This window comes from Phacochoerus africanus, chromosome 1, assembly GCF_016906955.1.
Source record: "Phacochoerus africanus isolate WHEZ1 chromosome 1, ROS_Pafr_v1, whole genome shotgun sequence".
In the NCBI taxonomy this organism is placed as follows: domain Eukaryota; kingdom Metazoa; phylum Chordata; class Mammalia; order Artiodactyla; family Suidae; genus Phacochoerus; species Phacochoerus africanus.
The window spans coordinates 260,573,048-260,861,405 of NC_062544.1; the positions used below are offsets into that span (position 1 = coordinate 260,573,048).

Genomic DNA, 288,358 nt, shown 5'->3' on the forward strand with positions numbered 1-288,358 from the left:
TATTCCTGAGTTAGTAAATTTTTAAATTTATATTTAATTTATATATTAATTTATATTTGTACATAATATATATCTTTTAACTTTGAAGCATTCAAGTACTTTATAGGGTGCTATGTTTTAAGGGAGACTCCATGTCCAGAACTTATCTGAAATTTGTAACCAAACCTATGAAGCTTTAAGAACCCAAAGTATTGTGAGAAGTTAATTGCATCAGCTAAGACTTTGGGTGTTGCTCTCATGTATAAGAATTTTGAACTTCGGTTGGTCTGCATATACGGTTTCCATCTTTAAGTTAAACTTACTGGATCCCCAGTGCTTACTGTCATGGTTAGCGTTGGCCGTGATGTTTGTCCAAATTGTTTGAGGATTGACACAAATTAACAAATTACTGCATGAAAGTTAGATCCTATATTAGTGAAATATAAATTACCCATTGAAAGAACTTCACTTCACTTGAAAGAAATTAACTTCACTTTCTCATCAAATATCTCTTTTAGTCAAATTCTAATGATATGGTCTTATCACTAAGACACCCACATTCTCTGTGCCACAGACACATCTCCTCATATGTCCCATCACTATAGGAATAAAGTTTTTCTCAATTTTCCAAATGGGACAAACAGAACTTTTTTAGCTTGATCACTGAGTTTTGTCATTTGCAAGAAAAATCCTTCATTTCCTTCCCTTCCTCTATTTCCTTCCCAGTAATGTACCTCTTTCCTAATATTTCCTGTGTCCCGCCTAGGGAATTAGGTGATGCTTTCCTCTTTTGTTTTTGTTTTTTACTGCTGATAACTTAATTCATTCCTCATGAGGTTTTCTTTTTTTCTATGGAAAAGTCCTCCTCTTTCTCTCTCTCTCCCCAATTTACCCACTTTGCCTCAGTAAAAATTATCTTCCCATCTTTCCTTTTGTGAGACAAAATTAACTCTGATCATATGTAATGTGTACAAGAATGGAAAGAGCTACAATTTATCACAAATAAAGAACCCAGGATTTTATCGTGAGATCAAGGGAAAAAAAAAAGACTGGCTCCTTTTATTTCAAAAGCTTTGAAAATAAGGTTCCTCCAGAATTTAGAAAAAAGGCTTTAACCATTTTCTGCTCTCTTAAAAGTAGTCTTCAAATACTAAAATTTCAAAAGAAACAAAAGAAAGAAAAAATATTTTCCCATTCATGCTTTATAGCATAATAATCATAGAACAGTTATAAAAGTATTTTCGTCTATATTTTTAACAAAAATATAATATCTTGACAAAACCGTATGTTAAACAGACTTTTATAAACCAGCCTGGAAACTAGAATGTTTGCCATAAAGCAGCATTTTCTTTCTTCCACATAATCAGCTTAGAAGTTTGCTTTTGAAATACAGTCACTGATGTGCTAATTACTTATATCAATATACAGTTGTAAAAGGAATATATTTATTACTGCATTTGTAGGGCTTAGTAACATCGATTGCTCTAAGTGACAAATTAAATTCCATTCAGACCTCATTTACTTATTGTAAATATTTTTAGCTGATGAACTCTCACTAGTGCTACTTTTTTTTCTTCTAGATTAAATTAAATCCAAGGCACAACAAAATATTTTTGAAAATATAATTTTTTTTTTGTCTTTTGTTGTTGTTGTTGTTGTTGTTGTTGTTGCTATTTCTTGAGCCGCTCCCGCGGGATATGGAGGTTCCAAGGCTAGGGGTTGAATCGGAGCTGTAGCCACCGGCCTACGCCAGAGCCACAGCAACGCAGGATCCGAGACGCGTCTGCAACCTACACCACAGCTCAAGGCAACGCTGGATCGTTAACCCACTGAGCAAGGGCAGGGATCGAACCCGCAACCTCATGGTTCCTAGTCGGATTCGTTAACCACTGCGCCACGACGGGAACTCCTGAAAATATAATTTTTATTTATGTGTGAATAAACAGATTTTTTCCCCCTTAGAATAGCCATTGACGCCTTCCTCTGCCATCTAGTCCATTCTCTTATCTCAGAAGTACTGAAATATTCACAGAGGAGTGGTTCTGTATCATTCATGTTTCAGATTCTGCTTAGAGGTACCAGCTAAAGAAGTAACACTTGAGTCCAATTCTGTTTTTAGGAAATTAAGCTGAGTCATATTTCACTTTTTGTTTCCCATTCAAAAATGATAATTCAGGAGTTTCTGCTGTGGCACAGAGGGTTAATAATTCAGCTTGTCTCTGTGGGAGTGCTGGATCAATCCCCAGCTGTGAGTCAAAGGATCCAGCATTGCCACCACTGTGGCATAGGTCGCAGCTCAGACACAGATTCTATCCCTGGCCCAGGAACTTCCATATGCCTCAGGCATGGCTGAAAAGAAAAAAAAAAAGAAACAAACAAATATGATAATTCAGTCATCTGAAGAATCTTCTGACACGTTCATTGTTAGGCTATATTGGCTACAGGAAGCATTTTTCCTTCTGGATCCATCTGTAGTTAGATTTAACCACGTATCAGGCTGTCCTGAATACATGGAATGCAATCCTTTCAGAAACCAAGTAGTCATTCAGTGCTTATCTGTTCTTTACTCCAATTAAGAAGAAGGAAAAATATTTAACCGACACATTAACAATGCCAGATTATGCATTAAGGTAAAAAATATGCACTAAATATTTCAATATACAGAAATAACGCATTGTAATAAAAAGTTTCTGAGAAATGCAATTAACATTCAGAGATCCACAATCCATGTTGTACAACTACTGTCCATCCATATACAGGAAAAAACATTTGATCACCAAAATATTGAATCCTGAGCACAAATCTTTCCCTTGTAATTAATTAACGTTAATTTTTAATGTTAATTAATTAAATGAGATCTTCCTGGGTCTTTTTTTGCACTGATGTCTCTATACCATAGCAATTAGTTTAGAAATTTAGGGGTAAAGTGTTTCATTAATACCAATAGTGAATGAAGACTTTCAACATATTTTTTCTACCTTGATAGGAAGAGGAGAAAGTAAAATTCAAGATTCTTACATGTATTGATATTTTAGGGGAAGGAGGGGTGTTCACTACCTGAGACTGTCATAACGAAGTACCAAAAATTGGGCTGTTAATTTTTATTTTTTGTCTTTTTTGTCCTTTTAGGGCCGCACACGTGGCATATGGAGGCTCCAAGGCCAGGGGTCTAATTGGAACTGTTGCTGCCACCCTACACCAGAGCCACAGCAATGCCAGATCCAAGCCAAGTCTGCGACCTACACCACAGCTCAGGGCAACGCAGGATCCTTAACCCACTGAGCAAGGGCAGGGATCGAACCCGCAACCTCATGGTTCCTAGTCAGATTCATTTCCGCTGTACCACAATGGGAACTCCGGGAATATTTTTTTAAACTTTACTGGAGTATAGTTGACTTCCAATGTTGTATTAGTTTCAGGCGTATGACAAAGTTAATCCGTTATACATATACATATATCCATTCTTTTTTTCCTTGGAGGTTATTACAGAATATTGAGTAGATTTCCCTGTGCTATGCAGGTGTCATTGTTAATTATCTATTTTATATAAAGTAATATGTATATGTTATTCCCATCCTCCTAATTTATCCCTCCCCACTACAGTTTTCCCCATGGTAACCCTAAGTTTTATTTCAAAATCTGTCCACTTGTTTCTATTTCATAAATAAGGTTTTTAAAATTATAAGAACTATAGAAGGATAATATCCCTTACTGTTTATCCACTGACCAACCTTCATTGAAAACTCTTTTTTTTTTTGGCTGTGCCCATAGCATGCACAAGTTCCCAGGCCAGGGATTAAACCCCATGTGCCACAGCAGTGACAGCTCCAGATCTTTCACCACCAGGCCACCAGGGAACTCCAATCTTGTTTGTTTTTATGCATAGTAAAACTCAGAAAACTGGGGAGAAATAACTCATTTTTTTGAATAATATTTTCATTTTTCACTCAAGGTTCAAGTGTGGAAAATTTAAACCAGACGCATTATTTGTTCAGTACTGTTAATTAAAACATTTTGTGTCAGTGAGTTACACTTTCTATGAGTTACAGTTTCAGAGACCAAAAATAACAATAGATAAAGAGAATATATATTTTCAGGAATGCAGAGTTTATTATTTAAAAAGGAAGAGCAGAAATTTTGACATATTTTTTGAAAATGAATAGATCATACGATTTGAAACTGTATGGTTATGGTGGTGAATATGAATGCAATTTCTTACACATAAAATAGTTGTTTCATGAAGAATTATACTTTAGTGGCAAATATGCTTTGCAAATTATTATTTTTAAACACTAAAGGTGCTCGCAATTTTCTTTAATAGTCTTATAAATTCAGACCCTCTAGTTCAATGGCAATGGAAAATTTCTTCTATTGCTTAAATTCTAATATAAGAAATCAACAAAGTATTGATGTGTTATATTCTGGTGATTAATTACTTTAATGTATTTGACCATGAAAGTAAAGCAGACTCCAATCCAAGCCTAGCATGAAAAGGTTAACCATGTCATACAGGAGATTGTTATTCAGTGAAGCACTAGGTTCTCCATTGTAAGAAAATCAGGTGCAGGAGTCTACAATATTTTGGAGAACTATTTGGACAATGGGATGAAATAAGAACTAGAAAGTCAACCTGTTTTCTAAATATTATTTGGTGTTAACTGTATCTAGAGAATATAGTCCCTGGGGTTTCCATCGTGGCTCAGCGGTTAACAAACCCAACTAGCATCCATGAGGACGAGGGTTCGATCCTTGGCCTCACTCAGTGGGTTAAGGATCTGGCGTTGCCCTGAACTGTGGTGTAGGTCACAGACTCAGCTCCAATCCCACATTGCTGTGGCTGTGGCATAGGCCAGCGTCTACAGCTCGGATTGGACGCCTAGCCTGGGAACCTCTATATGCCGCGGGTGCGGCCCTAAAAAGGCAAAAAATAAAATAAAATAAAAATAAATAGATAATACATTCCAAATTGAAAAATACTCAAGATCCTAAGTAATTTTTAATTGCCTTTCCATTCTCTGATTATAAAATTGATCTTGTCAATGTATAAAGTTATCCCTTCTTTTGCTAAAATGAATTCCATGATGAGGCATTATTATCATTGTATTTTATTAATAGTAGAGTATATGTTTTCAAAAACTTATGATAGAATCACACCAATCCCTTTTCAGGGTCTTGGCCTATTTGTAGCTAGAGGCAAGTATTGGAAAGATGGCTGACTGAAACCACCATACTGTCTGGACTCAAAGTACTTTTTGTTAACTGAATATGTATATGGAAAAAACCTTACTTTAACCACAGCAACAGCATTTTTTCATAAAATGGCCTATGGAGAATGGCTGGTGCCTAAAGAAGATCTTCCTATGTAAAATGCCTGCTCAGGAGATCCCTTCGTGGCGCAGTGGTTAATGAATCCGACTAGGAACCATGAGGTTGCGTGTTCGATCCCTGCCCTTCCTCAGTGGGTTAACGATCTGGCGTTGCTGTGAGCTGTAGTGTAGGTTGCAGACGCGGCTCGGATCCCTCGTTGTTGTGGCTCCGGCATAGGCCAGGGGCTACAGCTCCGATTAGACCCCTAGCCGGGGAACCTCCATATGCCACGGGAGCGGCCCAAGAAATAGCAAAAAGAAAAAACAAACAAACAAACAAAAACAAAACAAACAAACAAAAAAACGGGAGCGGCCCAAGAAATAGCTAAAAGACAAGAAAAAAAAAAAAAGCCTGCTCAACTAGAATTTATTTGCAGTATTTATCTGTAGTGTTGCATTTTGCTTCCAAGAACTTGGCTTTGATTTTATACCTCTGATCCAAGCTATTCCCAGCTCTTTCCTTATCCAGTTCAATAACTGAACTGATCTCCCTCCATCTTCTGTGCTCAATTACTTTTTATTTCCTATTACCACTAGGGTAATTTTTAAACATTACATTATTTCTGATCAAAACTCTCCTGTGATTTTAATTGCAATTAGAAATCAAACCTACATGATCTGGGCACAACTTCCCTCTTCAGCTTTGGGCCATCTGACTCTTCTTGTTCCTCTGAGATGCTACCATGGTTTCTGCTTAAGTCTTCTGCATCCTTGTCCCTCTCCTCTTCCTCTGGCTCTTTGCAGGACATTCTTCTTCCTAAGATTCAAGTCTCAGCTCAACCATTTCCTTTCCAGACCAGTCTTCCCCATAACTTTATCTTCATACACCCTTGCATTGTCTTCGTAATATTTATCACTATCTGTCATTATCTTGTTAGTTTCCCCTAATGGAAAATATAAACTCCATGAGTAAAAGGACATTTGCCCCTAAGAAGACGCCTGGAGTAAAAGCAGGACTGAATAAACATTTGTTTTATGAATGAGTCTTCAAAATCTGTATAATTTTTATTCATCTGACTAGGAACTATGGCTTTTGGTGAAGCCCTGATGTCTCATAAACTGTCTCTTGATTCTACATTAATAAAGAACATCCTTAAAATGAAGATAGAAATCATCAGGTTTTTTATGTTTATATTTTCTCCCCTTTTTAATTAAAAAATATATAGGTAAAATTCTGTCCTGTGAGTTTAGGAAAAACATCAAAATATCTGCTTTGTTTACAAATCCAACTACAACAGAAATGCTATTGCTCCAGTGTTATGAAGTATGTGGTTATTACTTTTCTTTAAGCATTTACATAACATAGATTCTGATCATTGTTGAATTTGCAAACAACTGAATGGAGAAGACTGTGTCTTGCTTCATTGCAGGAGAGTAATATTTAGCCAGCATAGAGCAGACAGTCCATACAGGTCTTTGGGAAATGACATGAGTCAGATTCCAACCATGCCCAAACTGCATAGTCTCCACTGTAATCACAAGCTTGAACACCACTGAAAACCATGCACAAGCCTCTCCTAGGTCATTTGAACAACACACAGTTAACAGGGAGTATGGGCTGGCCTCAGCTACCTAAGGAGAGGAGCCCAGCTGGATCCATACCCATATTCCCAACACCTTAGACAGACCTAGTAATGAATAAGAAATAAACAAATATACAGATAGATCTTATAGGTAAGACTTAATAAGCCTAAAATATTATCAGTTATTAATGAATTTAGAAGTTTTGTTCTAAAATTTCTTTTCCAAACCAGCCATTTTTCTGTTAGAAAATATACCCTTGGCTCTAATGTTAGCTAGGTTGGCCCAATAAAAGAGCAAATTTTGGAGTTCCTGTTGTGGCTCAATAGAAAGGAATCTGACTAGCATCTATGAGGACACAGGTTTGATCCCTGGCCTCGCTCAGTGGGTTTAGGATCGGTGTTGCAGTGAGCTGTGGTGTAGGTTGCAGACCTGCTCGGATCTAGCATTTCTGTGGTGTAGGCCAGCAGCTACAGCTCTGACTGGACCCCTAGCCAGGGAAACTTCATATGCCATGGGTGTAGCCCTAAAATTAAAGACCAAAAAAAAAGAGCAAAATTTGCATTTATTCCTTCATCAATATTAAATACTTCCTACTTTTCTAGATAATATGAGAACGATGGAAGGAGGGACACACATGGACTACCCTCATGAAACATGATCATCTAGGGAGAAAATGTGTGAGCAACAATCACCCAAGTATACAACTATGGTAAGTGCATTTAGAGAAGCTCATGAGATTGTGTGGCGAGGTCACGTGTCTTAGCCTGAGGAGTCAACAAAGGTTTGACAAGAAGGTGAATCTTGAGTTGAGGTTGGGAAAACGATTAAGCATTAAAGTGAGGAGTTTGGGGAGAGTTGTTTTTATCGGGAGAGAAGATCACAGTCATGGCCTGAGGTGGGGGTGGGGGATGGAAAATGAAATCATAGCAGTGTGGCTGGAGATGACACAATGAAGGAGAGAGTCTGGCATAAGATGGGACTGGAGAGCAGGACAGAAGGTAGGACCACGGCAGGAGGGGAGGTCTTGTAGACATTGTTAATAAACATTTTGTGTCCAGATAACAGATTAGTGGTGCTGTTGTTCCTGCAACATGTTAGACTTGGAACCAAAGGCAAGACTTCTACTGGAGACTGGGAACACCTCTCAGACAACAGCAGCGGTGAGAAAGGGAACTAGCTAAGGGCATCTGACCTCTTACTCCTACTGTTCCCTGGTACACAGATGGGCAAGCTCTTACAATAAGCTAGCAGAGCAGTTCCTGTTGTGGCTTAGTGGGTTTAGAACTGACACACAGTCTCTATGAGTATGTGGTTCAATCCCTGGCCCCACTCAGTGGGTTAAGGATCTGGCATTGCCACAAGCTATGGTGTAGGTCACAGATGCAGCTCAGATCCCGTGTGGTTGTGGCTGTGGTATGGGCTGATAGCTGCAGCTCCAATTTGACCCCTAGTCCTGACTTCCATATGCCACGGGTACAGCCATAAAAAAATAATTTAAAAGTAGGGAGTTCCTGTCTTGGCTCAGTGGAAACAAACCCAGCTAGTATCCATGAGGTTGTGGGTTCAATCCCTGGCCTTGCTTAGTGGGTTAAGGATCCATCATTGCCATGAGCTGTGGTGTATGTTACTTGGATCTGGCATTGCTGTGGCTGTGGCGTAGGCCAGCAGCTGCAGTTCTAATTTGACCCCTAGCCTGGGAACTTCCATATACCTGGATGCAGCCCTAAAAATAAAAATAATAATAATAATTTAAAAATAAATAAAAAATAAAAGAGCAGAAACCTATTTTGAAGCCTGTGCTTAATATACACCATAGACGGTTGGAACAGAGTTTGCTCTGTTTACCCTATTTTTGAAAATAATTGTTTGATAATGCTATAAGAAATTGCAAAGGAAATTCATAATCTTAAGGTCTTTTCATAAAGTGATTTTCAATTCCAAATGCTAATTTTATAGCTTTTTCTCTTTGCTACATAAACTGAGATTTTGTGAGTAGGTAATTTTGATATTTTTAATTTGTAGACGCCTAGAATTCAAGCACTCAATTTTACTGGGAACCTCAAGGTCACCTATGACTTTGCTACTTGAAATGTGGTCCAGGGACCAGAGTATCAGCATCATCTAGGAATGTAAGAAAAAGTCAGAATCTCAGAATCCCAGATTCTCAGCCCCCACCCAGACATACTGAATTAGAGTCTGAATTTTAACAAGATCTGCATGTAGTTTGTTTACACGTTAAAGTTTGAGGATTGCTTTAGAGCTTCATTTATGTCTAGCATAGAGAGTTGTATCTGAATAATTGAAAGGGTTAAGTTGTATGATGTTTTTGTTCAAGTTCATTAAATGATAATACTCTGCTGTTTTAATAAGCAGCTATGTAACACCGAGTTATGAGTCAAATTGAAGAGTTTGGCAAGTCAACATTTAAAAAAATTCATATTCCTCAAGCTTTTCTTCTCCCTTCCTTTCAATAGGCCCATGTGTTATACATCCCTCTCTGAAATGAATAGTGTGATATACAAAAACTTTTTTTAATGCCTTCCTGGTAAAGGAAAAATATTATTTCTAGACTCATACATTGAACTGTGTATTTGTGATAAAAATGAAAAATATGATAAGAGAGCTTGAGCATGAGAGGACTCTTTTCCATTCATCAGATAGCTGTTTTGTAAAGCAATGTTTGTTAATGTTCTTTTTAATTTGGCAAATCAAAGTCCCAGAGCTTGAAGCTGGAGCAGATTTTGAGTTAAAAGAATTAAGATATTTCACATCGAAATGAACTTGGATTTGTTATCTTGGTCCATGCACTTGTGCTCTGTTTGCTGCTGTAAAAATTATCACAAACTGAATGATTTCCCAGAACACAACTTTATTATCTTAGAGTTCCCTATCTTAGAAAATCAACACAGGTTTCAGGGGACTAAAGTCAGGCTGTCAGGAGGGTTGAGTCCCTGACTGGGGGCTCTAGTGAAGACAGCATTTCCTTACCCTTTCCAGCATCTAGGGGCCTCTAGCCTTCCTTGGTTTTGGTCCCTTTCAACTTCAAAGCCGGAAATGGCCAGTGGAGTCTTACTGACCTTGCTGTCTTCCTCTTCGCTTTTTTTTCCCCTCTTTCAGCCACACTCACAGCATAAGGAAGTTCCTGGGCCAGGGATTGAATCCGAGTCACAACTATGGCAACACTGGATACTTAACCCACTGCGTGGAGCTGAGGATCAAACCTGCACTGCCACAGGGACAATGCTGGATTCTAAACCTTCTGTGCCACACCAGGAGCAGCTCCCTCTTCACCTTTTTTTTTTTTTTTTTTAAAGGGCCACACCCACAGCACATGGAGGTTCCCAGGCTAGGGGGATCTGAGCCATGTCTGTGACCTATACCACAGCTCATGGCAATGCTGGATCCTTAACCCAGTGAGCAAAGCCAGAGATCATACCTGCATCCTCATGGATGCTTGTCAGGTTCATTTCTGCTGAGCCACAAGGGAACTCCAGCTCTATCTTCACTTTTAAAAACCCTTGTGGTTACATTGGATCCATCTGGACAACCCAAGCTACTCTCCCTGTTTTAAAGTCAGCTGATTGGCAACCTTAAGTCCCTTTTGCCACCTAACCACATAGCATATTCTCAGGTTCTGAGAATTAGCACATGGACACCTTGAAGGGACCCTTATTCTGCCTACCATAATCCTTGTAGGAGGAGTGAGTGGCACAGCATGGGGAGCAAATGTGGAGAAGGAATTCTGGAGAGAGATAAGGATTGAGCAGGCCCTGTGAAGGGTGGCAGGTTGTGTTCTCAAGAGGAAGATATCCAGTCCTAGTTTTGAATTGATTGTCAAAGAGACTTTAAACTATTTGTTTTGTTTTGTTTTGTTTTGTTTTTTGGTCTTTCTCTCTTTAGGGCATATGGAGGTTGCCAGGATAGGGGTCCAGTCGGGGCTGTAGCCACCAGCCTACGCCAGGGCCGCAGCGTCTGCGACCCACACAGCAGCTCACGGTAACGCCGGATCCTTAACCCACTGAGTGAGGCCAGGGATAGAACCTGCATCCTCATAGATGCCAGTCAGCTTTGTTTACCTCTGAACCAAGATGGGAATGCCTAAACTATTTTTTATGACAGTTTTAATACCTCACTTTGCATTGATTCCTTTGCTGCATGTTTCTGCATTTCTCCATTAGGCCTTAACATGTAAGGAAAAATCTATTACTTAGCATGACTTTCTGAAATGGAGACAGAGTGTGGATGAAGCCATGCTCACAGAGCCTAGAGTAAAGCCAACCTCAGAGAGAACAATAGCTGCAGGGAGAAGATGATTTGAAAGAATACTGAGTCAAGCCAGGGGCAGAAATTCACTGCAAGAGGGGACAGGAAGCTCACCTCCATAACCATCCCCTGCCACTCACAGGGTCCAGAGGAGGTATGCCCATGACAATTCATTTCAACTAAGCAGGATCATTGATTTAATGAATACAGGCAAAACTCCTTAAATGCACTAGGCTCTGAGATACGAAGGCAAATAAAATATGCCACTACCTTCAAAGCATTTGCATTCCAAAGGAGACTGACAAGTAAATGCTTATTGTAGGGTAAAGCATGCATAGAGCCATATATCAGGAGCATCTGAGAGCACTAGGAGACACTTCTGAAGCAGGTTGCACTTGCCAAGGAAGGCATTCCAGAAACGATGTTTGAGCTATGTACGGCAATATGGCTAGGAGACGTGTGTACACAGAGGGAGAAAGTTGGGCATTTCAGAAACAACAAATAGCAATGGGTAAAAATGTGCAGTCTTAATACAGATACTAAAGATACACTCCAATTTTATCTTTGTCACCATTCATTCTTTCTCACTTTGTCACCCATGAATTCTTCTCACAATAGTATAATGGTATAGGGTTTCTCTTCCTGTAAAAATGAATCCCATCTGATCCTATCCACTCCTGCCCTCTAAGAGTCTCTCATCTGTATAGATTATCTTTTTTCCCACTTGAGTCTTCATGCTTTCTATGGATCCTTCTTTTCTTTTCTTAAACAAGTTCTCTAATGCCTCTCCTGTTTAATAATTTTGTAATCTCCATCCCAGCCCCACATCTCCATTCTGCAACTTCCTCCTCTCTCTTTCCTCCCCCGTCAGACTTCACGAAAGGACTCTCTACACTGGATTTTTCTACATTCCAACATCTCATTTACCACCAACTCTTAGCTGTTTGTGTTTCAAATGCTCCCTGCAAATCTTCCTAAAACTGCTTTCATCAAAGATACCAACTTTGTTGTTGAAATCAAATGGTGTTTTTCAGTCATTAATTTTCTGAACTCAGGCATGTGTAACACTGGTGGCTAACTTCCTTCTAGGACACGCTCTTCCTTCTCTTCAGGGGTGACAAGATTCGAATCCCCCACTTCCCTGGCCAAGTTTGCATCTCCTTTTCAGCTTCCTTTTCTTCCCCTTATCTGATAAGAATTAATGGTCTAATGGACACTTATATACATTTTTAAATTTTAAAATGTGCTCAATGAAGTAGATTCCTTGTTGAAAAAAATATGTGTGTCTTACAATTCACTTTAGTAGAATGCAACTTGAAAAGTTTGCTTCAAATAGCCAAATATTGCTTCAGAGGCTTGATGCTGTAATTAGAAACACAAATGAAGTCTAAAGGATTACAAATAGTTTGTTACAAGGAAAATAGAGTATGAGAAATATGATGACTGGTGCTTGTCTCCAGACACATTTGCTCCCAGACATTTCTGTTGTAGGAAAGCAAATCTATCAACTTGACTTGAAAAATTCTGTTCAAGGGGGTCAGAATAGGACAGTGTAGTGGAGAGAAGTGGGTAGAAAGTCACTGTGGTGACAAAATTCACTTTGAAGTACTTAATGAGTGGCATAAGAATGATCAAATGTAATGACCTAACGATATTTAAATACAACTCCTATTTCATGATTTTTTTCAACAAAACCAGGACAATTTTTCAGAAGAAACAATTAAATTATCAACATCAAATAAACTGCCATCTCCATTTCCTCTCCAGTGATTGGGGTTGATTTTTTTTTAATTGAAAACATCCTTTTAAAAAGTCAAGAGTATTATTCTGGTGTTGAGAAATATTTTACAATTTACCAGGCTCTACCACAGCCCTCTGCCCACACAAAGAGTGGTTTTGAAATAAGAGTTTATTTTCTAAAGAAAAATAAAGTGTTTATACAGAGCTGGCCAAAGCAAGTATCTATGTGTTGAACAGAATAAATAGTTGGAGCTATTAGAACTCCAGAATGTCTTGCACAGAGAAATGAATGAAGACCCTGGGCTTGGGCAATGCAATGCAGCAATACTCAGATAATTAGAGAGTTATTCCACACATGCTTTAGAAAATTGATTTTGTAGACACATTCTTATAGACGGAGACAGATAATCAAATAGCATATTCATGTTTACATTTTGACTTCAATTCCACAGAAATGTAGCAATCACACTAAAGATAAATGGCATTTTGCCTAATCCAAGTATTCACAAAAATGCACTGGTACCTTACAACTGTTTTATATGTCGACATGTTTTTTCTTTTTTCATTTATAATGATTTTTATTTTTTCCATTTACAGTGTTCTGTCAGTTTTCTACTGTACAAGGTGACCCAGTTACACACACATGTATACATTCTTTTTTCTCACATTATCATGCTCCATCATAAGTGACTAGATGTAGTTCCCAGTGCTATACAGCAAGATCTCATCACTTATTGATTCCAAAGGCAAGAGTTTGCATCTATTAACCCCAAATTCCCAATCCATCCCACTCCCTCCCTCTCCCCCTTGGCAACCACAAGTCTGTTCTCCAAGTCCATGATTTTCTTTTCTTTGAAAAGGTTCATTTGTGCCATATATTAGATTCCAGATATAAGTGATATCACATGGTATTTGTCTTTCTCTTTCTGACTTACTTCACTTAGTATGAGAGTCTCTAGTTCCATCCATGTTGCTGCAAATGGCATTATTTTGTTCTTTTTTATGGCTGAATAGTATTCCATTGTGTATATATACCACATCTTCTTAGTCCAATCATCTGTTGATAGACATTTAGGTTGTTGCCATGTCTTGGCTATTGTGAATAGTACTGCAATGAACACGTGGGTATATGTATCTTTTTCAAGAAAAGTTTTGTCCAGATATATGCCCAAGAGCGAGATTGCTGGATCATATGGTAGTTCTATGTATAGTTTTCTAAGGTATCATCATACTGTTCTGCATAGTGGTTGTACCAATTTACAGTCCCACCAACAGTGCAGGGAGGTTCCCTTTTCTCCACACCCTCTCCAGCATTTGTTATTTGTGGAACAAGTCAACATGTTTTAAATGTTCTAGATAAATTCAGTATTTTCCAAAAAGATTAGCTCTTTTGAAGTTGAATGATTGTATCCTAACTTATTTTGTAAGTATGAATTCTTTTTATTTCTGGCTCAAACTAAGTCTTTTATTTTATGATTTATTGTGGAATCAAATTTCAGGGGAGGGCTTGGTTCTGAAGTCAATTTGTGATGTGAAAAAATGCATATACTCAACATTGTCCTTAAAAATCTTTTAAATTGCTTTCAACATATAGTTCATGACATTTCTAAGTCATATTAGAACATAATCTACCATATTTAGAGTCCACTACAATCAGTTTCCTCAACTTTAGCTTACATTTTTGTTCTTTTAGGAACAAATAACTTAGTTTGCTTAAGTTTAGGACTGCAATATAGTAAAATATATATATTTTATATATATAGTCAAACATTAGAATCGCAATTCACTGGGGGAGATGCTTATGCTATGAAAGATCATTGAAAACTATTCAAAAAAAGGGGATAAAATCACCCCAACTATTTTTTTTTTTTGGCCTATCCTGTATAGTATATATTAGTTTGCAAGGGTTGCCATAACAAAGTACCGTAGATTGGGCAGGTTAGACAACAGAAATTCATTTCTCACAATTCCAGAGACTAAAATTTCAAGATCAAGGTGTTGGTTGGTAGGGTTGTTTTTTTTTCTGAGGTCTTTCTCCTTGGCTTGTAGATGACCCTCTTTTCTCTGTGTCTTTACATAGCTCTCTCTGTGTGTGCATCTGTGTCCTAATTGCCTTTTCTTGTAAGGACACCTGTCATACCAGATTACAGCCCACCCAAATGACCTCATTTAACTGTAATTAAAGATGCTGTCTTTAACCTAAAGGCCCTGTCTCCAAATGCAGTCCCATTCTGAATTACAAGGAGTTAGGACTTTACCATGGAAATTTTGAGGGTACACAATGCACCTTCTAAACAGTAGAATTTAATATTTTACTATATTGTATCTGATGATACTAAATATATTTTCTGAAGCACTAAAAGATCAGGTAAGGTAGGTTTCAAACAGGTCATTTCCGTGATCTGTATAAAGAAGCCATCATCATTACCATCATACCCAGTCCCACCACCACAACCACAAATACCACTATCACCACTGCACCCATCATCACCATCATCTTTTCCATCAGCAGACATGGCCGCTTCTTCTACTATCATCATTACCTTCATACTCACCCCACTCTGTAAAAATTATTCTGGATAATTCAATCTTGAATTCTAAGAGAAGCCCAGACACAGGTTTGAACCAGCTATTGACAAAGTCAACAAATTTCCATGAGATAGACCAGACACATCAAATCCTCACAGAGGATTCTAAAATAATGCAGACACAGACATAACATTTTTTTTTTAATTGTGCCTCATAGATACGGTGTTTCTTACACATTGAAAGTTTGTGGCGATCCAGTGTTAAGCAATTCTATCGGCACTGTTTTTCTCGATTCCTATCTCTGGGTCACATTCTGGTAATTCTCACCATATTTCAAACCCTCTGCCAGCAAAAATGTTTACAATTTGCTGGAGGCTCAGATGATGGTTAACATGTGTTAGCGATAAAATATTTTCAAATTAAGGCACGTACATTTTTAAAGGTATAACGCTATTGCACAGCTAATAGACTACAGTATAGTATAAACATAACTTTTATTTGCCCTGGGAAACCGAAAAATTCATGTAATTTGCTTTATTGTAATAGTCGTTTTATTGTGGTGATCTGGAACTGAACCTACAATATTTCTGAAGTATGCCTGTAACATCTCTTGGTTAGAGAATACTTTTTAAAACATGACATTAACAACATAAATCATGAAGGAAAGTACTGATAGATTTGGTGACATAAAACCGAGCACTCTTAGCATGTCAGAAATACTGCCGAAAAATTTAAACACTAACAAAAACCTAGGGAATTGCTTGTAACATGTATGTGACAAAGGGTTAATAAAATGTTTTTATAAATCAGTAAGGGTAAGGACAACTAATGCTATCATTTATTGATATGAAAAAGCCTTGGACATAATTAGTTTGGGAGGAGATCTAAGGATTTTATTCAGTGAGTTTTAGATTTGAGCTTCCTGTACAACATACAAGAGATATTGTGAAAAGAATTTTATATCATATTTACACGACTGAAGGGGCTTTTGGAAGATCTTTTGTTTATTAATATTTTACTTTTAATATGCCATAAAAATCATGATTTTATATTTTTCAAAATATGTTTCCAGGTGCATCTCTTAAGCCTTTGAAGATTGCTCCTGTCTTCTTGATGCAACAAAAGATGCCAGATACATAATATTACTGTGCAGTTACTTAAAGTTATAAGTTATAGGTAATGCACACACAGGAAATGTATGTGATATAATTAAATGAAAAGCAAAATATATATATTTTATATATTATATGATCACAAGTTTTAAAAAAGTTGTATAGGCGTTCCAGTTGTGTTGCAGCAGAAACGAATCCAACTAGTAACCATCAGGTTGCTGTTAGATCCCTGACCTTGCTCAGTGGGTTAAGGATCCGGCATTGCCATGAGCCACAGTGTAGGCCACAAATGTGGCTCGGATCCTGTGTTGCTGTGGCTGTGGCGTAGGTGGGCAGCTGTAGTTCTGATCCGACCCCTACTCTGAGAACCTCCATATGACGTGGGTACAGCCCTAAAAAGCAAAGAAAAAAAAGATGCATAGATATAACTATTTGGAAATAAATATACCAGTATGCTAATAATAATAAAAAATGCTGGATATAGTTCTGTCCTCCTTCTCTTTTTCAAAGTTATTATAATATCGATGATTTATTTGTCATACATCTTTATCTAATAAAGGAAAGAATTTTATAAACATCAGAAACCTGGTTTTAAAACATTTCCATTAGCTTTTTTTTTTTTTTGTCTTTTTGCCTTTTCCAGGGCCGCCCCCCATGGTACATGGAGGTTCCCAGGCTAGGGGTCCAATCAGAGCTGCAGCTGCTGGCCCACGCCAGAGCCACAGCAATGCTGGGTCCGAGCCACATCTGCAACATACATCACAGCTCACGGCAATGCCGGATCCCCAACCCACTGAGCAAAGTCAGGGATGGAACACGAAACCTCATGGTTCCCAGTTGGATTCATTAACCACTGAGCCATGATGGGAACTCCTCCATTAGCTTTTTAATTCACTCAGTATCTTGTGGGTTTAAAAAGGGAAAGCAATTTGAACTCTCGGCTTGCTGGTAAACCCATTTCTGCTGTGGAAAATGTAAGAGAGGACAAGTGACCATTTCATGTCTTCATTACCCTCAAAAGTTACATTGCCCCAAAAGACACATCAAAATCAAAACCACAGTGATTATTTTGAAACTCAGACTATCACCAATATTTACCCCAAACAAACAAAGTATATAAACAAGAAATCTATTTTTCTGTATAGTAACTGGAATTGTACAGCTTCTCAAATAATCTAAGAAGGGTCTTACATTCCATAGTCAAGAATCTTTTTTAATTTGTAATTCTTTCCATTTAAAGAGACTATTTCCCTCCTCTTTAAATATAAATACTGTGTGATTTCACTTAAACATGGAATTAAAAAAAAAAAAAAGAAATGAACAGCATAATAAAACAGAAACAGAGTTATAGATACAGAGAACAAACAGCTGGTTTCCAACGGGGAGGAGATTAGAGAGAGGAAAAGAAATAGTTGAGGGAGATTAAAAGGTACAAACTATAAAGAAAAATAAATGAGTAACTAAAGAGAAGTTTTCCCTGTTTTCAAATACTTATCACGAAAGAATGTGCTATCTTAAGCAAAGTCCACGCATAGTTGAAGTAGCAACAAGAGTCATTAATAATTTGGCATTCCTCTTTACAATTGCTTCAGAATAGTTCTCAACTTCGCAAAGCCATTATCTAGTGTTGCCATGAAATAGAGACTATAGATTCTACATCACAAAGATTATTTCAGAAGCTGATGTTAAGTCAAACAAATATAAAACAAGGCATGACACTAAGTTTCTGGACCTAGTGTACTAATAATAAACATCCAGGAAATGTTTCCTACTATTTTATGGAAGATATCAAGAACTGCAGAGGCTGATTTTGGCCATGTAATATTCTAAGCACTGCATGGACCTGCAGTTTAAGTAGACATACACTGGGTTTATCTTTGCCTTATTTCCTATACCCCTCCTTTTCCACCCCTAGCAGTATACTACCTTTTACCAAGATATAGAAATGAGTTCAAATGTCCAGGGAAGACAATGTAATACACTGATGTAAAATGTGAGGGGGGAAAAAAAGGTCCCTTCTAACCTCAAAAGCAACGTATGTTTGTATCACAAGTCCTTCAGGAAAATCTTCAACTTTTTTCCATAGTGTCTTTTTCCTGATATAATATTGAATATGCTCCTCTCGGTCAGTTTAGGCTGCTGTAACAAATTATCATAGACTGCATGGCATCTAAACAACAGAAATTTATTTTTCATCGTTCTACAGACTGGGAATCCTAGATCAGGGTGTAAGCCTCGTTCTAGTAAGAACCCTCTTTCACATTTCAGATGGCTAACTTATACTGCACTCAGTGAAGAGGGGGCTAGAGAGTGCTCTGGAGTCCACTTTATAGAGTCACTAATCCCATTCATGAGGGTTTCACCCTCATGACCTAATCATCTTTCAAAAGCCACACTTCTTATTACTATCCTGTTGGGGGTTAGGATTTCAACCTGTGAATTTGAAGCAGACAGAAACATGCAGTCCATAGCAGTAGTTCCTATGAGTACTTCAGCTTCTGCAGCTCCTCCACTGCCAGTTCCACCTCTTCCTCCTTGACCTCCAGCTTCTTGAAGTCATCCGCTTAACATCTGAATCAATGCCCCATTGGCTAACTTGCTGTCATCACTGAAGATTTTCTTGACCCATCTGAGGCAACAATACCAGAAGTATGGAAGAATTCTGTTCAATGAGGCATCCCATCTCATTTGAAATTGATCCCATAAAAATTCAAAGGCAAGTCCTCCAGAAGTTTCTGTTGTAGATGCTGCAGCTGTAGCCACTGCTCAAGACTGTTTTAGGGGGTCAATCATAGTCTGCTTTCCCTCTAGGATTCCCCATTAAAAAATATTTGTACAGTTGCAGACAAACCACAGACTGGAAGAAGATATTTGCAAAGCATGTCTGATAAAGGATGTGTATTCAAAATATATAAAGAGCTCTTAAAACTCAACAATGGTAAATAAACGTATGAAAAAGATGTTTAACATCATATGTCGTTAGGGAATTGCAAAGTAAAACAACAATAAGATACCACTACACATCTATTAGAACAGAGACAATCTAAAACACTAACAAGACCAATGCTGGCTAGGATGTGGAGCAACAGGAACTCTCATTGTTTACTATGGGGATGCAAAATGGTACAGTTACTTTGAAAGACATTGGTACACCAGACTCCTTGGTATTTACCCAAAAGACTTAAAAACTTACATCTTTTTAAAAATTTGCACAAGAATGTTTATATCAGCTTTATTCATAATTGCCAAAAATGGAAAGTAACCAAGATGTCCTTCAGTAGATGAATGGATAAATAAACAGTGGCACATCCAGACGATGGGATGTTACTCAGTGATAAAAAGAAATGAGCTATCATGTACTCCGATGTTCATTGCAGTACTATTTGCAATAGCCAAGACATGGAAACAACCTAAATGTCCATTGACAGAGGAGTGGATAAAGAAGATGTGGTACCTATACACAATGGAATATTATTCAGCCATTAAAATGAACGAAATACCAGCATTTTTAGCAACATGGATGAACCTAGAAATTAGCATACTAAGTGAAATCAGCCAAACAATGAGACACTAACATCAAATGCTTTCACTGACATGTGGAATCTGAAAAAAGGACAGACTGAATTTCTTTGCCGAACAGATGCTGACTCACAGATATTGAAAAACTTATGGTCTCCAGAGGAGACAGTTTGGGGGGTGGGGGGATGTGCTTGGGTTATGGAATGGAAATCCTGTGAAATTGGATTGTTATGATCATTATATAACTACAGATGTGATAAATTCATTTGAGTAATAAAAAAAAAAGAAAAGAGCTATCAAGACACAAAAAGACATGGAGACTCTTGGAAGCATATATTAAGTGAAAGAAACCAGTTTAAAGAGGCTTCATGCTGTATAATTCCAACTATATGACATTCTCAAAAAGACAAATCTATAGAGACAATAACAAGATCAGTAGTTGCCAGAGGGAAGGAAAGAAGGGAAGAAGGAATAGGTGAAGTACAGAGGATTTTTAGGGCAGTAAAACTAATCCCTATGATAATGTAATGCTAAACATGTGACATTATGCATTTGCGAAACTCACAGAACTTATAATACAAAATGTGAACACTAATATAAGCTATAGATTTAGTTAATAATAATGAATAAATCAATATTAGTTGATAAATTACTAACAAATGTACTGCACCAGTGCAAGACGTTAACAATACGGGAATCTCTGGTGGGAAAGCAGAGGTATGTGGGAACTCTCTCAATGTCTGCTCAGTTTTTTTGTAAACTTAAAGCTGCTTTTAAAAAATAATGCTCATTAGTATTTTTAAAATATTTTGTAAATTAAAAAATACTTCACTGCCATGTCAGAGTCATTGAAACCAGCTCACTGACACAATCTCCTTACCACATTCTCATAAGAGCAACCTGTCACAAGGGCTGTTTGAATCTTCAAAAAGGTTTTTACTAACTCTGCTATTGTGTTGTCAGTCAGTATTGGACCAGTAGTCACAAGTGTCCTTGCTGGTGTTGGTGCAGATTTCCCTTGTTTAGTTGCAGTCCTAGGTGCACGTTCAGAAGATGCTATCCTTGATGCTGGAGTGATGGGTATGGGTGTGGATGCAGAGGTGGGAGCCAGTGCAGGAACAGAGGTTGGCACTTGAACCACAGCTGTTGCTGTGGATGAACCAACTGCAGCTGTGGTGGCCGGATTTGATCTATGGGTTGCATGTAGCTGGGGCTAGTATGTCACTGCTTTGGGATTTGTCACCGTAACCATCTAACCATCGGGAACTTTTCCTCATTATGGTTACATTCTTTGAGAGCAGTATCATAATTAAAGGTTTTGCCTGCAGAGATCAATTTTTGTCCCACTATCTAAAATGAATCACTCACCTTCAGTGCTTTTACTACAAAGCTACAGCCAACTCCAAAGGGTCTCGTGGCCTACACTAAGCTGAATTCTGGAACCCAGGCCCTGACCAAGCCTGAAGCCCATAGCCCACATCACATTCCCAGGGCCAGATTCCTGCCCCTCCCCCAACTGCCCATGCCACAGTCCATTGGCCAGGCCTCTAGAAACCTCTCCTTTCCTCAGACCCACTGCCAGACATAGCCCAAATTATCTTTTAAATGACTAAATAGAATCAGTGTTTCTTGGTTTAAAAAGAAAAAGGAAGAAAAAAGGTCCTATACTACCAGTATGTTAGGTCTCACCACCTTAAAGTAAGAGAAATTTACACCTAAATATGTATACATCACACTGGAGAGATGAAATCACATCATATTAAAAAAAAAACAGATTTAACTATTAACAATGATTTTAGGAGCTACCTGGTGGCCTAGCAGTTAAAAGATCTGATGTTGTCACCACAGTAGCATGAGTCCTATCTCTGGCCCAGGAACTTCTGCATGCCAAAGACACAGCCAAAAAAAAAAAAGATTTTAAAAACACCTTCCTGTTTTTGAGATTTCGTACCCAGCAAATTATAAGACCCAAATGTATACAATGAAAAGGCTTGTGGAGGAAGAGATTTAATCAAGAGTTCAGTTTTGGACAGTCTATGTGTGAGGAACTGGTAGATATCCATGTGGCATTGTGCCGAGACCAGCTCAGCAGGATGAGGCTGAAGAACGGGTGCTGTGAAACTTAAGGAAAAAAGTTAACATAAAACAAGACACAGAGACATTTATCTTAAGTAAAGGTGGGAACTGGGGGACTCAAGGTCTCAGGGACCAAGAGCCCTGCCTCAAGAAACCACATTGCTTTTATTGTGCTCTTGAAGATTGCGTCAAGTGAAAAAGGGGTTGTAGGTGAAGGATATAGGGTTTTTTTTATTATTTTATAAGTTCTCTAATTATTTTAAAAGTCACTTAGCTGGTAGATGGTTAAACTTTTACTCTAAACTTTAGGCATTTAAGAATCATTAGCATTTGAGTTAGCTATCCATGCATAGCATTTCAGAGAATCCTCACTGTGCTTCTGCAAATGGCATGTCTATTTGCAGCAACCCTGTGTACCTGGGTTTGCACCTTGGTTCTCTTTGTTAATGCATATTCTGCTAATGACCACTCATAAACCACTTGGCCATGAGGTTCCTCTTTCTCTTATTCTTTAGAGGACATATCATGCTTGTGCAAATGGCATGCCAATCTGCACAAGTCCGGCGTGCCTAGACCAATGTATTATGTCCTCATTCAGCTGACCCCACGAATAACCCATGCCTTTAGGTCTTTGTTCTTAAGCTTAAGTCATTTACCGACACCATGACTGTTTCTCAAGCAGGAAGACGGGACAAAGGAAGGAAGGACAAGATGGAGTTTTCAGCAAAGAGGCTAAGAAAATATTATAAAAACATGTCTCGCAACAGAATTGTTTGTTGAGTAGGCAGATAGTAATTTTAGAATTTTTATGGAGATAGCATGAGAGTTTTGAGGCTGAATACCATTATCTGAAAAGTGAATACACATGTATAAAAATTCCCTGAGACAGAGTGCCTTTAAGACTATGAATGTAAGGCAGAACCAAGTTCCTCAAAGGAGATTAGGGAAAAGTGGTCAGTAGAATAGAAGAAAATCAAAAGCACGTTGTGTCTTGACGTGGAGTAAACAAAAATGTTTCAACAAGGACAGGATAATCATTTGTAACAAAAGCTGTTTATGGAACAGAATTACTTATAGGTAAGGCATTATGAAGACTAAGAATTGACTAATGGATTTGGCTGCATGGAGGTAACTGGTGACCTTGAACAAACAGCTCTTGTGGAGAGAAGGAGATAGGAGGCCGAGTGGAATACATTCAAGGGAGTATGGGAAAACAAAAATTTGTAGACAATGGTTAGAGATGATTGATTTTATGAGGTGTGGCTATAAGGGGGAGCAGAGAAAAGGAAAGTGTTGCTGAAGGAGATGTGGAATCGAGATGAGTTTGTTGTTTTTGTTTCTTCTTTTTTTCATGGGAGAGAGGAAAATTGCAAGAGTGAAGTCTTTGAGCTAGTGAGAGGTGATGAGTACCAGTAAAAAGGAGAAGTTGACCTTAGGCCAAGGACAGTCCATCATGCTTAACTACAGGAAGGAATACAGGATATGTGATTACGGACTGGTATTTTTTCTATGAAATAAGAAACAAGGCCATCAGTTTAAAATGAGGAGGAGTGGGGAGGTGTCGGAGGTTTTTGTAGAGAGGTGAAACTTGTGAAATAGTTATGAGAGAGCAGGAGACTGAACTGACCTGGAAAAAAATCTCTCAAACTCCCCTTTTAGGCAAGTCAGATAACTATACAGGGAATTCAGCCTGATGAAATAGTTTGGGGCCTTTTGTAAATTTCATTTCATTGGAAGAAGTGAGAAATCCCAGTTGGTTTCCATTCTTCATAAACTGCATCTGAAGTACTGGGCTTCTAAATGTACCTTCTTCATTGTCCCACAGAATTTCTGGGATTCAGTTTCTCTTCAACTAAAAATATAACCCTTTTAAAATTTATCTGTGGGGAAGGGATACATTAGGACTTTGGGGTTAACTATGCCTACTACCGTATGTAAAATAGTAACCAACCAGGAACTACTGGATAGCCCAGGGTGTTCTGCTCAATACTGTGTAATAACCTATATGGCAAAAGAATCTGAAAAAGGGTGGATATATGTAAATACATAACTGAATCACTTTGCTGTACACCTGAAACTAAAACAACATTGTAAATTAACTATGCTCCAATAGAAAACAAAAATTAAATTTAACAAGTAAAATAAAAATGTATTTCTATTTAAAACTATTCTTACAGAGCAATTCAAGAAACCACCAAGGTGGTTGAGTTATACAGAGGCACCCTGCTTCCCGGGACTGGCTAATTAAAACCATAGCCTTAGAAAAAGTGTCCCATCTCTGACCCACAATTGGCCTGACATATGAGATAAGATATCAGATTATCATAGAGCCACTCAATGAGGAAATCCTTCATGATACTATACCAAAATAACAATCATTTAAACTTGGATAATCTGTCAGTGACTCTCTCATATTAACCAAAACCAAAAGACAAAAATAAAACTTTATTTGTAATGTCTGAAAGAAAAATATATCATTTTCCTTCTACCCTTCCATCCAGGTTCTTGACTGGATCTCTGTTACAAAAAAAACATATTAATTATTTTAAAAAGCATAAAAAGTTATTTAACCTAAGTTTTATATAACATAGGCACCTTCATAAGGAAGTGAAGACCCAAAGAAGCAGTTTTTATTGTTGTCATTTTCTTTTTACAGCCACACCTGCGGCATATGGAAATTCACAAGCTAAGCGTTGAATTGGAGCAGCAGCTGCCGGCCTATGCCACAGCCACAGCAACACCAGATCCAAGCCGCATCTGTGACCTACACTGCAGCTTGCAGCATCCCTGGATCCTTAACCCACTGAGTGAGGCCAGGGATCGAACCTGCATCCTCATGTTAGGTTAGGTTCTTAACCGGCCGAGCCACAGTGGGAACTGCATGAAGAAGCACTGTTTTTATGGTGAGTTTGATGAAGAATGACAAATCATGGGAAAATGTGACAGGATAAAAAGGGTCTGAGCTAAGTGAGGTGAACAGGAGGAAAGTTAACAGGATCTGTTCATTCACATTCAGAGATGAGGATGCTGCTTTCCTCCTGGTAGCGAGAGGGCACCTCTCACTTCGGGGTCTTATGACCTGCCTCAGAGAAGGGCAGAGAGTCCTTCCAGCACCTTCCATTTCTCAAATTCCTTCAACTTAAAATATTCAATACATCAAGGTGCCATATTTAAAGCCCATCCAAGTAACAATACTTTCCCTTTATTCCAGAAAAGTTTCAATAATCAAAATAATCCTGAGATTGTGACACTAAATCTAATACAAAAAGTATTTTAGGTTAAGAAGCCAGAATAAGAAGTTTCATAAATGTACAGTGAAATGCTGAGCTTGAACAAAGTTTCCAGATACCGTGAGTTATTTAAATAAATGTATTAATGCTCAAAATAAACAGAACAAAATAAATACAAATATTACTCTTGATTAATGGGAGTATAAATAATGTAATCTCTGAGGAAGATTGTATGAAATGGCAGTGATTGCTATTGTTATGTTTATTAATTGAAAGGAAACTGTTTCATAAGGAACTAAAAACAATGTTCGCTGTTTCAACAGTGAAAATTGACAAAAGCTAAAACATTAAGCTTCAACTCAGATTAAACCCTGACAGATTTTAATTTCTTTTAAGTTTTAAAATATACTTCAATAAGATTTTTAGTTCCAGTAGAATATTTTTATATCTCGCAATTAACTATTATTATATGTGCTTACAAGTTTAGAAATATACAATTAGAAATAACAGGCTTCTGGGTTCATCTTTGACAGGTAAAGGATTTGGAAGTTGTCACTGCTGTCTTTACAACAGTGTAACAGAAAAAACTGGACCAACTGAAAATCCGTGGTGATTCTTGAACCTGTCAGAGACCTGAAGTCACTGGGCAAATTGCCAGGCAGAAATCTGAAGAGACAAGTTCATCCAGAGAGACACAGTTGAGACTTGCTGACCTTGAACAGAAGCTTCTGGAGCCATAAACTCGTAGGAACACTGAAAGGGTAATTTTGATGAATGGCTGGAAGCAGAACGTGGAGTAAGATAAAACTGAGGAACTTCTAGGGCTGCTGTCTGGAAAGGACCCCACATTTTCATGGGCTCTGAGTCTGGTACCTCTACTAGGTTCTTACTGTGTGTGAAGATCCAAGAAAGAGCCCTGCGGCTCTGGTGGGGGAAGGAAGAATAATCATTGTGAAATAAACCAACAGTTTTGAATATAATGAAGGATTATTATGCTTAAAACTCCTGGGGAAAGGATTTTTCAGCTGGTGGAAGAGAAGTCCTTCCACTCCACCCCCTGTGGGCTTCCTGTCCCCCCTCCTTTTTTTTTTTTTTTTTGTCGTTTTGCCATTTCTAGGGCCACTCCTTCAGAATATGGAGATTCCCAGGCTAGGGGTCTAATCGGACCTGTAGCCACCAGCTTACACCAGAGCCCCAGCAAGGTGGGATCCCAGCCACGCCTGCAACCCATACCACAGCTCACGGCAACGCCAGATCCTTAACCCACTGAGCAAGGCCAAGGATCAAACCCACAACCTCATGGTTCGTAGTCGGATTCAATAACCACTGAGCCACGATGGTTCGTTTCCCCTAAAGAACGAAAACAAACAAACAAAACAACATTGTCAACAGGATCAGAGGTTCATGGAAATAGATTGGGATGGCTGCAGTGCAGCCAGAAAAGGGAGTACAGAGCAGTGGGTAGGAGAAGCTGTACCAACTAGAAACACCTGTAAAGGTCACAGTCCAAGGAAAAGGACACTGAGATTTAATTGAAGGATCGTAGAATGTGCTCCTTCACCCACATCAAACCACCACACCAACAGGGCTCCAGCAAAACAGTGGATTACACTTCTGAATCCTGTAAGAAGCAGACACTCTCTGAGGAGACATACTCAGGGAAGCCCAATGTCAAGGGCAAAAACAAACTTGAATCCTGTAGACCCTATTGCTAGAGCAAAAATTAACATAAATCCTCACATTGCAGTCCTGTTTATCTCAGTTCTAATTATTCATACATATTATATTCACCTTTCACTACAAAATTACAAGGGCTGGCAAAGGCAGGAACAAACATAGTCTGAAAGTGACAGAGAAAGATTTAGAACCAGACTTAGATATAACACAGATTTGGGGATGCACAGACAGGGGATTGAAAATAACTCTGATGAGCCTTTCTACACTACCCAGAGAGGGCAGAGTTTCTCTTGTAACTGAGAGAGAAATTTTCACAATGTCCAGAGACCTTGAAATCCTCAAATTCTTTGCATCAGGAACCCATTTCGGTGGTACCAACCTTGGCTTCCGCATGGAACAGTATGTCCCAAAATGCATCTATATCATAAATCTGAAGGAAACCTGAGAGAAGCTTCTGCTGGCAGCTGGTACCATTGTTGCCTTTGAAAACCCAGCTGATGTCAGTGTTAGATCCTCCAGGAATACTGGCCGGTGAGCTGATCTCAAGTTTGCTGCTGTCACTGGAGCCACTCCTACTGCTGGCTGCTTCACTCCTGGAACTTGGAACCAGATCCAGGCAGCCTTTCCGGAGCTGAGACATCTGGTGGTGACTGATCCCAGGGTTGACCACCAGCCTCTCACAGAGGCACCTCCTGCCTACCTTTGCTCTGTGATGCTCCTCTGTGCTATGTGGATGCTGTCATCCAGGCAACAACAAGGGAGCTCACTCAACCAGTCTGATGTAATGGATGCTGGCCCTGGAAATTCTGCGAGTGCATGGCACCATCTCCCAGGAACACCCATGGAAGGTCATGCCTGCTCCCTATCTACTTCTACAGAAATCCTAAAGTGATTGAAAAGGAAATACAGAGCACTGTTGGAAAGGCTCTGACCAAGGAGGAATTTCAGAGTGAATGCACTACTCCAGCTCCTGAGTTCACTGCTACTCAATCTGAGGTCGCAACCTGGTTTGAAGGAATGGAGGTGCCCTCTGTACCTTTTCAGTAGTTTTCTACTGAAGATTCGATGGCAGCTTCCACTCCTCAGGCCCCTGAATGCGTAGGAGCAAGACTTGAGTGGTCTTAAGCCATTTGTCCATAGGCTCTTAAACTGAAAATGGAAATAAGATGGATGGAAAATAAACAGTTTGTAAAGAATTTTTTTGAATGAAACAAAATGCTATGATTAATATAGTAAAGGTTCTAATGGAAAAAGAGGACAGAGGGGTGATGTAAGTAGAGAGATGGAAAATCTAGGAAAGAATCAAAAGGAAATATGAGAAGTTAAAAAAAAAATTGTAACATAAATGAAGAATGCTTTCCATGGGCTCAGCAGTATGTATGACACGGCCAAGGAAAGAATCGGTGAGCTTGAAGACAGGTAGATACAAATAGTTCAGAGAATCCAAGGGTTGAAAGAGACATTAAAAGTTATTTAGGGGATTTCCCATTGTGGTGCAGCAGAAACGAATCTGACTAGTGTCCATGAGGATGCGGGTTCAATCCCTGGCCTCACTCAGTGGGTCAGGGATCTGGTATTGTCATGAGCTGTGGTGTAGGTTGCAGACACAACTCAGATCCCGTGTTGCTATGGCTGTGGTGTAGGCTGGCAGCTGTAGCTCCGATTCAAACCCTAGCCTGGGAACCTCCATATGCAGGATGTGTGGCCCTAAAAAGCAAAAAAAAAAAAAAAAAGAGGTATTTAGTATATCTTTTTATTTCCTTCTGAAAAGTTGGGTTAAAATACATTCTCCTTTCTGATGGTATGCCAATGATATACATAATTATCTAACTCTTTCTGTCAAGACTATTGCAAAAAAAAACCATATCATTTTGACACAACTAACAGATTAAAAAACCTTAAGCATTAAAATACTATTTGCTTCTAACAAGCAATGCAGTACCCAAGTTACACATATTTGCGATTTAATTTGGAGAAGAGGAACATGATTTTCCCACTATTGCATATTATTCTGACCGATTCTTTTTTAACATATTTGCACTGTCATTCTTATACTAAATGTCCTACACTCTTTACACTGTACTTTTTATACTCTATGCCTACTGCTACTGTGATCCCTTCTGGAATTAAGGATCAGTTGTCAAACATTGGAACTAAAAGCTCTTATTTATGGCCTTGCCTCCTTGGACTCCAGTATTTAATGTCACTCTGTCAGTGTTCGATTTCAGTCCAGCTGTTCATGTTTGCACATTCAGGTAACTTGCTTCCAAATATTCATGACACTGAACTATTGAAGGTCAAGTTATACTAAACAGACTTTTAAATATATTGTAATTTCAGAAGAATAGTGCCTCATTTTCTTAAGATTATTAGCTTTTCCTGGTTTTGTTGAATGAAACTGGTCTTTAAGCTTTTAGTCACATCATAGACTCATATGCGAAATTCTGTGCTAGTGTAAAGATGGCTAAGAAGAGGTGGCTCCCGTCTTCAAGACATGAACAAGCTAGAACTGTGGTATTAGAGTCACCTTGGACGCTTTTAAAATTGTATCATTCAGGCTGGAGTTGAAGCCCAGGCATATATTTCTAAAGAGCTTCTCAGATAACTTTAATGCGCCACCAGGATTAGAATGACTGAACTATATAGTGAGAAATATATTGTGCAAATAAATTTGAAAATGATAGATAAGAATGTCACACACACACACACACACACACACACACACACACAGAGCACTCATGAGATTTCAGAGGGTGAGGAATTTATATCCAACAGAGAAATTAGCCACAAATCTTTCTGAGATTAAAAAGGCTGTAAACATTTGGAGAGAAATACCTGACTGAGTCGAGATGCATTCCTAGCAGGTGGACAATAATACTGAAGGAAGCCAAAGAAATACACTTGCAATGACCCTTTGAGCCATATGAGAGGAAACAGGCCCAGAAGAGATTACTGCAAGGAATTGTGGGAAGTAAGATGAGACAGGGAACAAAGGAAGCTCAAATTGAGAAGACCTTAAAAACTTGAATTTCAGGGTGATGTCATTATAAAGCCCTTCTTAGGAGTTCCCATCATGGCGCAGTGGTTAACGAATCCGACTAGGAACCATGAGGTTGCGGGTTCAATCCCTGCCCTTGCTCAGTGGGTTAAGGATCTGGCATTGCTGTGAGCTGTGGTATGGGTTGCAGACGTGGCTGGGATCCCGCCTTGCTGGGGCTCTGGTGTAGGCCGGTGGCTACAACTCCGATTAGACCCCTAGCCTGGGAACCTCCATATGTGGCATGAGCGGCCCAAGAAATGGCAAAAAGACTAAATAAATAAATAAATAAAGCCCTTCTTAAATAGTTGTTTTTGTTGTTGTTGTTGTTGTTGTTTTGTATTTCTTAACTATCTGTAAACTTAAATCCATGATCCTGTTCCCCAGCTTACATATTAAACATTATTAACACAGTTGAAATCCCTGGACTCCCTCCCCTAATCTTAACTGTCCCAACCTCTGCAGAACTGATCGTCATCCTAAATTTGGTGTTTATTATTCTCATACATTGCTTAATACTTAGATGCACATGGGGCTTATGTTCCTAAACAAAACCAATTTTTCAACTTGAAAACGCATTGTAAAATATTGAAGCAGAGTTCCTGTCGTGGCACAGTGGTTAACAAATCCAACTAGAAACCATGAGGTTGCGGGTTCAATCCCTGCCCTTGCTCAGGGGGTTAAGGATCTGGCGTTGCCGTGAGCTGTGGTGTAGGTCACAGATGTGGCTCGAATCCCGTGTTGCTGTGGCTCTGGCGTAGGCCAGCAGCTACAGCTCTGATTCGACCCCTAGCCTGGGAACCTCCATATGCCGCGGGAGCAGCCCTAGAAAAGGCAAAAGGACAAAAAAAAATATATATATATATATATATATATATATATAGGAATAAATACAGCATTTTGGAAAAAGCTGTTTTCAGAACATTGAGCCCAGCCATGACATAAAGGAAGTTTTTGTGTCAGCTGGAAGCATTTGGACTAGAGTATAAAATGATTCCTTTCAGAGAAAGGAATGGACATCAAGGAATGGGAAGGAGGTCTTAGTGCTTTAGATAAGGAATAAAGAATGGGGAAGCGGGATGAGTTGAAGATACTCAGCTTTGACCCTAAGAGATTGGAAACATGATGTGGTGTTGACAGAATGCATGAATAAATTCAATGAATCATGGAGGAGGAACTGGTTTCTGGTAAGGCAGATGTTGTTTTGTGGAATTTGGCCCTTTTGAGGTTTTCCTCATTGATGAAGCACTCTCTTCTTGGCCTTCTGCCACAACTCTTTTAACTTTGTTTCTATCTCTCCCTGCCTTTCTTCTCAGTCTCCCTCATGTCTCTTCTTACAGCACATATTTCCCGGGATAGACTCATTCACTTCCAAAGCCTTATTATATAAATGCTGCCGACTTCCAAATCTGTGCGGTCAACATGTTCATCTCCTCTGCTCCAGACCTGGATTTCTAATTGCCTGTGGTTTTCTAGCTCCACAGCCACTTCCAATGGGTCCGAAATTAGTCCTATTACCGTCTTATTCCCCTTTAGCTTTATTCATTCCCTTGATGACATATTCCCTCTCCCTTTACTCTGTCTTTGCAAATGGTTCCCAAGATCTATCTACTTATCCAAGCTAAATAAGTAGGAGCTTTCTCACATATTTCCCTAGATATCAGCTATGCCCACCATTTAATGCCGTGTCTCATCAAGTCAACCAGCTTAATTGTGCTCGTGTTGAACACCCTCTCCAGCTCTCTCCACTGCCCTAATCTCAGGTTCATTTTGTCTCCTCCCTGGTCAGTTATAATAGTCTGTAAGCTTATGTCCCCAGTCCTAGTTTTTTCCAGCTCCTACTGCTATCTCTCTTCTGCTCTTAATCACTTTCTTAAATATAAATCTTACCATTTCCTGCCCTTAGGTGGAGAAAAGAAGAACCCATTACCTTCTACTGAGGCTTCCCACGTTGCTCTTTTGAGCCCTAATTAGGATTCTATAGAGTTGACTCCCCCCCCCCCCCAAAAAAAAACCAACAACAATGAGACAAAGTTAGAAGCTGAAAATGCAGATGACTCTTTGGGGGAGACATAAAAGAGTTTTGGATTTGTCTCCTAAGGCAAAAGAAATAAAAGCAAAAATAAACAAATGGAACATAATTAAACTTAAAAGCTTTTGCATAGCAAAGGAAACTATTGACAAAACAAGAAGACAACTTACAGAATGGGAGAAAAAAAGTTTGCAAATGATAAGACCAATAAGGGGTTAATATCCAAAATATATAAACTGCTCATACAACTCAATATAAAAAAAAACAATAAAAAAATGGACAGAAGACCTGAATAGGCATACAAATGACTACCAGGCATTTGAAAAGATGCTCAACATCACTAATTATTACAGAAATGCAAATCAGGAGTTCCCATTATGGCTAACAAATCCGACTAGTATCCATAAGGACACAGGTTCGATCCCCTGCCTCGCTCAGTAGGTTAGGAATCCAGAGTTGGTGAGAGCTGTGGCTCAGATCTGGCATTGCGTTGTTGTGGCATAGGCTGGCAGCTACAGCTCCAATTCAGCCTCCAGCCTGGGAACTTCCATGTGCTGCAGGTATGGCCCTAAAAAGACAAAAAAAAAAATGCAGAGCAAAACAACAATGAGCTATTACCTCACACCTGTCAGAAAGGCTATCATCAAAAAGTCTGCAAGTAACAAAATGTTGAAAAGGATATGAAGAAAAGGGAACACTTGTACATGTTGCTGGGAATGTAAATTGGTGCAGCCATTATGAAAAACAGTACGAAGTTTTCTCAAAAAAACTGAAAATAAAACTGCCATATGATCCAGCAGTTCCACTCCTGGGTATACATCTGGAAAAAATGAAAACACTAATTCAAAAAGATATATGCATCCCAATGTTCATAGAAGTACTATTTATAATAGCCAGGATATGAAAACAACCCAAATACCCACCAAAAGACAAAGGGGTAAAGAGATGTGAAATATATATACATATACACACAATGGAATATTACTTATATTTGGAATCCAAAAAATAATACAAAACAAAACAAAAAATAATACAAATAAATGTCTATGCAAAACTGAAACAGACTCACAGATAGAAAAAAACAAACTAGTGGTTCCCCAAGTGAAGAGGGGCAAATTAGGGGTATGGGGGTAAAAGGTACAAACAACGATGTATAGAACAGATAAGCAGCAAGGATATATTATATAACACAGGAAATTATACCCATTATATTGAATAACTTTCAATGGAATACAATCTGTAAAAATGCTAACTATATTCTATACCTGAACCTAATGTAGTTTATATACTTCAATAAAAAATGAAATAAAAATGTAATGTTTTCACTATCATTATTTCATTCAAAACAAGGGTTGCGTTCAAAAGCACAGGCCCTTTTTCTCCCCCTCATATTCTATTGCTAAGGAATTCATTCACCAAATATTTATCGAGCGCCTGCCATGTGCCAGACATTCTTCTCAGTGCTATTATCTGTTAAGTCTTTTAACTTTCACAACAGCTCACGGATGTAGGTAATATTATTCCCATTTTACAAGTGAAGACATTGAGTCACATAGATGTAAACAGCCCAAAGTCACTCAGTTTGGGGGAGTCAAGAACCAGGACTTGAACCCAGGTAATTGACTCTAGACTTTTCTGCTCAAAGTGGGATACATGCACCAGCAGAAATGTATCACTGGTGATAGATATTAACAATGCAGACCCTTTGCCCCCATCCCAGACCTAGTCAATCAAAATTTGACCTTCTATAACATTCCCAGGTGATGTGTATGTTCATTCATGTTTAAAAAGCACTGCCGGGTCTTAACTCTTCAATTGCTCGCATGTATCAGTAATTTACTTCCTCTTTCTTCCTTAGACACATGGGTTAGCTCTTCTTTTTATGGGCCTGTCAAAAACAAGAGTAACAATCCTCCAAACCTTGCTCTTGTACATTTCAGGAAAGGGATGTTAGCAAGAGGAACCTCACCTGGAAACTCTGAAGGTGATTCCCAGCAGTGAGCTGAGCCTCCCTAACAGTCCTGCTTTTATGGCTCCTTCATCATGTCTCTTAAAATCTGGCATCTGATATTCTCAACATAGTTAAAACAGGAAATTATGAAGCTAGAACTTTTCTAGTCAGGGGAAGTATTAACCAGTTATGCTAATAGTTATTATTTTTAACCAGTTCTTTTTTTTTTTTTTTTGGTCTTTTTGCTATTTCTTGGGCCGCTCCCGTGGCATGTGGAGGTTCCCAGGCCAGGGGTCGAACCGGAGCCGTAGCCACTGGCCTATGCCATAGCCACAGCAACACTGGATCCGAGCCACGTCTGCAACCTACACCACAGCTCACGGCAACACCGGATCCTTAACCCACTGAGCAAGGGCAGGGATCGAACCCGCAACCTCATGGTTCCCAGTCAGACTCGCCAACCACTGCGCCACGACGGGAACTCCTTTAACCAGTTCTTTATGAAGGTAAATTTCATAGCTCCTGAAGAGGAAGTAGGGGACTGATTTTCAAAATGACCCCTGGTTGTCCAAACACTTTATGTTCATTCAGTACCTCTCGCTCGACAGGTAGGAGGAAGGGCTGAAAGCAGCTATGACTCAAAGACCAAGTAGCAGGGAAAGTTGGGAAACAGATGCCAATACAACCCTAATCAGCGTCACAATCACACATCACAATTTTTTTTTTGTCTTTTTAGGCCCAAACCCTCAGCATATGGAAGTTCCCCGGCTAGGGGGCAAATCAGAGCTGCAGCTGCCAATCTACACCACAGCCATAGCAATGCCAGATTGGAGCTGCTTCTTCGACCAACACCACAGCTCGTGGCAATGCCAGATCTTTAACCCGCTGAGCAAGGCCGGGTATCAAACCCATGTCCTCATGGATACTAGTCCGGTTCATTACCTCTGAGCCACAGTGACAACTCCACATATCACAATCTTAACAGTGATTTAAGATGACATGTATCTTCCATATGGGAGAAGAGGGTGGGTTTCAGGATAAACTGCAAATCATTCATGTTTGTAAGACTCACTCACAGAGGCTTCTCGGCCAGGCTCAGCCTTGGCTCCTAACTTCCCTGGAGGTCTCCAGCTCTTTGCTGGGTCTCTCACAGAGCACTCTAAACTTAGCCAAGCAGTAGTGATAAAAGGATGATTTACAGAGATACTGCAGAGAGAGGAACAATGTGTCATATCACAGAGCACATGACATAAACTTAAGCAAAATCCTCATTAGACCTGAGGATTCTTCATGTCTTTCTTTTCCAAATGCTCTCTTTCCAACCTAAGTTTTTCCTCTTTTATTTCCTCCTTTCTTCTATCACATAGTATTTAGCTAACTGCTATACTGTCACCAGCATGAACCCTAAGTTTAAATGCTTTAAGCAAAACATAGACTAGAGAGCTTAAAAAAGAGTAGTGCATTTCCTAGCTGGTTTCACAGTCTACAACACTCAACCTCATTTTCAGGAACCTGCCAAACAAAAGCAGGTCTCCTCCTAGCTGGGGGTAGGAATGTCTGTTAAGAAAATAATAATGGTTTCCTCATACTGCTATATTCTCCTTTGTTGTAGTGCTTCTTCAAGGTTTTTTTTTTTGGGGGGGGGGTGTTTGTTTCGTTTTGTTTTCTAGAGCTAAGAATAAAATCCTATATCCTATCGGCACACAGCTGAGTGAACATGTCATCCTCAACATTCAGAAGACAAGGTGCTTGCTCTTTGGAAGGATGTGTTTATGTGACAAGCATTTGAAACAGGTCTTTGAGTACGTCAGTGTCTCTGGGTACCTCACACTCCCTTAATCAGAGAGGGCTAGCTTATGTCTATTTTTATACTTTGGGTTTCCCCATGATATTTCTTCAGAAAAGTAGCTCCAATTCCAGAAGCAACTTTTAAAATATTTTAAAATAGACAGCATTAAGTCTCATAGGCTCATATTTTCTGCATGGCGCAGGACTCTACATCATCTGGCCTCTGCTAGCCTTAACTCCTGCTGTACTCTTCTCATCCCACAAGCCCCAGTGCTGCCAACCTGCACTCTCGAGGCTCCCAGAAGCTACATGATGCCTCAAGCTTCTGTGCCTTGGCTTGTGGGACTCTTTCTATTTCCCTCAGGAGCACTTACATCCAATTTGAGACACACTTGGTGTTGCTGCTACTATGAAGACATTACTGACTAGCGTGGTCAGTTGTGGTGGCTGTAACAAAGCACCACAGACTAGGGGGCATTAAGCCTCTGGTGGTTTTTTTGCTCACAACCCTGGAGGCTGGAAATCTATTATCAGAGTGACAGCAGGGTTGGGTTCTGATGAGACCCCTTCTCCAGGATACAGACTGATGACTTCTTTGTGACCTCCTATGGTGAAAGTGGGTGAGAGAGCTCTCTGGGGTCCCTTTTATGATACTAATCCATTCCTGAGCCTTCATGACCTCCTCACTTCCCAAAGGCCCCAACCTTTTAATATCATTACAGAAGGGATTAGGTTTTCAATATCTGGATTTTGTTGGGGGGAACACAAACATTCAGTCCATTGCACTGATTTTCCCCTTAGAAAGGATGACATTAGCTTTGTTACCCTGAACCTGCTCATATCATTGCACCTACATCACTTGTGTTTACAGGGGTTTTATCTTCTAGAGACAAGCTTTTTGACACCAAGGACTGTTTTCTTTATTTGCTCTGGAACCTCAGCCAATGCCTGACCAATGAAAATTTCCTTTGGATGGAAATTCATTTGGTCATTTCCAATTTTAAACGACAAAAGACTTTGATGAAAGAAAAATTGCATAGCTGTAAGTCTCCATCAAGGTATAACTCTGCTTGAGAAGAGTTAATATGCCATGGATTTTTTTCACGCCTGTATTTTATTTTTACGTGTCTTGGGAAGGCACAGAACATTAATAATTTAGTCAGAAGCAGTATCAATAGTGCATTATAGGATAAAGATGTGATTTTCAACTATTTTATAAAGTCTCAGAGGGCCAAGTTCCCGTTGTAGCTCAGTGGAAACGAACCTGACCGGTATCCATGAGGATGCAGGTTTGACCCCTGGCCTCGCTCAGTGGGTTAAGGATCAGCTGTTGCCGAAAGTTGTGGCATAGGTTGCAGGTGTGGCTCAGATCCGATGTTGCTGTGGCTGTGGCATAGGCTGCAACTGCAGCTCCGATTTGATCACTAGCCCTGGAACCTCCATATTCTGAAGGTGTAGCCTTAAAAAAAAAGAAAAGAAACTTATAAAAATAAATACTTCCAAGTGTTTGCAATATATATATATATATATTTTTCTGTGTGTGTGTGTATATATAGATATATATATATATCTATATATACCATGATACTTAGCTGTCTTCTAGAAGTGTATTAATGGGAGCTGTCTTCTTTCTAGAAGTGTATTAATGATCACTTCCAATGTAGTTTCAAACAGAAGGGCAACATTTCCTCTGTGTTATGAAAATCAATTTGAATATTTAAAAAATATGGTTAAGATGTCTGGAAAAATAGATAAGTAGTAAGACAGATGTATAAATTACTTTCCATTCTAAAAAATAACACAGGGAGTTTCTGTTGTGGTGCAGTGGAAACAAACCTGACTAGTGTCCATGAGGATGTGGGTTTGATCGTTGGCCTTGCTCAGTGGGTCGGGGATCTGGCATTGCCGTGAGCCATGGTATAGGTCGCAGAAGCAGCTCTGATCTGGCATTGCTATGGCTGTGGCAGCTGTAGCTCCAATTCAACTTCGTATGCTACGAGTGGAGCCCTAAAAAGCAAAAAGCAAAAAAATTAAAAATAGGACATACATTTGTGTCTGAATGTGTTTCGGTAAAATGGGATGCTGACAGCAGAAGAATATTATGAAAAAGTACCACTATATTTTAAAAGTGAGATGTCTGAGTTAGGGCAATAAATTAATACAGACGAGACTTATGCCCTGGAAATTAGTGTAGACTTGAATTAAAACTTTGAGATTGTTAGAGTTCTTTTTTAATTGTACTGAAATAAGAAACATCTATTTCTAGCCTTGTAATTTATTCATGTTCATTCTATGACTCACATTTATAATTAAATGTGGGCACTGGGTGGATATTCATCCAGACATAAAGAAAAGAAAAAAATCTGTTTATCACTTTAAGAATAGAATTAGTAAAAAAATAAATTAATTAATTAATGTGTGAAAAAATGAGCAACTATTTTATCCAAAATATGAAAGGCAACTACTTAATTTTGTAAATCCAATAAATCCCGTTTGTCACAAAACATAGAATATATTCTTTTCCAATGCCAACTTTATGTTCAGGAACGACCAAATACCAAAAAGCAAAACCAAAATTCTTAAAAATCTTTTTACCTCCAAAAAAAGACAGTAATTCTCAGCTATGTACGTATTACTTGCACTCCACAACCATATAGTCCAGAGTAAGAGTGTATATTAAATTATTATTTAGTTGAGTTGAGGAATAAGAATACGGAAGGTTCCCTACATTTTTAGGTATTAATATACAGTGTATATATATTATTTTTGTCTTTGAGGATATCTCTGAGTGCAATTTTGTCATTAGGTTTTCTTTTTTCTCAGTCATTCCTGAAAAGAATATCAATATTGAAGCTTAGAAACCAATTCCAATTTGTTTTAGTGCATGTCTAGTATCAGAGAGGTTTTCTATTTAATATTTAAACACGTAAATAAATATTTAAATAGCAAAGTACTTGTGCTGGGTAAATTCTAACTGAAGTAAGATGGAAACTATTTCACTATTCCCAGGTTACTAACCTCAAGTTGGTAATTCTCAGATATGAGGCTTTTTGGTGGATGCTTGTGTGTGTGTAATCATTTTCAATCTATTCAGTGAGATTTCAAGGTTGAATTTCTGAGCCAAGTTGGACGAGCAATAAAACTAGTTAATTAAAATGAAGGTTAAAGGACTCTTCTTAAACATTTGTTTAGCTATACGTTTTTGAACAAAATGAAAATTTCGAGAGGAAGAAATTCTTTTCAAATCCAAATTCTTAGCCATTAGTATATGTCTACTTTCATTTTTCTTTTGCTTCTCTTTGATAGTAAATTAATATCCTGCCCTTAAGCATACAGGTTAGAGTCTTTGGAGTATAAATATTTACAAACAAAACATTTTGTAATTCTGTTAACTGTCTCCATGACAAAAGTAGAAGCAATAGGATAGCTAGAAATTATTTGCAGAACAGAAACAGACTCACAGGCTTTGAAAAACTTTCAGTTACCAAAGGGGACAGGTCAGGGGAGAGACAGACTGGGGATTTGGGATTGGCACATGCACACTGAGGTATATGGAATGACTGGCTAACAGGGATCTGCTTTATAGAATAGAGAACTCTACCCAATATTCTGTGATAATCTATGTGGGAAAAAAACCTGAAAGAGAATTGATATGTGTACATGTATAACTGAATCACTTTGTTGTATAGCAGAAAATACCACAACATTGTAAGTAAATCAACTACATACACTTCAATAAAACTTTAAAAAATGAAAAAAAAATTTATGAGGGATAGTTGTTTCCTATATTCTTTAGCGCAAAGGTTCCCATGTACTAGCCAGTCCCATAAGAACTCTGTATTTTATTTTATATTGTGTTATTTTATTTTTTTATTTTTGCCATGCCCATGGCATGCAAAAGTTCCTGGGCCAAGGATCGAAACTGCACCAGAGCAGCGATCTAAGCCACTGCAGCGACAATGCCGGATCCTTAATCCGCTGTGCCAGAAGGGAACACAAATAATTCTGTATTTTAAGTGACAGAAAAGAATTGCAAACTTAAATTGGCAGGTGAATTTGGATTGATAGAAAAAATAAACAGATGTGGATTCAATGGGATTTTTTTGATCTGTGTGGTCCTAACATAGAACTGCCCTCTATAGAATATTAGAAGAGCCTAATGTAATTTGTAGATTTTTTTTTTTGGTCAGTCTTCAGTCTATTGAAATGCCATGAGATATGTGACTTTAAGTACATAAAAAGATCTCTTATATATATTATTAAATGAAAAAAAGCAAAGAATAGAGTGTATGTGATGCTTTTTCTCTGCTTTTGTATATGTACAAAGTATAGAGAAGCAAGTGTAAGAACAATTACCCACACAGAAGAAAACAAGAGAATTGGATAAAATACATATTTTTATCTGTGTATCCTTTTGAACTTTAAAATTTATGTATATAAATGTATTATCAATTTGAAAATCTACACAGATTCTAAGTATCCAGCCCTTTCTGGATTAGCATCTCTGAGCTCTGGCTGCCGCATCTGAATACAACTTTTATTTGGCAATGACTGCCTTATTAAAAGATGCTTCCATGAGAATATAACTTTTATCTTCCCAACTAGAAAAGGACATGAGCTGGAAGTTGGGAGAATACTATGCTTCCTGTTGATGAGAGTAGTGCAGAAATATAACCCCCATTCTTAATTATCTTACCTTTTCTCCTTTTGTCATTTGATGGCTTTCTTTTATATTATGCTTGTGTTCTCTTCTTTTTGGTTTTTGTAAACCTATTGTATGTTCTTGATTTGTGGTTACCCTGGTTTTCAAGTATGTTAGTCCATTATAATGAGGAAGGGTTCGAGAAATAAATTTCAACCCGACAGGATTATGAGGTTATTAACATTTTTGCTTTTGCAAGGCCAAATGTCAGTAAGTGCCAACATAATTCTCACTAACTTTTAGTTTCTGAAGGTCATAATAATGACCTAATGGAACCCTAGATATTTATAAGGACAATCTGTGAAGTCCAAAGCTAAGATGGTAGGTTCAGTGGTAACCAGATACAGAAGTCACATTACATTAGAGGTTCCCAGTTTTCGGGGTGATAGGTTTGGGGCAGTCTCATGGTTCTTTGCCTTTTTCTTCTTTTGGTATATCCCCAGCAGGCTGTGCTTGTTCAGGTTATAAAGAGCATCTACAGAGATCTTTTTCCCACCATCTTCTTTTGGACACAAGGCTGCATGCCAGGCCCCTTTCAGCCTCCAAGCAACCTCAGAAAACTGATCGGTCTTTGGTGGGGGGTGGGGGAGAGTTCTTCATAGCTTCCCACGATCCATTATCTTCATGCTCCCTTAATATTATCTTCTTGTTTCATTGATTAACTTTCTTTGGAGAGTAGGAAGCTGGTCCTCATGCAGGATAATCCAAGATGCCCAGAAAGAAGCTTCAAAGGCCCACCCTCCCCACAAGAGCCTGTACTCCTGCCCTAGAGGAAGTAAATGGTGGTATCTGAAGAAGATGGGGCAGTGGCCTCCCTCATCGTCTTGTATGGGAGCAAATAAAAGCAATCACCTGGGCCTTTCCTACATGGTTCTGAATGAATGGCTTTAGAAATCCCAGCAAATTTAAAGCCTTCATTAAGGAGACCAGGACTCTCCTATCTCCTTCTCAGTATTAGCCAGAATTTCTGGCCACATCATTGTTGAGAACAAGAACTGCATGAGGGAATTTGGAAGGTCATTCCATGCATTATCTCATGCATGTGGAAGCTCACTAATATTAGTTAAATTGAGGAGTTCCCATCGTGGCTCATCCGGTTAAGAACCTGACTAGTATCCATGAGGATATGGGCTCAATCCCTGGCCTTGCTCAGTGGGGTCAAGGATTGAGCATTGCCATGAGCTGTGGTGTAGGTTGCAGACAAGGCTCAGATCTGGCATTGCTGTGACTGTGGCGTAAGCTGGCAACTGTGACTCTGATTCGACCCCTAGCTTGGGAATTTCCATATGCCAAAGGTGTGGCTATAAGAAGAAAAAAAATCATTTACATTGAGGTTGGGTTCAATCTTTTCTCTAAATGATGAGAACGATCTGTTTCTAGAAAGGAACATATATAGGGATATGGAGAAATGTGAGGGCTTAGGAAGGAGAATGCATATATTAGCTTTAAAAGGGATGAAGTGTTAAATCACTGCTAATCTGAATACTTGTGAATACAAGTTGGTTAGAAGGTATGTCCTAGAATTCCCTTCATGGCTCAGTGGTTAATAAACCCAAATTGGATCCATAGGGATGTGGATTCAATCCCTGGCCTCATTCACTGGGTTAAGGATCTGGCATTGCAATGAGCTGTGGTGTAAGTCACAGACATGGCTTGGATCCTGTGCTGCTGTGGCTGTGGCATAGGCTGGCAACTATGCCTCCGGTTCAACCCCTAGCCTGGGAACTTCCATATGCTGCAGGTATGGCTCTAAAAAGGAAAAAAAAAAAAAAGTATGCTGTCCTTGTCTTTCTCTTCTTTAAACTATAAATCCACTAAACATGGAATTTTTTTATATTCTCCTGGAAGTGCCTGCACTAGAATGTAGAGCACAAAGCTTTGTTGGGTGGACATGAAATCCCTCTGATCTTTTCTTGGGCAATGGGATTAAGATTTGACTCCTGGGGGTAAAAGAAAGCCTCCACCCCAGTGCAAGGGCTAGGCTGATAGTTTGAGCAGTTTCTCTCTCTGGCTTGTCGCTTGCTCACAACTTTTCTCCTCCTTCAGACACTTATGAATGAAGATATTGCCAAGCTCTAGTAGGTAGAAATCTGAGATGACCCTCAATGACCCACATGCTTGTATAATCCCTTCACCTGGAGTTTGCTTCTAACCAATGGAATATGGCTAGTGTTTTGGGATATCACTCCTGAGATTATGTTATATGGAAAGGTGGAAGGGATTCTGCAGATACAATTAACTTAATCAATCACTTTAAGTTAATCAACATGGTGATTATCTGGGTGGTCTAACCTAATCACACGAGCCCCCGTTAATGAGGATTACAGCCTCGTTCCTGCTGGCCTTGAAGAAGAAAACTGCTATGACTTTTCGACAGCAGCAAAGAAATGTATTGTGCCCAAGCCACATAATCTTGGAAGTGAACGCCAAGTCTTTGTGACTCCTTGATTGCAGCTGTGTGAGAGCCTGAGCAGACGGCCCAGATAAACTGGGCCTGAATTTCTCACTTATGAAAACTATGAGATAATAAAAGTTAGTTATTTTAAGCCACTGAGTTGGTGGTAATTTACTATGCAGCATAGAAAACTAATATGGGGCAAGCCTGTGGAATATTAACTCTGGTAGCTTGTACAGTTATATAAAGTATTTACGTGTCTATATTCTCATTCACTTTTTTTTTGTCTTTTTGCCATTTCTTGGGCCACTCCTGCGGCATATGGAGGTTCCCAGGTTAGGGGTCTAATCAGAGCTGTAGCCACCGGGCTATGCCAGAGCCACAGCAACACAGGATCCGAGCCACATCTGCAACCTACACCACAGCTCACGGCAACGCCGGATCCTTAACCCACTGAGCAAGGCCAGGGATCAAACCTGCAACCTCATGGTTCCTAGTCAGATTCATTAACCACTGAGCCATGACAGGAACTCCTCTCATTCACTTCTTGAGAGCTGGACTCCTCTTTGGTTCTCTTTGTGTCTTCTTTCACTTAGCACATAAATATTCCTTGAAAGCTCTTTCAATGAATAAATTAATGGATGAATTCTTTTTTTTGTTATACTCTGGTTCTTTTTAAGTTCAGTCTTTCTGCTAAGAAACTGCTTTTCCCATCTCCTAGTTTCATTCCTTCCTCCAACCTGTTGCCAACTGGAGAACAAGTTATATCCATCAACCAGCCTTTTCTGTTTATAATTAGCAAGACTTAGCATTGCAAAAGCCTAGAGAAAGTTTAGCCCTTTGGGTTTGAGAGTCCATGTGATCTACTCAAATTAATGTGTCTTTCTTATTTAATCATAAAGACATTTTTCCTTTGAGATGTCATCACCTGTCACTTAACAATTGTTAGGACAGTCTTAAAATGCATTCCTCATAGAAACTGTCCAATTAAAAGTACTACAAGATATCATTATATTATACATTCTGTTAGGAAAACTGGGTCAGTCAGGGTTCATTGTTCTAAGTGACAGAAATCAATTCTGCCTTTAAGGAAAAAGCTTGTTGGAAACCTACCTGGCAGCTAATAGGATAAAAACAGAGAGTTTGGGCTGGAAAATGGGTAGAAACCATGGGATGATGGAAAGTCAGAACTCGAGTTAAAGAGATGATCTTTGGGATGCTGCAATATTCTTGGCTTGACACTGGACACCACTCATAAAGTCTTCATCATCATCATTCTCCTACTCACTCCTCAGTTCCCACCACCAGAAGTAAGTCTCAATTGTCTCTTTTTTATTTTTTTCCTCATTAGCTAAAGATTCAGAGGAGCTGGGGAAGTATCCGATTGACAGAGTTCATTCCTCGGATCTGAGAGATCAAGTATCTGATGTTTTGGTTTCTGTGGCAGTAGATGGAGCCCCATTTCTTACCAAGACACAGTGGTCAATTGTCCAAGCGTGGGGTTCAGATAGTGGGCTGTCTCCATAACCCCAACACATCAAATAAAAAGTGTTGGTGTTTTCTAGAAATAGGATTAATTTGATGGAATTTTTGAAGGATATGTAATAGATAGGAGCTTCAAGAAAGATTTGAGATAATCTGGAACATTTGGAACATTTGAGTAAGATTATTTAATGACCAAGTGTACAGCCACTTTTGACCAACATTTGGCCAAATTTGGAACATTAGAGTAAGATCATTTAATGACCAAGTGTACAGCCACTTTTGGCAATAGTTACATAAGAAGGAGATAACCCTAAATGGTTTTGGAACTTTCTCTTCCCAGAAGTTGTCATTCATATGCACAGCTGTGGGTAAATCCATATAAGTGGAATGAGGATTCTGCAATGTTTTAAAAAAAGTAATTGCCCTTCTGAAGGGTATTTTGTGTTTTTTTGTTTTGTTTTGTTTTGTTTTGCCCAGTATCTCCTACTCACTGGCCTGTTGTAGAGATTCTGGTTACAGGACTTCCTGCCCATTTCCTCCAGGTAATTGGTTCAAAACAAACACAATAGGTTCACGATCATTTACCTCAAGTTTCTGTGACCCAAAGGTAAAGGAAAAGTCAAGTTTCAGTGCCTTTATTCTTAGGCTGTGACCTGAGGCCCATGCTGTCAGTTACTTCTACGTAATCCTTTCTCCATCAAGGCTTATAACAAATGTCTCCTTCTCTGCTTTATTTTCTCAGATTGCATCCATTTCTCCTTCCTTTGACTCCCAATAATTTGTAAATAAATTTGCTTAGTAACATCTCACATTTTGTGGTTTATATTCTTGATTCTCCCACCAGAATGTGAACTGTGTCAGAGCAAAGATCATCTTCTTTAGGCCAAGTTAGGGGCTTCCTATTGCTGGTCTCCTCATTACCTGGTACGCTATGACATTGCTGCTTTAGCTAACTACCCAGCAGGTTGTAGGCTTTGGGGGGCTAGAGAGCCTTTGTTTTCCTTCTGTCTTTGTCCATGGTACTGAAATTCAAGAGTCAATAAGATGGGATCATTGGTTTGTCATAAGTGAATCAGTCATAAACAAGATATGCACTAAATTTCCATTTATTTAGCAAAATTATCACACATTTGGAATTTGAATGAAATTCATGTGTGTGTTTTTCTGGATTTTGGAAGTTAATCCTAACATTCCATGTGAAAAAGAATTAGCAATACATCACTTTTTGAAGATGGAAAAAAAATAAGTTTGAGGATTGAGTATAAGCCTAAGAAGGAATATCATCTTCATCTGTTATTGCTTTCTGACAAAGATCTGCATAAGTGGGTGCTAAATGAATACTGAAATGTGCCTTTTTGAATTCGCTTTGAATAATGTTGGCAGATGAGATGATGTTGCAGAATGTATTACCTTCTTAAATCAGCAGATGCCAGAGCTAAGTCACTGAACTAAGAAGATCTGATTTCTTTATATTTTTTTATTTAGTAAATATTTGCTGAGGTATTATGCTAGGTACAAGTTTTATCATGACCATACACTTGCTGTACTATTGAGATGTCATTTGACCACTCTGAGACTAGGTTTCCATATTTGTAGAATTAATATAGAGTATATTTTGCCTGTATCATAGCATAGTTATGAGGGTCAAATGGGATACCATGTATTCAAGCAATTTATGTAAGGTAAAGCTTTTTTTTTTTTTGGTCTTTTCTAGGGCCACACCCGTGGCATGTGGAGGTTCCCAAGCTAGGGGTCTAATCAGAGCTGCAGCCGCCGGCCTATGCCAGAGAAACAGCAATGCTGCAACACTGGATCCTTAACCCACTGAGTGAGGCCAGGGATCAAACCCGCAACCTCATGATTCCTAGTCCAATTCATTAACCACTGAGACTACAGGAATTCCATGGTAAAGCTTTAAATATAAAGCTATTATAGTTATTATTTTATGCTATCACATACATAATATAGCTTTTATCATATTAGCTAGTAAAGTAACATTATATTTATAAATAGCATGATAGTTACCTCTTAAGACCAATTCCTAACTACCATAATTTCATACTGCCAAAATATTATAATAATTTGTAACAGTATCATACATTTGGATTCTCCTTTACCATTTTCAGAGTAATTTCAAGTAAATCATCTTTTTTTTTTTTTTTTCTTTTTAGGGCCACAGCTGTGGCATATGGAAGTTCCCAGGCTAGGGGTTGAATTAAAGCTATAGCTATGGCCTATGTGGCCATGGCCACAGCCACAGCAACAAGGGATCTGAGCTGTATCTGAAACCTACACCATAGCTCATGGCAATGCCAGATCCTTAACCCATTGAGCAAGGCCAGAGTTTGACCCTGCATCCCCATGGATACTAGTCTGCTGTGCCACATGGGGGACACCCTCAAGTAAGTCATCTTTATCTTTGCAGCAACAGAGAAGGTAGAATCATCTCCTCTGTTTTATTTTTTTATCCATACATTTCTAGGGATCTACTTTTATATATGATAATTTCTAAACCTAGAGCCAAACTAGCTTTTAAGTGGTACTTGAATAAGCCAGAACTTTTGATTCAATTTATTTCTACCTCAATTTCTTAAAGGATCGCCATAGTGATACATGATACTTGATAGAATAAAGAGCCATCAGATCAGTTTTATTTCCAGCTTTCTGCAAAATGCCTGATGACCATAGAAATCTACAGCAGTGCCTTTCAACATTTTTGGTCCTAAGATTTCTTTACACACTCAAAAATTCTTAAGGACTCTAATGAGATTTATGTCTATAGGTTGTGTCTATCACTCTTAATGTATTAGAAATTAAAACCAAGAAATTTCAAAAATATTTACTGTTTCATTCAAAAACAAGAAATCCATTACATTTTAATGTAAATATTTCTTTTATGAAAAATGGCCATCTTTTCTAAAGCAATAACTATGAGTGAGGAGAATGACATTGTTCTACATTTTTGCAAATCTCTAATGTCTTGTTTAACAGAAAACCAAAGAAATTTCCTAATTGCTTCTACAGTCTGTTACCATATATTGTTTGGTTGAAGTATGTGAGGAAAATCTGGTCTCACACGGACATATAGTTGGAAAAGGGAGCATCTTGCAGAAAGGATTTTGAGGACCTCTAAGTATTCACTAATCACACTTGAAAAATGACTGGTATAGAGTGTGGAGGTTTAAAGGCAGAAGCTTTCGAGTTAGACAGACCTCCTACCTGGGTTTAAATGCGTTGATTGTGTGTCCTTGGATAATTTACTTAAACAATAAGCCACAGTTTCTTCCTCTATGAAAAGATTATAATAATTCCAACTTTATGAGGTTGTTGGAAAGATTCCATTGTTCAATGTATAAAGTGCTTAGCACAGGTCCTGGCATACAGTAAGTGTACAAAAAATAGTAGCTGACTTTTAATGTGTTGGAGAGGGTTTCCTATACCACTTCCCAAACAAACAAAAAAAACCCAAACAAACAAGCAAAAACCAAAAATAATACCACAACAAAAAAGAAGGCCTAGAATAGCCAACCCAACTCACTTGACAGTAAGGCCAGTCTTAGAGGAAATGTTATGAAACTGAAACCAATGGGATCTAATTTTAAAATACGATATCTTATTTTCACTTATTTATTCTCAGTCAATATTCCCACACAATTATGGGTGTTTATAATATGATAACCTAAACAAAAGCTATGGTAGATTTGAACTGAACCATTTAACCTTCACATAATAAAATTCCGTGTTTTGTTCTTGATGAAAAACAGACCAACCTAATAGGCTGAGAGAGTAGTAAATTATTGTGTATCTCCTTTTATAAGACAATATTAGATAACTATACTAAAAATATTTTCTGAAAGCCTAGAATGTAGGAAAGGGGATTCTTACAAGTTGTTTTCATATCGAGCACCCATTCAATATAAACTTCACTGTGCAGAATTCAAAAATGAGTAGCATTTCTGTCTAATGTTTAAGGATTTTTTTTCTCTTATTTTTTGTTTCTACTTGCTAATAGCTTTGTCTGTCCAAAAATAAATTTCCGATTTGTTGTATCTCTAGCATGTATTTTTAAAAATTAAAGACATTTATATATGAACAATGTGTCTTTTCTACTATCCAAGAGAGAACACAAACAACCATCCAGGGTCTGAAATTAGTGGGAAAGTAGCTGCTTGAGAATAACTAAACAGGTTCTTTTGTACATGATCTGATACATGAAATGATTACAGAAAGGTCAGGTTTTGTAAACTCATCTCATTTAACTCTGTTTTCTTGTCCTGTTTTCTGAGGAGAGGATAGACTCGGAATATTCAAAGCCAGCTGAGTAATTCTTCTTGGTGCTCATCTAATGGTTTTAACATTTCAATTTATAGATAACACAAGGAAGTCCTAATAATAATCATAGCAAGAATGTGCTCATAAATATTATGTACTTACTTTGCGCCTTTCGGTGTTTTAAGTATTTTACATATGTGTAATCATTTCACCATCAAAATAACCCTATGTTATTATTCTCATTTTATAGAAGATAGAGACCCAGAGAACATGTGTCAGTGAAGATCATGTCAGAAAAACACAATCCTCTTAAATATTTAAATCAAGAGATAATTCATTGGTTATCCAGGTAATGGAGGAGCACAAAAATAGGGGCAGTGAATTAAATCAGAGTTTAGAAACAGCAAGAAATCATTAGGACTCTAAATTTGGAGAGAAGACGGAAGAAGGCAAGATTTCCAGAGCTTAGGGACCTGCCTCCTGAGGAGGACCTTGAATCAGGGTAGTCCAATCTGTTGAAAACCAGAATTGCCAAAGAGATCTAGTTTAAGGAGATGCCACCCAGAGGGAGAGGGAGAAGGAGAAAGCAGAGTAGTCTGGCTTCTCCTTTTCTCTCATACTCCTATACCCCACCTATGCCTATCCTTGGCCAAATACAATAACATGCAGAGCATGGGACATGGCAGAGATAGTCCTTTCTGTGACTCAGAGCAAAGCAATAGAAATGCAAGGAATGTTCCTGAGAACAAATTGGCAAGAGAGCTGCAGAAGGCTTGAGTAACTTGGCCAAGAGCACAGAGCTGTCAGTCCTTGTGTTGTTCTTTGGGACTTGGATACATGTAGTGATCATATGTCCTGAATAAGGGAGAGAGAGGTTTTGGGAAGTGACGTTAGTTACTTTCTGATATGGGTTTTTTTTTTTTTTTCCTGCCCATACAGGTCATAGGATAATTTCAGGGAAATTTATGCCTACCACTATAGAGGGGAAGAGAGAGAAGAAATGAGAAAGGGTCTAGGACTCTAAGCCATTTTCAGCGTCAGAGTATATGCCTTTGGGCATGTTCAAGGTAAGAGGAACAAGTGATTCATTCAAGAAATGTCCACTTTTGTGCTGGCTCTCAGTTGCTAAAGTGTAGGTTTTTTTTTTTTTTTTTTTTTTAATAGCAGACCTTGCTTTCAAAGTCTACCTTGGGAAGATATAGTTCACATTAGACTACATTCTGTTTTCAATTTTTTAAAACTATTCCCATTGGAAGTGCTAATATTTGCAGGATATATATGTGTGTTAATGTATCTCCTGCTAATCCAAGAGGTTATGGGATGGGGAAGGAAAAATGATATTTGATGGCACATGGGTATGAAAAATAGGATTACATAAAGTAGATATGACTGCTATGAGCTGAATTGTGTCCCCCTAAGATTTCATATGTTGAAATTCCAACCCCTAGCACCTCAGAATGTGACCCTACTGGGAGATAAGGTCTTTAAGGAGGTGATGAAGTTAAAATAAAGCTGTTGGAGTGGGGCCCTCATCCTATGACTGTCCCTTGTAAAAAGAAGAGACACCAGAGGAGGACCTTGAATCAGGGTAGGCCAATCTGGTGAAGGCAGACATTTGTGGAGGCATCAGGAGGTGGCATCTGCAAGCCCAGGGGAGAGGCAGCAGGAAAAACCAACCCTGCTGGTACCTTGATCTTTGACTGCCAGCCTCCAGAACTGTGAGAAAATAAATTTCTGTTGTTTAAGCCACTCAGTCTGTGGTATTTTGTTATGGCTGACCTAGCAAACTGATACACTGATCAAAGAAGCAACACCTGGAGACTCTCAGTGGGTGAGGCACCACTGATGGTGGAAGAGATTGGAAATGATTTTGTTCTTTTTTTTAAAATCTTATAAAACAATATGGCTGCCAGGACCACAAAGCTGTCCTACTGGAATTAGCTGGAATTAGACATGCACTGTAAAGTCATAAATAAATTTGTTTTCTCTCCTTTGTGGTTGCCCACTTAATAAGCATATTATTGTGCATGTATAAGGCAGAAAGTACTCTTACAGGTTCCAATTTCTGAACACTCTATCACTGAATGGTGCGCTTGTGACATCATAGAAATCCTTCTCTTTGAATGATTGCTTATAGTTCTCTTATTGGTGGAAAGAAAATTATGCCATAATGTCCATACACCTAAAAAAACCCCATAATTCCAATTTGCTCTGAAACATTTAAAAAACATTCTTTTGCTGTGGAAATTGTTTACATCTACCCTGTAAATTGAATGTTTCCACATTTTTCTTGTCTTACAAATGTGATTTGGTAACACATTAGACTTTGGGTGTCCAGAAATAGATTTTCAAACCCTTTCTACACAAAGAGAAATAAAGTCAAGATAGAATAATATGAATTTCCTTGGTTCATATATTAGACACAATACTGAATATTGTTAGAAACATCATTTTGATCCAAAATAGAAAAATAGATTAAACATTTAATTTTATATGAAATCCTTCACTTTACCTGTTTAACTAAGTGTCAACAATCTGGAGCAATGCAATAATTTAGAAATTATTAAATAATGTAATGAGGATACATAATTCCAACAACTATCCATATTAAGGCTAACTCATGAACAGCAAAACTAACATTGTGCTATCTGGCAATGGGTCTTTTGTGCACATTTATCTCAAATATTCAAATTTTCATCATCTATTTATTCCAGCTGTATGTTTTCTACACAAACAAAACAACCCCCCTAAAAAAAAAGAAACACCCAAAACCAAACAAATCTACAGGGGAACTTGAAATTTACTTCTCAAAGTTCTACAAAACCATAATTAAGATTTTAAAAAAAAGGAACTGGGAAACCATCAGAAGTAATCTAGGAATGAATGATCAAAGTGGGCAAGTACAAACTACTCTATAAAGAGCTTTATTTGATAACTATATAATAATCACTGGTAAGATAATTTTTTTGTGTGTGGAACTAAAAAATCTAACTCAGAGGAACATTCATTGCCAAATTTTAGAAAATTAACTTTTGTATCTGGCAATATCGTTTTTAAACCACAGTACTAGTTTTTTTTAATGTTAAATTTAACTTACATTCAGATATTGTGAATCAGATTTTTAAAAATCTATAAAACAAAGAAGCAAAGTTGATATGTTGGAAAGAATATTCATCAATAAATGAGGAGAAAATGAACTCTAGTATGCATTCATTCACAAGTCACCCTCTTTGGGTCTCAGTGTTCTCATAAAAATTTTGTTCATTCTGTCAGAACTGTTACATTATTCCTAAAATTCTGGGTTTCCAGCCATTTCACAACTTTCCAAATTCTTCTGGCAGAAATGTAAGATAGCAATAAAATAAAATTTGTAATCTGTCAAGATCAAATGAGCAAATAAACATGAAGATGCAAGGGAAAGACCTCAAAAGGTGGTTGAAAACATCTAAGGTGCAGAGTAAAGCCAGTTTGTAAAGTGTAGAGATCGATTACAAAAGCTTAGGAGTTACTGTGATCCATGATTATTAAATATAACCAGATAATATTTCAGTGATCATGTGCCAAACTTGCTTTTCTTTCAAATTAAAAATTTTACCTACATTTGCATATTTGTGTATTATATTTGTGACAATATGCACTGATTATTCTTTCCCTTCCACTGCTGCACCCTCATATCCTATCCCCACATTAGCTAGTGAAACAAGATATTTTTGAGACTAGAGATTGCTTTCTTAAAAGTAGGTTTTCCATACAATTCCATATATAGTCAGGTATTCCAAGCAGGGTGTTTGATAATTTGCTTGGCAACTGGGACATTAGATGATGTACCATCTAGACAGTGACTATATTTCATTTACATCAAATTATCGGAAAATTAACCTTATTTCTCAGAGCCTAGCAGTGACTGGCACATAATGGAATGAAAGAAGTAGACAAAGAATATCAATATTCATTTATATAATGATTACTTAAGGAGAAATGTACATTCTAGCATAAAAACTTCTGACAGCCTTTTGCTTAAATTACACTTGACTCTTCCCTACGGGCAAGTTTACTGCTAGTGAAATTCCTAGAAAGGCCTGGGGAGAAAAGACTGGAGATACAGAAAGGAGCCAGGATTCCGGACACAAGGCGTTTGGGGGACGTTACGGGGCTAGCAGGAAAACGTTTGGTCCTGGAGGAGTTCAGAAACCCAGCAGTCCGACAAACCCAGGGCACAGAGACGAACGCTGCCCTCGGGCCTCGGCTGGAAGCTTTGCAGAGCCAAGCGAAGGCGTCGCGCAACCTGCCGCAGGGGCAGCTCCGAGGCCCGGCCCGCGTGGCGTTTCCCCGCCCCGCCCCGGGAGCGGCGTGATGGGGGCGTGCTCCCGGGCGGCCCCGCCCCCGCCCCGCCGCCCTGTGGGTCACAATGTAGGGTTAGGGCGGCCGGCGGGCGGGGCTCGGCGGGGGAGGAGCTGCCGGGCGGGGGCGGTGACGGCGGCTGGGGGAGGGGAAGGGAGGAGGAGTCGCGGAGGGAGGAGGACAGCGCCATTCCGGCCGGCCGCTCCCTCTGTCCCCTCTCCCTTCCCCGCAGTAGCCTGCAAGCCGCCAGTGAAGGAGCGCGCGCGCGCGCGCCCGTGACGCGCCCGGGCTTGCTTGCGCCCTCCCGCGCCCCAGCGTCGGCCGCCAGCTCATGGCCCGGGCCGGGGCCGACGAGCCGCGGTAAGGCGGGCCGCGCGGAGTCGTGGGGCCGCCGCCGTGGGCCCTCCCTGTCCGCACCTCGCCGCCAGCCCCCGGTGCCCGCGCACGCCGGCCGCCATCGCCTTCGCGCCTGGCTGGCGGGGGCGCTGTTTTCCCCCGCCGTCCGCGCCGCTCCCTGGAGTTCGGCGGAGCGCGGCTGCCAGGGCCGGCGGAGGCACGAGGAGCCGGACCCCGTTGCCTGTGTCGCCGCCGGCGCCGCGGGGGCCATGACCGTGGAGCAGAACGTGCTGCAGCAGAGCGCGGCGCAGAAGGTGAGGCGAGCCCGCGAGCCGGCGCGGCCCAGCCCGGCTCCTCCTTCCGACGTGCCGCCTGGCCCGCCTCGGCTGGGAGCTCCCCGGTCTCCCTCGCCGCCGCCCCGGCCTCGGCTGCCGCGGCGTCCCCCCCGTTCCCCGCCGCCCTACCCTTCTTGGGGGCGAAGCGCCCAGTTCCGGGCTGTGTGTGGAAAGCGAGGTGTAGTTAGCGGGTTTCACTCCAGTTCCTTCTCGCCGATTGTTTTCCTGTAACAGACGGTGCCGGGTATTTATTGAGAGCGACCTCGCATTCCTGCACTCCTCTCTCTGACTTCTTAATTAAACTTTATCTTCCTCCTCTTTAAAAAAGAAGAAATAGCCAGGTTGTCACCCTTTCCGAACACAGTTTTTATTTTCAAGGGAGGAGCATTCCAGGCCTGCTATTTTGCAAAAAGGTCTCCACCAGAATTGAATTGCCTGCCTGGCGGGGCAGGTACGTTAACCAGGTGGATTCAATGTAAAAGTAGAGGATTTGGTTCGTTCCCTTTTTTCTTTTCTTTTTCTTTGTTATGTTTCTTTTTTTCTCCCTGAATATAGAAACTGGCCATGTTTAGTCCAGGAATCGTTTGTCCCCTAAGTTTGACCTTGTAACACATTCAAATGGTCACTCACTTAAGTTAAAAAAAAAAATGTGGGTTTGTGAAGCTTCAGATCTTCTACAGTAAGCAGTGAGAGATGCTTTTTTTTTTTTCCCCCTAGATTTTGCTTTCCGAATCTCAAATGCACTATCATGGCTTGCACCATATCCAGAAGAGTAGTTGGCTATGACTTAATTTTTTTTTTTTTTTGATCATTTGTGTGAAAAGCGTTTTGGGCAAAAGGAAAACATTGCTTTACTCGACTTGAAATTATGGGGGTAACCAGGGTTTACTGGGAGTAGCTACTAAAACCTGTATCTGGTTTTTCTGGAAGAGGAGTGGATGCCCCACCCTGTTGTAGTTGGGGCATAGCTATATCCTATCTGTGCTTGATTTTAGAATAAAGCCTGCTGTCCTAAAATGAACACTGTGTGTACTCACAGCTTGCTGAATTTTTGCTTTGAGATTATTTTTAGAATTTCATGATAGTACTTGAGGTAATTGAAGATGCTTAAGAATTTTGGAAAGCAAGGATAGTGCATTGTTATTTTAGGCACTTTGGGAAAGTTGTCTTTGGAACTCGTGTGTTAGTTAACTGTTACTGGTAAATTTAGCAGATTATTACAGACTGCAGTTTATTTACTGTGAATTTCGTGAACAGTGTCTCCGAATCCCGTCTATTTTGTTTTGAATGCCTTAAATTTTAGTTTTCGATGTTGAGAATATGACAAAGTGTTAATACTTAATGGAGGATCTTATTGGTCATATATATACTAAGCAATATTTAAGAGGTTTGGTGTTGTTTCTGTTTATGGTTCTCTTCGGTGTTGAATATTCAGGCCTTTTTGTTTCATAGTGGACAATATAGCTCATATTTTTTGTATCTCTTAAATTTGAACAATAGCAAGAAGTTTGTGAGTTTATTACATTGATTTTGGACTAAAATACTTCTTTAGCATAGAATTAGATAAGCAGATCTGTCTGCTTGAGCGCTTTATGCATAAAGTTGTGAATAGAGTCAAATTACTGAAAGTGATCTTGGCCATCAAGTCCAGTTTCCTAGTTTAATGAGTCCTTTCCTTACACAAAAGGAGTGGTTGTTAGTCCAAAATATTACCATTATGATGCTGTTTTTAGTGTGTGTGTGTCAGATCATATTGATATTGTGGACATTTTTTAAGAGCAATATAATTGCATTCATTTTTATACTTGCATCCTGGTATTTTTTTTTTAAAGCAACATTTAGTGTGTTTGCTTTCCATATTAATATACTATTATTTTGCTACTTATATTAGAAATAATTAAAAATACTTATATAGGTCCAAATACTTTAAACCATCTACTTCAAATAAATTGATAGTTTTGAATCCACCAAGCTAGTGACTAGGAGGTGGACTTCAAGCTGGTAACTAGGAAGTGAACTTTAGAAGAAACAAAAGTGAAACTCCTTGTTTTTAAATTAGAAACTTTATGAATGATCATTAAAACCAGACGTGTCTGGTGCATATTGCATAGAATTTTAGCCTATTTTATGCTCTCCTTAAAAAAAATTGAGTGTTGTGTGCTCATGTGTAATATTAGCTTTATATGGAGAACTATATTCCGTTAGTTGGAACAGTTTCCTATTTTTCAAGATTCTTTTTATTCTGTTTCTGAAGGATGTATGATTAGTAATAATCTAAAAAAAAAAAAAAGCACAGCACTCATAGGTCTTTTGTTCACCTACACAGTAGCTTGTCACAGTGTAACATAAAGCAGTGACTGTCTTTTCCTCTAATGTATTCTTTGCTTGATTGCTCAAGTTTGGCCATGGCAGAGAGTTGAGATGTAGTGAAACTGCAGAGAGCTGCTTTTCTGAGGTTTAAGCTAATAGAGGTGAGGTGGAGTTGGTGGCAGATTGGCTATAGTTAAATCTTGTCATTATTTTGGTCTTGAACATGTCTCTTCAGCCTTTGTGCTTGATATTTACTTAAGAGTAGGAGCCTTACAGCTCTGAAATTTGATTCATAGATTTAGCTTCCAAATAAGGATTATTTAGGGCAGCAATATTGAAGGCTTCCTCCCAGGGACCAAATTAATTTGTAGAGTGACGTGAATTGGATACTATTTACATTAACTATATCCTTTTGAGTTGAATGAAATAGAAGTTTCATAAAGGCCAGTGTTGTGCTTATTTTGTTTCACCCTAAGGCTTAGAGCAGCTCTTTGCACAGAGTGGGTTTCAGTAAATATTTGATGAATGAAATAATGAGTGAGGGTTTTCTAAAAGGAATGCAAGAGCAGGGGTTGTTTTCGTTCTCTGACTGAATGTCTTGATTTAACATTGAGAAACAGTGAAAGCTCGAAACCGTGGACAACTGTTGGAATATAGGCAGTGTAGTGGAAAGACTAGTAGGAGGGGTTGATCTAAATTAAATCACCTTTGTATGACATTGGGCAGGTCATTAAATGCCTCCGAATCTTCTTTTTAAGCCTTAAAGTTAGTATGATTAGACACGAGCAGATTTTTTTTTTTAGATTTGAGTGTTTAGTGGAGCTAAGCATGCATTTATTCTAGACAGAGAGGATAAAAAAGAAATAGAGGATGGAGGCAGAATCTTATGGATCAACAGTCAACTTTCACTTAGTTATACTGGGGGTTTAGGTGGGAAGGATGTCACAGATTAAGCAAATTAAGAGTCAAAACGAAACTTGAAAAAAAATACAAGCTGAATTCAGGGTAAATTTCTTAGTTAATGTATTTTTTAATAGGGTATTATCTAAAGCTATAAAATTACAGTATTTCAAGGGATAGTTAACATTATATAAATCACTATAAACATTACATAAAATGGATATTCTTTAGTATTAAATAGTTGGTTATCTTGTTACCTACTAGCCTAAGACTTGGTTTTCAGAAAGAAAGGGATCCTGCTTCTCATTCCCTTTTTACTCCTTCCTTTTCTCACCTAATTTTGATTTGTGTACTAGGATTGTATCCAGCTGCCTTAATGCAGTCTCATTAGCTCCAGTATTCTGTTGATTTTCTTCAGTATTCTTTGTATGAATATCATTTGCAAATAATTATCTTTCTGACCCCTTCTTTGTCAATTTTAATACCTATTTTTCATATTTTATTATTTTAGCTAAGATTACAGAATACTATTAGGGTTGTTAGGTTCTATTATGTATTGTTTCATTGTGATATGAAATATCCTTATAGATCTAAGTTTTTAATTATTTTGAAATTAGGTTTTGGTGTTGACTAGCAAATGTCTTTTTAAAAATTTTTGCAACCACTGATACAATATTTTATGTCAATAATAAGAACTACTGTAATAGATAACATACAGAATATTTACTGTGTGCTTTTAAGAAATTGTGCTGAAAGCTTTATAACTTTTTTTTTTTTCTTTTAATCTTCCTAACCATCTTTTTAGGTGAACACTTTTTTTTCCTCCATGTCCTGGTTGAGGAAGTAGTATTAGAGACATTAAGAACTTTCATTATGAGATTTAAAATAAGGGTCACTAGGCTCAGGGGCTTCTGCCATTAACCATTAATTTGTATTGCTTTCTGGTAAAATCACATTTAGTCATGATGCCTCCATATTCAATGTACTAAATTATAATCTACAATGGTAGAATCTCCTTTCTTAAATAAGGTTGGTTACAAGGTTTGCTTGTGTGTATATGGTCTATTAAGATAAGCTTAGTTCATAAGAGCATTAGAAAGCTTTTGTCTTTTCCTATGCTTTTGGAATTGTTTGGTGTAGTATTAGATTAAACTATTCAAAATTGGTAATGTTTAACCACTTTTGATTTTTTAACCTAAGTACTTGTTACTTTGAAGTTTTGATGAGTATGACTATATCAGCCTATTTTATTTTGAGCAAGTTTCAGAAGCTTTCCAAATTTTGACTATGATCTTTTAAACATTTTCTTTTGTTATTTAAAGGCTTTTTTCCCTTTTACTCTCTAAAGTGTTGCATTTTTAAAACTGTTGACTTTTAATTTCAACACAACAGGTTCAGAGAATATGATTTGTAACAGTTTTAAGAATTTCTGAAGAATTTCTTATGACTAAGTACATGAGGTTTTAATGTTATTAAAAGAATGTGTATTCTTTGAAAGTTACAAAGTTCTGTTAAATGAACACTTACAGTGTGATTTGAATGTGTCATTTTTTTCTTTATCTTAAATTCTGAGAGATGTTGTCTCTACTTTTAATGTAATTTCATCAAATTATCTTTGTATTTCTAATGAACCTAATCCAAACTTGTTTTTGATGGTCTTTTAGTAAGATTTCATTGTTTGCATATATAGTGCGTTTAATACTTTTAAAGCAAGTTTAATACTTTTTACTGCCATTTGACTCATTTATTTAAAGAGTTTTTTCTGCTCTTTTAGTTTTAAACAAATATATTTAAACATATACTTTTTCTGATAGTATAAATAATTATTTTCCCTCCTTCCCTGTGTTCCTAATAAGATCAGATTGTTAAGCATATTTTTACTAAAATACCGCATTTTTCATTTTGTCGGAAGAATTCAGAATTGTAGTTTTATTTATTTATTTATTTATTTTTTGTCTTTTGAGGGCCGCACCTGAGGCATATGAAGGGTTCCCAGGCTAGGGGTCTAATCGGAGCTATAGCTGCTGGCCTATGCCACAGCGACAGCAACACCAAGTCCGAGCCACATCTGTGACCTATACCACAGCTCATGGCAGTGCTGGATCCTTAACCCACAGAGTGAGGCTAGGGATCACACCCGCAACCTCATGGTTCCTAGACAAATTCATTTCCCTGGATCCCGGAATTGTAGTTTTAAATGATGGCATTTTAAATGTCTTAAGGTGTACTTTACATCAAAAATACTACTTGCATTACACATTAGTAGCTAATTAGTTTTTAAAAATAGCTAATAGGTGTTTAATGTTAACTATGATTTTCTGTGAAGTATAATACTATTTTATTTTGTAGATAAGTTAACTTTTTTTTTTTTGGTCGTTTTAGGGGTGCCTCAGCAGCATATGGAGGTTCCCAGGTTAGGGGTTGAATCAGAGCTGTAGCTGCCGGCCTACGCCACAGCCACAGCAACAGCAACACCACATCCAGGCCAAGTCTGCAACCTACACCACAGCTCATGGCAATGCCAGATCCTTAACCCACTGAGCAAGGCCAGGGATCAAACATGTGTCCTTATGGATCCTAGCTCAGTTCATTAACCTCTGAGCCACGACGGAAACTCCGATAAGTTAACTCTTTATGTAAGCTTATAAGATTTCCTCTTTGATTTTAGTATCCACAAATTGTGTGTGTGTGTGTGTGTGTGTGTGTGTTTAACAGTTCTGGCGGCAAAGATTTTTTTTTTTTTTTTTGGTCTTGTTGTTGTTGTTGCTATTTCTTGGGCCGCTCCCGCGGCATATGGAGGTTCCCAGGCTAGGGGTCGAATCGGAGCCATAGCCACCAGTCTACACCAGAGCCACAGCAACGCGCGATCCGAGCCGCCTCTGCAACCTACACCACAGCTCACGGCAACGCTGGATTGTTAACCCACTGAGCAAGGGCAGGGACCGAACCCGCAACCTCATGGTTCCTAGTCGGATTCGTTAACCACTGCGCCACGACGGGAACTCCGAAAGATTTTTTTTCATCTGAAAACTTTAGTGTTGTTCTTAGGAAAAAAAAAAAAAACCCTCCCCCCAAAAAAATATATATATACATATTTATATATAAGAACTGTTGTTCCTTTTATCTTCCTTCTAAAACATTATTTGAATATTAGATACCATTCATCTTCTTCGCTTCAAATTTTTTTAATAATTTCTTTCTCTCCCTTTTTATTCTATGTGCTAGGTTAACTTCTTACTTTGTCTAAATTATTACTTTTGTAATGCCCATTCTATATTTACTACCTCCGTAGGTGATCAGATACTTTTTTGAGGGGGGTTGTTTTAGTAATCATTGGTCCCGAAGGGCACAGAATCGAATTAATTATAAACGGCTCATGATAAGCTATCTATGCAAATCTGTTTTCATTTATTTATGAAATAGCTTATTAATCTTTAATGATGAGCACATATTGAACCCACTACTTAAAAGCTAGAACTTTGACAGTAAGATACATCTAACCATAAAGTCCCCTCTCCCCATCTCCCTGTTTTCACTTGAGATTGTAATCATCTTGAATCTTGGCTTCATTCTCCCCTTAGTTTCCTTTTTAATCACTTCTCTGAATTTCCGAAGGTATATATTTTAGTTATTTTAACTTTAGAAATTTTTCACCTTGATATGTAAATGAAATTCATCTGTGTACTAAAAGTTAAGCTTGCAATATCTAGATGATATAACGTCTGCACTTAATTTTTGTACTCTGTGTGAGATAGGGATCCAGTTTAATTTTAATTGCATATATGATTTTTTGTTGTTTATGTTGCCTTACTGAAAAGTTAATGCTCTCCCCAACTCAACTGACATACCATCTCTGTCATATATAATCGCGTTATGGCAAGTGTTGTTTTTAATCCTGTGCTATTTTTTTCAATTATTCATTTTGCGAATGCCATCATCTCTTCATTGCCATGGCTTCATAATAATGTCTATTACTGGAAAAGTAAGTTTTCCTCTCTTCTTCCAAAATGTCATGGTACTTTATCTTCCTTAGAAAGTTTAGAATAATTTTGCCATGTTCTCTTAAAAAACCCCATTTGAGTTTTTAAGTAATTTTATTGAATCTATAGGCCAATTTGGGATCATTAACGTCTTTATGATATTGAGCATTTCTATCCATGAACAGATTATACTCTTTCTTTTATTTAGGTCTTCTTTCATATTTTTATTCAGTTGATAATTTTAGCAGTAGAATTCTTACATATTATTTTTCCTTTATAGTTGATCATTTCTGATAACAATTTGTGGTGCTTTAAAGTATTTGTTATTTATTACTGGTGTGTACAAATGCAGCTGGATTTTGTACATTGATCTTATATCCAGCCACCTTGTTAAAATGTATTCTATTATTTTTTCAGAGATTATTTTGGATTTTTTACATAAAAGATCATATCATAAATCATAACGCTTATTTATTTCCATTTTTTATGCCTGTAATTTCATTTTTTCTTATACTAGGTAAAATGATAGTGAGGTTTTTTTTTTTTGTTTATTGCTCATTTAAAGGACATTTCCTTACTTTGGAGCTGATACACTTCTAAAGTATTTCTCTTGGGTAAATACATAAGATATTGCTGAATGGTTAATTCAGAGGGTTGTACCATTGTACATTCCAGTCAGTAGTATATGGGAGTTCCACTTGGTCTACATTTTTGTCAGCATTTGGTATTTTCAACTTTTATGTTTTTGCTATTTTGGTGAATATGCTGTGGTATCTTGTGTTAATATGTATTTCCCTAATGACTAATGGTTTTGAACATCTTCTGCTTATTCGCCATTTTTGGATGATTTTTAAGTATTGCTTCTTATATATTATTTAGTTTTATATTCTCCCAGAATCAGCAATAACAAAAGCTGCTTATTCTTCCAAGTGTAAAAATGGAAAACACGTTAAAGATGTTGCTAGAGGTAAAACATTTAGGAGCAGGTACTGATATGCTTAGAAAACAAAATGAAATTGCACAGCTGTTTTTCTTTAATTTCATATTTTTAAAATAAATACCTCATAAAAAGTCTCACTGCTGAAAAATGAAAAGCCTTTTCTTTTTCATGCCTCAAACTACCGCTAATCTGTTTAATAATTAATTAAACACACAAGAATAATCTTAATGAGGTGTATTTTGTTCCATAGGTTACACAAATACTTTCACCTTGTAGTAGGCTTGGATGTTGGCGAGAACTTGGGGCAACCAGTGACAGGGTGGGATGAACCATGGACAGCTAAGCAGTTGAGCAGAGAAAGACTTTTTTATGATTTTTGGTCCACAAGAGAACAAGAAAGAAGAGGAGCTTGTTTTGAATTAGAAACTCCTTATTTGTTGGGTTTTTGTTGGTGGCGTTAGCCTGAAAGTGAGTCTGTTGGGGTGGATGGCACTAGCTTTGAGGGCAGGATTGGCTGCCAGCCTGAGAGCTAGGTCCTTCATGAGGAGGAAGGATGTGGGGGAGGAGTGTGGAGAGAGAGACTAGGAATGAAGAACCGTTAGTGGCCAGATTCTGTTGCTGTGGTAACACTAATGTGAGAACCAACCACACACTTGTATATACACATGTTTATGCATCATAATTTGTGCCAGAATACATGCAAAATTAAATACTCATTTCTTTGAAATGGAGCTACAGAAGCAGGCTTGGGCTGGAGGTGTGGGGCTTGCTGTCTCTGAGTCCTCTGAGCTGGTCTTGGTGTGTCAGTGGTAGAGCCCCATAAATCTTCCCATGAGGCCTTAGAGAAAGACCTTGGGACAGAGCAGGGCCAAGGAAGAGGACTGAAAGGAAATCTGCAGGAGTCCACTGCCTCAGGTTTAAAATGACCAGTGTCTGGAGGAAAGAAGCAGTTCTGTGCACTGGCCTCTTGAAGTTATGGACACCTTTGTGTCTATTGTAGTTGAGCCATACCGATTTTCAGAGCTGACCTCTGGGCTTTCCCACTGGGGCTGGGACTTCAAGTTGATAATAAGACTGCAGATCTAATAGAACTGACAGTAGTTCATTCTTGCTGATGGCATCAGAGAGGGAACACCGGCACATCTGAGTATGGGAGGCTGTGGTGGGATAGAGAAGGCAATCTGTGACATGGCTGAAGTCAGCTCTGTGGTAGTCACTGGGTAGGGGGCCCAGGTTTCTGTGGACAGGGAGGTCAGAGCAGCCCACCCAGGGAGTGGCATTCTGTGTGAGGAGATGTGGTCTTAGGGCCCTGTGGACATTGGTGTTATTTGGCGTTGCCATTAGCTTACTTTGCTTGGCTTGGGCAAATTCTAGCCTCAGGGTCTACAGTTTTGAGATGGAAGGTGTACCTTCTGTGCATTTTTGGCTGTTCTGGTGGTGGTGATCAGGGACCCTTTATCCCCCTTAAAGTACAGGCAGAGCAAGGGGAGCTTGCTGGGTTTAATGAAGGGAGGGGGCTGACTAATAGTGCCTTTGTTCTCCTCTTCCTCCTGTTTTGTAAGGGGTCTGAGGGGGCCTTCAAAGGAGGTGAGGGTTATGGGGCTGTGTAGGAGTGGGAGACGGGCAGGGAGAATGGTGGGGAAGTACTGGGAACTTGCTGCCTCAGTCTTTTCATTTACTGCTCATTTTTCTATCTTCTACAGGTATTGTATATCTTGCTCTTCAGTTGTAGGAAGGTATATATTCTGAATGTCTTATGTGTATATTTTCTCTCTCAGAGTGTAGCTTGTGTTTTCATTTTATCATCAAAGTATTTTAACACGAAGTTCATTGTACCATTTTTCTTTTACTGTTAGTGTTTTAACCTATTTTTTGAACCCTAGTTCACAATATTTTTTTTTAACCTATGTTTACTTGTAAAATGTTTTCTTTCTTTCTTTTTTTTTTTTGTCTTTTTGCTATTTCTTGGGCCACTCCCGCGGCATATGGAGGTTCCCAGGCTAGGGGTCTAATCGGAGCCATAGCCACCAGCCCACACCAGAGCCACAGCAACGCAGGATCCGAGCCGTGTCTGCAACCTACACCACAGCTCATGGCAACGCCGGATCCTTAACCCACTGAGCAAAGGCAGGGACCGAACCCGAAACCTCATGGTTCCTAGTCGGATTCGTTAACCACTGCGCCACCACGGGAACTCCTAAAATGTTTTCTTATTTTAGCTTTTATATTTATATTTTAGCTTTTATTTTTATATTTTATGATCTACTTGGAGTTGTGTGTGCTCTGGGGTGTAAATTCAAGGTTTATATGAAATAAATGAACCTAATGTTGTAGTTCATTTATGCTTATGGTTACACCAGAACTTAACCATTTTGCTGTTGAAACCTAATTGGTTATCTTTCTATATGTTTATGGACCATTGAGATTTTTTTGTGTGTGGTGAAATTCACCTTTGTTTTAATGTTTTTTTTCTTTTGGGTTATGTTACTTTTTTCTTCTTGATTTGAAGGAGTTCTTTATGGTCTAGATACTACTTTTCTTTTTCACTGCTTATATATTTTGCAAAAATATTTTCTCATTTTCCAGGTGTCTTTTTATTCCTTTTATGTTGTCCTTTCATGTAAGACCCCTTATTGATATAGTTGCATACATAATTAATTTCCTTTATTTTCGATCTTTCATACCTGCTTCATAAAATGATATTCTCTTTTATTGCCCTATAATCTTTTTATTGTTTTGCTTTCAGTATTTATCTTATTACACTTGGATTTGAATTTCACATGTTTGAATAGGTGTCCAAATTCATTTTCTCTTTTGGAGAGACAGTGACTTTATTGAAAAGTTTCTTCTCCTTTCCATTAATACTTGACTTAATGGCAGTATTTTTATCCTTGTGTCGGGCTGTTTTAAAGGAAAACGGGTTTGAGGGACGGTCTCTTGAACTAAAGTATTTTTATTACAGTTTTACTGAAGCTTGCATAAATATAAACTAGGCAAACATTTATTATGTTCTATTATGTGCTAAAACCAAAAACCAACTGATAACTTAGATGTAACAAAAATAAAAGACTTAATTTGACAGATAATAGTATTTTATAGACACTAACTTGGCAATTGCATCTTCAATGAAGGAAATTAATATATGTGTATTAGGGTGTTCTTGTAATATATTATTATTAAATTTTTGGAATAGATTTTATTGATGTTGTCATCTTCATTCCACCTGTGACCCTGGTACTTACTTGATAGCCATTGTCTCAGCCTTTTTGTTGTCAAGTCTTCAAAAATGTGCTTCCAAGTTTGATCATAAACAATTTTTTTTTTTTTTGCTATTGCTCAGGAAATTTAATTATTCTAGTATTCCTTAAGCTGAGTGTTGAACTGAACAGGTTGTGTGATTTAGTGTAGAGTGGAATACACTCGCTGTGAATAAGAGGAAACAGTTATAGCTTACTTTTAAGTTAGTACCAGATAAGTATTTTTTTATTGGAATTTGTGAGTATTTTGTCTGTGAACATGTCTTAGAGCCTGGATAATCAGGTGAGATACTGCTGTGCAGTGTGATAACTGCTTTGCAGACACCATGGGACAGCATTATTGTACTGGAGTAATAATTGTGTTATAATTATTGCCACCTCCCTTAGGAATTGTACTTTGTCATGATGAAGGTTTTAAAGTGTGCTGCCAAAAATCTTTAGTATTTGAACACATAGTATAAACATGAAGACGTGGAGAAGTGATAGGTAAGAAGACAGTAGCAAGTAGGCCTAGCTGTGAGGCAAGATTTTTGTCAGCTTGTGAGCTTTTGCTGTGTGAACTTTCAGTACATATATTAAGTTATTTACATTTGGGCTTTACAGCGTGGTAAAATACAGCTAATACAATAGTCAAAAGTTTTACTTTTAAATAGTTTTGATATTCTGCTTTCTTTGCAAGCTTTGAGAGATGATATAGTTTCTCTATCATATATGTTCATTACTACACTGTTAGTACTTTCAAAAAAAAATTACACCCTCATATAAACTCTTGTTTCACGTTTTCAGTTGCCTCATTATCATGTCCATCCATTCATTTGTCCTTTGTGTTAAGCAGATTGAGAAATAAATAAACATACTATAATAAAGCTTGTGGTAGTGAGGGCCAGAAATGCATACATTATATTAGAAGTTAAGTGAAATATTTATAGGATGTGTTGGTAGGACCAAGGAGAGGCTCTAAGGAGAGGATTCACTGTCTTTGGTATGCTATTGAGATAACTCCTTGTTGGGGGGCTGAATAGCTTCAGGATGGGGGCTGTGCCTCAGAAAAACAAACCACTATGATTAGAGAGTTAGAACTTTGAGCCCACTTTCCAGTCAAAGGAGGGGAGAGAGGCTAGAGGTTGAGCTTAGTTACCAGTGGTCAATGATTTAATCGATCACACCTATATAATGAAATCTCTGGTGCTTTATATACTTTTAGTAAGTGTTCAGTAAGTGTTAGCTCTGGGATTGAACTTATACATGGTAAATTTTTCATCCCTCATTGTCATTGAGACTTACTCTCTTAAAAATACAAAATTACCTCAAAAATATATTATTAGAATATAAAAATTGCTTTTAAGGAAGTTGAGTAAGGGTCCAGTAGGACACAGAAACTTGACAGTAATTTAAACAGGGAAGGTTTAATACAAAGAAGTGTTGACTAGTAATAGATGATTATCTACTCAAGGGTAAAGAGAACTCTAAAGAATAAAGGAAGGAATAAATTTGGGAGAGATCTTCCCAAGCCCCAAGACTGAGATTCAGTTCTTGTTGGAGAGGGGGTCATTGAAGCTTACTTAGATGGAGGGCAAGTTTACTGAGGTGCTGGAGGCTGCACAGTTCTGCAGATGGCTGTCTTATGGGTCTCGGAAAGAAAGTCGTATAGAGCAGAGGCCTCATTAAACCTAGCACTGTATCTAGAAGGATGGAGTTTCTAATAGTAGAGTGTATTATGTAATTTGTATGACTACAAATTGTATTTACTTTAAGGAATTTTTTGTGACACACATAGCTGCAAGGAATTATGTAGAATTCTAGTTTGAAAGTTCTATTTAGAGCATGCTTATTTTGTTTTATTAGTATAAGGAATTTTGGTTTTGGACTGAAAATTAATTATGAAAATTTAAGCACCAAAACCAAGAAATACATAAAGATTTAATTGGACAAGAGAGAGATATATTAGGAATCAGCCAGATTATCAGCATCAAAACAAATTAAATACATATTTTATTTAAACCACAGAATCACAGCTCAAGGATATGATTTGATTCACAAAAGTTTTGTTTACCCACTTTTTTCCAGCATATAGCCATTCTAATTTGAAAACACACTGTTCCAAAAGATTTTGCAAGTTGGGTTTGGAACTCTAAATGCACGTTCCCATAGAAACCATATTTCAATGGCTTAGGTTCTTATTTGGCCTAGAAATGTATTTAACTCTGTGTGAAGTTAGCTTATAGTGCTCTGTAACAATATTTTTGGGGAAAATTGCATTTAGAGTTTCTATTTCTGAGCATGTCTTTTATCTGCCAGTTAATAGGGATGGAGGATTCTGTTGGGGCATGGTCATCATGCAGGTGTCAGACTGGTCAAAGGGTTAGAGTGGCAGGTAGAGATATGAAGGCTGAGGTGAGGAAGGATGGACACATATTTATTGGGGATGAACAAAGTCTCTCATTTCTTTTTTTTTTTGGATTATGTAATGATTATGATTTAGTTCTGGGATTCTATTAAAAAAAACTAGGAAGAGACTCCTTAAGTTGATAATCTCTGGCATTTCTAAGCCTCCATATAAATAATGAATTAAAAAAATGTACTTGTAGGTTTATACACCCATGGAGGTGTATGATTAATTTATTTTAATACCAAAATGCTTTTATCCCAGAAAGACTGAGATAAACCGTGACCCTGGCAGTAGAAAATACAGGATACCCCAACTATTTATGAGGTTAGTAGGTAGATTATTTGGAATTGAGAATTTCAGCAGTATTGTCCTGTGTGCTCCTTCAGGCAGGTTTGACAGGATCAGAACTAGGAAACAAAGCCTTTTGTGAACATCTAGATGCAATGTAGGAGAGTGTAGGAAGTTTGCTCAGTGGGTGTGATTTGTGTATGCTTCTCGTTCCTATCTCCAATAGTTAATTGGTAGCTTTTTCCTTTGGATGGATTCAAGCCCTGTGATCTGACTTACTCCAGTTCACCTCTGCAAACTCTGCTATATTCATTTATTCAGTTGGTGTTTATTGAGTTCCTACTATGCGCCAGACACTGTTGTACTAGTTAGTTGTCAGAGAAACACAGTGATGTGCGAAATAGACAGTCTGTGCTTTCTTCCAATTTAGAGTCTGGTGATTAACCATAGTATGTTGTTATAGTCTGTGGTCAGTGTCAGGGAACCTCTACCCTTAACAGAAAACAACTGAATATACCCAGACCTTTGAATTAGGAAGGTGAATAGTATTTTGTAGACCCTGAATGAAAGGGAAGAGGGAGAAGGGGGAAGGGAGTGCAAGGTGAAGCTAGAGATAGCTGGGGCATGCAGAGGGCCCTTTAAGCCTTGAGAAGTCTGGTACTATAGGACAATTCCTCAGAGAAGTCATAGAATATACATATGAAGGGAAATGAAGGGCCAACATGTTGTCCCCCTTAAAATTACGGATAAAATATTGGAATACCCTGTGGAGCAACAGGTTAAGGATCTGGCGTTGTCACTGCAGTGGCACAGGTCCCTGCTGTGGTGCAGGTTTGATCCCTGGCCTGGGAACTTCACATGCCATAGGGACTGCAATAAATAAATAAATAAATAAATAAATAAAATAAAAGTGATTTTTAAAAAGAAAAAGATGATGAAATAAGGTTGTTGGTTTTTTTCTTATGTATCTGGTTAGAGGCAAATTTGGGGCTTACAAAGAACTATATGGATGATATATTATGTACTTGAAATTATCTGTCGGTTAAGTTTGGAACTTTTTATTATGGTAAGAGGTAACATGAACTAGGGCAGTTTAGTGTTATTAGGTAGTTGCAGAAGGTATTTGTAAAAATAGATGCCTGTTTGACTATGTACCTTAAAGGCGTCTATTTCTACAAATAGATAAAGGAGAGTATAATTAATCCTTTCATTGATAGGTAACTTTCTTAACCTATCAAATGGTTACCATTTGGTGCCTAGCAAAGCTGATTGTAAAATTTAAGGCATCAAGAAATGAAAGTGAGATCTGAAGGTTAAGAATGCTTTGGGGTTTTTCTATCAAATTGGATTATTTTCTTAGAAATTTTGAAAATTTTTTCAGAGGTCATTCTAAGATTTACCTTTTTTTACCCTGAAGATGAAAACCTTTATCTCTTTCTTTTGCATTGACCCAAGCTTTATTTATATTTAGAAATTGTCAAAGGAACGCTTAACTTACTTGTGAGTCACTCACCCCTTAACGCAGAAAGCTTTCCTGCCTTGTAGTCATCCATGCTCCAGTTTTCTTGAATCATTATCTAAGTGTTTTATGTCAACATAGTAATGGATTTTGAGGATGAGTTTTCATTTTTCACTGAATCTTCAACGTCCAGAATCAGATACCATAGAGAAGACAGAGGCTGTGGAATTTGAACAAACCTGTAGTCATTTCAGTCTCTGTACTTAACTAGTCTCTTGAAGCTTCTGTTAGTTGTAAAATGAGAGTAACTTTCTAGAGGATTTGTGTGTGTGCATGTGCACATGTGTTAAATGAGATTATATATTGGAAGCACTTAAAATAGTCTGGCATACAGCAAAAGCATAGTAAATGCTTGTCTTCTTTCCTTGGCTTAAGCCAGTGATCCCTTTTTTGCATCCTCAAGAAGTTGTACCAATGTTAAATATGCTGTAGTCTTAAACAGATTTTAAACCCAACGTCATGTAGAGTCCAAGAGGGGAGGAAGAGAGTTTCTGTGAAACACTCTAATCCTTACTTTATCTCGAAATTACTGATGTCTTCTTCTCCCAGAAGTGCATAATACTGGGTTTTGCACATAGTAGGCACTTTTAAGGATGTCATCACTTAGTGAAAATAATATCAAGGAAGGGATAGAAAGACCTGTAGGTAGTCCTGGCTTGTTTGCTTCTTTATTTTTGGGATGTTTGCAAGCATTGAATCTGAACATTGTGTCTTGCCCTTCTTGGTTTAGCAGTGTGAACAGATTGCACCTACCTCCTCATACTGTAGGAGATAAGAAATCCATACAAAGAAGAGCTCAGGGCTGGGGGGAAAGGAGCTCTAGAGATGATGGTTGGATCCAACCAAAATCCCTAGTCAAGGAGGTGATAGCCATATGCAGGACATTTTTAGTTGAGGATCAGTGTTTATAATAGACCAAAAGTTTGGTGAATAGGAAGGTACAAACCTTGAAAGAAGACCAGGGTCCTATTCACAGCAGAAATAGCAATGAAAACATACAATTGTAGGAAATGAAGGTGCAAATTTTCAAAGACAGGAAAAACATAGCTGGAAGATGCCAGTAACAAAGGGGGAAACTTGACAAATGAGGTGATTTCTCTGCCAAACAGAGTTTTTCTCAAAGTTCACCTCTTTTGATCTCACTTTCATTTCTTGATAATTTCATTTAAAAATTCTTTCACTTTTTCTTCTTCCCACTCAGTCTTCTTCCTCACCTTAATCCTTTTCTCTTCATTGTTCCATTTTTAGTCAAAATTCATGAGATCAAGAACCATGCTAGAAATGCACCTGAATTATTGTTAGGATATCTAGCTAACTTTATTGTGAAAGCTGAACAAAATACCAAACAATAAAATTGTAGACGTTGCTTCTCTTCATAAAATACTCGGTATTCTTATTGTACTCGCTAGCATTTGACTGTCACTATAACAGGCTATGCCAAAAGTTGGTGGCATGCCAAAATATTATCATTACGTTCACACATAGGTTGGTTGGGGTGGCTCTTATCATGTGCCTCATTTTTCTGGAGCAAGTGAGCTACCCAGGTTATGTTCCTCTTAAGGAAGTGGCAGACCTTCAAGAAGGGGGGCAAGCCCAACCATGCAAGCACATTTCATGTCTTCTTGAATGTTGTCTGCTGTTATGCCATTGGCGTAAGCATGTCACACGGCCAAGCCTATCATCAGTGCAACAAGGAACTATGTCTCTAGAGGGAGGAATCGAGAAGTGGAAATACAGAGATATGGGAGAAGAATTGGAAGTCTAATTTCAGGCATTGTAAACTTTTCTGAATTTTACATTCTTTTTACATTTTACCTCGTAGTCATTAATGTGTGCATTCTACCACTTTAGCATAATATGATTTTTGTAATGGTAGCTTCTTTTTTTTCCTCTCTCTCTTTTTTTTTTTTCCTAGGGCCACACCTACGGCATATGAAAGTTCCTGGTCTAGGAGGTGAATCAGAGCAACAGCTGCTGGCCTACATCACAGCAATGCAGGATCCGAGCTGTGTCTTCGACCTACCCCACAGCTCATGGCAACGCCAGATCCCTGACCCGCTGAGTGAGGCCAGGGATCAAACCTGCATCCTCATGGATTCTAGTCAGATTTGTTTCCTCTGTGCCAGGATGGGAACTCCCATGATAGCTTGTATGTAGATTACATATTTGCTGTTTAAAAATATACAGTTATTTGCTTAAATCAAGCCATGGTTCTGTGTTCATCTGTATCAAAATCATTTGAAATACATACTAAAAATGCAGATCCCTTAGCCTTAACCCAGATGCTCCTGGAACCACCATCTCTGGATGTGGAGCCTGGCAATCTTCTTTACTGACAAACGTATCAGGTCTTTCCTTTGCACCTTACTGTTTAGAATCTCTTTCTTAGGGGAAGAGCATTTGCATTGTTCCTGTTTTTTCCAGCATTATAAATAATAACCTGTAGCATTTGTACAAATGATTGATTTTGGGGGGTATTTAATAGTCTTTCCCTGATACATGATTGAATAATTGGTAGTTGAGGAAAAATTATATTCTATGGAAAGAATGGCGTTTGGAATGCTGGTGGGCTGATTGATAATCAAGGTTGTAAAATCTTTCAAGTATTTTATGTTCATTAAATCAGATGTTGAATTAGATGAGATTTCCGTAAAATTTGTATACATCCTTAGTTTGTAATTTTGATATTGTGTAAGTTGGGCATGGTTCCGTTGCTAGCTATTGGTAATTTTTTAAATGAAAGTAGAAAAATTGCCAGGTTTAAGGAGAATTTTATTTTTCTCCTATTTCAGCATGGAAAGTTAGGCAGTTCAACTCTTTTATTCAACTTGGAGTCTTCCTAGCATTTTATATACCTTGTTTCTATACTTTTAAATGTATTTTATCATTAATCTCAGTTATCTCAGCTTTTAATAAGATTCTTATGGAAATGAAAATTCATTGATGGCAAGTAGATACTGCCAATGCCTACTGTGTACATTTTTTTCTTTTCCCTTAGCAACAGATTTGCCGAGAATGGAGTTCTCATCATTGTGGCTCGGTGGTTAAAGAATCTGACTGGCATCCATGAGGACGCAGGTTCAGTCCCTGGCCTTGCTCAGTGGGTTAAGGATCCTGTGTTGCCGTGGCTGTGGTGTAGGCCGGCGGCTCAGCTCTGATTTGACCCCTAGCCTGGGAACCTCCATATGCTGCAGATGCGGCCCTAAAAAGCGAAACAAAAACAAAACAGATTGGTAGAGAAGCATTTTTGCCTAGCTGAAAAATACATTTCCCAATCTCCTTTGCAACTATGAGTGGCCACATGACATGACTTTGTTCTGCTTATTGAGGCTTTAAGTGGAAATCACTAGATGGGGCTTGTTAAAGAAAGCAGAATCATTTGATAGATACCTTTTGTCCTTTGCTCTTTGCTTTATCCTCCTTGCAACTTGGACAGAATGTTGGAGGAGGAAACATGGAGTGACATTTAATGACTGTCACATCAGAATGTTTGCTGGGAAGATAGAAGATTTCAGCAGATCCCTTTCTTCTAGTGGTGACTCAACTTTTCATGTCATATCCGTTGAGCTTTCTTTCTTTAATAGTGCTGTCTTAGTTTTGGGGAACTTGTTTTAAGAAATGCAGAAATGTAGGGAGGAATAGGGAAGTATAGAAAAGGGTTTGCTAGTGGAATCCTATCCTCCTACCTCTTTTTTCTCTCCAGTATAGTTGATTATATAGACCAGTAGATTATATAAACAGATCTGAAGTAAATGGGGGTAGGAGATCCTGCTGTGGCACAGTGAAAAGGAATCCGACCAGTATCCATGAGGATGTGGGTTTGATTCTTGGCCTCACTCAGTGGGTTAAGGATCCGGCATTGCTGTGAGCTGTGGTGTAGGTCGCAGACATGGCTTGGATCTGGCATTGCTGTAGCTGTGATGTAGGCCAGCAGCTACAGCTCCCATGAGACCCCTAGCCTGGAAACCTCCACATGCCTTGGGTGCAGTCCTAAAAAGACCAAAAAAAAAAAAAAAAGCAAATGGGGGCAACATGATCAGTTCTGTTTAGGATCTTTTATGACAGATTGAAGAATGAGATGATTCTTTTTCTTTCCCTAAATAGGATAGGATCTCGTAATGTAATATATCCACCTAGTGTCTCACCTGCCAAAAGCATGTTTTTTTCCTCAAACATCCTAGGTGCTTGGATGCTGGCTGATTTCAGGGGAGAGATTAATAGGGCTGCCAGGATTTCATTCTGTGGCCTCTTCCCAAGTTAAAGTAGCCCAGTGGATACCTGTTTTAAACCTTAGTTCTTCTTAGGATTAGCCATCATGCAGATCACTCCTTTTCTTTTTGGGAGACATTAATTAGGTAGTGAAGAATGGACCACAAACTCAGTAAGAAATTCAGTAAGACTTCTTGGGGCATAATGTAGACATTCCCTTGCAAAACATGAAAATTGAATAAGGGCTTCCACGATATGGCTCATTCTTCCTAAAATAATGAAATTTATTTAGTCTTTCTCAAGTTCTGTATATTTTTTTACTGTAAAATTTTTTTTTTCCTTCTAAATGTCATTTATTTTCTTGTCCTTGTATATTTTTAGATTTTGGAGTGTAACACTTGGTTTTTCCCTTCCTCTAGCACCAGCAGACGTTTTTGAATCAGCTGAGAGAAATTACTGGCATTAATGATGCCCAGATACTACAGCAAGCCTTGAAGGTATGGCCTCCGTTTCATGACGTACAATTTCTGTTACACCCTCATCTCTGCTGCCTACCATATTTGAAAGCTTAGTGTTTTAGTTATACCATGGGTAGCAGTAGAGATATAGGAAAGAACTTATATGACGAGCCTTACTTAACACACACTGCAGTTTTGACCATGTCAGCTTTCAGCAGCCTAATGTTCCAAGATACCTTGGAGTGAAAGCGGACCTCTCTCCATGTGAAACGCTTTTCATGCAAAATGGAGGGATGTGAATCCAAGAGCTAATGGCTGATTTTACTCAAGAGGCATGATTTTAGAGTATAATTGGGGGTGGAGGATAGAATGGGATAGAGGAAATGAGAGAAGTAGAAAATTACAGAGTATCAGAAGCTTATACTTTTTCCTTCCAAGAAGGAGAAATGTAAACTGGCTAATATTCAACTAATAGCACCTTAAGAACATTCAACATCAAACTATTTGATTATACACTAAAGTGCATCATTTTTATTTGTCTTACAAAGTATGCTCATTTCCACACAGATGTACCTAGATGAGTCAAATCACATGGATATGCACATTGAAAATGAACAAGTGAATGGAAGATGTCCAAGAACTAGAACTGCATTTTCAGTCTGTTTATGTATTGCTTCTAAAGGCTAACAGCAATATAACATTTTTTGCTCCTATAGGCATATACACAGCTTCAGTCCTTTACAGGTTGCTCCAAAAGACAACATTAATTATATCATTTTTGGTCATGAGCCAGATTTCATTTGTCTCTAGAAATAGTTTATCTTTTGGATGATTGTAATCGTAATTGTCATAATTGTAGTGATAATAACTAGTACTTACTAAGCACTTTAAGTGCTGGGTGCTCTTCTAAGTGCTTATGTGAATAACTCATCCTCCTAATAACTATGAAATAGGTACTATTCTCATCCCTTTTTTAAAAGTTAAGGAAACAGAGGTTAAAGTGACTTGCTCAAGATCACGCAGTTAGTATGTGGAGGAGCTTGGACTAGAAACCAAGCAGGCTGATCCCTGCGCTACATGTAATTTCTGCTTTCACCAGAGGCTCTGCTTCAGCATTTTTCTCCATTAGGAGAATGATGAATCAGTACTGTTAAGGCATTTTAATGCATGATTTACAAAGCACTATAAGTATTTGGAGAGGAAGCAAAAGTATCTTACCCCAGCTTTTTATGATTATGATATTATGATATTTGGGTGATTGCCAGTCCTTCCTTTATTCTGATAAATATGTTTATTTTAAGAAATTGCCTTTTCCATTCTATTTCACTTGAGTGTGGGGCTATACCCATTACCTTGTCAGGGCAAATTTGGGGAATTCACTTATTTATTTTTTTAATTTGAGAAACATGTAGAATATGTTTAAGTAAACATAAAGAATTAATCAAATTTATTATTGTACACATTTCCTTTGAGGTAAGTTATGTGACCATAGGTAGGTTTTTTTTTTTTTTTTTAACTTTTGTTTCAGTTACCAGTACTGAAGATAAAACAGTGTACTTAAACCTTAATTGTTGCTCAGTATAAATTTGTAAGATGTTTAATAATGAGTTGACTCTCAGTGTTATACTGACAAGGAGTCTGCTTTTGGGAGCCACAGGGTCATTGATTGATTTTAGCACTTTTATTTTGAGAATTTACACTTCCAAAGTAAATGACCTTCAAGTTGTGTAGATCCTCGTGCTTTCAGTTTATTATTATTATATGACGGAGCATATGGAAAACACTTAGCACATTTCTTGACACATAGGGTTCAGTAAATGTTAGCCTTTGTTATTACAAATCATTTTATGGCTACTTACCTAAGTGTAAAATATGTTAAACCATTTTCAAATGAGTCATTTAAGAATCTTACAGTGGTTGTGGCAGATAACCAAGTTTAAAATAGTGGTTTCAACTTGGACTCATTTTTTTTTCTCCTCTAAGGCTAATAGAGGTGAAGTTGGGGTAAGTTGGGGACTTCATTCTTCCAGTTGCTCTGGTCTCTTGGAATCATCCTGATCTTTCTCCTTCAGTCACTTCTCACATTTAATAGGATATCAAATAAATGTCAGACTCTTTGCTTCTGCCCATTTTCTCTTATAGTCTCAACATACACAGAGAAAAATGCTTTTAAAATGTAAGTCATACCATGTCATTTCTGTCCAAAACCTTCTACTGGCTTCCTTTTATAGTTTACTTGTATGCTAAGTTCTGAAGGCCTGCATATCTCATGGGTTGGTCTCTGTTACAAAGATTACTTCATTATTCATACCTGGATTTCCTAATGTTGTTTCAATCAGCCGTCATAGAGCTAGGGTTGTATTTATTGTTAACTGTACACAGAACATAGAGATAACTGGGCAAGTCTTTTCTCATAATTTTGCTATTTCAGAAATTCTTAGTTTTTTAGCATCTGCTTTCTTATAAATTAACTTTAGATTAATTTTATCTAGGTATACTTTTGATGAGAAGTATATTTAATTTGGGTAGGATTTTCATCTTGACAGTATTGAGTCTTCCTAGGAGTTCTCTGTTGTCTATCAAGCTTCAGTCTTTGGTTTTCTTCTTGTTAATATTAAGTCTTTGATATTTGCTGGTTAGTTTGCCTCTAAGTAGACATGTAGCATCCATAGTAAAGGAAATATCTTTTATTGTCCTTATTTGCTGAAGTACTGTTTTAAACATTTTTTGCCTTTTTATATGGCAAGTTACAGGAAACATTTTTTAGTTTCTTCATTTGTTTAGAAGTATAAGTTTATGACTGGATTTTCATTAAGCAGATATAAAAGTAATGGAAAACTAAGAAATTAGTTATAGAATTGATTTTTACCTTATAATTATAGTTTTAATGAATATAAAAAGGCATTACTATTGATATACATTATTTACATTACTATTGATATACATTATTTACAGTGAATTTGTGCTATAAAATTAAGACTCATAATAGTTTTTTAAATCTGAAAATAATTTTTACTGTTAGTATTAGTCGTTAGGGAGAATATTACATAAATTACGTGAGAATGTGTAGGGTTATTCCAAAATATTTGATGTTTCTTTCTTGATATTTGAAGGATAGTAATGGAAACTTGGAGCTAGCAGTGGCTTTCCTTACTGCGAAGAATGCCAAGACCCCGCAGCAGGAGGAGACGGCTTACTACCAGACAGCTCTTCCTGGCAATGATCGGTACATCAGTGTGGGAAGCCAAGCAGATACGAGTGAGTTTACTTTGCTTCCTTAATATGTTAATCAGGATGTAATGAAAAGTTTTTCTTGGGGATATAGTTTGTTTAAGCAGAGGTGAAGGACAAAAAAGAAAGTCCTTTAGTCTTGGCTCTTTTTGGTGCTGGTGAAAGGCGTGTATGTTTTTATTAGTTGATATATATATTTTTTTTCCAGTTTAGGAGTAAAAGATTGTGTTTAAGTTATATATTCTTTCATAAAGCATTTCATTCAGTTTTGTTGTTTCGAAGCATGCACCATCTAAAGGTGTTACTTATTAAAGAAACAAATTTCTGGACTTGTAAGTGGGCACAGTCATTTATTTTATAGATTTGAAGTTTTGGTAGGGGCCTTAGTATTTTTGAAGATAAGGTACCGTTTCTCATTACAGATAGATTTATTGTTTAACAGAATTTTCTTTCCCTCAATTCCAACCCCTCCCCAAAATAAAGCTCTTGGAAAAAGTTTCATTATAGTGTAGCAAAAATAAAAACAACATAGATGTACTTACGGAAGATCTTATATAGGACTTTGGTATTTCTTTATAATATGAACAATTTGTGCTTCTATAGCTGAGCTTTTCAAGATATCTTCATTATCCATATCTCATGGTATAAAAACTACATTATATAAAATGTAGGTATTTATGCCTTCTGGATTTGGGAAGCTTGATTACTAACTTGTATTTGAAAAAATTTCTTATTTTGTTTATAGGCTTTCTTAAAGTTAGGAAACAACCAGGAAAATCACATCCACATAGATATTTATAGCTATGCATTGGCATTAAACACTTTACTGTTTGTTGATAAAATATTTTAACTTCAAAGCAGTCTTAGTAATGTTGCTCCATAAATGGTCCTTTGTCAGCCAGAGGTGGAGTAGTCCTATCTCACACAGATAATAGCTGTTGGGAGAAGTTCTGTGTTTTTAAGACATACTCAGTTGTTATGTCCAGGTTCAAGACAAACACTGGTTTGCCCCTATTTACATCTCTAACTTCATTTTCTACTCTTTTCCTCCTCTTATGTTACAATGTGATAATACAGTATAGTTGGAAGTTCTCACCCAGCCAATGCTATTTAACTTCTTCTGTCTTTATACTTGCTGTTCCTTCTATCTGGAATCCCCTCTAGCTTTTACCCCCAGCTGGTGATATAAGACTCAGCTCAGGAGCTGCTGGCTCTAGAGTGTTTTCCCCTGGCCTCTAGTTGAACAGGTACTTAACACCCAGAGCATACTTCTGTTTTAAAGAATATTGCTATTTTGAAATTTCTTGATTTCCAAACTGAAAATGTAGTAGGGCAAGAGACCAGAAACTATGACATCCTAGTATGATGGTGGGATCCGTAGTAGGATGTCATAGTTTCTCAAACAGTGTTTGTTATTTTTGATAATATTTGTCAAAAAGTTGTTTTAAAACCAATGAAGGTCTCAACAAGGTTGAGAAGCTTGTTACAAGAAGTTGGAAAAAAGAGAACTGGCATAAATAGGGGAGAAATTGGTTTTCTGAGAGTACATCTCATATCTTTGAACGTTCTGAGACTTAGAAGGAAAGTGAGATTAGGTAGAGAAAGGAAAAAAATGATTTTAACTGAAAGACTGCTGGTGGAAGTGAAGGAAATAGGAAATTGAGTAATGGTTCAGTGTTCTCCTTGAAATGATGGAAGGATTTTATAATGATAGCTTTAAGCTCTTAATGTAGGTGGTAGACTTTGTGATGTAAGATAGCACGTATAGATTTGCAGAGCAGAATTAGGATTATAAGATGGTCATAAACAAAAGAGATGTTTTGTTTGCTGTGCAAAAATTAGAAAATTGTTTAAGCCATATGTTAACCCCTGTTCAAGACTTTTGACACAGAATAGTGAAAATATTATGTACAAAAAGAGATTTGAATATGTGCTCTTGGGGAGAAAGCAACCTGATTTCAGAAAGCATGTACCCTATTTGTTGATAATTTTAAAAAATTGTGTATATATATAGTTCTTGAAAAACATCCACTAAGAAGTTTTATTGTTTACTTGAAGGAAATGGTAGACAAATGGAGTTTCTGGTTTTATCTCATTGATTGTCTAACAGAGCGAGTTGCTTGCTGTGGTGGTTTCTTTATTGATAACATGTGCTATCCTTACAACCAGGAAGCTAATTCATATGAATAATTTGGACAATGTGTCCATAAAGTGGGTTTGAGATTATTGAGAAAAAACTGTTGTAGGAATTTATAATGGATGGATTTCCTGTTGTGGCGCAGTGGAAACGAATATGACTAGTATCTATGAGGATTTGGGTTTGATCCCTGGCCTCTCTCAGTGGGTCAGGGATCCATCATTGCCATGAGCTGTGATATAGGTCACAGACTCGGCTCAGATCCTGCATTGCTGCTGCTATGGTGTAGGCTGGCAGCTGCAGCTCCAGTTTGACCCTGAGCCTGGGAATTTCCATGTGCGGTGGATGCGGCCCTAAAAGAAAAAAAAAATATAATGGAACGATTGTATTGTAATAATAGTATTATTATCAAACTGTGGAAAAAAATAGCTGATGAGGTAACTATTTCTTTTCCATTTAACAGATTTGTACCATATTTTGTAAAGTTCTGAGAAGTACAGCTGCCTTGAGGAAGTAGTCTTGATTTGGCATTTAAATTCAGTAGTGTCATAATAGCGTTACATGGTTTAAAACTGAGAAAGGAAGTAGATGTCATGCCTTCAGCATATTCTTTAAATTACTGTGCTGTAATTGCTGAAGAGAAAGGGAATCTTTGTGTATTTTTAATTCTTGGAAGGAGTGGTAAAACGTGGGAAGGATAGAAAATAATTTTAAATGAATATATGTTCAAACACAGACCTCTTGGGAAAAACTGTGTCAGTGCTCAAGAAGTACAAAGTATTGGAGTGATCAGAGTGTGAGGAGGTTTTCAAGGGATTGTTCTAGATATAAAACTTTTTTTCAGCATTTTCTTAATTTATGTGAAATGCATTGTTACTTGCAAGTTGACCATAGTCGAACTTAACCATTTCAAATATGGCAGGAGTTTTTATTTTTACAATTTCTTATTTTCTAAGTATAAAGTCTGTTAGAACCAGGGTTAAGGCATAAACAAAGCCTTGATGACTTTATGTGTGTCATCTATTGTGTAGTGCTGACAAAAGTGTATATTTGATACAAATGTGCCTTAATGCTTATGGGACAATATGATTTCTTGTTGTTATAGGGCTGAAATATAACATAATTGAAGGTCTCTTTTAGAAAGACTAACATGTTTTTTAAATGACTAGAAAAATTTAGCTTTTAAACTCTTATCCCATAGAAGTCGCATTTGGGGTTGTAAGGAAATTTTCATCTTTACATAACTCAAGTACATCAGAAGATAAAGCAAATTACGCTACTAGTTTTGGAGAACATACAGTATGTGGATACAGTATTTGTGAACTTTAATATTGAAGAAGTAAGTATATTTTCAGTAGCTGTTAGGACAATTATTGGTCTTCTCGGTGTAACTTTGATTCATACATTTCATTTTTGAGAGAAAAAGGAAACATTTCAAGGAAGGCTTTTACTCTGCATAATAAAGATTTAAGAAGTATTGCTTTGATAACATTGCATACTGTAATTTCACACTCTGTTGAATTTTGGGGAAAGGCTCAATCATTTTGTAGTACTATTAGCAAAGGTTTGAGGTACGTTTTAAAATTACTTGAATTTCCTGTTAAGACTGGATATTGTGAATTGTCAGATGACACCCTCCTCTCCAGCATAAGGGAGAAATGAAATTTTTGTGCTGGGAGTTTTGCAGTTAAAAATGCAAAGGGGACTAGAGAATAATGCAAAGTATTGAGATATCATAGGCGTACTTCATAATCAGAAGAGATTATGTGAAGTTTTTGTATCATGGCGAACTACAATAGACATGACCATACGAGGCTTTTGCCCAATTTGAAATCAAATAGTAGTATTCTTTCTTTCATGATCATTAAATCCTTTTGAACTTTTTTAAAACAGGAAAAAAACAGTATATGCCCACCAGAACAAGATGTGCTACAGTTGAGCAATCAAAGTATGGATCAAAAGATAAAAGGGATTTGGGTAGGTAATTTTAACACAGAAAAGTTATGCCACATATTGGCTTAAATTTTAGAATAATTAGTATAGCACATCAGAGTGAGAGTTAAGTGGTTTACCCTTCACAAGTTTAGAATCACTGTATTTTTTTGTATACCCCCAAAGAACTTGAATTATTTGGTAACGATTGCATAGAAACTAAGAAAAATGTTGAGATTCTATCCTAGATCTCTAGTCTTGGTTATATTGCTTGGCTAGCCTAAAAGTAATTTAAAGCACAAATGAGAAATATATCCCAGTCTAGTGCTCTCATCTCTGCTGAGGATAAATCACTTTGGTTAAGCAGTTGGGGTTTTATTAATTGAACACTGATATTTTTCCTGTTCACCAGATTTGTTAAACAAGTAACTTCAGACAGAAAAAAAAAGGAAATGGAAGTTAAATCTCTCCTGATTTCTAAATGCTTAAAAACAATTTTGATGGTTCATCAAAAGTCAGTGTTAAACTTAAAAATGAGATGCCTCAGCGGTATGAAAGTTACTTGTAAGTGATTGGATGCAATTAGATTTACATTCTGTATTAGAAATACACTATTATTACTTGTATAACTTTATGAATTTTTTAAATTTAGGGCAGAATGACAGCCATGGGCCTTTACACTTTTTGTCGACTAATATAGAATGTTAACTTCAATTTTTTTCTCAATCCAAGTTGGAAAGCACAGTAAAATAGATGGCAAAACTCAGGAATGGATCCTTTAGTAATCACTTTCCTTACTTAGCAGTGCTACCATGATAAATTTGGCAGCTATTATTCAAAACAGCGAGACCATTTAGAGCTGAGCTGTTCAATACAGTTGCCAGTGGTTACATGTGGCAACTTAAATTTAAACATAAAATTAAATAATACTGAAACTCCATTTTTCTCTTGCCACAGGCACATGTTAAATGCTCAGTAGCAGCTGCATGTGACTAGTGACCACCTTATTGGACAGTGCAGATAACAGAACGTTTCCGTCATCCCAGGAAGTTCTGTTGGGCATTATTGTTTTAGAGAATCTGACTTAGCAATGAGAAAATTGGAATAATAGGAGCAGCTTAAGAGAGCTGACTGAGGGGAGGGGAGAATGGGAGAGTGGGGCGGGTGGGCAACAAAATGTACATGACTTATGTCTTCTTGCTTTTAAGTATTCTTTTAACATACCTTATTATGCTATTTGTCCTTTTTCTAGAAAAAAATTTGGATGGGTAAAGTATGTATCTCAAGTATTTTAACTAGTGCCACTATGAAGATGACTCATTAGCTTTTTATTTTTACTCCATGTATAGATATTAAACCTTTATTTGCTCAACAAAATATTTAGTGATTGTGATGTGTATCAAGTACTCTTTTAGGCCATTAAAAAAACAAAACAAAGTGTCTTCGTTTACTTAGGGGGAAGATAGACAGTAAATGATAAATAAATAATGTCAGGTAGTAGGTAAGTTCATGAAGAGCAGTAGAGCAGAGTAGGGGGAACCGAGGGTGACAGGGATGCAGTTACCATTTGGTCATGGGGTATGTGTGCTATTTTATATTTTAGATGGAGGGTTGGTCAGGGAATGTCCAAGTGAAGTGAGGGGTAAACTTCAGTTCTGTCTGAGGGAGGAGTATCCCAGCCTGGAGTATTGAGCTAGGAGTATTTGGTTCAGTAGGTGAATGATGAGGACATTTCAGTTGTTGAAGCAGAGTGAGGGTGAGAATGGTGTTTTTCTCACTGCTCATCTCCTGCTGACCATCTTTCTTCCTATTTACCTCTTGCTCTTAAGGCCTTTTGCTCTTAAGGGCATTCCCGTCCTTTTGGCTGCTGCTTGGTGATTCCCCCCCCCCCCCCCCCCCGGCAGTGATCCCCCCCGCCCCCCCCCAGCTCTTCCTCATCTTCCAAAACAATCATTTAACTTGCAGTTCTGTCAGTTTTTACATGCATGCTTTTTTCCTTCAGTTGCTTCTGCTTCTGCCCCAGCATTATCATTACAACTCAAACTCTTTTTCAACACTTTAATTTCTATCTCCCAAGACAGAATTCTTTCTACTCATATCACTCCCCTGCCTAGAAATCGCTGCTGGTGATAAATATAACCTTGGCTTCTTAAAAATTAAAAAAAAAATGTTTATCCTAGGTTTAACCTTCTGTAGGTGGGGAAGAATAAATAACTTTTTTTTTCTTCTCAAACCAAAATCTTTAAATATATTATAGTTCGTTTCAGTTAGATTATAGGCTAAATTGGCTCTTAGGAACTAACTTGGAAGCCTCATGACATTTAATATATGATTTTCAGAAGAAAATGATAAACAGTGCTTACATTTGAAGTCTAATTTATTGTTAAGTTGATGATTTCCTGTATTTTAGAGTTAGCAGAGAAATGTTTGGTAGTTGATATGTAAGTTTTTAGAAAATGAAAGATTTATTATGTATAATGTTATGGCTTGATATATATATTTCTGATTTTACAGAAAATGTTTTAATTTGGTCAGTCTTGAAATTTTGGAGAGATTACTGTTATATGCTTTTGTAAAATCATCTACAGTATTATTCAGCTGACACAAACACACTTGTGCCCTTGAATTCTGTTCGCATTAATACTAATACTGGAGGGGAGGGTTGATTAAAAAAAAGTTTGTTGTTTACCAAGGTCTTCTCCAGTGCTTAAAGGAAAAAGTCCTAGCTTTTCAGTTAAGGACCGATAGTCTCTGATCAGTTAACCTTTCTAGCATTAAAGACTATCGTTGCTTGTTTCTTCCTCTGCTCACACTTCTAATACTTCTGATGCCAGGTATGTGAGTTTTTTTTCCCTACACTCCACCAATTCTCTGACATGCACCTGGTATTCTTCAGTTCAATTCTGACACCATCTACCTGGAGTTAGCATCACATCCCACAGGTTAAATGCTCAATCCGACAAGATTGCCCTCACCTTGAACACCAATCATGGGTAGCAGGTCCCCAGGTTACCCACATTCTGTCTAACTTGGCTACACATTGAGGGTTCTCACAACCCCATCCTCAAGTTTGATGATTTACTATAATGGCTCATAGAAACTTTTTTTATTGGCTTACTATAAAATAAGGGCTATGATAAAGGAAAAGGATATAGATGAACAGCCAGATGAAGAAGTATCTAGAGCAAGATCAGAAAGGGTTTCAAGTACAGAAGTTTCTGTCTTGTAGAGTTGGGGTATGCTACCCTCCTAGCATGTAGATTTATTCACGAGCCTGGAAGTTCTCCAAATCTTGTACTTTAGGGATTTTTATGGAGGTTTCATCAGGTAGTAAGTAATCTCCAGTCTTTCATATCTCCCTGGAGAATGGGAGGTGGGGTTTAAAGTTCCAAACTTCTCATCATGGCTTGGTTTTTCTGGTAGCCAGTGCCCATCCTGAAGCTATGCAGGAGTCAGGCAGGAGGCACCTCCTTAGAAAGTTGCTATTAAAATCACCTAGAAAATGCTAAGTGATAAAGGAGCTGTGTGTCAGGAACTGGGTCAGAGACCAAGTGTTAGAACCAAAGATATTCCTAACATCTTTATCAGCTTATCTTGCTCTTTGAACGGTTTATCCATGCATGATTTAAAAACACCATGCATTGGTAATTTGGAACAAGTTTCTTTCCAAATGTTGGAAGAATATCTATAGAACAAATCGAAATTGTTAATATCACCAGAAGAGCCTTTAAGTACTGGGAAGATATCAAATCGAAATTGTTAATATCACCAGAAGAGCCTTTAAGTACTGGGAAGATATCAAACTTATAGTGGTAGAAATAAGTTTTTCAGAGTTCCGATTTGTGCTTGAAATTTCCATACTAATCATTGGCAACAAATACTGTCATTTGTTTTTCAAGTGACAGGCTCACTTTATTTTTGAGAAGATGTCTGCCAAATACTGAAGTCTGAATAATTATAGTTTGTCAGTTTTTCTTTCAAGTAAAAATAGTGCTCCATGGTGGGGGACGGGGTGGAGTTCAGCTTGCACTAGTGTTTTTTCCTTTGGAACAGCATACTTTAGATTACAACAGAAGTGCTATGCAAACTTCCTATTATGTCACATAGAATCAAAGGAACATGTAAGATAAAGTTTGAGATTCAATAAAATTAATTTCTTTTTATCAAGGATTTAAGAGAGACTGGCTTTTTTTTTTTTTTTAATAGTGAGTGTGCATAGTTGTGAGCAGCATAATGAATTACTCACATATCATGGTACTACTGCCTTGATTTGTGCTAAGAGGCAGTGGTATTATGTACTGTTGTTTTCCATCCACTGCAAATGTGACCACACTAGGAAAAGCAAATAATGCCTTAGTATTATTATGAGAATATTTTTTACTTAAGGAACCTTCCCTCATAGAGTCATTGGGGGTTTCCAAGGTTCCATGGATTAAATTTAGAGAACTGCTAGGATGAAGGAAAAGAGCACTGGATTTAATAATTAGAAGACTTAAATTTGAAGCCTATTTACTGTTCTTTATTTTCACAATATTAGACTTTATATTTTGCAACTTCAATCATCTCATTTCTGAAATAGGGTTAAAAACATCTTGCCTTATTTTTTGCTTTCCTGTTGCTTGAGTTACAATTGCTAAATTATGAAAAGCTCTAAGTATAACTTGTTGCTATTTCTAAGTGAGTTTCTGCTCTGGCCAGTTTGGTTTACTTATCAGTCTTGAAACAGTAAACACTCTAGATAGTTTCAGAGAAGAAATTTAATACAGAGGACTAGATTCTCTAAAACAAAAAACAAAAAACAAAAAAACAACAACCAGTGGAAGCGCTGGAGAAGGGATCTCTAGCTCACCCTTCTGAAATGACTTCTAGATTCTTTCTGGATTGGCCAGCCAGGGAACCTACTCCATCTGCCGTAGTCAGGGAGGTAGAGAGTCAGGAGACTGCCTGTAGGACTACAACGTTCAAGGACACAGCTCTGTATCTGCAGCTCAGGGAACAAGCCGCAGGCTTAGATAAGCTATGCCTGGGCATTGGAATGCAGAGTCTGACTCTTGCATCCCTGAAGCTGAAAATTGGATACTGGGTTGCTACTGTGGAACAATCCACATCTGTTCAGTCATGAAGAAGAAAATAGCCAAAAACAGTGGGATAGTGGTTTCCCCCTCACTTCTGCTTTCCAAATCTTGTGCTGGTGCATCCAATTGGTGGAACCTGAATTTTATCCATAACTGCAAATGAAACAGGAAAATAGATTTGTTTTAATCTTTTCAGTGTCTATAGTTGAAAAAAGCATATTGGGATGGAGAGAATCGAGTCTGAGAGCTAATTGATCATGTCCCCAAAACCTGTTTTTCTGCTTCTTTGTGATTTTCAAGTTTTATTTACTTCCATTATTCTCTCTTTATACACAGTCCAGTTTTAGTTAATATTTAATGACCAAGATAGTTCTCATTTTTTTTTTGTCTTTTTGCCATTTCTTGGGCCGCTTCCAAGGCATATGGAGGTTCCCAGGCTAGGGGTCGAATCAGAGCCATAGCCCCTGGCCTACGCCAGAGCCACAGCAACGCAGGATCTGAGCCCACATCTGCAACCTACACCACAGTTCACGGCAACGCTGGATCTGTAACCCACTGAGCAAAGCCAGGGATCGAACCCCAAACCTCATGGTTCCTAGTTGGATTCGTTAACCACTGCACCACGATGGGAACTCCAAGATAGTTCTCATTTTTAAGAGACCATTTCATGCCTCTCTAGTCCTAGCTTCTTTATTAGCATTGCAGCTGGAGTAAATGGCCACACCCAGGAGATACCCATCTACAGCCCTGGTCTACGTGGATTTGGATCTTGTAAACCGGAATTAGGAAATCTTTAGCCTCCTGATATATGTAGGCATGCTCCATCATTGCAGTTGATACATAACTCTGTTCCATATTTTACTTGGTTGAATTTTTTGGACCCTACTTCTTATATTTGTGTGAGATTTTATTATATTCTCTAAGGATATTAACAAAATCTGGCCAATGTTACTCTAATATTTTTAATATTTTCATAAAGAAAAAAGTGTATATGACAATAGAAGTAGATGTTTGAAACTATCAGTAGATTTTATTTCTTATTAAGTGTGAAATATATTTTCTGGTAGTTGTATGTAACCCTATAGCCACATGGTGATATGCAGGCACCTCATCTCCTATTTCCTACCTCTTTTTGTTTGTTTCCCTCTTGTAAAATTCTAAGATCACAAAGGAAAAAATTAATTTTTAACATGTCTCAAATATAAATAAGCATTATGAATATAAAATTTGTTCAAAATATCAACAGGCGTAATCCCAACTATGCAAAGATAAGGTAGTAACAATATACTTCTGTCTCTTTCTTATCCTATTGTTTTGTAATCCCCTATTTATCAGCATGTTATGGTCTATTGTTGTTTAATAATAGGAGTATCATTGGCATCTTTTAGGTTAAAGAAATTGACCAGTCGTGGCTTAGCAGAAATGGACCTGACTGGTATCCATGAGGATGCAGGTTTGATCCCTGTCCTTGCTCAGTGGGTTAAGGATCTAGTGTTGCTGTGAGCTGTGGTGTAGGTTGAAGATGCAGCTCGGATCCTGCGTTGCTGTGGCTGTGGTGTAGGCCAGCAGCTATAGCTCCAATTACACCTCTAGCCTGGGAACTTCCATATCCACAGGTATGGCCCTAAAAGCCAAAAAAAAAAAAAAGAAAAGAAAAAAAGGAAAGAAAAAGAAATTGACCAGTGTATATTGGGAAATGGATTAAAAAGCAGTTTTTCTGAAGGTGGTAATAGTTGTAGTCTTTATTCTTTGGAAAAAGAATATTTACAGCACTGAGACTATCTTATTTTATTCTAACAAAAGAAAATGTGTCATTTGTTTGTATTTTTTTTTTTTTTGTGGCCACATCCACAGCATATGGCGTATGGAAGTTTCTGGGCAAGGGATTGAATCTGAGTTGCAGCTTTGATCTGTGCCATAGCTGTGGCTACGCCAGATCCTTAATCCACTGTGCTGGGCTGGGGAGCAGACCAGTGCCACAGCAGTGACTCAGGCTGCTGCAAAGATGACTATGGATCCTTAACTTGCTGCTCCACAGTGGGAACTCCTGCATATTTTTTTCTTTTTGTGAAATGAAAACTTTTTTTTTTTTGTCTTTTTGCCTTTTCTAGGGCTGCTCCCTCAGCATATGGAGGTTCCCAGGCTAGGGGTCCAATCGGAGCTGTAGCTGCCAGCCTACGCCACAGCCACAGCAATGCAGGATTCGAGCCCCACAGCTCATGGCAACGCCAGATCCTTAACCCCCTGAGCAAGGCCAGGGATCGAACCCGCAACCTTGTGGTTCCTAGTCTGATTCGTTAACCACTGAGCCACAATGGGATCTCCAACTTTTTTTTTTTTTAATTAAAAGGAATGCATGGCACAGAAAATAGAAAGTGAAAGATCCTCATATTTCCTTTTCCCATAACCCTCCTCATCGAAATTAACCCATTTTCATATATTCTTCCAGACTTTAAATAATGTGTGTGTGTATGTGTATATGTATACACGTGTGTGTGTGTGTGCGCATATATATATAAAGTTTCTGAAATATAATTTTTGGGAGCTCAGTTATTAAGTTATTATTATTCTTTGATAAATAATGTCTAGGTAGTATTGGATGACCTGTAATATGTATGTATTTGGGTTAACTTTGGAAAGCATAAATATAAATGTTTAATTATGTTGATTTCAGTTTTTGTTGTTAAGGAACCTGTTTTTAGCGGTCTTTCTGCTTATTAGCTTTTCATCAGAGACCTCCTAGTAAATAAGGAGAAAAACATGAAGTTTCAAAGTATAACCATTTAAAATGTGTTTGCATTCTCTTTAGAGAGGCTTTTATACCGAATTAAGTTGGTGCTAACTTTGATTTGAAAGGGAATATTGAGTATAAAATCTCCATATAAGAATTACCTTTCATTTCGTTTGACTTTTAATTTTGAGAAAGATAGTTTTGCTTTTCAGATGTGATTGATCTCACTGGAGATGATAAAGATGATCTTCAGAGAGCAATTGCCTTGAGTTTGGCGGAATCAAACAGGGCATTCAGGGAGACTGGAATAACTGATGAGGAGCAAGCCATTAGCAGGTAAAAAACATACTTTGTATAAAGTAGATATAAGTACTATTTATAATAAAAATAATAATTGGCTTTAATTAATTTCAGGAGGCACAGAGATATATTTTGCTATTCTAAATAAACTATTAATACACTTCAGTATTGCTTTTATATTTTATGTAACCAAAATTTTCATATTCTAGATCCACTTGCATTTGAAGCTTAGATTTTTAGGATTTTGGAGTGGCATCGTGGGGCATTAAATTTAGGTATATATTTTAATTTTTCTTTGTTCTTTTTTTTTGCCTTCTTTAATCCCTTTTGGACAATTCAATTTATAGTCATTTATAGCAAGAGTCAGCAAACTTTTTTTCTGTAAAGGCCCTTGGTAAATATTTTAGGCTTTGTTGGCCATGTGGTTTCTGTTGCAGTTACTCAACTCTGGTTTGTAGTGCAAAAGCAGCCATAGATAGTACATAATTTAATGAGTGTGGCTGCGCTCCAGTAAATCTTGATTTACGAAAACAGACTGCCAGCTGAGGCCTATGAGCCATAGTTTGCCAGCTTCTGATCTAAAATATGATAGTGTATTTATAGGGTTCATTTTTTAAGGAGAATAAGACTCCAAGATGTGCGATGGAATGCATCTTTTGATTTTATTAATAGCCAAAACTTTTTAGTTCACAACAATTTGATCTATCAGAGGATCAAATAAATTTGATTTACAGAATTTAAATTATAACTGTAATCTTTTAAACAACTCTGTGGAGGCAGTGGTAACTTTATCTTACTAAAGAAGAAATTTATCTTTTAAGTGGTTAAGTGATTTTCCAAAGGTACGCTGGCTAAGATGGGTCTTATGAGTCCAGGGTTCTTTTTCCTGTAATAGAGTTGTTTGGTAGCAGTATGTATCCAGCTTTCTCAGATAATTTCCCTTGGCATAATATCAGTAGTATATTTCTTTCTGAGTAACCTGAGATTACGATATGATAGAAGATATCTTAAAATGCAGTGTTTAGAAAAGGTATATAATTTTTCATAATAATGCTTTTTAATGTCTTTTAAGTGTTACTTTGGAAACCACTTTGTAAGATACTAACATAGCAAGATTTAATTAAAATCCATTGTCCTCTTTAGTTGCGGCTAATATCTCATTCAGTGCCAGTAATTTTAAATGAAAACTGAAAGTGCATAAGTTATTTTTAAACAGCTTAGTCAGGCTTATTTTTTGAAGGATTTGGAGAAATTATAGGTTATGTTTGGACTTATTAAATGAATTGGGATGAAATAATTGTCTTGAATAATTATAAAATTTGATTTGATACTTAAATTTCAATGAGAAATATTTCAAACGATATATATCAGTTGAAATTCACAATTAAAGGGAATGATGATCTATTATGTGAAAAGGGAGTTTACAAAATATAATATGTAATAATACAAACAAAGTCTGGAGGATCATATACCAAATAGTATCAGTAGTTTTATATCTTGTACTTTCTAATTAAATAACATATGTTGTTTAAAAAAACTTAAAAGTTAAGGACTTAACACTATTACTAATCTTTCTGCGTTCAATATATGTTATATATTTTTTAAGATGCTAATTTTTGTCAATGGAAAAAAAATTCCTTTACGGTAATACCTTTTTTCATTCTTGATCTTTTAATTTTAATATACTCAAACTAGTAAATATTTTGCAAGTTTTTTTAACTAATTTATTTTTTTATTTTATTTATTTTTAAATTTATTTTATTTTATTTTATTTTTTTTTGTCTTTCTGCTATTTCTTTGGGCCGCTTCCGTGGCATATGGAGGTTCCCAGGCTAGGGGTTGAATCGGGGCTGTAGCCACCGGCCTACGCCAGAGCCACAGCAACGCGGGATCCGAGCCGCGTCTGCAACCTACACCCACAGCTCACGGCAACGCCGGATTGTTAACCCACTGAGCAAGGGCAGGGATCGAACCTGCAACCTCATGGTTCCTAGTCAGATTCGTTAACCACTGCGCCACGATGGGAACTCCTGCAAGTTTTTTTTTATTGTAGATAACACTGCAGAGATTTGGTAGAGTATAATATGGCAGAATTTTAAGTAAAATTATACTCTGTAGAAGTAAAAGGTCATATTAATTTACTGTTGTAAAATGTATTTTTCTTGGCGTGTGTAGATTTTATAATAAAGTTAACAAAAAATGTTAAATGTAAAACGTGCAATAAATAAGCAGACTTATAAATCATATTGTATTAGAAACAAGGTATTATGAAAATTCTAGTTAAAGATATGACAAATATATTCCAGTGGATTTTAGTAAAGCTTAGGATTCTAAATTCTGAATGATGAATTTTTTAAGGAAAGCATATTTTATGCCTAAAAATAAATTTAACTGTTTGTTCATTATCTAAGTTCAGAGGAAAAAATCTTGGCAAAATTGTATAATTATTTGACCATACTTATATTTCAGTATGCATATTTTAATGTGAATTTACATATTTGGAATACTACATTATTGTATATAATTCAGTGAAATAAAACTTGTCTTTTTTTAGACATCCATAAAATTAATGGTAAAAATTTTTAAGTTGAACATTTTAAAGGTGTACTTCTTAATGTAATTACTCCTTAATGTCAGGATTGGTTTTATTTATTATAATTTCTTAATTGTCACTCCTTAGACAGGGAACAAGTGGAGTACAGATAGTTGAAATTTCCTAGCAAACTTTATTGTGGCTGGTTTATGTCTATGGCATATTTATTGTGAAAAAGGCTCGCCTTATGAAATACTTTGAATTAGTTGGGTAGAAGGTAGGGCTAGGTTCTAGTTAAAATTGTTACAGAGAGCATACCTCTAGCTCTTTCAAGAAATATAATAGACTAAAACAAATTTTCTAGTGGAAACAATCAGAATGTGTAGTTTCTGTTGGATGTAAAATATTTTAAGATCTCTTGAAAGTATTACGGAATTGTTAAGATAGTAAGAACCACAATCAGACTAAATCAAAATGAAACCAGGAGCCCAAAGAAGTAACTTTGGATGCTGAAAGTGACTTATTGACCTGATGAAATTTGCTTGTGGATATGAACTTCACTTTTGATATCTTTGTTGAATGTGGGGAAAAAGAAGTCAAAGGCCATTGTCTATGTTAGAGCGGGAAGCTTTAATAAGAGATCATTCCCCTCAGGAAGTGGTTATGTCAATGGATAACATAGTCACAATAAGGGTAAATCAGAAGTATCCCCCCCAAAACCCCTATAATACTGCAAAGATAATTCCCTTGGCTCTGAGTGGTGCTCTTGAAAGGGATGAGATTTATATGAGAGGTTGTACCATAGTTGTGAAGCTGAAATTTGTGTCACTATAGTGTTTCAATAAATCTCTACTTGAAAAAGAACTGTGAAGATATCTTCTGGAAATGAAAATAAGAATTACTAAAGTTAAAAAAAAAAGAAAACAGAACATAGGTTTAATAGCACATTAGAAGTAGCTAAAGAACATATTAGCAGACTGCTAAAAAGATAAAAAAAAATGGAGAAAAGTTGAAAGACGTGGAAAATGAAATGAGTAGGGCCAAATACATTAGCTGATGTTACAGAAGAAGAAAAGGGAGTGGATCAGAGGCAAAATTTAAAGAGATAATCACAGAATATTTCAGAAGAGAAAAGATAACTTGTAATTTCATGATGCCTAATAAATTCCAATCAAATTTAAAGATATAATCACAGATTATTTCAGAAGAGAAAAGATAACTTCTTATTTCATGATACCCAACAAATTCCAATTAGGGAAATTAAAAGAAAGCCATACCTAAATTCATTATAGTGATACTCCAGAATACTTAAGACTGAGAAAATCTTAAGAGTATTCAGAGAAAAAAAATGTAGATTTATCCTAAAGACAGTGACAGTGAAAATGACAAATGGCAAAGATTGACATAGCAATAAGATACAAAAACAATAAAATGATTTTCAAAGAAGGAAAGGGAAATAACTGCTTGCATTCTTTACTCAGTGAAACAGTATGGGCTAGTCTCAGCAGGGCAGTTTCTGTTTGTCATTGAGGCTCCAAGATCAGTTCTGAAAAGACAGAGGTTATTAATGTTCCTCCTGTTCCTCTATCTACCATACCCCATGCCCACAGATGTGGGGTGGTTGTATTGCCTCCACTGTCACAAAATTTGTATGTTCCCTTCTAGTAGTTGTGATTTCACTTTTTTCCCAGTAATTTCCTACTTGCACACAACCTTTTATCCAGAAGGGCAGGTACAAGAGAAACAACATTTTAATAAAATTTACATGATTATGTTGTACCTCCCAGTTTGGCCTACATGGGCCACTATAGAGGAATTGAGTAAGCAGTATACTCTTCCAAGCAATCATTATTTTTACGCTTTAAGAACATTCCATCCAACAAGGAAATCGAGGTATCTGAACTGGAATTAAGTGTGGGAGCCACCTGCAGAGTTTACCAACCAGGAGAGCCTCGAGTTGCCGTTTGGGATAGAAAAAGACAACCTGCCTAGAAATGGTTGGGGCAGGATTCTGAAATTTTAAAATAGGTCTCCATAACTCTCATTTTTTTCATCCTGATCTTTGTCTAGGAAGCAGCTATGAGAGGAACTGCCTTAAGAAGATGCGTGGGGACAGGAGTAGCTGAGGGGGACAATTAGAAATCTAAGTTGATTTGTGAGGATAATTTTAAGGCTCAGCAATACCAGCTGTCCATGAATGGTAGGGAGCATAGAAGGTCTGTCCAGTGCTTTGACTACATTCCATTTTTGAGTGGCTTTTATGGTGAAAGGTTTATGTGCCATTGTCAGATGACAAATTGTGTAGTAAAGTTGAAATATGAAACATTTGTTTCAAGGGACACAAGAGAGGCCAGAGCTGGCTCTTAGGATTGGAACAGCAACACTGTAACTTGAAAAAGTGTCGCAGCAGTAAGGCACTGCTCGTAGTCCTAAGAAGGGTCAGAGTGAGGACTGGAGGTGGTCAGAGGTCCAAGGTAGTCAGGAATGGGCAAGGGCCACACCCCATTCATAGTGGCCTTCCTCACCATCAGATTAATAGGTCAGCTTTTGGAAGGATGTCCAGCATGCACTGGTAGCCTCTGTGCCAGAAATGCAGAGTTTCTTAATTTGTACTCAGTATGTATATACTCATGGTGGACAAGTTGCCATGTTGGGTATGTTGATAGATTATAGCCGTGGTGGTAATCTGTGTGGTAATAAACTTGTTCTCCATCCTCATTAGAAAACAGCTACCACTATATATCCAACACATTTCCTACAATTAAAAAGACTGACAATTTCAAGATTGGCAAACGTGTAGAGCAACTGAAAGTGTCATATATTTTTGGTAAGAATGTATAATGGTATAGCCATTTTGGAAAACTGGAAATATATATATTTTAAATTTTATTGGCGTATAGTTGACTTACAAAGTTCTGTTATTTTCAGGTGTACAGCAAAGTAAATCAGTCATATGTATACCTACATCTATTCCTTTTCACGTTATTTTTCCATATAGGTTACCACACAGTATTGAATAGATGATACTGTGCTATATGATAGGTCCTTGTTACCTACCTATTTTATATATAGTAGTGTGTATATGTCAATCCCAAACCCTAATTTAACCCTTCCCTTGCCCCACTTTTCCCTTTGGTAACCATAAATTCAGTTTCAAAATCTTTGAGTCTGTCTCTCTTTTTTAGGTTCTTTTGCATCATTTTTTTTATTAGATTCCAAATATTAGTGATTTCAAATGATATTTGTCTTTGTCTGACTTACTTTACTTAGTATGATATTTTCTGGGTCCATCCATGTTGATGCAAATGACATTATTTCCTTCTTTTTTATGACTAATATTCCATTGTATCTATGTACCACATCTTCTTTATCCAGTGCTCTGTTGAACATTTAGGCTGCTTCCATGACTTGACCATTGTAAATAGTGCTGCAGTGAACATTGGCGTGCATGTATCTTTTGAATTACACTTTTCTCTAGATAGATGTCCAGGAGTGGATCATATGGCAGTTCTATACTTAGTTTTTTAAGGACCTTCCATAGTGTTCTCCATAGTAGTTGCATCAGTTTACATTCCCACTAACAGTGTAGGAGGGTTCTCTTTTCCCTACACCCTCTCCAACAATTACTGTTTGTAGACTTTTTGATCATGGTCATTCCGACTGGTGTGAGATTATACCACATTGTGGTTTTGACTTGCATTTCTCAAATAATTAGTGATGTTGAGCATCTTTTTCATGTATGCTTGGGCTGTTTGTCTTCTTTGCAGAAATGTCTGTTTAGGTCTTCTGACCATTTTTTAATTCAGTTGTTTGGGTTTTTTTTTTATATAAAGCTGTATGATGTTTGTATATTTTGGAGATTAATCCCTTTTTGGTTGCTCCATTTGCAAACATTTTCTCCCATTCCGTGGGTTGTCTTTTCATTTCGTTCATGGTTTTCTTTGCTGTGCAAAAGCTTTTCAATCTAATTAGGTCCCATTTATTGATTTTTGTTTTTTCATTACTCTAGCAGGTGTAGGTGTGTAAGAAAAGATGTTGTTGAGGTTTATGTCAAAGATTGTTCTGCTTGTGTTGGAAAACTGGGAATTTCTAATATATTTCAGTATATACTAGGTCAGGACTTAGCGTTTCCACTTCTAGGCATGGATCCTTGAGACAGGAATGCATAATGCCTTTATTGATAATAACTAAAAACTGTCAAAAACCAAATATCCATAAGAGCAGACTAGTGGTGGTCTCTTCACACAGTGGAATACTAAGCAATGTAATGGAAAACATTTTCCTGGTTTTTTAAAAAATGTGGAGGAATTGGAGTTCTCGTTGTGGGTCAGTGGGTTAAGAATTCAACTGCTATCCATGAGGATGGATGCTGGTTTGATCCCTGGCCTCGCCCAGTGGGTTAAGGATCCAGTGTTGCTGTGAGCTGTGGTGTGGGTCACAGACGCGGTTTGGATCTGGCGTTGCTGTGGCGTAGGCTGGTGGCTATAGCACCTGTTCGACCCCTAGCCTGGGAACTTCCAAATACCCCAGTTGTGGCCCTAAAAAAAAAAATAAAGTGGAGGAATCTCCAAAGCAACCTGTTGAGTGAAAGAAACTTGACACAATTAACTGCTGTGTGCTTGCATTTATGTGATGTTTAAGGACAGGCTGAACTAATTTATGGTGGTAGAAGTCAGAATGGTGATTATCTGAAGAATAGAGAGGTGTCGACTCTGTTGGTTGAAAAAGGGGCTGAGAGAATTATCTCAAATAATAGAGATTTTCTATATCTTGGTCTAGGTGGTGGTTACATGATGTATACATTGGTAAAATTTCACTGACTGTACATATGTGAATTATCTTTTAGTATAATACTTTTACCAATAAAAATGTATTTAGCAATGTTAATTGATAATAGAAATACAAATTATATATGTAGAAACAATAATGAGTAAAATTTAAAAGCTACCATTTAACTCATAAAACTGTTAAAAACCAGGAATAAATCTAATAAGAAATGTGCAAGAATATCCAAGACAAAAATTACTAAATAACATTGAAACATATTAATGAACATGGAAGTAATTGGCATTATCTGTTTCACAAATTGGAGGACTAAACATGTTAAAACTGGTCAATTCTCCTTAAGTTGACTTATGAGTTTAGTGTGATCTCTGTCAAAATACCAGTGGATTTTTAAAGAAAATGTACAGGATGTTCCCTCCTTCTTTTCCTTCCCTTTGTCCATGTTCTCTCCCATCCCTACTCCCTCCCTCCTTCCATTCTTTATCTTTATTTCTTCTTAAATAATATGCATGTTTTTCAGTGAGTATGATGCTTGGCTAAATAGATTGTCTAGAGTGGGATGTTTTCAACATTACTGCTATGATGCAATTTAAATCAAAACAATACAAAACAAGCCCACCAAAAAAAAAAAAAAAGCCATCGAAATCAGTACAGTAAAATTTTACTGGGAACATGAACATTTACCATAAGTAAGTGCCTTAAAGATTTATTCAATATAGTGTGTGGAAGGAAAAGAGACAACAAAACATTTTGTCTTTTTTTTTATATTGTTGAATGCCATGGTTATAACTTAGTGTTGAGAGAGAAGGTGTTTGTGGTCAGGGGTAACTTTTGATTTGTGGCTTTTTGAGGTGGCCTTTCTTAGTATGCCACATTTTGTTATAAGCTATTTCTGAGCTCTGAGACTTGGCAGTGTTATTATTATTAATATTTTTTCTCTTTTACTCTACTGGCATCCTTACTATCTAGACTGTAGCTATTGTATACCTGACACTTTAAAGCCTGGGTAGAATCATTGGCTTTAACTTTGGTGAGGCCAAGGAATGAACAGTTATGAAGACTTGGCTTTGTAGAAAGTTTGTATTCATTATGCCAGTACTGGACTATAGGAGAGGATAAGGGCTTGAGAATGGAGGGCTCATTTTTGGGCTAGAGGTTGGGCATTTTAAATTAATAACTAAAGTAAATGATTAATAAATTATTAATTAATAAAAATTAACAAGGAGGTGCCAACATCTAATATTTTAATCTTCTGTTTACTTCAAACACTTTTTAAGCCCCTAATGTTTATTATGTATGCTCTAGGGATGAAACACATCCATGTTTCCATATTATGAATGCTGATGAGAGAGACTGCCTGATTAATAATTTTGTGCAGTTTAGTAAATGTATATGAAGTCCTTTAGGAACCAGAAGGAGGGGTAGGTGGAAACCTATTGAAAGCATGTTATAAGTCCCAGGTGATAAAAAACTGAATGTTTTATAGGCTCTAAATCAAGGAGATCACAAAGTCATGGCATTCTTTCATCTTCATTTAAAAGTGCCATAATTCTACCATATTACAGTATGGTTAAGGACTATCTTAATATCTCTTCTTTTAAAAACTCATAGTTTTGTTATAACAAATGGTAATATCTACCATATGACTGAAGATTATATGAAGATTTCGTTATATTCATTTAATTATGTATATGCACACACACACCAAAAATAAATGGTTAGTTTTAAAATGGATACTTTTGAAATTAGGAAATGGATACTTTTGGAAATTTTTATTTCTTAGGTCACTTTGACGAGCAGTGAGCATGTATGTCTTGAGCTCTGCTCAAACAGTTGTTAGCGTCTGAACCTAATTTTACTTCTACATAGAAGGGTACATAGGAATGTTGGGGAGATGGTATCTTAAGTATATATCCCTGACTTTCCTTGACTCTCTTTCCCTCCCATCTTACAACCAACAAGCTGTGTAGGCAGGCTGCTTGGTCCTAGAAAGTACATTTGAAGCCATACATTCTCCTGAGTAGGCAAGGAGACTCAGAAGCTTCCATTATCTAATCACATTGATGTAATGTTTTCATACAACATGAAAGTTAAGAGGTGTATTTTCTTGGTGGAAAAGAACTTGAAGAGGAGAGTGATGAAATTGATATGATGTCGAAGCATTACAAATAATTTTTTTCCTTTTTTTTTGGCTTTTTTGGGCCACATCAGCTACATATGGAAGTTCCCAGGCTAGGGGTCGAATCGGAGCTACAGCTGCCCTGCCTACGCCACCGCCACAGCCACAGCAACTCAGGATCTGAAACATGTCTGCGGCCTACACCACAGCTTAAGGCAACGCTGGTTCCCTGACCCACTGAGTGAGGCCAGGTATCAAACCTGCATCCTCATGGATTCTAGTCAGATTTTTTCCTAATGCACCACAACGGGAACTCCCTAAAAATAATTTCTGGTTTTTAGTAATATTAACTAGATCTGGAATTAAAAGAATATCATTATCTCAGATAATAGATATAGACTACAGATTATAGATTGGGGTGGGTTGTTGATACTTGTGGGGAACATGAGACTATTTCAATCAATATTATCTTGAGGCAGAGTCTGATTTTGTTATTAACTTCATGTGACATATATAGTTTTTAATTTTTGCAGACCGAGTGTATTTCGTAGAAGTCATTTTTTAAGTTTTCCATGACTAATGTCTTTGTGACTCATTGCCTGCTCATTTTGATACCTGTGACACGGTCTGTTGGCATTAAGAAGGGTTCATTTCTTGTTAGTATTTTATCATAATTAGTAGCATAACATATATAATGGTAGAAGATTATCCCTTTGAGAGATTTAGGATTGAGTGTAGTTCTTGACTTTTGATTAGTTTATTTTTTTGGAGTATACTGTAGGATCCCCCCCCCCTTTTCTTTTGGTGGTTATTGCTCATGCCCACTGCTGTTTGTCAATTGCTGGATGCCTCTTCTGTCTCTTATATATGACCACTGGTGCTAATTCTTCTTTCCTGTTTGTGGTATTGTTGTTACTTTCCCCAGAACTCATTTCTTGTTTTCATTCATTTCTAACTACCAATGTAAAAATAAGGTTCCTTTATTTATACTGCTAGATATGCACATGTTACAAAGGGAACAAACTTCTCAAATGAAATTTATAAAAGTCAGTAAGTAATTAAATAGACCTTCTTTACATAAAGCAGACCTCGGTGTTATATTTGTCTTTTGTGTACTGTGTGTTAACCTTTCTCTTTAGTCATCTTGTACAAATTAAATTTCTTCTAGTTGATTATTGTGGTATTATTCTGAACTGTACAACTTGAACAGTAGAAAGTCTCACAAGATGGTGCTTTGACTTATGTCCCCTTTATGTTCTTGAAAACTTGTTTCTGGTGACAGACAATGGGATGTCCCAGATAAATGCTGGTTTTCTTATGTTCCCATTCATCTACTAGCTTTCAAGGAATTCTGGACCCTTTTAGTGGTAAATAGTTTAAGAGAAAAATCTACTAGGGACTGAGAATTGATGTTTGAACAAAGAATACCGCTACTAATGTTGGGTCACTCTTAAAAAGTGACAGAGGTGTAACTTTTTTTTTTTTTTAAATATGGGAATTTACAGTTTTAATGTATCCTGTTGTTTTCAGCTTTTTTTCTCCAATATATTCTTATATGGATTACCAAAGAAAGACTTTATCTTATATTCATAGAAGTTATTTTAAGTAATAACTCAGAATTGAATGCATTGTATCTAACGTCATGTTGTAAAGTTAGAGATGAAAGAATAACTTCCCCCCATAGTTTAGGAAGATAGCTATATTATTTTGGCATTTATGTGATAGTACAGAATCTTTAGGATAAGGATGGTATAGCATGAATGAAATTTTCTCAAGTAGCCAAAAAGTTGAAAAACAACAAAAACCCATTCTGGCTGAAGTTTTTGTGATGAACAAAATGGGATAAGCTACTTGGCTATTAGTTATGCTTATTTAGAAAAGTAACACATATCTTAAGCAGGTAAAATACTTAGCTTATATGTGGGAATTAGGGGTTCCTAGCAGTTGTTCCGTGCTTAAGAGCAGGAAAAACACCATTAAGCAAAGTAGCCTTGGTCATGTTTAGATATATTTTAGATATTTTGTAGTTGAGTTTATTTTCAAGAGATTACTCTTTTACTATTCTGATATGTAGCTACTTATTTCACTAGGTTTTTCCCTAGGCAAACTCTTAGGTAAAAAAGTGAATACATAAATATTCTTTCCCTTTATTTAGTTGTCATAGAGGCATAGATCTCTAAAAGGAACCCTAGAATTTACATTAACCTTTTTTTAGTAGAAAAGGAAATTAATGGTCAGAGGAGTTAAAAGTACAGTTTTTTCAGTTTTTAATGTTTTCGATGATTTGAAGTAATAGTTATAAAAACTAGTCAATTTTTTTATATTGTAAATATGTACTTTAATACAGTGATTTCTCAGAAAACTTATCTAGGTACTTTATTCCTGGTACTAAACCTCTAATTTGTTGAAACACAGTGTAACGTATTTTCAATTATTTAATACTATCTTTCTGTGTTTGAAATTTACTTTTTCTCTGAGAAAAAAAGGCTGCGTGTCTCCTGATCTATTTGCATTGCCACTGCTCTGTTCTTAGAAGAAAGCTAAGCTCTGCTTGAGTAAACTTAGTGTTCAGTATTACTTCCCCAAGTACATTGTCCAGGGCTTAGTTAAAGTCTTGGGTTTATAGTATGCTATTTCCTAGGATACGACACTAAATTAATACTGTATTTTTTTCCCATCATTTTCTCTCCATTGCTTAAGAGTTCTTGAAGCCAGCATAGCAGAAAACAAAGCATGTTTGAAGAGGACACCTACTGAAGTTTGGAGAGATTCTCGAAACCCTTATGATAGAAAAAGGCAGGACAAAGCTCCTGTTGGACTAAAGAATGTTGGCAATACTTGCTGGTTTAGTGCTGTTATTCAGGTACGGATCTTTATGCAGATCTTATTTGGTGGGCATGACAGCAATGGAAAGTGGGTTGGGGTTGTTGTCGTGTATTTTATATATAACTGCAGGCAATTTTCATATGCCATTCTGTATAATAAACTGGTTTGCAGATTGCAGTATTCCCTACCCCGCTTCATTCCTCATTCGCAGTATGGAGTTTTAACAATAGAATACTACCACTGCCTTATTTGGAATTAAATTTTTATCTGGAATTAATTTCTCCTCCTTCCTGATGGTAGAAATTGTCAGAATGAAAAGAAAGTACTTTTGTAGTAAATCCTTGCAAATTTAGGGAGGGATGTAACCAACATATGAAACCAGAATTGTGCTTTTGTGAGAGCAGATTAATTTATACATAATGGAAAATGTCGTTCAAGAATTAGAATCATTTAAATACTATTTTTTATATGAGAGCATTTTATTTGAGGAGGGAGTAGATTGACAAATAAGTCTCAGCACATAGGTGAGAATGATACAAAGAATAAATATTGATAAATCAAGAATAATATATGTACTTTCTAACTTAGGCCCTAATGAAATGTTTCTTGACCCCTTATATTTGTGTGCATAGATACCCATCATCTTCTCAATTTGGACAATATTTTTTTAAAAAACTTTTATGCGATATAATTATTGTCATAATTCTTTACCACTTTGAGTTCATTGATAATGTTATCCATCAGATTTCAAAACCATAATCTCCTTAAATAAAACAATCTTTGAATAATAACATGCTCTTAATTTTTATTTCCCTTTAGAAAAGTAAATATATTTCTTAACTTTCTTATTACAGCCAAATTATAGCTTATTATTTAGAGTTTCCGATGAGAACTTTTTTTTTTCCGTCTTTTTAGGCCCGCACCCACGGCATATGGGGGTTCCTAGGCTAGGGGTCTAATCAGACCTACAGCTGCTGGCCTGCTCCAGAGCCATAGCAATGCCAGATCCGATCTGTGTCTGTGACCGACAGTACAGCTCATGGTAACGCTGGATCCTTAACCCACTGAGTGAGGCCAGGGATAGAACCCGCAACCTCTTGGTTCCTAGTAAGATTTGTTTCCACTGCACCGCAATGGGAACTCCTCTGATGAGTATTTTTTAAACCATTGGATTCATATGCCATTTCTTTTTATGTTCAAATAGCTCTTCATTTTGTAGCTTTCCAAACCTGTATGATGGCATAAACCTTCAGGTTAACAGGTTATTTAGTTCATTTCTACAAGATTGTTAATTATGTTCTCTAGGTGATTAGTCTGTAATTTTAACTTTTCTTCTACTATAGTATTATAATTTCTAGTCCTTTTTTTTTTTTTTTTAAGGGCTGCACCCATAGCACATGGACGTTCCCAGGCTAGGGGTGGAATCGGAGCAGCAGTTGCCGGCCTAAACCACAGCCACAGCAATGCCAGATCCTGGCTGCATCTGTGACCTATACCACAGCTTGTGGCAGCTCCGGATCCTTTAACCCACTGAGTGGGATCAGGGATCGAACCTCACCTTCATAGATACTAGTCAGATTCTTTACCACTGAGCCACAATGGAAACTCCATAATTTCCAACCTTTTTTACCTTTTCCCTTCTGCCAAATAGTATACAATTTGATTTCCTTTAGTTTTTATGGATTTTTGCCTCTTCAATAAACTGTGATATACACTAGTTAATAATATGTTATTTGTTTTCCAGGCTTCTGAAATGTTGAGGAATACCTGTATTAACATAAATTTGTAATAATGCTTTTGTTTCTGGCCTTGAGTATGCATTAATTATTCACTTACATGCCAACCATATCTCAAACTTTATTTCCTATCTCTTAGATCTTCTTTTATTTTTTTGCTTTTTTAGGGCCGCACCCACGGCATATGGAAGTTCCCAGGCTAGGGGTCAAATTGCAGCTATAGCTGCAGGCCTGTGCCACAGCCATGGCAACGCAGGATCTGAGCTGTGTCTGCAACCTATATCCAGCTCATGGCAATGCTGGATCCTCAACCGACTGTGCAAAGCCAGGGATCGAATCCGAATCCTAATGAATCCTAGTCGGGTTTGTTAACTGCTGAGCCATGGAAGGAACTCCTTAGATCTTCCTAATAGACTTTCTTGCTTCACTTTACTTGCAATGTTGGTAAGGACTTTCACATTTCATTGTTCAATCTAAATTTTGTGATTAGGCATGATTTTGAAACGGGAAGCACACTTTTAAGGCTGTGATGTGAATGTTCATGAATGTACTTTGGTGCTTTTATTTGGACGAGTGGATGTGAGCTCTATACTATTACAACCCGTAAATGAGGCTCCTTGATTAGAAGCTTGTCTTAAAAAACTGTAAGAAGTAAGAAAGTGCTCTCATAGAATCAGCATTTATTATTAGAATAGATGCTCTATCCACCTAGGAGAAGTAACTTCTACCCTTGCAAAATTTGGACTATAATGAAGTTATAAGAAATTGACTTTTGGGGATGTGGAGAAGCATTAAGCTTCAGAGTTCAGAAAATTGGGTGGGAAGAAAGCTTTGTCTAGATGTGACTTCAGGGTTTGTTTTTGAATGTAATTTTAAAGTCTCTTAACCCATTTTTAAGTAGCTTTTTATTTTCATCTCTTGCAGTTAAAATATTTTGTTTTTTATTCCCGACATTTGCTTAATTCCACATACATAATCTGAGATGTAAAAGTTTATCATATAAATGGAAATTTTCACTTATGAAAGAAAATCTGGGTCTGAAATCTGTATTAGTGTTGGACGGTTTTTTAATTGTATTTTCCAAAGCAAATTGGAACTTGTTCAGACTGTGACATAAATATAATGTAAAGTTTCACATACAAAATTTTCTCAGAGTTGGAATTTACTCAGTTGTCAGGCCTAGTATGAAACTACTGGGAATTCTTTTCCTTGTAAATATTTCTACCAATTTTAGTAGTATATTGGGATTATAAGTGATTTCAGAGTAGATAAGGAGGGTGGGATACAGAAGGTGCAGCTTTGTTATACTTGTTCTTCTAGGTATTGGTACCTAAATATTTTGGGAGCAAAAGGAAACAGAATATCAGAAAGGGACTATAAGCAAAGAGAAGACTGTACAGAGAATGGCTTCCATTATCTTTTGGATGCTTATGCACTGTTAGCCTGACTGACTTTAGATGGGGCATCAACCACTTACCTAGTCAAGACTATTTTTATCCTGTTTAAATGGAACTTATATGTAGAAAGTACTAATTGGAGTTGCTTTTTCCACTAAGGTGTGAGTGAATTAGGTGATAATGGAATATGTTAGAGTATGTTCTCCTTTCTCTGGTTTGAGGTATTAAATTCAAGTAATCCATGGATTCCCCTGATGACCCTTAGCACCATTCCCATTTGGATGCCACTGAAATGCTTGAAAGTAAGGTGCTCATACCTCTCAGTTTGCCTAGTACAGTCCCAGTTTACTCTCATTGTAGATCTATCAGCACTTGTTAAATAATCTTAAAACCCTCTTTTATAACTCAAAAGGGTTGTGGGTTGGATGATAAAGTTTAAGGTCACCCTATGCATAAATCATAAAACTCTAGATTGACCAAAAATATAGGCATTCTGAGGGCAGAGAGCATGTCTTCTGGTTATTGTTCTATGCCAGTATATAGTAGAGTGTCTGACATGGAGGAGCCCTTCGAGTAAGTATTGAATGAATGAATGAATGAATGAACGAACCATAAAGGCGCATACATTACTTATGGTGGAATTGAAGGCTTAAGATGCTTCTATCCTCCTAGTAAAGTATTGGATTGAAAAGATGCTGCAGGTTTTCCAGAACCTTCAGGATATCATTTAACATATTTATTCATATAATAATTTTATAGCATATTTATTCATAGTATGACTTTATATCTTTAGTTTTCATCAAAGAACATTAATGCATAGTTTAAGGAGAAAACCAAAATCCCATAGTAGTAAAAGCCTTGTAAAAACAACGATCCTTTGCTTCCAACCACCCTACCTGAGAAATATTGTCCTACTTCTTAAAGGCATTGGCAACCACCTCTGGCTGTTTCTCTTGTTACCTTCATATTTTTTAAATACCATGCCTTTCTGCAGAGATAGATGAGGCTTTAGCTCTTTCGTTTCACCTACCTTGCCTTTCTTTTCATCTCTCAACATAGTTATATCACAAGTTAAATATAATCAGTAGTCAGTGTTTGCATTTTCTATGACTTTGTAAACATTACAGTGATTTCCTAGAACTACTCTTTAGTAATCCTTTGTTTTCCTGGAGTTGTCGATTGCTATCCTTTTTTTTTTTCTATTTGCTGTATACTCATTTATCCCTAAAATTTTCTGAATACTTGAACATCTCTTTTGAAGTCTTATCAGTAAATAGTATGTTTTATATACTCAAACGTACATGTTAGCTTTTTTAATTTTTATTTTTTTTAATGAGGGGATTCCTTTACCACAGATTTCTGTGTCTCAAATCCAGACTGAATTCTGATTTTTTTTTTTTTTTTTTGTAGTTTAAGCATGGTAGCTATCTTTCCAAAAGGAGGTTTTGAAGGGTATTGGAGAGAGACAGTTGGGTCATTTTGCAGGCTTTTACTTAATCCTCCTATTTGTAACCCTGAATCTCGCCCTATGACTGATTTTTCTGAACCAGAGTCATTTAAGTTCATTTATTTTCAGAGTCTAAATTTTTTTGTATTCCACAAAAGGAAAGTAGTTGTTTGATGGTTCTGGGTCTAGGAAGGACTTAGGAATTTAATTGCTCTGTATATGGACTTCCATCTCTTAATCATGATGATCTATTTCTGCGTCCCTCTGAAACTAAGATGATGCCATTGCATTTTTAAAAAAATCCATCAAGAATTTATGTTGGGTCTCCTTAGTATTCTTCATTATAGAGAATTTATATCTCCATTTGCTCTCTTGTCATCACTTCTTTTGTTTTCCATTAGCTCTCTGATAAACTCACTTGGCAAGAGTTTAGCCAGACTCTTATTTTAACAAATTTTCTTCACAATTCACATTATTAACATTGGACAGAGTGAAAGGATACTTGTTTTTTACCTCTACCAGGTAGAGGTCCTAAAGCAACTTAATATGCTATTACCCAAAGTAGAATTTGTGACCATGCGTTATCACAACAAATCACAGAAATTAATTTTAGGTCCCAAGCACTCTATTCCTTAAATCAGTCACAGTAGTACTGGTCAACATATTCCTTCAAAAGGGGTGGGAAAGGTAATTGTCACTACTGCCTAAATTGTGTTTGTAAGGTAAACACATTGAAAACAAGTGTGGCCACCTAGAATTCTATAGCTATCAACAATCTTTAAAAAATGAAAAAACAAAACAAAACACAATTTTCAGTCTAGCAGAAGCTGGTTCATGACCAGGAGACTCACCCAGAGGAAATTCTAAAGAGTGTTCAGGAAGAAGAAAAATGTTTTCCAGTGAGATCTCAGAGCATAGAAGTGGAAATTGGGATTCTCCAGATTTGTTAGTATTCTCAATATTTCTCTTTCCTACCTAAATTCCTCATAAGAATTTTCCATATTTTGTCCCCGTTACTTTCACCCAAATTTTTTCAGAATTTTTTGTTGCTATTCTGTTTCCATTCTAATGGAAATATAACTTTCCAAATGCCAGATCTAAAGATTATTTCCCTGCCCTTACCTTATTGGAATGTGGCAATTAACCTTTGCTAATCTCATCCTTAAATTTGCCAGTGATTTTTTGATGTACTTCAAAATCTTCTGTGGTACTTTTATTTTTTTTGAGACATCTCTGACATAGGTATTTTCTAAAGCTCCACGGTTATTCTGATATACAGCTATGTTTGAAAGCTTTCTCTACTCCTTTTTATTCTCTGGTCTCATACTCCCCACTTCCTTTAGTATTCTTATTTTGTCTTTTCCACAGCTCTTTTTCTTCTGGCTTTTAAATACTTCTTCTTTAAGTTTTTGGTCTGATATTCTAATCACCTTATTTCTGATTTAACATTTATCCTCATTGTTATAACCTGCAAATCACAAGATTGTACAAGGGCAGAGACTGGATATATTTTATTCTCTGCTGCCGGTCTTCCTTATGTCTGGCATGTAGTGGGTGCTCCATAAATATTTGTTAGATGAATGAATACATGAATATGTTCATATTGTTTAATTAAGAAATACTTCCTGTGTGGCTCAGTGGGTTACGAATCAGGCATTGTTACTGCAGTGGTTTAGGTCACTGGTGGTTTTGGTTGGTTAGATCCCTGGCCTGGAAATTTCTGCATGCCCTGGGTGTGCCAAAAAAAGGAAAAAGAAATACTTCTAGTTCTCAGTGCTTTATGGTTTTACTTTGCATATTTTGGTCTTTAATCCACATCTATATGTCTGATTATGTTTCTTTATATACAGTGGACCAATTTCCCCAAGTCCTAATACTAAACAAAATCTTGTTTTCTCATTGATTTGTAGTGCTACTTCTGTTTCTAGCAAGTTGGCTAGCCTGTCTTTTATTAAGATTTAATACATTACCCCGTCCTGTAAAGTGATTTTCAAGCTTTGTAGACAGTGACTCATAGAAAGGAATATGTTGTACATTGTAAAACACCTTACACTTACATATGTATGTAAAATAGCTCCAAATAAAATTTGCAAACACTACTCTGTGGTGAAATTACTGTGTTGACATGTTCTGATAGTTTCCATTATATTGATTTCATTTTAAAAATTAATGTTTTTTTTTGTTTGTTTGTTTTTGTCTTTTTTGCTATTTCTTGGGCCGCTCCCGCGGCATATGGAGATTCCCAGGCTAGGGGTCCACTCGGAGCTGTAGCCACTGGCCTATGCCAGAGCCACAGCAACGCGGGATCCGAGCCGCGTCTGCAACCTACACCACAGCTCACGGCAACGCCGGATCGTTAACCCACTGAGCAAGGGCAGGGATCGAACCCGCAACCTCATGGTTCCTAGTTGGATTCGTTAACCACTGCGCCACGACGGGAACTCCTTAAAAATTAATGTTCATCATGATGACATTAATGGGTTACAAGTTATAGTTTAAAAACATAGTACCGGGAAGCCTTTCCATTAGTGTCTCACATGCTCTCATTATACTCTACATCATCAGTATTATTATATTTTGGAGTCACTATTATTATAATTAAATACCCATCTCCTTTTTAGGCTTGTGTCTCCTTGACCATTGGAGATAGTAATTTCTTCGTGTCTCTGTCATTTAGCCCATAACTTCTTTGTGTCTATCACCTGGCCCGCAAATTTACTTGTATCATATATTTAAAGATACCTCTAGATAATTCATACTGAATATAACATGTTTAAAGTGTTCTCAACTTATTTGTGTTCATTTTGACAAAACTGCTTGGGCACATAGTAATATGAAGGAAGAAACCTTTTAATATATATTAGGTTTTTTTGAATGGTCCAGGTGTAACTGTCTCCTTTGCAGTACAATAAATTAATATTTTATTGTTAATCATCAAGAATAATAATGTCAAAAGAAATGTGAGCTATACTCAAGGAAAAAGTAGCCCTTCTTGTGCTAGTGGGTACAATTCTGTGTATAAAATAAATCTCTCAGACCAGTTATATTTTTATAGTTCTGTTAATAGAATTTTCCCATTGGTTATCCTAAATTGTTGGGTTTTTTTTTTTCAGTCGTTATTCAATCTTTTGGAATTTAGAAGATTAGTTCTGAATTACAAGCCTCCATCAAATGCTCAAGATTTACCCCGAAACCAAAAGGTAAAATTTTGAAAGATTTTTGAGCAGAATGTATATGATATTCATGTTCTTTTATCTGCGCTTGCCTTTGGGACATTTGCCAAATCAAATGTCAAACATTTGATTTTCAAACAGTGTCAGATTTGAATGTCAATCCATTAATTTCAACCTCTTTAGTAACTTCCTATTCTTAGTGTATTGTAAATATGAATTTTCCTTCATCTTTGTGTCAGTAATAGGTTAATTTTGTCTTATTTTAGTAATTTTTTGTTTTTGGAATGTCAAATTTCAGTAAACTTTATAGGTTAGCATTCATAGTTCAAAGTCTTGCCTCAGTTGCCTCGTGAAAAATTGTGTGAAAATCAAAAAACTTTCAATTATTTTTATAGATGAGCTCTTTAACAGTTCAGTTTTCACTGGCTGTTTTTGCATTGCAAATCTATAACTCCTAATATGTTTAGCCAGTCTGACTTGACAGGGAGTACAGGTACCAAGACCACATTGCCTGGGTTCTGACTGTGGACCCAGAGCTAGTTACTTGATCTGGTTACTGCTTGGTTACCTTATCTGAAAAGTGTAAATAATAATAGGAATTATTTTCTAGAGTTGCTGTGTGAATTAGATGAGATGAAACACAAAGAGCTTAGAAGTACACAATAAGTACCAGGTGTCAGCTATTGCTAGCTACCATATTGTTCGTCTTAGCTTTTCAAAAGATAGAGCTGATTTACTATGCAAAAATTCATACTGAATAAAAAAAATTAGAGATTATATATTGGAGTGTAGGACTTTAGTGATCTTGTCATGTAAAGAAACTGTAGCCCTAAAGAGAACCGGTTACAAAGACAAAGAAGTTAAAGTCTTAGGTTTCAGTAAAGTGAACTTTGTGTGACCTATTGTTAGTAGTAGTGATACATTATTAAATTATATTTTCCTTTTAGTGTATAATTTTGAAAACTACTTTTCCTGCAAACATATGAAACATTTAAAATGCAAGCTAGTGGGAATATAATTTGATTTATAGCCAACTTTTCAAGCTGTCGTCTTTGGCTATAAAGTGTCAGACTGATAAGCCATTTTCAAAAAGGAACCAACATCACCAGACAGTTCCTCATATCTCATTTCCAGAAAATTAAGCAAAACTCTTTCAGTCATTATAGTTTTTACATGAAACTTTTTAGACCATTGCCTCCCTCTATCACAATTTCTTTATAACATTTCTCTCATGATATCTAGGTTGAAGTATATTGATAATTTGCATAGTTTTTAGAATTATTACTTCCAATTAGATACCCATATGTATCTTAACTTTTTCTTTTATGTTCTAAGATTTTAGTGCTTTACTGAATTTTAATTTCTTTTATTCTTTAACTTGTTGAATAAGACCAACTTAGATTTATAATCTTACTTGAAAAACAATTGTAAAATCCATGCTTATGTACCAGAGCTAATTTTGGGGCTCATAAGAATATTCAGCTGAACACTAGAGAAATGTATAAATCCAATCTTTGGTACCTTTTTAGAGAAATTTCTCACAGTAGAAGGGTCTGCATGTCCAGGTGCCCCATTAGCTTAAGAGATTAAAAGAATCTCTAATTCCATTCTGGAAGAAAAAAAATGAAATAAAGAAGGATGCCATGCAATTTTATAGAAGATTGTTTGTTCTACAAATGAGATTGTTCTTTAGTTTGACATAGTGACAGCAATACATACTATAAGTTGACATCTTTGAGGCAAACGTGTGGGATACATAGGTGGTTATCAGCCACGAAATGGTGGTACGATTCAGTTCTACTGAAGTGATAAAAAACACAGGTTTTAAAAAGGTGTCATTGTGACCTTAGTCACTATTAAATAATGAATTTCTGCCAAACTCATGTAATGTTTACTGAATATCCTTAGGGTTCACTTTGATAAAATCACAGGAATGTCATTTGAATGCATTGCTGAGTAGGGTTTTTTTTATCAGTGATTTAAAGTTGTAGCAAATATTACATACCTATTGAGTGCGACAAAGAAATGGAGTTTTCTCAATCAGTTTGCATTTTAGATAGACTTAGTTTTTACTGCTTCTACAGTTGAAGCTAATTTTATACACCCATATTTATTTGTACTATTTTTAATTTTAATGTCTAGAATTGTGAGGTTACTAGAAATATAAACTTTCATTTTAAATATCTTAGCCTTCCCTGTTCCCACACATATTCTCTTCTGTAATAAAAATTCATAGATTTATGGCAAAATATATATTAAATGTTGAGAGAACAAAGAGGCATATGCTTATAATATTTAGAGGTAATCACCATTTTAATAGCCAAAACCTTATTAATCATAAGGTTATATTATCTAAAGTTTTGATTTAGGGTGAGTATTTTCAAATAAACCATATATTCCCCGCTTTACTCGGAAGTGAAAAGCATATATGAAAAGGGAATGAATTTAGATCAGTACTTCACTGTATTACTTATCAAATGCCTGAGGGAATTGTGAATTTTGTAATAAAAAAAGGCATTCTGGAATTTCTGTCTCTAGCCATAATCATATAACAGAGACTGGGTTTACAAATTTCAGCAAAATTGTCAAGGGTTCAAAGCATACAAAGTATGTTTGCCAACTATAATGAAATTAAGTTAGAAATTAACAACACAGGATATATAAAAAATTCTCCCGGTAGTTGGAAATTATTTGCTCCTCTAAGTAACCCCAGGGACAAAGAACAAATCAGAAATACAATTTCTGAATATTGTAAATGGAATAAAAATTAAATATAATGTATCAAAAGTATAGGGATACAATTAGCCATTGGCTAGTGAAAAATATATAAACTAAATACCATATTAGAAATGAAAAATTGTTTCAAATTAGTGGCATCATCTTGTATAAAGAAATTAGAAAAAACTCATTAATTTTAAAAAAGAATTTATTATAGTCAGCTTACAATGTTCTGTCAATTTCTGCTGTACAGCAAAAAACTCATTAATTTGAAAGTAGAAAGGAAATAACAAAGAGCACAAATCAATGAAATAGACATCAGGAAAACAGAGAAAAATTAATAGAACTACAATAGAACAATAGAGAAAAAATTGATTTCTTAAAATTAATTTTAAGAAAATAGGTAGATTGAGCAAGAAGAAAGAAAGCAGAAACAAATTACCAATATAAAGAATGAAAGAAGGGCATATCACTGCATATTCTGTACACAATAAAATAAAATAGTAAAATATTATAAACAAAAGAAAAAGACTTTGATAACCTCAATACCTGTATATTATATTAAATAAATTGAATTTTTAGTTAAGAACCTACCCACCAAAAACCAAAAATAAAAAAAATAGCAGTGTAGTTTACTGGTGAGTTTTACCAAACATTTAAGGAAGATATAATACCAGTTCTCTACATGTTTTCTTAGAAATTTCAAGAAAAAAGTCTTGATTTATTCTATGAAACAAGCAGTACACTGAAACCAAAAGTAGAAAAATATATTTCAAGCAAAAGAAACTACAGACCAATATTCCTCATCAATAATTGAAGCAAAAAACTTGTCAGATTTTTGGCAAGTTGAAAACTGTAGTACACATAAAGGATAATACCTCATTGGCAAGGGGTTTATCCAGGACTGATTCAAGTGGGTTTGTCCAGGAATGATTAAAAAAATCAGTATAATTCACCATGTTTATAGATTAGAAGAAAAACCACATGACTTTTTAATAGATAAAGAGAAAGAATTTAACTGAAACTAACATCTATTGCAGGATGTCTCAAAAACTAGGAATAAAAAGAAACTTTTATCTTGATAAAGCTCATTTATGAAAAACCTATAACTAATATAATACTTCATGGTGAAAGAGTGAATCCTTTTCCTCAGAGATCAGGAGCAAACAAGGATGTCAGTCCTCATCGCTTGTCTGTTAAACATTAGACTGGAGTTCTTAACCAGTGCTATAAGGCAGGAAGAAGAAATAGGCATGCAGATTGGAAGGGAAGAAACAGAGCTGTCTTTTTGTGTATATGACTTGATTGTTTATTTAGAAAATCCTAAATATGCTACCAAAGAAATAGGAGATGGTAGATTCAAGAGATGAGTTTAGCAACATTATGTGATGTGAAGCAAACATACAAAAATCGATCATATTTAATACTAGCGACACAATTGTGAATTTAAATTTAAAAATTAAATAGCATAAATATGGGGTATTAGATGTAGGGTAGATGAAAGATATATATATAGAAGACTATAAAACAATGCTGAGGTAATTAAAGAGGTATACTATGTTCATAGATAAGGAGATACAATATTGTTAAGAGGAGAATTGTCCCTAGTTTAATGTGTAGAATCAGTGCAATCCAGTTATATTGCAGCAGGCTTTTTCATAGGAATTAAAAAATTGTTAGTAAAAATTATATGGAAAATTAAAGGATGTAGATGCCATAGCAGTTTTAAAAAGAATGACAATGTTGGAGAAGTTATCAGGCTACAATGATTAAGATACTGTGTTATTAGTGAAAAGGTAATCATATAGATCAATAAAATAGAATAGAGAGCCCAGAAATAGAGTAACACATATAGGGCGAATTGGTTTTTATAAAAGTTGCCCAAACAATTCAGTGGTCAAAAGAAAATCTTTTAAATTAATGATGTCATAGCAAGAAAAACAATCCTCAACCATTACAGGATATTTTACATGAAAAAGTAATTTGCAGTGGATTATAGACCTAAAACAAAGAATTAAAACTATAAAAATTCTTGGAGAAAACACAGGAAAAATTTTAAGTTTCTGAGTTAAGAAAGATTTCTTTTTTGGGCCACACTCGTGGCTTATGGAGGTTCCCAGGCTAGGGATCGAACTGGAGCTGTAGCTACTGGCCTACGCCACAGCCACAGCCACAGCCACGCACGATCCGATCCGAGCAGCGTCTGCGACCTACGCCACAGATCACAGCAAGGCCAGATCCTTAACCCACTGAGTGAAGCCAGGTGTCAAAGCTGCAACCTCATGGTTCCTAGTCGGATTCATTTCCACTGTGCCACAATGGGAGCTCCAAGAAAAGATTTCTTAAGTAGGACAATAAAAAAGCACAAATCATACAAAAATGATAAATTGGACTTCATCAAAATGAAAAATGTATCATCTCTGAAAAATTCACAGAAACTGAAAAGGCAAACCATAGATTGGGAGAAAATATTAGCAAAGCATGTATCAGACAAAAGAATTGTATCTAAAATGGATGCAGAATTTGTACAACTCAATAATAAGACAAATATCCTATTACTCTACTGGAAAGAAATATCCCAACAGATTTCATCACTAAAAAAGATACGCAGATTGTAAATAACTAAATGAAAAGATGGCTCAACCTTACTAGTTATCAAGGCAAATGCAAATTAAATCTAGAGGTGCTAGATTAGAAGAAATGAAGTTAAAAATATAGCCCATATCTAGGTGTTTTAGAATGTGAACCTACAATTCTTATTATACTGCCAGTGAGAATATAAAATAGTAGGCCTTAGAAAAACAGTTTGCTTGTTTCTTAAAAACTTCTACCATACGTATAGCCTAGCCATTTCCCATCAGTTCCTTACTTAAGAGAAATGAAAGCATATGTCCACACAAAGCCAGGTAACAACAATATCCACAGTGATGGAACAGGTTAATGGATAAATAAGTTGTGTTCTGTCCACACAATAAAATACCACTCAGCAATAAAGTGGAATGAATTATTAATGTACATAGTCACGTGGATGAAGCTCAAAATAATGATGCCGATTGCAATAAAGCAGGCTAAGATGAGTACCTAGAGTATGATTTGATTTATATAAGTTTCTACAAAAAAGATGGTTGCTGAGGAATGATTGGAGACAGGAGTAAAAGATGAAGAAACTTTTGGGGGTGATGGATGGGTACGTTATCTAGGTTGTGATGATGTATTCATGGATGTATACGTGTGTTAGATGTGATGCCCATAAAATTGTGTACTCTCTAGGGTACAGTATATTATAAATTAGTTATATTTTGATAAATCTGTTTTCAAAAAAAGATAAAGAATTTTGTTTGAGTAGTTTCTATGTGTGGTGGTATTTTCATAATTTAGCCAAATGCAATAGCTGGTTTGAACAGCATTCACTATCTTTGCCTTTAGACATTGAAGATTTTTCTAGCCACAGGAATTAGCTGAGTGTAAAAATGCTTTTATTATATTAAAATATTTAACTTTTCACATTTGCTTCTCAGCAGGATTTCACTTAATTTTCAAAAGTCATTTATTTCATCCTTGCCACTTAGCAAAGAATGTATCAAAAAAAGTTCATTGCCTTAGATGTTGTGATAGCTGAAGATATTGATTGCAAGAAATTGACAATATTTCTGAAAGTTATTTTGTGGATTAAAATTTTTAGTATTTATTTACACTCTTTAAAACTACTTATATAGGGCAATTGTTGGAGAGTAGTAAGTACTACAGAAAAATCATAGATTAGTTTTCTATCTCATTTAAAACTTTTGCGTTTAACTTTTATCATTGATGATGAGATTTATTATACTAGTAAAATCCATGCTTTCTGTAACTTAGCTTTAAAAAATTTTTTTTGTTTTGTTTTGGCCATACCTGGGGCACATGCAGGTTCCTGGGTCAGGGACCAAACCTGTGTCACAGCAGCGACCTGAGTTGCTGCAGTGACCATACTGGATTCTTAACCTTCTGTGCCACAGGGAACTCCTAACTGAATTTTTATGTTAGACTTAATGTTCTTTCTGGTTGCTGTAATAGGTAGTATTTTCTAGATCAAATATTTGAAATTAGTTTTACTCCCTTACACCTATTTCTTTTTTTTTTACATTTAAAAAAATTATAGTTGATTTACAGTGTTGTACCAACCAATTTCTGCTGTACAGCAAGTGACCCAGTCATACATACATATATATATATATATATATATATATATATATATATATATACACACACACACACACACACACACACACACACACACATTCCTTTTCTTATATTATCTTCCATCGTGGTCTATCCCAAGAGATTGGATATAGTTCCCTGTGCTATACAGTAGAACCTCCTTGCTTATTCATTCTAAATGTTATAGTTTGTATCTACTAACCCCAAATTCCCTGTCCATCCCACTCTCTCCTCCCTCCCCTTTGGCAACCGCAAGTCTGTTCTCTGTGCCTGTGAGTTTGTTCATTTGTGCTATATTATAGATTCTACATAGAAGTGATATCATTATTTGTCTTTCTCTTTCTGACTTCACTTAGTATAATAATCTCTAATTGCATCCATGTTACTTCAGATGGCATTACCGTGTTCTTTTTTTATGGCTGAGTGGTATTCCATTGTATGTATGTGCCATATCTTCTTAATCCATTCATCTGTGGATGGACATTTAGGTTGATTCCATGTCTTGGTTGTGGTGAATAGTGCTGGAGTGAACATAGGGGTGCATGTATCTTTTTGAATTTTAGTTTTGTACAGATATATACCCAGGAGTGGGATGGCTAAATCTTATGATAATTCTATATTCTTAAACCTATTTCTTAAAACTTCTTTTTAATGCATTCTGGGAGCAACTGTTTCTATATGAATTGATTACATTATTCTGGGCAATAACTAACTATACACACAGAGAAATGCATCCTACAGTTTTATAATATTGAGAGTGCAAACTTGGAAAATGCTTCTGATATTTAAATAGCGTATATAAGCTTTACCTGTTAAAATTACTTGATCTAACCTTAGTAAAAACTGCTTGTTTGATTTGTTACTGTATTGTGTTTTACTTGGGCATGAGAATTACATCCTTAAATTTTCTTCTCATTTAAAATATTTCTTCTGGAAGGTTTGGTTTAATCAACCGGTAGCAATTGATTGCCTACTTTGTGTAGCAAAATTTTGAGAGAGATTTAGATGTTCTTGTCTTTGAGAAACTTAAAAGTTTGAGAAACAAAAGTGAGTTCTCCAAGAAACACCAGAAAGATGATGCATTAGTCTAATATTAGGATCTAGGATCTAGTTAATTACTTAAGAGACTAATATTAGTTTGGTAATTAAGATTATCACACAACAGTGGCAGCTAGTGATTCGTTGTTGAGTAGAAGATATTAATTTCAGTAGGTGTGGAGTTTGAAAGGATCATGGACTTGAAGGGGCTTCTAGGGAGGCTTCATGGAGGAGGAGGGACTTTTGCTTAAATGGGTTTATTGAGGCAAAGTGCTTAAACAGTGCCTGGCACATAGTTAGCACTCACTGAATGTTGGCTCTTGTTAATTGCAGTCCTCAGCAGCAGCTGGGCTTTGCTGAATGGAAAGGATTATAATAAACAGACTTGAGTGAGGAGGATATTCTTGGCTGGGTAATGACATGATTTGCTATGAATATGTGGCATTTATGCTAAAATTGTGAGCTTAGGTTAGGTCCTCTGCTGTTTCTGTGCTTGACTCCTTTCAGTCTCCTAGATGATATCTTTTTATTTATGATATAGGAGTGCTGGATTCATCCCTAATCTATATTAGTTAAATTTCTGTTAATTTTAGAATGAGTTATCTGTTCACCAATAAAGATTTTATCTTCACTTAAGGAATTTTTCTTTTTTTCCCATAGGAGCATCGGAATTTGCCTTTTATGCGTGAGCTTCGGTATCTGTTTGCACTTCTTGTTGGTACTAAGAGGAAATACGTTGATCCATCAAGAGCAGTTGAAATTCTCAAGGATGCTTTCAAATCAAATGACTCCCAGCAGGTAGCTTTGTTACCTCATCTGTTTAACTATTTGTATTTCATTTAATCAGATCATTCCTGATACAGTTTTTATAACTACAAATGCCAGTTGAAGATGTGATTATTTATTTTTATAAAAACGAGCTGGAGCCATTTAAAACATTGTTTATTTGGAAGAATTACTTTTAAATTAAGAAATAGTAATCTTGGAGTTCCCGTCGTAGCTCAGTGGAAACAAATCTGACTAGCATCCCTGAGAACTCAGGTTTGATCCCTGGCCTTGCTCAGTGGGTTAAGAATCCAGCATTGCCTTGAGCTGTGGTGTAGGTCACAGAGGCAGCTTGGATCCCGAGTTGCTGTGGTAGTTCTGTAGGCTGGCAGCTGTAGCTTCAATTCAACCCCTAGCCTGGTAACCTCCATAAGCCGAGGGTGGGGCCCTAAAAAGACCAAAAAACAAAAAAGAGATAGTAATCTTGAAAGTATTATGATAAACAGAACCATAGTTTATGTTAAAATTAATAAGTGAAGGCAGTGGGTTAAATTAAGACTGTTCACAAATATATAATTAAAGACCTTCATGAAGATGCGATGACCTAGTGTCAGTTTGCTTTCCATGCGCTTGATATGCCTGTGTTTGCTAGCAGGAAGGAGTTTTCCTGACTTACTCAGAAAAGGTTTCTGAATGACATCAACTTTGTTTCTGAATGACGTTAACTTGTTATTGTAGCTTTTATTTTCCAATCTCTATGGAGTGCTATTTGGTTGGTTTTTTTGTTGTTGATTTCTTAAAAAAATATTTTGGAAGTTTTCCTGTAAAAATAGCCAATATCTATAAATAAACCAGTGTTTTCACATATAATTTGAGAAGTCAGAAATTAAAGAAGGGAAACAAGAGAAGCAAACAGAGTAGCAGAGAATAATAGCAACAGTGTTGGAGAAGATGACAGTGAGGTAATGGGCAGAAGATAAAGACAATCCTTAAGAAGAGATTTAAAAAGCCGCTACATTTGCAGTATAGTTTTTGTAATAGTTGCTATTTGTCTGTTACATGGGTTTGTGGAGAGGGTGTTTAGAGGAGGGTTCCAAAAGATTTCTGACTCTTCCACTGCCTTCCCTGTGCCTTTTTTTTTTTTAATTCATCTTTAATGGAAATATAAATAATAAAAAAAAAAGGTAGTCACATCAGAATTTGCTTACATTTGTGGTGGTTTTCAGTGGTTTTCAGTTCCCCCCTCAACGGTTTCTTCTGAGGAGTATTGTAATAACTAGGAAACCTTTTTGTTTCTTGTCAAGTAACCTTGCAGGGTAAGTAAAGTTACAGAAAAGTATGGAAAATTGTTTTAAAGTATTATATTTGTTTGCTAAGAGAGCTCAGACCAAATTAGCACAGACCTAATGATTTCAAAACAATAAACAAGGATTCTCTTATAGTTCTTTAAATTCACAGTAAAGGTGTTGGCCGGGCTGTGCTCCCTCCAGTGGCTCTCAAGGAGAATCCTTCCTTCCCACTACCAGCTGGCGGCTCCTATTGTTCCTTGGCTTGTGGTTCCACTTTGTCTTCATCTTTACGTGACCTTTTCCTCTGTGTATCTATGTGTCTTCTTCTCCCTGCCCTGCTCCCTCCCCTTTATAAGAGTACCCACCACTGGATTTAGGGCCTTCTTTATCCAGGATGGTCTCATCTTGAAGTCCTTACCTTACTTAGATCTACAAAAACTCTTTTTCTGAAAAAGATCACATTCTGAGGTTCCTAGTGAACATATATTTTGACAAGCATCAACTTAACTCACTCCAGATGGTATGGATGTTTATAACTGTCTTTTTGTGTTTTGTTGTCTTTAACTACATGGCTTTGGAGTAGTTTATTTAAGCTTCCTAGACTTTAGTTTCAGCATTTTAAAGATTGGCCCAGATGCTCTTTAAAAGACTTCTATCTGGGAAAATACATGATAATACTTTTGTTTTATACTTGGGCGTTTTTTGATAAAGGCAAATTGCTTACACTTATTTATCTGTCTTTGGGCGGTTATAGTATGATTGATTTATTCCCTCACCCCACCCCACCCTTTATGCGGATTTTATGTAAACCTATTTGCTATGTTCCAGTTCAGATTATTGAAAGAATTTTATAGTAGTTTAAAAGTATAACTGCCACTGCCTATCCTGTTTTTTTTTGTTGTCTGTTTTTCAAAGTTTCATTGAAGTGTAGTTGATTTACAATGTTGTGATGATTTCTCCTCTACAGCAGAGTGATTTAGTTATTCATATAGAGACATCCATTCTTTTTCTTCAGATTCTTCTCCCCTATAGATTATCACAGAATATTGTGTAGAGTCTCTGCTGTATATAGCAGCTTATTCCTGTGTATCTATGTCAGTTGACCTAGGACTATAGGAAGGGATGGAAAAAGATGAAGTATGCCCTGTTCTGAATGGAGAATCAGTTTAAAGTTCATGAGGTGGTGGACTTCATAGTTGGGGAGTCAGTAGTTGATCTGTCCAAGTTAACAGACATCTCAGTAGAATTGGATGTGGCTTAGAAAGTTGTGCGTAACGGTTGAATTGAAAAGATAAATTGTTGAACAGGACATATTCCTTCGAAGAGAAAAACCAGAACTCTTTGGTAATATGCATCCTTCATTTTATAAATATTCATTACAGAGTTCTTTTGGGCAATAATAATTCTTTTTAAAAATCTCATTAGTAAAGTCGAATATATGTGTATAATATGTATGTGTCTATATGTGTATATAGACGTGTGTGTGTGTTATCCCTCTAAAAATGAAATCCAGTTATATGGTTATTGATATAATGCTTATTTTTCTCAATGCTAATCTTATGCTCTAGTTATAAATATTTCTTACATTTGATGTGAAAAGTTTCATATGGTACCTTTGTGAAGAGTCAATTATACATTTGAAAAGACTGGATGTAAGTTTTGTGTGGCAGTAGTTACTGTTTTAATTTTAAGCTCAAATATCAACAAGATTTTTTTTCCCCCCACAGCAAGACGTGAGTGAGTTTACACACAAATTATTAGATTGGTTAGAAGATGCCTTCCAAATGAAAGCTGAAGAAGAGACGTAAGTTACCATGAAATTTAGTGATGGGGTTTAGGACATTGATAAATAACACTCATTTTTTTTTCCCTCTATGTATTCATTGTCAACAGAGAAATGAGGAACTGAGATAAACATATGGAAACCACATGTTTTTGGTATTATTGACAAGTTCTTTGGAATTTGTGGCCACAAATGCCGGTTAGCTTTAGATGTCCACTAGAAGATCAGAATCTAGCAAGAAAAACCTAAAAAGAGATCTCCGAAAAAGCTAATCCCACATGCCCAGTTCTTTACCTTAGAACAGACATGTTCCGTGAAGAGTGAGTTAGTGGTGGGGTAAGATGCCAGAAGTAATAAGGCTGATAAGACTTTTCGCACAAAATCATGAGGACAGTGATATGAAATTTCTCCTCAGAGTTCTCTAGCTTTTTATTTTGTGCTTGTTAGGCTGAACTACTAAAACTCTGGTAATTTAAAATATGTGGCAAACCTTGTTAGGGGAAGAAACTCACACACTTTCAGGCTGGTCCTTCTCCCACTCTTAGGAAGCCACTCTCCTAATATCAACCATGGGTTCCTTTGTGTACCTTCTTGAAATGCTGATATACCATTTAGAATTTTCCACCACAGGTTCTGATGTGATTCTACAAGATGGAGTATTTAAATTAGCACCTAGAATACAGAAATAGAAGGCTAAAAATTCTTTCCCTTCTCTTTTTTCAATTTTTTAAAATTTCTTTTTCTCCCAGTTTTACTGAGATATAATTGACTGACAGCACTGTGTAAGTTTAAGTGTACAGCATAATTATTTGACTTCCATACATCATGGAAGGATTACCACATTAAGTTTAGTGAATATCCATTATCTCATATAAATACGAAATATAAGAAAAAGGAAAAGTATGTTTTCCTTGTGATGCTTAGAATTTATTCTCTTAAAATTTCGTGTTAACATACAGCAGTTAATCAGTCATTTGTACATAACATCCTCAATGCTTAGTTATAACCAAAAGTTTGTATCTTTTGACCCCCTTTGGCATCATACAAAGATACTCGATTGTTATGACTATATTCCGTACGCTGTGCATCCCTGCGATTCATTTGCTTTGTAACTAGAACTTTGTACCTCTTAATATTCCTCCCCTGTTTCACTCTTCCCCTCATCCCCTTCCCTACTGGCAGCTATCTATTTGTTCACTATATCTGTGACTGTTTCTGTTTTGTTGTGTTTGTTCATTTGTTTTTTAGATTCCACGTATAAGTGAAATCGTACAATATTTGCCTTTGACTTATTTCACTTAGCCTAATACCTCTAGGTCTATCCATATTGTTGCAAATAGCAAGATTTCATTCTTTTTTATGGCTGAGTAATATTACATAGTGTACATTTTTATGACATATTTCTGTATCTATTCATCGGCACTTAGGTTAGTTCCATATCTTGGCAATTCAGAGTACTGCTGCAGTGAACGTAGGGATGCATGTATCTTTTTCACTTAGTGGTTTTTTTTTCCTTTGGATAGGTATCCAGAAGTGGAATTGCTGGATCATATTGTAGTTCTGTTTTTAACCTTTTGAGGAACTGCATACTGTTTTCCATAGTGACTGCACTAATTTGTATTCCCACCACTAGTGCATGAGGATTCTCTTTTTCTGAATTTTCACCAATACTTGGTATTTGTTGTCTTTTTAATAATAACTATTCTGACAGGTGTGAGGTGGTATCTCACTGGTTTTGATTTGCGTTTCTCTGATGATTAGTGATGTTGAGCATCGTTTCATGTGTCTTTTGGCCATTGTATATCTTTTTTAGAAGACGGTCTGTTGAGCTCGTATGCCCATTTTTTTTTTCCACACACACACACACACACACACACACACACACACATTCTTTTTATTTTATTTTATTTTATTTTTGTCTTTTTGCCTTTTCTAGGGCCTCTCCTGCAGCATATGGAGGTTCCCAGGCTAAGGGTCTATCAGAGCTGTAGCCGCTGGCCTACACCAGAGCCACAGCAACGCAGGATCCGAGCCGCGTCTGCGACCTACACCACCGCTCACAGCAACACCAGATCCTTAACCCACTGAGCAAGGCCAGGGATCGAACCAGCAACCTCATGGTTCCTAGTTGGATTCATTAACCACTGAGCCACGATGGGAACTCCTCATATGCCCATTTTTTAATTAAGGTTTTTATTTTGATATTGAGTTGTATGAATTCTTTATATATTTTGAATATTAACCCCTTACCAGACATAACATTTGCAAATACATTCTCCCATTCAGTAGGTGGCCTTTTCATTTTGTTGATAATCTTCTTTACTTTGCAAAAGCTTTTTAGTTTGATGTAGTCCCAGTTTTTATTTTTTGACTTTGTTTCCCTTCCCTGAAGTGACATCTTCAAAAAAATATTGTTGAAATCCATGTCAGAAAACTTTTACTGCCTATGTTTTCTTCTTGGAATTTTATGGTTTCAGGTAGTCTTTAAGATATTTCGAGTTTATTTTCGTATATGGGGTAAGGAAGTGGTTTAATTTCATTCTTTTGCCTGTAGCTGTCCAGTTTTCCCAACACCATTTATGAAAAGACTTGTCTTTTCCCTGTTGTATATTCTTGACTCCCTTGTTGTAGATTAATTGACTATATAAAGTATGGGTTCATTTATGGGCTCTCTATTTTGTTCCATTTATCTATGTGTCTGTTTTTGTGCCAGTGCCATACTGTTATGATTACTGTAGCTTTGTAGTATAGTTTGAAATCAGGATGCATGATGCCTTTGGTTTTGCTATTCTTTCTTAATATTGTTTGGCTCTTTGGGGTCTTTTTTGTTTCCATACAAATTTCGGAATTACTTGTTCCAGTTCTATGAAACATGCCATTGATATTTTTTTAGGGATTACATTGAATTGGTAGACTGCTTTGGATAGTATGATCATTTTAACAATATTCTTCCAATCCATGAGCACCATGTCTTTCCATTTGTTTGTGTCTTCAGTTTCTTTTGTCAGTGTCTTATAGTTGTCCAGGTACAGGTCATTTACTTTCTTATATTTATCATCATTTTTCCTCCATTTTTAAATTATAACCAGCCTCATTTTCCAGTAATAGTAATAATAACATCTACAATGAAATTAAAACTTTTTTTTTTTTTTTTTTTTTGCTTTTTAAGGCTGCACTCGCAGCATACAGAGATTCCCAGGCTAGGGGTCTAATCAGAGCTACAGCTGCCAGCCTACACCATAGCCACAGCCACAGCAGATCTGAGCCGCATCTGTGACTTACACCACAGCTCACGGCTATGCTGGATCCTTACTGAGCGAGGCCAGGAATTGAACCTGCAACCTGCAACCTCATGGTTCCTAGTCAGATTTGTTTCTGCTGCGCCACGACTGGAATTCCTAAAGTCAAATATTCTTATTATACATTGTTAGCAACTAAGAGATGCCTCTAAAATTTAATATATCTCCTCTCATTTGCTTTCAAATTCCCAGGGGAAAAATAAGTTCCCAGATTACATCCATTTGATCTTTTAAGGTAAAATGCAAACAAATTATACTGAAAAGCCAGATTCTTTTGCCCTGTGGTTGCAGTCTAACAGAAAGAAGTTGCTTGTAGTTTTGCTCAGTCTTGACTACAGACATGTCTTTTCTGTGCCTGAATTTAGTGGGGGTTCTGCAGCTGCAGCCTAGATTCTCCACTTGTATGTGTTTAGTTCTTTCAGCCCTTTGAATGTTGAACCTCATGTGCTTTAATTTTGGATTTCAGAGAATTATTAGGACACATGGTTAACGTTGGTCTCTTTTAAAATTTTGAAACAAAGGCAAAATATCATCCCTTTAGCTTTTGGTCTAGCTATAATATTCCTGGAAACTAGTGCAATCCAGACTCGTTATTGTTGCTAAAGACTGTAGAAGAAGCTTTGGATAATGTCATGGTTTTAGTCTTGCCAGGATGCCTGTCTTAGGGGCCACTTGGTTTTAGACAACTACTTGTAAACTTAAGTTGGAAGAAATCTTTAAAGAGACTAATTATGGTGCTAAATCTAGACTATCTGAGGGAAAAGACTTCTACTGTTGGAAACTGTCTTAGAATGTGGTATTGAAAGCTTCTTCCTTCTTAACATGTTTGGAATTTTATGATGCTGACAGCTTTGATCATAGGTGCCTTTCTTTTTAATTCACCAAAACTCTTAAGTTGCATTTTTCTCATGAGCTTCAGCTTGCTGGCCTTCAGTGCTGCATTGAATATAAGTTCTTTCTAATAACAGGTTTTGTGCTATGATGGTTTCTGGCCTTGCATTTTGGTATGGGATTGGTTAGCCCTGTGAAACCTGCCTTCTAAGTAGTTTCTTTCTTCTCTTCATGTTAATTTCTTTCTTAGTTTCATCTGGTAAATCTCCCAGTCAGATTGCTTAACTGAATCTGTTGATGCTTCTGAAACCTGAGTTCCAGCATCCAGTGAAGATCATTCTCTCTATGAAATATTCTTTCCTCAGCTTTTAAATGTTCTAGGTCTTGTATATTTATTTCTGCTCGTTTTTTTTCTAGTGGGCTGTGCCTTTAAGGTTCCATTACATACATATTATTTTTCATGCCTTCTTTTTTTTGTTTCATTTTTGGTTTTTTGTTGTTGTTGTTGTTGCTTTCAGAGCTGCACATGTGGTATATGGAAGTTCCCAGGTTAGGGGTCGAATTAGAGCTGCAGCTGCTGGCCTGCACCACAGCCACAGCAAAGTCATATCTAAACCATGTCTGAGCTACACCACAGCTCATGGCAACACTGGATCCTTAATGCACTGAACGAGGCCAGGGATCGAACCCGCATCCTCATGGTTCCTAGTTGGATTCGTTAACCACTGTGCCACGATGGGAACTCCTTTTCATGCTTTTTAAAGGATGGCTTGGCTAAATTTTTTAATAGTTTAGCCTGCTTCTTAGCCTCTGATTCATGCAGGACTGGCCCTATTTGATGGATGAGTGTCTTCTCTTTCTGTTCTTTTGACATTTTTCTGTCCTATACATCTGTTTTTATCTTAGCCTGTTCCTCTGATATTGTCCTGATGGGTCCCTCATAATGATTGCTAGTGAAATATGAGTTAGGAATATGTCCAAGTCATTTTATTATTCAAACATGTCTTGTCACCTTCACCTCTTTTGAGCTGCAGAATTCCAGCAGGTTTCTGTCCTGTCAGACCAACAGACAGCCCAGGGTGGACTTGATCTATGATTGTCCACCCTGGTTCTTCTTTAGTAGAACTCCTTTTCCTTCTACTTTTTGTAGCATTCTAACACCAAAAATTTATTGAACATGTTTCCTCAGAGTACAAGCAATATCTGTATCCCCGTCTGTGATTACTGAGTTTCTTTGAAGTTCTCTTAGTAATTCTTTGAATGCTTTACCCAGAAATCCCTAATTCCTCCTCTTAAATCTTTACAGGCTTTCTGTAAGCACTTCATATAATAGCCTGTCTTCAGCACAACTCTCTGTTTGCTTTTTATCTCTAGCCTTAGAAGACTGCCGCTTGACTATTTACTGGATCAGTAATTTTGTACTTTCTTTACTGTTTATGGAGCTAAAATTTTTTGAACCACTAGGCTTTGCCTACCTAGAACAGAGCTTTCCTGTTGATATGCCATAGTAAACCATATTATAGATATATGGTGGCATAGATTCTGTTTCTCTGCATGAGAAAACATGTGTTTTTATTCCGGAGTTCTCTGCATATATTTTCTGTGTGCCAATGACATTAAAAAGATTGAGAAGCACTGACCCAAAGCATTGTAAGTTACTCTATCCCTTGCCCTAGATCTTTGAACTCTTTCTGTGCCACCCTAATTCCCGGGGCTAAGGTATCCCTGATATGAGTTTTCTATAGTGATTCCTTTTGGCCTTTGATATTTGTGTCAGTCTAGCTTTTCTTCAGGCAAGTGGTGTTTGTATCATTTCTCCTTTAGGAGTCTCAGTTGCTCCTGACTTATGTTCCTTACATTTCTGTTGATAACAAGGTCTGGGCCCCTGAGATTCAAAGCTTAAATGTACAGTAAAGAGAAGACTTCTGGGAGATTGCAAAGAAGGACAGGTCAACATTTTCTAGAAGATCTATCTGACTCCTTAGGGAATGTCAGTGGAGAGCAGACCAAAATTCAGGTGGGAAGATTTGGAAAGATATTTGAAAAGAGAATTCAGAATTAGAGCTGCTCATACTGTTTCTTCTGGCAAAGTCACCAGCTTGGTATGTCATTGCTCTTTCTATGGAGTATATGTGTGATAGTAAGGAGTGAAACCAAGAATGTTGCTTTTCTACATGGAAATATGACACATGGAATTGGACATACCTACTAATGTTTATGTCTAAAGATTCATAGAATTTTACATCAAGAGAGACAATATTTGGATTATTTCTCTCCCCCATATCAGTCTCCAGTCCTTTTTATTGTCACAGTCTAAAACATAAGATATGAATTAAACATTTTCCATAGAGTTAAAATGCCCAGAGATTAAGTATGTGAAGTGGAAGTTTACATAGATTTTTGGAGGCAGACTTGCCTTTACTTTTCAGCTTGAGTACTTACTAGTTGTGTGAATTTGGGCAAGTGACTTAGCCTGGTCTACAGTTTTATTATCAGTGCAGCAGAGGTAATAGTATTAGCCACTACTATTAAGGGTGGGCTGCATAATCTTGTAGCAACATCCTCAAAACTTGAGAGACTATGTCATAGTCTTAGCTGTGCCCAGAAAGTATGAGCAAGAGGCTCTGCTCATCCATTCACTCAAGGCCCCCCACTGACGGAGGCTTCATCTTATCACAGGCTTCTGGGATCACCACATCAGTGCAAAGTGTATTGGCTGTCAGAGTGTCAGCCCAGGAATGACACACATCACTTCCGTTCACATTTTGTTGTGCAAGGCATGTGGTTTACTTAACTTCAGAGAGTGAGCATATCTCACACTCATTAGGATGACTGCTATCAAAAAAAAAAAAAAAAAACCCTCAAAAAGTGTTGGTGAAGATGTGGAAAAATGGAAACTTTTGTGTGCTGTTGGTGAGAGTGTAAAATGGTGCAGCTGCTGTGGAAAACATTGTGGTAGTTCTTCAAAAAATTACAAATATAATTACCATTCGATGGAGGAGATCCTTTCACAATGTATACATACATCAGATCATCACATTGTACACTTTAAGTATCTTAAAATTTTGTTCGACCATTATATCTATAAAGATGAAAAAAAAAAAAAAAACAAAACCCAAGACTTAAACGCATCTAGCAATTCCACTGCCAAATTTATATCAAAAAGATTCGATAGCAGGGTCTCAAAGAGATAATTGCACACTCACTTTCATAGCAGTATTATTCACAATAGACAAGAGATTGATTGGAAGCAGCTCATATGTCCACGCATGAATGGAAAAGCAAATGTGAGATATATGTATATATAATATCTCCTTCACAAGGAAGGAAACTGTGACGCATGCCGCAGCATGGATGAGCCGAGAAGAAGTGATGCTAAGTGAAATAAACCAGTTACCAAAAGACAAACAGTGTTTTACTTAGGTGTCAAGAGTTTTTGAATTCAAAGAAACAGAAAGAGTTGCGGTGGTTGCCAGGACCTGGTAAGTGGGAGAAACGTGGAGCTGTTTAATGAGTGTAGATTTTTATCTTTCAAGATGAAAGAGTTCTGGAGATTGCTTGCACAATGGTGTGAATTTACACAACACTACCAAAGTGTACACTGAAAAATGGTTAAGATGGGTAACTTTATTTATTTATTTTTGTCTTTTTGCCTTTTCTAGGGCCGCTTCCTGCAGCATGTGGAGGTTCCCAGGCTAGGGGTCTAATTGGAGCTGTAGCCACTGGCCTACACCAGAGCCACAGCAACGCAGGATCCGAGCCGTGCCTGTGACCTACACCACAGCTCACGGTGATGCCAGATCCTTAACCCACTGAGCAAGGCCAGGGATTGAACCAGCAACCTCCTCGTTCCTAGTCAGATTCGTTAACCACTGCGCCACGATGGGAACTCCTAAACTTTAAATTTTAATCGCAATTTTAATTTTTTTCTCAAACTTAAATAAAGAGTGAGTGGAAAAGTGCTTCTTGCTATGTACCTGAAAGTAGAGGGCCAGAAATCTTTTGAGTAGCAGTAATGACCAACTCTAGCACACTTCTTCAGATGATTGTTGCAAGGATTAAGTGAAATACTTCCCACCAGTTGTCTTGTGGTTTAAATGATGGTCCATGCAGCACATTTATCAAGAGACTGTGTCCTCCTCTCTTTTTTTGAATAAATAATTTTACTAAGTTAGCACAGAATTCAGGAGGAAAAAGTCTCTATACAGTTGTGGATATAACACATTTTCATATAAGGTGAGCATAAACTTTGTGTTTTTATACCACAGGTTACAAAACATTTTTTAAAAAACATTAAAAATTGTCTGTTTTTATTTATTTCAAGCAAAAAAAAAAAAGAATAGCAAATTTGTATATTAAAGAATGTGGATAAGTCACACATGACTTATTTTACCAGCAACATGAAACTTTAGAAAAGTTTGGAGTAGCTCTTTAGCTACCTGGGTCAGAGCTGATGTTTTGCTCCTTCACTGGTGATAGCTAGTGTGCACTGTTCTGGGTAATTGTGGGAAATGACATACTAAAATTTTATAGAAATTAGTTTAGATTGAGTGCCTTTTCCCCCTTCCCAAGTCTAAATAAGTGTGTACTGTACAAACTAAAAGTCCAAAATTGAAATGTATGATGATAATGGAAATATACAGATTGTGCCTAGTTCTTCTTAGAGGGAGGTCCCACACAGTAACTCATTTTAACCCTCACAGTAGCCACGTGAGTTCTATTACCATTGGTATCCTCAGTTGACAGGTGAAGAAATGGAGACTAAACCTAAGTACCTCAGCCTAACACTGTGAAGTAGCAGAGCCAAGAGCGTGATTACCACATAAGTGTTATTGTCTTGTTCTTTTAATGTTTCCTCTATTATTTACAGGTCTAGAAATCATAATCACATTTATATTCTTAACATGATTTTTAGGGATGAAGAGAAGCCAAAGAACCCCATGGTAGAGTTGTTCTATGGAAGATTCCTGGCTGTGGGAGTGCTTGAAGGTATAGTTACACCTGTTTACTTCTTGAATGCCATTGAGGTATTTATTATTAGCTATTAGCCCTGTTATCGTAGTAGTAACTTAATTTGTGTCGTATTTGTTATTTTGACTCACTCTGTCTAGTAGTTTCTGTTGCATTTCTACTGCTAATCATTTATATAGAAAGCAAAGAATTGAGTGCAAGTACAGAAAGGTACAGAGTACATTAGCATATGCTAACTTGAGAGTTAATGTTATTCTGATGTTCCTTCCCTGGGAAGGGTTCTGTGATACTGTGAGTTGTTGGGATACAAAGGTTAAGAGGGTAATTGGTGGGTCTTTTGAAAATAATATTGGAGTTGAATACTGGGCTTCATGTGAAGGTCGCTATTTTTGAGGGTTTCAAGTGTATGCATATTGAAAAATGGATTTAGCAATTTAGCATAGTAAGAGTATTACACAGTTTCCATATTGGAGGTGATTATAAAATTCTTTATAGTTTTCAAGAAAGATTTGTCCTTTATCTTTTAAAAATCAGTTAAAAGTGATATGATTTTTCTTATTTAAAATCCAGGCCTAACCCTTTATTCTGGTTTTCCTAACAAGGGAAGGGAACTGATTCATAAGATATACTTCAATAATATTATTACTAAATCCAAAAGCATACATTTTTGAAAAATTGTTTTTCCAAATTGCCCTATGCATCAGCTTTGGAAAGTTCACCCAAATCATCCGAAGTGTAAAATTTGGAAAATTGATTTTCCTTCAAGACCTTTTTTTTGTTGTTGTTATTGTTGTCTTTTTACCTTTCCTAGGGCCGTTCCCACGGCATATGGAGGTTCCCAGGCTAGGGGTCTAATCGGAGCTATAGCCACCGGTCTGTACCAGAGCCACAGCAACATGGGATCTGAGCCGCATCTGTGACCTACACCACAGCTCACGGCAACGCCGGATCGTTGACCCACTGAGCAAGGCCAGGGGTCGAACCTGCAACCTCATGGTTCCTAGTCGGATTCATTAACCACTGCACCACGACAGGAACTCCCTTTCTTCCGGATCTTAAGTGATAGATTCCCATGAAGTTTTGTTTGAATATAATTTTATAGTTTGGGATTTGGAAAAAGGCAGACATTAACTCATAATTTAGTCAGACATCCTAAAGGTTATATCGAGATATTAGTACATTTTGTTTGTACTAATGCTAAGTACTCATTATATAAATGGTGGAATATTTTACGTAGTGCATTATATTCCAGTTTGTCCATACTATCATACCAGTTTTTATTTGAAGTAGAACACTGTATCTGAAACAGTAGAGAGCCACTGACCTACACCAAAGCCACAGCAATGCCAGATCTGAGCTGTGTTTGTGACCTACATCACAGCTCACGGCAGCGCCAGATCCTTAATCCACTGCGTGAGGCCAGGGATCAAACCTGCGTCCTCATGGGCACTGATCAGATTCATTTTCACTGAGCCACAATGGGAACTCTATTTATGATACTTTTAATGATCATTTCTACCTGTGTTATCTGGATTCTTAAAAGTGATTATTAAAATTTATCAGTGTTGAAGTCTTTGTATTTGGTTTTGATAAGTTGTTTCAAAGCTCTTGTGTTGTATAAATGTGATTTTAATACATTTCCAGATGAACCATGTATTTGCTAAGAGTAATTTAAGATCCCTTTCTTATCTTTACATATGTCTTCCTAATGCTTTCTTTTAGACTAGTAACTCTCAATTGTGGGTGATTTTCAGTTTGTTTACTGAAGTACTCCATTGCAAAGGTTCTTCAACTTTTCCGGAACTTCTAGTCCATTGACCCCTTCATTTTGTTCTTTTTAGCTTTTCTTTATTTCCTTCCCTGTTCATTATGATTATTGTTATATGTATCTAAAACTCTCTTTCCCCCATCCCCTTCTGGCACCACCTCTCTGGCTAGTCTCTGACCAGCTGCGGTAATGCTGGATCCTTAACCCACTGCACCAGGCCAGGGATTAAACCTGCACCTCTGCAGCCACCCAAGCCGCTGCAATCCGATCCTTAATCCACTCGGCCACAGCGCAAACTCCCTTCTGTAGCTTCTTCTTTCCCACTGTGTCTTATTCATCAATATTTAGACATGGTCTGGTATCTCACATCTTTAGAATTAAAAAAAATAAATAACTATCTCCACATACTCTTTTTCAGTTAATCTTTTTCAGAGGTAAGCGCCTTTAAAGAGAAGAGTTTGTTTTCAACTACTCTTTCTCCATTTAGTCAACCTATCCCACTTGCATTTCTGGCCCCAGACTTCTTCTGGGGATCTTTTTAAGGTTATTGGTGTCCTACATATTGGGTCCAATATGTGTTAGTCCAGTGGATCCCTCTTGATTCTCATTGTGTCCTTATCTACTATTAATGCTGTTGACTCCACTCTCTCCTCCTCCTCCTTTTTCTTGCTCTTAAGAATACTTCTCTGACTTCTGTGGTACCATGTTATTTTGGCTTTTCTCATACCTCTGTGGGTACTTCTTAGTTTTTTCCTGTATCTAACAGTAGGAGATCCTTGGGACTCAGCTTAGGTCCTCTTCTTCTTCTTTGTGCTAGTTCCTTGGGCAATCTCATTCACTCCCTCGATTTCCTGCTATTAATAAGCCAGCAATTCTCCAACTTACAGCTTCAGACCAGAAGATTAATTTTAATTATAGACTCATGTATCCAACCCTTCTTAATTTGAAATCTCGTGGGCCATTCTGAACTGATGATTGTCAATGCTGCCTTAAAACCAAAAGAAAAAAAAAGTCTTCTGCTCTTCCTTCACTGCTGCCCCTTTCTGGTATATAAAAACCAAGTCAATCGTTCATGCTACCTTTCTCGATGCCTTCTTTTCTCTTCTATCCTCCATCCTACCTACAAGCCAGTCAATCAGTTCCTATTTGCACATGCTTCTGTATATATTTATAAATGTGTGTGTGTAATTTCATCTGTTTTTGTACACTTTTATTATTAACACCATCTTCTACACTAGCTTTATTTTTAGATGGATTCTGTAATAGTCTCCTAACAATCCATCATTCACTTAACACGGAAGCCATAAGGATGTTTCAGAGATATAAATAGGAGCCTATTATTCCTAGATCTAATTATTCAGTGACTTTTTATTATACTCAGAATATACTGGGAAAAGTCCTTCACAAGGGCTGTTAGACTTTGTTGAGAATTCGATTTTGATCTCCACTTCACTCTTCAGTGTCCTCTCTGCATTGCTCCCCAAGGCTGTACTTTCCTTCCCTTAATTCTGTAAACATGCCAAGTTCTTTGCGGCCTCAGAATCTTTGCATGTGCTGTTCCTTGGCCAGGGACACTCTGGCTCCCAGTCACTCTGGCTTGACCAACTCCCGTTCACCTTTCCGTCTCAGCATAAATGTCATATTGATATGGAAGTGCTTCCCTACTCTACCATCCAGTCTTAAAAGCTAGGTTTGTTCCTCTTTTTATACCTTCTCACAGCACTCTCTCACCATCTCTTTTGTAACATCTGTAATCATAAACAATTTGTTCATAATTATTTATGTAATTGATGTGTATATTTTTCCAAAAGGCTGTTCCTCAGCTCAGAGAGCATATCTCTTTTGCTGTATATATTCTGAGTGTAACACAGCATATTGCTCTTAGAAGGTACTTTTTGAAAGAATAAGCATATATATATATATATATAATTAAACATATATAATTACATACACATATAGAATTATAGACATATAATGGGTGTGTAATTAATATCTATAGGTGGATGTGAATATACATATGTACATGTTTAAGCTAGTAGAAAAATTATACTAACTTACTGTATGAAATGTAAACAGTTACAGTTTTAAGGTACAGGAAATAATTAGTACATACATTTACTTTAGTAGCTGAAAGGCCATAATGAAGAACATTACTTAATTAATTCTCCCCCTTATAGGTAAAAAATTTGAAAATACTGAAATGTTTGGTCAGTACCCACTTCAAGTAAATGGATTCAAAGATCTACATGAGTGCCTAGAAGCTGCTATGATTGAAGGAGAAATTGAGTCTTTACATTCAGAAAATTCAGGAAAATCGGGGCAAGAGGTGAGTTTAGCATTTTCTCTATTTCCCTTCTCTGCAAGTCTTAAGTTGCTATGAAGTGCAATTTAAGGCTTTAATTATATAACTACTAATAACCAAGAGAATATTCAGGAAATGTGTTTGAATTTAATTATGGTAATTTAGACATATTTGGGAAAGCTGCACAGTCAATATAGTCAATATAATTTATGTTAAATTTTCATTTAACATTTTTTTCCCCTCAAGAATTTCTGTTAAAATCCTCCTTTAAGACATTGTTCAGTCTTTTTAGACTTTTTGGTCAAGGTCCCAGCCATTACAGTGTGCTTGTCCTGGAAGTAAGGAAAAACTTAGATAGTAGAGTGCGATCTTGTATAGACATATATTACTTATACTAAATATTGTTGGAATATGTTCAGGCCTAAGTAGGCAACACCACACTCCTTTTCTTGTGAAATTATCATGTGATTTCGTGAAAGGCAAAGGGAAGAACTTTCATTCTCAAGAAAGAATTAAAAAATGTTACAGTCCTGTTTGTCTGTCTCCATCGGTCTCTGCCTCCCAGCCCTTCTCTCTCTGTTCATCTCTGCAGCTCCATTTGTATATCCTTTTATCCAGAAAAATAAAAAGTAAAGGATAGATCATGTGCTTCAGAATCACGTCATCATTAAGCATTTGCTGACAGCTGTCTAGAAGGAAGCTCTGTGCCTGAGGCTAGGGGTCTTCATCTGTGTCATTTGCTGCTATATCCCTAGGATAGGATGGGGACTGCAAATTGAATTCCATATTACATATTGACTGATTGTTACTATAAACGTTTTTTAAGTGTTTTATCTCTGAACAGGTGCTTGCTTAATAAATAATAAGTGATGATATCTCTTTTTATTCAGAAAGGGACTGGGTTCTTGTAACTTTAAGAATAAACTGCTTTAATCTGAATTGTGTGCTTTTTTAAAAAAGATATAATTTCTCTCACCATCCTCATTTCCTTCTCTTCCCTCACATTCAAACAAAAAAAAGGAAATAAATAATATTTACTACCTTTTTGCCTTTATAAGAGAGAAAGAGAAAATATTTGAATTAGTTTTTCTCCATATATCATAGATCATCTACTTTGGTGATCTCAACAAATGCCTAGACTCCACTTCAAGTCAGAATCTTCGGTGGGGATATGGTACAGCGTGAGCTTGCAAGTGATTCTGCTGTAGGCCTCTAATTAAGAGTATTTAAATTAAGCTTATTATTTTTTTTTATTGATTGGGAAACAGATCTTTAAAGATTAAGACTTGCCAAGTATCCCATAGTGGAAAAAAAAAAGTACAGCCCTGTAAAGTATGAATAAAGTATGATCTGTTTCCTTTAGAAGGATATTGGGTTTGGGGGTTTGGGCAGAGAAAGAAGTGACAGTATTTTCCTTACATTGTCAAAGTAGCTAATAAATGAAATGCACTATGGTTTATTGGTAAATAATTTAATAATTAATTGGTAAGTAACCTTTCTCACACATATTCCTAGTTTTTAAAAATGTTTTTCTTACATTGACTCTGAATGTCATTTATCTTTTAAAAAATCAAGTTTGTCCTGTGTTTTTGTCCTCTTCTCGTCTTCATACTCTGAATGCCCTGTACTATAGTATGTATTTTTCTGCCTAGATTTTCCCATCTAACTTAACATATACAATGGTTTGTCATCTTCACTGAATTCAGCAGTTTATAAGTAGTCTCAATAATAGCAAATTTGATTGCCTGTGATTCCTATTACCAGTTGCCTAGATTTGCTGTACACAACAGTTTCAGTAATAATTCAGCCTGGTTTAAGTGACTATCACTGACTAGACTACAATATCTTGAATTTTTTTAAAATAACATACTGAAATTATAATCTTATTTCATTATATCCTTTACAATAACTATGTTATTTCTCTGTAGAAACCAGTGAGTAACATTTTAGGCTTGTTTCTAAATTGACGTAATCATTGATGTTAATACCGTTTTATTTCCTACACTATTATTTAATAAACATTATCGATTTTACTTAGACACAGAAAACATCTCTTTTGCTGAAATAGCTATGGCCAACTAAAATAGGAAGACTTCTACTCCAGAATTGCTCATGTTAAAACATCCAGTGTTTTAAAAGTTTACATTTTTGAAATGACATACCCAAGGGGCAACTGAATAAATTAAAAATGATTATATTTAAGATAACTACTTACAAAATATTTTTCTAAATCATAAATTTTAAATTTTATTTAAATGGTATGCCATCTATAGATGAGTCAAACTCTCCAAGAAACCTGAAGCTATTTTTTGATTGCCTGTTGGAGAGACAGAATTTCAAAGAATAAACCTCACTGCTGGTATGGGTGTTCACTAAAATAATATGTTGTACATTCTTTTAGACGACTGCTATACACATATAATTATTTATATTTGTACATTCATACTGTCCTGAGACTTGGCATTTTTTAACTTATCAGTATATTGTGAGCATCCTTTCATGTCAGTATATAGCTTTACATCATTCTTTTCAGAATCTGCATAGTATCACCATAGCCTGTATTTGTAAAATGAAATTGATTTAATTCTTCTATGTGACAGTACTTGGACAAAGAATTATTTCAAAGAATGTCTTTCTATAAATACCCTTGAGCACTTAGAGATGAAGGATAGTTAGAAGTGGAATCTTGGTTCACAGGGCATACTCATTTAAAAATGTAAGTTCCTTGCACGGCTTAAAAAAAAAAAATAAGCACTTTAAGAATACCTGTTAACATTATTTTTTCCTTCTGTGTTTGTTGAGTCACAAGTTTGTTGATTTTTGTTTCTCTTTAAATAATAAGGCTTATGTAAAACTTGAATTTGTTCTATTAAAATAATTTTGAAGTTTTGTTGCATTTCATGCTTAACTGAATAGTTACCAAAGTACGTAGAGGAGTTGCCTCATAGGCATGAGGCATTTGATTCTTTAAGCACTAATCATTTTAAAAGATTTTAAATATAATTATCATCAGTATAAACTTCATATTTGATCTATCTAGTGATAGACCTTTTTCTTAAATTTGTCAAAATTCAAGTTGAACATTAAATTTAAAACAGGAAAATATCATTTTCTAGTTTCAGCATAAAAATTTTAATCATGTGTGCTATACAAATTTTTTTCTTTTGCTTACTACATCTTACATGTTACTTTGTCACAGGTTTTTGATAGTGTGGTTGAGTATGTTCCGTATATGTACCATTCCTAATAGTAATTGTGATATAATTGAAGAAGTTAGAAGAATTGAGCTACTAAACCATGATTTTATTCAGTGTCTTTCTCATTGGGTTAGAAATTCTTATGTAAAAAATTGTCATGAGGAGTTCCCTTGTGGTGCAGCAGGTTAAGATTCAGCATTGTCACTGTAGCAGCGTGGGTTCCTGCTATGGCTCAGGTTTGATCCCTGGCCTGGGAACTTTCACATGCTGCAGGCACAGCCAAAAAATATATATATATTTATATATATATATAACCATGTAAGAAGGAGAGCCATTAGAAGATTTTCTCTATCCTGGTTGTGCATTAACCTCATTGGAATTTTACCTCATTGGAATTTTCCAAAGGTGTGAAAAATTTTTAGGAAGAAGTTGAGTTTTAATACTAAATTGCATACCCAGTCAGTTACTTGTGACATTAGCATTGTGATGATTAATGTAAAAATGTAAATGTAATGTAAAAATGCCACTGCTGACTAATATCCTGTGCCTGAAATTGCAGTGGAGAAAACAGAAAGGTGATGTAAATTTTTTTGTTATTGTGTTCCTTCAGCATTGGTTTACTGAACTACCGCCTGTATTAACATTTGAGTTGTCAAGATTTGAATTTAATCAGGCATTGGGAAGACCGGAAAAAATTCACAACAAATTAGAATTTCCTCAAGTTTTATATCTGGACAGGTATGGTTTGGTATAAGGCCTGACTTAGTTTTGAAACAGTTTAGTATCCAAGTGAAGAGTTATTGTACTTAGAGAAAATTTTTGCTCGATTTTCTTCAATTTAATTTTTACTTTTTGCGTAATGTATCTTACACCATTTGTCAAGGAAAACAGAATTCTCTTTTTATTTCGAAAACTATAGTTGCCGGGAATAATGTTAAGTAAAAAGACTAATTCGTATTGTTTATCTGATGTTTTACTATAAAATTTTGAATGAGTTGATCTTTTTTGGTGATGGCAAGACAGTATTATATCTACTTCCATGATATTTAGAAATTCTAGTAATTGCTGTTTTTCTTTTTCCTGATAGATACATGCATAGAAATAGAGAAATAACAAGAATTAAGAGGGAAGAGATCAAAAGACTAAAAGATTACCTCACAGTATTACAACAAAGACTAGAAAGGTATTGTAACTTTTATAAAATTATGAGCTAACTATAGGAAGTCATATCCTTAGTGACTGTCTAGACCTTTAGTTTTGAATTTGTTTTGAATGATTTGTAATTCTAGGAGTAGATAAACATTCTGCATTGATATTTTGCTTGAATAGTTCAGGCTTGAGTTTCATTAGCCACTAAAGTAATTCATAGTTGACATTAGATGATTATTGTTTAAATATTCCCACAGTCAACAGGTAACACTCAAGATACTGAAAATAGATGTTAAGTTAAACTAATCTGTGTTTGAGGTTTCTTCTTGCACGAGACTAAATATTACTCTTCAGATTTCCATTGAAATGAATAGTGACTTGAGTTTTTCTCCTTAACAGCAAAAGACATAAATTCAGATGCATACGAGAGCCTCCTGGGGGATTTATAAAAAAAGGAAAGCAAGTTAGGCATAAGCTTTTGGGCAAAGGGAATGGAGCGAGCATACCCCTGTGGAGAGGGGGTAACTGCCATCCACGCTAGGGGGTGGTACCATGCATGAATGTCATCTCGCGGGTGTCCAGAGCATACAGTTGTTTTGAAAGAAGTCCAGAATCTGGACTATCAGATATTCTGTAGTTTAGACAGAAGTCTACAGCCTGAAATGTGGTGTGAAAGATCCTAGTTTGCAACCTCTGATTTAATCTGTATTCCCTTGCTTTAATGTTTGAAAATTAATAGCCTAAACTTTTTAATGCAAAATATTAAAATTATTGAAAATTTTACAGATATTTCTTAAAAAGTATCAGTCATCATATTGAAAAAAAAGTTAGAGGTAAAAGGTAGGAGGACAGTATTAGTCATCATCTTGACATGAGGCTAGACGACAGATCTCAAAATCAAAACAGTCTCATGGGATGGACCTGTCAGTTTTCGTTTTACCCTTGGGTTACAACCTAAGAACAGCATTTAGAATTTATAACAGTATATGCACACATTGTCTTAATCATATTTAGTTTTGTTCCTTTGGAGAACATTTATTTCTTGAGTGTATATTCAGTTTTACCATCTTTATTTGAATAAAGCAAAATTATTTTCATTGTTGAGGAAGATGCATCGAAGTGTTTTTATCATGTTTTATAATTATTAAAAACACAAATGTGGTTTATGTATAATTGAAAGCGTGTATACATTTTATGGTTAACAGGTATTTAAGCTATGGTTCAGGTCCCAAACGATTCCCCTTGGTAGATGTTCTGCAGTATGCCTTGGAATTTGCCTCAAGTAAACCCGTTTGCACTTCTCCTGTTGATGATATTGACGCTAGTTCCCCATCTAGTGGTTCCATACCATCACAGACGTTACCAAGGTAAAAAAGTTTTCTTCATAGAAGCCATAGCTGTGTTACTGTATTGTACAATAATGTAATGGATACCTTTAAAGAAGGCTTTATAAAATATATGTTTTGATTTATTTCAGTGAACTCTAAAAAGATTAGATTCACTTAGAAGAAGATATTATGTCTCCCACGTGCTTTCTTATTTCGCTGTTTCAATTCATTTTATAGTTGTAGGTTGAAATTTTCATCAGACTTATACTTTAGGTTGTTTTCATATATTATATGCATCAACCTTTTATCTGTGAAAATACTACTGTTTAGTTAGAAACTTTTTTTGTAACATGAGCAGGAAGTATTAGGAAGGGAAGGTTTTTATAGTTCCGGTTTATATAAGATTCATTTACATAAATACAATCACACCATTTCTACCATAGTTCAAAACCTCAGTTTTATTCTTATAAAGATGTAGTTCCATATATTAAGAATTTCATTAGGATATTAGATTAACCTACATATTTCTTTTTTTAAGAAAACCTTTTCCTTTTGAAATTATAAGCCAATTTAATGCTTGTGTTTGACATGGTCTTTGTCCTGAGCTTTAGTTTGGAAGGTTCAATAGTAAATATTTTATGCTTTAAAAAAAAAACAGCACAACAGATCAGCAGGGAGCTCCTTCTTCAGAGCTGCCAAGCACATCGCCTGCATCGATAGCTGCCATTTCATCGAGATCAGTAATACATAAACCATTCACTCAGTCTCGGATACCTCCAGACTTGCCCATGCATCCAGCACCAAGGCACATAACAGAAGAAGAACTCTCTGTGCTAGAAAGCTGTTTACATCGCTGGAGGACAGAAATAGAAAATGACACCAGAGGTAAGAAGCTTCTCATAGCATAACTCTCTCACCTGAAATGGATACGATTAATGTTAACATTGAGAAGAGAAATCACATATGTAAATATTTAAAGTTGTTTTTTTTTTTTTTTCTAGAAAGCGTTTTCTTTAAGATCAAGCAGTTTGGCTTTCCTTTTTATGATTTTAATATCAGGTTCAGAGAGACCAAAAGACTTTCCCTGGATTACGTAGGTGATTAATGACCTAACAGATGGTCTAATTTTCTAGTTTATTGCTCTAAATTTATATTAAACTGGTATTCACAGGTACTCCATTGGCGAAACATTACACAGGATCACATTTTGTATTTACCAGTTATGTACTTCCAGTTTCACAGTGAGTTCAGGTGTTCAAAATTTTTTTATTAGGTTAAGGATTGGAAATGTGAATTTTAATTTTAGTCTGCTCTAGCAGATTTCCAAATATGATCTTTTAGCTTGGTGCCTGTCTGTAACAAGTTTTGTCTGACATGTAGCAAAATAAGAAAAAAAGGACATTGCTCTGGGGCGGGGGGCGGGGGTGTTGTATGTTATTGTTAAGTTGCCGTCTGTCGATTCTTCGAAGGAACTCTCTTTTATTCTGAAGTTATCTCCGTCCTACTTTACTGTTATCAAAAATATTTTTGAAAAAAAAATTGAATCAATATTAATATGTTGTGGTAGATTTTACCATAATTTTGCTTTCATGTCAGAATGTAATACCCTATTATTCCTCCCCAGTTTTATCCTAAGTCTGTTGATCTATGAAGAAAGACAAATGTAGGAGTTACTGTTTTATACAAATGTTGGAATGGTACTAAACAATATCAGTTGCTAGATTTTTGGATGACCAGCTAGATGCTTTATAGACAAGACACAAATAGCAGTCCTGATGTAATAGGGAGTAAATAGGGTATGGTGGCAACTAACAGCATTCGTAACTGTGAAGAGTTCCTGTAGTATTTTTCATATATGAGAATTTTTTATGTTTGAAATCATTGGTAAAGATTAGTTAAGCACACAGTTTTTCCTGAATGCTATGCTAGGTGTTGGATAATTTTCTACTGGACTGGGCAGATAGTGTTTGTTTTATAAGATTATATTCAGAAGGCTGAAAAGCTAAGAAGGTAGCTTTGGCACCAAGGTAGTGGCATTGAGGGAGGAAAGAAATGAATTTCTTATATTCTTTGAAGACAACTGACAGATTTGAGTCATTGACAAGAGGGGGTCGGGGAAGGTTCCTGTAGTTCTTCATAATGGTGTGAATAACCACACAGATAGAATGCACTTTGGAAAAGGGCAAACTGGTGGGCAAGCAGGCCTTCACCTTGTGGAAAGAAGTAGGAATATGATGAGTCCACTTTTGGCCATTTTAAGTTAGAGGAACTTGAGAGACATTCATGTCATAAGGTTCTGAACCTATAATACTGTGGATCAAGTAAGATTTCGCTTGGAATGTTTGTTCCCTCCCTTTTGTCTCTGTTAGTATTTGCTGTTAGCATTATAAACCGTTATTTAGTATCCCGATTCAGGAGTAGATGTAATTCATTTAATTTCTGTATTGTTATTCACTACCCGTAGTGCTGGCCTTCTACATGCATATTAACCTACTTTTTGAGTAGAATATATTAAAAATGTCCTTTCCGATCCAAAGTTTATATATTTTAAATTTTGACTATTTAAAAATCTCCACCCCCAAACATTGAACCAGTTTATATTCTCACTAATTGTGTGTAAGAGAACCTGTTTCCCAGTATTGTCCCTAGCCCTAGGTACTTTTAAATCTGTAGCAGTTTCAGTTGAAATGAAAATGGTATTTCAGTGTTTTGGTTGCATTTCATTCATTATGAGTGAAATTCTATTTTTGTATGCATTTTTTATTTGTGACAGTTATGGTTTTATATGGAGCCCTTTGTCTTTATGTTATTGCTTAATAGTAACTTTAATGCTATGGGTATTAACCTGTTGGTTGTAGTGTAGGCCGCAAATAATATTTTTCCAGTTTGTCATTTGACTTTCTTTATGTTGATTTTTGTTTTTATAATATAGATTTTCTTAAATTTGGGGAGGTAGTCTTATCTTTTAATTTATGTTTATTGGATTTTCTATCAGGCTTAAAAAGGCCTTTCTCTACTCTAAATTTACTAAATTTTCTGTAGTCTTTGATGTTTTTTTTCCTGATTGTTTTTAACATCTTAATAGTATAGTGTGGTTATACTATAATTTGACCATTTCCCAATTGAGAGATATTTATGTTGTCTCCAGTTTTTGTTTTTAGTAATTATAGATAATATAGTTATCCCTACCTCTGAGTAATTAGATAAGATAGTTTTCTACTGAAAATAGAAATAATAATGAGAGTCTCATAACTTTATTTCCAGTGGTGATTATAGTGGATTTTTATTCAGGTGTATGTGTGTGTATACATGATATGTGGTGCAGTTAATTCATTCTAAAGTTTTTGTGTTTAATACAAATATGTGGGGAGTTTAGCTTTAATTTTCGTTTATATATTGGCTCTGCACATTTTTTTAAATGAACCATATTTGTTTGGTTTTTAATTTTTCATTTGTGTTGTTATCATTCATTAAGGAGAACTAAATTTCATTTTATACAGATTCCAAATAGTAATGTTTTTAAAAACAGTTTTAGGAAGTTTTCCCCATTTCTCTAACATATTGGTAGGAAAACCTTTATTCCCTACTTATAAGTCTCAGTAAAAATATACTTGGTGTTAATCATTAAATGACATCTTTTGTCCTTAGATTTGCAGGAAAGCATATCCAGAATCCATCGCACAATTGAACTAATGTACTCTGACAAATCTATGATACAGGTAAGTTGAATTTTGAGCTAGTAAGCATTATCATAATCATTTACATATTTTAATTTATCTTTGATATTTATCTTTTTTTTTGGGGGGGGAGTCTTTTTGCTATTTTTTGGGCCGCTCCCGCGGCATATGGAGGTTCCCAGGCTAGGGGTTGAATCGGAGCTATAGCCAGAGCCACAGCAACGCAGGATCCGAGCCGTGTCTGCAACCTACACCACAGCTCACGGCAACGCTGGATCGTTAACCCGCTGAGCAAGGGCAGGGACCGAACCCGCAACCTCATGATTCCTAGTCGGATTCGTTAACCACTGTGCCACAACGGGAACTCCTGATATTTATCTTAATTCTCTTATACATTTTGTTATAAAATTGCTGAACTTAAAGATTTTATATTAGTATTTTCCTCATTCAGTTGTATTCTCGTACTGGATTTATTGCCTTTTTGTCTTTTTTTTTTTTTTTTTTTTCTTCACAGCCATACCGTGGCATATGGAGGTTCCCAGGCTAGGGGATCGAATCAGAGCTGCAGCTGCCAGCCCATGCCACAGCCACAGCAGTGCGGGATCTGAGCCACCTCTGCAGCCTATGCCATAGCTTATGGCAGCTCTGGATCCTTAACCCACTGAGCGAGGCCAGGGATTGAACTACATCCTCATGGATACTAGTCAGATTCATTTCTGCTGAGCCACGACAGGAACTCCCTCTTACCTACCTTTTTATTCTTTTATAATAAAATTTATCAAAAACTTCCAGAAGGCCTTTAATATTTAAAAAAAAAATCCTATGGGAGAAATTATATGATTGCTAAGAATATGTTTTTTAAAAAAGGAAATTAAAGGAATTGCTGCTGTGGCGCAACTGGCATTAAGATTCTGGTGTTGTTTTTGTGGCATTGTGGGTTTGATCCCTGGCCTGGCACTAGCACAGTGGGTTAACGATTTGGCATTGCTACGTAGGCGTAGGTCACAGCTGTAACTTGGATTTGAACTCTGGCCTGGGAACTTCCATATACTGTAGGTGTGGCCAAAAAAAAAAAAAAAGGGAATATTAAGATTATGGGAGAAAGTGAAAGGCTCAATTATATTTTAACATCTGAGCTACATTATAGATGCCATTTTGCTGAACTCATCCATCAGTTTATAATTGTAAAGACTTAGACAATGTGCTGTATATTTCTTCAGAATTCTTTGTTTGAAAGAAATAAATAGGTCAACAAAATACTTTTCCAAAGTTTTAAAAATCATCCTCTTTATATACCTGTCTGTTTTACATGTATTGAGTTTGCTTATCCTCCCCACCCCCTGCCCTCATCTTCTTTTATTTCATAGTTTAATTTTTTCAAAGCTTTAATTCCAGCCAACTTACTCTTGTTAAAAAACATATATCCTTATAGAATCCTCCAGTCTGATGGTTTGTGACTTTCATGGAATGTGGCATAATAGATTACCTAACTGCAATTTAACTCTTCTGTTTTCACATCTAGGTTCCTTATCGTTTACATGCTGTTTTAGTTCATGAAGGCCAAGCTAATGCCGGGCACTACTGGGCATACATTTTTGATCATCGTGAAAACAGGTGGATGAAGTACAATGATATTGCTGTAACAAAATCATCATGGGAAGAGCTAGTGAGGGATTCCTTTGGTGGTTATAGAAATGCCAGTGCATACTGTTTAATGTATATAAATGATAAGCCGCAATTCTTAATACAAGGTAAGAATATAAAATATATAGGGTGGTATTTATTTTTAAATAAGTAGCCCCTGTGTGTGACTCTGGTCTCTGGTGTGATTAGTTGAGTGTAGTTTACTTAGAGTATAATGGATATGATTAGAAAATGCTCTTGGATTATTTTAAGTGAGAAAACTGGAATTGGAAAGTAATGTGATAATTACTTGAATGTAATTTGTATTAAAAACTTTTTAGTATCTATTATGAAATGTGAATATGACTTCTTTCTCCTTAACATCCCTTTAATGACTCTATCAAACATTGGCTCATATTCACACTCTTTAGCCTAACATGTAAGGCCTCCACTTTCTGGCCTCTGTCTCTCCAGCTTCGTTTATAACTATTGTCCATTTCAAACTTTATATACTGATATTTGAACTTCTTGCCATAGTTGGCTCATACCAAATAATTTCAAACATTTATATCTCTGTGCTTATGTTTTTTTATTTTTATTTTTTTGCCAGTAATGATACTACTTCTTTCTTCTTTTGCCTTATTCCTACTCATCTGTCAAGACTCAATTCAGTGTCATCTGCTCTGCCATGTTTTCCTTGACCTGCCAGAAAGTGCTTCTCCCTGTTTCTCATAGCTTACCTCTACTGGGCACTTACTTACTGTGTATTAGAATTGTGTGTTGACTTGTCTTTCCCACTTCACTCTGATCTGGTCAAAGCTAAGGACTATGTCATACTATGTCTTAATCTTTTTGTTTCTCATATTCTGGTACAGGCTTTGCATATAAAAAAACACTTAAAGGTTTGCTGAAACTGATAAAATCACCTTTCCTTTTGTATTTAGGCATTTAGCAAAACTGGCTAGGTAGTTCATTTACAACTGAAAGCTAAAATTTATTTTGTGTGTGTGTTTACTAGAGGTTGAATAACCATTTTAAATACTACAATTGACTAGTTTTAAAATTGCACATAGGTGTATTGCTGTGCTTAACTACTTCAGATGAAAAGAATTTTGGTTCTCTTTTGAGCTTAATGTTATTTTCATTTTGTTCTCATTTTGTGGTAAGTTTTACTTCATGAATAATCAAACATCTGTATTTTACCATAGAAAAAGTACTGTGTAAGTGTTTGAGTAGCAGACAGTTTTGGCTTTATGCCTTGTTCCATGTTTTACTCTTCAGATTAAAAATAAAAGCTGAATATTACCTCTAATGGATTATCAAATATTTGCAACACTGCTTTTCTGAGCTTTTGTTTGAGTTTTAGTTTAAAGGTAGTATTGATTTGCTAAATGGTAATAATTTGTACTTTAAATTTGAAATGCCTTCATTTTGAGCTTTACATTTTTCCTTTAATCCTTAATTTTATAATAGTTTTTGAAATATGATTTGCAGAGGAGTTTAATAAAGAAACTGGGCAGGCTCTTGTTGGAATAGAAACACTACCACCAGACTTAAGAGATTTTGTTGAGGAAGACAACCAACGATTTGAGAAAGAACTAGAAGAATGGGATGCACAGCTTGCACAGAAAGCTTTGCAGGAAAAACTTTTAGCATCTCAGAAATTGAGAGAGTCAGAGTCTTCTATGACAACAGGTTAGTTCACATTTATTGCATTTTATTATCAGTATCATATTTACTATTGATATTTTATTATAAAAATAAGATATACTCGTTGAAAATGTAAGAAGAGAAAACTTTAGTTATCCTAAAGTATGAAGACGCCAGTGAAAATTATCTGAAATTCCATTTCTCACCGATAACAAAAGGCAACAATTTAGTAGTTTACCCATTTGCCAGATAACACTGTATATACATATACACTTTTTTCAAGTTAAATCATTCTGCTGACTCTCCCTCTACCCATCTTGCCTACTTTAATTGATTCTTCTTGGCAAGATGCTTAGAAAAGCTGTGAAACCAGTAAGTATAACCCAGACCAATTTACTAAAGCTATCAAGAGAACGAACTCTAATAATTTCATGTTTCAGCAAAATAACACTATCTGTATTAATAATGCGGAGTATTATAATAATTACTATTAGTGTAGAGTATTTTTTTTCCAAAATTCTCAAAAATAAAATTAACAGAAACTAAATATTTAACATATTCCAAGTAAAAATCTGTGTAGATCTATAGAACAAGTGAGAAGATTAATATATAAAAGTACAAATATTAAAAAATTTATAATTAGCTGATGAAATAAAAAATTATTAAGAATAACACTGCATAAAAGTAAAATATGTTCTAGCAAAATTGAAAATACAATGTCTAATAATTTTTTTAGGATTAATTTCAGCATCATTAAGTTGTGAATGTAATTTAGGGTGACATATTTTGTGTTGTAGAAAAGATGCTATTTCTCTTAATCATTGGGTAAATGAGAAGAGATAAACAGATATTTTCCTTAAACTCATTTGTCTCTCTCCTTTTTAATAACTGAGTAGATCATTTTGAACTACACTCTTTTGTAAGATCAGTGTGTTTTGCTTTTATTTTTTAAGAGAGCATTTTAGGTGTTTATTTAATTTCATCTTTTATAGACAGATTCCCATGCAGCTTTACCTAGGTATGTTTCAACATCATCATCTGACCTTTAGAAGGAATTATTGATTCAGTGAGAGATTTATAAACCACAATATGGTATGGTGACTGAGGTAGACATGCACAGGTATTTCCAGACTTGTGACTTGTATTCATATGAATTGAATAGTTTATGCCTTGATTTTGACCTTAAGTGGCATTGATTCAGAATTTTTAAAAGATCAAGATAATGGCATTATGCCCCGCATTTTGATATATAAATACCATTGTAGTCTCCTGTGAGCTTGGCCGGAGGAGGACTACACTTTCTTCCCATATACATCAAAGGCCACTGTGTAGAGCAGGTGAAACTAGTTTCACAACAATGCAGTTTCATTACAGTAACTTTATCCACATTAGGAGGAATAAAGTAGCTCACTAAATTTAAAGAAATTTCTGAGTTCCTTTCATTTTTGAGCCAACTCCACCTCTTTGTGATTCCATTCCACTTACCCTTCTCAAATTACTCCCTAGCACTTATCCCTAGAGAGAGCTACTGTATTATCATTCCCTTAACTTTTAAGGACTCTATTTGTACATGGCTGTTCTTATTAACAGGAAGATGGGGCTGCATAATAGGCATTAAGTAGTAGTGGTACCTAAGCTCTGAGACAGAGGAGAATCCTCCCGGCATTGGTTAAGCTCCGCTACTCTTCTTGGCTCACTGATAGTGTGCAGCATCAAAATATTTAATTCTATATAGTCTCTTCATCTTCTCTGTTTCTCACAAGACTAAATTTACATACTTAACACATCTTATTTTTGCTCAGTCAAACTAATACATATTCATATTCCCCACTAATGTTCCTGTCTGACAGGACCAGCCAGCTCTCCCGTCATTTACAGTTATCTTATATTCCCTCTATATGAAAAGGCCATATTTGTAACCCCACACCCTTTTTTTCCCGATCAATACTGCCTATTTATGTACTTCATATGCTGTTTTCTAAGGTTTAAGTAGTAGGTATTAGACATATATTTTCATGTGTCTAATTTTAGTATTTAGAAAAAAAAAACTTGAAAAGTAATACAGATATATTTCTGAGAGCCAGAATAAGTAAAAAAAGAGAAAATATTGAAAATGTCAGTTCGTCAATAATTATCTTCCAGACATGGTGTTTAGAAAGCAATGGTAATATTGCCTCAATAGGAAACACTGTGTCTGCTATAGAATTGATAGAAATAAATGTACTTTGAGTTAGTAGAAAGTACTTTGAGTTAGTAGCAATAGTGTGTACTAAATCTATTAATTTGGGGGGTGAGAGTATTGCTTAAAAGATTGAGGGTTTCCATTGAGGCTCAGTGGGTTGAGGACCTGATGTAGTCTCCATGAGGATTCAGGTTCGATCCCTGGCCTTGCTCAGTGGGTTAAGGATCCAGTGTTGCCAAAAGCTTTGGTATAGGTCACAGATGCAGCTCGGACCTAGTTTTGCTATGGCTATGGTGTAGGCTGGCAGCTGCAGTTCTCATTCAACCCCTGGCCCAGGAACTTCCATATGCTGTAGGTGTGGTCTTTAAAAAAAAAATGGTTTCTATTATCATATTCTCTTGCATATTATATTAAGAAATCTAGGCGTTCCCATTGTGGCTCAGTGGTAATGAACCTGACTAGCATCCATGAAGACGTGGCTTTGATCCTTGGCCTAACTCAGTGGGTTAGGATCTGGCATTACCGTGAGCTGTGGTGTAGGTCACAGACACGGTTCGGATACCATGTTGCTGTGTGCTGATACCATGTGGTGTAGGCCAGCAGATCCAGTTGGACCCCTAGCTTGAGAGTTTCCATATGCCTTGGGTTTGGCCTAAAAAGACAGAAAAGAAAGAAAGAAAGAAGGAAGGAAGGAAAGAAAGAAGGAAAGAAAAGGAAAGAAAGAAAAGGAAAGAAATCCATCTTCTGTTGCAGGGGAATATAACATAACCACAGTTGAATAAGGGAATCTATTTTAATGTTCATTGGAATCCCTTGTCGCCTGTCATTAGAAAATTTTTGCTTTCATGCCCATGCCATCTTTTTCCTCTTTCTCCTCATAGTTTTCAAAGTAATCTCTTTTAATTTAGTGTAATACTTTCAGAATGTCAAAGAGAATCTGTATTTAAATCTTTCAGGTGTGCACTAGGGTTATGAGTGAGTGACTAGGAAATCTTGTTTATAAAGTCCCTCATATGTGAAAAAAAAAAGAAAAAGAAGTAGGATCTCCTGCCATGGCACAGTGGGTAAGAATCTGACTGCAGTGGCTTTGGTCACTATGGAGGCATGGGTTTGATCCCTGGCCTGATGCAGTAGGTTAAAGGATTCAGTGTTGCTGCAGCTGGGGTGTAGTCCCTGGCCTGGAAACTTCCATATACAATAGGTGTGGCCATTAAAAAAGAAGAAGAAAGGTCTATCATAGTGATTTTTCTTCCTTCCTTGCAAATTTTCTCAATAAAGCTATAACCTAAGAACTATTAAAATCTGATTTCTTGAGTCATATTCCAAATAAGAATATTAATTTATGTAATATTAATTAAATGAGTATTTGTCCCTCTTCTGCTGGCATGTGACCAAGAAATCCATAGGCATCACTCCTCTAGCACAATTCATTGTCTTAGTGAAGCTAAGTAATGATAGGAAAGTATTCCTTTTTTTTTTTTTTTTTTGTCTTTTTGCTATTTCTTTGGGCCGCTCCCGCGGCATATGGAGGTTCCCAGGCTAGGGGTTGAATCGGAGCTGTAGTCCCCGGCCTACGCCAGAGCCACAGCAACGCAGGATCCGAGGCGCGTCTGCAACCTACACCACAGCTCACGGCAACGCCGGATCGTTAACCCACTGAGCAAGGGCAGGGACCGAACCCGCAACCTCATGGTTCCTAGTCGGATTCGTTAACCACTGCGCCACGACGGGAACTCCAGGAAAGTATTCTTTGGTCCATCTCATGCTACTGCCACCCTGCCGCAAACCTACTTACTGTAAAACAAAATTCATCTGAATACTTCTGTTTAGAGATTTTTAGCCAAGAGATTTCTTTACTGTGGGTGTATGCATCAGAATTACCTAGGAGACTTTTTCTGAGTGTAAGCAAGACATACCACTTAAGAATTACAGAGATCAGAATCAATGGAGGAAGGGTACAGAATATATATTTTTAAAAAGATCTTAAGGTAATTCTGAGATATACCTCTGGTTGAGCAGGATGGCTCTAGGCTGTGTGTCTAAAAAGGAAATTATTCTGAAGGAGAGAGAGCTTTGCCTGAGTCATTGTTTTGCTTGTGTTACTGATACCTTACTCAAAAACTATTTGAGATTCTTACAACATATAGCACACCCAGATTTTTAAAAACAGAAAGAAAGTGAAAAAAATAACGGTAGGAAAAAATGAAGTAGCAATGGTCTACAAGTCAGAAATAAGCTGATGATCCAGGAAAGTACAGCTGGTTCTTGAGAGTAAGTCCTGGTGGAATGAACAGTGTCCTCAATATTTTTAAGTTCCTTTAGAGCAGGGATGAGGTGATGTTCTTATTTAAATCTCCGGAATCTAGCAGAATAAATGACACATGGTAGATGCCCCTTGAATATTTTCTGATTTGACTTCAGATTCCTTATGGAAATTGCAGTAAGTTTCCTAGGAGTGATCTCAGTGTATGGAAATGCAGCCATTTTAAAAGGATAGCCAAAATAACCATATATTAGGGAAGCAAGCTAAAAATATGTGGTATAGCTATAACTTTTATCTGGGATAAATTTTAGGTTTTATCTACTTCCTAAAGCCTGTTCTCCTACCCCCCATTCCTGAGAATTCTATTGTGATGCCACCCAGGATCCGGAGTCCTTAAGTTTCTCTGATGATTCTTTGTAGCCAGACTAGCATGGCTCTTTATAGGCTGCTTTGGGGGAATCATTGATTTTAAATACATTTCTGTAAAAATGGACTGCTGTTCTCTGAAGCAGTATTCTTTATAAATATTCTTCTAAATGTGAATGTAATAAATATGACTCAGTAATTCAAGGTATGAAATACTTCTGAATTATATGAAATGTTGCTCCATTTTAATACAGTTGATTAGAAAGCAGATCTTTATGCTTTAATAGAAAGCCAATTGGTGGTCAAGTTGATTCTCTTAAAATGCTGAAGATCATAACCAGAAAATAGGCATAGAACAGCTCTGAGGTCCTCCCAGTCCCTTACCTTCACCATGAAGGTGGACAAAAGAGCAAGCTCAGAGCACTCTCAGAATATTGAATTTTATGAAACAGCCAGTAGGTGGATGAAGCCCTCCATTGTGATCAAAGAACATGACTAGAAAATTTCTTACATGGAGGATAGCCATCCAAAAATCTCAGTGAAGCATCCATAGAATAAATCAATGATTTGAGATACTTCAACTGTAGGGATATTATATAGCTGTAGCTGCAGATAGGTAACTAAGAAAGACTTCCAAGAATCAAGAATAACAAATGTCACATAAGTGATCACCAGCTGTATTCCAAGCTGAAGTCTGAACAATAACAGTTTAGTAACTATGGGACCAGTTGGTACGTAAGATGCCAGTTGGTACATAAAGAAAGCAGCATAGTCTCTCTATTGCATTCCTACCATTTATATAGGCCAGCAGGGATGAAATTTATGTAAAGCTTCATAATGAACCCCGGATGTACAGGATGAACAAAAACTATGGTCTGTGTTTGACATGAAAGAGCCAGAAGTTTTGTCCTACTGTTGTTTTTAGCAAAGAAATGGAAATTGCCTAAATGTGTGCTGAGATATTAATTACATGAACCCTTTATACAAAAGAACACAGAATAACCAGTAAAAATTGTAGTAGCAGAAAAAAAATGTTTTGTTATATTAAGTTGAAAACAGTATATTCAGAATAGTTATTTTTGTTTTAAAAATTTTGGTAGGTAAAACCTGGACATATATAATAGTAAAAATATTAATAGTGCTTATCTTTGGGTAGTAGAAATAGCTTTTTGTTTTCTTCCTTTGGTTATTTGTTCAATGAATATATTTTTGCTCTTCTGATTTAACACGAAGCTAAAACCTCTTTTCTTTTTTACGAAGACCCTCTATTTATAATCTGACTCCCTTGTAATTTTTCCTAGACTACTTTTCTTTGAGTATGTTATATTTCATCTAAACCAGGTTGTTTCCCATTACACTTGTAGAGAATTTTCCTTTTGTGGCTTTGTTCAAGAAAATACCCTTCATTTGAAAAATGTCCTCTTCACTATTCTTAAAATTGTATATATTCTTTAAGACCTTCCTCATATACCAAAGCCTTTATGAATCCCCCTAACTGTCCCTGTAGCAACTGTTGTTTTTTTCCTCTATTCCAGTCCCACTCTGTTCTCACCACCAAATTTATTACATTTTGTTTTGCTGACCCCAGTGTAAAGTCTCAATAGCAAGGATTTTATTAATCTCTTATCTGTCCTTACAGTGCCTTTGCATATGCTATTTCTTCTGCCTGGAATCATCTTCTTTCTCATCTCCAAGATAATCCTCTACAAATCCTTCAAGACTCAGCTCAGTTGGCATTTCTTCTAGAGAGTCTTTCTTAACATGCAGCATCATCCCAAGTGTGTGTATTGGGTCCACAGTGCTTCTGCAATACCTTGTGCATAAGTGTGTTATTGCATTCAGTACTTTGTATTGTAATGGAGTATACATTTATGTGACTTTGTTAAGAGTTCCTTAAAGTGAGTTAATTTTATTTTATTTTTTATTATTATTATTATTTTTTTTTTACATTGTTAATACCTGGCACAGTACTGAAAATGACACATGCTCAACAAACATGTTGAAAATGAAGTTTGGGTTTTGGTTTCCAAACTCCCAGATCTCAAATCCTTATAGGTTCACCTACTCTGATTACAGTGCCACTCAAATAAGTTCCTGGGAAGATATTTACACAGGAAAAATTCCAGAGGAAATAGTTCTATATGGCATTTAGACAAAATCATTTAGAATCACATATAGTTTTTGGATTCAAACCTCTGTGTGGAAAGAAACCTTGATCCTCGGGACCTAAGGTATATTTGATTGTATTGATCAGGTAAAATTACTTTTTCTCCTAAGGACTTAATTTACATACATTATCTAGAGTTCCATGGCTTAGACCAGTGTCAGATATGATGGATTTTTTGGCCTTCATTGTATTAAGCACACATCCTACCATCAACCAATGATGTTTTATCTATCTAGTAGTGTAAGAGATGAAAGGTACAAATACAATAATAGAAGCTTTCTCAACAAGAAATTTCTCTCTGTTATGCCCTAGCTTAAGCTACTTATCATGAAAACTTCCACAAGCAGAAGTCTTGCTAAGCTGGAGTTGTATCCTGATTTTCTCAATCTTATCTATCGTACAGGGACACTGAAACAGCATTACAGTACAAAGTCAGGAAATACAGAAACAAGGGTATTTAACGTCCTTTAATTTATCTTCCTCTCACACACACATTGAAGCATTTCTTCCTTTAGTTTTCCTTGTCACAGTATATTTTATCTCCATCATCCTAGTTACTCATACCAAAAACTTGAGTCCTCTTCACATCAATCTCCAAACTTCTGTGTCTAAAACATATCTTGACTGTAACCACTTCTCTCTCTCTGGCTGTCTCTGTTATCCAAAAAGCACAGTCATATCTTGCTCATGTTGCTCTAGTACTTCTAGTACTTTCACTGCCTTCTGGTTTTACTTTCCTATTATATTCTTCACAGTGTAGTCAGAATAATTTTCTTTGAGCTTGTCATGTTCCTACTGTATTTAAAGTGTTTATTCACTTTCTTTTTGCCCTCAAAACTCTCGTGTGACTCAAAGGCCTCAATTGTGTCCCTATCTGCATCATCTCTTGCTGTATCTTCCCTCTTGTACTACATTCCAGCCACACTAGCCTCCTTTTGGATTGAACTCATGCTAACTTCATAGGCTACTCATTCTTCTGTTTTGGAAACCTAATCCATCATCCTCCAGCTAAAAAGTTTGTTTATCTTATATCCCATAAGCTAAATTACCCTTCCCCCATTTTATTCCTGGAACTATGTCACAATTCATATGTGTGATTCTTTGGTTAACAACTTTATCCATAGTCGACTGTAAACATCAAAGCAGGGACTGGCTGCTTTGTTCATGCTCAGAGTCCCAGTGCCTGACACATAGTTAGATGCTTAATTAAAATGTATTAGATAGGAGTTCTCATTATGGCTCAGCAGAAACGAACTTGGCTTATATCCTTAAGGGCGCCAATTTGATCCCTGGTTTTGCTCAGTGGGTTAAAGATCCAGCGTTGCCATCAGCTGTGGTGTAGGTCGCAGACATGGCTCAGGTCCCACATGGCTGTGGCTGTGGCATAGGCTGGCAGCTGAAGCTCCAGTTCGACCACTAGCCTGGGAACTTGCATATGCCGTGAGTGCAGCCCTTTTAACAAGACGAAAAAAAAAATTTATTAGATAAATGAATGCCAGTGGGTCTATGTTGAGATTATAGTATTATTTTTGAGTGATATTTCACTTTAAGAAATGTTTTAAAATTAATCAAATATTGGCAAGGATGACAGTAATCCTGTCGTGCTCCTCCAGTTGGTTGAGCAAGGACTCACTTAACCAATCCCAGTATCGTGGAATATTTTAGTGTACTTTCTTATTTCTTCAATTCATTCAGTAGTTAGTTTACTAATTCATTTGTTCCTTTAAGTTATTGTGTGCTTATATGCTGGGTATTGAAGAAATAGCAATACAAGAAGGAGATAGCACCCATCCCTGCTCCTGAGATGTCTAACAGTCTAGTAGGAATATGGGGTTAAACCAAGTACTTAACAACAATGATGACATCATAATTGTGGTAAGTGCTGTTTAAGAGAAAGTGTAAGTTACTCTAGAGCAGTCATTCTCACCTGGGAGTGATTTTGTTCCTCAGAGGACATTGGACAATGCTAGAGAGATTTCTGGTTGTCATTTTGGGGGTGGGGTGGGAACAGTACTGTTGGCATCTAGTGAGTAGATGCCTGGGTACACAGACAGCTCTCCATACCAAAGAATCATCAAACCAAAGTGTCAGTAGTGTGGAGGCTGAGCACTCTGCTATAGAAATGAGGTTATCAGAAATATTTCCATAAGGGAGTAGTATTTAAACAAACAAAGTTCCTGGATGGGGGCAGTGAGAATAGGTGAACATACAGTCAGGGGGAAGAAAATGAGGGAAGATCCAAAGGTTGAAAGTAAACCTCTTCTTTGATGTATTGGATATGCTGAAAAAAGGCTGGTATGTGCCCCTTGTCGAGCAAATGGCAGAGGACACCAGGTGATGTTGGAGGTAGGCAGAAGCAAAGCCTTGTAAGTAGTATGAGGATTTGTGTTGTCTGTTAAACATCTAGAGGATGTTCAGAGTACACTGTTACATCTATGGATCAGAGAATAGGCAGTAGATATAACTTTAGGAGTTCTTCACAGAGGTCGTATTTGAAATCTTGAATTTTTATTGGTACCAGTTTGCCAAATTGCAGTTGTTTTTCCTCTTCCAGCACTCTGCAACCAGGAACAGGTTCAGGAAAGATAGAAGGTTGGGTTCATTTAGGGTGAGGGTTTTGTTAGGTAAGTGTGAAAAAGGATACTATGGCCAGAAAAATAACTAGTATGCTTCTGTGGAAACTCAGACCAGGATTGTTGTACAAAACAAATTCTTTTATTTTTTGCAGAATGTTAGTGATTTTTCCACAGTAAGACTTTGGTACTTATCATGCCAGAAAGATTTACTGCGAATTTCTTAGCATAATTATAATGAGTGCTTTTCTTTAGTAATTATTTGACTACTCTTAGGTCTGATTCTTTCTTTTGGTAAATTGTGAGGGAAGTGCTGTATATTGAAGCATATTTTACTTTACATAGAATAAATTGATTATTGTGTAACTTCAGATGAGAAATGACAGATTCATCTTAGTGTAGACTCGCTGTGATTTATATTAGATATACAATTGATTCTTTTCTCATGAAGCACAAGCAGGAGAACCAGAATATCTAGAGCAGCCGTCAAGAAGTGATTTCTCAAAGCACTTGAAAGAAGAAACTATTCGAATAATTACCAAGGCATCACATGAGCATGAAGATAAAAGTCCTGAAACAGTTTTGCAGTCGGTAAGAATTTTTCTTTTAGCTCTCTGAGCATACCCATCCACATTCACCCAGTTTGCTAGCAGTGTAAGAACAACCTGTCTGGGAGTCAGGAGAGACTGGGCCAAGGGACAGCTCTGCCATGGACATGGTCAGTGGTTGTAGATGTCACCTAACTGCCAGGCTTTAATTTCCTCAGCTGTAATTCAAAAATGCTTCTTTTTTAAAAAATAAATTTCTATCTGTTAGAGAATTAGGAAAAAATCATAATCATAGATTAAAATGGTCAACTGATTTGAAACTAAAAAGAGAGATATAAAGTATAGCATTATTTTTCCTTTCCTTCAACCCTCTTTCCATCTTCAGTCTTATTACGTTAGAATAGTTGGAAATATAAGGTATAATTTTCATTGTTCCATGGAGTAAGTTTAACAGTAAAATACTAGATACTCTAGGTTAGAATTATTATTAGCAAGATAAGTATGGTATTATAAAACAGTTTATATGTATTTCAGTAGTGTCCGATATAACACTGTCATTATAAGCTTTTAATTTTCAAGTGTTGGAGTATGTCTTTTCATAACAGTAAATTGAGCACATTGGTATTGTAGTATGTTTTCAATGAATATGACATTCTGGAGATGTAGTTGAGGAATTTCATACTACAAAGCCATTCAAATATTAAAGTCATTTATGTTTTATTAATGAGCACAAGCAGCTCTAATACAGGTTTCTTGACAGCTACTTTTAGGCTTTGAAGATTCCTCTTATGGAGAACTAAGGAGAACAGGACATTTGTCAATGCACGCTTTTCTATTTAGTGAATTTAATCTCGATCTTAGCCCACTAATTACAGTGAGGTCTTTAATAAGACCTTGATTAACCAAAATGTTCAACAAATAGGGTATTCTACTATGTTTTAATGAACAAAGTAACAACCATAAATTAATTCCTTTTTGGAAAAGTTTGATTATATATCATCTTACCATAAAAATGTATTAATATAGATAGATTATTTTGATTATTCCAAATACTGCAATGCCCTAGAGACTTTATAAAACCGGAGTTGAGGACCTGCTAACTCTAAAGCACTTCCTGAAAAATACTTTTTTTTTTTTAATGGATCTGGGATGTCCTACTTGGGATGGTAAAAGAGGAAACCCTAAGGAGGTAGAAATAGCAGAGAAGTAGATACAAAGTAGAAATATTTTTGCTTGTTAAAAAAAAAATAATTTGTCAGGGCTTTTTCTAACTAGGGTTTAAATTTGTGAGAGTCTACATTATGGTTGATAAGTACCCATCCTTTTAACTGGTGTCAGGAAGCCAAAGGCATTATTACTTAGCCTAATTAGAATCATAATTTTTTAAGTTTGGCTAATCATGCATAATTTAAATTTGTAGAAATCTGCACTTAAATTTTGATTGTTGAGTTCATATGGACATCATCTTAAAAGCTCGCAAGCTACTGCTTCACCTTTACTTGAGTAGAGATGGCACCGAGAGAATATGCTAGCGTACACATTTTCCCATTTGGCTTATCTTTTGGAGTAGCCCCAGTGGTTGGCCCCACTGTCTGTATAAAACCTGCAGCATGTCTAAGAGCATGTTAGTCAGGACTCTCTAACCAGCGTTTCCTGTCTCATGATCAGTTGCTTAGTATCATGGTCACCACTTACTGGGTTTTCTCATTGAAAGATAATACCTTAGAAACTAAATTGCAAATAGTCTTCAGATTTGGGGATGAAATAGTCCTAGGTTTTTGACTGTTAGTTTTACTTCCTACTAGCTATGCAAACTTGAACCAGTTGCTTAATTTTTCTAAACTTCAGTTTCCTTTTACATAAAATGGAGGTGATTGTGGGATGAATTACAATTAACTTTTTTAAGTGCTTAGAATTAGTGTAGTCTCTAAAGTAGCTCTTTATTTCATTCTGTTACTTAAATCCTAACTGTTTCACAATTATACAAATGTAAAGTTCCAAACTTAGTGTAAGAAGAACTTCCAGGAGTTCCTGTCATGGCTCAGTGGTTAGCGAATCCAACTGGGAACCGTAAGGTTGCAGGTTCGATCCCTGGCCTTGCTCAGTGGGCTAAGGATCTGGGTTGCCGTGAACTGTGGTGTAGGTCACAGACACAGCTCAGGTCCTGCGGTGTTGTGGCTCTGGTTTAGGCCGGTGGCTACAGCTCCGATTCAACCCCTAGCCTGGGAACCTCCATATGCCGCGGGTGCGGCCCTGAAAAGACAAAAAAGAAAAAAAAAAAAGAAGAATTTCCTGGAAAGCTTAGAATCGTAGAAACCATAGAGAAATAGTCTCCAAATGTTTAGACAGGTTGCTTTTTAGAAGAACGTCTGTAATTTTTAATGAAATATTTTAGAAAATTTAAAAGTATGGAAAAGTCGCCTCGAAGAAAGCATCATGCATAGTTCCACTACCAAAAGTTAATCACTGTTACTATGTTGATATATTTTCTTTCATGCTTATTTTTAGATACAGGTTTGGGATTTATTTTTATAATTATGTTATTACTGCATATAAAATTTTGTGTGTTTTCTTCCTTTAATCTGTGAACATAACCATTTCCTTGTGTTATAACCTCTGTAAACAAAAACTTAATGGTTGAATAATATTCCATTAAATGATTGAATTCTAGTTTACTGACTCACTCCCCCCATTGTATATTTATTTATATTTTAGTGTTATTAAAAGTAAGCTGCTAAAATGGACATTTTTTTCTGTATTTCTGGTTATTTCTTTAGATAAATTCCCCATTGTTGGATTACTAGGTGAAAATATATGAGCATATTAAGGAGGCCAGAGTGGTTGAGGTTACAGAGCTTTCTAATTACCCTTTTATAGGACCACTTTAAAAAAATCATATTTAATAGATTTCGAGCAATTAGTAAGTGTGTTTTAATTATTTTTGCAACTTATTAACTAAGAAACTTATTTTTAACCTCTTTCAAGTTCAGCCTTTAAGGTGTTCATATAGGACCTGACAGTAATAGGAAAAGGTAAATGTACTTTACGTCAAAGAACCCTAAAATTGTTTATGTGAAAAATTTTTATAGTACCTTAGGATATCTAAACTTGATGAATAGTACTACAGAATTACCAGATGTGCCCACAGTTTCTTCCCTTTATGAGTGTTCACCCAAATAATTAATCAGTACTATGCTGTTGAAGCTTTTCTGGGCAACTGGACAGGTTTATAAAACACTTATTTATCCTAAGTGCAATTTTCAAAGAAAATATGTTGTTTTGTAAGGATCAGAATTCTAAGGAATACATATCCTGGTTGCCATCTGCCTTAAATTTCTTAATATAGTTTTGATTTAGGTTGATTTACTTGTGAGAAATTTTGCACCACAAGGTCCAGACAAATTTCTTAATTTACCTGCTTATTTTTCACTCTTGGAATGGAGATCTAGGGCAATTTTTCCTCTTTGAAAATTCTGGAAAGATTGAAAATCTTTAATTGAATGCTAAGTTTATCTGTAGGGTATGTGTTAGTAATACTGGCTTAGGGTTATTCAAATATAAGCATTTTCAAGTAGCATAATAGTACAATAATATTGGTAATACCTATTATTTATATAACAACAATTAATGCATCAGATGTTGGATTAGCTCAGTATTATCTTTCACGATCCCGACAACCATGTAGGTTGGTTATTCTTGAAAATTGAGTACTTAAAGCAAGGAACCTTTTCTGAAAATATTATGGTTAAAAATGATATTCCTTTTAAAGAAGGCAATGCCAGTTTTAGACATTATTCTTGTTTTATTGTTTAATTAAACTTTTTCTTCATATGTACTTTGGAAAAGTCAGAAAATCTTCATATCACTAAAATGTACCTGTATTTTAAGTTGCAATAAAACCACTCTATTTTTATTTAAATTTTCTGTTTATGTCAAAACTAAAGTTTATCTTTGCTTAGGAAAACTTTTATGGTACAATTAGAAATTATTTAAGCAATCACCTTAGGTAGTTTTGAACTTATTTTTAGGTAAATAGTGGATATATGCTAGTTATAAATCTATTCAGTAAAGTAAGATCCTTGTGAAATCTGAACAATTGTTTTGAATGAACCATAATAGTGTCTTTGATTGGATTTTCCTGGATTTCACACTGGCTTCCACTCCATTAGAGTGGATTAGTGAAATTCATAGAACTTGTTGACAAAGAAAAGAAGAAAAATATAACTGAGTTTTTAAAAATGAATATCACTTTCCAGCAGTCTTTCCAAAACCAGGAATTCACTGGACATTCATGATGTAAATATATTATACTAAATTGCATAGGCTGTGGCAGAGTGATTTAGACACAATAGTGTATGGATATTAAGTGGATATTCAGTTAAGTATTAGAAAGGATAGAAAGGTGAAATCATGAGAAAGAAAACTTAAAACTATCTTGGGTTCAGAAGAGGTCATATTCTGTTTTGATGGAAATACCAAGAAAGTCTTTATGGAGTTACTAGAATTAAAAAAAATAAAACCTTCACTTATAAAGACAGCAGGAGGAAATACAACTTAAGTATTAAATATTTTTAAGAATTTGGAGTCCAAGATGCTTTGAAAAAAAATAAAACTTAATTTAGTGTTTGAGATGCAAAGTGAAAGCTGGAGATCTTGTGCCATTACTTGATTAATGAATCTGCCTTAATGTTCAGATTTAGATGGTATCATTTCGTACTAAACAAATGCATATATTTTTAAAAGACTCCGGAATCTATGCACTTAAACTGGGTGCTTCCGTTGTTCTCTTTTCTAATGTTCATACTAATGATTTTCTTCTGCAGAAACCTGAAAATACCACAAGTCAACCACCTTCCAACCAGCAAGTTGTAGAGGTGGCGATTCCTCATGTAGGGAAATTTATGATTGAGTCAAAGGAGGGGGGTTATGATGACGAGGTACCTTTATTATAACCCTCTGCACTGTTTCCTCTTGTTTTCTTGCTGTTTAATGCAAGTACTTTGGGCATGCCTGCACCCTGACACTTGTGTCTATTGCTGCATAACATACGGCTTTGCCACCCACCATCTGAAATGACCTTACCAATTGCTAACAGTACTTTGAATTTCAAATGAAAATTTAAGTAGCAAAGTTAAAAGAATACTTTTATGTTGTTAGAGTTCATTCTTTTGTGCAGACATAAGATTTGTTTACTCTCAGACTGATAGATTTGAATAAGGTTCGTTTGTTAAATAGCAAAAATTTTGAGCACTTAAAACTTTTAATTTTCCTTTCTTAGTTTACTTGAATTATTTATTATACTACGTTGCCCCTATCTCCTCCCAGAAGATCCTATAGCCTGATTCTGAGTAAATACATGTTTTTTGGTTTAGGTGCAGGGTGGGTGGTTGGAGTTTTTTGTTTCTTGTTTTTTTTGTGTGTTTTTTTTTTCTTCTGTATGACTGAATTAATTGATTCATTGCTGAATGCCTACCAGTGTTTAATACACGGGCATCTTTGTCTTATCTCTTCTTATTGTTCCACTATTAATTCTCATCTACTTGCTTTTCTAATTGTATGGAGGCATTTTTGCTTCCCATGACACAGTTATTAGGAATCAGATGAAAATTGCTATTGTCCTGGTCCCATCAGACTTATTTTTCCCTTTTCCCTTCACCACTTTTTTCCTTAACACTTTACAGTTTTCATCTTTTCCCATATTTGAGGGAAGGCCAGTAAAGCTTTTTCTGAATAGAAACAACAGAAAAGACAGACCGTGGAGACTACCACTTGTTAGTTTTTACTGGCATGGATGAGAATTGAGTGTATATTAAATAGTTTTTTCCAAGTAACATTTTTTTCTGACTTACTTCAAAGTTAGAATTAAGCTATTATATGAACTAATCACCAAAATAGAGGCATAATAAAGACATTACTATTACTGTGCTTCTGTAAGAATTCATGGCCCATAAAGAGAATAAGGAGTAAGGTAAGTTTGTGAGTTAGGCACTGGTTAGAAGCATTTTCTGAAGCAGATAACATTAGGTTTATTGTATTTGTCAGTGTATAATCCAAAATGAATGCTGTGGGTAGCAATAGGTTCAGTGAATCAGAGGTAATGAATGCCATCCCTTGATGGCTCTAATACGATAGCTTCATAGTATCCTGAATTATTGCATTTTGCAGATATATTTAAATGTAATAGAAGAATACAGTCATCTCTTGGTATCCACTGGGGATTGGTTCTAGCAATGCCCCAGCCCCAGCAAACACACAGATGTCCAAGTCCATTATATAAAATGGTGTATGTAGCACATAATAAACTATTATGAAAACAAAGAAATACTTCTTAAATATTTAGTACTTAAGAGCAGTACGTTTTTCCATTTTACTGTTACCATGTTGGTGCTTGAAGATTGTGGAAATTGCCGTGTTTTTAATAAAAATGTTAACTTGTTGATTAAGTACCCCAATACTTGTTTCAGAGTGAGCCTTCGGGAATTTAAAAAGGTAGAATTGTGATTAATCATTTAACACTATCTTTTGTGCAAGTGCTTATGCTATTGGCAGAGTTTTGTGTTTTCTTTTTTTCTTAATTCATTGCAGGAATAATTTAACAGTGCATGTGCCTTGTAACTTTTAATAGTAAGTTCTATGGATACGGGGCTGCTGCTGCTTAGATGTTTAGAATGTATGGTTTTGCAGACAAGAATGCCTCGCTACCTGGCAAAAGTGGAGTTGAAATTGAGCTAATGTTGAGCTCCTCAAGCCTTAAAGAAGAAGCACTTTTTAAATTAAAAATGTTGCTTTTTCTAAAGGGGTCTCTTAGCAGCACATTTTTATAATTTGTAAAGAAGGGAGTACCCTTGTAAAAATCTTCAGAGAGGATGCCTTTTTGCACTTAGCACAAAGGCACCATGTGAGCTAGCTGTGGCCCTGTATGGATGCTTTTGGGATACTTTTAGGCTTATCAGATGCCATTTGCTACAAAAAAATGCAACGTTTGATTTATAAATAGTGAAAAATAAAGAGCTTTAACTGCATGTAACAAGGAATTATTTTGGTTTTTTAATGTTTTTTATAATAACCATTCAAAAGTTCTTACTTTAAATCCCTTGCGGCAGGTCATGATGACACCGAACATGCAAGGTATTATCATGGCAATAGGTAAAGCCAGGAATGTATATGACAGGTGTGGCCCTGAAGCAGGGTTCTTTAAGGTACAATTGACATTTTCATTTCATTTATTTATTTTTAAATAAACTTCTTAAAATGTTTTATTTCCTTGATTTAAATTTGGTTTCTGTTTAATTTCTCTCTTCCTATCTTAGTTATGGCCACCTAATGTTCTGGGAGTTTCTTTTTTGTATGGATCTAAGACTGATTATTCTTCTTTTAATTAAGATCATTCAACAAAAACAAAGCATTTTACCTGAGGTATCCTAATAGTACACCTCTGATTTGTTAGATGTTTGAATTGTGTTTTTATTTGAAGCAAATAAAGGATATTGATGAGCAAAAATAGGAAATAAGTAGCTGTTTCTGGTAATAGTTTATTTTCTCCTTATTTGTGATACTCTTAGTCAATATGACAGTATTTTCTCTCTCTCTCTTTTTTTTTTTTTTTTATCTTTTTAAGGCCACACCCAAGGTATATGGAGGTTCCCAGGGTAGGGGTTGACTCAGGCTGTAGCTGCTGGCCTACATCACTGCCACAGCAACGCAGGATCCAAGCTGAGTCTGTGACCTACACCGCAGCTCACAGCATCGCCGGATCCTTAACCCACTGACGGAGGCCAGGAATCAAAACCTGCATCCTTATGGATACTAGTCAGATTTGTTTACAGTGAGCCACAACAGGAACTCCTAAAATGATTCATTTATCTTATGTTTCTTATTTACTTATTTCCCCCCCCCAATTAATTTTAATATCCTGGTTACTTCAAGAGAACATCATACTGATGCATTATTCTATGACTAGCTCTTTCTTCTTTCTAATACCAGATCTTATCAGTGTTTTGATTACACATTTTTTATGTATTTGAAATATGTTTGCTTTGTTAGTTTCTTTAGATTAACCAAATATCTTCATTTTTTTACTCCCCCCATAGTTTTTGTTATTTTTTAAGAAACAGAGGTATAGTTCACTTCATCAAGCTGCATGTTCCCTTTCTTGACATTAAAAAATCTAAAATTTTCCCTTAATTGTCTATGCTCTATCATCATTCAACTAGATCTTTAAGAAGTTGCTTATTTTCAGTATTTCAGGGTACAGCACAAACCAAGGCCTTGTGAATAGTAGTCTTATATCAATAAACACTTTTGAACTGGTTACCATTAGAGTGACCACTCATCCTGGTATGCTGGCACTGAAGAGTTTTCTGGAATACAGGACTTCAAGTCTAAACTGTTGAATTTCCGGTAAACTGTTCCTAGGATGAATTGTTCACTCTATTTAGATCCTGTGAGAGAGGCTGAAAAAAATACTCTTATCTAAAACAAAACAGAAAACTTTTATGTTTAAAAACTTACCCATATTCCCAGGTAGTCTGCAGTTATTTTCTTTTCTTAAAAACCACTGAAGATACCTCTTCTCAAGTTTTCATCGATTTCTTGTGGAAGAGTTATCTGTCATTTATTGTACCGTTGTCATTTTTTATCAAGTTGGGTATCATTATTTTGAACTGAAAGCTTCACTTTTACTAAATTAATACCTGCATATATTTTAAAGAGGCAACTTTAAAATACTACAGACAAAAATAGCCACATCATGTCATCCCCACTGCACTAACCCCCCAAACTGTGGTAGCAGCTTTCAGTCATTTCATCAAACCCTTTTGACATTAATTCCGGATCTTTAAGTAGAATGCTTATGTTTTTGTGATTCTTAGTTTACACATTCCCTGTTGAATTTCCTACATGGGATGTTAATGATAAGCCCTCTTTCTTCTGCCCGATATACAGACACTGACACATACAGTTTTCATCCCTCCCTCGTCATGCATATACACTCATATGTATGTGTGTAAAAATCTTGTTAGCTGATTAAATCAGAATTCTCAGCTTATATTACGATTTCTGTGTGTGTTACTCAGGATTGAACTAAGTCATAAACTTTATTACTTTCACTTTTTTCCCCTCAGCTTTTATCTTCCTTGGAATTAGTTGTTTTATTTTGCTTTTTTATTAGTTGTTTTGTTTTGCTTAGTTTTTTGCTCTGTTGTTTGTCAGTTTCATTCTTCTTGTGAAGTCCGTTCTGAAGCTTTATGACCTGCTCCAGTTTGCATTGGTTTTCCTTTACTCCTGGTATATAACTGATATCTTGAGATCTCCTTTCACCATCACCTTGCAGATGCCCTTTGCCTCTTACCATTTGCATATTTTCTGTATCTCATATGTTCATCTTTTTTGATTTATTCTCTAATTTTGATACAGTAGAAAATCTCTGCAGTTTCTATTTGTGTATGTTTTTATCCATCTGTAATTGAGAAATATATGTGAAAACATCAGGTGTTTATAATTATTAAAGTATATTTTGCAATAGGTAAATGGCTAGCATTTGGAAAGTTCTAGCTGCTAATACCTAATTTCAGTAATTTTGTCATATAAATAACAAAAGTAATATATACAGAATGCAATCATTTAGTAATATAGAGATGTCTTTAAACTAATAATGATCGTCTCTGCTACTGCCCTGTTGTAACCATTTCCAACATTTGCGTGAATTTTGTTTTCTTTTGTTTTAACAGACATGCATACAGAGAGAAATTTTTTAACTTTTTATTATTCCTATTATTTTATAATTTACATCACTTAGAAATATATTGTGGGCATTCTTTTTAAAAAAATTTTTGTTAGAGTTGATTTTGCAGTGTTCTGTCAGTTTCTGTTGTCAGCAAAGTGACCCAGTTATACATATATATGCATTATTTTTCTCACATGTTCCACCACAAGTGATTAGATGTAGTTTCCTGTTCTACATGGTAGGATCTCATTGCTTATCCATTCCAAATGCAGTAGTTTGCATCTACTAACCCCAAATTCTTCAGTCCATCCCACTCCCTTCCCTCCCCCCTTGGCAATCACATTTCTCTATGTCTAAGAATTTGTTTCTTTTCTGTATATAGGTTTATTTGTGCCATATATTAGATTCCAGACATAGGTGATATTATATGGTATTTGTCTTTCTGACTTCACTTTAGTATGAGAGTTTCTAGTTCCATCCTATTGTGGGAATTCTTAAAATTAAGACATATAGATAGCTACCACATTACCTAAACCTGCTGCATTTAGTATTCCATGATATCGATATACTCTGATTTATTACATATTACCTTCTATATGGATATACGTCCTACATTTTTTCCCTCTGCCATTTATATTCAAATTAGTTTATGGTACCTTTTTCCATAAAGAAGTTTTAAAATACTGTGCTATTTGTACTATCTTTATTCTCCTTTCTGGATTCTGGAGTTTCATTGCTATATAAAAAGTCTTCAATCCATGGTATTATAATTTTTTGTAATATTTTCTTAAATCACTTTTCTTAATAAACTTTTATTAATTCAGAATACTCTGTTTAGCTCACTAACATTTTATTTGGGCTTTCTGCATTCTATATTTTAAAAATTGCTCTATGTTTTTATTTGGGACCTGTTTTCAGGTTTAATGTCATGTATGAAATTAATTTAGTAAATGAATTTAAGATCTCTCAAATTTTTCTTTTACTCTAGTTTACATAGAAACTAACCGATCCATAAAAGTAAATTAGAACTCATAAAACCATATAAGCCTAGGAATTCCCGTTGTGGCTCGTAGGTTAAGGACCTGATGTTGTCTCTGTGAGAGAGGCTGAAAAAAATACTCTTAGCTAAAACAAAACAGAAAACTTTTATGTTTAAAAACTTACCCATATTCCCAGGTAGTCTGCAGTTATTTTCTTTTCATAAAAACCACTGAAGATACCTCTTCTCAAGTTTTCATCGATTTCTTGTGGAAGAGTTATCTGTCATTTATTGTACCATTGTCATTTTTTATCAAGTTGGGTATCATTATTTTGAACTGAAAGCGGGACCGAACCCTCAACCTCATGGTTCCTAGTCAGATTCGTTAACCACTGCGCCACGACGGGAACTCCCTGCACATTTTGATATTGTATTTTTTTAAGTTAAATGAGATTTGATCTGCTGAGAACTTTTTTTTTTTTTCTTTTTAGGGCCACACCTGGCATATTATGGAGGTTCCCAGGCTAGGGGTCAAATCAGAGCTGCAGTTGGCAGCCTACACCACTGCCATAGCAACACAGGATCCAAGACCCCCCTGCAGCCTGCACCACAGCTCATGGCAATGCCACAGTCTTAGCCCACTGAGTGAGAACAGGGATTGAACCCACAACCTCATCCTTACTAGTCAGATTCATTTCCACTGAGCCACAAGGGGACCTCTCTGATAAGAAATTTGATTGATCTATAATTTGCAAATTCTATTTTGTGGTTTGCATTTATATGTAAATTTGTTTTTGGTGTCTTAACCATACAAAATGTTTTTAATCTTATAAGATATAGCAGTACTTTGTGGATTTGAGGCTTTATGATCACTTGCAAAATTATGTAGCTCTTTAATTGTAGTACATAATTTTTTTAAATTTCTGAATATAGGATTTTGGTTTTCTCCAAATAGAGAAGTATTCAAATAGTCCAAACATATAATAACATTTTGACTAATGCAGTCTTTGTACACTGACTTAAAATACTGTCTTTATATATATTGAATCCCATTTATGAGAGTCTCTTTGGGTCTGTCTGTTCCTTGATCAATTTCTGGTTTTGAACATTACACCTTTTTATTACAAATGGCCCATTGCAAATGGACCTTTGTAATGTATTTTGATATTTTGTAGGAGAAACGCCTTTTCATTTTTTTCATTTATAAATGGAAAGTTGGCAAGTTCCATTTTTTCATTTTTAGTAAGTTTTAGAACCACTTGCTACCTGCCTCCCCAAATCCATTCAGAATGTGATTGTATTTGCATTATATTATATATTATGTTACAGTGAAGTGCATAATATTTTTCAGTACTTTAAGTCTTCTCAGAAGGAACATGGTATGCCTCTTCACTTTCTTGCTCCTCTGTTATGTCCTGTAGTATGGTTTTATAATTTTACTTCATAGTAGTCTTACACTTTCTTTTTAAATTTAGTCTTTGGTATTTAAAAATTATTTGTTTCTATGAATCAAGTTACTTATTTTCACTTTTAAAAAGCCAAATTATTAGTGGGATAGGTAGTGGGAAAAATTAATTTTATGTATTTACATTGTATCCGGTTACCTTATTTTGGGGAGAATGAGGAGGTGGCCCACCCACAACATGTGGAAAACCCCAGGCCTGGGATTGAACCCATGCTACAGCAGCGACTCAGGCCACCACCAATGACAGCACCATTGTGCTGCATGGAAACTCCTCCAATTACCTTATTGAACCTTTTATGTATTCTAATAATGTTTCAGTTGATTCTCTTGGTTATTTCAGTTAACTGACTCCCAACAATTATCTCGTTATTGGGATAAATTTTCATTATACTTATTTCATTTTTGGCTTTATTATGTTGCCCAGACATTTCAGAAATAGTTAAATATTAAAAAAAAAATAGTAGTAAATGCCTTTGTTTAGTTCCTGAGTTTAATGCGAATGTTTCTAGTGTTTTATTTTTAATTAGGTTGTATAGTACTGATTTTTTTATAGACTTCATAAATTTTTAAACACTTTCTTAAATTTACAGTTAAGTTTTCTTTTAAACTTGTGTTAGAATTTAGATTTTTTTTTAATTTTTTTTTTATTTTCCCACTGTACAGCAAGGGGGTCAGGTTGTCCTTACGTGTATACATTACAATTACATTTTTCCCCCAGCCTTTCTTCTGTTGCAACATGAGTATCTAGACAAAGTTCTCAATGCTATTCAGCAGAATTTAGATATTTTTTAATGCATCTATTTGAGATGCTGAGTAGATTTCTCCTTAATCCTTAATCCTTGGAAAGTGAAGATTTTAGCATTTATCTCTCTTTTTTAAATCACTATAAACAATATCTGTTCCTGTGTATTCTTTATGTATACAAGGTAATTTATTAAAAATGGGTATGGGTCTTGGCATCTACATTCATAGACAAAATTGACATATGCTCTTTCTGATATTTGTCAATTTTTGATATTCAGATTATATTAGTTTTATATAATCATTAAGGAGGCTTTTCCCCTTTTTCAGGCTCTGGAGCAGTTTAGATATCATAGAAATCATCTGGTCTTTGAAGATTTACATAACAGCACAGCCTTAAAACAAAATGAGCCTAATTCCTTTATTGGGTACAAATCTTTTCAGTTATCTGTAGTTCTGCTGGATCTGTTCACTTTTTCATCCTCTTAAAGTAATTCTGGTAACGTTTATCTTCCTGGATAATCATCCATTTAATAAAGATGTTATAGTTTATTGGCCTAAAGTTATATGCATTATTCTTCCATAAATTTTAAAACTTCTTCCTGTATTTTTGGTTTTATCACCTTTTTTCTGGTGTTGTGTTCTCCCAATTTTTGGTCTTCCATTGAGCTCTTTAGAAAGAAAAGCTTTTGGTGGTCTGTGTCCACTTGCCATATTATTTTATTCTACTTTACTTTGATTTGTTTTCTTTTTGTAGCTTATTAAAATTTTATTCTGTGTACCTAAGTTGGAATTTTCCTTTGACTACCAGTCCGGCTGTGTCCTTTAAGTTTTGATATCTCATATTGCCAATATTAATATGATCTTTATTCCTTTGTTTCAAGAATAATTTAGGACAGTATTTTTAAAGTCTAAGTGTTTAGTTTGAGAATTATCTTTATTTTTAATTATATAGCCTGTATGAATATAGCCTGTATGGTTCTGATCCTCTGGAAGTTGAAGTAGATTTTCTTCATCTCTTAGTATACTATCAGTTTTTAAAATAAACAATTTTGAAAATAAAATGATGTATCTAGCTTTCTAAATTTCACTTTAGCTGATTTTCCCCCAGATCTTACTACCTCCAGAATATACTGCATGTTTATATATTTGATGTTTTCTAATGTATACAGATACTTAAATCAAAATGGTCTATAAGAAGTTACAAATATAGACTATTTTTATTATATGATTTAGCAAAGTAGAAAAAAGTTTAAGTAGAAGTCATTTGGAATAACATTTCAAAAGAGAGAGACTTCGACTAGTCTCATTGAATGGGTCCTGTGTGGCTAGATGGTGAGTGATCAAGGATGCCATGCATGTAGGAACTTAAAGAAACAAAGACACGCATCTGTGGGGAGCTGAGGCTGCCTAGGTGAAAGAGTAACAGAAAATAAGACCAAATAGGTAACATGGGGTCTCATTCATGAGACCGTGTGAAAGTTTAATGATTGTGTAGAGCAGCCCTAAATATATCAGCATGGAACACAGTTGGAATAAATATGTCTGGTTGCAGTATATTTTAAAAGTCAAGAAAACTTAAGAAAGAAGTTCATAAAAAAAAAAAAGCTGGTAATTTACGCTGATAAAATGTGGTTTTTTGTGTTTAAAACATTGCTCCTAGAAATTGAGAAGCACCTTTCTACCTCTACTGGTTTAGTAAAATACCTGTAGATTGTGACTGGCATTTACTCATTAAAACTAGGAAAATCTTACAGAGAGCAAAATCAAGAAATTAAGCATAATCTTAGAGTAAAAGAGGATGTATGTTTCAGCTCTCTAGTAGAAATCTACCTGCTTTTATTAAAAAAAATAAAATGCAGCCTCCATTTTGAATGCAGATGGGAGAACGGATAACCATTTAGTGTTACAGTTTCTTCGGTCTAAACCTGTAATATTAAGAGATAAATTTATTTTATTTTGGTCATTCGAATTTTGGCCAAAAGCATGATGTCAGATATTTAAATATTAAAAAACCTTCTAATAATTTATAGCAGTCATTGTCTAAGAGCCATAATAAGGAAGAAAGTTATTGGACTATATTCTCAAATTCAGTATAGTTCAGTTATTAAATGACCATGCGCCTTTTTTCAAATTGGTAAATGAGAACTTTAAAAGAGTTAATAGGCAATAATGAAGTAAAGTGAGCCATGATAGTCTTACATGACAAAATATAGTTAGTTTTCATGACTATTTTAAACCACAGCAGTAAGACTTTAGACTGACATGTATGTCCCAAATAAAATTGAAATAATTGTCCTATTTATAATGCTAAGCTATATAGGACTCATAGCAGCCCCGCCCTTTTTTGACTGCACCACACAGCATGCAGAAGTTCCTGGGCTGATGATTGAACGTGAGCCACAGCACTGACAACACGGAAACTGTAACCACTATGTCACCAGCATCTCCCTTTAATGAAGTATGGGAATATACAACTAGAATATTTCATTTAATGTTTTTCAGTTAATTTCTCACTTCTATAAAATACAACTACCTAGATAGTAGTACCTGGATGGCCAAGAATTGCTTAAGAAGCATTCATTCAAAAAAAAAAAAAAAGGTGGGAATTCCCTTGTATGCAGTGTGTTAAGGACCTGGCATTGTCACTGCACACTCAGGTCACTGACATGGCACAGGTTCGTTCCCTGGCCCGGGAACTTCTACATGCTATGGGTATGGCTAAAAACAAAAACAAAATTCTCTCCCATAGAACTGTCTTTTTGTAGTATATTTTGCACATTACCTCAAATGTTTTCTGGTAATAGAGCTAGAATTTAGATGTGTCTCATATAAGTCAATATTTTTAAAATATTATCTTTAATTACCTGGACTTCTTACACACAACAGTATTTGGAATATAAACTCTATATGAGCAAACATTTATAGTTCCTACATGAGCTAATGTTTTTCAATTTGCTTATGTGCAGAAACACGCATTAGTATTTATTATTTCCCATTATAATACTGGTTGTGAGTTCTGAGGTGTTTCTATTTGTAAAGAAAAAGTAAATTCAAGCATTAAGGTAGTAATAGTGATAATTTTCATTATTAATGATTACACTGATATGGTTCAAACATTTTTGATATAATCAAAACTTATGGTAAATTTTAAAGGCTTACTTTTTCATCTATTTGTGAGCTCTACAGCTAAAAGTTAATTGTGGTGATATTATGCATTCAAAAGCCAGCCATTTTCTTTCTGATGATGGGTATTCTAGGGAACTGTATTTTAATCCTAGGATTTGAGGTATTAGAGGTATACATCAAACTCATATTAGAAAACATAGGATAGGAGATAAACCTAGAATCCCAGTCTTATAATGCATCAAAATAGATTTTGACCAGGCTCTGATTGATAAGTTTTACAAAATTATGTATTAAGCTTAGATGTATTTAAACTGTGGAACATGGGACAATATTCTTAGATGTACTACTACCTTGTTTGTAATACTTTAAAAGGAAAAAAAGCATATTTGAATGTAAGGATAATTAGATTATAATTGAAGAATTCTAATATAATTAACCAAAATTGGCATTTTTTTGTATTTTCTAGGCAATTAAGTTGGAATATTCAAGGTTGGTTAAATTGGCTCAAGAAGATACCCCACCAGAAACAGACTATCGTTTGCATCATGTAGTGGTCTACTTTATCCAGAATCAGGCACCAAAGAAAATCATTGAGAAAACATTGCTAGAACAATTTGCAGATAGAAATTTGAGTTTCGATGAAAGGTAATTTGAAAATGTCAAGTATCTTATTCGTATGCTCAAATTGTCCTTGTCTTTTATAGCGTCTAACGCAATTTTTGAATGCTTACTTTAGACATACACAGACATACTTCAATAAATACAGCACAAAACTTGACTTCACTTAATTTGAACAGTGGCTTTGTAATTTATATGGGATTTATAATCATGACCTTTAAATGTTTGATCTAAAAATAACTTAAATCATTTCAGTACATTTTCATTGTGAACCACGGTACTGAGTTAAGCAACATAAAGATACACAGAAGAACATAATGTAGTCACTGCCCTCTTGGGACTTTATATTTTAGGGAAATAGAGAATTTCTCAGCCTCTACACTGTGGGTACTTTGGGCCAAATAATGCTTTGTTTTTGAGGGGACTGTCCTATAACTTGTAGGATATTTAGCTGTGCTCCTGCTCTTTACCCACCCAATGCCAGTAGTACCCCGCAAGTGGTAACAACCCAGCATATCTCCAGATACTACCACATATCCCTTGAGGGAGCAAAAATCACCCTTGTTTCAGAATCATTGGAAAAAAGTAATCATATGTACAAATAAAATAATTGAACATTTTCTGATGTAAAGAGAAAGTTTAGAATGGTTAAATTAATTTCGGTTTACCAAAAGATGTTCTCTCTTAGAGCCTCCTATAAAGCTGTTTACTAGTGTTAAAATTAAAATTTAATATAATTAGAATGAATATTATTTAAAAAATTTTAGGCCTGAGGTAAAGATCCAAAGTATTGGAAAGTTATTTTAGAATATAGAAACATTTATACCATCTCGGAATTCATTGTAAATGACTTTTGATTCTAAAATAAATGCTTATCCTTTCATGAATGTCTCAAAAATACTGAATTAAAAATAGAGGAGAATATGAGGAAAAACTAAGCATGTAGAATTAATTTCTGTCTTACCATATGTCTGATGTGAAGTTTATAACTAAGTGAAATAGTACATAAGTGGTTTTTAACAATACCCAGTAGACAGTAAATGCTCAGTGAGTGTTGGCTATTACTACTTTTACCAGTAATAGTACTGGCACCCCTTTTGTTACATATGACTGAGGATCTCAGAAATATGACTGATTATGACCCTAATTTTCTGGGCTGTTGATGTATTATGTTCTAATGAATATTTACTGTTGAATTTGGGCAAGATATTTATAGAGTACTCATAGTGACTTCAGTCCTTTGCCGCTACTTGCTCTGGTGACTACAAGTAGTCAGTTTGATTTGATAAAATTTCTCTTGTGCTTAAAGTACAGATTAAGATGTCTGGTAACTAAATACATTTTGGGGAGATTTCTTTAGCAGTGGTTCTGATCATAAAATTTACTGGAATGATTTCATTCCTACCTAAAATGATAGACAGGTTTTGGATTCTTTTTTACTGTTTTATGAATAATACCATTTGAGGGAAAATAAGACTTTATGTCTCTTGAGCTTTCTTGATATATATACACATTGTACAAAATTTTCATTGTTTATGTATTCCATTTTTATTAATAGAATATAATTTGAAAGCCACATGAAAAATATAACATGGTACTTGTGAACTAGAATTATTGATTCTTCTTTATATACTTTGTAACTATTCAACATTGTTCAAAAAGCACATTTTTCACTTAAATTATTTGGAAGTTGTTTCCTCAAAAAACTGTTTCTCAGTGACGGTGGATTTTATTTTCATGTGTGTTGGGTAGCTTAGTTTTGGTAACACAGATTTATTAGGTTTTATGGATTTTGCTTTTGATTTAGGAATACATTTCTTTTATTTGAAGGTGTCACAACATAATGAAAGTTGCTCAAGCCAAAATTGAAATGATAAAACCTGAAGAAGTAAACTTGGAGGAATATGAGGTAATGTACCTTTTGAGGAATTCTTTAGTTCACTAGTCTTTCATTTCAGCACAGCTAAGTATGTGAGAAAATGTGGCGTAGAGGGATGCAGTAACCTGCCTAAAGTTTCCATAGCTTAATGTTAACAACTTGGTTAACAGAACATACATTCTTTTTGTTTTGCTTTGTTTTGTTTTTTTTTATCTTTTTGCTAATTCTTTGGGCTGCTTCCGCGGCATATGGAGGTTCCCAGGCTAGGGGTCGAATCAGAGCTGTAGCCGCTGGCCTACGCCAGAGCCACAGCAATGCGGGATCCGAGCCACATCTGCAACCTACACCACAGCTCACGGCAACGCTGGATCATTAACCCACTGAGCAAGGGCAGGGACCGAACCCGCAACCTCATGGTTCCTAGTTGGATTCGTTAACCACTGCGCCACGACGGGAACGCCGAGAACGTACATTCTTAAATGCACTCAAGCCATGCTGTATTTTTTCTTTGCATTGGGGAAAAGTTAGAAATTTGTTTTAATCATTGTATGCCATGTATATTCATCATTATTGGATGTGCTGTGTGTGTGAGAGAGCACACACATGAGCACTTGCATTGTGCTTGTGGTAATTTTCGTGCACAAAATTGTCTTTGTGTAACTTTGGTTTTAAAATGAATGGTTGTTTTAGTTACCAATTCAGACACCTGGTATTTTTTTAAACTTTTTAAACTTTATTATGTTTTTAAAAATGTGTAAATCTCATAAATTTTAACTAACTTACATGAGTGTCTTTGCGTAATGTTTGGTCTCTTTTATAGACTTAATTACTTTAGATTCCCTTAAACAATTAGTGTAATTCACATTAATAGATAGATATAGAAAACATTCATTTTTTTTTATCGTCAAAACACTCACTCACCTGGAATACAAGATAACTAATTTAATCTGCTAAAAAGTGTCCTGAAAAACAAAAATAAACAAAACTACAACAAATATCATACAGAAATATGAATACTGAAAGCTTTCCTTTTGTGACCAGGAAAAAGACAGGTGTGTCTGCCATCACCACCTTTATTCAGAATTGTACTGGAAGTTCAAGCAGGGGAGTAAGGCAACAAAAATAAAGCAAAAAGTAAATGATTGGGAGTTCTCATTGTGGCTCAGTGGTAATGAACCCAACTAGTATCCATGAGAATGTGGGTTCAATCCCTGGCCCTGCTCAGTGGGTTAAGGATCTGGCATTGCCATGAGCTGTGTTGTAGGTCACAGAAGTGGCTTAGACCCTGCATTGCTGTGGCTGTGACATAGAACAGCAGCTGCAGCTCTGATTCAACCCCTAGCCTGGGAACTTACGTATGCGTGGCCCTAAAAAAAAAATAAGTAAGTGATTGGAAAAGAAGAAACAAACTTAGCATTATTTGCAGATTGTATACCTAGAAAGTACAAACAAAATCTACAGATAGGTTTATCTGAGATAAAGATAATAAGAGCTTTGTGACATGTAAATCTATGTCAAATACCAGTTTTATTCCTTATGCCAGTAACAAATAATCAAATAGAAATTTTGAAGAATGTCACCATTTTCAATAGTGTCAAAAACTATGGAGTACCTAGAAGTAAATTTAACAAAAAATGTGCATGACTTTAGGAGACATTCAAGAAAACCTAAATAAATGGATATATGTATCGTGTTTGGAAAACTGAGTATTGTAAAGATGTCAGCTCGTTTGTTGGTGCAGTGCAGTTTCTATTAAATTTCTAGCAAGTTGTTGTATGCAGCTTGATAAGCTGAGTCAAAAATTTTATGGAACTGGAGAGAGCACACTCTAGCCATAACATTCTTGAAGAAGAACAGGTAGGAAGGTTTTTTTTGTTTTGTTTTGTTTTTTTCCCCACTTGAAATCAAGACATACTGTCTTCAGTTCCTGTTGTCTCAACGGGTCAAGGACCCAACATTTTCTCTGTGAGGATGCAGGTTTGATCTGTGGCCTGGCTGAGTGGGTTAAGGATCCAGCATTGCTGCAGGCTATGGCTTAGGTCCCCCATGCACCTCAGATCCAGTGTTGTTGTGTGTAGCAGCTGTGGCTCTGATTCAGCCCTTGGCCTGGGAACTTCCACCTGCCAGAGGTGTAGCCATAAAGAGAAAACAAAATAAATAAGTAAAAAGATATAGTATATAGTATCTTAACCTTTATGCTTTACTAATATTAGCATAAGAATAGGTAACTGATTAAAACAGAATAGAAAATCTAGGAACATAGCCACAAGTAAATGGACACACAATACATGCCAGAGAAAGCAAGCAAATTGATTGCTAACTCTATGTTTTCCAAAATTCAGGTTACGTGGGACCTGATTTTCGATGGTGATTTGATTCTGCAGTCGCTTGACAAGTTTGCTTCCTCAGACTAGACTCATCACATTTTTATTCTAAAAACTTCTCATATTTTTTTCTAACTGCAGAGCCATTAAATTGTATAGGTGTTTTTTCAGCACAGGTTTTTGGATTCTGTATATCCCAGATATCTTTGTCTTGCTCCAAGTCACACATCAGGGAACATTGGCCCGCAGATCAAATCTAGCTCACCACCTGCTTTTATAAATAAAGATTTATTGGAATACAAGCATCTGTTTACATAGTGCTTTCACAGTGCAACTACAGAGTTGAGTAACTAAACAAAGACTACATAGCCTCCAATGCCTCTAAAACATTGACTATCCAGCCTTTTAAAGGGAAAATTTACTTACAACTTCTAAGGCAATTCTAGTGACCATAGAGTGGCAATTTAAATACTTGCGTCAGGAAAGCTAACTTTATATTTGCAAGACCAATTTTGTTATTAAGGTCTAAAGGTAAGAAAGTTATGCCTTTTAAAATTAAAAATTAAAATGATTTATATTCAAGGAGAATATAATTGGCCAATAACTGGTCTATATGTTTCTTTCTTTCATTTGCTTATACTAATGTATTTAAAAAGCTTTCACACTTTTATCACCACTATGTCTTTTAGGTTAGTCCTGTTTTGAATTTTATGGTTTTCCCTGATTCAGTTTTTATTAAGAAAGTTAAGGAAAAAATCCTTATTTTTAATTGCTTCCTAGAGTTATAGGTTGTCAATTTTGAATTGTAGTCGTATTACACACCCAATATTTGTAGGAGGTTTTTAGGGGAGCTGTGAAATGCATCCATTTGGAGAGAGGGGCTATGAAATGTAAAATGCACATTTAGAATGCAGTACAAAAATGGAAAAATTAAAGGATTAATTATGATATTACATGTTTATTTTTCTTACAGTTCCTTAAAATTCTACTTCAAATAACAGTCTTCAAGCTTTGCTTCATCTTAGAGTAATTATCTTCATTTACCTTCCACCTTCAGTGGGATATAGATCTATAATAATATTTTTTAATTTGAAATATTGTTGCTTTACAATATGTTAGTTTCAGGCGTACAGCATAGTGATTCAGTGTGTTTACATATTATATACTTCATTAACAGTTATTATAAGATAGTGAATATAATTCCCTGTGCTATACAGTATATCCTTATTGCCTACTTTAAACCTAGTAGGTTATATTTGCTAATCTTGTACCCCTATTGTGCCCCTTCACCTTTCCCTCTTCCGCTGGTAAAGTATGGAGATTTCTCAAAAATATGAAAATAGAACTACTGTGTAATTCAGCAGTTCTACTCCTGGGTAGATAGCCGGGAAAAAATTAAAATACTTAACTTGAAAAGATATTTTGTACCCCAGTGATCTATAATAATATCTTAACAATAAACTTTTACATTGAAGAATTTTTGAGAGAAAACTCTGATTATCCTGCCTTTGTATTTCTGTTATCTTCAAATGAGACCATTTATTTAATTTCTTATCAATGTCTAGTACTTTTTATGTTTGTTACTATACTTGTAAGTAGTTTTGTATGTCCGAAGTTAAAGTCTTGATCTGATCTAGTTTAATCTTTAATTTCAAACTCTTTGCTTCTATTTTAAATAGTTGTCAGAACAATGTATTTATAAGCAGTTTTCATTGTAGTTTTATATCTTACAATATTTTCTTTCACCTACAGGAGTGGCATCAGGATTATAGGAAATTTAGGGAAACAACCATGTATCTCATAATTGGGCTGGAAAATTTTCAAAGAGAAAGGTAAGGCACAATGGACACACATGAAAAGGAAAGCCTAATATTTGTACTAAATTCTATTCAGATGTGATCTCATCTGTAGAAAGAGTTTATTTGCAATATGTATTTTCACTAAACTTTTTATTTTAAAAGTCTTAGATTTACAGAGAAATTGCAAAGTTAATACAAAGAGTGCCTATGTACCCCATGTACAGTATATTTCCATTTTAAATTAAACCTGTAAAGTTAGCATTATTGTCATTATTTTTATCAACTCAAACACTGCAGTTAGAATTAGATTAAAGCCTAGAAGTTTGCTGGGGACCAAGATACTGGTAGTCCAGCAAATGGAGTCCTTTGATTCATTCTCCAGCCTCCGCCTTCTAGTCATTAGACTTTTTCCTATTCTTTCTGAGTTTAATCTTGACTTCAGACTATAGATTGGGTTTCTAATCTGTCTCTTTGTTCTGAACTTTAGGTACTATAAAAAAAATAGCTGTATAAAACTGAACACTTGTCTTCTAAATACTGTGACTACAAATATTCTAGATTACTTTTCCTACCAATTACAGATGATTTTAAAGGGATCTCTACTTATTAAATTATAATTATTGTTATTGAGAAGAAAGGATATTGACTTATTGACCATTATAAATTATTCACTGATATGCATTTACTTATTAACCACATATTGCTTAATTTACATGCTTTAAGTTTAATTTACTTGACCAGTGAATTTTTAAGTGCTATATTTTATTTTTTTTAAATATACCATAATATTGCAGCCAAGTAAAAGGGGTATTTCTTTCTTTTTTTTTCTTTTCTTTTTTATAGTGTAAAGTATAAGAAACTTGCATTGAGGTAATAATGCTATTTGTTTTTTTAAATGGCAGCATCAGCTATTACCGTCCAGCATGGTGGCTGCGAGCTGCGAGCCACATGTGACAATTTAAATTGAAATTAATTTAAAATTTCAGTCTAAAAATTCAGTTCCTCAGTCACTAGCCACATTTCAAATGTTCACTAGCCACCTGTGGCTAGTGGCTACTCTTTTGGCCAGCACGGATGTACCACTTCCATTATTGCAGAAAGTTCTGTTGGACATTGCACAGTGTCATCATTTTTACACTTATCAAAATCTTAAAAATTAACACACAAAAGTAAAAAATAATGTTAATACTTGGACACAAATAATCGAAGTCCTAGTCATATAATTTATAAGATAATTCACTTTGGTCTCTGAAGTGGAAAACCATTTTGATCAATAGCTCTGTTTTATAAATTAATATTTTGGTCAAAGTTTTATTTCTTTAATAAGACTATTCAAATATGCTTTTGGATTTTGGAGATTCAGTTTTCTGAGAAAAATGTTAATATGGTTTTACAATTGAATAGAGTGTCTAAAAGGCATTTGTACTTTATTGATAAAAAAACTGATCCACAATGATGCAATAACTTTGTTATGGTCACACAACTAATTAAGGGAGAGAAAAATTAAAATAGAGACCTCTGTAATCTTGTATAATTTAATGAAATCAGAAAGGATAAAACGTATTCATCATCTCAAGAATTAAAAAGGTGAAACTCATTTTCATGCTGAATATTTTCTCTAAGCTTTTCTGAGTTAACATTTGTTAAAGGATTTTAAATATAATGTGGAAGTATGTTTATATTTCATAATTTGCTTATTCTTAAATGTATTCTTATGATAAAGGGAATATTAGAGTATCAAATGTTTACTAAATTTGAAAGATCAACTAGGAAATTAGTAATGGTGACAATATTTATGGAATATTGTAAAAAGAAATGTTAATTTTACCACTTTAAATACAGCAGTTACCATAGCTAGCAGTATATAAAACATTGCCAAAAGGTTCTATCAGACTTATTTTTAATGAAAATATAACACTTTCATTCTGTCGTGGTGCAGTGGTTAACGAATCCGACTAGGAACCATGACGTTGCGGGTTCGATCCCTGCCCTTGCTCAGTGGGTTAAGGATCTGGTGTTGCCGTGAGACACGGCTCGGATCCTGCATTGCTGTTGCCCTGGCGTAGGCCGGTGACTACAGCTCCGATTAGACCCCTAGCCTGGGAACCTCCATATGCCGCGGGAGCGGCTCACAAAAAAAAAAAAAAAAAAAAGAAAGAAAAGAAAGGAAATATAACACTTGAAAGCTATGAATGGAATATTTATTGACAGGCCATCATTACTTCTGTGATTAGTGAAATAAAACCATGTTTTTAGAAACCATAATTTTACAGTAGTAAAAGTTGAAGAGAGGGAATCCATCAGGCTACATGGTCTTGTTTTGTCTTAAAAAAGAATTTGGTAACTATACTGCTGAATTTTATTCTCATTTACTTAAAAATATGTTTATAGGCACTTTAAAGGTTGATAAAATGTGGAACATTTTGTATGCCTCACTAGAAAATTGGAACAAGGTCATGGTTTCAGAGCTATTCTGAGAGAGATGACTCAGGACTAGAAAGCCAGATATGGATGTCATTCAGGGAAGACCTTTTAATAGGAAGCTTAAATAGCTGTAAGAGATAAGGTAGATGTGCCAGCAACCTAACTCAACTTAGTGGCGTAAAACAACATTTAATATTATTATCACTTTCTAAACAATAAAAAAAGCTTAAGCTGAGATTATACCCACAGTATTTCAAAATAAAATTCCATATCCTAAATTTCCTCAAAAACAAATTCCTGGGAAAAACCATTTTGAAAAAAATGTTTAAAAGGACTTATTTTTGAAGTTCCCATTGTGGCTCTGGGGGTTAAGGACCTGACTTTGTCTCTGAGGATTCAGGTAGGATTCATGTTTGAACCCTGGCCTCACTCAGTGGGTTAAGAATCTGGTGTTGCCATAAATTGTAGTGTAGGTAGCAGATGCAGCTTGGATCCTTTTTTGCTGTGGCTGTGGTCTAGGCCTAAGCTACCCTCCAAATCAACTCTTAGCCCAGGAATTTCCATATGCCTCAGATGTGGCCATAAGAAAAGAGAACTTACTTTTTATGAAATAGTTTCACTCACATGTAGTTTGATTTGTCATAAATATGTACATTAATTCCCACATGGTTGTACATTTAACATTTGGACCATGGAATTGACTTGTATCTGAGCACCTGAAATTAAGTAGTAAACAGTAACACTTTTTTTGCAGTGTAACTTAGAGTTTTAGAATATTGTTTCTGTACAGTATTTCACTTTTTAGGATGTTGCATTTTTCTGAATCTGTGAGAAGATGTATTATGATTGGAAAAACTGACACAAAGGAGAAAGCTTAAAATGTCTCTCATATTTAGTTATGCAAATATATAGCTGTGTGTATATATATATATTTTTCCCCCATGGCATGTTAGGAGAAGAATAATCATTTTAGAGACAAATGTAATACACAAACATTTTCCTCCTCTTCCCTTTTTAAAACCTAGTTGGAAGGTCATAAACATATATTCGTAACATACCAATATATTAAATATAAAACAAAGGCAGGCCCTTGCATGCCTTTAACTTGGTGTTTTGTTTGTTTGGATCCCACTAGATTTCCCAGATTTAGAAGCATTTTTTACTCTCTCTCCTTCCACCATTTGCTTTGAATATTCTCCTCTGTGTTACATTTTTCTCAACGACTACAACTGTGCCCTTGCATAGAAAAAAAAAACAAAAACAAAAACAAAACCTGACTAAAAAGTAGTCACTGAATGAACCAAACCAAATGATGTTTGTGATAAAGAAACAAAGTAATCTGATCTTCCCTCAAACAAAAACTGCATTATGTTGTTAAAAAAAAGATTGTTGATTTTCACATCAGTGTTAATTTTGAGTATAAATGAAAATAAATACCGAAGAATCAAGAAGGAACTCCAAATCATCAATTATGGCCTTTTTCTCCCAGACTTTTCTTAATTACTAGCTCTATTTTTTGTTCTGGTGGTTTTTTGTGTGTTTGTTTTACTTTTAAGACATTACTGGTATCAGATGTGGCTGTTGCAAAAAAAAAAAAAACCTCTCAGGCATATAGTACATCATCAGCTATTTTTTATTGTAATGTTCTGGATGGATGATCAAAATTTAAATGTATACTTAAAGTGTTGTATAATCGTAGTTGACTTTTTTTTCAGAGATAAAATTCTAATGCTATACATTTTTTAAATTTTTAAGTTATATAGATTCCTTGCTGTTCCTTATCTGTGCTTATCAGAATAACAAAGAACTCTTGTCCAAAGGCCCGCACAGAGGACATGATGAAGAACTGATATCACATTATAGAAGAGAATGTTTGCTCGTAAGTAGAATGTGTGTTTGCTTTCATTTTGTCTTATATTGAGCGGTTTTCTAAGCTCAAGTATAAGTGACTGACTATAAATTCTAATGGGGAAGTGTCAGGAGGATGTCTGTAATCTGGGTTGACTCCCTTGAGGTTGGAGAATATACCCAGTTCTTTATTCCTTCTTCTTTAAGGATCTTAAGTTTTACAGGTGATAAACCAGAAATGTTCCTAAAATGGGATCACAGTAATTACATTTTTATATTTTGATTTCTTCATCATTCTGCCATTCCCTTTTTTGATGAGAAAAGAGAGGCTGAGCACCATGATGAATTATTACTATTATTCTATGTGCTAGAATATTACTGTTGTTATAAACTTTGAAAAATCTTCTTACAGTTTTTTTGCACCAGTGTACTCACTAGATATTTGTAGTACTTGGTTAACGTTTCTTGAATCAGCTAACCTTTATGTATAAAATCACAAATTCCATCTTTATACACTTTTTAAATTGGATTTCATTTAACTTTTAACATCACTCTATAGATTGCAAACTTCTAAATTGAGATTTTTTTTCTATAAGTATATAAAGGTATTCAAGAATATTTGCCTTCTGAACTATATAGGTTACATGGTTTATGTATACTTTAAAAAAAACTGTAAGTACTTAATGCTGGTGAAATGTTTGCTTTCAGTAGAACTACATAATATATGTTAATTGTTGTCTGCCGTATGTCTTCAAATTTATTGGATTGGGAATATTAGAAGCTTGTGATCTTATTCTTTTTCACTCAGCTTATTTTACTGCATTTGAGTGTGTATTAAAACTTTTGAATTGTTGATAGTTTGTATCCACCAAGGATGGTATTCTTAGTTTGGTCTGTTTCAAGAGGATTTTAAATCAGCCCCCAAAGGAGCACCTAAATTATATATATTTCAACTTAAGAAAGTACAAAGTTTTAAATAATTATTAAAATTCTGCATTGAATAGATCAAAGCAGTTTTTCATTTAAAAAATATTGCAGTGTTGGAATATTGATATATTTTGACAAAGCCATTTTTAAAAATAAATACAGCCAAAACTTGATGGTTACTCTGAGACATTAGAAAAGTGGTAGAATGTGTTTCTCTCATCATTCTATGTTAGTAAACCAGTCACACTATGTTGTTTCACATAGGAATTTAAATGAAAGCTCAGGATTATTTTAGTGTTCCTTTCAGGTTTTTTCATATTGAGTGTTTACTGAGTGTCAAATTCTGAGGGACACAATGATAAGTGAGACCCATTATTTATCCGGAGAGAATTCAGTCTGGTGAGAGATGTACACAGATAATTTTTATTTTCCAGAATAAATGTTATTAAAGTTCCCATCGTGGCTCGGTGGAAACGAATCTGACTAGCATCCATGAGGACACAAGTTTGATCCCTGGTCTTGCTCAGTGGGTTAAGGATCCAGCATTGCTGTGAGCTGTGGTGTAGGCCACAGACATGGCTCAGATACTGTGTTGCTGTGGCTGTGGTGAAGGCCAGCGGCTATAGCTCTGATTTGACCCCTAGCCTGGAAATCTCTATATGCCACGGGAGTGGCTGTAAAAAAAAAAAACAAAAAAAAAACCAATAAGTGTTATCATGAGAAATGTGCAAAATAATATATGCCTAGAATTGTTGGGAAGAAGATTGAGATAAACACTGATCTGGATTGTGATGGAAAAATAGGAATTTTATGCTCGGAAAGAGGGGAAAAGAACATTCCAGAAAAAGAGATATCATATGAAAAGGCATGGAAAGTATACAACAGGAGATAAAGATAAATCCATTGTGGCTAAGTTATGAGGAGCAGGGTTTGGTAGAAGTGATGAAGCTAACAGTACTTGTTGATGTCAGATTATGAAGAAGCTTAGGTGCCATTCTAATGAGCTGGCACCAATGTAAAGTTTGACTGAGTTTGGCATGTTGAGGTTTGTTTTTAGAAAATGACCCTGGCAGTAGCATAATAGAAGATTGACTGGAAAGGAGTCGGAATGAAGAACCCTAGAGGAGACAGACAGGAAAGAGGACAAGAACCTGAACAAAGGCAGAAGTGTAATGGGTATGAAGGAGAGGGTGTAGAAGATTGTAAAGGAAATGAGAGCAAGAACTCAGTAACTAATAGATGAAGTAGTGGCATTAAACCTGTCTGGACTCAGTAACTAAAAGATGAAATAGAGGCATTAAACCTGTCTGACTTACTAGCTTTGGCTTTGGGGACTTTTAAGAAGGTGGATAAGGTTGGCTTTCGATATACCGTGTTTAAGTTGTTTCGAGGACATGTTTACAAAACATGCTTCTGTTTTTGTGTTTTTGGCTGCAACTGCAGCATGTGGAGGTTCCCGGGCCAGGGGTGGAACCCGTGGCACAGTTGCAGCCTATATGCGCCACATGGGAGCTTCAGAACACATGGCTGTGTTTTGATTTAGTGTACTTAACATCAATTTTTGAAATAATGATATGTCTTTAAGTGCATGTTATATAGATTACACTAGATAGTTAAAGGCTTATCTCATTTCATTCTCTTAACCACTGTGTAAGGAAGGTAATAGTATTCCATTTTTCATATGAAAATGAAGCTAAGAGCAAGTTTTGTGTTTGCTGAAGAGTACTTAGTGGCTGAATTAGACTTTCAACGTAAACCTACAGAGTCAAGACAAATGGCACAGGAATGACATAAACATCGGAAATATATTTATATATTTTTGTATTTGAAATTCAGCTTAAAACTGTGAGGACTATTTAAAAATTATATTTATCATTCTATAAACATAAGATTTCAGAATAAACCTTATTATACCTGTATCTTTTATCTGTCTCCTATGTCTGTATTTATCTCATGGATTTCTTTCTTCTACTCAGATGTCAGCACACTTTGCCTGTGCTCCAGTCTACCACTTGTTTTTATAAATAAAAAAAGTTTTACTGAAACATAGCCATGCCCATTTATTTATATATTATACATGGCTGCCTTTGTGTAGCAATGGCAGAGTTAAATCATTGCAGCAGAAACTATATGGCCCTCAAAGCCTAAAAAAAGTTGTCTTGTTCTTTACAGAAGTTTACTGATCCTTGTAAGGGATTGTTAGCTCTAAGTTTTCGCACTAATCAGTTGGGTACCCCCACATCTAGAACAGTTTCTTTCTAGTACATGGCATATAATCAGTAAGAGTTTTTTTTAGGAATAAATGAATTAATTGATTGCCTTTACATGTTTGTATCAAGAAATATAACAGTCCCTGTTTAGCTGACATTTATAGAAAAGATGATAAAGAGTTTTTCAAAATTAATGTGGAGGATGAATTTCTTTATTTTTAAAATTACTTTGAGTGCAAATTTTATAATTGGGAGAAAATTCTTCTCTGGAAAATAAATTTAAAATTGTTCCTATAGTGATCATTAAAGTGATAGAAGCTGAATATGAACTTTAAAAACATGACAACTTTAAAAACATTTTTACCACTCCTTTTTTGCGTTTGTTTCTGTTGTTAGATGTGTGACCTTTTTTCTGAGACATTTTTTGCTAGAATAGGCTGAGAGTATTTTTCGTGATTCCTACTCGATCTGGTATTGTTTGCAAATATGCCTATTATATTGTCTTCAATCTTAACACTTATAGATATTCTTAATTAAAAAGGAAACCTGTTGTTTTTCTCATTGCATTAAGAAATTAAATGAACAAGCTGCAGAACTGTTTGAATCTGGAGAGGATCGTGAAGTAAACAATGGTCTGATTATCATGAATGAGTTTATTGTTCCATTTTTGCCCCTGTTATTGGTGGATGAAATGGAAGAGAAAGATATACTTGCTGTGGAAGATATGAGAAATCGATGGTGTTCCTATCTTGGGCAAGAAATGGAATGTAAGTTTAAACAATGCTGGTGGACACCTGAGTTGTTGGAAGTAAAAGCAGTTAGAATTTGAAATTCCCTGTGGCTCACCAGATTAAGGATCTGACATTGTCAGTGTAGCAGCTTGGGTCGCTGCGGTGGCATGGGTTCAGTCCCTGGCCTGAGAATTTCCACATGCCACGGATATAGTCCAAAAAAAATGCAGTTAGATTTCGATGTTAATTATTATCATTTTCATAAGCTGTAACATTTTTACATTCACATTATATTTTTTCTCATTAACAAACTAAGCTGTTACCATTTGTATTTTACTTCTCCCCCCCAAATGATATTAATTTTACATGTTTTAAAGTGAAAAATGAATTGACCACTCCTGATTAATAAATCGCCTTAAGATAATTTCACTCCATCTAATTGTTTGTATTCACAGCAAACCTCCAAGAAAAGCTGACAGATTTTCTGCCAAAACTGCTGGATTGTTCTACGGAGATTAAAGGTTTCCACGAGCCTCCGAAATTACCTCCGTACTCCACACATGAACTCTGTGAGCGATTTACCCGAATCATGTTGTCCCTCAGTCGAACTCCTGCTGATGGAAGATAAACTGCACACACTTTCCCTAAACACACTGTATAAACTTTTTTTCGTTCTTAACCCTTGCCTTCCTGTCACAGGGTTTGCTTGTTGCTGCTATAGTTTTTAACTTTTTATTTTTAATAACTGCAAAAAGACAAAATGACGATACAGACTTTAGCCAGACTGCAAATAATAAAGCTGAGAATCGCATGGCGCTCAGACTTTGTTTTAACTAGAACCAATGTATAACTACAGATCGGATTGATTTTATTATGGCAAAACCATGCTTTTGCCACCTTTCTGTTACAGTATTACTTTGCTTTTATCTATTCTTTATCTACAGCTTTCCATTCAGTCTGGATCCTCCATGACTATAGCCATTTAAGTGTTCAGCACCTGTGTACAATATATAATATTTGGTAGCTTGTAAATGAAATTAAAGAATAAAGTTTTATTTATGGCTACCTATGTGTTTGTAAGCAGATATATTGTATGTTAGTGTATTTTTTTAGTGATATAAGTGGATTTTGTCTGGGGATTGTTCAAGATTGGGTGATAATTAGATTGATACAAACTTTTAATTTTGTTCTAATGTTAGCCCGTTAAAAATTTACTGAGTATTTGACACTTAAATATTATGTCTATATTTTTGTACTAAGTTGCTGAACTTAGTATGGCATCTAAACCTGCTTTGAATTTAAATCAGGTTTTCAGCCGAAGTGAGAGGCTGATGTTTAAGTCAACCACACTGAAACATTTAACCTTTTCTTAGATTAACCTTTTTTATGTATTTACTAATAATGTATCAGGGTGATTATTTCAAGAGATAGCAGGAAAAACGTACTTGAATAAGGGCTATTTAATAGTGAATCTTATAAGAAATATGTATATGTGTATATATACATACATACACACATGTACACACACATATTCTTCACAATGGAGGACAGTGTTTCACATTATATAATCATTCTATTTTTGTAAATTGTATACTACTATAATTGAAAATGTTCTCTGCTAATCAATGCTGTGAAATGAAGTTGATATTGTTGAAGTAGAAGTTATGATTATCTTACTGCATTTATTTACCTCCTTTTCAAAAAGGAAAAAGCTGTAGAACATTTTGTAGATGGAACTGCTGTTTAAGATTAATGAAGTAACATTGTGAATGAAATTCAGTGCTTTAAAGGTAATCATGTTACCAACAACTTATTTTTGAATTTATAAAAAAATATTTACAAATGATACTTTCTTAGTGTAGTAAAATATATCATTATACTATGTGTATGTTTGTATATAGAGTTGCCAAAAATTAGTGTTCCTTATAAGTGCCTCTCATAAAAGATCCTGGATGGAGAAGGAACAAGAAAATATTAAGCGATTATGTAATACCCCTTATAAAGGCATCAGTGTACTGCTAAATTATTAATGACAAAGAATTGATTCTGTTTCTGTTGCATATTTTATAGGCATCAGAATGTGTTTTGATTTAGATTTTAAATGCTCTACTGAGCAGAATCAATTCTGCATTGGTTTTCAAGTCCTATTGAAAGTATAGAAACTGCATGCGTATCATTAAAGCATTTGTAATGCATCTTCAGTAATTTATGATAATCTACCATAATGGTAAAGTTGTTTATGTCTGAGACACAAACTGATATAAATACCAGATGGAAACTATTCCTCTTACAAGGCACATCCAGGTAAGTATTATTTTTATATTGACCCTACTTAAAAGCCAGTTTATTCATTCCTAGTTATGAGTCTGAAGTTCTTATTAAAAGAAGTGACCTTTTTCCAGACCTGTGGAAACAACTTTTTTGTATCAGCTTTTAATCTAGTCTTAAGATTTAGGTCAGTGAAATTGTCTTACATTATTTACTGATTTAAATATAACTTATGGCTAGTAATTTAAAAATTGAAACCTCATAGAACTGTTGTCCTTGGAAGAAATCCTTTGATTCAAATGACTCACTTTGATTACTGTAGTATTCCCTTCTCACATTTTGAAATAATTTTGGGTAGAATTCAAATAGAAGTTAAGACTTGTAGGAACTTCTTATAAACATCATATATAAGGAGACTGTAGCCACGAGTGAGCCTGTGAGAGCCTGTAATACTTTTCAGATTCATTAAAATACAGTAATGAACATACACTAAATCAGCAGTGCTCAACATGTGGTTTCCAGACTAGGAGCTTCAGCATCATCTGAGGACATGTTAGAACTGAAAGTTCTTAGGCCCCAAACCAGAACTATTAATTTAACATTGAAGAAGTTTCAGCAAGTCCTTCAGAAGATTTTGATGTCTGATGAAGTTTGAGAATCCAGGACTAAATACAACTATCAGTAGCATTTTATGTACCTTAAATTGATGCTGTTTAATTTCTGTTCACTTTCCAACCCTTGTTTATTGGAAACGGTATTTCCTTTACAAGGAAGGAAGTCAAGGAAGTGAACTAAAAATTGTTTTGCTTAGTTGAGACTAAGGTAGATTGTCTCCTATTTCTAATTCTCCAGAAGTTCAGTCTTTGCTTATCACTCAGAATTGTTGACTTGGTCCTCTGAGGCCTGTTGTCGTCCCCCTAAAGTACAACCACCCAGGATGCTGAGGGGAATGAGTAGGAATACCCTTGTATAGTCAGGTTTTTTTTGTTTTGTTTTGTTTTGTTTTTTCAGTTTTGCTTCACTTTGTTAAGCAGATTAAATATTGTTTGTTGTGTCCATAACTTCATCCTAAGTATGTGTATTGGTCTGCTAGGGCTGCTGTAATACATACCACACCAGGGAAGCTTAAAAAAATTACGTGTGTTTTCTCACAGTTCTAGAGGTTGGAAGTCCAAGATCAAAACCTTGGCAGGTTCAGTTCCTCCTAAAGCCTCTCTCTTGGGCTTCCAGAAAACAGCCTTCTCACTTCGTCCTCACATGGCCTTTTTTCTGTGCACCTCTGCATCTTTGGTGTCTCTTCCTCTTCTTGGAAGGACACCAGTCCTACTGGGTTAGGGCCTTACCCTTATGACCTCATTTAATCTTAATTACCTCTTTAAAGGCCCCGCCTCCAAATACAGTCACTTTGGGGATTAGGGCTTCAACAAATGAATATGGGGGTGGGAGACAGTTCAGTCCACAGTATGTCATGGTCCAATTTATATGCATCCTTTCCAGACACATAAGTATTGTTACAAAAGCACTGTTCAGGGAGTTCCTGTCATGGCTTAGCAGTTAACGAATCTGACTAGCATCCATGAGGATGCAGGTTTGATCCCTGGCCATGCTCAGTGGTTTAAGGATCCGGCGTTGCTGTGAGCTATAGTATAGGTCTCAGATGCGGCTCAGCTCTGATGTGGCTGTGGCTGTGGCATAGGCCGGCAGCTACAGCTCCGATTAAACCCCCTAGCCTGGGACCCTCCATATGCTGTGGATGTGGCCCTAAAAGGCAAAAAAAAACAAAAACAAAAGCACTGTGCAGATATCTGTAATTTTGCTTTTTCATCTGCTTTATTTTGTTTTACTTAATTCTAAAAATATCAAAGTTACAACAAACCAAGTTAGAAATTGCTCACATTCATCTAATCATTTCATTCATCTAGTCATTTCATCATCACATTCATCTAGTCATTTTATTATCATTTTCATTCATATAATCATTTCAGTGTGTTTTCATTGAACAAATCTTTGCTGAATGAATGGAATAGTTCATGATGACTTGCCCTTGTTCATGTTTATTTTATTAATTTAACTTAACATTTTATATACCACAGATCTGTTTGTTTCGCTAGTGCTTTTATTCTTACCTACTCCATGTCCCTCCTCACAGCCAGCCAGTCCTGGAGGCACTAATGTTAATTATTGTGGCCATATGCTTCCACATTTGGATAATGTTATGCAGCATATATATGCTGAGGGGAGAGAGTCATTGCTTTAAGAAAAAGAAAGAAAAAATATATATATATTTTACACATCCTTCCCCCTCCTCACTCCTGTACTTTCTAACCTCCAGTTCCTTCTTTCTCTAATTAACCATTTGATAGAGGTGACTTCCACAATCAAATAATAGGTACTATAATTCTAATCATGAACGTAAAAGAGCCATGATTGAGGCAACTACACACACAATTGAATGCACACAGACACACCCACCAGAATTGCAAATGTCCTTATTTATTCTGTGCACAGTTCTTCGTAGCTATTTCACACCTTCACTACCATTCTCAACTTCCTATTCAGTCCAGCTCCAGTAAAATAGAATAATCCAAGCCACATTACCAAGAAAGCGGAGGAGCTTAGACATGATCCCCTTCAACTTTTCACTTCCATACCTGTAAACTTAGTTAATTATTAACCAGGATGTGATCAGGGATGGACATTATTGATAACCCAATATTATGAGGAAAAAATGAACAAAAGAAATATAACATGAACTTGTTAAAAGTACATTCATTATTTGGGAGATATATTTGCTCCTCTGCGGAATTAGAAAGCTCAACTTTTTTGCTTTGTACTAGCCCAAAGCCTTTAGCAAATGGTTCTTAGCTCTTCAATCATTTGGAGCTAGGTTATTATCTTAACCCTGGTTGTATATCAAAAGCAAGCCTTTTAAAGAGAACTGTTTGAGAACATTGTGTAGATGCTTCTCCAACTTTAATTTTTCTAAGGATTACCTGTGGCCCTCCCCTCAGGGACTAATTGAGCCTGGCTAAAGTAGGGTAGGTAGAGAAGTTTGCTTTTTTGTGTTATTCTATGTCACATGAAAAGATGAGGTTAAATTTGCTGATGCCCCCCGCAGCCATACATTTTGGTCTATGCTCCAGCCAAAGCTGCACTCAAGTGCTTTTCAGTCCGTGACTTACCAGACTTCTTTCTCTTATCTAAGTGGCCAAGAGGGCAGGCTCCAGAGCCAGACTGCCTGCGTCCAGATCCTGGCTCAGCTGCTGATTGTGTGTGGATCTTGAGTGAATTCTTAACTTTTCTGTGCCTAAGTTTCTTCATCTGTAAAATAGGATTATAGTAAAAGTTACCTTTATGGTTCTCTTAAAAGATTGAACGGGTTTCTCTATTTAAAAATTCTTATAAAATGTCTGCCACAAATTAAGTATTCCCTAGTTGTCAGCCACTTTATAATTTGTCACTATTGGCTTCTGATTTTCAGAATCTCTGCTTTCCTGAGACAAGCTTCTTCTTTGGGCTACTCTTATTCCTACCTGCATTCTTTGTCATTTTCTTTGTACTCCTTAAATACCAATGTTGTCAAGTTTCTGTACCCATTCTAACTCTTTGCCCTTTTTGGATGGTCATGTCTACCTGCATGCTTGTGATTCACAAGTTGATGTTTCTAACCAGACCTCCCTTTCATATCTAGGGCCCTTTTATATATCCAATGGTTTGTTCAGAATAGTGACTTGGATGTTTCATAGGCACTTTAAGTTTTGTACACCCAAAACTGAGCTCACCTCTTCTTCCCAAATCTGATTCTCTATATTCTCTTGGTAAATGGTATAATAATTCAGAAATGGAGAAGTATTCTCAATTCTACTCTTATTTCCTGTGGTCTCCAGGTGTCCAGAGGTCAAATTTTGAATACCGTGCTCATACACTCCTTAGCTATGGCCGTTGACATTTCTCATCTCTTAATTTGAACAATTGGATGCAGCCCTGAGTGGCTGCTCTTTCTTTCTTTCAAAGAAAGATAATCTTTCAAAGAGGTTTTGCATGTCTGTCTTCCATTGCTGGGCTGAATTCATTTAGAGGGAGATAGTCTCTCCCCGTTTTTGTAACCTTAGTACCTATTAAAATGTCTGGCAACTTAATGAAGATGCAGTCTTGCACGTTGTCCAGCCATCCAGCCACCTTAGGCCTGCAAGGTGTAGTGTGATATCTACTAGCCAGATGTGGTTATTTAAATTTAAATCAATAAAATTAAAATTAGTCATCCTAGCCATATTTCAAATACTCAATAGCCACCTGTGACTATTGGCTACCATATTGGACAACACATTAGAACATTTCTATTATTGCAGAAAGTTTCATCAGACAGAACTACTTCAGACCTCTGCTGATAGGGATATCTTCCTTTATTAACACCCTGGAACATTCAAACATCCTCCAAGTGCTGGAGCAAATTGGCCTCAAGCATATGTGTCTCCTTGTCCTAATCCTCCTGTTAACCTCTCTACTACATCTGCCCTTCAGAGAGCACCTCTGCAATCATACATCCAATCAGGAGAGACCACACAAGGTGTTTCGACAAAGTAGATGTGGTAGAGGCATTAGAGGGTAACCCAGAGAGCTACTATTCCTAGGACTAGGGAAAAAGGGGATGGGGGATTGGGGGCTATTACCAGAAACTTGGAGCTCAAAAAAAAGTTTGCATGGAGTTGGTGTTCAAACCTCTGAGAAGGTTCACCACCTTGAGGGCTCTTACTACTTCTAAGGGATGCAATGAAGATAGTTCTAGAAGATCTGAAAGTATTAGGTCAATACTGGTGGAGTTGGCAAAGAGGTCAATCTTGTTTTCCTCTAACTTCCAACTTCCCTCATACTTCTCATTGAACCCAAGTGGAATGTAGCAAAGAGATCAGGAAAAGCCACTTTGCAGAGTCTCAGCCCCAGCATCACAGAGGATGAAAGGCTGGAATTGGAACTGAGAGACAGTATGTATGGAACCTACACACTGGTTTCTTTCAGATATTCCCTTTTTTATCCAAATACCTTAATCCCTTACATTCTAAATATTTAGGGATGTATTTATAGACTATCTCTGGGAGCTCAAGAGTAAATGCACTAGTTCTGATTGAAATCCTATTGCTCTTTTTAAATTGACTGAGACCTTTTAATAATGCTATTTAATACTTTGTTTTTAAAATTTTAGCAGTGGAGGGATGTATATATAATGTGAATTCATGGCCATTTGTTCATGGCCATTTGTTCATTCACACACTTTTCTCTTGTTTGCCACATGCCATACCGTCTGCTAGATAGTATGTTTATAAAACAAGCTTAAATAATTAGACAAAAGTAATAATCCACCCAAATTCATCTATCTACCCAAAGTTAGACACTTAAGGTTTTTTGTGTTGATTTCTCTGGACATCTTTCAATGCATGTGCACATAAACATAAACATACACATACATACAACAATATCTAAATGATTTTCATAACTTTTTAAATATAGTAAATGTTGACACAGTTCCAAGAAAGTGTGTATATATCTCTTACTGCTCTACAACATTTGATTATAAGGAAGATGTACAATAATTATTCATGGACATACAATGTAGCTGCTACTTAAGTTTTTGTATTACTTTTAGCCCTTTTGTTTTCTGCTAAATTTGTGGTTGAATAATTTCTGTCTGTGTTATGGATTATACAGATTTAAGATTTTGAGCTGAATTAATTGAACTGTCCACCAAACTATTCAAGTTTATACTGCCACTACTAATGCATGAGTGTGTTTTTCTTTCAGGTCTAACAACATAGAATATTATCAGCCTTTAATAGTTTTGGGGCAGCCAAAAATGTATATTTTTTTAATTTTTAATAAGAGTGAATATATTTCAATATATTAATGCCTGCTTGTACTTGCTTATGCCCTTTGCACTTTTTCTGTTGGGTGTTCATGTCATAAATTTATAATAGCTCATATTAGGTATCATTAATTCTTTATTATACACACTGAAATTTTTTTTCTTCTGTCGTTTATTTTAAGCTTGCTTATAATACTGTTTTATGACTTTATGTAATCAAATCTGTTGACCTTCTTTATAACTTTTGCCTTTGATATCATGTTTAGAAGGAATTTTCCCTGTTCAAGATGATAAAAACACTCACCCATGTTTTCTTCTGATATTTTTATGATTTTGCTTTTTATGTTGGAAATTATATTAAGGGGTGAGGTAAAGATTCACAGATTTCTGCCAAGATTATCTAGTTGTCTATAAAATATTTCTTCTTTTCCCTTACTGATCTAAAAGTGTAATCTCCACTAGATAATAAATTTTTATATTTGATACTTATGAACACTCTATTCAATTCCACTTAACGTTGTCTATTTAACTACCATTACTAATTTAATGACTGTTTTAATGTTGACTTAAAACATTTGTTTATAACTAATATGCATTTTCCTAGTATCTAATATTTCAAGTGTTACTCTCCAATACAGATGCCCTTAATACTCATTTTTTTCCAGAATTTTCTGTACCTTTTTACAGATACACTTTCAAATTATTCAATATTCTTTCAAATAAAAATCCTATTGGCATTTTAATTGTAATTATGTTGGCTTACATAGATTGGCCTATAGAGAAATCATGGTACATTTACAATAATGAATCTTAATATCCAAAACCAATATTTTTTATTCTTTTATTAGATTCATAAGTCCTCAAGTAGAGTTTAAAAACTATTTTTATTTGTCTTTAACGCTGGATATCTTAATGTGTTCTAGTGTTTTTATACTGTTATGAATGAGCTTCTTTTTTCCACCTTTAAAAAATGCCTTCTAATTGAATGTTATTGGTACAGAATAGCAGCTCTCAAACTTTTTGCTCTCCGACTTCACTCAAAAATTTTTGAGGAGCTAAAAGAACTTTTATTTAGGCAGGCTACATCTATTGATATTTAGCATTTCAGAAATTTAAACTGAAAAATGTAATGTTAATTTAAAAATGATAACAAATCATTTATGTTAACAAAATAATACATTTTAAGTGAGAAATAGCTAAATAATGCATTTTAAGTGAGAAATAGCTAAATTGGTTCTTCTTTGGGAGGCTCGTGTGCTTCAATCTCAAGTCTGAGGCTTGAAAGGAAATAAAGAACTAATTATAACTGCCCCACCCCTTACAATAATTATGAAAATTATGCTGTGTTCACACTCCCACCCAACACATAGAATTAACTTAAACTTTGGACTAGTGAGCATGATTACAATAAAGATACATAGGAATCATTGTTCAAAGTAGATGTTTAATTTCTTAGAAAAATAAAAATCATCTAAGTGTAAAAGTTTGGAACTGCAGTATACCTTCCATAGTTCTGGAAGTTTCACTCAATAAGACAACTATTCTTTGCGTGGGTTGTTCTTCCTTTACCCCGTATTTTGAAAATGTCTCCAGGAAGAGAGCTTACCTGGTGGTCTACACTGCCCTCAAGTATTGCAACTTGCACATCTGTGGACCTAACACTAAAAAGAGTTGCTTCATATTTTTTAATCCATTTTTATGGCCATTGATAACAGGGAACTTATCCTGATACTAGCTGTTCCATGATAGCTAAATCACAGACATCTATAAGTAAAAGATAGCATATGGGGAGTATTTTGAAGTTTTTGGAGTAACTGGATTTCTTAACACAAAAAAAAATTAAAGGAAATTTTTGATACATTTAACCATGTGCAATTAAGAATTCTGTCCCTCAAAATATTCCATGAAAAGCCAAAGCAGTGTAGTGAGAGAGGATGTTTACAGTGTGCAAGATAGCGGTGCAGTAATAAATATTTGAAGAATGGACTTCTGGCCTGGGTGAAAGAGATAATTATGATGACATACTTTCTAAAATGTTCCTGGATCCATTTTTCATTTTTTAAAAAGGTAAAGAAAAACCCACAGACAGCATTTTTCAACTTCAATGAATTGACAGACACTTTCAGGCTACACAACACTAGTGGATAGAGCCAAACTACATGCGACTACAATATTTTGGCAAGATGCTGGCAAGTTTAGCAAACGTGAGAAGGTAGCAGGGGGAAAAAAAATCCTATGTCTTAAGACCCCCGGAAAACAGAAATTGCCAACAAATATCCTTAAAGTGAGAAGAACCCAGTCTGACTAGAATCATTTGCAAATAGGTCTGAGGACAACAGGTAAAACTGGGAGAAGTCTCCATTGGCTTCAATTTGTGGATGAGTACAAAAGAATGTGGGCAAAAAAATTAGGGGGTGCTGGGGGAGTGAATCCCTCAAGAAATAAAAAATGCTCAAAATCAAACGGTTTTAGGAGTTCCTGCTATGGCTCAGTGGGTTAAGGATCCAACTGCAGCAGCTCAGGTCACTGCAGAGGCGAAGGTTCCATCCCTGGCCCAGGAAATTGTATATGCTGCAAGTGCAGCCACTTAAACAACAACAACAACAACAACAAAAAACCTGTTTTGGATGGCAGAGATCTTTCTGAGGAAAATGCTGGGAATAGAATCCAGTTGAAATGTACCTAACTCGAAAGTATATTATCTGACCTTCATAAATTCCTGCTCTTAGTGGTATTCCTGCATCCCCAAGGATTACTTACTATCGGTTCAGATATGGTATCCATCATACCTGAAAGTCCTGATTATATCCTTTTCCCCAACATACAGTCAACTTAATAAATGGGTACAGGTCTCTTTAGGCAAAGGTTTTGACTCTTAGATTTGATCAAAGGGTTATAAGTCTTCGTTTGATAATTCAAGTCCAACTTCCATTCAACAAATGTATAAGTTTTCCTTCTTTAATTGTCTACCTAGCTATTTCAGTCCTGGGACACCATGACAAGTAGATGTTGCCCAAAATTAAGACTCCCAGTTACCTTGGCTGTGTTGCCATTAAAGTAACCATACTTACCTTGTCTCTACTAGTTCAGTGATACCACTTGACCACTACCTCTCTGAGATCCTATTCTGTTGAATTCTGGGAAGTTATTTTGAGGTTATCACTTCCTATCGCCATTTCTGGTGCACGGAGTATAGCTACAAGAACTCCCTTAAAGGAGGCTGGTGATCATTTGGCCTATACATTTCCCAGAGGTCAGAGCAGGGGTACTTAAATCTACTCCAGCATTGCAATTTCCTTCAGTTTTGGGTAATTCTATTTACAGTGTACCAAGCAAGTCCTGGCAACTTTGTTCACTGTCAGCCATGTTTGAGTTCAATTTCAGTCACCCAATCAAGAAAACTCCTAGAGCTGCTACTAGCCATTGAAGCCAACAGTTGAATCCAAGGTCTCTGCTCAGTGCTTTCATTATCCATGAATATAGCATTATATTCAACATACATTATCTCACTCCTACCAAACATCCATCCCCACACATTGTCCTCAGGTTTCTGTCAATATAAATTGACAGAATTTTGCATTTTTAATGTGCGTAGTGTCCTCTTGGGTCACACTTAAAGTTTAACCCTGTGGCCTGTTGGAAATTGAGTTTGAATATAGGGCTACAAACAATGAGAAGTGGTGTGAATATTGAAGAAGATCAGCAGTTTCTTGAAAGACAGCTACCTCAGGTGAGGGAAAGCTATTCAGGCAAGGGAAATCTAAACTCAGAGAAAGAAGGCTCATCTTACTTTATTTTTTTATATTATTATTTTTTTAATAGTTATTTCCTCAATACAATTTTTTAATACTGTACAGCATGGTGACCCAATCATACATACATGCACACATTCTGTTTCACACATTATCATGCTCCACCATAAGTGACTGGACATAGTTCCCAGTGCTACACAGCAGGATCTCATTGCTAATCCATTCCAAAGGCAATAGTTTGTATCTATTTACCCCAAGCTCACCACCACCCCACTCCTTCCCCCTCCACCTTGGCAACCACAAGTCAATTCTGCAAGTCCATGATTTTCTTTTCTGTGGAAACATTCACTTGTGCCTTATATTAGGTTCCAGATATAAGTGATATCATATGGTATTTGTCTTTGTAATTTACTTCAGTCAGTATGAGAGTCTCTAGTTCCATCCATGTTGCTGCAAATGGCATTATTTCATTCTTTTTTATGGCTGAGTAGTATTTCATTATGTATATATACCACATCTTTCTAATCCAATCATCTGTCAATGAACATTTGGGTTGTTTCCATGTCCCCGCACCCACGGCATATGGAGGTTCCCAGGCTAGGGGTCCAATTGGAGCTGCAGCTGCCAGCCTACACCACAGCCACAGCGATGCGGGATCTGAGCTGCATCTGTGACCTACACCACAGCTCATGGCAATGCTGGATCCTTAACCCACTGAGCGAGGCCAGGGATTGAACCTGTATCCTCATGGGTGCTAGTTGGGTTCGTTAACCTCTGAGCCATGACGGGAACTCCAAGGAGGCTGATCTTAATGACAAGTTTCAGCAGAACTTTGGGGCCTAAGGTCCTTGGAGCCTCACTGGAAATTTCTCATGTGTCCCCATTCCAATTTTCAGGGTCCTACTCTTCCCAATCAATGAATTGACTTTAACGTAAGAGATCCTATAAGGCTGTAAATTCAATTTGCTTTTTTAGTTCAGCCATGCACAGAATTAAACTTTGGGCACAGTTTTAGAAAAGACCTTGTGGCTATAGGATTCAAGTGTTCCATTTACGTTTTCTTGTCCTTTACCCAGACTTTGAGATAAGAATTTAAGGCCTGAGCTTATCATTTTCTTTCTTCAAATTCTTCAGTGCACTCTGATAGAACTAATTAACCCCTTTATACAACAAATTTTCACTAAAATATGGCAGCAGTTAATTAATCATTCAAAATCTTTCCTTCTACAGATGATTTCATGTGGTAATTTAAGTCACAGTTTTACCACTGCAATCCATGGACTTCCAGCTTCCCCTTTATGATAAGCAACATTAATTTTAACCTAATTAGATTGAAGATAGATGATAGATTTCTGTACTCAAGTTTCAGTTACCCTGGATCCACTTCTGATACCAATAACTATATTCATGAGGTTAAAGAAGGGAAGCAGAACTACTATAAGTTGTGAGATAAGATACTTGTGATTAAAATGTACAGAATTGTGGGCAGATTGGGAAGTGACATTCTAGGAGAGAAGTTGGCAGGTCAGAAGCTGGCAGAAGTTGCCCAGCTGCCGAATGGAACTCTGAACAGAAGAATCACAGAGAGATCTATGAGAAGGAGTGCCCTGCATAACTTCTACCTCTGCCATGATGATGGGCCTGGAGCAGCAGATGGTCAACAGAGTTAGCCACCAAAGAAAGCTGGGTGTGGACCGGAGGAGAGCAGGTGCAATTTAGAACCTATTGGTACCTCTGTGTACATCAGACACCGTGTCTAACGAATGACCTTCAGAGAACCAAGGCTCGCTCTTCTGCTTTTCCAGTCTTGAAATTCTTTTAGCCAGTGCTAACTAGGAACCAAATAGGAAGGAGGAAACGGACCTATAATTTGAAGAGTTGACACAATTCAGGCAATCAGAGCACAGGCTGTAATGACATCATAGAAGAAAAATATAGCCACAAAAAAATCATGTATGTATAATATAAAAATGCCTGAGAGCCAATAAAAAAGTAGACTTGAACAGACACTTTACAAAAAAATATGTCAAAATGATTAACTGGAAAAATGTTGACCCTCATAAGTAAGCAGGAAAACATGAATTAAAATCACAATGAAATGCCACCAAACCCCAACAAGATTGGCAAAAAAATTAACTACCAAATATTGGTGGAGATGTGTACATAGCAATAGGAACACTCAGATTATACTGGTGGGTGTGCAAATTAGTGCAACCTCTTTGGAAAATGTTTAGCATTATTTTAAAACATCTGAAGTTGTGAGTACACTTTTCAGTAATTCCTAAGTATTTTTCCCAAAGATATTTATGTACGTGTGTATCAGTTTACACATACAAAAATGTTCTTGGAAGCATTGTTCATACTGGCAAAGATTGGAAACAACCCAAATATCTATCAACAGTAAACCGATATACTGTAGTATATTCTGATAATGGCATACTGTACAGCAATAAAAAGGAGAAAGTGACAGCTGCATATACCACCACCGGTGAATCTTTGTAATTTTTTTTGTCTTTTTTTGCCTTATTGGTGCCACACCCATGGCACATGGGGGTTCCAAGGCTAGGGGTCCAATCGGAGCTGCAACCACCCATCCAGGGCACAGCCACAGCAACGCCAGATTCGAGCTGCGTCTACGACCTACACCACAGCTCAGAGCAACGCCAGATACTCAACCCACCGAGTGAGGCTAGGGATCGAACCCGCAACCCCATGGTTCCTAGTTGGATTTGTTTACGCTGTGCCACGATGGGAACTCCTGAATCTTTTTAATTTTATAATTTTTTTTTCTTTTTGGCCACTCATGCAGCGTGAAGAATTTCCTGGGCCAGGGATGGAATCTGCACCACAGCAGTGACAACACTGGACCCTTAACCCACTGCACCACCAGGGAACTCCAAACATGGGTGAATCTTATACAGATAGTGCTGAGTAAAAGAAACAAGTCAAAAGTATATATACACTGTAATTCCATTTCTTTAATATTAAAAAGGTAAAAATGTATATAAATGCATTATTGAGTGGCAAAATCAAAAAAATTAAAAGACATGAAAATATTACCATATACATTAAGATAATGGCTACTGCTGGGGGGGGGGAGGAAATGTATGTGATTGGACTGGGACATCTGGAAGGCCTCTGGACTTGCTTCCAATTTCGTATGATTTAATATATTTTAATTTTCTGTATGTAGGAGAGTTTGCAGTCAGAGTTGTAAGTCTGGAGCTTGAATTGTCCTCTGGAGGTTAATTTGAGAATCATTACCTCTGAGGTGCAGTTAGTCAAGGGAACTCATGTGATGTGATAAGAAAAAGAGAAGAGAGGAAGCCCAGGACTGGGTTCTGAGGAGCATTAACAGATGCCTTTTTGGCAGGAAAACCAGCCAAGGAAATGGAGAAGAGCAGCCAATGAGTAGGAAGGTCTGGTGTCTCTTACTCCGAGACAGAAGAATTTTTCTAAAAGTAGATAATGGTCACCTATGATAAGTGTTTCTGAGTAAAATAAGCACAGAGGAATGGGTTATTTTGACAAGGGGCATTTCAGGAGAATGGTGGAGTAAGAAAGCATGTTGGAACAACTTCAAGAATTCTGCAACATGGTTGAATTGAAAATTTTAAAAATGCTTACGAAGAAGCCAAGGTTACACTGAGTGACCTGATTGTTGTCTTCTAAATTCCCAGTAGGTGGTGTCATAATACTGTATTTAGGGAATAGTTTTTTTTTTTTTTTTCTTTTTAATAAAGTGGATAAAGAAGAAAAGGCTAATATACTTGCTCAACGATATGGTGCTTTCATTTTAAAACCTTCTTTATTTTTTCCTCAAAGATGACCCTATTATAAACAGCTTCATTCTTTATGATGATTCTTTAATTCACACTTTTACAAGAAAGTATGTACTAACTGATGGCTTTTTATTCTTTCATTCTCTGTAGTTATACAAGAGTACATAATCAGTCAAAAGAATGAAATTGTTAAAATGTTTCCCCCCCAATTTCCCCAGGGTCTTTTTTTTAACTCTCATATTCTAGATGAAAAAAGAATCTGTTTTTGTTCTGGAAGTCAAACAGGAATGCAGGACCTGTCATTATAACTATTACAACCCTTATTTTGCACTCAAAATGTTTTCTACTTTTAACTATTCTTTTGAACTATCTATATCATAAATTGACTTCACTGGACATCGAGTTATTTCTAGTTGAATTCAAGGTATTCTTAATTTTCCTACCTTACATTTCAGCAATCCTTATGTTTGCTTTGGTGACAAAACACATGCACCAAGCTAACTGTCACCCAGAGGATAATATGGCCTCTGTCTGAGAATGACTCTCAACATTCTATGTATCAGGCCATGTTTTTAGTGTCTCCTCAGATCAATGATATACACTTGGAGGATGGGGCTAATGAATTCATGGACGGTTTCATTTTTGTTTATTGCAACCACCACAACATTCATAGTAGAAACTCGCAATGTTTGTTAAATTAATGTGCTACGTGCTACAGTTAAATAGTTAACTCCTCAGAGTTCCCACTGTGGCTCAGCAGGTTAAGAATCTGACTAGTATCCATGAAGGTGCAGGTTCAATCCCTGTATTTGCTCACTGGGTTAAGGATCCAGCATTGCTATGGCTGTGGTGTGGGCAGGTAGCTGCAGCTCTGATTTGACTCAGCATGGGAACTTCCATATGTGTGCAGCTCTAAAAAAATTGTAAAAAAAATAAGAAAAAATAATTCACTTCTCTTGAAATTTTCCTACATCCCAGAGATTTATTGTCTACAGTGTGAGATCTTTTTTTTCTTTTTCTTTTTTTAAATTACTCAATGATGTTATTACACTTAAAGTTGTACAATGATCATCACAATCCAATTTTATAAGATTTCCATCCCACAACCCAAGTGCATCCCCCCCACCCCCAAAAACTGTCTCCTTTGGAAACCATAAGTTTTTCAAAGTCTGTTGAGTCAGTATCTATTCTGAAAAGAAGTTCATTCTATCCTTTTTTCAGATTCCACATGTCAGTGAAAGCATTTGATGTTGGTCTCTCATTGTCTGGCTGACTTCACTTAGCATGATAATTTCTAGGTCCATCCATGTTGCTAAAAATGCCACTATTTCATTCCTTTTAATGGCCGAGTAATATTCCATTGTGTATATGTACTACACCTTCTTTATCCACTCCTCCACTGATGGGCATTTAGGTTGTTTCGATGTCATGGCTATTGAAAATAGTGCTGCAATGAACATCGGAGTACATGTGTCTTTTTGAGTCATGGTTTTCACTGGGTAGATGCCCAGGAGTGGGATTGCTGGATCAAATGGTAGTTCTATGTTTAGTTTTCTGAGGAATCTCCATACTGTTTTCCACAGTGGTTGCACCAATGTACAATCCCACCAACAGTGTACTAGGGTTCCTTTTTCTCCACCCCCTCTCCAGCACTTATTGTTTGTAGACTTTTGGATGATGGCCATTCTGGCTGGTGTCAGGTGGTACCTCATCGTGGTTTTGATGTGCATTTCTCTACTAACGAGTGATGTTGAACATCTTTTCATGTGTTTTTTGTCCATCTGTACGTCTTCTTCAGAGAACTGTCTGTTTAGATCTTCTGCCCATTTTTGGATGGGGTTCTTTGATTTTTTTTGGTATGGAGCAGGAGGAGGTGTTTATAAATTTTGGAGGTTAATCCCTTGTCAGTTGATTCACGTGCAAAGATGTTCTCCCACTCTGTGGGGTGTCTTTTCGTTTTGTTTAGGGTTTCCTTTGCTGTGCAGAAAAGTTTAAGTTTAATGAGGTCCCATTTGTTTATTTTTGTTTTATGAGGTCCCATTTGTTTATTTTTGGTGGATCTGAGAAGATGTTGCTGTCGTTTATGTCAGAGAGTGTTTGGCCTATGTTTTCCTCTAAGAGTTTTACAGCATCTGGTCTCATATCTAGGTCTTTAATCCATTTTGAGTTTATTTTTGTGTATGGTGTTAGGAAGTGTTCTAACTTCATTCTTTTCCATGTGGCTGTCCAGTTTTCCCAGCACCACGTGTTGAAGGGGCTGTCTTTTCTCCATTGTATATTCTTGCCTCCCTTGTCATAGATGAGTTGACTGTAGGTGCCCTGGTTTAATTCTGGGCTTTCAATCCTGTTCCACTGATCTCTATTTCTGTCTTTTTGCCAGTACCATACAGTTTTGATGATTGTTGCTTTGTAGTATAGTCTGAGGTCACGGAACCTGATTCCTCCAGCTCCATGTTTCTTTTTCAGGATGTCTTTGGCTATTTCTTCCAGCTCCATTTTTCTTTTTCAGGATGTCTTTGGCTATTCTGGGTTTTTTGTGCATCCAAACAAAATTTTAAAATATTTTGTTTGAGTTCTGTGAAGAATGTCCTTAGTAATTTGATAGGGATTGCATTGAATCTGTAGATTGCCTTCGGTAGTATAGTAATTTTGATGATATTGACTCTTCCAATCCAAGAACATGGTATGTCTTTCCATGTACTTGTGTCATCTTTGATTCCTTTCATCAATGTCTTATAGTTTTCAGAATACAGGTCTTTTGTCTCTTTAGGTAGGTCTACTCCTAGGTATTTTATTCTTCTGGATACAATGGTAAATGGGATTGTTTCCCTATTTTCTCTTTCTGATCTTTCATTGTTAGTATATAGAAATGCCATCGATTTCTGTGTATTGATTTTGTATCCTGCAACTTCACCAAATTCATGGATGAGCTCTAACAGTTTTCTGGTAGAGTCTTTGGGATTCTCTAGGTATAGTATCATGTCATCTGCAAACAGTGATAGTTTTATTTCTTCCTTTCCAATTTGGATTCCTTTTATTTCTCTTTCTTCTCTGATTGCTGTGTCTAGGATTTCCAAAACTATGTTGAAGAGTAGTGGTGAGAGTGGACATCCTTGTCTTGTTCCTGATCTCAGCAGGAATTCTTTCAGCTTTTCACCATTGAAACTGATGTCTGCGTACAGTGCGAGATCTATTACTTTGGTAATTTCATACTTGTGACACTATAGTAATTAGGGATCTGAAGATATGTGCTCTCCATAAGGTTAGTATTTGATGGAATTGATGAGGAAAATCATAAATATTCTATGGAAGGACAAACTAAGACAAAGGAAAAAAAAAAAACAATAAACAAACGACATGCTGCCTATGTGGCAGGCCTTTCTCAATGGTACAATGTACATCTACATTATACATTAACCAGACCTCCTCAAAGCAGTAGGACAAAATCAACCTTTGAAAAAAATTTGGCCACTTTCTTCAGATGCCAGCATGTCATTGTTATATTGTAATTCTACAATCAATATATTTTTTTTCATCTCCTACAAGGTGTGGCATTGACCAAAGTCTTGTATACACATGCATAACTGAAAAAAATTTTTTGATGAACTATGAATGTAGTGCTAACCTGTCAATATGATATATAATTTCTTTGTCTCAAAAATATGTAAACTGCCTGTCTAACTTCTTATCAGTGGAGTTCTCAGAACTTCTAAGAATCTTTTGCCTGGGAGTTCCCTTCATGGTGTAGCAGAGATGAATCCACCTGGGAACCATGATGTTGTGGGCTCAATCCCTGGCCTTGCTCAGTGGGTTAAGGATCTGGCTTTACAGTCAGCTGTGGTGTAGTTCACAGATATGGCTCAGATCCAGCGTTGCTGTGGTTGTGGTGTAGGCTGGCAGCTGCAGCTCTGATTAGACCCCTGCCCTGGGAACCTCCATATGCTGTGGGTGCGGCCCTCAAAAGCCAAAAAAAAAAAAAAACCCAAAAACCAAAAAACAAACAAACAAACAAAACCTGGGTTATATATAATCCTCAGTTTAGCTCGGATAAACTTCTCTTTTCTTTCTCCTCAGCTGATCATTATTTGATTTTTCATGGACAGAGTGACATAAATTCTTTTGAAAAATGTACAAATATTTCACTTAATTTTTAAAGGCTACTGAATAAGTTAAAGCATTTTAATACTCTGTTGTTTTCTGAAAATTAAGATATTAAAATGAATTGACTTTAAAAAGATAGTTCTTGAAAAAGACTGAAACCTCTCATTACATTTAAGGAGATGGTGAACACCCAGGCCTCTGAAAGGGCAGAAAGTATGGCCTTCTCAGGGCTTGGCAATAAGAACCCATTGACATTCCATAGACAAGTTGTCTCTACTTTGTCACTGAGTATAGCGGTTTGAAGACCATTTCCTGAAGGCTCTGTAGGAGCTCTCTGGGTTTGACCCAATATTGTAAAGGCCTTTAAAGTATAGAAATAATGATATTTCTCCTCAAAAGTCAAGATCCATTACCCCAGGTGTTAAGGGCTGAATTGTGTTTCCTTAAATTTTGTATGTTGAAATCCTAACTGCTAGTACCTTAAAATGTTACTGTATTTGTAGACAGAGTCTTTAGAGAAATAATTAAGTTAAAATGAGGAGGGCTTGTTTGTTATCTTGTGGGTTCTTGTTTGTTATCTATTTATATATCGTAGTGTGTATATATCAATATGATTGGTGACTTAGCAAGAAGTTCCTACACAGACATGTAGAGGAGACCATGTGAAGATGGCAGTCTACAAGCCCAGGAGAGGGACCTTTAACAAACCAGTCCTGTCAGCACATTGATCTTGGACAGTCTCCAGAATTGTGAGAAAATAAACTTCTCTCTTTCTTTTTTTTTTTTGCTCTTTAGGGCTGCACTTTCAGCATATGTAAGTTCCCAGGCTAGGGGTCAAAGTGGAGCTACAGCTGCTGGCCTACACCACAGCCACAGGAACATGGGATCCCAGTTGTGTCTGTGACCTACACCATAGCTCATGGCAATGCCGGATCCTTAAAGCACTGAGCCAGGGATCAAACCCGCATCCTCATGGATCCTGATCGGGTTCATTAACTGCTGAGCCATGAAAGGAAGTCCTAAACTTCTCTTTTTTAAGCCACTCAATCTGTGGTGCTTTGTTATGGCAGGCCTGGCAGACCAATACACCAGCCAATGTTTGTATGATCCTTTTCGTTTCTTCTGTTGGTGCAAACTCTCCAATCTTTTCTTTGCTGAAACATGAAAGAGGGACTTTGTAGAATGCAAATCTGATCACTGCACACACAGGTTGGGTTAGCAGATCTAATTCTAATCATCGTGGTCTCTAGCAACACAAGGAGGCCAACATTCTCTTCTTTAAATTCCATTCATCTAGGTGAAAAGTGACTCTTTCTTGGGTTAAAAAAACAAACAAAATCTTATAGTAGATTCAGAAACCCAAGTTCAAGAACTAAAATTTTGAGTGGAGTTTTTATTTCTTGGAATGGTACAATCAATTGTTTCAGAGAAATCATCTCTTCACTGTTTACAAAAAAAAGATGCACAAAATAAAGTGTATATACCTATGTCATGGCATTGGAGAATTACATAGGTAATGAGGATTGAAGATTTGTGCATGTTTGAATCCAGTAAAGAATGGAAGCCAATGTAGACAAACCCAGTACCAGGAGCTGCTTTTCCTGTTCAGTATATTTACCAATTCTTTATATAAATATAAAATAGTATTTATATATATATTCTTTTTCAGATTCTTTTCCATTATAGGTTATTATAAGATACTGAGTGTAATTCCTTGTGCTATACAGTAGGTCCTTGTTGGTTAACTATTTTATACATATAGTAGTGTGTATATATTAATCCCAACCTGCTAATTTACCAGTTCATAAAAAGGTAGCTCAGACATGGGGAAGCAGAGCAACACTGTAGGCTGACTCATGGGGCTGAGGATACGGGTTAGGGGAAATTGGAGTTCAGGACCCACATATGGGAAAAGACCTTGGGAAAAACGTTGGACTGGCCCCTTGAATGGTTACATTCTAAAGAACAAGAGCAAACAGAAATAGTCCCTCATTCATAAAAAAAAGAAAAAAAGAAATAGTCCCTCAAAGGGACTATTGCCCAGGTTTCACTCATTTCAATGTCTGATAAAATTAATGTAAATTGGAGTTGCTGGCACCCTTAGCTGAACTGTCTGCCAGAAATAAAAGCAAATCTTTGGAGTTCCCATTGTGGCTCAGGTGTTAACAAATCTGACTAGGAACCATGAGGTTGTGAGTTTGATCCCTGGCCTTGCTCAGTGGGTTAAGGATCTGGCGTTGCCATGAGCTGTGGTGTAGGTCGCAGATGCAGCTCAGATCCTGCATTGCTGTGGCTGTGGTGTAGGCCGGTGGCTACAGCTCTGATTAGACCCCTAGCCTGGGAACCTCCGTATGCCACGGGTGCAGCCCTAGAAAAGAACAAAAATAAATAAATTAAATAATAAATAAAATAAAAGCAAATCCTCTGCTGGTAAAGATATATCATCCAGAGCCTGATATTATATATTCAGACTTTATAATCTCCTGCACTCAAGCAAACTGAGTCAGACAAAGGAAATAAATACTATGGAAACTAGAAAAGGCATGACTTTGAATTTAAATGGCAAGAAAAAGTAATTAGGAAAAAATATGTGAGAGATTCAGATCGTAGAAAGGACTTTAAAATAAGTGTGATAAATAGGTTCAAGGAATTAAATGGCAAAATAGAAAATTTCAAAAGGCAGAGATGTAACAAGGAATGAAGAACAAAAGAAAAAGTATATATATATATATATATATATATATATATATATATATATGAAGAAAAGTATATAATGGTGAAGTAAGGACTTCTGGAAATATATTCCTCCATAAAAACTATGAGAACATTAGAAAATATTATCAAAACCAATTTATTTCAGAACTCTGGAAATTTATCAAAGTATTACAATGATCTGAGAAGTGTTACTTGTGAAAAATGACAATCTTGGTAAGAAGAGTGAGCTCTGTGGCATTTAAAATTTTCCTCTTCCCTTCTCCGCCCCCAGCTCCATGGAAAACCAGCAACTGAGTAACCACTGAAGGGGATGGGATGGGTTTGGAACTATCCAAAAAACCCTATCCCCCAGGTGATTCTTATTGCTTCACCTGTCTGGCAGCTTTCTGGAAAAGCCCACTTCAAAAGACTTGTTTTATTTGAACTGAGTCAAAACTTGCTCAGTGGGAGAGATACTATACCCAGAGCATTTGTGATAAACAATCAGCAGCAATTATTTAACATGCAGGTATCTGAGGTAGCAGTAAAAGTTGGGGCAAATAAGAGGCTGGCCCCCAAACACGAAGGGAACATTTGGAGAATAAAATTCTCATTTGAGTGTTTTTTGTTTGTTTGCTTGCTTTTAAATATCTGATATATCCCTGGGATCTATAAGGTCCCACATCCCACACATGGGCTGGACTGTGGTGTGCCGGGACCAGGAAAGACCTAAGAAATCCTTTCTCTCTTACAGAAAGAAGACCATGAACAGCATAGTTAAGAAGACAGAGATACACAGAGAGTACACGGAGGCTGAAATGTCTGGAATTTGTGCAGCAGAATATTTGAGAAGGTCATTTTGAGTCTATTTGTGGTTAAAGTTGTGTGTTTTATATTTTTTCTCTAGCTTTTTCCCTTCCAGATCTTTCCCCAATTCAGTGGTATTTTTCTGATGTCAGTTTTCTGGCTCCCCACTCAGAGATACAGTGTGATTTTTCAGAAGTGCTCCCCATGCCTCACCACAGGAAGGCCGTAAAGACTGTAATTAACTTTAAGCTAAAAAATCATAGAAATAGGTGCTTACCTCATACTGCTCCACTACCTTCCCTGAAGGTGTGCTTCCACCTCTAAATCTGCTTCAGTTTTCTCTTCAGTGCCTCATCTAGGTTTTACAGTTGTTTCCAAGAAGGTGTGTCCTCTGACAGGACATTATTAAATGGAAACTTCCTGACTAGTGAAACTCCATGGTTCTGAAAAAGTTGATACTGATAAATACTTAATTTTTAAACAAGTAACATCTGTTACATACACCCTATTTACTCTGAGTCTAAAGGCATAGATAAAGTCAATGATAATTTGAACCATTAGACCAGGTACCTAGGGAGCATAAAGTGACTGGCCTGCCACCCAAAAGACAAGAACAACACTGTATACTCCTCCTTCCCTTTCTCCAAAGTCCTCTGATCTTGTTTCAGATAACTGCATGAGATTACTACAACCACCTACTAGTGCTACATAAACAGAGAATACTTATGAACAAAGGATCAGCTGGGAATAAACAACATCCAAAGGAGACAGATTGTTTGGCCAAAAAATAGACATAAGGCAGTGCATCCCTTCCCAGTCTATCATCTATTATGCTTTGTCTACTTGATTGATTTCTTATTTCTTAATTAGCTTGTTAAATGAAAATGAACATATTTTGTAACAACAAGTAGTTTTCTTGGTTCTTTCTTTTATTCAACCTCCTCAGCAAGGTTTATGCTTTAACCTGAGGTGGATTCTAAATTCAGAGTCTATACCAACATTTAATAATTGGCAGTTGCTCAAATACAACAGCCTTGAAACACACATGCTCTAGTTACCTGGAAATGAAGGTGTTTTTTTAACTTTCAAAATTCTATGTTATCATTAATACCTTATACAGACAAGTTGTTTTATATTTATAAACCCACTCATCATTGTACTTCCTCAATATTTCCTATGTCCCAACTATAGTCCTGTCATCAATTTTCTTCTTAGTGAAGTACATCTGAAGTTCCTTTAGTAAGGTGGTAAATATTCAAGGTTTCAATTTCTAAAATTCCTTTATTTCATCCTTGTTCTAGTAATAAAGTTTGGCTGGATACACAATTCTTGGTTGGTTGATATGTATTTCCTCTCAACCCTTTAAGGTCTTTCCACTGTCTTCTGGCCTCCCTTGTTTCTGTTGAAAATTCTATCAAATATCTATCATCAATCAATCTGTCATGCCTTGGTGGTCTGTCTTTTGTCTCTGATGTTTTAAAGATCTGTATTTGCTGTATGGTTGCATTTTCACTACAACGTTTCTGTGTGGAAATTTCTTTATATTTATCCTGTTTCAGATATATTGACAGAGCCCTTTCTTCTACACGATCATTGAGGGACTCAGATTTTCCCTTTTTGTGTCTCTATAATTTACTTTTTATAGTCTTATCCAGCCAAAAGAGGGGAAAAGAGACTGCTATGGAGGGGCGGTAACTTCTTACTGTCTTTGGCTGAGCATGACAAACATCAATTACTTCCACTCACTTTTCACCAGTCACATGGCTATAACTAGATGCTAGTGGGGTGGCTTCTTCATAATCCACATTTTTTTCTTTCCAAGCATATAACATGTTTACCCTCTCTCTAGTGAAAACAGACTAAAATCATTCAGTTATTGCATCCAGACAAACAGCAAAGCACTTAGAGTGGTGCTCAACATAGTAGTTTAAATAATGACCACCGACAAATGATGGATCCCAATCCTGGGAAACAACAAATGTTACCTTATCAAGAAAAAGGGCCTTTGCATGTATGATTAATTAAGGATCTTGCTATTGGACATTATCAGGGATTATATGAATGAGATTTAAATGAAGTCACAATTGTCCTTCTAAGAGGGAGTCAGAAGGAAATTTGAGACAGAGATGAAAAAAGAAAAGGAGAAGGCCATGTATATAGGTGGAGTTCCAGTTATGGCTTAGTAGGTTAAGGACCTGATGTTGTCTCTGTGAGGATGCAAATTTGATCCCTGGCCTCACTCAGTGGTTTAAGGATCCATCATTGCCACAAGCTGTGAAGTAGACCGCAGGTAGGACTTGGATACAGCGTTGCAGTGGCTGTGGTGTAGCTCTGATTGGACCCCTAGCCCGGGAAATTCCATATGTCAAAGGTGCAGCCAGAAAGAAGGGAAAAAAAAGATGGATGCAGAGATTGGAGTGATGTGGCCACAGCAAAAGAATACCAGCAACACCAATGGCTGAAATAAGCAATGATTAGATTCTCCCCTAGAGATGCTAGAGGGAACACAGCCTTGCTGACACTTTGATTTCAGCCGAGGGAAACTAATATTGTGCTTGCCTTCAGAACTGTGGGAGAATTTCTGTTGTTTGAAGCTGCCAAGTTTATGGTCATTTTTACAGTAGCCACAGGAAACTAATATACTCAGCTGAGGACTCCTCATATTCATTTGAACATCATTTTTTTGCGTAGGTCCTAAGGGCAGGGAAAGAAGGAGTCACCAGACTTTTATTTTCCTTTTTGGAGAAGTAAGAGCATTTTAGCTGTGGATACCACATTACCATCTTTGATATTTGGGGTTTAATAGGATAAAATCTGACAGTAGTTAACCTGGAGAAATGCTTTGGGGAGCATGCAAAGTAGAGATGGCTTTGCAAAGTTCTTTGGAGTGGCCATGTTCTTCTTTGAATACAAAGATAGCCTACAGGAGGCTAAGTTTACCAGACTTTCAACCACCGCAGTAAATTATGCTTGGAGTGTTTTTCACGTGTCACTTTCCTTCTAGCTGAGATGCTTAAGTAATGGGAGACTGAATCCCAACGGTCTATGTAGCAAAAAAAGTGTTTCAACCTTCCAGTATTCTTTCACCCTACTTCAGCTGATATCACCCTGATTTCCACTGAGTTAATTAACTCTCCCAATTTGTGCAGTTTTGCTGAGACTGTAAATCACAAGGCTTTCTTCTGTAATCCAGGAATGAGCATATGACTAAGCTGGAGAAACTGGGCTTAGCCTCTGAGGACTTTGACTTTTGAGTAGAATGACTTAAAGAGAGGAATATGTTCAGAGTTCATTATGTCTTGCTATTGTTCTTGACAGGCTGGTGGAGTATGCCTGCTGCCTGGAATTCCAGAGGAGCTCTCATCCCAAACCTTTCCTGAGCCTGACTCTCCAGACGTCCTGCTAAGTTTATAAACTGCCCAATAACATTTGAAAAATTTAGTACTTACTGGAGTTGGACATCGTTAGGTTCCTCTTGCTTAAAACTAAATAACGTTACCTCTACAGAAATTTTTAAGAATTAAGTTCTGACATCTTGAGAGCATTCTGTACCTGGGGGAGAGGAAGGGAGGGCATCCTTTGATGGGAAAGTCATGAAAGATAATGTCATCTACCTATTTCATTGGAAAAGGGCAAAAGTGTTTCTTCATATCTCTAAATATTATCTCAGTTCCTTTGATTTATGTGCTCTAAAATGCCAACATTAGTGATAGGGAGGAGCCTTCCATTCAGGTAGAGGTGTTTTTTATTTTTATTTATTTATTTTGTCTTTTAGGGCCACACCTGTGGTATATGGAAGTTCTCAGGTTAGGGGTTGAATCAGAACTGCAGCTGAAAGTCTACCCCACAGGCATAGAAATGCCAGATCTGAGCCATGTCTGTGACCTACACCACAGCTCTTGGCAACACAGGATCCTTAACTCACTGAGTGAGGCCACAGATCTAACCTGCATCCTCATGGAAACTAGTCAGGTTTGCTACCACTGAGCCATGGCGGGAAATCCTAGAGGTGTTTAAAATTATGGCATTTAACATGTAGAGATGGTCCCTAACTTACACCTCAACTTAAGGATTGTTTGACATTGTGATGGCACAACAGCAAAAGCATTCAATAGAAAGTGTACTTCAAATTTTTTAATTTTGATCTTTCCCCAGGCTACTGATGTGTGGTGATAGTTTCTCGTGATGCTGTGCAGTGGCATTGAGCCACAGATCCCATTCAGCCATGTGATCATGAGGGGAAACAATCAATATCCTCAAAACCATTCTGGATCCAGTGCAACCATTGTTCTTCACTTTTGGTATAGAGTTCAATAAATTACATGATATTTTCAACACTTTAGGCTTTGTATTAGATGATTCTGCCCAACAGTAGGCTAATGAAAGTATTCTGAGCACATTTAGGGCAGGTTAGGCTAAGCTACACTGCTTGGTAGGTTAGTTGTAGTAAATGCATCTTTTTTATTACTCAATGAATTTATTACATTTATAGTTGTACAATGATCATCACAATCCAATTTTATAAGATTTCCATCCCACAACCCAAGTGCATCCCCCCCACCCCCAAAAACTGTCTCCTTTGGAAACCATAAGTTTTTCAAAGTCTGTTGAGTCAGTATCTATTCTGAAAAGAAGTTCATTCTATCCTTTTTTCAGATTCCACATGTCAGTGAAAGCATTTGATGTTGGTCTCTCATTGTCTGGCTGACTTCACTTAGCATGATAATTTCTAGGTCCATCCATGTTGCTAAAAATGCCACTATTTCATTCCTTTTAATGGCCGAGTAATATTCCATTGTGTATATGTACTACACCTTCTTTATCCACTCCTCCACTGATGGGCATTTAGGTTGTTTCGATGTCAGGGCTATTGAAAATAGTGCTGCAATGAACATCGGACTACATGTGTCTTTTTGAGTCATGGTTTTCACTGGGTAGATGCCCAGGAGTGGGATTGCTGGATCAAATGGTAGTTCTATGTTTAGTTTTCTGAGGATTCTTCATACTCTTTTCCACAGTGGTTGCACCAATGTACAATCCCACCAACAGTGTACTAGGGTTCCTTTTTCTCCACCCCCTCTCCAGCACTTATTGTTTGTAGACTTTTGGATGATGGCCATTCTGGCTGGTGTCAGGTGGTACCTCATCGTGGTTTTGATGTGCATTTCTCTACTAACGAGTGATGTTGAACATCTTTTCATGTGTTTTTTGTCCATCTGTACGTCTTCTTCAGAGAACTGTCTGTTTAGATCTTCTGCCCATTTTTGGATGGGGTTCTTTGATTTTTTTTGGTATGGAGCAGGAGGAGGTGTTTATAAATTTTGGAGGTTAATCCCTTGTCAGTTGATTCACGTGCAAAGATGTTCTCCCACTCTGTGGGGTGTCTTTTCGTTTTGTTTAGGGTTTCCTTTGCTGTGCAGAAACGTTTAAGTTTAATGAGGTCCCATTTGTTTATTTTTGTTTTTACTGTCATTCCTCTAAGAGGTGGATCTGAGAAGATGTTGCTGTCATTTATGTCAGAGAGTGTTTGGCCTATGTTTTCCTCTAAGAGTTTTACAGCATCTGGTCTTATATCTAGGTCTTTAATCCATTTTGAGTTTATTTTTGTGTATGGTGTTAGGAAGTGTTCTAACTTCATTCTTTTCCATGTGGCTGTCCAGTTTTCCCAGCACCACGTGTTGAAGGGGCTGTCTTTTCTCCATTGTATATTCTTGCCTCTCTTGTCATAGATGAGTTGACTGTAGGTGCCCTGGTTTAATTCTGGGCTTTCAATCCTGTTCCACTGATCTCTATTTCTGTCTTTTTGCCAGTACCGTACAGTTTTGATGATTGTTGCTTTGTAGTATAGTCTGAGGTCATGGAGCCTGATTCCTCCAGCTCCATTTTTCTTTTTCAGGATGTCTTTGGCTATTCTGGGTTTTTTGTGCTTCCAAACAAATTTTTAAAATATTTTGTTTGAGTTCTGTGAAGAATGTCCTTAGTAATTTGATAGGGATTGCATCGAATCTGTAGATTGTCTTGCATAGTATAGTCATTTTGATAACATTGACTCTTCTAATCCAAGAGCATGTACAAATTGAAAGTGAGAGGATGGAAGAAAATATTCCATGCAAACGGGAATCAAAGAAAGCTGGAGTAGCAGTACTCATATCAGACAAAATAGACCTTAAAATGAAGAATATGTAGAGATAAGGAAGGTCACTACATAATGATCAAAGGATCAATCCAAGAAGATATAACAATTTTAAATATCTACACACCCAACTAGGTTCACCACAATATATCATAAGGCAACTGCTAACAACCTTAAAGGGACAAACTGACAATAACACAATCATATTGGGGGACTTTAACACCCCACTTACAGCAATGGAGAGATCATCCAGACAGAAAATCAATAAGGAAACACAGGCCCTGAATGAAGCATTAGACCAGATGGACTTAATAGGTATTTATATGACATTCCATCCAAAAGGAACAGAATACACATTCTTCTCAAGTGCACATGGAACATTCTCTAAGATTGATCACATCATTGGCTACAAATCAAACCTTGGTAACTTTAAGAAAATTGAAATCATATCAAGCATCTTTTCCAATCACAATGCTATATGACTGGACATCAACAACAAGAAAAAAACTGCAAAAACCACAAACAGGTGGAGACTAAACAACATGTTACTAAAAAACCAATGGATCACTGAAGAAATCAAAGAGGAAATTCAAAAATACCTAAGAGCAAATGACAACAAAGATACTACACTCCAAAACCTATGGGATGCAGCAAAAGCCATTCTAAGAGGAAAGTTTACAGCAATACAAGCCCACCTCGGGAAACAAGAAAAACTCAAACAAGTTAATTTTACAACTAAAGCAGCTAGAGAGAGAACAGACAAGAACTAAACTTAGTAGAAGGAAAGAAATCATAAAGGTCAGAGTGGAGATCAATGAAATGGAAACAAAGAAGGCCATAGAAAAGATCAATGAAACAAAAACCTGGTTCCTTGAAAAGATCAACAAAATTGATAAACCCTTAGCCAGACTTACCAAGCAAAAAGGAGAGGACTCAAATCAATAAAATTAGAAATGAAAAAGGAGAAGTAACAATGGACATCACAGAAATACAAAGGATCATAAGAGACTACTATATGCAACTATATGCCAATACAATGAAAAACCAAGAAGAAATGGACAAATTCTTAGAAAAGTACAATCTTCCAAGACTAAACCAAGATGAAATAGAAAAGATGAATGGACCAATCACACGTACTGAAATTGAAACTGTGATTAAAAAACTTCCAACAAACAAAAGTCCAGGACCAGATGGCTTCACAGGCGAATTCTATCAAACATTTAGAGAAGAGATAATACCTATCCTTCTGAAACTATTTCAAAAAATTGCAGAGGAAGGGATACTTCCAAACTCATTCTATGAGGCTGCCATCACCCTGATACCAAAACCAGACAAAGATACCACAAAAAAAGAAAACTACAGGCCAATTTCACAGATGAACATCAATGCAAATATCCTCAACAAAATACTAGCAAACCACATCCAACAATACATTACAAGGATTGTACATCATGATCAAGTGGGATTTACCCCAGGGTTCTTCAATATCCACAAATCCATCAGTGTGATACACCACATTAACAAACTGAAGAATAAAAACCATATCATTCTGTCAATAGATGCAGAAAAAGCCTCTGACGGAATCCAACACACATTTCTGATAAAACCCTTCAGAAAGTGGGCATAGAGGGAACCTACCTCAACATAATAAAGGCCATATATGACACAGTCACAGCTGACATCATTCTCAATGGTGAAAAGCTGAAAGAATTCCTGCTGAGATCAGGAACAAGACAAGGATGTCCACTCTCACCACTACTCTTCAACATAGTATTGAACATTGCTGTGGAACATTGCAGTGTTCAATATTGCTGTGGAAGTCCTAGCCACAGCTATCAGAGAATAAAAAGAAATAAAAGGTATCCAAATTGGAAAGGAAGAAGTAAAACTATCACTGTTTGCAGATGACATGATACTATACCTAGAGAATCCCAAAGACTCTACCAGAAAACTGTTAGAGCTCATCCATGAATTTAGCAAAGTTGCAGGATACAAAATCAATACACAGAAATCGATGGCATTTCTATATACTAACAATGAAAGATCAGAAAGAGAAATTAGGGAAGCAATCCCATTTACCATTGTATCCAGAAGAATAAAATACCTAGGAGTAGACCTACCTAAAGAGACAAAAGACCTGTATTCTGAAAACTATAAGACATTGATGAAAGAAATCAAAGATGACACAAATAGATGGAAAGACATACCATGCTCTTGGATTGGAAGAGTCAATATTAAATGCATTTTTGATTTAAGATACTTTCAACTTACTATGGGTTTTATGGACTAAACCCAATCTTAAACCAAGGAAGAGATACATACAAATCAACTTCTTTTTAAAAGCATATAGCTGATCTCACTGGCATTTTTACTGGTAAATACCAGTGTAAATACTTCAGCAACATTTCCACTAAAGGAAATTTCATTTCAAACATCAGTGATAAACAAATTATTTTGATAGTATTTATTCTACTATATGGTTTATTTAATGTTCACAGTAAGTGGATACTTTAAATATCATGTCTACCAAAAGACAAATTGTGGGATCATATATTTTTAGTATAGTGTTTTATATTTCCTATGTTATTTTATTATACCATGATTTTTTGGAAACATATTTATACTTGTATTGTCAGTTACTCTTAAAAATAAAACTGTTTGAGATATATGTCATTCAGGATCCAGTCAGGAGATGGAAATCACATTATAATTTTAGCAGGGAGTTTAGTATAAAGAATTAATAACTATAACAAATCTAGATTGCTTATCAACAGAAAAACTCTAAGAAGACCTAAATAGACATTTCTCCAAAGAAGAAATACAAATAGTCAATAGGCACATGACAAAATGCTCAACATTACTGATTATTAGAGAAATACAAATCAAAACTACAATAAGGTACCACCTCACACCAGTCAGAATGGCCATCACTAAAAAGTCTATAAATAATCTATAAATAACAAATGCTTGGGAGGGTGTGGAGAAAAAGAAATCCTCCTACACTATAGGTGAGAATGTAAATTGGTATAGCCACTATGGAGAATACTATAGAAGTTCCTAAAAGACTAAAAGTAGAACTAATATATGATCATGCAACCCCACTCCTGGGCATATATCATAAGAAAACTGTAATTCAAAAAGATATACCCACCCCTATATTCATAGAAGCACTATTCACAATTGCCAAGACATGGAAAAAACAAAATTTCCATTGACAGAGGAATGGATACAGTATATATGGTACATATATACAATGGACTACTACTCTGCCATAAAAAAGAACAAAATGATGCCATTTTCAGCAACATGGATGCAATTAGAGATTCTCATACTAAGTGAAGTAAGTCAAAAAGAGAAAGACAAATACCATATGATATCATTTATATGTGGAATCTAATACATAACACAAATGAACCTGTCACAAAACAGAAACAGACTCACAGACAAGGAGAACAGACTTATGGTTGTCAATGGGGAGGGGTTTTGGAAGAGAAATGGTCTGGGAGCTTGGGGTGAGGAAGTGTAAGGGATTGTTCATGGAGGGGATCAACGTCAAGGTCCTACTGTATAGCACAGAGAACTATATTCTATGTCCTATGATAAACCATAATGGAAAAAACATTTTAAAAGACTGTACATACATATGTATAATCAATTTGTTGCACAGCAGAAGTTAACCCAACATTGTAAATCACCTCTACTTCAATAATAATAATAATAATAATAATAATAATAATAATAATAATAATAGACGAACACATCTTTGGAGAAGCCATCATCTCTAGGCCTGAGGCAGAAAACCAAGAGAAGGAACAAACCTGGAAGACATATTCCTCCACTCCATGAAGAAGGTGTGGCCATGGCCATGGCCCATTGGGTGGTAAAGTTCTCTGTGGAATATTGCCAGCTGAAATTGCCACGAAGCCACCTTCTGGATGCTTGGAAAACTGTCTCTAGGAAAATGTCGCCTCGTGGAATTTTCTGGGAAGCTGCCCTCTAAAGTGTCAAAGGAAGTAGCCCATTAGGGCAAGGGTGGGGGATATGCAGCAGAACTCACTAATGTCACATGCACAGCTAGGTTTTGTGCAGCACTGGAGCAGGTGGAAGAGCACGCTGAAACCAAGCCCCTTTTTCCTGCAGTGTTCTCTAGAGCCATCTGCTGACAACACCACATGGTGTTATCCAAGAAGAGAAAGATTTATAGGGTCCAGCTTCAATGTCATCAGCAGGGCAATGAAGAGTGAATTTGGACATGGGCAGAAATCAACTGGTAACTGACACAAGGGAAGTGAAATCACCTTTTTTTTTTTTTTTCCTAAGTGAAAGCAATGAATTTTGCAAGATTTGGGATCTATTGGTTGAATCTGATTAGGAAAAGCAGGCCTTGAGTAAAATTTTACATAGAACTCCAGAGAGGTATTTAAATGGCAAAAATAAGAAAGAAAAAAAAGCTTATGTTTAGTTTTAGGTGTATCTCTTTGAAATATTTAAGTCCATTTATGCAGTGAAAGTACTGGAATTCTCAGTTTTAGCCTGTGAAAATGCTCCGTTGGAAAACAATTTTCTTATAAAGGACAGACTGCCCACAAAAAGTCCATCCCCTAAGGGAAAAATCTGTGGTTTCTTAAAAATTGAGTTCAGATTGTATTTTCATGGCTAGAGCCAAACTGATTTTTATGTACTGCTGAATCATCTAAGACATGGAATTGTATTTCATCCAACATGATAGGATGGGAATAAACAGGCCATCCACTGAGGTTGCATGTACGACACATTGTCAACTAAAGTAGTATGTAAATGCTATTCCACAAGGATTTCTGTTTTGACCCTGCTTTTTCTGTTATTTAATGCCCATAAAATTTTTCCAAATACTTGCAGAAAAAAATCCTTAAAAGTTACTGAAGTGACATGGCAGAGCTCAACAGATGGACCACATTTACAATTTACTCTTTGTAACTCTCTGTACCTATTAGAGTTTCTTATAAAATATCAGATTCTAGATATCTTCCTTAGAAAAGCCAACTCCTTCCCAAGTGGGTCCGAAAATTATTAGAACCTCAGACAGCCACTTCCCACATGGCCCCACCCTCCAAGCTTTTCTCCAGAAATTCTGATATCTCAAAATATCCTTGTAATATTCAGAATCCTTATTTTCTGCAGAACCAATCAGAGAAGTACTAAATTGGAGAAAAGTTTTACTGTTTCCCAGAATATTACATAGAAGTGTGATGGAAATCTAAAAATCAGAAAGAATGTTTTCTACAGTCAAGCTGACTTTTGTGCTAAGATTTCTAGTGTTTACCTACTAACGTAAAGATTAACCATATCTCCAAGTTAATTTAGGAAGTTTTAAGATTTGCCAAATATCATGAGCATGTTCTCCAATGGTGCACAATCAGTTGTAATCTAAGTAGAAAGGACGCTATAGCATGGGTAAAGCTAAAGTGTTTTCATCTCCTATTTCCATCTACGCTGTGGAGTTAAAAGGTTGGTGACTTGGATACTGGAGTGAAGCATAGGCTGCCTTAGCACGTTCTGTGTTTGTGAAATCTCTGTACTAGTGTTGTTATCTAATTAAGGAGGGTAGTTTCTCTCCCTCCTGCAATTAATTCCCCCCAAACCCCTCATCTCTTAATTACTGTAAATACTGGTTTCATTTTGCTTGCAAGTAATTTTCTGCTTCCTACATTTTTGTGGTTTACTAATTTGGAAAGAATTATAATCAGTGTGCTCAGATAACTTGGCAATACTACAGTCTCGGGTAGAAAAGTTCCATTTTCCATCTTGGGGGCAGTTTTCAAGAACTCTTATTCACAGCACAGTCAGATGATTTTATAAGACAGGGAATAATTCTTTACAAATATGGTCCCAGGTTGCAAATGCTGCATAAAAGGCCTTTCACTTACCCTCTCTCCCATGCCTGGCTCCCTCCCTTCTTTCCTTCCTTCCATTCTTCTATTTTCTTTTTTTTTTTAATTTTTATAGCTTCACCTGCAGCATATGGAAGTTCCCAGGGCTAGGAGTTGAATTGGAGCTGCAGCTGAGGGCTACGCCACAGCCATAATAGCATCAGCAGATCTGAGTGGCTTCCTTGTGGCAAGACTGGATCATTAACCCAATGAACGAGACCAGGGATCAAACTCACATCCTCATAGAGACTGCATCAGGTTCTTAACCCACTGAGCCACAAAGGGAACTCTTATTCTTCCTTCTTTTATTTTACATTCTAATTAAATTCTATTTATTTTTTTTTCTACCCTAACAGGCCCCATTCCTGGGATTCACAAACCTCCAAATAAAACCAGTAAAATTGGAAAATGATACACTTATCTTTTTATCTTATATCTGTTTATATTTCCATTTGTGTTTAGATTGAAAATTTAGTCATCCATAGTTGTTTCTCTTGACATTAAAAACCAGGTGAAAGATAACATGTAAAGACAAATGACCATGCAGTTAACAATATCGCATGGTTTTTAAACCCTAGCAGGGTCTGGCAGCTCTTAAGAGTGGAGGGGTTTATGAGAACTTTTAGTCTTTACTCAGAAGGAAAAAAAAATTCTATAAAAAGCCTTGTATTGCTTCTGGATCATGACATTATCTCATAAAGAAAGAGTCAATAAAATGTGACTATAAAAGAGAGAAGAAAGAGTATTTGCAGTGAAATGGTATCTTAAAGACTTAATGGACTGAGTAAAACAATTTCGGGCTTGTTTTTCAAGGCACTAGGCACAGAGAACACTTTGTGGAAGGAAAGCAGTTCAGAGCAAATAGGAAATTAATCATTTAACTTAACACTCGATGGGCCATGTGTCTTTTGTGGTATGTATCAACTTGATTGGAATAGGGGGTGCCTGGATATTTGGCTAAACACCATTTCTGGGTGTGTCTGTGAGAGAGGGTGTGGATTACATCAGCATTTGAATGGGTGGACTCTGTAAAACAGATTCCCCCACCCTCTCACCCCCCACATCTCCAATGTGGATGAGTATCATCCAACACACTAGATAGAACAAATTGGGCTGAGAAAGGGAGAAGTTGCCTCTTCTGCCGGACCATGGAGCTGGGATGCCTCTTTTTCTCCTGCCCTTAGACTGGGACTTGGAGCACAGACACCGCTGGTTCTCAGGCCTTCAGACTGAACAATAGCCTCAGGTTTCCAGCCTTCCAGCTAGCGGGTGGCAGATGATCAGACTTCTCAGCCTCTGTAACTGTGTGAGCTAATTCTTCACAATGAATCAATCTCTCTACCTCCCAATATATAGATATAGATAGATATAGCTGTACATACAGATATAGACATATCTCTATGTATACAAAGATATATATGATATAGATAGTTATGCACATATATATACAAATATTGCATCAGTTCTATTTCTCTGGAGAACTCTGACTAATAGTTTCCATTGTTGCAAATGATAATTTGAATGATTATAATGAGTGATTCTAATTTACAAGCAATCAGGTACGCAAGCAGTCCTAATTGATTATGGGATGTATACATAGGGGTTGACAGGGATGGTAAAGGAGACAGGGAGATAAGTGTCTGTGGACAAATGAACGGCAATCCATACCTCAATTGATAATGGTTCAATTATCATTTGAGTGGCTGCAGTAAAACATGGCTACTTTTGATCCTGATTCTTAATTTTTTAATCCATAGTCCAATTTCATTTTGTAGCAAGCTGTCATTCATTGCCGTCATTACCTCTTTATGGCTGTTGGTGCTGAGGGACCATTTTTCCCAAAGACATTTCACTAAGTGTGAATTATAATTCCTGAAATCTCTTCTAACTGAGCTGCCCACCTCCCTGAGAAACTACAGGTTACAGTGGACCTGCTAAAGAAATATTAAGTTCCTTGTCAGGTAATGTCAACAGTGTCCTCTTGGTGTTGGCCTCTATTGATTGTCTTTTCTGAGTCCAGGTGAGATTTTCCTGGTTCTTGGTATGATGAGTGGTCTGTGATTGTATCCTGGATGTTTGAATATAATGTTATGACACTGGATCTCATCTAAATCTGGTTTTGGCAGGCCTCCTCTGCAGCTGGCATAGGATGTAGGAGTACCACATCACTACTGCTAGGAGAGGATGGAAATCCAGGCTCCCCCACCTCTATTGACCCCATGGTGTGGGGAAGGGGATGCTGAGGGGGATCTCATTACTTCTGGATTGGAGGTGAGAATTCAGCTTACCCTCTAGACTTTATTGCTTCCTGTGTGTCTTCCATTGATATGTGGGGCAAGGATAGTGCTGGCAGTGGTAAAAGTCAGACCCTCTGCTAGGCTTCATCTGATGCCACTGAAGCACGGAGGGGGAGGGGAGGTTTATTACCACAAAGTGGGGGTAGAAGTCCAGATTCCCCATGGGGTATCCCCTGACATCAGTGTAGGGTGGGATTCCTCAAGGCTTGGTGGAAATGGACTTCCTAAGCCCTCACTACCTTCTCTAACACCACCCCAGCCAAAGTGGGGGAGCAGCATGGACAGCAATTTTTTTTATGTGGTATTTGTTTGGAGTTGACTTGTTATTGTCTAGGCTGACCCTTTCCTAGTCCTTTAGGTAGAGAAAAGTAGACTTTCGTGGGGGCTTAACTGTCTGTGGCCATTAACATTTCCTACTTGCTGGCTTCTTCAACTCCAAGTCTGAAGTATATGAGGCAAAGAGAAAACCCAGGCATCTCACCAGGGTGACATTCCTTGGGTACACAGTTTGCAGCCCGCCTCGCCTCTTCTCGCCAACATTCAGAGCCTTCTTTTGTTTGCTTTATACATAGTGTCCAAGCTATCTAGATGTACTTAGTGGGAGAAATGGGCAAAAATTTATCTCCTTCATCTTTCCAAACTACGAATGACTTTTTAAATGATCCATAGCAAACGTATTGCAAAAAAAAAATGTCATGAGTTACATGGAAGTGGGTTGGAAGGAGGTTCTTAAAGAAGGAAAAAAAAAATGGGAGAGCAGAGACAGATAGGGATTAATTTGACTGAATACGGTGAAAAACACTTTGGCTGCTGTAACCAGAATGTTCTCACAAAGGTATTTCCCAACCATGGCCATTCTGTCAACAAATATGCAGATTTATCCCTATGTCCTCCCCTAGGACGATAGGATGTAACTGCCCAAATCATTGGGGAGAAACTGGATGGAGCAATAGTAGTGGCTCTTTGAATCTTTCTCTAGAATTCTTGTTTAATTGCTGGGCAGATCCAGCACCACCTGCTTGCTGACTACCTGCTTTCTTGGTTATGTGATAAACAAGTGTCATTTGTGTCACTTTCTCTTTTCTTTTCCAAAACTTGACTCCTTTCATGGTTTCAGGTGAGAGCAATACAAAACTTGGTATTGCAAGATATTCCACTCAAGGCAGAACTTTGTGGTTTTACCAGACTCTTGAGTGCTGAGACTTTACTTCAACCCACAGCTTGTAAATTCAAAATATCCCAACCCTTGCAAGTCCAGTTGTTTTTGGAAGAACATTCTCCAAAAACCTAAAAATCCCCTATCCTTCAGTTTTCCAACACTCCAGCACTGAAGTCACAATTCCCATATTTATTATGTGAGAATCATATCTGATTTTCATTTTTCGCCATCTCCTTAACCAGCTGGGGAGAGACTTGGTATATTATGGAATGATGTTTAAAATCAAGGTAGAATCATGACTGAGAAACCAAGAGAGAAAAAGATTATTTTAGGAAACTTACCATCCATCAGATCACCTGGGATACATGTTGGAATTTACTCTGAATATTTAATCAGGAAACAGCAGTTTATCCAACCATGTGTCAATGACAGGTTTGAATACATGCTTCGTTGTTCTAGATTAAGGAGCGAGGCAGGCCCTAAAAGAATTGGAGGCAGTTGGCAATTTTCTTAAATATCTGAGTTCTACATCACGAAACCTTATGTGTACTTCCTGCAGAGGAGATTGAAATGAGGAAAAGAATCTCAAGTCAAGAACTAGACTCTAGGGCCCATGGCACTAATTGCTTTCTAGAGTCAATGCAAGGGGAAATGCACCTATTTTTTCAGATATTGGTGCTCCTAGGTGTTTCCAGTGTCACATAAGCAACTTCACGAAAACATCTGTGAAGAATTAGAGAAACTTGCCCTGGTCTCCGTCTCACCCTAGCATCTCATGGGTCATGCTGGAAGTGGGGGATCCCTCTGTTGGGTACTTGTACCTTGGGAGAAAAGAGAGACTCTTGGTTGTTCACTACAAGTATTTGTACTTATAGATATTTAAATATATAGAATAGTGACTGGTATGTGTAGGAGAGACTCAGTAAACATCTGTGCATTGACCTAATTCCTCACTATCAAAAATACTAATCATTTTCAAGTAACACAGTTCCTCGTTCCGGATGGGTCTCAAGCTAGTTACTGAGACCCTAGGAGACAATGCAGTTCTTTGGTATGTGATCCATTTGACAGAGGACTGCAGATGTTGTGGGTATGTTAGGGAATATTAATAGAGATTCCCCCACCCTTTCTTTTCTTTTCTTTTCTTTTTTTTTTTTTTTGTGATTTCTTGGGCCGCTCCCATGGCATATGGAGGTTCCCAGGCTAGGGGTCGAATCAGAGCTGTAACCACTGGCCTACGCCAGAGCCACAGCAACGCGGGATCCAAGTCGCGTCTATGACCTACACCACAGCTCACGGCAACGCCGGATCCTTAACCCACTGAGCAAGGGCAGGGACCGAACCCGCAACCTCATGGTTCCTAGTCGGATTCGTTAACCACTGAGCCATGATGGGAACTCCCCACTCTTTCTTTTCTTTGTACTCTTTGCTCTTCTCTTAGTTATTCAGCTAGAACATTACTTATTTTCCAAATACTCAATTAATGATATTTTAGTCTCTTAAACATGGTTAATAAAAGAATAATTAATGAGCAACACAAAACTTTCTGTCTTCCATCAAAATAATAGATTCCTGGAGCTGGGGAAAGAGGAGAATGAGATGGAGAAGCAAGTAGATAAATATTGAAAGTCCTTTATAAAAAAAGGTCTTTCTCTTGGATGACACCAGATAAATGGGGGAGACTAGAATGAAAGTGGTGCTTTTATTCCCTTCCAAAAGTACAGCCCATTGAGGCATATCAATATGATAGAACAGAAACCACTGTTTAAGATAGTTAATCATATGGATCAATATATTAGTTAGGATAACTAGATAACTTAATCTGGTGATAAGAAACAGACTTAGGAATACCCAAGACATGGAAGCAACTTAAATGTCCATTGACAGATGAATGGGGAAAGAAGATGTGATACATAAATACAATGGAATATTACTCAGCCATAAAAAAGAACAAAATAATGCCATTTGCAGCAACATGCTTGAATCTAGAGACTATCACACTACATGAAGTACGTCAAAGACAAATATCATACGATATTATATGTGGAATCTAGAAAGAGATACAACAGTACTTATTTACAAAACAGAATAGACCCACAGACATACAAAAGAAGCTTATAGTTATCAAAGAGGAAAGGGGTGAGGGAGGCATAAATTAGGAGGTTGGGATCAATATGTACACACTACTATATATAAAATATATAACCACCAAGGACTTACTATATAGCATAAGGAAGTACATTCAATATTTTGTAATAACCTTTAAGGGGAAAGAATTTGAAAAGAATATATATAAGAATATATGTAATAGGTAATTCAGTTATATTCATATATTGCTGCACACCTGAAACTAACACAACATTGTAAATCAACTATATTTCAGTAAACAAAACAAAACAAAACAAAACAACCTACTAGAATAAGTGGGGAAAAAAACAAAACCAAAAAGAAACTAACTTAATCTGGCAATGGCTAGAAGAAAACAGAAGTTTATGTCTTGATCGATAACAGTCGTAGTGGGTGTTTCAGATTTCCACTCTCTGCTCTATCATTCAGGAAGCAAGGTCTTTTCCAGTTTGTACAGCTTGTATCTTTTCAGCCTCCAGGGATTCACTTGTTTTTCATGACAATAGAGGAGGAATGAACATAGTGTAGTATGTGTGAAAGGCTTGAGGACCAGGCTGGAAGTAGCTCATATTATTTCTGCTCATATCCTATTGGTTAAAATGCAAGTACATGGCCACATCTTCCAGCAAAGGAGGATGGAATACCAGCCCAGGAAAAAGACAAAATGAATTTAAGTGGACAAACATCTAAATGATTCAGTTATACTTATATCCATTCTTTTTCAGATTTTTTCCCCATATCTGTTATTGAAAAATATTGAGTACAATAGGTACAGTTAATTATTTTATATGTAGTAGTGTGTATATGTGAATCCCAACCTCCTAATTTATCTTCCCCCCCACGTTTCACCTTTAGCAACTGTAAGTTTGTTTTTGAAGTCTGTGAGTCTGTTTCTGTTTTGTAAATAAGTTAATTTGTATCCTTTTTTATGATTCCACATATAAGTGGTATCGTTTGATATTTGTCTTTCTCTCTTTGACTTACTTTACTTAGTATGATAATCTCTAGGTCCATCCACGTTGCTGCAAATGTCATTATTTCATTCTTTTTTAGTCCTCAAACCCCCCTTTGTTCTTCCTAAGCCAAAGCTACAGAAGAAGGCATTGGGCAGAAGAAAACACTGGTATACAGAGTTCAAGAGGTCCCCACCATTATTGTTGATTTGCCTTGAAGGTGAGGCATAAAAACATTTCAGACTCTGGATAACAGATGATAAAACAATTGTAATGAAACATCCTATAAGAGGGGACTCACAGGCACTTTGGAATTTTACTCAGGAATTATTTTTTAAAGCTGTTTTGGTCTTTTAAATTGACTTTATTGAGGAGTAATCGACATACAATACATTGTATTTATATAAAGTGTATGATTTGTGAATTTTGACAAACATACTCACATAAACAGCAATCCAACAAAGATATAGAACATTTTCATTACCCCAAAAAAGGTTCCTTCCTGTTCTTCACAGTTAATTCCTACCTACCTACCCTCAACCCCAGGTGATCACTGATATGCTTTCTGCAAATATAGATTATTTTTTCCTGTTCTAGAATTTCATATGAATGCAATCATACAGTATATATATTTTCAAGCCTGCCATCTTTTGAGAGCATAATATTTTTGAGATTCATTCATGTTGTGCATATGAGTAATCTGATTCTTTTTATTTCTGAGTGGTACTCTAACACATGCATACACCATTATTTGTTTATCCATTCAACAATTGATGGACAATTATATTTTTTCAAGCTGTTATTTTCAATAAAACTATGACAAACTTCTTTCCTTTCTTCCTTCCCTTCTTTCTTTTGCTTTTAGGGCCACACCTGTGGCATATGGAAGTTCCAGGCTAGGGGTCAAATTGGAGCTATAGCTGCCGGCCTACGCCACAGCTGCAGCAACATTAGTTAGATTCTGAACTGCATCTGTGACCTATACCACAGCTCACAGCAACACCGACTCCTTAACCCACTGAGCGAGGCCAGGGATGGAACCCATATCCTCATGGATAGGAGTCAGGTTTATAATATCCTAAGCCACAATGGGAACTCTAAACTTTCATTTGAAAGTCTTGTTTGGATATTTGTGTTTGGATATTTATTATTGACTAACTTGGTAAATAACGTCTAACTTTATAAGAAGTTCCCAAACTGTTCAAAATTGTACAATTTTTCACTTTTTCCAGCAATATTTGAGACTTCAATTGTTCTACTTCCTTGCATTATTTTCTGTCTTTTAAATTCCACCTATTTTGTAGAATATATAGCAATCTCTTATTGCAGTTTCAATTTGTATTTCTTTGATAATTAATTGTGTTGGACATCTTTTCATGTGTTTTGTTGGCTACTTTATTTATGAAGAATTTATTTAAAATCTTACCTTTTAAAATGTTTTATTTTACTATTGAATTGTACAAGCTCTTTATATATTCAAGATACATGTGTTTTGATAAATATGTCAAGTCCAATTATTTCCTCCTCGTCTGTTGCTTATATTTTCCTTTTCATAATGATAGTTTTCTAAAAGGACATGCTTTTAAATTTGATGAGACTTTTTATGTTTATATCTATGATTCATTTTTAAGTCAGTTTTTCTGCATAGTGTGATGTGAACATTAAGAATAGTTTGTCATAAAATGATACCTAGTTTTTCAATGCTGTCTATTGAATAGACTATCTTTTCTTTATTGAATTACCTTGGTGTTTTTCTTAAAAATCAATCAATCATGCTTATTCAGGTGTATTTGTACACTTTCTAGCTTACTACATTGATCTATGTATCTGTTTTTCCTCTCAGCACAACACTATTTTAATAATTGCAGCTTTCTAGTGAGTCCTAGAATCAGGTAATCTAAAAGTCACATAAATTAGCATTATGTTGGTTTCTGTTTTCTTATTAGCCTCTACCATGAAGGTGATATCATTAGAGCTTACATAAGAAGAAATACAAGCATCAAAACTAGAAGGTAGTATTTGTGCTCAAGCAATTAATTAATATTTTATGTTATTATCAATATGATAAATTAACAAATGCAAGAATTTAAAAAATATTTTGGAGAACTCACATGGCCTCTGTTGTTGAAGAATGATATAGATTGCACTAGTATTAATAGCAGAACAAGATAGAAAATCATTTCTAAAGGCAGTTATTCATATGGGATATTTAGTCCTTCCTTGCACTGATCTGATTCTGAAATATACTAATCGCTTTGTAAATCTTCTGCTCACACTTACTTAGATGTTCTGACTTGTATTATGAAAAGCATTCACAAATATGAAAAAAAGCACAGAACAAAATAATACATTTTACCATTTTTATCACACTTTCTCACTATTTTTTCATAAAATGTCTTTGAACTAAATGCATTTGAATCACTGCCCTGTTATTTACCTGGAAAATTGCTTGTGTCTCTGTTTCCTTGTTTGTAAAAAACAAAAATAATAAACTTCGCTCATGATATCTCGTAAGGACTGAATGAGAAAGGATTTGAACATTACTTTAAGTAGAAGATGCCAGAGATATTAGTTTCCTTCCTTGCTTGACATCAGTGGTAATAGAAAATATGCTTTAGCTAGTTTTGCTTAAAAGCTAAATTTTGTTGAGCAATAGAAAAATACCTTAGTTAATTTTAATTAGAAATAATCATGATTTTTGTCTCTACAGATTCATAAATGGATGTATTTTGAAGTTACATTTTAAAAATTATTTTAAAGTCTTTATTGATTTAATAGCTTAATAGAAAATCCTCAGAGATACAGCTCTGTTTTTATATTCCAATCTTTGGTACTGTGTCAGACAGTGCTAAGATCCCATTTAACTCAGGCAGTGGAGTAGACTGCATGAAAAGACTGCTGAGGACTTTTCCTCCTTTCATATGGAGTTAACATTGATTGGGAATAAGTGCTTTAGAGTAGTGTGGATGATGTAGTGTAAGGTAGAATAGTAATCACTTAACCATGGCATAAGTTCAATTATTATTGTGCCTTATATCATAAGGTATAATTAGGCAAAAATTAGATTATGATTTCAGTTGATGTAATTACTGTGGTAAAAGATACATTATAACTGAGTTAAGTATGGCAATTGTTTTTTTTCTGGGTCTGTATATTTTGCGTCTTCATTATAGTTTCTAATTCCCATAAGAAGTTTTCAGCCCCCTTCCCTTTTAAAAGTTGCAATACCAACTTTTTCATGCAATTTCCCATAAGTTTATTTTCTATGAAAGAGTAAGCAGCTCAGCAAGGAAAAGAGAATTGCAATATCAGCCTTCAGATGGTATGGGCAAAACCAACAGGCACTTCCTTTTCAGTTCTGCTTTGACTTCAAGTCACTTAAATTCTTCCTGAAAATAATTTTTTTGTCAATATACCCATGTAACGTGAACACCATCCATACTGAAAATGTTAAAGCCTAGGGTAATTAGAATAAAATTCTTTAAGTAGATAGAAGCATAAAACAAAATGATATTTTTGATCATATTATTAATATTCAGAAGGAACAGCCAATAGGTAGATAGCATTTTGTAGACCTTGATCAAGAAATGAGGCAGGTGAGTTGAAAGTATTTGCATTGCATTTCTCAGCTTCCTCAGATATTTTTCTTAATTTCTACTGATTTTAAGTGTTAGAATTGCCAGAACATATAAAGATATGTTTTAAGCTGTTGATTTGCTAAAGTCTTTAAAAATCTTTGAGTTTGAAAAATTACAAAGTCTTTAAAAATCTTTGAGTTTGAAAAATTACAAAGCTGTTGATTTGCTAAAGTCTTTAAAAATCTTTGAGTTTGAAAAATTACAATACGAGCTAATAGGTATTTTTGGTTTAAACAAAATTGCTATGTTTTTTTAGTGGCATCTTTAAAAAGCCTTCTCTTATTTATTTAACACAGTTTTCAGTGCATTACTACAAACTTTAAATACCATAAACAGTATAAAATATAATTCTGCCTTTTCTGAAATTCCAATCACATTCGAGTAAACATTTTCTCTCTTTCTAAAATTGTTCGACACAATGCAATCCACTGAGCTCTGATTCACTCCAAAACCTTGTTTTTAGAGGTTGATATCCAAGAACAAATGTCCATTAAGAAGCTCTTTGAATTGCTTTTTGGCCATCAGTTTTCCTATTGAGTAAAACCTTAAAATTCCTTTGACTAAAGTATATTTGCCATGAGACTAAAAAATTATTTGGTTCCTATTCAAACCTAGGAAAATGAGTTATGAGGTCAGACCTAATTCTGTGACTTATTTGGCAATTATAACAATACATCAAATGAATGCATTCTTTATTTGGATTTTAATGTACCTTTGGAAGTATTCCTCTCTTAAAAGAACTGCAAGATTCACTTTGTTGTTGTTGCGATTACGGCCATTTTGTGATAAAGAAATGAAAGCGTCGCCGTCTTTGTGGTCACAGAGTCCCGATTGGTGGAAAACAGGGTTCAGGTCTTCTGATTCTCACCTCGCCTTTTTCCATAGACTTCACTGCTAGGTTCAGCCTCCACGCATCGTGGTTGCATGCCTTCCTTTTCATGTCCTCAAGTAAGCAAGGGTAAGACAGCTCTCTGTTATTGCAGCTGAGGGAAGTGGAGTGGAGTGAAGGGGTCACCAGGGTCGAGATGACAGCGGAACTCTAGCGTTTTGCTCACCAGGCTGCTGCTCAGCCCTGCCCTTCCTGCTGCCTTTGAAAACACTCTTCTTGAAAGTAACTCCTTCCATTTCAAGTGTTCAAAGGTGGGCCAATCTCGCGGATTTTATTAAACATAAAAGGATCATCAGCTTCACATGAGCAGTTTGCAAAGCATAGTAAGAGAAAAGAGTGTGCGTTTGTGTGTCTCCTGTGGGTGTTCGGGATGTGATGATAGGTAATGAAGTGATCACACGTAATTAATGCATATCTGCACAGAGGAGGGAGGTAACTAATGGAGAAGCTGGTGATTAGCAGTTACCCCATTTCCGTTGTCTGAACTATGGGTAAAGACGGTGTCTTCATAAATACAATGTGAGAGTGTATTAAAATGCCTCCACAATCACTTTCAACTCCCAAACTGTTTTATTAGGAAATCGTTTTATGAAACCAATAAAAATCAGAGTATGTTGACAGAACTGGCTTATTTAGAGGGAACACAAGGACTTACAAAAGAAGCGTATGTTGTTCTGAAACGAAAGCTCAGGCAAAAGGTAAAGAGGCATCAAAGGCAAAAAAATGCCTCAAGCAAAAATGAATCACTTCCCATAACCTTTTCTGCTGGATTTTAGAACGGGGGGGAGGGGGAGTCTCTCACATTTGGGTGTCACTGTGGAAAGCAGCACTTTTGTCCCAAGGGATTTCTTTTCCAAAAAAATAAAATTCAAATATGTTTCGCCTAACAGAATCACTGCTGATAAAACTATAACATACCATACCGTGGTAATAATAATAAAATTATGTTTTATAAACATACTAGCAAATCTCAATAACTAAACACTCATGTGCAATATCCTATGCAGCGGAAATTCCGCAACTTTGCACTTCATACAATTCAAGCAAAAAGTATTGTTTTTAAAAGAGCAACAACTCTATAAACATTCATGGTACTTTGCAATTTAATTTTTTCCATATTTGATATTTAATTAATTTATTTGTTGAAGTATAGTTGACTTATTATATCATATTCTTTTTAGATGCATAACAGTGATTTGACATTTTGATAGATTACACTCCGTATAAAGTTATAATGAATTATTGGCTGTATTTCCTGTTTTCTACTGTATATCCTTGTAACTTTTTTATTTTTGGTTGTTTGTACCTCTTAATCCTCTACCCTTATCTTGCCCCTCCCCTGCCAGTCTCCCCTCTGGTAACCACTGATTTGTTCTCTGTATCTTTGAGTATGTTTCTGTTTTGTTATCTTCATTCCTTTTTTTTTTTTTAAGATTCCGCATATAAATGAAAGCATATACGATTTCTCTTTGTCTGACTACTTCTCATATAGATTTTACTGAACTTTTAGCCTAATCGTTGTGGAAAATAGACATTTTTAAAAATCACTGCGCACTCCAAAGTACAATTCACTTCTCTTCTGGCCCTCTCTCTTATCCCTATATTCCAATAAAAAATATTTAAGCTGAACTTAAATTCAAAAAGAAACATAGATTGGGGAGGGCTGGAAACAGGCAGCCTGCTTCAGCATCTTTCATCAGTGACTGTTGTGTACTTCACTTCATTCAGATAAATGCCCCAAACTGTAATTGCTAGGTTGTATGGTCGTTATATGTTTAGCTGCTTGTGAAACTGACAAATTGTTTTTAAGACTGCCTCTATTATTTTATATTCCCACCAACAATGCATGGGTGATGGTGTCCCAGATCCCCATCATCATTTGATGTTGTGAGTCATTCTGATAGGTATGTAGTGATGTTTCATTTTGGTTTATTGTTTCAATTTGTTCACTAATTGCTAATGATGCTGAAAATCTTTATGTCTTATTTGCTGTCTGTATATGTTCTTCAGTGAAAAGTTTGTTCATATTTTTTGGCCACTTTCTAGTTGTATTGTTTTATCACTGTGAGTTTGAGAATTTTTTTATATATTCTAGGTATTAATTCTTTGTTGAATATGTGTTTTGCAAATATTTCCATTCAATTTGTAGCTTGACTTTTCATGAATCTTTTTTTTTTTTGTCTTTTTTTAAGGGCTATACCTGAAGCATATGGAAGTTCTCATGTTAGGGGTCTAACCAGAGCAGTAACTACTAGTCTACACCATACCCACAGCAACATGGGATCCAAGCCACATCTGCGATCTACACCACAGGTCATGGCAATACCGGATCCTTAACCCAATGAACAAGGTCAGGGATTGAACTTGTTTCTTCATGGATACTAGTTGGGTTTGTTACCACTGAGCCATGAGAGGAACTTATAAATCCTTTTCAACAGGCAAAAAGTTTCAAATTTGATGTGGTCTAATTTATCAGTTTTTATATTTATGCTTCATGATTTTGGAATCATGTCTCAGAATTCTAGGCTCTGGCATTGCCACAAGCTGCAGTGTAGTTCTCAGATAGGGCTGGGATCTGGCATTGCTATGGCTATGGCTGGCAGCTGTACCTCCCATTCAGTCCCTAACCTGGGAACTGCCATATGCTGGAGGTGTGGCCATAAAAAGAATAAAAGAGAGAGAGAGAAAAAAAGAATTATTTGCCTTCTCCTATATTCTGAAGGTTTTCTTCTGAGATTTTTTTCCCAAAATTTTGTATTCTTGCATTAAAGTTTATGGGCTATTCTGACATAATTTTTGTAGAGGACGTGTTGGCAGAATAATATTCTATTGCTTAGATACAATGTATTTATTAATCTGTTCATCATATGATGGACATTTGAGTTGTTTCCACATTTTGGTTACTACTAATAATTCTGCTATAAACATTTCTGTACAAGCATTTGTGTGGACATATTTCATTTATTTTGGATATATACTTAGGAGTGGAATTACTGTGTCTAGTGGTAACTCTATGTTTAATATTTTGAGGAACTGCCAAACAATTTTCCAAAGTAATTTTCCAAAATGTAAAAATCCATTTTACATTTTAATCAGAAACGTATGAGAGGTCCATTTTCTCCATATATTTACTAATGTTTGTTATCTTTTTTTTTTTTTTTAAATAGTAACACCCACAGCATACGGACGTTCCTGAGCACTGAGCCAGCAATTGAATCCAAGCCTCAGTTGTAAACTATGCCACAGCTGTCTCAAGGCTGGATACTTTAACTCACTGCACCTGCCCAGGGATTATATCCTTCTCTTTGCAGGGACCTGAGCTGCAGTTCTTAACACCCGTGCCACAGTGGGAACTCCCTGTCTTTTTCACTATAGCTATCTTACTGGAAGTGAAGTAGTATCTCATTATGTTTTTATTTGCTTAATCCTAATGAGCATCTTTTCATGTGCTTATGGGCATTTGTGTACCTTCTTTGGAGAGGCATTCATTCAGATCCTTTGCCCATTTTTTTAAAAAAACTTTTTATTATTGAATTGTAAATGTTCTTTATATATTTTGTATACAATTCCCTTTTCCAATATATGATTTACAATTATTTTCGCCCATTCATTGGATTATCCTTTTGCTTTTGTGTTGATATAGTTTGTAGGATATTTTTTTTAATTTTGATGAAGTTCAATTCAAATATTTCTTCTATCTCTTGGGCTTTGATGTCATAATTCTGAAGGCTTTGCATAATCCAAGATCATGAAGATTTCTCCTATATTTTGTTCAAAGAATTTTATAGTTTTAGCGCTAACATTTAGGTAAATGGTCATTTTGAGCTGTATGGCATAAAAAAGATTCCAAATTCAATTTTTTTTTTTTCGCTTGTGGGCTATCTAGGTTTTTTCAGAATCATTTGTGGAAAATTCTTTTCTTTCTCCATTGAATGCTCTTGGTACCCTTGTTGAAAATCAGTGGGCCATAAATGTAAAGGTTTGTTTCTGGACTCTCAATTCTATTCCATTGATCTATGCGTCTGTCCTTAAGCCAGTTCTACATTGTATTGATTATTGTAGTTTTGTAGTAAGTGTTAAAATCAGGAAATGTGATTCCTCCAACTTTGTTTTCCTTTCTCAGGATTGTTTTGGATATTTTAGATCACTTTCAGTAATACACAAATTTTATTATCAACTTGTCAAAATCCAAAAAAAAAAGAGAAACGACTAGGATGTTGATAAGGTTTGTGTTAAATCTGTACATTAATATTTGGAGTATTGTCTTTTTTTTTTTTGTCTTTTTGCCTCATGGTTCCTAGTCGGATTCATCAACCACTGAGCCATGACGGGAACTCCTGGAGTATTGTCTCCTTAATAACATTAAATCTTTTGTGACAATTGATTTTTGACAAATGTACCAAGGTAATGCAACTGGGCAATTTCAATAAATGGTGCTGGACAACAGACTTAAATATCATAGGTAAAACAATGACACTTCTAGAATAAAACATAAGAGAAAATCTTCATGACCTTAGGTTAAATAAATATTTCCTAGGTAATACAACAAAAGCATAATTACAACAAAAAAACCTTGGACTTGAACAAAATTAAATGACTATGAAGAGGTTGAAAAGACAAGCACATAGGAAATATTGCAATGGATGCTGACTTTTATTTGTTTTTCTCTAATGGATAATACTTTTTCATGTTTATCCCTGAGTCACAGGAGGCCTAGTTCCTTAGCTTTCTCATTTTCTCTGTTTTAGTCATTGCTAGGTTTAATTAATCCTGCTTCTATATATTCTTTTTTTTTTTTTTTGTCTTTTAGGGCTGCGCCTGAGGCATATGGAGGTTCCCAGGCTAGGGGTAGAATGGGAACTGTAGCCACCAGCCTACGCCAGAACCACAGCAACTCGGGATTTGAGCCATGTCTGGGACCTATACCACAGCTCATGGCAATGTCAGATCCTTAACCCACTGAGCGAGGCCAGGGATCAAACCCGCCTCCTCATGGATGCTAGTTGGGTTTGTTAATCACTGAGCCATGAAGGAACTCCACATATATATACATGTATATATATATGTTCTTGATTGACTCTTGCCCATCAGTTCTTTTAATAGATTAATTTAATATTAATGTTTAAGTAATGTTCAACACAGTGGTAATCCAGCCCCTTATAAGAAGTATATCCTTTTTCCTCCTAGCTTTTAATAATGGGCATGGTTGGAGTGGCAAGTGTGATCTGTATATTCACGTAGGATTAAAAAAAATCCCAATTTTCATAGGCAACTATTATGCTTTAGATTATAAATACAGTCTTTTTCCAAATAGCTGTCACTATAGTCCCTACCCAAGTGTCCATGACAATTGGAACATGCCTCCTGGGCACATGTTTTGCCTGTAGGTTTTGCTTAAAAATACAGCTCAATAAAACTTCTTACGGCTATGGAATATTCAGTTCTGTTGGCAATGGTGATTTTTCCACCCATTATGTATTACTTATGACTGAGTTTCAGTGCATCTCTACATGTTTTTTTTCTCTTTAGTTACATTTGCCCATTTTCATCCTCAGTACTACAAGTAAATTTATCCTACTACCAGTATTTTTATATGTCCAATTCCATAATAGTAACTTATTTTAGTAGACTAATAATGATAATGTTCAAGGACACTGAATAGATCACACAGGAAGAGTTTTCAGTATGACATATTGCTTTTCAATAAGCAACATAAAATAAAATAAAAAATATATATATATATAAATTGGGATTAGCATATCCACACTGTGGTATATGGAATGACTGGCCAGCAGGGATCTGCTATGCTGTGTAGCACAGGGAATTCTACTCGATGTTCTGTGATAATCTATATGAGAAAAGAATTTTAAAAAAAGAATGGTTCAGTATATATATAACAGAATCACTTTCTTGTACAGCAGAAATTATCACAACACTGTACATCAACTATACTTCAATAAAACCTTAAAAACAAAAAAAATCTTTCATTTGTTCTTATATTCTTATGGTTTAAGATACATATACAAAATAATTATTTAAAATCTGAGCTGATTTTTACTGTCAGTTCATTTCTCTAATTTTGGATATTATTTCTTAAAAGGCTAACCTTACATGGCAGAAGGATGACATGGCCATGACTTAAGGCAAAGGTGGCTCCCAGTTATAGTTTATTTCCTCTAACTAGGATGACGATGATGCTGTTGATGATGATGATAACTTTTGCTGTGGGATGATTGTGGGCATGTTGTTCTTCAGTGCCATCCTGGAAACTCGTTTTCAGAATTACAATTGTCAATAGACAATTCTGTTCTTCTAGGTCTGCTATGAAGTCACTCCATTTCAATGTGTACCTCATCAGAAAGGGAGGGAGGCCATAAATTTAGTTGTTTATAGTACTATGCTGGTAAATGATAACTTTATTTCCCCATTTCACCATACACCGTTCTGGGTCTGAAGGTTATGGGTAGCTCTTTCTGTTGGCTGTTCTGTAATCCAACCAGCCTATTGCTTCGTCTCTCTTAAAACATATCTTGAGTTGTGACTATAAAAACTTCAGTGTTTTCTCAACAAAGAGACAATATGAATTAAAAAGAAAATTCTAATGATAAAGCATTTTTTTTAATGTAACTCTTACATGTAACAAGTAGTTAGATATTTTGAATCCTTGTTAGTAGTTAATCATTCGAATACATCATTTTTAACTAGGGTCAAAAGAGTTATACATTAAATTTAATATAAATGAAAATAGATTATACTTGAGTATATTATAAAATTCTGGTTTTTTTTAAAGGAATAATTAAATGGAGGAGTTCCCGTCGTGGTGCAGAAGAAAGGAATCCGACTAGGAACCATGAGGTTGCGGGTTCCATCCCTGGCCTCACTCAGTGGGTTAAGGATCTGGTGTTGCTGTGAGCTGTGGTGTAGGTCATAGATGCAGCTCAGATCTGGTGTTGCTGTGGCTGTGGCTGTGGCTGGCAGCAACAACTCCGATTTCACCCCTAGCCTAGGAACCTCCATGTGCCGTGGGTGCGGCCCTCAAAAAAAGACAAAAGACAAAAAAAAAGGAATAACTAAATAGAACCATGGGTTTTCTATTCTGTTTAAAAATTCTGATTTTAGCTTAAACAATTGTTCTCAAGTCACCCTCTCCCCTATAATGGTGAACATGCTGGACTCTTGAACTAATGCTGGAATTTGGGTCTCAGAACTAAAGAGCATGAGTCTTGCATTTATTCTCAGTCACTGATATTGACAATATTGATGCCTCATGACACAGTCTAGAGTATAAGAATAACAGTAAGTGAAAAAATATTAGCCAAATATTCTTGAAAATTATTTATATTTGACAACAAAAAATGGCCTATAATATTCTTGTATTTTAAGCACAAACAATTATTCCTCTACTGTGTAGGATCGAGGTATAACTTGAGTTTCATAATACACGTATTTATTTCTTTAATGACCTGTTGCTATGAGAATGGCTTTAAAATAATAAATCATCTCAGATGATATGGCTTGAAAACTTGCCTTCCTTAAGTCTTATGTATATTACATACAATAAATTCTGAACAATCACAATACCGTTATAACTTTAATAGTTTGTCTTATTACAAAAATATCCATTGTAAAATATTTAGAAAATAAAGTTAATACAAAGAATTCCAAAAATCACTTGTAATCCTGCTACTTGGAGATAAACACTGTAAACCATGTCTTCTATATCATTCAAATTTTAAAATATGCACCCAGATTTCTCTAATACAACTGGAACAGTTGTGTAAATGTTATTACATCCTACATTTTTTAAAAAAAAGTGTGTTTAAATTTGCATATCTTGGGACCTCCTCTGTCTTTGGGGAGAGATGTGGGTAAGGTAATGTCGCTGAGCTTTCTGACTTTGGCCTTCACTTTCTTTATATACTCTCACATCTGGCTCGTATGGAAACAAAGTTATATCTGAGCAGTCTAGTGGTTACTCCATTTGTTCCTGAGATGCTTTTCCCTCTCTCTTGCCACCCAGTCTCTGGGAGGCCACATGTCCTGCTCTCACATTGCAACCCACCAGACTACAGCAGAACATTATTTGCCCACCAGGCTTCTCTTTCTTCCCACTGGGCATTGCCACTGATGTCATGGGGTCTCGCAGGGTAAATTATGCAGGAAATTCAATGGCACAGTGTGAAAGCCTGCCTTTGCCTACTTTATGGTATGGTCTCTTAGACGGATATTAAATGAATACCACCATACCCTCCGTGAAGCAAGAGAAAAATACTAAAACTAGTAAAACAAAGAATAAGTGAGTAAAATGCAGTCATTTAACCGGATACTTATAAGGACTATGCTGTAGTATACTATTAAGGGACCAAGTCCCATGGATCATCGGGACCTTTGGAGATGGAGGCATTTGCTGCTCTGAAGGTGCTCCAGGCCCCAGCTCCACGCAATGGAAAAGCATGAACAGAGGACACTGTGTGATGGGAAGAGAGTGACTGTGTGAGGACAACAAGATGACGCAAGAGGATCTGTCCCAATCCACTTCCTGCAAAAATCTCCCCCTGTCCTCCAACACTATGGCCCGGATGCCTGAGGCTGTCGTCTTGCTCTTGTCAACTTTTGTCACATTGCCGTTTCCTTGGGGAGTCCATGAGACTCTTAGGGGAAACTTGAACTTCCTCTACAGTGTGCCTTAGTTAATGCTGACCTTAAACCTTACCCGAAAAAGGCTCAGGTGGTCATTTGGAAGTCAGGTTAAATAACATTTTCTTTCAAGTTCTTTTCATGGATATCTGCTATAAGCCTGTATGTGGTTACTCACATTTCTCCTTCCAGGTCACCAAATTCCTGATGGTAAAGATTATTGTGTTGTTGTTTAAAAATGCATGTCCCAAGCTTTTCCCCAGAGTGTGGCATGCAAAAGGTGTTAAGAAGCATTCCAGGAGACACAGATCACCAGGCAAGGGTGGAAAATATTTTTCTCACAATTCTTATTACCTCCCCTTTGTTTATAGGCCTCCTCAGCTTACATGTGGCTGCACTTTAGAATCACGTGAACCTTACTCCCAGAAATTCTAGTTTAACTGGTCAAGGGTCAGACCTAGGTATTGAATTAAAGAAAAAATTCTTCAGGTGATTCTATGAGTATTGCAACCATTACTTCAGGAAATGCAAATATCAGATGCTTTGCAATCATAGTAGTATTTATACTGTAAGTATTTTTTGGAACATTTAATATTGATGTTTTTCAGACTGTTGATATTGCCTTTACAATTGAAATTTGCCAGGTAGATTTTAAGTCCTTTTTTAAAAAATGATTATTCATCGTTCTTTTTAAAAATGAATTGCCATTTTCTTCTCTCATACCTAAACATGTTGGGTTTCAAATTATCTTTGTTTATCTGCTATGCCTCCAGTTTTAAGGGAAAAATTGGTCATGTTTGCTTGTTGTGTTTTTAAGTATGAAACTATGTGATTAGATCCATTTTAGGATTTGGGGGATGAAAACATGTTGGAAATAGCTGCTATTTAGGTTGCAGTAGGCATAACTTAAAACATGCAAACCCACAATGAGGTGATTTGAGGACTGAGTTTTTCCACTTGCTGTTGTTGGGACCAAGTCAACATCTGTCAGGCTTTGAATGAGCCCCATGGATGTATTTGCTCTGGCACTGTTAGCCAAACTAAGTCTACCGCTTTGGGCAAGAAGTTCACTACATTTATTCTTACTGGTTGACAGTTTTATTTGTGGTCCCTATTTTAAATGGAGAAATTGAGCCCAGCCCTTAAAAGTTTGGCTTTGGCAAAACTGCTTTGGACAAGATACAGAAGGCTAAAGAACGAGTGGCTGAAACTTTTCCTTAATAAACCTTTCCTCTGTAAAGTTGGCATGCTCTCACCTCCTAAATGGTGGGCAAGTTCAAGCACCATGTTCAATGCCAGCCTGAGCTAGACTTTCTTTACCAGGGAGCACACTGACTCCTTGTCACTCACAGTGTCAGTACTTTTTAGTCATATATCCCAGAAGAATCTCCTTAAAATTTGACGTTTTATAAATATCAATATGTGGCTTTGGTTTATGTGTGGGAGTTATATGGGGCTTCATAGGTGCTTGTAGCTGTTTGTAGGCTTTTTCTTTCTTCTAGGTACAACTTTGAATAATGAGTCAGCAATTAGAAAATGCTAAAGAATACCTCAAAAGGGATAACTCGTATTTATAACAAGTGATGAAAAGTCTCTTCTAATCTTTACAATTTACATCCTTGCATTTCTGGTATATGAATACTAAGGTTAAAACTTTTTTTAAGAAAAGACAAGTGGGAAAATGGCAGTCATGGATTGAAAGATTTTTCAAAAAGTAGACATACCCAGTAAGAATGGCCATGAAGAAGTAATAAATATTGCATTTAATTAAGCACTTTTTAATATCTTTATTGAAACATGAAAGGGACAGTTGAGAAAAGGAATTTATGAGTGAGGTTCATAAACTGCTCTGTTTCAGTTTTAAGAATTTGAAAGATATTCATTTTTGGTTGCATCCTATATATGTCAGGTTGACCCTATTTCACCAAAACCTATGTAATAATGCTCTCCTCACTTCCAGATCAGTTCTACAAGAACGTTGGGCATACCAAACATTTGGCGAGTGTGAAATCTAGGCCCTATCACTTCCTGATCTTACCAAGGCGACCTGTGCAACTGTAAGTTCTCCATTTTTCATCAGCATCAACTGGGCTCTCCCAGCTCCACCCTACACATAACTATTGCAAAGAAATGCTCTTGGTAAGATTCATTCAGTGATCTATCCATATTTATAAAGGGTCTATTTATTATGACCCAGGCACTGTTCTTGGTGCTGGGGGTAACTCAATGAACATAGAAGATAAAAGTCACTTTCTTGCATAAATTTTATGTTATTAGGGGAAGAGAAAACAATACTCAATGAATAAAAAAAAAACGACAAACATAGTACATGAGAAATTGCTAACTGTTATGGAATAGGAATTGTACAGGGATAAGGCCAGTTCAGAGTGTGGAGGTGATGGTGGTTTGCAATCTTCAATAGAGTGGTCAGGTTAGGGGTATTTTAGAGAACAAAATGGGACACAGACTTGAAGAAGGGGAGTGAGAAAGACACCTGGCTATCTGGGGGAGGAGTGTTCCAGAGAGAGGGAAGCGCCACCTTGAGGTATGGAACTGTAAGTTCCAAGTTTCAAAGGCATGAAAGGAAATCAAGAGTTTAAAAAGAAGTTAGTATCAGGTCTGGCTGGATCATAAGGGAAAGTGGAGAATTACAGGCTGAAGATAGATAATTGAACACCGTGTATGCTGTGTAAAGGTGGTCAGGCTTTGTCCTGTGGGGTTCAGCAGCCCATCTTTCCTACAAGGCTGAGACCATAGACAGGGATTCTTTACATCTGCCAAAGATCTTTGGACAGAGGAGATGCTCAATAAACATCTAATGAAAGAAGACATGTTTGCTTATAAAAAGTCTCTACTAGTAAAGTGGTGGAGGAACTTAAAGAAATATATACTTCTAACTATGTATAAAAAAGAATATTGATATTAATCTTAACCAAAAACATCTTTGTTCCAAGAAGATTTTTATATTTCACAAAAAATTATGAGTGAATTGTATATCTATAAATAGTTTCCTGTGACTGTCAAAACAAATTACTATGAAGTCAATGACTTAAAACAATACATATTTATGGCCTCACAGTTCTGCAGGTCAATGTTCAGAATAGCATAATTGGTTTCTTTGCTCTGTGTCTTGTCTCACAAAGCTGAAATCAAGATGTCAGCCATCTAGGATTTTATCTGGAACTCCTGGGAAAGAATCCATTTCTAAGATTTTTCAAGTGGTTGGCAGAATCCAGTTCCTTGTGGTTGTAGAATGAAGTTCTCACTTCCTTCCTGACTGTCTGCTGGGGTTTACCTATAGCTCCTAGAGACCCTTCTGAATCCTTGAATGTGAGCCCCTGCATCTGAGCCAGCAATGAGGTACAGTTGAACCCTCCCCCTGCTTGGAATATCTGATTTCCTCTTTGTACGCTCTCTTCTTTGCCTTATAATGCATTTCTCAAACTCACCCTTTAATCACTTTCTTTATATGGTTATATCGAGTCCACCCTGATAAACCAGGGTAATCTCCTTGCTTGAAGGTCAACTCAATATTAACCTTCATAACATATGCTAACAGGGCCTAGATTAATGTTGGATTAAATATTCAGGGAATGGGAATCTTCCACAATATCACATCTTGAGTTGACTCATGCCCAAATATTGATGGTCTTTCTACAGCAGGAGCAAAAGCCTGCCTGTACAGTTGCCACAAAACCTGTTCTGTGGGGAAGAACTGACATAGAGGAAGTGACTCAATATAGACGATGATGGGAAATGGTTGATGAACTGGGGGACTCAATTTTTGAGGAGTGCTGCAGTAAAATTTGCAATGCAGAAAAAAAGTCATTTCCCAGTTAGATCAGTAGTGAGTAAACCAGGAAACAGGGAATAAAGGCAGTGATCAATATTTGCACAATTGACCTACCTGTAGGCATAGGTTTCTCTTGCTGGTTAGGGTTCAGGACAGGGTTTTGTTCCTTAGGTGGTGGAAGGCTACTGGGGTAGGCAAGGGGTACTAGGCAGGGAACAAGTCAAAACTAAATTATAGGGTCAATTACAGAATAAGAAGACAGAGGAAGCAGAGATGTAATTCTAGCAATTTAGGGACAAAGAGCTGGCTATGTGCAACTATAGATGGCACCAATTTCTGGCTCTTACTCTAAGTGTCATTTTCCCAAAAAAGCCTAACACTTCTTCAGAGGTGCTCTATGAATATAAATGTCTAGTCTAAATTCTTCTGTCTCTAGGAAATGCCACCTTTCTCCTCTCGTCAATGTAGTGACACAGTTGATGTAATTTATATCAAGGTAGGTATCTTACTATGTTTCAGAGGTCTAGGAGGGCAACTTCCTTTAACTAGATTTTATTGCATTGAGTATAAAGCATTTTATGCCTGCTGGTTTGTTTACTTTCACCATTATATCAAGAGTTTTAGGAGAAAAAATGTAAATGCAAACAGACATTTATAGAGATAGAAGAACTTTTACCCCTTCTTAACTATAAGTACTAATATCTCTTGGTACCTAGAAGGAATCTTGGATTTGGAAGGAGAATCTTAATTAGTCCTCTGGGAAGACATTAGATAAACCTAGGGAAGCAAAGTGAAAATTTTCAAAGTGTCTGTTTTTAGAGCACTTTCCTAGGGTGCATTACCTGGACTCTGTCTTGTGGCCAAAGACCTCCATGCCATATATCCATTTGTTATTAGGTATGTGTGTTGAGGACAGGGAGCAGATGGGGCAGGTGTGGGGGGAAGGCGGTAATTACTAAATAGCATTACTCTGTCTTTAGTCACCTTGCACCTCTATAATGAGCAAGTTTCTGCTTCCCATTTTTGGCTTCTGCTAGCTAACCTGGCCAAAACTTAGTCTAGCAGATGATGAAGTGTGGCATTAAACACCACCATAATGCTTCCAGCTTCCTGTCCTGGGCCTTCCCTTCCAGGTTTATTTTATTTCAAGTCTCTTCCAGTTGACTCACTATCCCAGATATTGCTTTGACTGTGATATGGACAGGCCGCGATATGAGTTAAGTTTCAGAAGCATCAGAAAACCTTCCCTTTGTCCATTTACTAAATGGTCTCTTACTTAATGGCCTATGTTTGAATCTATATATTTGTACCAGGCAAAGGGCAAACAACTGACTTAACTGGTGTTAACTAATCTTTCAGATCATCATACAGATATAAAATGCTGTGCATTTTGCTATAGATTACTGGAATTTTTGCTAAGACAACTATGAATTGATGTAACAGTGATAATGATTAGTGTAGCAGGTAGTCAAAGTAGAAGAAAAACAACAGGAAGAAAGCCATAATTAAAAATTTTAAATATATGAGAAAATAAGAAGGGGTATTGTCTCACTGATAGGTTGCTAGCATTTCCCAGGAGTCTGGGTTTTCCCTGGTAGCCAAGTGAGGCTTCCTTACGGAGTAACATCTGGGTTGATAACCCGATGAGTTGGCAATAGGTAATAAATAAGCTAAAGTTAGACATTCATTCTCCCATGTTTGACTATAGATTTCGCCTTTATTCTCCAAGTTGAATTTCACTTATATTCTATTGGTAAAAGCTATGTATTGGTGGTTCAGCAGAATTTACCTCGAATTTTGAAAAAATTATAACAAGTAGACTAGTACATAATTTTGCTATTCAGGGAACAGTGTAGGATAATGGACTTGAAAGAGTGGGAAGGAGGTATACAGCCAGCAAAAGGCAGGTAGCCCTCTGGAAACTTTCTGATAGGGGCACTATATTCTGATTTGTAGGATCAGAACAATATGTATATATATATGGTCAGTCATCTAAACTAAATCAAATTGACCAGAGTTTAAGGCATAGGCAGGAATGCTATTTTTTTGTTTGTTTTCAAAAAATAAATGCTATTTCCATATAGACTCTATATGACATTGCTAATCCATAATGCCCTCTACCTATAGATGCCTGAAGCCTAGGCATAACTGAAATTTTTCTAAGTGAGTATAGAGTTGGTATCAGTGGTTTATCTTGGACAAGAGAACTGTAAATACCCCTGTCCCCTGAGACAAGACCTTGCCAGTGTGCTCCTAATGTTCTGTCTAAAGAACAAGACTCTACTAAGGGAGGGGGAACTCTGGGTAAGGTTAAATGTCCCTTACCTCACACTTTAAACAATTTTTGTTTCTATTTTGAGAAATTCTTTTATTCATAACTTTAAAATTATATTAATAATATTGTCTATTTTCAATTCCAATTTGGTATTAGCACTCATCTCTTAATTAGAACATTGCTATTTGGTGAATTCCTCAGTCATCCATTTATAAATTGCTGTTTAGTTTAATTAATTAACATATGGCCAACCTTAGTCATTATATGTTGATTAGATTAGTTTAATTCTGAGGAGGGAGATGCATCACTATCACCGCTTTGCTTAAGTCTACAAGCAAATGAAAGATTTTATCTTAAAAAAAACTAGAGTTCCTGTGGTGACTCAGTGGATATTAATCTGACTAGTAGCCGCGAGGATGCAGGTTCAATCCCTGGCCTCGCTCAGTGGGTTAAGGATCTGGCCTTGCCATGAGATGTGGTTTAGGTGGCAGATGCGGCTCGAATCCCACGTCGGTGTGGCTGTGGTGTAGGCCAGTGGCTACAACTCCTGGCCTGGGAACTTCCATATACTGCAGGTGTGGCCCTAACAACAACAACAACAACAACAACAACAACAACAACAACAACGACTTTGTTTAGCTTCTCTGTGAACATGCTTTTCACCTTTCCAGCTGTATAGAGACTATTTATTTATTTATTTATTTATCTTTTTTTTTTTTTTTGCCATTTCTTGGGCCGCTCCAGCGGCATATGGAGGTTCCCAGGCTAGGGGTCTAATCGGAGCTACAGCTGCCGGCCTACGCCAGAGCCACAGCAACGCAGGATCCAAGCCGCATCTGCAACCTACACCACAGCTCATGGCAAAGCCGGATCGTTAACCCGCTGAGCAAGGGCAGGGACCGAACCCGCAACCTCATGGTCCCTAGTCGGATTCGTTAACCACTGCGCCACGACGGGAACTCCTGTATAGGGACTTTACAAAGGGAATCCAGCCTCAGATGCTTTACCTCATTGCTCCCAGCAATAATAATATTAGGCATAAAAACATATATTTTTTTCAAAGATTTTTAGCATACAGTACAATGTAACTTTTAATTATTTTTCATGCAGTCTTTACAATGAGTTAGTGTCCTTTTCATTTTTTTAAATTTTCTAAATGGAAATGTGATTCTATTTTATTTCTTTTTTTACATTTTTATTTTATTTTATTTTATTTTTTGATGTCTCAGTGGGTTCTCTTTATTGAACCAAGCATTCAAACAATTACAGGAATAATTGTTTTCTTCCTTCATAACATGTGTAGAAAAGCCCCACCAACGTTTGCAAATTAAAGTGTTCACATTCTTAGTGAATAAGAATTTTAAAGATGGAACATTGATGTGTTATGAATTGGCTGTCCCAGTTGGACATTAACCTAGAGAATTTGAAATATTTTTCTTTAATGCCCACTCTGAGATAAACGAATAGGAGCAGATTTTTAGTTTTAAGTGATTCTGAAAAAGAAATTTAAAAATTAAAAATATTTTTACATTTTTAAAACTTCAAGTATAGTTGATTTACAATATTCTGCCAAATGCTGCTGTATAGCAGTGTCCTTTTTAAATATAGAAAAATATGAGGCATTTACCTGAATCTGTTCTGTCATATATGTATACCCTGAAATTCCTTTCTGTTTACATTCTTCGTTTGAACTTAGTTGACCTTTTTATAAACTCTATATAAACAGTTATCGTAACTTACTCATTTGTTGTTTTCTAGTACAATCATTTAGTACTAGATTATTATTTTTTACAGTCGATGCAATAGCTCCCAAAGAAATAGACTACATCAAATGTTGGAGTCCCCTCAGAGTTAAAGGGATTTAACTAAATAAAAATAAATATGAGATTGTGAGACATGAGTTTTCTCATTTAGTTTGTTTTTCCACATGATTCCTGTAGCTGTGTACAATGACTTTTTTTTTTCTTCTTATGGAATGACTTTTTGAAGTTGTGGTAAAGAGAGATAGGGTAGCATCCTGTTTCTTATTTCTTAGTAGACTTGCTTCATCTGGTGGCTGTCGTGCTGGGGATTTCCTGGTAAATGTGGGAGAACTGGTCACTTCTGTGGCCTCTTGATTCCTTATCAACAATCAGTGTCACTGCCTTTCTGCCACTTGTGAGACCCATGCTCATCTTACAATAGCACATATTTTTCCTTTTTATTCTTTAGGAGTGAAAAATGAGAGTGATTTTTTTTTTACAGTGCTTATAATTCTGTCTCATAACTCCTACTAAGAGGTGCAGCTACCTTCCACCAGAAAATATAGATATTTTCCTTCATGCACAGCAATACATCCATTGTCACATTTTCACTTGGTTAAAAATAAGAAATAACTGCTATTCATATTCTAAATATGGAATAAATTGCCTTGGTCGATAGCCACCAAAATCGTTGGAAATCAGGCTTGGTGATTTCTTTGAGGAAATGGATGAATATTTCTTTAACTAGAACTTTGGGTTTCATCCTGTTAGAAAAATCTTGCCACATTTCATAAATTTCATGAAATTATTACATAATATATTGAAGAAATGAAATGTGAAAACACTGGTAGTCATCCATAGATAACAGTATGTAACTAACTTTCAATTGTTTCTCCTCTTCTATGTGTTTTAACAAGTTTTTTCACGAGTAATTTGTAGCCATTGACTGGTAAACATAATGGTTTATGGAACATCTATTTCCATATTCTTTCTTGTTCCTAGAACCCCCATTTGTGGAGGATAGCACTGTTTCCATAAGATAAAATGTCTTCGTGTGATAAAATATTATTGCTGTAAACCACATGTGCCATTCCTGATCTCCTTTGCCATATATTGGGTTTTTAAGCTTTATTGTACTAAAAGTGACCACGTGACCAAATTTCAGCAAATGAGATAAAAAAGGAAAATCCATTGGTAGATTTGGGGAGAGATTTTTTTGAAAACTGCAGCTTGAAAATAAAAATCTCATATTCTCAACCAACCACGAGACCAAGACTCCTCCATCTCTACTGCATACCAGCAGACATCTAATGCAGGAGGAAAACCTTTGAAAGTGAGTGACAGGTGGTGTGACATTTATAAGACACAAAAAGGAAATAGGGATTTGGTCATTGTTTCAGGATATGACTGGGCATTCCAGGAGAATATGTGGTACATGATAACCAGGTTTCTGCATCAGATTTTTTTTTTTTTTTTTTGCTAACCATATTCCCATTCTTGGTCCCTGTACACCTTTGAATAAAGAATAACTTAGTCTGTTAATGGGATCTAATGGGAATTCTCTTTGGGAAAGATGGATGAGGAGGTATTAAGAACATGCAGAGGAGAAGTATCTCCTTTCTTCTTGGTCAGCTGTCATCACCATCATCATCGTCAAACACCCACCTTGTGAATGTGGTAGGGAGTGTATGTATGCCTGTGGCAGGAAATGCATGCCTATGGTCACAAGATTAATCTCTTTTACTATTTCCTCTCCAAGTCTGTAGACCCTTTGTATAAGGATAGGATAGAGCTCTAGATGACCAGGTTTACAGTAGCATTTATAATATGGAATTTTTGTAGAGCAAAGGCTAACTCAGGGGAGATCCAAGTTTTAATGAGGGTTAAAAAAAGAGTTTATGCAGAGTGCTTCAACAGGAGTTCCCATTGTGGCACAGCAGAAACAAATCTGACTAGTATCCATGAGGATGTGGGTTCTGTCCCTGCCCTTGCTCAGTGGGTTAAATAAAGGTCCAATGTTGCTGTGAGCTGTTGTGTAGGTCACAGACGCAGCTCAGATCCCACGTTGCTCTGGCTGTGGCTGCAGCTCTGATTTGGGAACTTACATATGCCTCAGGGGTGGTCCTAAAAAGCAAAAGAGCAAGGAAAAAAAAAGTGCTTAAACATGTAGGAGCCCTTGATTTCAGAAGTGAAGAGTAAGGAAGTGTAATTGTAAGTGAACACATCTATGATGATGGGTGAAACAGAAATAGGACATGATGGATAGGGGACAGAGGATAGGATAAAATCGAGTAGATGTAGCTGAGGAAGGTTGTATTCCATTGAATGATTCAGGGCTCATGGATAAAAATTGTATTCGGGATGGCCCTGGCATGCTAAAACATAATTTCAGTGTAAAATATTTTGCTTGACATCTTTCACATTGTTAAATAAATGGTGACATGTCATGTACACTAATTTGAAAGGCAACAGCAGAAAATGGGTGTTTTTAGTATATATCTTCCTTGACTTATGATGGGGTTATGTCCCAATAAACCTGTCCTAAGTTGAAAATACTGCAAATTAAAAATCCACCTAGATTAGCCTAGCCTCTCTTAAACATTCTCAGAAAATACACCTTAGCCTACACTTGCGCAAAATCATCTAACATGAAGGCTATTTTATAAGAAAGTGTTGAATTTTGCATGTTGACTATTGCACTGACAGTGAGAACCAGAAGGCTGTATGGATACAGAATGGTTCTAAGTAATCAGTTGTTTACCTTTGTTATTGCTGACTGAGAGCTGTAACCACAGGTGTGAGAGTTTTATGCTTCTTGTCTTTAGCTCAGCGAAAAGATCAAAATTCAAAATTCCAAGTACAGTTTCTACTGAGTGTGTATCTCGTTTGAACCATTGTCAAGTCACAAAATCACAAGTCAATCCATCAGAATTTGGGGATGATCTGTATAGTATTTGTATTTTAATAAGTTCAGAGTTAGGGCAAGTGATTTAAAATTCTGCTTTTGAGAGTTCTTAATTTTTTTAAATTTAGGTCACTGTGCTAAAGTAATTTGTTTTTATTCATTTTGGGATTTGTATTTTTATTCACTTTGGGACTTGCGTTTATTCAAAAAAACTTCATTCAGTGGGGAAATGAGATATAATGAATAATTAAAATTTCAAGAGATGATTCGATTATTAAGGGCACATTCTAGCTCTAAAAAATCTTATTATTTCCTAGCTGACCATGTAAATATTAGCATCATTTAAATTTCTTTGGTGGATAACCTCCCCCTTCCCGCAAATGTTTTAAATCTCTCTCTATATATGTTCATAAAAACAATGTAACTTTTCATTCTTATTTTTCATACCAATCTTTATACAATGAGTTAATGTCCTTTTAATTTTTAATTTTTATTTTTTAATGCAAATGTGATTTTTATTGCTTTTTTAAAAATTATAGCTGATTTACAATATTGTGCCAATTTCTGCAGTGCCAATTTCAGCAAAGTGTCCTTTTTAGATATAGAGAAATATGAGGCATTTAGCTGAATCTATCTGTCATATATATATATATATATATGTATACCTTGAACTTTCTGTTTACATTCCTCATTTGAACTTAGTTGAACTTCCTGTTTTTCATCACTAGAGGATGGAACGCCTGACTGTGCTGTGTGAGCAGTGTAGATAGTTAACTGAAGCAACCTTTACTTAAGATGCATTTTTAGAATCAGAAAATTATGATCATCACTTAATATCCTTTGACATTTTACCAGCATTCAAACATATTATTACTTTCGGAAAAGTAATTGCTTCAATCACCTAATCAACCTCATTAGTGTCAAATTAAAGGAGGTATAAGTCATCATACTGTAATGTTTTAGGAGCTGTTCTGTAAAGAAAATGAGAAATCAGCTTTCCTTCTAAAAGTTCAGGCAGTGGCTGCCCTTGCCTCCTCCTCAGCTGCTGATAGCACTGTGATTTTGGTACTTCTAAGGGTCAGATTTGGGGGTCGTGTCCAGGAAGGTTAAATCTTATGATGCAGGAAGAAAACTGGGCACTACCGGTTCATCTTATTCAGAAGTCAAAGTTAGTTCCTAGGACACTAAGTTTGTCACTTGATAGTTTTAATACACACTGGAAAAATCACAAGAATCATTAGATAGTTTTAATACACATTGGAAATATCACACCAATCATTGTCAAGATTTTTGGAGGTTCCATCTTCATTTTCACGTTTGGAATGGTAACTTGAATGTGATCTTTTGCTGCCTGTTTCAACCTTTAGAGTTCTTTGTTAACTTTTATTCAGACAGAAACAAAGCAAACTGTAGATAGTATCCAATTTTACTAAATATAAGTATATTGAAAATCTTTAATGACACATGAAGGAGAATCTCTAATTAAAGATAAAAACCTACATTATTATTTTCCTTTTTCCAGAGTGGAATCTCAGCACAAAGTTTAAGCAAGGCACCTCAAGACATAAAATCACAATTTAGAGAGATTTATTCGTCCCCAACTCCAGATGTCTCCCCTCACCATCCCTGTCCTCACCAGCATCCAAATGGGTTCTCATTCAGTTTGGGGTTATTTCAACAAAGTGGATTCTGCAATCCACATGAAAGGGAGTGTCAATCTTGGGTGTGGTGCCAACAGAATGCTCCTGAGTGGGTCTGACCTTTAAGTATCTTCCCTTCACAATGCAGGGGAGTTTACAAGTCTCTTAGACAGGTGAAAATGCTCTGCTTTAGTCACATGCACTGTTTTGGAAGATGTGTTGCCTAATAAGGTATCTTAACAGTTTACAGGGAAAATTACTCTCCAGTATGTTCAGAGTTCCTCTTTTGATTTATAATTCTCCAGAGGCTGGGATCTGAGCAAGTCACTCTATATCTGGAAGATTGCGATTTGATGAGAAATACTGATAAACATTTCCTTCAGCCATCCCATCTTCTAGCAGATTCCAATCACACACCCCTTACCTTTTTTACGAACATATAAATGCTATTCATTGATACAGTATTTTATTTATTCTCTGAATTAGCATAATTTTAATAATATCAATAATTATAATAATCAGCATTACAAAAATGATCACAATCACCTATACAACTATAATTGCTTAAATAACTTTGTCAGTAATTTAATGTTATCCAACACATTGCTAAGTAGCTTTCATGTAATTTTATTCCATATGCTAAATCTTCTAAGAAAATGTCAATTCTGGGATAGAAAAATATTTTATTTATATATTTGCATGTTTTAAATTAACCAACTTGTTCTGAGAAGATTCTACATTTTATGAAGGAAAAGAATGGTTGTGTCATTATTGAGTTCTAATCCTGGAAACAAACTGATGAGTCACTTGGTTCTCAAAGCCCTTTATTATAAATGAAGGAACTTAGGTGACTGACTCCTTATTTATTAATGAAACTTTTAATAGACAATGCAATTTTAAGGGAAAAAAGGGACTGAATACACAAAACTCCGAGAGAAAGGTTTGCCTTCAAAAATAATTGAATTCACTATATTTATATTCACTAAAATTTGGTTAATATTTAAAGCATAAATTTTATGATTCTCTCAGGGAAGTTTTTAACAAGGAATGATGGCCGTAATCACCCCTGAATGAACTTTGTTTCGAGTGGGCCTGTAGGCCCAGGCTGCCACAACGGAGACTGTGTTTAAGGAAGAGTATTTGCTGTAAAGTGGAAAGAATCCAGGATTCAGAATTAGGATGTTTGGCTTCTGGTTTTGCACTCACCTCTCTCCATGCAGTGGAGATAATTAAAGAGAGAAAGTGCAGTGTGGGGCCATGGGGCATAGATAGGGGACATCTCTGTACTTTCTGCTCAATTTTGCTGTGAAACTTAAACTGCTTTAAAAAATAAAGTTTATTAAAAAAAAAAAATGGAGTTCCCATTTTGGCTCAGTGGAAATGAATCCAATTAGTATTCATGAGGATGCATGTTTGATCCCTGGCCTCACTCATTGGGTCGGGGATCCAACATTGCTGTGAGCTGTGGTGTAGGCCAACAGCTGCAGCTCTGATTCGACCCCTAGCCTAGGAACTTCCACAGGCTGTGAGTGTGGCCCTAAAAAAGCAAAAACAAAACAAAACGAAATCAATGATTGGCAAGAGTTCAGGAATGTGGAGAATGAATAGGCAGAGCAAAAAGGATTTTTAAGGGCAGTAAAACTATTCTGTATGATATATTGTGGATACATTTCATTACCTATGTGTTAAAACGTATAGAAGGTACCACACTAAGAATGAACCCTAAGGTAAACTATGGACTTTAAGTGATAATGATGCATCAGGGATTTCAACAGCTGGAACCAATGTCCCACTCTGGTGGGGAAATTGATAGTGGAGAGGCTGTGTGTATGTGGGGCAGGAGGTTCATGGCAAACCTCTGCATTTTCTCAGTTTTGCTGTTAAGTGGCTCTAAAAAATCAATATGTTTTTTTTTTTTCAGAAACAAGGAGAAAAAAATAGGGAGAAACTCATGAACTTTGTTATTATTTTAAATTCTAAGGAAGATAGGAAATCGATTTAAAACAAAGTTTCCATCACATGACAGGTTGCTATTTCTATTGTGGAGAAAGGATGCGAACTTTTTATGAGTAAATTAAATATGAATCCAAATATTTAATTGAAAGTTGGCATATAATACCAAAATTTATAGGTTACCCTTTGCATCATATTTGTTTGTTTGTTTGTTTGTTTATTTATTTATTTTCTTTTTAGGTCTGCACCTGCAGCATTTGGAAGTTCCCAGGCTAGGGTCAAATTTGAGCTGCCTCTGCCAGCCTACATCATAGCCTCAGCAACGCCAGATCCAAGCCACATCTACGACCTATGCCATAGCTCGTGGCAATGCCGGATCCTTAACCCACTGATCGAGGCCAGGGATAGAACTCACATCCTCATAGATGGACACTATGTTGGGTTCTTAACCTACTGAGCCACAGCAGAAACTCCACAGCATGTAAATTTAAAAAAAAGTGCTTTAGGAGAGGACTCTCCAAGTCAGATTGAGAAAACAAAAGGATTCTATGGTTATGAGGGTGCTTTGTTAAATAAAATTTTACAATTAAAAAAGGATTTAAAGTTACTAATTATTTATTCCTTCCTTAATGAAATATTTATTGAATAATGGAGTACATTAGGACTTCCTAGATTCTGAGGCCAAAACAGCTGATTGGCTCAATCTTTGCACCTAATATCTTACAGTGTTGAAAGAGCGAGTCAGGTGTGCAGTTAAAACACAGTTTAAGTGTTGTAATACAGAACAGTACTGTAATAAAGATTCTGAAGAAAGGGTTGTAAGCCAGACAAAGGGGAAAATATTTCCTCTTTCTGAATAGTCAGGAATATTTATGACTTTGAACTGCTAATTGCATAGATTTTATTCATGGTACATGAGCTCATGAGCATTTTCCTTATTAATGTGCAAACTCCTTGAAGAATAGAGACCTGTTTTCTTTTTTTATAGTTCTAGCACAGTATGTTGCACAGAGAAGACATACACATGAAATAATGATACACAGGCATTGCTTTCTCATTACACCTGATACATGGTAGATGCTCAATAATAGTTCAATTTCTTTTCACTTGAGAAGTGGTGTATAAATTGTAGTGTGCATTTAGTAAGAAACACATCTGTAAAGCATTTCACAGTTTTCATTATTCATGTTTATATTTCAGGACATCTGTACATATAATAATAATAATTATAAACCAGAGAGGTAAATGCACTTCACTTTTTTTTCAGCCATTTCCAATTGGCTGTTAAGTTTATGCAGTAATTTTCTCATATGAAATGTACTTTTTGATCCTAGATATTCTATTTCACTTTTTTTTTTTACATTTTTCCTTTCCCTGCTGTAATTCCCCCCATCCATTCGTTGTGGCCTTCACTTTCCTTAAGTTCTTGCATCTATTGATAATAACTGTTTAAATTTTTGTCTGCTGATTCCAACATCTGGATTATTGAGGGTGGGACTTGGTTTCTCTTGTCTACTGTTCCCCGAGAGACTCTGGGTTCTGTAACTTTCTTCTGAAGAGGGCTCATGCCTGTTCTAGCAGGCAGTTGGTTAACTTGGTTGTGTTAAATTGCAAACCGTCTCCCCTAAAGTGAGCCGTAACTGAAACTGCCTAGTACCTGTAGCCTTCCCACTTGTTGCATCTGACACAGAGGCTTGAAGTTGTTGTTGAAGGAAGTCATCAAGAGGACCTGATTGCCAGTTGACCCAACCTGAGCTGGGTACCTGGAGGTTCTTCCCTCCTCCCCTGTCCTTGGAATGTACATTTGCCCACTTTACTGGCACTAAGAGCCACTTCAGGGGCGCAGTCTTGAGGGAACAAAGTGCTATTGAGACCACCTGGATGGTCACGTGGCTGAACCAGTTAGGGCCTCCAGGCAGGCAGGGGCGGAGTTAACGTTTCTTGGGGCTGCTCAAGACAAGGCTCCAAGTAAGTTCCGTTTCTTATTAAGCCTGCCACGTACGCATCTGGAGTGGCTGCCTCTTTCTTGGGTCTCTCCTTGCCTTTGATGTACAGGGGCCAGTTTCTGATTTCACCTGGGCATCCTCCCACGTTGCCAGCCCGCAGTTCCTCGTATCCCACGCTGGGCACATCCAGGAATCGACGGAGATGTTTGGTGAGGTTCTTAATGCACTTTTGAGGATTGCCCTTACTGTGGTCTTTCTGCGATTTCCCCCCCCCCCCCCCTCAGTTTTCAGTCGTTGAATGTCCCAAACTTCTTTCTTTGAGTTTGGAAGTCAGGAAGATCAACCTTTGCTTGAGTGTTCTCCCCTCCAGCCCTTTCCCCAGGTATTGCCAGGTGGGAGGCCCCAGTGGTAAAGCTTTGGAAACAAGAATTTCACCTGGCGAGGCTCCTTTCTTTCCTGCAAGTGTCAAATGCCCCCTCCAGTCTCTTCCTGCTTTGGCTTGCTTTCCAGGGTTTCCTAGTTACTTTTGCATTTTGTTGAGCATTTGGAATAGTTATGGGTTCAATATAAGTGACTCCATCATTCTTGTAGAAAAAATTTAATTATGAAGGTTCATATTGTGCTTCATCCTTGAAAAGGAAATCTGAAACAAAGAGTAAAATAGCTTCAACCCTGAAAATGGCTTTATTATTAGGGAAGATATAGAATTACCCGGGAGAAATAGTGTGCTTTCTCTGAGGGGAATTTAATTTTATTGTAGAATGGTATATAAATTGAAATTTAATTATTTATTTGATCGGTTTTATTAGGATAGGTAAAAAAAATAATTGACTATTTTATTACAGATAAGGAAGAAAGAAGCAGCACCGAATCAAGGTATTAAGCATTTCCTGAACACATATTTGGTCCTTAAAAAAACGAATCACATTCTAGTTCATAAAGAGAAGGCAGAAATGTTCCTACTCTTTCCAGGTCCTCTTCATTATTCAGTTAAAAACAATTAACTGGATTTTGGGAAGATGGAGGCAGTGGCCTAAATGTCAGTTCTTCCTGAATCTTTCCACAAATACAGAGAAAGAGAGCCAGCTGGAAAGAATAGAAATCTGAGAACAGCAGGCAAAGCTGACGGAGCTCTCAAGATGGAATTTACTGGTTAGCACACAGGGACTCCAGTAAGGTCTGGACCCTAAAACCTCTTGATACAAAAAAATAGAAGCTCTCTTTCAGGTCAGAGGCTTGCTTGAACCAGAGAAAATTCTGGGAATAGGCTTCTAACTGTATAGGACAAGGACATGTTCAAAGAAAAATGTTGATCCAGGACTCAGGGTTTGGCAAGCTTTTTCTTAAAAGGGCCAAGTAGCAAATTTGCCAGCTTTTATTGTGGAGCGCCTACAATCTCTGCTGAATCATCTTCCTTCCTTCTTTCCTTATTCCCTTCCTTTCCTTTTTCTTTTCGGTGTTCTAAAAACATGAAAAATATTCTTAGCTTGAGGGCAGTACAGAGACAGGCCAGAGGTTGGAATCTGGTTCATGGGCTCTGGTTACCTCCTTTGCTCTAGGTGAAAATGAGGAGAAGCAAAAGAGGCCCATCTCAGAAACTAGGACTCTGTATTGTTTCAGTCGCTTTGAGAAAACAACAAAAGAGGGAGCTCTAGAGCCATGAAGTTGGAAAAGATAGCAGGGCTCATCCCTGCTTTCAAAAAACAACCCAATCACTCATTTTACTTAAAACTGAGCAATAGAGTGAGTTGAACCTCATACTAATTTAATATAGGAAAAGGGAGAGTAAGGAGCACCAGAACCTCCTTACAGATTAGGAAAATGCTCAAGAGGTGTTCCCTCAAAATATGAAAATTGTAACCTAATATTTCAAAACAAAATACATTGAACATATAATCAAGAATCTGGATAAACAACATAAGCTGGAGTGTGAAAATGAAGAAATACACCACTCTGAAGGAAACTGTTACAAACTGTTTAATATAGATGTCAACAGTTTCTTGAATGCTGATTTCAAGTCTACTAATGGGGGCATAAAAGAGTCCCCTCCCTTTCTGGTCTGTTATATCTTAGGAGCAATCTGGTTTTGTGGCAGATAGAATTGAAAACTGCCTTCATTCTCTGTTGCTTCTCTTTCCAGATATTGTGTCTAAGAGACAATCTCCTTATCTTCTTTGAAGCCATCCAATAATTGGGATGTGTATTAAAATGGTAGGAACTTATTTTGTGAGGACTTTTATTGAATAGGTCGTGCTCGTAGAAATAATGCTTATAATTTCAGAAGTTAGAATAAATAAGCAAATTACATGGGCGAGATGGATGTTATTTGTCACTCCATTGTTGTTTTGATCAAATCTCAGAGGTGATTAAATCTACTGAAATTTATCAAATTTATCATTTATCTGAAAGATGACCTTCTCTAAACTACCTCATTCACTTAATCCATTACATGAATGCACACCATTCCACCCCATTCCGGGAGGAGAGGATTTCCATTTTTCTAATATTACCCTTCTTGCAATCAGTGCTATTCTCAAGAGGATTTTTTGTTGCATGGACTAGATGTTCTTTGTAAATTCTCAACATGACCTAATATAAAAATCAATGCATCTTTAGGTAAGTTCATTTCTATTATTAGATCTCACTGTAGCTTCATGCTAACGTGTTTCGAAATATAAGTAGCACCCTACCACAGGGCATGGCTTTTTCCTGGTAATGCATTAAATTTCATTATGGTAAAAACCATTATAACAATAAAATACACCACAGGCTTAAAAAAAGTCTCTCGGCTCTAGCCGATTGCCAATAATGTTTGTGCTTTAATGGCCTCATTACAATACTGGTCTTAATTAAGTTAAAAGTGCTTTTTGTCCAGGTTATATCTATTTGTGATCTTCCCCAACCCCTCCCCCCTTGATAATGAACACAGATTTTCTGGCTCAGCAAAGACTAAAGGAAGCACTTTCTGTGAAAAGAGGTAAACAGCTTCTCTGGAAGCCCACAGCAAGCGAGGAAAGCAAAGCAGCACACACAGCATGGCTTACAGGATAAATCTGCATGAGCAATTTATTTCCCGGAATAAAGAGAGGATGATTAATGCTGCATTTTACATATTCATGAAGTAAACCTGCCCAAATTAAAGAAAAGGTGCCAAAAGATGTCCGGGGGCATTTGAGGTCTGTTTTATTTCCGTCCCATTCCATATGGGGGAAGCGGTTCATTATCCTGCAACTCGGTTTTTCTAGCCATGATCGTTAGAACATTCCAGCACTAGGAAAGAATTTAGACACTTTGATGTGGTTGTAGAAGGCTTTGCCCTGGACTATAATTTTTCTCGAATCTAGAGTACGCAGAACACTTCAGTGATTGTATTTTCTATTGATCTTCCTCTCCCATCAGAGCACAGCTCTTCACAGTTCTCACGGGCACTTGAAGCTGTGTGGCTTTCTCTTTGATCATCCACATACCTTTCCTTATCCATTAAAAAAACTCACATTCATGTTCTAGACTTCTTAATTATGTGCTAGATTGAAAGAATCATCTTATGTTTTTCAAGTTTAGCAGAGCAAGAAGCGAGATCGTTTTGAAGCAAAACCATTGCTATACATATTCAGGAGAAATGTGACTCAGCAAATTTGCAGAAATTCTTTGGCCACAACACAGTACCAGTCATGTGCTCTCACCAGGAATTAGAAAGTGTTGCAGAGGAGTTAATGGGACACAATGGAGAAACGAGGTCTTGAAAGCTTCATGGTAAAATTTCAATACTTAATTTGAAATAGTTCCAGGAAATTAGACATATACAAAATGACTACTTTGGAGAACGGTCTTAAAAGACAAGTATGTCATTCTTGGGTTGTCCACCAATTTGGATAATAAGAGCTCCTGTATCTTTTGATCAGCTCTAATTACAGTTTTAGGCCACTGCTAAAAATATTTTTTTTCTCAATGTTCAGTGTTCTGTCCTTAAAATTGTATAACATCATTTTCAATCTTAAAAACATACATATGCAAAATGTACCTTACCTTTCTATTACTGGGTGCAATGAGCAGGTTTTTTTTTGTTTTTTGGTTTTTTTTTTTTAGCATTTCTTATTCGGTTGTTTAAAGCCAGAGCATTGTAAAAATCATGACCCTAATGTTAATTACTCACAGGAGACCCGGTACAGTATTTTTTATCCTCCAACACAGCTGTTTAAAATAAGGAGGAAAAAATCTCCATGCTGTCCCTTGGGGCTTCTCATGAGGAAGTGGAGTCAAAGGGGAGAGAAGGGCTTTCAATACTCTCAGGAGTCCTCTGTTTTCAGGCTTCTTTCTCTGAGGACCAGTGGAGATTTCAGTGATTGTCCCCCCCTTGTATTTGTCTCCATCAGAATGGCTAGCAAATTTTCCAATATGGTACCACTCATCTTGACCCTTATGAACAAATAAATGAGAAGTAGCAACAATTACTGCAATCTATTACAAATCTATAGAACATGAAAGTTCGAGGACGACAGCCCATTCAATGAAAGAACTAGAAGGTACAAGACCTTCTGTAGCTCCCTATTTGAGGGAATATTTTCTTAAGGAGAAAGAAGATAGTAAATTTCAGGAGCTCAGTGATTTTGATTCTTACTTACCAATTACCAGTGATAGAACTTTGGGAAAAACCCTCAATATTTTGGGGTCTCTATTACATAAATGGTCTAACGAGGGATTTCTCAGGCAACTTTTCATTATAACATTCTCAGCGGTTTTATTCTTTATATTGTTAGATGATTGGTACGTTTTAGTTTATAAGAAAAAGTCACATTTTTATTTGATGCAATTCACTAAGGAAATTTATAAAGAGATGAAGACACGGCCTAAAATAATTCTAGAGAGTTAGGCCAATTCCCTCCATGTCTCTTCTGGGTTCTTTATAGATTCATTTAAGGGACTAAAGAGAGAAGACCAAGAAGAAAAATCAGTGTTGTTCAGTTATACATCTTTCAGTGTCAAAGAATTATTTAATATTTTGGAGGCATTTTCCACCAGGATTCTTGACTGGTCATGGAATGTTATTAAAAACATCACTTTTCCGGATAAAAAATGACTTTTATGCTAATCAGTGTTCTTTGTTCAATTCTTGGACCAAACTCTTGGCTCTTCAATAACAGGCTTTTCTAATTCTGTTTTGTAATTGCAATAAGGCATCTCTGAGGATTTATCTCTACGGATGCACGCCAGCAGTATGTGGCCTCTTCTTGAACCCATCAGAATTGTGACTTTTCTTTGAACTCTTGGCTGCTTGGTGCTACTGACCTTGTTGCTCGTTTATAACTTGGGTGCCATTTATCACTTCCAGACTCACAGATATTGTTGTGGAAAGAGACTGAATGCAATCATTCATGCCGTTGCCTCTTTCTAGTGATGCCTTCCAGCTTCCTTCCTTACAGGATAACTGATAGGGAGAGATTAGTGACAAAGCTGTAATTCTATTGAGGGATTGTGATGTAACTGTATCATAAACCATGAAGTGAGACTCGAGAGGTTTGAGATCACGAATGCCAAGATTAAGTTACAGCAGCCACAGTCAATCTCTGTCAATATGTGTTTTGTGATGGTTTGTAATCTGCCTGTAAAATATTAGCTACCTGTAAAAAACACCTTTTTTTCTAGTATTGACTTTATTACATAGCTTCTGCAATTTCAGAGCTTAAAGGAAATATTGATTTTTATTTTTATAAATACATACAGACATTTTAGAGGCCATTAAGAAAACTTGCTCTTTGCTTTAGTGAAACATGTTGCTTTTTGAAATTGTGATACAACTGACATAACATTATATTCTTCTCATGTATTAAAATAATTTTATTGTTGTAGTAACACATGTTTTAATTCTGAAACTTCTGTAGATTTCTCATACAACACTTGAAATAGTTGGGTGTTAATGTTTTGAAAGTGAATTTGTTATACATGTGTGAGATTTTAAGAGATAATTTCTGAGGTTGCAGTTCACCTAATAAATGCAACCATAAACAATTCAGTGGCATTTCGCACATTCATAGTGTTGGACAACCATCATGGCTGTCTAGTTCCAAAACACTTCCATCACCCAAGGTAAAACTCCATTCCTATTCAGCAGTTTCTCCCTAATCTTGCCAGCCCTATGGATAATAATTCAAAAGTAAAAATAAATTAATTGACTTGCTATTTTATTTATTTAACACTCAGAAGGAATTTAAGCCATTATTTTTGAATGTTAACATGTTACTGCCTTTGAATTCAGAATCTGTCCAGGTGACACAAGTAGGTGGAGGTAAATATCTACTAAGATATTTATTGAGGAGTTCCTGTCATGGCTCAGTGGTTAATGAATCTGACTAGGAACCATGAGGTTGTGGGTTCGACCCCTGGCCTTGCTCAGTGGGTTAAGGATCTGGCGTTGCCATGAGCTGTGGTGTAGGTCGGTGGCTACAGCTCCAATTCAACCCCTAGCCTGGGAACCTCCATATGCTGCAAGTGTGGCCCTCAAAAAAAAGAAAAAAAAAAGAAAAAAACATATTTATTGAGTATGCCATAGAAACTGGTTAAGTTAGTATATACGTAAGTTTTTGTAGGATTTTTTAGAGATCTTTCAGATATTAATAAACTCTGCTTCTCTTTAGTTTAGAGCCATTGCTTACAGCATTACCTGAATTTTGTGCCTCATTTTTTTTTTTTTTTCCTGGAGCATTCTGTGTCTCCTTTTGAGAACTACTCTTTTCCAAATAGTAATCTAGGTCTAATCATGATATTGTTGGAGGATCGTGTCAAGAAATAGATTTTTACTAAAGGGATTTTTTTTTCTAAGAATCAGAATTTCAAAGATTATATCGATATCATATTCTTAGAAAGTGTGAAGAGCTGAGATTCAGGACTTCTGGAATTTCTTCTAGTAAAGAAAAATAATAGTTACCATTTTAAAAGTGTGTTTATATATTATCTGTATTTCTCTCAACCCTGAAACATAGGTTTTATTGCCCTAATTTTATAGATAAATTGAAGTGCGTGGTGAAATTATTTCATTTTAGTCGCATCAAAATATCCTTCTCTGGAATTACATGGTTTGCCCAATATATCACGATTATAAATGGCAGAGTAGTGATTTGAATTCAGAAGACTGGATTTCCAAATCCTTCAGTCTTTTTTGCTCTTCAGCATTGCTGTGTAAGCAGGCACTTGAGGCACCAGTTTCCTGGGCCTTGGTTTTCATATTTATCAAAACGAAGAAACTGAGGATCTTTAAGTTCTGCTCTAGCTTCAAAATTTTGTTATTTAAATCCTGTACTATTACCTAGCCTGTCTAAAGGCTTTAGTCAAAAAAAAAAAAAAAAAAAAGAAAGAAATTTTATCTCTCTACATTAGGAATCCCAAGATCTCAATAAAAGTGTTAAAATACTACCCCAAATAAACGAACAGTTATGACAGCTGACCTTTATACAAACCTCCCAGAGCTCAGAATGAGTTATCCAGTCAAGGGAGGAATTCTGCTCTGCTTTTATAAGTATAGTTAAGACTAATGTAAATACATGACTTGCCCTTAAACTAGGACGTTTTAAACATAGATTGAGCTTGCAGAGAGGGTATGTATGTGTTTGCCTTTCTCTGGCCATCCTTGTTCACCTAATAAAGGAGTCTCTTCTGGAGCCCAGGAGGTCTGTATCCAGGTGGGAGAGGAGAAAATGTCAAAATAGATACACCACCTTTAAGTCAGCTCATTTGTTATTTTATTAGAGGAAAAGATCATAGTAAAGAAATTTGGTCAAACCTCAAATGATCAAATGGATTTTTTTCTTCCAGCTTTAAATTATTTACTGCCTATTTACAAAGACTAGTCTTTCTCTCCTCTTTTTCTATACACATGCATCTCAGAAAAAAAATTCTCAAATTCCTCTTCCTTCCAGTTATAATAAACCCTCTTAAAGTCACAGTATCATATGCATATTACCACCTATGAAGATTTTATAAGCTTTATATTCTATGGTATGTATTATTTACCGCTATGATACTACAAAGTACTTTTGCTTTGTAAAAATTTTTAAAAATATCACACTGAATATGTTTTTCAAATCATGTGGCTCCCTTTCCCTCACCTTTCGCCCTGATATTCTGTTGCCTTTCCTCAGCCTTCTATATTGCAAGTCAGCTCTTTGCAGGATAGAAAGTAAATTTCTGTGCTCATTTCATTTTTATAAGAAATGTTCCTCTCCATTTTTAGACGAGACACTGGAAACAGAGAGTCTGCAGAGAGCAGAGCTCTTTAGTAAGGGAGGCTCTTGTAGGCTAACTGGATCACCAGGGGAAATGCTCAGAAGGTTTAATTCTTTCAGCATTTACAGCTATTGCAAAATTATAACCGACGTATTTCTGAGACCAGTGAGTTTTAACTTTGTGGTTGACTATTACAATCATGAAGAGAATTCTTTGAAAAAAAGTGAAAGTGTCATATCTTTTCCCCAAATACTCTTAATCTTTGGGGACTTGGCCATTTGCTTTTGTGTCAATATCTTTTCTTCAGTTTTTTTTTCTGTGCTTGTCAGTAAAAGCAGTTCCATTAAGTGGTTGTTATGATGGGCTGGAATGGAAGTCGGCATCAGATGAGAAGCAACGTTTTGAGGAGAGTCTTTTAAGTTAGAATTTTATGATGTATTTTTTATGTCATGTGGCTTTATGAAAGTGGTGGATGAGAAAAGAAATATCCAGATATCACAGACACCCTTTAAACCACAGATCTTTCTAAAAAATAGCTTTCCTGTGCCTAAAGCAGTTTATTCTTCATACATGAATATTTTCATCCTTTATAAAATTGCCTCTCAGATATCTCACCGGCATCCAGATTAAGCATTTGATTCCATTTGTAAGCCCATCCAAATTTATCCCTCGGCCATCCTCAAAGAGAGAAGCATCAGAAGTGAGTATACAATTAGGGCCACCAAGAACTAGCTCCTGGATATACCTTAGGGTTCATAGCCTACTGACCATAGACTATGCCAGATACTTCATATAAATTGTCCTGGATACCGATCTTCCTGTCTATGGACAGCCATCACTGCTGTACCTGGATATCTGTGAAACCCCCTCAGGGACATGTGGCTGGTTCCTACATAGAGAAAGGATCTATGCAAGGACTCATAAAATCTGAATGATTTATCCAAAGCAAAGAGTAGAATATTGCCCCCTCTAGTCCTTTCTTTGTGGTGAAGGCCTACAACAAGCTACTCTTGCTTTACACTAGAGGATCTTCATGAAAATTGTCCTCACTTGTTTCATTGTCAAATAGATTGATTTCTCTCCTAGGAACAATTATAATGAGAAATATGTGTCCTATTTCTGACCAAGGACCCAAGGTAAAACTAATCGGGGCAAAACATGTAACAGCTATAAAAATCTACAATAGTTTAAACTAGCAAAATCTTGCTTGAAATCATAGAGTTGGGGAATATATTGAACATATCAGTTATATAAAGAAACTCCCTATAGATTTGACTGAAAACATAAAGGTAGTTGTGATAAGCACTAAGTGACTTTTTGGCTTTCTTAGAAATTAGAAAGTATTCTTTGATATGATTTTCTCAAAAGCTGGTTTTAAAAGCTGTCCAGGGAAATTTGAATCAATGTCCTATTTTCCTTTCCACACACTTTTTTTTTTTCTGTAGCAAGCAGATGTGTTTTGCAAAAATAATCTACAGTTTCTTTTATTTTGCCAAGCCAGCGTATCATTAAATATTGAATGAGACATCCAAGGGTGTGGAAATTGAATAAAAGTAGTGGTAACATTTACCAAAAGCAGTTAGTTGACAGCCAGTGAGAGCTTCATGTAAGACTATTCAGGGAAAGTTCCTTGAAGTAAATTTTTGTGCTTCTTGGTGTCAGCTTTGTTTATGGCATGTTAAGGTAACCAGAGCACTCTCTGAAGATGAGGGAATCTAAGGGGGCTACCAGGAAAATGCCTCCCTGTAGACCTTGGCATTTCTCCCCCCGATGCTCCTTGCAGTTGAGGACCTTGGCGTCAACTCAATGTTTACTCCCTCCCATCTTGGGATGGACCACAGAGGATTCTCTGACTGATCTCATGTGCCAAAGGCATTCTCTTCCTCTCTCCTGGCCCTTCACTTCCATACCTTCTCTAAAGCCTAAGTATGCTCCTTGGCCAACCCTAGGACCTATTTTATTCAGCTGAACGTACTCATATTAAAGACAGAATTGGTGCACAATAGGTGAAGTACAGAATGAGAGGTAGTTTCAGAGATCACTTTACATCTTAAGCCACTGAAGTGTGGAAAGCATCGTGTGTGAAATTAGAGACCTGGGTTTATGCTGTGGGGCTTTCAACTTCTGCACAGTCCTTGCCCACAGTCTTCCCTACCTTGTGAATACTGATGTATTTTGCAAGAGTCAGCTCCAAAATTCACCTTCATTGTGATGCTTTCCCGGAACTCACCAGACACAGTTGGTTTCCCTTTCTGTATTACATAACACAAATGCATACTTAGTAGGAGGCAAAACAGTTCAACTGCAGTTAGTTACAATTTGAGTCTTGTTCCACTCATTTCAGTCACTAGAGAATTTTTAGGGTAAGGCTAAGGGGAAGCCATGTTAGCTGTGATATGGAAATACTTTTTGAAATGTTTTTGAAGTAACAAGTGAGAAATTGTAGACTCCTCATTTGGGACACTTATTTTTTTAAGTGAGAGAAAAGTTACATAAAAATAATGAAATAATGCAAACAAAAGCAAAAAAAAGGTGAGAAACAGAATTAGTTAAAATGACTTTGACAATGAGAAGCAAATGATAACAAGACATGTTTAAATCATACCTAAAATAGTACCTTGTTAAGAGAGAGAAATGCTTTTCCAGAGCAAGGGCAAATGAATAGCAAATGAATAGTTATAAATTGTTAGATAATCAAATTACTGAAGAAATGAGTCAAATGAACCCAGTGGAAAAAGACTTAAATTTTTTGCCATTTGGACAAGATTATTGACTTTGATGAGGATAACATGAAAATCCTAATGACATCAAAGTAATGAAGATATCTGTGACAAACTGGTTAATAAGTGTTGTCAACTCAGTATTATGGGATAGTCAATGTGGAGAAATATTTGAAATGCTTGGGATCTTATTTATATGAATAAACTTGACAAAAGTTTTCCCAAATTGGATAACAATCCTAAACATTTTTATAACATTACCAATAACAAGTTGTGAAGATAAAAATTTTCTAAAATATAAATGGTAAAATAATATATATGAATTGTATTAGAGAAAATGAATTTGCCAACCTTGTGAATTTTGCAATATTTTTTAGATTTTTAAATTTTGCAATTGTTCATGATTTATTTTCTCATTGTAAGTATTCACACACATGCTGGATTTTACATTTGTAAGTTTTACATTCTTTTTCATAAAAGAGGTTCCCCGAAATTTCAGGCCCTACAAAACTTGGATCATCCTGCATAGAAGACTTCATATTCTGAAGCGTTTTTTTTTTTAAATTTTGCTTTCTGTTTGTTAATACTTTGTAGAAGGAAATAAGGACTTTGATTTGAAAAGCCATATACCCAACTTGATACTCAGTTGTAGAAATTGCTTCATAAAGGATTATGGGATGCTTGAATGTCTGGCAGGGATTGGTTGAGAAACTCAAGGTGGGAATTCCCATTATGGCTCAGCAGTAACAAACTTGATTAGTATCCTTGGGGACACGGGTTCAATCCCTGGCCTTGCTCAGTCCATTAAGGATCTTGTGTTGCCTTGAGCTGTGGTGTAGGTCACAGATGAGGCTGGGATCCCAAGTTGCTGTGGCTGTGGCATAGGCCTGAAGCTGTAGCTCCGTTTTGACCCCTAGCCTGGAAACTTCCACATGCTGTAGGTGCAGCCCTAAAAAGATGGAAAAAAAAAAAGAAAAGAAACTCAGGGTGTCTCTCAGAGTTCTTTGCTTTTACTAGTAAAATTATTGAGGAATTTGGATGAAAATCATTTATATGATAGTAATTCATCATTTTAGAAAATTTAGAAAAATGCTAATTTGATTAGTATAGATAATTAAATCCTTCAATGATAGCATAGTTTTATTTGATTTAGGGTAGAAGTAAAAGGTGTTTGATTTCATCCTTCCCCAGTTGTGATTAAAAACATAAGATTGTATCTCCTAATGACTGTTTCGAATGTGAAGAGAAATCTCTTCTAGAAAAGGCCTTATACTTCAATTTTCTTTCTTTCTTTTTTTTTTAGGGCTGCACCTGTGGCATATGGAGGTTCTCAGTTTAGGGGTCTAATTGGAGCTGCAGCAGCCGGCTTATGCCACAGCCACTGCAATGCTGGATCCAAGTTCTGAGCCACTTCTGCTACCTACACCCCAGCTCATGTCAATGCTGGATCCTTAACCCACTGGAAATGAACCTGTGTCCTCATGAGTACTTGTCAGATTTGTTTCCACTGAGCCATGATGTGAACTCCTCAATTTTCTTTCAACTTAGAGTGCAAATTACAAATAAACTCAATTAGGATCTTCCTTTAACTGAAAAACATGTTTAGATGTGGATATTACTAGCATTGTTACTGTCACTCCTGAGATGGTCACCAGCAAAGGTCCTCCTGTCTGATGTCAGTTGCACAAATAGAAGGAGACCTAGGGGGAATTTGGGTCAGAAGCAAAGGAAAACTTTATTCCCTGATCAGAGAATGGCGAGGTGGGAGTTGGTGTTCTAGAGCTCACATACTCCCTGACAGGCTGTGGGTAGGGCTACTTAGTAGGGAGCTCCTCAGCCAGAAGGAGAGAGGGCTGCACAGGCACAGATGAACTGCTGCTTACAGTTCTCCAGATCCCATTGCTGGGAGCAGGGATTCCGCATACAGCCAGCTGCTGCTGCCATCTTGGATTGAGCGCTGTGCTGGGCTTCTGCTCTGGGTCCCACTGCACTGGGTTCCAAGCTGAGGTGTCGTTGCAGCCATTTTGCACTAGAAACTCTGGTCCAAAGAGCAGGGTGGAGGTCTCTGCATTGTGGCTCCTATGAGCAAGTAACACTGGACTAAGCACCAAGGAAAAGAAAAAGGTTAGACTTAATTTGATCATCCAGATTCTATTTTTATTCCCTGGGAATTGTGATGGGGCTTTGCTGGTGACTGTTATATTTATTTATTTACTTATTTATTTTTACTTTTGAATTTATCAGGAGTGTACAATTAGAGTGAGTCAGTACTTTTGGTCATGGAAATTTAAAAACAAAATATGACGTAAAGAGAACTCTAGGTCTTGCCTCAATGTAGGTGAAATACGTTCAATTCAAACAGTAGAAAATTCACACTGCAAAAAAGTTTAGTTTATTCTGTATGCGTAGTAAATACATTTTAGGGAAGGAAACATGTTTGAACCTCATTCTTTTAACAAAATGATATTTTATACTACAATGATGAGTGAAGTCTGAATTCCTATTGTAGAAGTATAATTAAACAGGAGTTCCCATTGTGGCTCAGTGGTAATGAATCTGACTAGTATCCATGAGGACTCAGGTTCGATCCCTGGCCTCTCTCAGTGGGTTAAGGATCTGAGCTGTCGTGTAGGTTGCAGAGGCGGCTCGGTTCTGGCATTGCTGTAGCTGTGGTATAGCCTGGCAGCTACAGCTCTGAGGTAGGTTCATCTGGGAACCTCCATGTGCCATGGGTGTGGCCCTAAAAAGCCAAAAAAAAAAAGTATAATTAAACAAAATACATTTTCCTGCCATTTCCTTAAGATTAGACATATGATAAAATTTCTTTAAAATGATATTCAATTACAGGTATGTTCTAGTTTGTTTCTTTTTTAAAAAATATGGTAATGACATATAAAAATTGGGATTTCAGGCAGTATCTGTTTCTGAAAGCTTTAGGATTGCTTCTCACTTATCTAGGCAGATTTAGATATGCTTCTGTCCTTTTAAATGTCCTTCTAGTTTCCTTACAGTCCAGGAGAGGATATGGTTCCCTCAAGAGAAAACATCACAAGAAAGAAAAAAAAAAATCTGCTGCCAAGACTGGAGTGTCAAGACTAGAGAATAGCAAAAATTTTAAAACAAAAAAAACAAACGAAAAAACCCAACTCCTTAATGACCTGCTAGAGAATAGTCCCATCTAGTTTTCGCCCTTTAACTAAATGTTTAAAAAGATAAACATTCTCTTTCCCACAACCTCCAAAGCATTATTTTATACAAATCACACTCACTCAATCAATAAATATTTATTGAAAGCCTAAAGCTATGAGTGTCAGTTACTGATATGTTAGAGCAAGGATATGAAGAAACAAAAAAATACCTTGCCCTTGCTTAACTCTTGGTCTGATTTTGGGGAAATTACTGTGATAAGCGCTAATGTTATAAACAAGCATAGAGTGCTATGAGAGCAGAGGGGGCAATGAACTAACTTGGGAAAGGAGTCATCAAGCAGACTGAATACATGTTTGTGTTAGAGTCAGAGAACTTTAGAACTGGAAGGGAATTTAGAGATTATCAATCTACAGATTAGGTACACATTTTAAAGTAGGAGATGAAGGTGTCCAGTACAAAGTTGAAGCTTCATTGATTTTTTTCAACAAATCAGTGTTGAATACCAACTGTGTGCCCAGCATAGTTCCAGGTATTGAGATTAATGCTGTCAAGAAAATAAAAGCAAAAGCCAGTTGATTGGATTAAAAAGGTGCTATAGAGGCTCATGAGCTCTCCTTCTTCCAAAGACACACCAAATGTAGAGCTGCCCAGGGAACAACTAACTCCCTGTGAAAGACATCTGGAAACTGGCTGAATGACTCCTACATATTTCATGACTGGGGAAATGCCTATATCAAAATAGGTAAGAAAGGCTGTCACCATAAACCTCATCCCTGGCACAGTGCCAGTGAGATACTCCTTGAGCTTTAGGAATGCAGACAGATTGAAAGTGAAGGAATGCAAAAGTTATTCCATGCAAATGGAAACCAAAAGAAAGCATGGGTAGCTGTACTTATATCAGAAAAAACAAACTTTAAGCCAAAGATGAATCATATAAAAGGAATGAACTAAGCCTAAAATTAATAGACAGAAGGAAATAAAGTCAGAATGGAAATAATAGAGACTAAGAAGACAATAGAGAAGATCAATGAAACTATGAGCTGGGTTTTTGGGAAGATAAAATGGACAGATCTTATATGTGGAATCTTAAAAATGTTGATCTCATAAATCAACTATGGGGGTGGGGGAGTAGGGGCAGATGAGTAAAACAGGTACAAAATTTCAGTTATGTGATGAATATTTTCTGAGGATCTAACATCTAACATGGTGACCAGAGTTGATAACGCTGTATTGTGTAATCGAAATTTGCCAAGAGATTAGAACTTAAATGTTATCACCAAAAAGCTAAATATGTGAGGTAAAGATGTGTTAATGAAATTGATGGAGGAATCCTTTCCAAATGTATACATATATATAATCGTCACATTATACACTTTAAGTATCTTACAATTTGTCAATTATACCTCAATAAAAATGAAAAAAAAATAGAACCTTAAGAAAAGCCAGCCCCCCAAAACAAACTAAAGATTCCTACCTTCATAGAGGTTACATTCTAATGGGAATGAGCATCACACAATTAAACCTACAGTACATTAGATGGTGCCTAGTAAAAACGGTTATGGATCAGCAAGACAGAAAAGAGGTCTGTCTTTTATAGGATTATAGGAGGTATAATCCTGCCATTGTGCAAGACCTGAAGGAATTAAGAGAAAAGAGACCTGGCTGTATTAGAGGGAGTGTTGCAAAAGCATTCCTAGCAACGGAAGAACATAATGTAAAAACCATGATGTTAGATCATATCTGTAAGCTTCTAAGAAAAGCATGGAAACCAGTGTGGGTGGAGCAGGGTGTGTGATGAGAAAGCCTAATAAATGAGTTTAGACAGGGAATAGGAGTTAAATCACATAGGATCTTATAAACAACGGTAAATTCTTTGACTTCTACTTTTAGTAAAATGAAATAGGGAATTGTTTTGAGTAATGGAAAGACAAATGTGACGTGTACTTTAACAGTGCTTTCCCTGGCTTCCATGTGAACGTGGGCAGTAAAAGAAGAAAAGAGATTCATTTATAAGGGGCTGCCATAACCCAGGTGAGAGATGATGTAACTTGGACACTGGAAGAAGCAGTAGAGGTGGTGCAATATGGTTGACCCCTGGGTGTATTTGTAAATGTAGAACAAAGAGTTGCTGAAAGAATGAAGGTGGGGTGTAAAAGAATGAGTAGTCCTAGATAATCCCCAGGTTTGGGGCCTGAAAACTAGAAAGATAGTGAAGATGAGATTGGGAAGACTATACAAAGCAAGTCTGGGATAATAAGAGTTTGTTTTCATACACATTAAGTTTGAAATGGCTAATAGATATTGTACCTAGATGTCGAGTAGGCAATTGAATATAAGAACACTGGGAAAGAGAGAACTGAAGATGTGAATTATAGACACATAGTTCCCAAAATATAGATATTTAAAGCTCCAAGACTGATTAAGGATCAGAAAAGGAATGAGCATAAAGACACGCACACACACACAAAGGTCCATTGGTTGAGCACTGAGCATACTATCGGTTAGAGTTTGGTTAGAAGGAGAAGCCAGCAAAGGGAACTGAGAATAAATAGCCACTGGAAAAGTTTTATCCTACAAGTGAGTGAATAAGTGTGTAATGGAGGGAGGGGTGATCAAACTATTCCCAAATGCAACCCAAAGCCCCTGAAGCATCAATTAAAATGAAGCCTGAGGACTGACCATTTGATTTAGCATCAAACACATTATCAGTGACTTTGAAACAGTTTAAGTGAAGCGGTAATGGTGGGAAAAGTCCACATGAAGGAAGTTTGAGAGACGATGAGAAGAGAACTTGGACATGGCTAGTATAAATCTTTTCTTGAGGAGTTTTGCTATCAAAGAAAAACAGAAAAATGAAGTGTTGAGAAAGGGTTGTAAATTAGGAATGGTTTTTATTTACAACATTTTAAAGAAGGGATAAATGATGGTTTCTGTGCTCCCTCGAATATTCAAAAGGAAAAATGACTGATACAGGGATAGGGATAATTACTCTCACAATATCTTGATAGGGTCATAACTTTCTTTCATTGGAATATAAGGTTGTAAATTTTTAAGTCTCTTGACTAATTCAATTTTGAGTCCCATGATTGAATTTTGAATCTCTTAGCTGCTTTCTGATTAGTGAGACAAAGTAAAGCAGTGGTTCTCAATCTTTTCTGCCCAATAGAAGCATCTGGGAACATAAAAACCATCAATGCTCAAGCCCCACCCCAAAGCAGAAAAATGAGATTTTTCTGATTTATTCTGTAGTTTTCAGAAGTTCCCTAAGGAATGCAAATCTAAAACTAGCCTTGAGAACTACTGTAAATTAACTAGAAAATAGTTTATAATGAAGATAGTAAAATCCATTAGGGCATATATGTTTTAAACTAAGCTTCAGCCTGGAAGTTCCTATTGTTGCTCAGTGGAAATGAATCTGAATAGTATCTATGAGGATGCGGGTTCAATCCCTGGCCTCGCTCAGTGGGTTAACGGATCTGGCATTGTCAACATTTGTGGTGGAGTTTGCAGACACTGCTTGAATCCCGAGTTCCAACCCAAAAAAACAAAAAACTAAGCCTCAGCCTAACAGAAAAAAAAAAAAAAAAAGCAAGACCCCTTTTCTGAAATATCTACAGCATAGCATGTCCTGATTTATTTAATTTCCAAGATAACTTAATAATAAATATTTATTTTTATTATGGTAGATTTTAAGATGATATTTACTAAGTCCTTACAAATCAAAAGAGGGGACTTCTGAAAAAAGTAACAGGCAAGTAAAATGTCAAATCTTCTTGACAGACTATCTGCAGAAGGAGAGTTGAGTGGAAAGATCCTGCAATAGTTGAGAAAAAAGGAGCAACAGATTCTTATTACAAACAGGCTGTCCTATGAAAAAAGTTCTTCTGCTAAACAACTATGGAAATTAATGGTACTATAACCGGTTGAGGATTACCTACACTGCTTTTGTGGATCTGATGTAGACAGTATTTCTACAATATTTCGTCATTTACCCTTTATAGAGAGTGGTAAAACCTAGACTCAAACACAACTTGGTCTTCCAACTCTGAAGACGATGCTCTTTGCACAGTGGTTGGCTCATTTGTAAAATAAGCACTGGTTGAGAGTGTAGAAATGTATAAATTATAAAGAAAACCCTTGAGAGTGATCTCAAATGAAATGGGTAATTATTATTTCAAGATTTGTAAATAATAAAAATAGTCTCTGTGTTACACAAAAATTAAATCTCAAGGATACTCTGGTTTTTATCCAATCTGTAAGTTTGGACATAGTTCTTGCACCTATTGAATGTCATGCTTAATCTGTGAAGTTGTTACTTTTCACATATCTGGGAGGAAAATATTTAAGATTGTTTGATGTTTTCAAACCTTAAAGATCAACCCTGAAAGCTTTCTGTAAGTTTTTCTTTTTTTTCCCAGTTGATGATCTTTTCTTCTCTTTGGCCATATCATTTCCAAAGGGCTATGACTCCTTTTCTCTATAATGTTCGCCCATTCGTTCGCTCTTTTCTTTCCCCTCTCTCTACCCCACTTACTTTTTGTCTTTTCTTTGCTCTTTCTTGGAGGGAATACTTTGTCCCTACTTTTCATGTTGTGCATTGATTCATAATATAATATTGAATTGTAAAATCAATTAACTAGGATTCAAATAGGATTTTAAAAAAAGGAAATAGAAGAGAATATAAAATACCAGAGTATACAGCAAGCATGTAGTAAGAGTAGGTACTGTTTTATGAAACTTTTTTCCATTTTATAATTTCACATATATATATGTAAAGTGCATATATATGTAAAGTTATATGTAACATGTGTATACATACATATATGCATAGAGAGAGACAAATATATCCATATATTGTCCATGATGTAAAATATATTTTTTACTGGAAGGCACAGTAAAAAGTTAAAAAGTTAAAAGCTGTTGCAGTAATGAATGTTAAGGACTTGATAAAATCATGTGGAATAATTTTGAATAGCATATTTAAAAAAACTCAACCAAGCATGGGCCAGAAGCCAAGGTTTATGACTATTTTCCTTATGATGATTATTTGTTTTAAAATTTTTGTGGTAGCAGAATTTGGCCTTGTTAACTTTTGCTATAATGTTCATTCATATTAAGTATATTCAGGTTGGAATGGGTTCAATTCACAGAACAATCTGGCCCTCAGAAAAGAGGTGAAGTAAGGAAAGATTTTTTTTTCATATTCATAACTAAATGGGCAGCTGGGCAACTTTCTCCTCTGGCGAGGTGCCTTCCAACTTCTTATTCATATATTCTTCCACAGAAGATTTATTTTAGAAGCCATTTTTCCTCATGAAAAATTTCCTTACCGATAATTTATGTACCAACTTACTAAAAATAAGTGTTTAACATGAAAATAATGGGTGCGGTTTTGAATTAATAAAACAAGAGTGTTGCCCACTCTTATTTTGGAGTTAAATACTTCACTCTTTCCTTTTCTCTACCTTTTTTTCCCCAGTAATTGCTATAGGAATAAAAGTTAAAAGTAGTATTTAACTTTTTTTTTAATATTTAAGAAATTCACTTCAGAATTTTATCTGATGTAAAAGCTGGTAAAAACTTGATGTCCCCAATAATTACTGGATTATTTTTAAAGCTGGCTTAGGTATTAATCAAGAAGCTGCTGAGAAATTATCTTATGGGTAGTAGAATTAAGGGTTTGATACAATTCCTACAATGTAAGGTTTTTCATCTGGGATGAAATGTTTATTTTGCATAAAATTTGAGAGCTAAGAAACACAAGACAGTTTGAATGTACATATTTATATGTGTGCCTCCCTCTTTGGCCCTGACTCACCCTGCCCAATTACCATTAACCTTACACATCCCCTGAACTTGTGCTGGCAATGAATAAACATGGTCCATCATTACATGTGGGTACTCAAGACATTTTGTTGGGAAGGTAGCCTTCCTGTGCTCTTGAGACTCAATAAACACAGCAGGAACCATGCAGAAACGTAGAACATGAGAGTATAAAGGGCCTCAGAGGTCCCATTTTAGGGATTTGGACACTGATTAAAAAACCCAGAGGTTCAGGGCCTGTCCATGGCCACAGACTCAGTAGAAGAGGAATCATCAAAGCCTTTTGTGTCTGGCTGAGGGCTCCTTTGTAACAGCTGTTTCAGACGTTTTGAAATACACCTCAATAGGTTGTGATCCAGTAGCCTCAAGATAAGGCCACACGCAGACATAAGTAGCCAGAATCACAGGTCAACCATGTAGTCATAGATCCAGTCAAAAAATTTCAGACAAATGTGGTATCTACATAATCTAAATGTTCCAATTAGGTACAATTAGGTAAATCTTATATGCCAGGAAGGTAAGCCATATTTTTACTCCAACTTGGTGAGTTCCCAGACACATCACTACATCCCTCTAGAGTAGGTTTATGGCCTATCCCTCTCTATCATAACTTCCTCGTGTTAAGAGAATACAAAGAAAAAGAAAATAGGTCATTTCATCTTTAAAGCAAGATGATGCTCTTTGTGCTGTGCTTAAAAAGTCTAGGAGTTCCCTTGAGGCACGGTGGGTTAAGAATCTGGCTTTGTCACTGAAGTGGCTCAGGTTGCTGCCCTTGTATGTGTTCAATCCCTGGCCCTGGAACTTCCATGTGCTGTAGGTGAAGCAGAAAAAAAAAAAAAAAAAAAGCCTCTCTTTTAATGAGAGTCTAATCATGAATGATAACCTTGTATTACATGGTGCTCCTTACATTTGCGCAAACTAGTACAGTACATTTTAAAAAGTATATATCATCTCCTACCTATATTTAGTTGCTTTGTTCTTACTGTCTTCATTTTAGAAAACCCAGATATATTTGTATGATTCAACAAATCTTCAGTAATCTGCACTTTGAGTAAAGTCATCATCACAGGAGGTGCCCTTTTAAAATTGTATGGACTTGCAATTCTCTTTACCAAGCTTTGTTTGTAAATCATCATGGACATTTTTAATAAGTTTTAATTTTTATGAACTGTTTTTAGTGGCCATCTAGGATTTTAAGTAATGCAGATAGAGAACGAAGGAGTTATGATGTGCTTGTCAGGGTGAAGAAATAAAACAGATGTTTGTTTTTTCAATGTTCTGTTGGTGGTATAATCTCGAGCCATATCATAAGAGCCTGAGTCTTTTCAAAATGTTTCTGAAATACTCGCTTTGTGTGTTGTACTTTTCTTCCTATCATAGAGTTTATCCTTCTCTACTGTACCGGCTTTTTAATGGTCAGTCTCTCATAAGAGAATTTATTGTCTATGACCTTGGACCAGGTCCATCTTTTCACTACTATCATATGCACCTAAAATAGCACCAAGCACTTTAGTACACAACACATTTTGTTGAATTAATGAGGGGTACTCTGAATAATGGTAAGATTTCACTATTTTATTAGTATATTTGTTGGTACATATATTATTTGGATAGTACCATATTTAGTAATTGAAAACAATGATACTTTGTTGTATTTTTTTTCAGATTTATTTCTTGAATTATCTAAAAGGTTCTAAAAAAATATCTGGAGTGTCCATAGAATAGAGTTAGCTCTACTACAGAAAGAGCCAATGAAAGAACCTCTAGGACCCTTTATGGCGCCAGGTGGGACCTGTATTTCAGAATATGTGTAAAATACTTTCCATATGTTATGTTTAAATTAATTGGTATAAAAATATACCTTGCTACTACTTAATGTTAAGATAGGAGAAATGCATGTGATTCGAAAATAAGTGTAATGCATTTCAGAGCAATCCATTTTTGAAAAATACAGCTATGTGATTTAAAAAATTTTGGGAGTTCCTATTGTGGCTCAGTGGTAACAAACCTAACTAGTATCCATGAGGATGTGGGTTTGATCCCTGACCCCATTTGGTGGGTTACGAACCCACGTTGCTGTGAGCAGTGGTGTAGGTCAAGGACGTGCCTTGCATATGGCATTCCTGTGCCATAGGCCAGCAACTGCAGATACAATTGGACCCCTAGCCTGGGAACTTACATATGCCAAAGGTGCAGCCCTGAAAAGAAAAATTTTTTTGAATATCACTGAACAGCACCCCTATCAATACATGTCCAGAATACCAAGATAACATGAAATATTAAGTGGCGATGCCTTAATATGTCTTTTCATCATTGACATAAATAAAGATGATGTAAACCATACATACTAAATCTGCATATGTTTTAAACCAACTTTTAGGATCAGATGGTAAGAAAATTCTGAAAACCATAGAATAACAGATACACAGTAAAACCAAATAGAATTGAGGAACCTTTAAGACAGGTGAAGTAGAAGGCCAATGAAAAAGTGGGATTTCTCAACAAAAACTCTGGAAAATTCCACAAATTGGCATTAACAAGAGATTGACTAGACTGTGCCTTAATGGGACAATTTATTGGACAACTACTCAGTGGAGCCAGAAGCCAGCTGGAATATGGAGATGAGTGTATCAACAACAACGCTGGAAACTGGAAGACACGAAGGTTATTATCTTCAAATAGTGAGGGGAAAAATAACTGTTAAATGAAGATTGTATACTACTGAACCTTTAAATGAGGACAAACTAATGATTTTTGCAAACAAAAACAGAGAGCATTTTCTACCAACAGACTTGCTCTAAAGATGAACTGATTTCAAAGGAAGATCTGGGATGCAGGAAGGAAGGGTGAGCAAATAAAATAGAAACTATCTGCGTAACTCTAAGTAAACATTTACAACATTTTCTAACTGATAGCGTAAAATCAAAAGAAGTTAGTACAGAATAATGAGAGACTCTAAGCTGGGAAATGGCTGGTTAGCATTAAAGCATTCTGAATTCCTTTATTCAGCAGCCGCGTAAAAAGACTGACGAATTTTAATATTGATGTGAAACGTACACTGCTAAATTTTCTAAGAAAACAGCTAATACAGTAGAAACAGAATGTTTAAACACTAAAATGTGGAGGGGGAAAAAACTTGGATTTTAAATAAAGTGATTAAAGTAATTTAGTTAAACATGCAAAATTATAATACTGACAGTAGAGGGCAGGGTATCCCTGATACTGTGCTGATAATATTTTGAAATTGCAAAGCATATCTAATGTTATCCCTGAAGTCGTTTTATGTGTTGAGCCACATATTAGAGATTTTATGCTTAAAAATGTGGATGACACAATATACTTTTTATTAAAATCAGAAGTCCTGATATGAAAGCTATATATATTAAAACAGCTTCTAGATAAGGAAACATTATATTTATTATTAGTTTTTGGATTTAGAAAATATATTGCATTTTGCTAATGTGTTTTTGAGAGTCATTTCTTTTTTTCCTTGAAAATATTTTTTTCAAATATCTTGGTTAAATTAGAGAAATAGAAAAAAGTGTTGATGGTAGAATAAGACAGTGAGCGCTAGGGTTATAAATAATCCCTAAATGATGGTCAATATTATTTCTGGTCCTGATTCTCTGGTTTTATGTATTCCTATCATATAAGTAACTTAAAAATCCTTTTTGCTTTTGAATTCCTTGTAACATCTTTGAGGTTTAGTGTAAACAAAATTTGGTTTTATTTCCTATTGTAGCTGTGTTCACATATAGGAAAGGGAGGAATGCTTGTTTCTTTCTGAATAAGTGAAATTTTGTGCTGCTGCCATCTCTCTATTAATTATTCTAATTAAGCATCGACATACAGAATATAACTGGACTTTGGCATTCTCTGAATCAGTCATTTAGGGTAGCCTAGGTAATCCGGTGGTAGCAAGTGATTTAAAATATCATTGACTAAAGGAGCAAACAAATTTTTCTCACTCAGTTCTACATGGTCTCATGGGTTGATCTCAGTGCTATTTTACGTTGTCTTCATCTGGACCCCAGGTTCATGGACCCCAGTCCTTATCTGGAATATTCTGGTCTAATAGCAAAGGAGAAAAAAGAACTTGACAAACTACTTTCTGGCTTTTAAAATTCAATTTGATGGTGCCATGGGTCACTACTCACTTCTCACAAGTCACACGAACAAAGCTGATGTTAGTGAAGTAGGACAGTATAATCCTTCCCAAGAGCTAGGCTGAAAATATTTATAAAAAATACCGTAATCTATAATAGTGTCCTTATGATATTTCTTAGAAATTTAGCCCCAAATTTATTCAGTTGTTTTGTGTGAATTACTATAACAAATAACTTGTGATTTACAAATATTATTGTGGTTTAATTTTTAGTCCCTGAGAATGCTAAAGAAAATGTTTAGGAATCTAATAGATTGAGTATTTAGAAACATTGGTGATTATGAAAGGTAAGGAAAAATTTTAAAAGGTCCTAAAAAATAAAATGTAACAGGATTATGGGTTTACTTTTTTTTTTTCCACAATGATGGATGGGCAAAATTTCTAAATTCTGGATCTCTTGTGTTTCTGATGAAAGGGGATTATAGGTCTGTGAAAGAAGGAAAGAAATACAAGTATTTTTCTTTGTAAAAATATGTCTTAGAGGATTACCTTAATGATTATGATGTTTTAAATTTGCAGGATAACTTTATGAATTTTTTCTTTTTTTTTTTACAACTTTAACAATAACCCTGGCAAGGTAACAGATAATGTGATTACCATTTTCCTATAGAAGATTCAGATTTTGAGAGAATTGGCTGAAGGTCATATGACTGGCCCATAACAACGATAAGAATGATTTACAAATTTTCTGACTCTTCATTCCTTCCCAGAGCACTTGTAATGTCTCAATTATTTTAGAAATATTATGTAATGACTCATTCTGTATTGATGAATGTGGCTCTCAAATTCTGAGGATCTACTACTAAGAAATCAAACTGAATTAACCTGTTGATTAGTTTCCATTGGTACTTTATCAACACAAGAAAAACTAAATGGGATTAAAATATATTTCCACATAATGTTGAATTTTAGACAACTTAAAATGGGCATATCTATATTGGCCAATATTATTGTACTTATGAAACAAATTCACTGACAATAATTTTGAAATTAAGAAAAAAATAGAGCTGACAGGGTCTGTTAAACTAAATATTTCTATATTTAAAAAGAGGCCAAAGCCATCTTATTCTTTTCTCTTTTCCATTTTGTAAGGCTGAGTACTGCCTGAATTTCAGATATGCACAGCTATCCTAACATAATATTGTTAATTCCATGTTCTGTTCTGTTATGGGATCTACCTACTTGGTTACACTCTCTGGGCATCCAAATCCTTTTGGTCACCAGCTCATAATAAGTGATGATTCCTGTTAACTGGTTGGTTTCTTTAGAATAGCACTGAATAGACAGGCAAAAAAAAAAATTGAGAATGAGTGAACACACACTGTGAGAAGAGAAATGTATTTATTTTATTTTCTCTTATTGTATGGCAGTTTAGTTATTAAAGGCATAGATTTGAGTTGGAAGTTTGCTCTACTGCTTTCTAGATCAGAGATTGGCAAACCATGGCCAGTGGACTCACCAGCCAGTTGTATAACATAGCCATATTCTTTCCTTGAAATATTGTCTATGTTGCTTTTGTGCTATGCAGCCGAGTACTTCTGACCAAGACCTTATGAGTGTCTAATACAATATTTACTCTCTGGCCCTTTAAAGAAAAGTTTGCTGACCCCTATTTAAGAAGCATGATCTTGGCCAAATTACCTAAATTTCTTGGCTTCATTTTTCTAATTGTAAAATGTGAATAACTGTCTACCAAGTTGGGTTTGGTGAGGATGTAAAAAGTTAGCATAGCAATAGGATGGCAAAGAAACACATCCTGAAAACTGATAAAGCTATCCTCATAGCCAGAAAATATAATAGAGCCTGAATTTCCTCTATACTAAATAACTGGTAAAAACTCTTATGAGAGAATAAATCTCTGGTTATGTTTGGTCAAGGTTGTGGATTCTTTTTGCGTTGTTTCATTTCTGCTGAATCTCTTTTCTGTGTCCTGTGTAATTCTAGACTCCTGCAAGCCTGCTCCGGACTGTCACTTCTTATAGTCAACCCTTCTTTACTATTGCGGAAAATTCTCCATGTCTACATCTGGAATTGCTCAAAGGTCGCTGTAAGTATTGAATCTTTATTAATGGTTTGTTCCTCTCCAAAATGCCTGCAGCCAGGGACTCAGAGCTAGTTGGAAATTCTTTCTGTTTTCAGGGATCTCGCAGTTTGCTCTTATTTGTTTTCTCAGTAGGAAGAGAAAGGTTTTATCCTGCTACATATGAGGCATGAAGATTTTCATAAGTTAAAACAAGCTCTTTGTTGGGCAAAAGTATTTCAGTCCAGCATGTTTAAACATTCTAGACTGGAATACAGTAGGGGTTTGCTGTTTTAGAAGTGTATGCCTAATATCAGGTGAACTACAAAATAACTGAAGACTTGTTTCTTCAGCTTTGCAATTTACAATATTTTCTTAGTATATTGTGTTTTTTCAGATTACAAGTAAAATATGCAGAAATTAGAGGGAATTCAACACAGAACATTAAAGAAATTTTAAATATTTGCTCTATTCCTTTCCCTTAGTTATGACTCTTTCTGCCATATATATGTATACACACACACACACACACTCACACACACATACGTACACATATATATTCTCCACATATATTATAATTTATATATCACATCAGAAATATGTTTTATTATTTTGACTCTTGTTTGGCTTTATATAGTTTTTCCATGTCATTAATTTTTGCAACAGTATTTTAGGCTGTGGGAATAACAATTTATTTAAATAGGCTCAGGTTGGACACTTAAGGAGAGAGAGTAAATTGTTACAACTTTTGTAGAGGGTAATTTATTAATATAATGCAAAATATTAAATTTAGATACTCTTCAATATGAAAAATTGCATCTAGGAATTTTCCCTAAGGGAAATAATAGGACAGATTCATTCAACTGTGTATACTGAACTGTTCATGTTAGAGTATATAATGGTGAAAATAATTTTGCAACCTAAATGTTCATTAGAAGACATTTGTTGGAGTTCCTGCTGTAGCATTTGGGTTAGGAATCCAAATGCAGTGGCATGGTCACTGTGGAGGTGTGGGTTTGATTCTTGCTCAGTGCAGTAGGTCACAGCTGTAGCTCAGATTCAATTCCTGGCCCAGGAAGTTATGTATGCCACAGTGTGGCCATAAAAAAGAGAAGATTGCATAAAAAATTACGGTGCATACTTCCAGAAAAATGAAATGTGGTTAAAAGTGACTGAGCTCATTTTTATTTATGTACATTAAAATGTTTTATATTGTTTTAAGTGAAATAAAGCAAATTAAAAGACTAGTTTACTTAGGGTAGGAATGTCTACCATCAGTTATTTAATCTAGCTTGTATCTTCAAACACAAACCCTTCAGCTGCTTTCACTTAATAAATACATCTTTGCCAATGACAGCAGCTTGGACAGGATCCCTTTTCACATGTCTGTTATCTGTTACACTCGTCAGAGTGCTTGGGGGGTACAGATTTGTTTTAATTTTTCCATTTTGTAACTGCATATCAAAAAGCAGGTGCCCTGCTATTCCAGGCCTGCTCATATTGTACTTGTTTCCTGGCAAATTTGGGGGATAATTTGCATTTTGATTTTGTAATTTATGGCTCTGTACTGTTGAAAGGCTTTTAGATCTCCTTAGTATGTATGTGACTTTTCATGTTGCAATATCACATAGATGGGACAGCCCAACTTTCATTCTTATTAAATGATCTGAATGGGAAACAAGACACATACAAGTTTAACAGATTCTGGTTTGGTGAACACACCCATACAAAATTCTGGAATATACCTCGCAGTACCTGCTATAGTTATCTTTTATTACTGGCATCATGGTTGACTGTTTCTTTTTAATTTTTTCTTTGTAACATTAGACAGTGAGGCATGGTTACTTTTGGGATCAGCAAAGAAAAAAAAACATAATTTCAAAAGGAAAAACATGGAGTTATTAGGTATGAGACACTTTATAAATCCATGTCTCAGTTTATTTACAATAGTTGAGAGAGAATTGGAAACAAATTTTACTTGTTAATGGAATCTTCATGTTTATAGCACCCACCAAACTTTGTAATTTTTATACTTACATTTCAAGGGCACTAGGGAAATATTTTTATGCAAGAATTCTTGGACCCACAGACAGATGAGGATAGTAGAATTGCTCATAGGGTGTGGACAGTCCTATGGATAGAAGTACATGCTTCTGGCTATTGCTTAATATGATTTCTCTGAAAAAGTTATTCAACTCAGAGGATGAAAGAAGATGATAAAGAAGAGATTGAGTAGACCTCATGTTGCCATTAAAAAATCCTAGAACCCATAGAAAAGTTGTATGATTTTTTCCTATGTCTTACCATTTTTTATTATCCAGGTAAATAATGGAACTAGGAAAGTACGTATATATTCAATAAACCATTATTATGGCCACCCAGAAGTAGTTTCATTCCTAATTCATCTATAAATAGCTTGGCCTCGGGTTTTAAAATTCAAACCAAATGCCACATATCCTTAGTAAAAATTGCTAATTTTAATTTTTTGGTCTCTCTCTCTCTCTCACCATTTGCATTATGCATTTGACTTTTAGAAGGTTTGTAAAATTTCTGTCAATATATTCATCCTCCTTCTAGCCATGTAGCATATTATTTGTTTCATAATGTTGTAGGGAAAAATAGAATTTCACTGTTTTCCTTTGCATTTCTTTGACTACTAGTATGGTCGAACTTTTTTTTTTTTAATTTTCTTTGGAGACCACTTTATTTCAAAGTTTTTGTTACAATTCTTTGCCCTTTTCTCTCTTAGGGCAGAGGTTGGCAAACTAGGGTTCCAGCCAGTTCAACCGCTCATTGAGACACAACCAAGGCCATTCATTTCCATATCATATTGTCTTTTTTTTGGGGGGGGGGCTACAATAGCAAGGGCAAGTAGTTATGATAGGATTGTATGGCCATTGAAGTCTAAAATATTTAAACCTCTGAAATGCTACATAAAGGGTTTATGAGCCCCTAGTTGTGTTGTAGAGGGTTAATTAAAAAATTTTTTTAAAACATCAATGGTTCAAGATACTTATCTTAAGAATTTTAACTCTTGTTTGAAATATTCTTTGCAAATATTTTATTTTGCATCTTTTGCTTGCTTGATCAGGCCCTGATGGTTTCCATCTCTAAGGGATTCCCATTCTCTCTTCTCTCAAACCCTCTAAACCTGGGGTTCTGG

At 36.2% G+C, this 288,358-nt stretch overlaps 1 protein-coding gene and 1 pseudogene across 2 annotated transcripts; both read left to right on the top strand.

The window, feature by feature from the left end:
• Positions 1-27,331: 27,331 nt before the first annotated feature.
• Positions 27,332-28,062, top strand: LOC125111332 (40S ribosomal protein SA-like; annotated as a pseudogene).
• Positions 28,063-53,205: 25,143 nt separating this feature from the next.
• On the top strand, positions 53,206-188,908 carry USP25 (ubiquitin specific peptidase 25). Of its 2 annotated transcripts, XM_047794688.1 has the most exons (26): positions 53,206-53,668; positions 73,901-73,978; positions 77,053-77,197; positions 89,258-89,381; positions 101,483-101,645; positions 109,302-109,388; positions 117,975-118,112; positions 121,096-121,172; positions 130,197-130,270; positions 134,198-134,346; positions 138,130-138,257; positions 138,607-138,702; positions 139,874-140,035; positions 140,655-140,881; positions 143,645-143,715; positions 145,196-145,424; positions 146,791-146,991; positions 156,949-157,088; positions 161,869-161,982; positions 164,149-164,244; positions 173,550-173,728; positions 175,532-175,610; positions 179,657-179,736; positions 183,883-184,006; positions 187,684-187,879; positions 188,299-188,908. In XM_047794688.1, exons 1-26 carry the CDS (start codon positions 53,624-53,626, stop codon positions 188,469-188,471), a joined length of 3,375 nt encoding a protein of 1,124 aa, XP_047650644.1. In that variant the 5' UTR covers positions 53,206-53,623; the 3' UTR covers positions 188,472-188,908. The 2 variants fall into 2 exon arrangements, with proteins under 2 accessions (XP_047650644.1, XP_047650653.1); XM_047794697.1 differs by lacking the exons at positions 161,869-161,982; positions 164,149-164,244.
• The last annotated feature ends 99,450 nt before the right edge of the window (positions 188,909-288,358 follow it).

Coding starts and splice junctions, on each gene's coding strand:
- USP25 (XM_047794688.1), top strand. CDS start 53,624: ATGACCGTGGAGCAGAACGTGCTGCAGCAGAGCGCGGCGCAGAAG. Junction 164,245..173,549: donor CTGAAGCAGGGTTCTTTAAG/GTACAATTGACA, acceptor TGTATTTTCTAG/GCAATTAAGTTGGAATATTC. Junction 179,737..183,882: donor GAAAATTTTCAAAGAGAAAG/GTAAGGCACAAT, acceptor TAAATTTTTAAG/TTATATAGATTCCTTGCTGT.